The 277,263-nt window shown below is 40.1% G+C and overlaps 10 protein-coding genes and 2 long non-coding RNA genes across 17 annotated transcripts in view; 5 read left to right on the top strand and 7 right to left on the bottom strand.

Annotated features, from left to right (window-relative positions):
- Nucleotides 1-26,923: 26,923 nt before the first annotated feature.
- Nucleotides 26,924-42,748, top strand: thrap3a (thyroid hormone receptor associated protein 3a). 6 transcript variants are annotated; one of them, XM_071468937.1, is made up of 11 exons: nucleotides 26,924-27,145; nucleotides 32,236-32,380; nucleotides 35,327-36,244; nucleotides 36,624-37,307; nucleotides 37,586-37,758; nucleotides 38,282-38,393; nucleotides 38,702-38,786; nucleotides 40,145-40,326; nucleotides 40,437-40,614; nucleotides 40,792-40,935; nucleotides 41,085-42,748. In XM_071468937.1, exons 2-11 carry the CDS (start codon nucleotides 32,259-32,261, stop codon nucleotides 41,307-41,309), a joined length of 2,823 nt encoding a protein of 940 aa, XP_071325038.1. In that variant the 5' UTR covers nucleotides 26,924-27,145; nucleotides 32,236-32,258; the 3' UTR covers nucleotides 41,310-42,748. The 6 variants fall into 6 exon arrangements, with proteins under 6 accessions (XP_071325038.1, XP_071325041.1, XP_071325040.1 ...); XM_071468940.1 differs by having other exon boundaries at nucleotides 35,333-36,244; XM_071468939.1 differs by lacking the exon at nucleotides 26,924-27,145 and adding an exon at nucleotides 27,395-27,413.
- Nucleotides 42,749-44,175: 1,427 nt separating this feature from the next.
- On the top strand, nucleotides 44,176-45,891 carry LOC139612855 (CD2-associated protein-like). The gene is made up of 3 exons (XM_071468944.1): nucleotides 44,176-44,883; nucleotides 45,491-45,648; nucleotides 45,750-45,891. Exons 1-3 carry the CDS (start codon nucleotides 44,880-44,882, stop codon nucleotides 45,831-45,833), a joined length of 246 nt encoding a protein of 81 aa, XP_071325045.1. The 5' UTR covers nucleotides 44,176-44,879; the 3' UTR covers nucleotides 45,834-45,891.
- Nucleotides 45,892-46,662: 771 nt separating this feature from the next.
- Nucleotides 46,663-49,635, top strand: LOC139612854 (thyroid hormone receptor-associated protein 3-like). Its single transcript, XM_071468943.1, has 4 exons — nucleotides 46,663-47,213; nucleotides 47,324-47,501; nucleotides 47,679-47,822; nucleotides 47,972-49,635. The coding sequence occupies exons 1-4, from the start codon at nucleotides 47,062-47,064 to the stop codon at nucleotides 48,194-48,196; spliced, it is 699 nt and encodes a 232-aa protein (XP_071325044.1). The 5' UTR covers nucleotides 46,663-47,061; the 3' UTR covers nucleotides 48,197-49,635.
- Nucleotides 49,636-51,596: 1,961 nt separating this feature from the next.
- Nucleotides 51,597-63,660, top strand: LOC139612861 (SH3 domain-containing kinase-binding protein 1-like). The gene is made up of 17 exons (XM_071468950.1): nucleotides 51,597-51,770; nucleotides 52,378-52,535; nucleotides 52,637-52,694; nucleotides 53,661-53,770; nucleotides 54,284-54,374; nucleotides 54,472-54,533; nucleotides 54,620-54,659; nucleotides 55,134-55,228; nucleotides 55,615-55,716; nucleotides 56,125-56,176; nucleotides 58,420-58,470; nucleotides 58,560-58,674; nucleotides 59,643-59,808; nucleotides 60,666-60,740; nucleotides 60,939-61,135; nucleotides 62,617-62,680; nucleotides 62,823-63,660. Exons 1-17 carry the CDS (start codon nucleotides 51,767-51,769, stop codon nucleotides 62,853-62,855), a joined length of 1,473 nt encoding a protein of 490 aa, XP_071325051.1. The 5' UTR covers nucleotides 51,597-51,766; the 3' UTR covers nucleotides 62,856-63,660.
- Nucleotides 63,661-68,173: 4,513 nt separating this feature from the next.
- On the bottom strand, nucleotides 68,174-81,575 carry eva1ba (eva-1 homolog Ba (C. elegans)). The gene is made up of 4 exons (XM_071468951.1): nucleotides 81,314-81,575; nucleotides 70,976-71,140; nucleotides 69,419-69,513; nucleotides 68,174-69,302 (listed from the first exon to the last, which is right to left on the bottom strand). Exons 3-4 carry the CDS (start codon nucleotides 69,483-69,485, stop codon nucleotides 68,875-68,877), a joined length of 495 nt encoding a protein of 164 aa, XP_071325052.1. The 5' UTR covers nucleotides 69,486-69,513; nucleotides 70,976-71,140; nucleotides 81,314-81,575; the 3' UTR covers nucleotides 68,174-68,874.
- A 1,445-nt stretch (nucleotides 81,576-83,020) lies between these two features.
- On the bottom strand, nucleotides 83,021-101,116 carry LOC139613483 (uncharacterized). Its single transcript, XR_011686762.1, has 3 exons — nucleotides 100,720-101,116; nucleotides 84,555-84,669; nucleotides 83,021-83,999 (listed from the first exon to the last, which is right to left on the bottom strand). It is a non-coding gene; the product is annotated as an uncharacterized lncRNA (long non-coding RNA).
- Nucleotides 101,117-107,630: 6,514 nt separating this feature from the next.
- stk40 (serine/threonine kinase 40) lies at nucleotides 107,631-125,069 on the bottom strand. Its single transcript, XM_071469365.1, has 11 exons — nucleotides 124,868-125,069; nucleotides 121,246-121,372; nucleotides 120,659-120,744; nucleotides 119,856-119,999; nucleotides 118,547-118,771; nucleotides 118,211-118,263; nucleotides 113,984-114,099; nucleotides 112,405-112,549; nucleotides 111,933-112,052; nucleotides 111,590-111,674; nucleotides 107,631-111,320 (listed from the first exon to the last, which is right to left on the bottom strand). The coding sequence occupies exons 2-11, from the start codon at nucleotides 121,361-121,363 to the stop codon at nucleotides 111,102-111,104; spliced, it is 1,311 nt and encodes a 436-aa protein (XP_071325466.1). The 5' UTR covers nucleotides 121,364-121,372; nucleotides 124,868-125,069; the 3' UTR covers nucleotides 107,631-111,101.
- Nucleotides 125,070-127,335: 2,266 nt separating this feature from the next.
- Nucleotides 127,336-134,966, bottom strand: oscp1b (organic solute carrier partner 1b). Its single transcript, XM_071468843.1, has 10 exons — nucleotides 134,736-134,966; nucleotides 132,618-132,772; nucleotides 132,185-132,352; nucleotides 131,153-131,233; nucleotides 130,929-131,032; nucleotides 130,409-130,537; nucleotides 129,788-129,857; nucleotides 129,411-129,550; nucleotides 129,229-129,292; nucleotides 127,336-128,442 (listed from the first exon to the last, which is right to left on the bottom strand). Exons 1-10 carry the CDS (start codon nucleotides 134,845-134,847, stop codon nucleotides 128,323-128,325), a joined length of 1,143 nt encoding a protein of 380 aa, XP_071324944.1. The 5' UTR covers nucleotides 134,848-134,966; the 3' UTR covers nucleotides 127,336-128,322.
- A 3,751-nt stretch (nucleotides 134,967-138,717) lies between these two features.
- On the bottom strand, nucleotides 138,718-144,551 carry mrps15 (mitochondrial ribosomal protein S15). Its single transcript, XM_071468844.1, has 8 exons — nucleotides 144,301-144,551; nucleotides 140,626-140,694; nucleotides 140,463-140,538; nucleotides 140,286-140,334; nucleotides 140,049-140,133; nucleotides 139,904-139,962; nucleotides 139,238-139,429; nucleotides 138,718-139,028 (listed from the first exon to the last, which is right to left on the bottom strand). The coding sequence occupies exons 1-8, from the start codon at nucleotides 144,431-144,433 to the stop codon at nucleotides 138,933-138,935; spliced, it is 759 nt and encodes a 252-aa protein (XP_071324945.1). The 5' UTR covers nucleotides 144,434-144,551; the 3' UTR covers nucleotides 138,718-138,932.
- Nucleotides 144,552-145,269: 718 nt separating this feature from the next.
- Nucleotides 145,270-158,360, bottom strand: csf3r (colony stimulating factor 3 receptor). The gene is made up of 17 exons (XM_071468842.1): nucleotides 158,218-158,360; nucleotides 155,688-155,792; nucleotides 154,824-154,898; nucleotides 153,491-153,787; nucleotides 152,722-152,854; nucleotides 152,415-152,581; nucleotides 151,605-151,774; nucleotides 151,302-151,452; nucleotides 150,927-151,009; nucleotides 150,595-150,802; nucleotides 150,300-150,488; nucleotides 149,966-150,067; nucleotides 149,551-149,697; nucleotides 149,321-149,461; nucleotides 149,126-149,222; nucleotides 148,958-149,036; nucleotides 145,270-147,543 (listed from the first exon to the last, which is right to left on the bottom strand). The coding sequence occupies exons 3-17, from the start codon at nucleotides 154,885-154,887 to the stop codon at nucleotides 147,061-147,063; spliced, it is 2,511 nt and encodes an 836-aa protein (XP_071324943.1). The 5' UTR covers nucleotides 154,888-154,898; nucleotides 155,688-155,792; nucleotides 158,218-158,360; the 3' UTR covers nucleotides 145,270-147,060.
- A 7,888-nt stretch (nucleotides 158,361-166,248) lies between these two features.
- LOC139613229 (uncharacterized) lies at nucleotides 166,249-167,745 on the bottom strand. The gene is made up of 3 exons (XM_071469689.1): nucleotides 167,601-167,745; nucleotides 167,448-167,506; nucleotides 166,249-167,307 (listed from the first exon to the last, which is right to left on the bottom strand). Exons 1-3 carry the CDS (start codon nucleotides 167,627-167,629, stop codon nucleotides 166,511-166,513), a joined length of 885 nt encoding a protein of 294 aa, XP_071325790.1. The 5' UTR covers nucleotides 167,630-167,745; the 3' UTR covers nucleotides 166,249-166,510.
- Nucleotides 167,746-250,225: 82,480 nt separating this feature from the next.
- LOC139613484 (uncharacterized) overlaps nucleotides 250,226-277,263 on the top strand; it is a 41,838-nt gene continuing 14,800 nt past the window's right edge. Inside the window, exon 1 of the long non-coding RNA XR_011686763.1 lies at nucleotides 250,226-252,389. This is a non-coding gene — a long non-coding RNA (uncharacterized lncRNA). The remainder of the gene's footprint in view (nucleotides 252,390-277,263) is intronic.

Here is a 277,263-nt window from a genome sequence, read left to right on the forward strand (position 1 = left end):
GGTGTATTATCTCCTCACCCTGCAAGTGTTCTGAGGGGTGAGCTGGAGGTGTCACCACCCGTGACTCTATTCTTACTCTCTTCCTCACTGGGTGAGGATGAATAACTTCTTGTTGTGGTTCATTTAAAAAAAGAAAACAAACAAACAAAAAAAAAAAAACTACAACCACAACCCATCATGTGGGAGGACTTCACAGGCCTGTTGTCAAACCTTTGTTTGTTTTAAAGCTGCTCTTGTCTCGCCCTATGCAGAGCATGCAGCCAGCCGACATTTGGACACGCGCTCACTGTTGTTTCAGTAATAAATCTTTGCACTTGAGGACTGTGAGGAATCTTGCAAATATCTCAGAATGGCAAGTGTGCCTGCTCAGCCTCCATTTTCAACAAGATGGGGGTGGGGGTCACACTCCAGATAAGACCACCACGGCTATAGTTATGCGTACATCACAGCCATCAAAGCCTATGAGCGGAACCTCTGTTCAGTGTTTACGCTCACACCCCCTCCCAGCCCCCTCTCACACTGAACTGTCTTTATCTGCTCAGCAACAGGCTCTCGTCACCCAGCTGCTCTCAGATGGCAGTACATTAGTGAAAGGCCACGGAGCGGCTGGCACTGTTTCTTGATCCCTGTCGGAGCTGTCAGAGGTGGGCAACCTCTCAGCTATTCCGATGGGAGATGGTAAGATTTAGAGTGACCCCCATTAGACCCCTACAGGGCCTCGATACCATAAAGCCGTCCTCTGAGGTTGCACAGAGAACCCAAGGCCTCACATCCTATCAGGGGTGGTCAGGGAACAGCTGAGTGGATCATCATCACAACCTGGCGGATATGGACGCTCTTTGATGAGGTCCCTTCAGAGTGTATGATGTTCCACCAGACCTCAAATATTTAAGGAGCCTGACCTTAATGGTGCACTCTGCATTCACACGATCGTGAGCCGAGGGTGTGCGATGTTTCCTCAGAGTGCAAGTGAATTAAAGCATCCTTAGAGAAAGTGGGAACAGATTTATTGGACAAGTAGGCATTTACTTTATGGATGCATCTGCTAGGCAGTCGACTATTACTGAGATTCTTTTGATAACTGCTTATAATGTAGGCCTGAGGAACTGTGTTGCTAACAAATGTGGTTGGTTTTATTGTAGCAGAACAAATAATAAAAAGACTGATATACTGCTCTCTGCTAAGTATAGACAGAATGAAAAAAAGAGCAAAACAGGCTCTGTAAAATCTGTTGGAGAAATATAACAAATGTTAAATCCACACATAAGCAATAGTGCTAACATCAGTATGATAACTAGTTCGCAATGATAATGCTACCATGCTAGTATTTGGCAGGAGTAACGTTTATATGTTCACCTCCTTAGTTTCACCTGTTAGCATGCTAACAATTGCTAGTCAGCATAAAAAAATACCAGGAGTTTTTTGTTTAGCAGTTATTTAGGCATAAACCAAAGTATTGGGCAGATTAAAATATTGACCTGAGAAGGCACTAGACAAAAAGTTGAGAGATGACCAGAGTAATTACAATTCATCCTGTGGGGAACATGAATATCCAATCATGCAGTATCTGTCAAGATAGTTCACTTAAAACCACAAATGTCAATGTCATGATTGAGCAAGAAGAAAAATCCGGGTTTCACCAAAGTCATTCGAATACATCATCTGGAAACCTTTAATCTGTACAAATTTTGTGCCCATACATGTAGAGAGATTTTACCGGATAACTAAAAACTTTGATGACAAAAAGTAACCAAAATCAGAGCGCTTCATGCCCTGGGAACCATGAATGTACATACAAAATGTCAGGGCAATCTATCCAATTGTAATGGAGATATTTCAGTCCGAACCAACTGACCAACAGACACTGCCATACCACTACTGTGGCTAGTGGTCAAAAAACAGCATCACAAACTACACCCCAGAGGTTTCACATTTAGACAGCGACACAGGTTTCATTTCAAAGAACTGTTGTCTCTTCATCATGGAGCTGACAGTTTTACAGCATCATCTCCAATCAGCACAGAGATCACAAGCAGCTTCAATTTTGCCTGCTTGCAGACTCGGTTATTTTCAGTTCATGGTATAACTGCGAATTAATCCCTGTTGCACACACACTGCCAGCTACAGTAAGGGCCTTTGGATCGCTCCGTTTTCTTTTTTGTTCCATTTGGAAGGGAAACTCTAAAACAGAGGCTCATGAGAAATAACAGAAGAAGCCAAATATGTATAAAGTAGGAAGGGGATCCTCCCTGGCGTTGGCCTGTGTTTATATTGGCCCAGTGAGGAAGGACCTCTATAGATTTCTCTCACTTTTCAACTGGCAACACCTCTAGCATCTTGTGTCTCTCTGAAGTATAGCCTCACTGCGTTAATATGTTGTGTCTTGGTTGCTGCGACACACTGGACCATCACAGCTACATTACATCTTCCACTGTTTTCCCATTGGGAGTTTCTGTCTGACTGATTTATTGTTGGGAGATTTAATCAAATTTAAAATAGTTTTTGTATTAGACTGTGATTTCTAACATTTCCTACTCCATAAAAAGAGCATAAAATATTGTTTGAACATAATGACTTGACCCTTTGCAAGTTCTGGTCAATTTAGTTAATGTTGCTAAGGCACTCAGTTGTGTTGTTCTGTATTTATCTCGCAAGGAAGAAAGTACATGGATAGATTTCCTTTTTAAGATCGCATTCATTTACTGTCAAGAGGTTAATAAGGGGTGTGTGTGTGTGTGTGTGTGTGTGTGTGTGTGTGTGTGTGTGTGTGTGTGTGTGTGTGTGTGTGAGGTTACGCGTGCGTCAGAGAGAAAAATATACAGAGAGAGACGTGTCAGAATTTGTGTTTGCATTCCCACACCTCTATTTGAATGTGGATTTATGTCTATGTGCACAGACTGATTTTTTTTTTGTTGTTTTTTTTTTAAGTGTGGGAGTGTGTGTGTGTGTGTGTGTGTGTGTGTGTGTGTGAGAAAGAGAGGTGGCAAAGCGAGTGTGTTTGCATGACACATGAGAACAGCCGCCTGGGACCCTGGAGAGCAGAGAGTGAGTAGCGATGAGGGGGGCTGAAACTACTGTCCCGCCCGGCGACAGTGGCCTTGAGTTGTCAACGCTGTCAGAGCGAAAGCATTCGCGTAGTGGGAGGCAAGCTTTTAAAAAAAAAAAAAAAAAAACAGTGACACATTTCTGTTTCACACCGCACTGGGACAAAGATCAACCCCCCATTAGACAAAGTGATGGAAGTGTTACTGAAAAAGAGACTGAAAATTTAAAGACATTTACATAAACTGACATAAAACACCTGGTGAGCATTCACTGATGCTGAGGAAAAAACAAACACTAACAGCTGCATTTGACTTTTGAATGCTCTTCAACAAAACACTTCCTAATGAGCTAATTTAACCAAATTCTTTCCAAGCATTATTATTTTTTCACGCTGTGATGTTCTGTTAACATGGTGTGACTCTTGGCTTTAGTGACGGTCTTCTGCAGAGGCCGCAAATGTGATGTAAAGTGAGTGTGCCTGACATTTTCAGCATGGCTTATCATTAAAAATATTACCAGCTTCCAGATGTTTCTCTCCAGAACTGACCAGGTACGCATCTTAAATACTCCATAAATACTATTGCTTGGTCATTATTAGTTCGTCACGTAAAAACAGTTCTAAGTTCACTCATATTCGCACAGGTACAGGAGATAGGACGTAAATGTGAGCCACGAAACAGACGTCAAATATAGTTTTGAAAAAATAGAATATATATAATATAATATTCATTCTTTTGCTCTAAAAGTGGGGTGGCACTTCTTAGAGTTGCCTTATGAACTCCCAGGGGAAAAGATGTTGATATTTTCCCTTATTCTTCGAACTAAGCTCTCTGCAAAACACAGGAAACAGATACCAGCTGTGGCGCCTTGAGACTTAGATTAAAGAGTTTGGTGGTTAGTGTACCTGCGTGTATGATTCTCCTGCAACCACTGAATGGTAGCATGACAAATTAGATCCAGTTAATATATATACTGGAGTACTTTTTATTCCACCAGTCTGTGAAGAGACCAACCATTGTCCTGATTTGCTGAAAATTTTCTCTCCATTCTCCCAGTGGGGATATCAGGCACAGCTGGTCCTCACTCTGAGAAGTGGAAAGTCCCCGTTTTGCGCATCGCTGTGCTCATCCCTTTTTTCAGTTTCTTGCTCCAACCTGCCAGCAGTGTCAGCTGTCTGTCAAGGTCTTTGGTTTGGTGCTGCTGGGTGTGACGTGGCCGGGGCCTTTTTTTTTTTTTTTTTTAAAGCAGATTTGTCTCAGATGCAGATAAGTGAAGATGACTGATGGTTTCTGGAGGTCTTTTAACAGTCAAGCGTTTCTCTCAAGGAGACAGAAAATCCAGACGTGGCTTGTTTAACAGGACTGTGTTTGTGAATCAGAGATGTAAACCCATATAATAACAATTTCAAAAGAGACTGCAGCTGAAATTTAATTCAAAACAACTGCAATGGGCCATTCCTATGCCCCGTGGGCCATCATTCTGAACATCCTCTCACAGCATGTCTTTGGGCTCAGGAATGGGAAATAAGGAGGAAATCCATAAAAGATGCGCGGTTTGAAGCCTGAACTAAGGACATCTTTGAATTGAGAACCAACACTAACATTAAATCTCTTGTTGTCCTATACATATTGAGACCATACAAGGCAGATGGTCACAATATATAAAGTTACTATAAGCACATGGTGCTGATCAAAATGACATGCCTGAAACATATAGGCCATAATGTTTTCTACTATGTATTTTTCACTCTCCCAGCTACATGTGCTCTTCACTTATAAACTACTGGTGTAGACGGTGAAACATTTAGCCTCCGATGACAAATTAGTAACTGCACACTGAAGAGTTGGGACTCATCAGCTCAGACAAAAGCTTCTTCTCAATGAAACCTCCTCCATCCTCTCAGACCAGCACTAATTAAGAATAAACAGCAGCTGCCTGCAGGACACCCACCAGGCTCATCGTTCTTGGGGCCACAAGATCAGTTTCTACCATCATGAGACAAAAAAAAAAAAATGCCTCCACTATGGTTTTGCATGTGATAGTAAACTTTTAGAGGCCTGTATTTTCATAGACAAGTCACAAGCAGCCCCACAGCAGGGTTCTGACGGGGTGTCATCCATTTGCTCTCTGCCTCTGTCAGCACCCTGCCCCTCTGTCCTGTGTTCTCAGATTCTCATTTCAGAGGTGTTTGTTCAGCAATATGGCAGCTGACCCAAAGTCCGCAGGAGTCTACCTCTCCTGCTCCATCATGTTTATGCTATCAGACTCCTCGTTGCATAGTAAACAGGTTGCCTCTTGCCTAATCACTTAAAAGTGGCTCCAGACTGCATGAGTTCACAGAGTCCTGCAACGTTTTTGCCCTCCCTCTGATATTGCCAAACAAGGAAATAGTTGCCCAAGGCTGGCATCAGTAAAGACATGGGGTTGGCATCCATGAGAGTAAACTGGTCCTGCTTACTTTGAAATCGCTTTGGACTTGATTCAATTCATGAACTTGCATAACTAAGATCCAAAAAACGATCGAAGCAGCCAAGACGAGCCGCAGTGAGCCAGGAACTGGCGCTGGGACGTTGCCACACATATATACACACACACTGCATAAACACATATATGTTCTCATGTGGTTTTTGGAACTGCGTATCACTCAAGAAATGTGTGCATTCTTCAAGAACAGCTTGTGTTTTGTGTTGTTGAGAAAAAAATGAAGGGAGAAAGACTGTTTGTCAGCATATTTTGTGGTGATGATGCACACTGTAGCAGATTTCGAGGAGGAGCACAGTTCCCATGTGTATCGGATTCTCCTCAAATAACCAACACCAAATGACTTTCAGTGGAGGAAGAGGCTGATTAGAGGTAATGTGAGCTTGTTGCGTAGTTAGTTTGGGATCAGAGAAGAGATAAGAATGAGCAGAAATGAAGAATATTACTTAATTTAAGCTGAGCTGACCATTTCCAAATGACACCATCACATGGCATCACACATGAAAGGCAGGAGTGCTTCGTCAAGTACGTGATGCAGACATTTTATTTGGCACCCTGTTGTGTTTCTTAGGAAGCAGTCCAAATAACTTTATTGATGTTTATTTATCTGTGTTATAAATGGATGATGAAGTTATTGGACCCTTGTGTACATAAAGAGAATAATCTGCTGTTTTTGCTTTTCTTTAAAAAAAAAAAAAAAAAAAAGACATGGAAAGAGGAACCAGAACCAAGATTCCTCTACATGTGTTCTTCATCTGGTGTGAAAACGGCACTAAATCAAAGTTCTGTGAAGAAAAAAAAAGAAAGGGCAGTCTCAATTGGCTGTGGGAGCTGTGGGAGGATGATAAAACTGGATGAGAACAGTTGGATGGGAGTTGAGATCTGGAGGGCCAGTGCCAGGGTACTTCCCTATTAAAGCAATCCCCTGCAAAGCCAAGCATCTCCGCACACAATGATCATAAAAATCCATCTCCCCAGGACTGGCCATGTGTATATTGCTTGTACGGAGGCAAAGATGATGTCCAACTTGTGCAACATCCTGGGTTTTACTGGGACAGAGGGAAACACGTACAAGTTTCAGAGCTGGAGGAAGACCAGATTCACATCCAGCTAGATCGTTCTGAACACCAGACCTCTCAGGATAGTTTCACAGTGATAGATTAATAGTATGACCAGTTTACATAGGGCAGATAGCCACTGCATGTTTTTGCTGCTCATGTCCAAACACTGTTTTATAATATAGCAAAAATCTGGACTTTTGTGACTTTTGCTATAGAGCTACTGCAAAAATGCTTTACTTTACTTTACTTATAAACACTTTACTTTCCCCTGTGAAAAGCTGAGCAACAGTTGGCTGTGCTTTTGTGTTGCTTTGAGGTCCGAGTATTTAATAGGTGCAGGGGTGAGACAGTTTAAGAGGAGGTAAAGTTTGTGCCCTTCCAATGAACCTGTTATGATTTCATCAATCAAAGCTTTAGGTTGTTTATGAGAGGAACAATTTCTGAGAGCCTTGCGGGTTTATGAAGGTGTAGAATGTCGCCGGTACTATTCTTGAAAGCCTTGGGTGTAAAACTGACAGACAGACAGCTCGCTCGCTCTCCCCCTCTGTCCCTCAACAGTCACTCCCTCTCTGCTTCAGCTGAGACTGTGAATGCCCCTGTTGTGTGCATAATAAAAAATATGTGAGCACAAAGATGTTGTGTGTGTTAACATGAGTGAGAGAGTGATGGAACATGTGTGACAACGTGGCTGCTCTTTGCATTATTATGTGTAAAAGCGAGTGTGAGTACTGACTGTGCATGTGTCTGCAGCATGGATCAGACAGAAGGGGGAAAGGGGGAAATGCCGATTAACCGAACGTTGGAGCGGAACCAAAAGCCACAGAAGTAGCTCTGGGTCCAGCATCCCTGAGCCCTGTAGAGACGTCTAGCAGGACAGAACAGAGCAGAACAGTGGTTCTATTCAAACCAAACCATTTTTCCCTGGCACCAGTTTGAATGGGTATAAAATGAGATCACTCTTTTTTTTTTTTTTTTTTTTTGCAATCACAGAAATGTCAGAATAAAATTAAATGAAAACAGAGAAATTCTTTCCATCTTCCACAACAGCAGCTGAAGCAAATGCATCTTGGAGTTGCACGCAGTAAAGTTTTACCATATAGCTACGAAGGAGCAGGACAAGAAACAAAAATGCGTCTGGGTTGAAGCTCATAGAGCCTCAATTTTTCCTGATGGAGTTGTTTCTTTCCGGAAGTGGAAGGGATTGGAAATGTTTCCCTCAATGGAGCAAGACCAGACAAATAAATTCATAGTTTGATTCCACTTGATTCCAGTGACTCCGCCTTTCTTCTGTCACTCTAGTTTTTTAAAACTCTATAACTGACTCTTGAGAAAAATTAGCTTGAACTCATACATATGGTTTAGATACAGAGAAAAAGACACCATGAGAGTAAACAGGTGGGCTGGCTCATGGCAGCAATCACATATTCAGTGATCTTAGTCACAAGCTGCACTGCCTTCCAGGTGTTCAGGCTAATTACTACAGGTTTGAAAATCCAGAATGAAATGTAAATTATCTCAAGAAGAAAACAAATACGGCTACAGATGCTTGCAGTAAATAGCAATAGATACATAATAATTCGATTTTTTCACATTTTTGAATAAATTATATTTTTTCCCTACACTCAATATCTCATAATGGCATGTTCTTCTGGTAGTTTCTCCCATCCCCACACAGGATCTCTGGAGCTCAGCCACAGTGTCCTTCTGGGTCTCTGTCACCTCTGTTACTGTGGACCTTCTCTCTTGATTTCTCAGTTCGTCCATATGGCCAGCTCTAGAAAAAGTCCTGGATCCAGGACCCAGATTATGTGTCTCTACACAATCCTGTCTCTGATCTCTGCAGGCAGCTCCTTCCTTCTAATGGCTTGGATTTTGCTCTGACATGCGTTATCAGTGGGTATTGCCACTGGTTTCCCGCATCGATTCAATTCTGATTCACGCAGCTCTAATTCCGATGCGATTCCCGATTTGATTTGGAGATATTCCAGTTACAATACCAATTTTGCTTAGATATGAATGAGATTCTCAGAGAACTAATGCCGTAAACTGTACCTCTTAACTGGTACATTATTAAAAATATCATTAAATCATATTACATGAAGAATGGACCCCAAAGCATGCACTTTTTAATTTAACGTGACCAATAGTTTAGACACACAAGAAAAATTAGGTGAGTAATGTACACCAGTGGACCAGCGACAGTGTGTACGAACAGGTATAAACAGCTTCCTCTTCTATCAGCTTCTTGGATATGGATTTGTTTTGGTCCAGCTTTTCGCTGTCTTGTTTTTAAAATCCAAATGCAACCACACATCTGCTTTTATACTTGTGCCTTCAGCAGAGAGCCGTTCCATGTGTCTGCCATGGTCTCTCACATGACCAGATCTCACACCACGACCTCTGGCCATGTGAGAGACTATGACCATGGTTAACGCTTTACACATCCACAGGGGACTGTAAAACGCATATATTAAAAGAGTGACCTCAGGACTTTATGAATCGATATTGGATTATTCAAATGAAGATCGATTTAAATCAGAGAATCGATTTTTTCAACCCAGCCCCATTATCAGCTGTGTGTATAGACAGTGTGTGCCTTTCCAAATCATGTCCAATAAATTTACCACAGGCGGACCCAAAGAAAAAAAAAAGTCCTATAATATGAGGAATGGGTTTACCACAATTAAATAAATACAATAAAATATCATCAGCATAATAAGAGATATAATGTATAGTTCCCTCTGTCTGCTCACAAATTGATGTAGTCAAGGACAAAAGCCGTCACTACATTCAGTGATGACCACTCAGAGAATCTGTCACATAATCTGCTGCTAGCAGAGTGGTACAATGAGACAAACCTGTCTTCACAGGTCACAGACCTGGTAAAATAAGAGCAGGAATAGCTAACTTACGTAGCTGTTGCCTTTCCTTCTTTCTTTTTGTTGTTGTTGTGTGTATGTGTGTGTTATTTTTCTATTATACTGTAATGTTTTTTATATTAATCTTGTGGCTGTTCAAAACTAACCTTCAGAGTACCATATACAACACAAGCTCAGAAAACAAACATGCAAACAATTACTGGTGTGATTCCCCCAGTCACACCCACAAAGTGTTTTCAGCACCAAAGTTCAATCAAAAGGAATGAACTTGCCCCTTTGAAGAGCATCCAAATGTTCTTCTTAAATTGTTTTCTTCCAAGTTTGGGAAAAGGAATTCACAGGAAACATGTGAAGCACAAAATGAAACCAGCTGTCAGTTAAAATTATCGTTATCTGAGCATTTGCTGCTATTGTGAGCTCTTGGTCAGAATTCATGTGAAAGTTGGTGGATAGCAGTCTGTTGTTTGGGAACATTTTGCCATGAATCAAATCAGGAGATGTTTAATTCCAGTTTGAGGTCAGTTATTATGTGATTGGCTGTGAAGATACAATTTAATGTTACATTACATCAAATAAATTACATCACAGCCCTCAATGAAATGATATTCAAATTGGACAATTCTGCATTTTGTATTCATTGCAGTCTTTATTTGGATTTTAAAAATATCTTTTGTCAGATATTTTGCTGCTGAGTACCAAAATCACTGTCTTAGCATCATCTTTTCCAATTCATTGGCATACGTCTTTAGTGATTATTCAGACCTTTAAGTATTTCATGAATAAAAATTATACAGAATAACAAACATATTTCCATCCACAGTGGCATGATTTTGTAGGCTTGCGCCAAGTTGAATTAATTTATTTAAAATTTTAGTTTTTTGACGGTGCATCCTCTGCCGACCTCCTTGGGTATTCTCCTTTACATCTGCCTGTCAGTACTTTTAAACGTAAGTCCTGAATGAAGTCTGGTTGACAGCTCCAGGAATTCAGGAAGATAATGGTAGTCAGCATTATTTCAGTTTGCCAACATGGAAACAAACTGATCTTCTCAGTTTGTTCCTGATCTGAACTGATCTCAAACTGATTTTTTTTTTTTTTTTAGATTTTTTGCCTTTATTGACAGGACAGTAGAGAGTGACAGGAAAGGGGCAGAGAGAGAGAGAGGGGGAATGACACTCGGGAAAGAGTCGGGCCAGTTGGGAGTCGAACCGGCACTCGCCTGCTAAGAGCATCCACTCATGTGGTACGCGCCGTAACCACTCCGCCATCGGGCCGCCCCCGATCAGGTCATTTTAAGAAGCTCTCTCTTTAATTGCTCTTTCAGTTTGAAATCAATAAACAACTGTGACCAAAGACATTTCTATGAACATTTCTAGGGTTTTTTCCAGTGTAGCCATTTTTCACACCCCAAAAATTCATACATTTCTTAAACCGCACAAACCATGAAGCAAGCTACATTTAAACATCCAGATTTGCCTAAAAATTAGGTTGGTCATCTATTGTTCCATTATTAGCTGCTGAATTAGGTGTTAACTAGTCTCAAAACAATTGACTACAGCACAGGAATAATAAATATGACTTCCAAGAAAACATTTTCACTACATCTGATGCAAATTAAAACTTTTTTTTGTCATTTGTATATACTTTGAGTGAAGTCTGTAAGTCTCTGGGAAACAATTATTTTCAGTTAAGTAACACTGAGTGAGAGTGAATCAAACCCAGATGGGATTCTGGCACATCACAGTGGATGGGAGCACCTCCAGGAAAAGAGCCGATCACCAAAGTGAATGGCTTCTTTCTGTGTATCTCCAAGATGTTCTGCCTGCTCTCATTTACAAAGAACTTCCATCTGCACACATTACTAGATTAATGGATTTGTTTCATTGTCAGGACCATTTTGGGTGCAAACATGTAAAGAGTGGAGACAATGTGAGCTGCTGGTACTCAGCATACCATCATGTTCATCTGCTCTGCTTTTTAATGTTTTCTACAAATTTGAAGTAATCCACCATATCTTAAGAATAGCTCTTGTTCTTGTTATTTTTGATGATGTTTCCATTTCATAATGCCAAAAGAATTTGGACAGAGAGAAAACTATAAAGCACGTAGTCATTTTATAAAAATAGAACTTCTGAAAACGTCTTCATCTTTGGATGCTCAAGAGAAATACACTTTTGCACAGTATTGTGTGATGCCAGATCACCCTAACATAACCATGGTTTGCTCATTTACCAGCAAACCACCAATAGTAGTAATGTATGTACTGATAAATGCCAATATAGAACCATATAGCTTAATCATTAATACACTGATCCAGAACAAGACTTGGCCTAAATTTACACATTTATTAATTAAGACACATTTACCCCAGTTACGTTATCTTAAAATGTTGATGATAACACCATCCCACCCAACAAAAAAAAAAAAAAAAATTTGGGGGTTGCTGTCATTGAACAGTTTAAAAATACTTCTTGACCATTTTGGGAACACTGGACACTAGAACAACTAAGTCTCGACATTGAAAAAACATTCAAAAGGTCATATCAGCCCTGCTGCATTTGGCTATGGTTGATATGTGTGTGTATGTGTGTGTATATGTGTGTGTGTGTGTGTGTGTGTGTGTGTGTGTGTGGTGACACATTTGCAGATATGATGATTTCCCCACAGACTTCACTCATTAAACACTGTGGTACTCTCTGGGGTTTTAAAGCTGAAAAACAATTACGAGTCTGAACATCTTATTTTTGTAACACGTCTGATACTTAGAAACTCCTGTCAGCAGATGTTTGTGAACAGTGATGGTTAACATCCCATTTCAAAAAAAAAAAAAAAAAAAAAAGGCCATGGTTTCATCATCTTCTTTTGTACCCACCACTGTGAATCTGCCTCTCTCTAACGGCCTTGTTCGTCAAAATTAAGTACAACATAACCAGCATCACCACACTGGTTAAAATCTTGACTGACTCAGACAGAGTCATCAGATACTTATACCCATTCAGCCATTGATACACACTGCCAGATCTTCCCACATCACTCAACCATGTGAAATGAATCACGGTCACTTTTTTTTTTGCTCTTTCCTAACACACAGCTAATGCCTTGTTTGTAATTTCTGTCATTAGCAGCCAACGAAAGGGCAAATGAGGCTGAGAACACAACTGGAAATACAGCCAAAAAAAAAACCAAACAAAAAAAACTTGAATATCAGCCAAGTGACAAAACACTGAAGTTAATGAACACAGAAGAGTTGACTTTGTTATTCAGCTACTCTCAAAAAGAAAAAGCCCCAGCTGTATTGGAGCACCACTTCAAGGAGATTATTCAGACCAGACTCTGTTTTCTTGCTGACTAAATGGATTCTTTGTGTAAATTTCTTTTTTTGTGTGTGTCAGCCTCCATTTACAGTTGGTTGCTGTGTTGTCAGTCATGGAGGGGCTCATCTTGTATAACAGGCATTTTTATACAACAATACTTGGTATTACAATTCATTCTAACAGCAGAGGCACATAGTTATTATTTGAGATGACTTAATTAATATTACATAATTATACCAGGAGCACTGTACAACATTATGTAATTTTAAATGGAACGAGATGGAGGACTGTTGGTTCTAATAGGATGACTGTGGAGCATAGTGTAGATGTAGCCTCAGGTTAACGGAGTCAACAAATCCAGTCAGCTGAAACTAACGTCTCTTTGGGTGCAGTTGCGAGTTGTGCTGTGGAATATCCTTGCAAATCACTCAGCAACCCATTTAGTTAGAGACGTGGGCTGGTCACTGGTTTAATCTCTTAACTGGCTGAGCAGAAATTTGAATGAGTAACTTTTTCCACTCCTTCACTTGCTACCGGTGACATGCTTTGACATACCTTTGGGAAAAGAGCTTTACTGCTCTGGTAGGGCTGGTCAACAGGAAACAGTCAAAGGCTGTGGTTGTTTGACAGGCTGAGTCCAACTGTGTGTTTCTGTATATGTAAACTTTGTGATTCAACTCTGTGGCACAGACATCACTTATGTCAGTTTCAGGCTAGGTTGGCACATACATTACCTTTCATGCTGACTTTATTTTGGTTGTGAAACGGCTGCTGAGGTCTAAGCTGCTGGGACTAACCTCAGGTATATCTTCATGTCACAGTCTGTCCTTACTGAACGGCCACATGCAACATTCACATAGCCAAAGTAAATGGAACAGCAACACCAAAAACTATTAATGAGAGTGGAAAGAGTCTAAATGGGTATGAGCTAAAATGTTCTAAAGCACATACTGTACAGACAGAATAACTTTTCAGAGAGTTTCTAATTGGGATTTTCTTAATGTTAAAGTTGCAAGTCTGAAGAAAATCAAAAGGTCCAATGGGTTAATTCACTTCAATTACTAAAAATATATAACTTATCAGTAGCCATAAAGATAATTTTGGATTCATCCACCCGGATATCCGCTGCTACTACAATATAGTCCATAACAATCATAATCCAAAGAAGACACTGTGAACAGTTTTCACTGAACTACTTGTAAAAACAGTTTAAAAACAGTGTGTTTTGTAGAACTATAGTGCCTCACAAATAGCAACAGCAAAATGTACAAAAAGTCACTGCTGGAAATGTTGCATCAAAAGTATTTACATCTACCACAAAATAAATTTGAGACAGTTCCTGCAGGAGATCTTGCCACTCTGTCTTGATGGCAGCCCTGAATTTAAAGCACTGTGATATCACCCAAACCTATTATGGTAACTGGGCTAAATTAAAGGTGAAGGCAAAGAAGATTTTTTCTCTGAATATTTGAATTGCACATTTTTCATATCCATGTTTGCCAGCTATACTTTGTTCACTATATGTCTTTGTGCATTAAAATGAAGTGTCAACCAGTGGAGGAGCTTGAGACCAGCATTGAGAATGAGTCCTCATACAGACAAAAAAAGACGGGTTCATTTTGTAATCCACAAGGTGGTGGAGGATATTTAGCCTTGGTCCGCTTGGATCAAACTAGTTTCCATTCATAAAATCCTCAGAGTCCAAGGCTGTGGTGAACCAGCAGATGTTCACCTTTTAATCATCTCAACAGTTTAATTAGCTCCTGTTACAGGCTGTAGGCTATCTGCACACCAATGCCAGGACCTCTGCACCTTTGTGTACTTGTTAGCAATTTTTTTTTCTTTTTTATTAAAGCGTGTTATTACAAAATCGGACTGGTGACAACAACAACTGGTTCCAAAGGGCCAATGAATTAAGAGTTGCCAGTGCTTCCTGATGTAAACAAGACAGTAGTGGTTGCCATGTTTCACGTTGCTTGTTGTGTTGGCTTTCATAGTGATATGTTTTTAAATGACAATGAACAAATTCATTGCTTTAAAAATTGCCCTCTATGTGGAGAGGGATACTGATTATGGAATGAGGATATCTCGGAACCTGAGCACATAAAACCAGAACCATTTACATAGCTACATACCACTTGAGGTAAGTATAGGAACATAGCTTTTTGTAATTTAGTTGAACGGTCCCTTTAATAGGCTATATAAGTGCGCATTCTCAGACGGAGCTACTGAGGGATTATCATCTGAGTCTCGTCTGTAACAAAGTACCTGCTGGCGGAATTATTTAAAGAGTTGAAGCAAGGCCTGGCTTAACTAAAGCTGACACAATTGTGAATGAGTGAATGCTAAGACTTTGCATCTGACATCCTTTCATCCACCCATTTCATGTTGAGTGGGAAAAATTTAGCCCCTGTCAGCAGGCTGTAAAGGCCGACAGTTCACCACTCCTACAGCTACGGGGCCAATGAGAGGCATCTTGTGTCCAGACAGTGGAGAAAATAAACACAGTGTGCCTTGTCAGGCATAGCTTTCAAAAAGCCATCGTGCTCAGGCCGCAAGTATATGCCCATATGACCACACACCTGAACAACAGCAGCCGAGGACAACAGCAAGTAGATGGGGTCTCTCTGGTTGACACTCCAAATATCCAGTGTCTAGATGTTCTCATGTTAAAATGTTTTTAATATTTGAAAAAAAGGTTTGAAGTCGTGCAATAAAAGAAGAGATGTATGCCATACTGACATTTTTCTGTCTACACAAGTGGTGTTGGCGGGGTGTTTTTCTTCTTTACCAAAAGTGACTCACTGTGGTCTTCCAAAAGCATTCCTGTTTCTCTCCGTTCCCTGAATGTCTTTTTAGGAGATCAGAGCTACATGTAGCTGAATCCTATTTTTTATATTTATTTGATTATGTGGAATTTATTGTTTTGTATTTTGTTTGTTTTCTTTCACTGTACTGTTCCTGTTCCTGATTTCTACCCACTGGCAGTAGTGCACGGTTATATGAAACCCTGTAGTAGGCATCTGCCTTCACTTAATGAACCAAAGATTCAGTCTAATTCACTCCAAGAGGGCTGCTACTCTCAAACACTGTATTGTGTCATATTCGAAACAGAAGGCAGTAAGGTAATCCAGCTTTGATTTGTATGATAATCTTAAATCTTTTCTATGTGCAGAAGAATTATTAAGCACAGTAGATGAATTACTGAGCAAAAACTGAAGGAGCTGGAGGCTGTGACAGTGTGTGCCTCTCTAAAATCACAGGCTTTACCCCTATACAATCAGATGAAATAAAACAGTCCCTGATAAAATCACAATGTTCACATTTTGCTCTGTATTTGCAGCTCCTCAAGTGATCGAGGTCATTTCATGTGGGCTGTCAGGTGTGTTTAGACCGTGGTCTAAATTGTGATTCAGCTCTATGAATTTGAACTCTGCTGTCCCACTTCACTGTGTTGCTCATTTGCAGAAGTGACCTCAAGGGTTTGGCTGGAAGCCCTGAGCCTCTACCGCCAGGACATAAAATTTGCCATCCATTCATTGCTATGAAGTTACGGCTAAAGAGATGACCTTTAAAAAATGCAGCCCCATAAATACCAGCAGGAAGATATCAATAAATAAATATAATTTATATGATGTCATCTTCCCTCATATGTGTTTCACAGTTGTAAAAACAATATTTCTAGAACAAGAAATGGCCTAAAGTGCAAATAAACTACTATGTTCACTTGATATAATGAGCATAGAATATGCTTATTGGGAAATTCTTTGACCTCTGTGGCTGCATAAGCTCTTGCTTGTGCTTTCACTGCCTCCCATGGTTTTACTATTTAAGTTTTTACAGCTGAAGTAAATTAAAAATGCTGTTAAACTCTCAGACCACAACAAGGGGAAAAAAGGTAAAGGGAGAAAGCCAATCAGCATCTCTAGCGTCAGGACGCCATCTGGATGTTTTATGATGAAATCTGTAGCCTCTTTCCACACTGCCTGTCTCCTGGTAATGTTCTCAGGTTACCAGTGATCCATTGGAACACTAACTGTAAGTGAAACCGTTGACAGCCTGTAATACTGAGTGACAGCTCGAGGAGATAGGGCACCAAAGGTTGGGTGGATTTGCACAGGCACTAATTTTATCCATGGAGGACCTCAGATAGACAGCATGAGAGCACACCTGTGCAGCATCTTCGTATAAAAAAAAAAAAGAAAAGAAAAGAAAAAAGGTCAGCTCTTCATGCTCCAACCTCACGCATAAACAGCCCTGCTGACTGCCGCTGGGGAGAGGTGAGCTTGTAATGTTTTTTATTGATGTAGCAGATCGCAAACTGCCCTCAGTGGGACTGAGCCAAGCCCTGGAAGGCTTAGTGGAGAGTGGCAGCCTCAGCTGCTATCATCATAAAGACTATCCTCTGGGCATCTTGCTCGCCCAGAGGGACACCCCCTTTGGGTGTGAGAGAGTGCAGCTGTGATGGAAGCTGAAGTGTTTGTCCTCATGCACCATGGACTCCCATGTGCTTTTCACACACACAAACAAATGCATGTGACGTAGAGGGCTGCATGCACACACAGAGACACTGTTACCTCCCCATCTGAAGAACACTGCAGTTACAGCACAGGTTGGTTTTACTCTCAGCCCTGAAGTAAAGGAAGTGAATGAAGCTGATGCAGAGGCCATTTATCACTTAGATGAGAACTCCTTTCTTAATCTGATTGTTGGATCTGTGTTTAATTAAGATCGCCTGGAAACTGAAAACACTGATGCACAGCTAAATGTCTTATCTCAGCACAGCAAGGACAGAAATTTAATGTGTCAGCTGCTGAAAGGGCTGAATCACACCACAACATCTGCTTTATAGTGCCTCTGTGGTGAAAAGACTTGCCAACGTGTTGCTATAGTCACCTACTACACCTACAGCATAATAAGCTCCCCGATCCCAGACAGCCAGGCTCACAGTGCTTGGCTGATAGAATATCAAACTTGAGAAGGTGTAAAGCAACAGAGGGCAATCGACAAACAGGATCCAGTTTCTTAGTCTGCAAAGTATTTGGGGAGATGCCACAAGAGGTGTCGTGTGGCCTTAGACCTCTACTTAGTTCACTTTCTGCTCATTTATTAGCCATCATTGGCTGTTTCTCTCTACGTCATTACCACCTGCTGTCCCTTCCTGCGGAGTTGAGTTAGAAATGAAGCCATCATAAATCGAATACCATTAGAGAGAAAAATTACAGCACAAGTCAGCCCCTTTGCTCTAACACTGCCTGGCATTTCATACCAGTCATGTATTTGGCCTACACTTTGGGCACAACATTTTCCAAGTCCCCCAGGTACTGATTCATCAAAACCTCATACATGGAAACCTTGGAGCCCCCCACCAACAATCCCCCAGTTGACGCAGACTGCATTTAGCTGTAACTCCAACTGACCCAGCTGCTGGGCTGCGTGTGCACAGGGAGAGTTCCTCTTTTATGAGACTGCTGTGCTGCATCATATGGGTAGTCTATTTAGGTCTGGGCTGTTGGCATGGACTCCAAGTAGGGGCTTAAGAACCAAACTTAGTTGAAAGAAGAAGCCTTCTGCTGGGGAAAGTGATCCTTAGAGAAAAGAGTGTGGGCATTCCCACTCGCCTTTTGGTGTCTTTTCTTCCGTACTGAAGCAGTGGGAATCTAGGGAGGATACGGTGGAAACACAGGGGAGAATGTTGCGGTGGGATCTGATCCAAAGCCAGAAGGGGTTTGGTTCCAGATCCCATCTCTTGAAACAAAGAGACAAAAAGTGACTAAGCTAAATGCTATATTTTAAATATGGACATGCACAACATATTCAGAAACAGTCTTAAAATGTGGTTTACAACATTCTGTGATGGGTAACTGGGAAAAACCCTTCGAGTGACTCACAATAGGAAAATTGGACAAATACCAACATTTTTCAGCTCATCCATGCATGATATGATAATTACATTTATCTAATAATTCATAATGATGCCAGTCGGGATGATTAAGTTACTTACAGTATGCGCTTCAGAAAAAAATGTGCAAAACAAGCCCTGTGAGAAAAGCTGAAGACTTGAAAAAGCTATTTTCTTCCTTTGGATTCTGTGCCTGGCATGTGCTTTCAGTGCAAAACCATCTTTGAAACACACTGGCCTCTTTGTTCCAAACATATTTTTTCATGTTCTGGTGCTTATTTGAGATCTAGTAGCCCGGTTGTGATTTCATAATACAAAGCAGAAGCATAATTGCTCACTTAACTTGATTTTCCAGCCAGTCTGATAACATTATATGTTACTGTATTTCAACAGGATCAAAGACCACACAATGTCTCACTCTCCCTCTGTATTTTAAATTGTACAGTGAGTGATGATATGGTATAGGTTAGACCTAACAGCCTTCATATCAGTAGTACCTTTATGAAAGTCATAATATTCTATTTTTTTGTGACCCAGAAAGGTGCCCATTTAACTTTATGGGGTTAAATTTTATTGTAATATATTCCTAATATTTTCCCCTCAACTACTCTTTTTTTAACTGTTGTTAAAGCTCACAGTTTCAACAAACCAGTCTTTCTTTTGGTAGCAACAAAAGTCACAGCAAATTTCATGTCAATTCAACCATCTTCTTCTAATATGTGTTGGTCACAGACAATTACAACTCTTCATTAAATTATCATGGAGATATGCTGGGGACATGCTATTTGGTTTCAACAACTGCACACTTGAAAAGCTTTGCACCAGTTTTACGACTTTTTGGCTGTCTTTATTTGCCTACTAATCACATCGGGCTCTTGCTCATAATCGGAGCTCCTATTAAACCCCCTTAGGGAGGAGCTCCATCTGGGGTTCCCACCTTTCTCGCCTGACACAGTGTCTGATGGGTAACGGTGGGATTCAAAGCCCTGCAGAAACATCTAGAAGGTGATAATAGGCTCTGGACAGGGGTCATGGAACCCTCTGGAGGCATGGGCAGCTGTCTTGCTTACGTGTTCATCCTCTCAGCCCCAGCTGGGTTCGGCTGTGTTGACAACAAAGAGGACAAGAGAGACATCCATCTTGTGTTGGAGAGGTGTCAGATAACTTGAAGTTTGCCGTGACGGTAAAGGACAGTGCAGATGGCAGAGGCGTAGCAAGTGTCTTTGCACTTTCTGGCCAAATATGATCATTTATAGGGTGGGAAAGCTGGATCTGAATGGATGTACCGAAGTGAACTGCATATTAAAGCCCAAAATATAATGATCGTAAACACTAGCTAGATTTAACAGCGATATGAGTGTCAAAGGATTTACAAGTGCTGTGATGGAAAACAATCTCATACTCCATGAACTAATTTTCCTGTGTATCACACCGCAACAGGTTGCCATTGTCTAAAAACAGTGGGGGAAATTAAATTGTTCTGTGAGCGCATTTACCCAAATAGTGAACTTAAGTACAATTTTAAGATACTTTACTGAAGTATTTCCCACATTTCAGGGGCAAATACTTAACTTTTACTCCACTACATTAATGTGACAGATTTATTCATTCATTTCAGATTAAGATTTTACATTAAAAAATATGGGTTGAGTGTATAGATACAAACTGCGAAACAGTAACAGCATACAAGCAGGTATTATTAGCTACATCTTGACTAGCTACAACCTAAAGCATGGGGGCTGGAAAAATGGGGCTTATGCATTCATTCATCAGTAGTACAAATCTAATCATTTAATATAATAATATATGAGGTCATTTTCTGCAGAACAAGTGCTTTTATTTTTGATCTATTAAGTACATTTTACTGATAATAATTCAGCTTTTTTACTTAATGCAGGTTTTTGAATAGTTTTACATTATTACACTGGGCCTTTAACTGAAGCAAACAATCTGAACACTTCTTCCACCAACATCGAAGATCATCCCTCTTAAGTAACTGGCTTTTGACAGTCATATTAGTAAAATATTATTCCCTCAACTATAAAATTCAAAGCAGTGGCTTGTCTTTTTCTTGTAGAGTTGACCTTTGAGTCTCACTGGATGCTGGAAAAGCTGTAAAAATGGCCAGTGATTAAATCAGTGCTTTGTCTTAGGTGGAACATAGACCATGTGCCAGGGCTGAAGGTCACACAAAGTGAGTTGACACTTAGCTTGTGGGATTTTACATTAGAGACTTGTTGTGAGTCATAGTGAATCTGGCCATCTGCTTTCATGAGCAGTGGTGTTTTATCAGCGTGGAGGGGAAATGATTTGCTTATTTGAATATGGCTATTGTGAAAGACAATAGGGGTTTTCGTCTACAGAACAATCGAAGCTTTATTTTGAAACAATTAATGCCTACCACAGTGCCCTAAAAATGAATTACACAATGATTCAGCCAGCAACAGCATTATTAAGAAGAGTCTGGCTCTAAACAAGAGTTAACTGCTGCCAGATGGGCTCTATCAAACTAATGTTATGCAAAAGGACTGGCAAGGAATGGCCTAAAAGCCAGTGGCAAACCTTAGTTTAAGAAGTCTGAGTTCAGGTTTCTTTAAAAAATTAAAAGAGTTGCTCAAAACACCCTTTAGTCTTCTCCTTAAGATTTACTTAAAATGTTAACATAAGTCTTTAATGTTTTCCTCTTATCTCAGTCTTACACTTAAGGAATCACTCAAAGTCAGTTGAACCATTGCACAAAAGGCCTTAGCAACCAAAGTAAGTTAATGATTGTTCATGGGTCACTCATTCTGGTTAAACACTCTGACTGTCTGCTGACCACCATAGTGAAGTTCCCATCCAAACAACAGGAGGACGAGATAGCCGCACACTCCTTTATTGTCACCGGTTTCCCTAAAGTGATAACAAATGCTAATGGCAGCAAATCAGTGGTCTCCATGGAAACAGTAGAATTTTCTCTTTCACTGCTGCAAATGCCTCAACTTATTTTTCCTTAACTAAGGAAATATTTTAAGAGATTTTGTGCATAAATCTTGATGTCAGACTTAAGTGGAAAAATTACGGTGTTTTGTGCAAGCGGTCCAAGTTGTTCATTTCTAGCGAAATGTCACTGTTCACCTAAAGCTCTCACTGAGATTGAAAAATTATTTTACATACCATAGGAGATGAATATTTGAACTGCGTAATAACTCATGACATACATAACAGTTCAATAGCATATTGATATCAGAGGGGGAACTCTATATAATATATTTTTAAAAACCTCAATTTCAGCTAAACATCCTGTGAAATCAACCCATTTCATATGTGCAATCTCTGTACAGGCAGCAGTAACATGTGGCTCCACAGTCCAGCACCCCTGGGGGATTTTAAGTGCAGTTATTAGAAGTAATGTTGAAGCTCTGTGTGTCCAGGCGTGTCAGAAAGGAGACGGACAGCTCCAACAGGTGGGAGGGATATAAAGTAGGGGGAGTATGAACTCTTTTATCCCGGCACAGAGGGAGAAAGTGGTGTCAGAGGGATTGCCCAAAATAACCAGCCTGGTGTCTGGACAGTGACAATATTATGCACAGCTTGAGAGCACACATGAGAGATGGATGGGAAGGGGCCATGCGGCTAACTATCGGCAAAGACAGTATTAGGGTTATAAAGCGTAAGTTTGAAAATGCTGTTTTACAACATTTCTGCTTATGGTAATTCACTTGTACTATCATTAGAAAGAATATGGAAATGTACTGACCTCTTATATCAGTGGAAATATAGTAAATCCAATTAAGACATGGAAATGACATATCACCAAAAGTGTAAAACAGTAGCACAGACTATCAAGAGTCATTTTAGGGAGGCAAATGTCGACTCATGCAACCCTGTCTCTTAGAAATGATGTTTGAATAGTAGAGTGAGGCACCACATTTATTAACAGCTGCAGCGACCACGGGAGGTGTTTGGGATGGATGGTGGACGACTGTCACATCAGAGACTGGGGTTTGTTTCCACAGTCCCATCTGTGGTTATAGACAAAAGCACTTTGGTTAGGGTCAAATAGTAACCAGTGGTTCTGGTTACATGTTATCACATTGAGTCTGAAGTCACTGCAAACCAGACCACAATCTTCTCCTATCATTAACCAAATGCAGAGAGAGTCTAAATATAAACATAAAACTGTAGTGACTACAAGTGGATATTGTAACGCGAGATCAGATATTACATGGGAAAACAAATGTGCTATCTGTGAACATTTTGCTAATATGGAAAACTTATTTGTGTCTTGCCAAATATAAAAACAAACAATATTTTTCATTATTTTAACAGGAAATGTAATCCCATAACAATTCTGTTGTCTTCAGAATGTATTTGCTGCTGCAGTTTATATTTAAACATAGACAGGGTTGACTCATGACAGAGAAAACACACACAGTCATTAATCTGAGGAATTCCCCCCTAGAGATTCCAGTAAGAAAATAAAAAGCTGACATTTAGAGTGCCAGGCTGAGTGTAAGTGGTGTAACATTTAAAAAGTGAGGTCAATCCATGTTATTGTTGCAGTTCCAAGGTGTTTAAACAGATCAACATGCACATTCATATTGTATTACACTGCAGAAGAAAGAACTCCGGTCATGAGTGAGCTGTTTGTCTCATTAATGTATTGCTTGATCGTTGGCTTTCAGCTTCATGGCCTTTTCAAACTGAGCACAGTTAATCCATTGCTGGTGCTCATTTTCTGCAGGGTGAAGTGCTGCATTATATGAGACTATTTACTCTGACTTCATAAACTCAAAAACACACAAACACACCACTTCCTGTTTAAAAACGCTTTCATCTTCCAGCCACACTGATGCCTCTGAATCCGAACCCCCTTTTTGATTACTTTGACAGTCTTCTCCTGTGTAGTCTACTGTTTACTTCCAGGTAGTTTGAATTATACAAATGATCAGTGGCATGATAACACGTGGTCATGGGTAAATGCATTTCAAATGCAAATATACAGTGCTGCAGATTATGACTGGACGGACAGGGAAATGTTTGATCAAGAGATACATTTCTTCGACATCTGCATGTAGCTACACAGTCAAATAGACAGTTTGACCAACCAGATTGGGTGGCCAATTGACAGCACCTATGTATATTATACAGTATATAACTCTATATTTTCATCAACAATCATATATACAAAGGTAAAAAAGAGTAAATAGTATCTTACACTGTTCATGTCCTTTTCCTTCTCCAAACCTACGAAAGAGGCAGTGTGAGGAAAAAATTGCCACATTTTCTGTTTGAAAAGGGCACCCCGGATAGACACAATGACCCCCATGCAGACAGTTATCATGACAAATAGGGCTCAAGTTAAGCTCCTGCAGTAGTCTTTCTTCATGCAGCTTTCAAGAATATTATCACCTTGTAAAGGCTGTCATGGTCTATGTTGAGATTCATGGCAATTATCAAGTGGGTCCAAATCCAAGTCTTTAAATCCAGAAATCCCTAAGTATGCTGTTTGTGTGTAGGCTATGTCTGTTTTTATGATCCATGTAAAGATTAATTCATGCATATACATTTGTCATGCTATTGCATTTCTGTTATTAGGGTAATTAACAATCATTTTGTTCCCAGTAGGAATGCAAAAGAAAGACAAGTGTCTCTGCGGTAGACACTTTGTGGGCTACTGTGGACTGAGGACATAACAGCAATAATAGCTGTTTTTATGTAGCACATTCCAGGGGAAGAAAAATAAAGTAGTAGCCACATGAACTCTATCCCTTGTACTGCAAAGAATGTAGATTTTGGTAAGAAGCCAACAGAACCAGAAGATAAGAGATCCCAGAATCGTGCCTTGTATGACTCCTAACTGACAGACACCCTTCCTGACTTGTAGAACAACAGGCATATTAAGCTTCTTAAAACACTGTTCTCATCGAAGAAAAATGTGTGGAATATTATTTAATCTAATATTCATTTCCCTGTAAAGAAAACTTCAGAGGAAAAAATAAAAAGTTGTCGTCATTTCAGCCAGTATGTCCCGATGATTATCATCTGTAAATGTCAACACAATGCGCCCCCCAATTTTTTTTTAGCCGGATGGAAAAGTATAATGAGCCACAAAAAACCTCAACTGAAAACCATATGAAAGTATATTAACGGGACAGTAGCTTTTTAAGAACTAATGACGCCAGTATTAAATAGTTTAAGAAACTCTTTAAAATTTGATAACATCCAAAATTGTTGAACAATGAAATCAATACATCCATTGCATGTTTTAAAGATTACTTTTGCACAGTTGAGGTCAAACAGCAAGCATCATATCAGCAGTATATTACAGCTGATGCTATATCTGATGTTGATGATATTAGTTACATATTTGTAAACTCACCATGTATTTTACCAGAATTAATGGCGCATCCATGCCAAACTGAAATCACAAGGATTTGGAAATATACCCTAACTCATACCAAATAATCATAGCAGAGGCAGTATCTTTGACATCACTTGAAGGCTGGGATAAAATCCAGTTCAAATAGATTAGACTGACCTTTTAAAGTTGAGAGCTATTAAGATGATATAACATATTGTGTAACATGTTACATATCAGTAAACATTCAACATTGAGGAAACTGAGTTTAAGTGTGCAGCATTTATCTTGAAGATAATGAGACAAAAACCGTACAAAAGTACACAAATTTGTAGGGTGTGTTGCTAAGAGATGCATATGCTTCACTGCATCACATCATCCCCTGTGGCCAATAAAAGGAACCGTACCCCAGGCAACTTATGCTGCAGCTCCAGTTCCTCGGATCAGTTTATGGAATCATATAACAAAGAAATGTAGATACAGCATATTGTGTCATATTTAAACCACTCATGGTTTCATGTGAAGGCATGAGGAATAAAAAAAAATCAATGAATTATAAACACTCCTACTATTAAATATGGCACAGATGACTTGTAACTTTTGAGTATTTAGAGATTTGAATGGATCTAGTGTTTTCTGTGGCTTAGTCATACAACTGCAATCCATTAGTAGTTTTGTTTTCATTGCCAGTCAGTCTTTTTACTTTCATCTGTTTCGATGAAACTTCGTAGAGTAAGCACACTCATAATGGGATCACTTTCAGCTCAGATGATTTTAGAACAGGGAAAAACAATCACAAGCCATGTTATTTGGTAACACTGTACTTGCTAAGGCCATGGCAAGGCACAGTGTTTCATATGACTGTGGTAATGCCTCAAAACAAGTGATATAACACTTGGTTGAAATGATTAAGAGTGTATGTTTATTTGCCTCAGTGGTTCCTATAGGATAACCATGGGATGCATTTGCAGGAGTGACCACTGTTATGAGCTGCACAAGAACAATAAATAGGGAGTGAAATGGACCTCATCTGTGTTTTGCATTCAAAATCTTCATCAGAAAAGTTGAGCCTCTGCTGGACTGTGAGATCCAGTTGAGAGCTCAGGAAAAATCAAGAGGTTGGATCTAATATATCTGTAAGAATCTAATAATCCACACACAAATGGAATAGATGTAAATCCATTGAATTTTCATATATGACATATATAAATTAAATATGGAACCTATTAGAAAATGGAGTAATTTCATATATTGACATATGAACATCATTCTTGATGTAGGGGCATATGTGTCATATAGGCTCATTACATGAAAAGTACAATTCCTGTTGAAATATATATCCAGTGGCCACTTTATTAGGCACACCTATACAATCTATTGCAATTCATCCAACGGAAATCCCACCTCGTTGGAAATCCATAAATTCAATCCATTGTTTATTACTGAGGTCATATGTAATGGTGGTGTTGCGCTGGACTGCATTATATATAGACTGCAGTGTAAGTGCATTTGGAGGGGGATTTGCATCTCTGTCACAGCGCCAACAAATTCAACACTACAGGCTACATAAAAAAATATCAGTCAGCAAGTCATTTGCAAATACTTAACAAAAAGGGAATGGACTGATTTCTCACTATAATAAATGTCACTAAACACCATAGTGCACCACAGACACTGCGTCTGCTCCCTGCAGGAAAACGGTTACTACAGTGACTTTTCGTCGGGGATTACTAGGCTTCCATCACCGAGATGTTATTACAGGGATATATGGACCGATCAGCCTCCTATATTTCTAATACACGGCTTAGCTACTGACCCCATTCATTCCTCTAAAGACGGTGTTTTGACAGACGGAGAAGGCGGAAGGAAATATGACCCTCTGAGCCGCACGGAGCAGTCACACCCCCCTCCTTTCTCTGAACACCGCAGACTCCTGCCGACACACACGAACACTCACACACACACACACACACACACACACACACACACTTGACACAAGTTGGGCAAACGAGCACAGACACACAGAAGACCAGGGAGCACTTGTCTGTAAGTCATTTCTGCAGCGTTACTCCGTGGTACCTGAATGCAACCTCGACAGCGCTGAACGTCAACGCCGACCGGTAAGTGGCTTCGATTTGTTCACTTTCCCTTTGCGCTCTCTCTCTCTCTCCCTCTCTCTCTCTCTCTCTCTCTCTGGGCAATAATTCAGGAGAAAGTGGAGATAGCCTAAGCGTTCATGACATGATGGCAGCAACATGGAAAACTGACGGTCGCTGAGGGGGAAGTTAGGCAGCACAGCGGCTGATCCATGGCTAAGAGTCACTGGATGAAATGAGTCTGTTACAAAAATGGAGCGATAATCACATTTCTGGTGATCAGCGTTATTTGGTTAGTAAATTCATCCATTCATTCATTATCTATACCCCTTATCAGTAAATTGTTAGATCTAATAAGGGGCATTTTGTCTTCTGAGGGAGGCACTGGTCTGAATGCTTTTCTAATGTGATGTTAAATGTTAGATTAGTTCTTTTTTCTTCACTTGACTGATGCACTGTCCATCCCATCCAAGACATGATCCACTTTCTTTGATATGCTTTCATTTCAAGTCCGCTGATGTCATTTGAACAGCTGTAGTGAAAATATCTGTGAAGTAAGGGCTGAATAATTTGCTGGAAGCTCAGCAGCTTTATGCAGATGCTGTTTGTCAATAGTCATTTCTTGAACATTATTCAGTGGATCCTCGGACCACCAGAGGATTCAAGGGGGACCTCAGTAAAATGAGAGGTTTAATTTTACTAGTAGTAGGAGTTGTTTTCAGTGGCGGGCCCGATGACATGATGACTGTTGAGATTGCAGGTTTGACTAAATTGTCCCTCCACCTACAGTAAACAGCTGCCATCCTGAAATAAGCCTAACAAGTTACACACAGCAACAAGAATCGCCTCTTTGTCATGAGTTTCCTGTACATGCTCATCTAACTGGCTTTTATGGTCCAATGTGAGTCTATTTCTGGGGTCCAGTGATGCAAACTAAAAAAAAAAGTTTGAAAACATTATCATGTAGTTTCCTGCTTGGCTACTGGATCCTGGTTGAGGTGGATCCTCTTTAACAAACACCGGCTGCACAAAAAGTTCACATACAATGAAAAGGTGTGTCCATGTTGATATATGCTGGAACAAACTGAAGTGGCAGTGCAACATATTCTGTTTTGCTTTGACTTTTGTCCGTGCCACTTTCTTTGAGAGAATATAGTGGCGATCACTTAATCAACTTTCCATGTGCATGTGTCCTCGGCTACTGTGGGCGGTGCTCACATTTGTGCAAGTTATTTGAGGACAAAATATACGAATATGGCGAAGTGTGCAACTTTATTGGCACCATCTGGGCGTGGAACTCCTCAGGCAGTGAAATTAACTGGTGGCCCAACAGCAGAAATGAAAGTATTCTGGTTATACAACATGCCGCTCTCTGCCACTCGTAATAAACAACAAACACACCAACTATGTCTTCAGCTTTTTGCTTATGAGACCGTCAGGCACGGGAAAAGACAAACATCAATTGTAATCATTTTGAAAATATACAACTATAACTCATCATTTGCCAGGCTGTTACCAACTGACTGAAATAGAGAGGACCTTTAACTACCGAGTTCCCCCTTGTGTTCCACAAACGTGGTGATGACAGACAGATGAGAAGCATGTCGCTGTGAGGATGCCTCAGTGTCACTCTGCTGTATGCCATTTTCCATGCAGAAGTAGCCTCATGTACACAATAGAAACCCTGCAGTGGGAGTTTTTAAGCTGCTAATGGTTGCTGTTGTAGACTTTACAATAGAACTAAATTACTGAAAGCAGCACAAATGCTACCAAAACAGATTTCCCCTGCCGAGAACACAGTGATATTGAACTGCCTTAGTTGGCAGAAAGTTAGATGCTACCGGGATCATGTTATCATTAAACTTGTCCCCAAGTTCAATGCCAAGCTAAAAGGTGTTCCATCTGTCATTGTAGGCGATTAGCAAAGAGTAATGTCGTATGAGCTATGCACATGAGGTCATATGTTTGTCTAACAGTCAGGCTACTGTAGCTCCCTCAAGACAAACGAGCCAGCTAATACTCATTCGGACACGGCTGAGGGAAGCAGTCTATTCAGAAGATTTATTGTATCATTAAACAACCAAAAGGAGGAAGCCGTAAAGTTTATCTTGTCTGAAACAGCGCTGCCAGTTGCTTTGCTATCCATTAACCGCCTCAGCATGGAGTGTCTCACTGTCAATAACCAAAGATTGTGCCAATGACAGTTGCTGTAGCTTTTTCTGAAATAGCAAGCGGGAAGTCTCAGGGGCACATATAGATAGCAAATGTGATTCCAGCTGCCACTGTGGCATCCCAGTCTTAATGATGGGGCACTTGATTGAGTGGAGTATTTCTTCTCCTATGCTTTGAGCAGTGTATCGAGTTGCTGGACCATTGTTGATCGGGGCTACTTTTGCTGTTACATGAAGTAAACAGCTGATGAGGATTATACAGCTGTCGCTCCCTCCTCCGAGGGGACTCTTAATCGTGTGTATCCACAGTATTAAACTTCTACCCATATAGAACCACTATCAGCTGAATTCTGTTTCACTATTTAATAACTATCTGTTCACTGTCCCCTGTTATTTCAGTTCTTTCTGCCGACTGTTTTCCATCCTGCTGTGTTAAAGACCTGCTTTTCTAGTTTTGCATGTTGTTCCTTTTTTTTTTTTTTTTTTTTTTTTTTAAATAAGGTCAGCAGGGTTGTCCATTCAGATACCAGCTAGTATATACACCTGATGATCCAAACATGAGATAATCAATAACGGGGTCACCCAGTGATAAAACTCCGGAAGAAACCCAGAAGGCTGAAGTTAGACTTTAAACCAGGAAAAACTTTGTTTTTTCTTGGCTATTGGTGACAGCACTGTAAAGTGGAGGATGTGATAGAGAGTTGATAATGCAATGGCATTTCCCTGGTTGACACATACTTTGTTGATGGCGATTGGTGAGGTGTTTTTTTTTTTGTTTTGTTTTTTTGCTCAGGTTTGGTTTAAGGATGTCGTAAAGGTGTGAAATCATCATCTTAAAATAAAACGTTGCTCGAAGTACAGTGTGACGTGTGTTTGCATTTGTGTGTCTGTGTGTCAGTAAGAGTACTGGTGTGCTGAAATCTAGTAGCAAGTGATTAAAGACCAAGCTTGCCGCAGCCTTTTTGAGAGAGGCTGAAATCTCAGTCATTAGGCTGCCGACCACACAGCGTGAAGGAGCAGCAGCTGCAGCTGGTTATCAGTCAAGCTTTCAGAGTGAAGCTATTGAAACTGTGATGCCACTCTTCACTTCTTTCATACTAGGTACAGGAGAAAAGGCAATGGGTCCACTATACACATAAGCAGACATAAGGTTGTGTGTTTTAATAAAGCAGTCATAATGCAATAGTTTCATTAGCTGGGGAACCTTAGCTCGGTGGAGCTGTTTTGTATACAGTTTCTGATGAAACCCATTCACAAGTTTCAAGGAAACTATTTTCAGCCATGTGAAAATGTCTGAAACACAGATGTGTTGGTTTTACACATTTTTATACAGTTATTACAACAAATTCTGAACAATCCACTACAGTTAGATTTTTCCTCAGGAATTGCCTTCAAGGCCAACTTCCTCTTGTATATAACGCACAATTAAGAAGGCTGCCAGTGCCACAATGTATTTGTTTTACACGTGCTACCACACGCTGGAAAGGGCCACATCTGACTGCCATACTATTCAATGTGCACAGTAAGCTAAACTGACGGTCTGTTGAGGCTGGACCTTCAGGAAATTATCCTCTGAAAGCCAAAAACAACACGGTGCCAGGAATGAGGAGAGTGCGAAGTTCACTGAGCACGAACAGCATGCGGGGGAAGATGGATCCATTTCAATACTCTCCAAAATAGTAGCAAGGATACACACAGGGACCACCATGTGATAGCGTGCACTGGTTTTTAAATCCCCTGTCATGTGTAGTCGGCAATTTCCTCCTTCCAAAGTCTCTGAAGATGACTCTCATAATGAAAGATCAATTATTTGATCCCTGGCATTTACTGTACTATGAGGACCATATGTTGCAGATAATGCCCTGTGGACCTTGGCAAGAATTAGATATCCCTACTATAGAGTTGTATTAATAATTTTTGGGAGTTTGCAAGCGAAGCCCCAAAGGAGTTGAGAAGCAACATCCTTTGAAGTTAAAAGTATATCTGACGCCTCTGTGCACTGAGCATGCAGTTAAAAGTCAGCGGTCTCAGTAGATTCTTTAACCACAAGCATCTGATATGGTGAGTTAGCTACAGAGGAAATCAACTAATTTTCCATCAACTGAGTGGGGTGATGGTAAGTTGAGTATTTAACTTTAGACCAGTTAGGCGTTAGTTGAGCAGTTACTAGTACTTTTAATCATAAACAACGACAGCAAACAACCAAGCAAAGACTGCATTAGACTGGTGTTCAATTTTCTGTAGACACATTCACACAACATTTGTTTAATGTAATGTACAACTACACTGTAGCACTGTACTAATCTACATAAAATGATGGGTGAGTGGTGGGTTTTGGAGAAGCCTGAAGAGACCTGTGGTCTTTCTCTGAATGGATGAATCATTCAGAGAAATGCAGTGACACTCTGAGTTCGACTTAGAGAAAACATTTGTACTAAATGCTAAAGCTGTGTTGTCCTTTCATGTGAAGAGAACAAACGTATCTTACTCATAACTATATCTATGTGTTAAATATTTTATAGTCGGCTCCACAGTTAAGAAGTCAGATGACTGACGTAAGACTGCCCTCTATGCAAATGATCGGTGACTAAATAAAACTGGTTCTGTTTGGATGCCCTACACTGCTCCAGATTGCCTTCTTCCTTTTTCACAGCTGCTCTGTTTCTTCACGCAGCTTTTGCACTGACTGACTTTTGAAGTGCATCTCGGATGGTTATCTGTGTTGGATATTTTATTTCAAGGATTTCTGACTCTTGGCTTTCTACAAATTTCTTTTTTCTTTTGTGCTAATTCAGCTGTTCCCTCAGATGAGTAATACCCATTCTGTGCAGCCAGAGTCTTGTAAAGGTGATTTTTTATTTATTTTTTCCTTACAATGTGTTCTGTTTGCGTTCTTACATTTTCCAAATCCTAACTCGGACGTACAACTCTTTTCTGTGACAGTTTGAGGTGGGCTGGCTGCAGTGATGCCCAGATTTACAAAATCAGCCTCAAGGTCTCGGAGCCGTTCAAGGTCTCGGTCAAGATCCCGCTCCACCTCACGCTCCAGAAGTCGGTCCAGGTCCCGGTCCAGGAAGCATCGTTACAGGTAGAGTCCATTTTGAATCTGTTTGCTGTATTGTGTTTTTTGGGAGCAACCTGGTTTTCCTTTGGCCCTTATTAAAGCTTCATTATTGTTTCCTGAGCCTTCGTCTGCAGCAAACTGTGTTACAGTGCATATGAAAGAAGAATGCACTGACCCACCTAAATGACTGTGACCCAACAAAGTTGGTTTTCATGAACCAAAGAGAATCCAGCAGCAGGTGCAGCAGACAAAGCACCACCAGTTTATGCAAGGACATCAACATTGATCACCCCATGTTTCCTGCTATGTATATGACCCATTCAAATTCTGTCTAGTAAATTTTAACTTCTCTTAAAGGATGACCTGTGCAATGAGCTGTTAAAATGTGATGTGAATTATAGCAGGGTTATTTTTTTTTTTTTGGTAGGTAGTTTATTTCTGACAGTGGGGATATGTCAACAGGTGGTTCCGTGTTTTGTTATAATCAGCATTACCTGTTAGCTGCATATCTGTTGATTTCCATCCACCTGGACTTTATGAGCTTGGTTCTCATATGAATAGACAAAGCTGGTGTAGCGTATTAATGGATTTGGGTCTGACCCAGGCTCTAAAGTCAGCTTCTGTGTCCAGAGGAAATTGTTGTTTGAGAAAGAGTTCAGCTGCCGGTTAGTGAATTAACTTAAGTTTGAGTGAATATTATCCAATAATATTGTTTGCAATGCACGGAAAAACATTTACATATCCTTCAACCTCAGTGGCACATGGAAATATTTTATCAAGCCCATCAACACAGCGTTTGGTTTTTGTTGCTTTGCTTAAGCAAAAATGCCCTGACTGTCGGGTGAGCTGCTGCTATGATGTGCACTTGGAAGAAAAGGCCAGGCTTCACTCTGATGCCTCTGCTGTTTCTGGCAGAATGACTGTGGCATGGCAGTAAAATGGCAGGGCAGCTCATTTCCTGGCAGCGTCACAGCTTAAAATTAGCATAAAGAAGAGACATGGAAGGAATCTAATGGTTAACTCTTCCCTGAGCACATGGTGCACACATGCAGATGGGTTTGTGGAACTGTAAAACCATGAATGCACACATTTGCACAGGTTTCACAGAGATACCAAGTGACGTATAAAGACCCAAGAAAAGCAACACGTATACACGGAAATGATTTATTTCCCTACACCACCTGGGAGAAACATCCCCAACATGTTGACAAGTCTGATAATTAAAACCAAGCAACAGTTCCAGTTTGGAGCTTAATCTTGACTCTCTCTCACTGTCACCATCCCCTGCTTTTAACACCTCAGTACCCATATAGATGTAGTGAAACACTCAGTGTGGACTTTCCTCAGTAACCTATATTAAAACTATAGTGTATCCTGCTGGAATATTAAATAAATGAGTATTTGGTTGGTCTAATTAATCTTTTTTTTTTTTTACAAAGCCTCACTACACTGCTTGAACAGCCCTTGTAACTGGCAAGCATAGAGTCAAAGGATTTGCGTAGATTTTTTTCCCCCCCTCATATGGTCCATGTGACTCCCTGCTTCACCAGAGCTGGCTAGAAGAGCTGCAGTATCTGTAGCTCGCACTGTGAGTGTGCAGTGCTGCTTAGTGCGCTGCCTTCTTTAATCACTCTGTATTCCAATGAAAAAACACACTAGGTGAGTTCTGTGCTTTTTCAGCCCTTTTCTATGGCTTTAGAGTGTGTTTGCATGTAGTGTGGTGCTGCTTGGCTCTGTCAGTTCTGAATATGGTGCTGCAGTATGTTGTAAGCTTTGTGTGTATTTGTCAATTTCTTAATATACAAAGACTTGTTGAGCCATGTTAAAATTTTCATGGGGAAATTGAGTAGTTACTTTTTTATTCATTGATAGTTGTAGAGAAGTTGCCGAAGATGTATGTGATATAACATATGAATTCATTATCTTGTAGAATGCTGTGGGAAGTTGTGGCTGTTGTGTTGAAATGTGCTTTGATTCCAACATATTAGTTTAACTGATAACATTATCGATTTGAAGTAGCGAACATCCTGTATTGTGGTTATTTTCTCAGGGCTATGTGAAAGGTTCAGGGTTGAGTACAACATGAGGCTTTTTTTTTTTAAATCAGTAGCACAGCAGAGCCACCATGTGGACTAGTCTGAACCTGCAGCCCTGCTCAGCACCATGCTGTGAAGTCTGCTTTTTTCCCAAGCACAGCTCCTATGTGTGCTTTTCTCAACATGGAGGCCTACAGGTTATATACTGACATGTTTAGACAATTCAAACAGTTACATAGCTGCTGGCTGCAGCTGCTCTTCTGTCAGAATGTGTTTCGTGGTTTTGTGATACATATGTATCTGCTATTTGCTTGTTGCATCTTTAGTGTCTGTTTAAGAAAACTGAACAGACTTGTTTGTCATCAAACAATATTTGGTTCTGAGTGGTCATCGTTGTTATTTCCTTACACCAAAGATTTATCAGTAGTAAAGTCTGAGCCTCAGTAGTTCTTTGTCTGTTCAGCCATGGAGTCACTCAGTGCACTAACACTGTTCTTTTTGTATTTATTGTAAGAATAGCAATAATCAAAGCTTTTATGTACTGACCGAGTTGATCTACTGTTGTGTATGTCAGTAAGATGAAAGGTATTCACTCCCTTTGTAAGTAATGTTGTCTTACAACATCAAAGTAGATTTAACTGGCTTTAGATTTGATTAGATTTAATTTATTGCCTTTTTTAACGTTGGTGAACATAAAAATACCCTTCGATATAAAAATGAGAACATATGCATGCATGTGTGTCTGTCTTTTGTTGAAACTGTATCACAACTTAACTGGTAATTTTAGGCTGTGGTTTACAGTTTGTGGCAGTGTTGTATTGCATAACATTGCTGCAGAGTTTTCTATTTTTGGGGCCAGAACCCAGAAAAACTCGGTCTCTTTCCAGAAAGGAGTTATGTGCTTTCTTTCTTCTTTCTTTTAACTTCTTTGTAGCTCTAGGTCTCGGTCACGGTCACGGTCAAGATCTCATTCTCCATCTTATACCCGGGAGAAGAAATATCCGAGAGGATACCACAACAACCGGGAGTTCCGGGGCTACCACCGAGGCTTCCGGAGACCGTACAACTTCAGGGGCCGAGGGCGGGGCTACTTCCCACGTGGACGGTACCAGCGTGGTGGTGGGGGTGGCGGCGGCTACAACAACTTCCGCCCCAACTGGAAGAATTTCAAGCAACACCCTCAAAAGCAGCAACATCATCATCATCAGCAGCAGCAGCAGCAGCAACAGCAGCAGCAGCAAAACCATTTGCAAGGACAATCACACAACCTCCAGAAACGCTCAGGAAGCCCCCCTCATGGTCACTCTCAGCACTCTGACCGATCCTCCACGCCCTTATCTAGACACTCTCAGCATTCTTCCTCCTCCTCGCACTCGTCCTCTCCCAAATGCAGGCCATCCTTGTTGCTGGCCAACCAGAACTCCAAAGATGTGAAAGAGGACCACTCAGCCGCAAAGGAGGTCCAAAAGGGAGAAGCGGGAGATGGGGAGCCAGTGGAGCTTGTCGAGGTGTCAGCAGAAGATGCCAAGGAGGGAACAGGCAGTGGGAAAACAGAGGGGAACTGGAAAGGCCTAACAGACTGCATCAGTAGCCCAAAGAGAACCAGTCCTCTGGCAAAGTCTGCTGTTATTGTTGGTCAGAGCAGCCAAACTGCTAACCAGTCTGGTTCCTCCCCTAAAAACACAGTTGACACCAGCAATGGCGCCACCTCTTGGCAGATGGGGTGTAGTTCATCCCCCACAAAAAAAACATCTCGTGAAGGTCTAAATCCAATGCTTTCCAGCTTTGACTTCTTCTCCAATGAGGAATACCCGGATGGAGATAAGACAGCAATATCCATTGCCTTCAGAAAGTAAGGCTGATTTTACTTTTCTTCTCTAAAATTCTGACATTGTTTTAGCAAACTATGCAAGCTTTATAGTTTGATATCATGAATTGTTGTTTTGTTCTTAAATGCTTTCACATCCCTTTTTTTAGATCACACAATAAATTTAGTTTTGCCTTTCCCGTGACTTTGGTCAGTCATGTGTGGTTGACTGAAAATAAAATTAAAGGATTTAGAGAGATTCACAATATTTGTTTTGTCAAGCTGAGTTGTTTTTAACAGAATTAATTAAGGCCTTGTGTCTGCTGTCAGATTGTCATTTGGTTTTCTGTCAATTTACTTGTTTGTTAGTTGTTTCTCTCATGTCCAGCTAGATGCAGCTCTTTATCTCTTTGTCATTGTTTAGGTTTCTTGAGGAGCAAAATAAAAAAGCTTGGGAAAATGGCAAGAACACAGAGACAAATGATGTGGATATGGAGCAGGGGAAAGTAAACGGCAAAGCATCGGCAGTTAACACTGATTCAGTGTCAAGGAAGTACAAAGAGGATGCTGACAGTGAAGTGTCTCTGAACAGCTTTTTGAAAGCTTCTCCTTTTCTGTCCGCTGATGGTGAGGAAGAGGAGGAGATGATCATCAAGCCTCACTCAAAGTCGTGTCACAAAGACTGGCACAATGGGGACGAGTCCTCTAAGCCAAAGAGCAAGGTCACTCACTCAGCCCGCGAACTGTTTGAAGAGTGCTTTGGCAAATGGCAGAATGCTGCTCACTCACAGAGAGCTAACAGTGACCTTGACGCCATGGCAGAGGAGATATATCTCAGTCGAAAGCAGGATAAAGCTGCAGCCATTGCTGCCGCCCTCGCCAAGAGGGAGTTTGCGGGAAAATTTGAGGAACTCTCCCCAGATACAAGTTGTAAAGCGAGGAAGATGGCAAAATCTCCCTCTATCCCATCTCCCACACCACCACCAAGGAGGAACTCTGACAGAGAGATGTTTATGGTCAGGGGAGAGGACTCGCCTCTCATCTCCACAAGAAAACAGGAAGCAAAATTTAATGTGAGAATGGATTTTCTTGGAGATAGCCTGATGAGGTGAGCATCATACTATAGTTTCTTACCCCATATGAAGTTTTTCTTCAGTGAACCAGAGGTCATACGTGTACATCCAGCAGCAGACTTGGCAATAATCACTGCACTTCTGTTGTACACCGATGATATACTGTTTTCTTTAGAAAATGATCAAAAAACAATGCATTTACTAAAATACTTTTACTACAATACTTTCCCCGTTTGGTCTGAGTGAAGAACAACATGTTTTCTTTTATAAAGAAGAGCTATAGACAAATGAGGATGTCTCTTGTCATTTTCAGCTCTTCTGATATTTTAGCTGAGGAGCGACAGTTGTCTCAGGATCTTGTGCAGTCCTCAAAAAAGGATCAGGAGTTTCGCTCCATCTTTCAACATGTTCAGGCTGCTCAGTTACCCAGGAGTCCCTCTGAGCTGTTTGCTCAACACATTGTTACCATCGTTCACCACATTAAAGGTGAGTCCTCCCTGTTTCTAAGACATGCCTTGATGTACAGTTCACAACACAGATGAATCTAATCTGACAAGTTTTTTCAGTAATGAAGGAAAGCATCTGTTTTTCAGAATCACGCCATATTGTATTTACTTTGGCCACGGATGTCACTCAGCATAGGCTCATCTTAACTTTCAAATCTATGACAGACTACACCACAATTGCATTTTTTTTTCTGAAAAAGCATCATTATGTTTTGAGAGAAATGTAGAACAAAAACAGTAGGGATGAGCAATATGGAGTAAATTTTCTGGAAAATCAATTAGAATCTGTTTATGGACACAATGATCATTCAGGTATGTCTGTTTTTGGTTTATCCAGTGAATGAAATACTTGAAAAATCTGGGTACTTCATTACATTGATACAAAAATCCAATGTTACCATAAAGCCTGCTCATTGATTTGCAACATTACCCATAATGATCTAATGAATAAATCTGGATGTAACCAGCCTGTAGTCTTGATTTCTTGTTGTTTACACTCACAGCTCAGCACTTTCCATCTTCCGGCATGACTCTAAACGAGCGATTCACCGTGTACCAAAGACGAGCTGCAGAGAAGGAAATGATGAAGTCAAGAAAAAGCCCAGAGATACACAGGTAGAGTCGCCTATTGAGTGACCCTCTCACCTTCAGTGTGCTGTGGCTTCACCTCCTCTTTTAACAGCTTTCAGGTATTTCTCCCACCTTTCCTACCTGAAAATCAACAGACTATCTTGGCTTATTTGTTCTCATGCTCGGTGGAGGTCAGTTTTATTTTCCCGCTAGTTTTTCTTTTTCTTTTTCCTGTTTGGTGTCGTCTTCGCAGTTCAGTGTAGCTCACAGTTTGATGTTTTGGTACCTGTGCTGTGGTTCCCATGACTATGTGCATTTAATTGTCTTATTTTAACTGTCTTTCTGTCCCACAGAAGAATTGATGTTTCAACGAGTGCTTTTAAGAAACACTCTCAACTTTTTGAGGCGATGAAAAGCTCAGAGGATGGCACTTACAAGGTGACTGAACATTTTGCAGTATGAAGTATGTTGGAAAAACAAACAACAGCAAACAAGTGAGCAAGCCAGATGCCTTTAGACTGCACTCTCATAAAGCCTGTGGCTTTCCTTGAAGGGAGATGCTCAAAGTCTAAGAAATGCACATGCAAAATAAGGCACTTTGACTTTGTTGTTTGTTATATGGCCTTCACACATGATGAATTGGTTATACTGTGGGCACAAGCCTGACCACGGCTAATGAATCAAATAAGGTCAGAAATGGAAGCCACTGTGCCAAAGCTGTTCAAAGGACTCTAAACAATTTTCTTCGTAAGTATTCTTTAAAAAAAATAAGGAACGGAAATAACCAACAGCAATCACTACATTTACCTGTGCTCATTCTTAACTTTTTGAGTAGATCTTCACAGTGTTTCTTTATTGATGCGCATGGACACATATGGCCAACCATTTGTAAACATGGAACATGAATGCTGCTAAAAAAGAGTAAACTCAAAATAGCCTGAACGATCGTATCTTCTTGTTCTTCACTTTTGCTAAAGGTGCTTTGCATGTACAGCCAAATACCCTATGAGGTTCATACTATGACTACTTCTCACAGCATACCTCAAAGTTTTTAGATTGGTTTCCCACCATTTCAGCACCTTTTAGTGTCACTTCATGGCATCAGGATGGTATGATAATCAACTGACAAAGACTTGAAACTTTTTTGAAATAGGAAACAGGTCATAGTGAGTACTCAGAGACTCTTCTGAAACCACTGGTGAATGCACCTTGTTGCTGAAGCTCAGGCATGTAAAAATGTGGTAACCAGCTGATGGAAGTCATTAAAAACATGGAAGACAAACAGGCAAGGATGATGGATGAAATACGTTGGTGCAGTTTGTTGCTGTTTGTTGAGTAGTGGATCCTTCAAGTCTCAGATGCTGGCATGTCCCGCTTCAACGCACCAGTGAGGAGGCTTTCAAAACACACCCTTCTGATGGCAGACCTTGCAGTGGCATTACTTTGACAAAAAAATAAAGCTGACTGTGATTTGTTGCCTTTTTCAAGAAAAGTCTTTGCAAGTTGATTTTCATACCATCTAAGTAGCTACCTTGAAGAAAGTCAGTCTACAAACATATGCTTTGGAGATTGGTTCAAATTTCCACAAACATGCAAAACTACTGGTTTGGCCCTTTAAGTGCACTGGAAAATTTACTCCAGAATGGTTTTATTCATGCCAGCTGGCTGTTACCCTTGTTTATCCCCTTTTTCCACAATTTAGTTTACAGACCAGCTTGGCTGAAAGCAGACTGATAGCATCTTCATGCTAATGCAAAGTCTGTCCACTACGTTGTGTTCTGTTTTGATTTGCCCAGGACGGCGGGGAAAAAATAAAGGGTGACCCAATGGACCTTCGTTTGGATATTGAGCGTCGTAAAAAATATTCCACCCATGAAAGAGATTATAATCAGGATCGGGGAAGAGATACAGGAGATTCCCCAGATTCTAGTAGAGAGAGATCTGTGGAAAAGTCCTCCAAATGCCACAAGAGATCAAAGTATGTGCAATCACCCAACACAACAAATATGCTAAATACTGTTGTTCATATACCCAGCACTATAAACAGCTGGGCATTAAGGATTTTGCATGTACCATTTCTGCTTCTAGGAAAAATAAGAAGCGCTCTCGCTCAAGTTCGTCCTCGTCTTCCTCATCCTCAAAGTCCCAACAAGAACAGGATTTGCCTCAGGACAAGTGTGATCCCAAAGATGAAGGCTTTAATAGGGCAAGACTGGGTCAAAGGGAGTTACCAGGCCCCGAAAGAGGAAGGCCACGTGGAGGATTTGTAAGTTTAACAAATTTTGTTGGGTAGATGGTGTTTTAAGGAGATGTCATCCTCTTTGAGGAGTGTAGTTTGGAGGAATAGCTGCGTCATGTTACACTGTACACTTGACTTTTAAGGTTTGTTCTGTGTCAATGATTTTGCTTCTTTTCAGCTGCTTTTCTTTTTCTCCAATTACAGCAAGTGCGAATTCGTGGAAGGGGCTGGAACAGAGGTAACTGTCAGGGGAACAGTTCACATAGTAACCCCATGAATATGGCAGGGCACCCAAAAAGTGAAGACTGGGACCCAGAGTACACTCCCAAGAGCAAACAATACTACCTGGTAGGGCCAATCTCTTGCCCATTCATGCCTCATATCACCTTAAATTCACCACATATTCACCACATGGTGTAACTTAGTATAATCAAGCTCAGGTTTGTTAGAGTTGTTGTCTTGATGCCCCTCCATCCTTTTTCCTTGCTTCCTCCCAGCATGACGACAGAGACGGGGAGGCAGGGTGCAAGTGGTTGGACAATCGTGGGCGAGGGCGGGGAAGCTTCTCCCGTGGAAGAGCACGATTCATCATCCGCAAAGCCACCGGGGTCTCCAACACCAACAGCCCCAGATGGGCCCATGACAAGTTCCAGGTCAATGGGGAGCAAGGTGGTGCACAGGAAGAAGAGACAGAACAGGACCATAAAGTTGGAGAAACTTGAGTGCTGAAGCAGTCTGCTGAAAATCTTAATTGTTTTCTGTGTTGTTTCGGGAACTGACTAAGTGATTTTGTCCATCACAATGGATCGATAAATGCAGATTAAAATGTTTTGAAACTCAGCTATTGCTAGGAAAACTTTTAAGCATTAATTTCACTTGGACTGGACACAACCAGTTACTACATCAGGATACAGTTTGTTACTAGTAGAAGCACTGTTTAAGGGTGAAATGCTGTGTCTCATGACAACTCCCAAGTTTGTGTTACACGTTTCTTTGCTTTTTATAGTGAACTGAATTATTCTGTGCAACATTTTAGTAATATTTACACTTTTCTCACTTGGGTACTTTAATTGCTCTTGTATTTTGAAGTAGCAAGAGAAAATTACATTGTAGATCAAATCAGCTTGTGCCTTATACTTGTGAAAATGAAGAAATGTTTTCTGAGGGAGTTATGGTACTGGTACGTGCTTTAAAATCTACTTTAATCCCCTAACATGAGTGTAGAAAAAGAAAGCAGGCATGTTGTTTTGAACTGTGTATGTCTTGACTGGAGTGAAATGGCAGCAATAAATACACTGTAGTTCATGTTGACATAAAAAACACACACCACTGTTTAGCCAATTCAGCACTCTACAGATGACCCTGATCTGACAATGGGACCAAACTGTGCAGGGTCAAAGGTTAAATTCTGCAGCCTTTCATTGTACATGATCTATGATACTATCTGGTAATATAGGAGACTGTTATTAGGCTAACTACCTGTAGACTTAACATGTTCATGAAAACATTTTGCTATCAGAGATTTCTACTCTTCACAGTAGCTGTTTGCTTGATCTTGGATACCACTAATCAATGTATAATACTGATAGTGATTATATATTTTTTTTCCTCCAGAGACATTCATTGTAGTTTTTGTACCTGGCTAGGCAGGATAATGACTGTGTAATGTAAAGGAGAATGTGTTTTAATACAATAGATGTTTATGTGATTTTTGTTTGCTGATTGCAAACTTTTCTCCAGCTAATGATGTTTAATCAGTTAATGTATATTGTGTGCAACCGTGTCAACATTTAACAGGTTCAAAACTAGCAGTTGTTAAGTGTATAGTTTGTAACAGGAACACAGGGCAGTTTATATGACAAGGATTTAGTCTAATCCTACAATAAGAATGTAGAAGAAGAATTTTTTCAGTGCCTATGTCTTTTCTTGAAGTCTAGGATTATAATCATTTCTGTTTGGCCAACTGTCCATACAACTGAATTACACAATTTGTGCCTTGCCACGGGTGCACTGGTCTTATTTGTACAACACAGGCCTACAGATTGAGATTCATGTTTAATTGTTGAAAGGTTATCTGCTTAGGAAATAATGCTTTTTTTAAATAGGTGTTACTGTTTTTTTTCTTAGAGATTGTAAATTAAAGAGACACTGATTTCTTTGATCCTCGTCTTGATGTGTCTTTCACTACAATTTCTCTCACATATTAGCAATTTGTTTGAAATGCCATGTCACAGCAATCATTGTTGTTTTCTCCACCTAACTTGTTAAGCAAAAAGATCAGCAGCAGTTTGATGTATGCCCACAGCTAGACCTCCATCAGTTTGCACAGTCACCTATTGAATAAACAAACACCTTGAAAACCAAATGCTAATTTTAAATATCAGTAACCAGCCTCATTTCCTCCCCCAAAATACTACAGAAAATGAATGTATACATATTGACCAATAAGGGTTACAGCTCATTTCTGTCATGCTGTCCAACTCACCACGACAGAGAAAAGGAAGAGTCAAGACCTTGTATGACTCCACAAACTTAAACACAGACCCCTGGGGGCACACTGGTTCCTTGTACATAAGGATGTGCATTAGCTGCACAGCAAGCAACTACACATTTACATTTTTGCATGACACTGCCATCATATGTTTGAGCACAAATAATTCACACATTAGCATATGCAACCTGGAGATCCTGAAAAATCTTTGGCGTTGCCTGATGAGTATTTTGTCAGCCCTGCAGGACCACTCACCAGGGCTTTGTTGAACATATTACAACTTAGGTTGACTCATGTACATACCTGTGCATACAACAATAATAAGATATACTTTATGTCTGCATGGAGCCTGTTAGCAGGTATGTTTCCTGTGTGATCTTAGGGTATTCTGTGTCAGCCACTCAGTGCAGCTGCACCTTTATTGTGCTGTAGTTCAGAGCTTTTTGGATTATGGCGACTCAGCCTCGTTTGGTCATCACTCTGTGTAAGAGGTGGCCAAGATCACTTGTTTTAAAAGAGCCCATGAAAACCGTGAGCGTCAACCTGCTTCCCAGACCCTGAATATCTTTTCAGACTCAGGTCTTTCAAGTCAGGTGACTCATGCTGAACAACTCTCTGACATTTCTGGATTCAAAAGTACAGACTTAACCAAAATAAGTCCATCAAGACTTCAAGTGGCCAGACTGGCATTCTTCTTCTGTACCGCACTGTTTTATTGTAGGTAATGAGTACATTTTAGTGCAGCTGACTTATTCTAAACACTTTGAACTAGGGCAGTTAGATAATGACTTTTCTTTTAATCTCACACTTTTTAAAAACAAAACATTTGATGTCGTCCAGGACAAAACCTCTAGAGGACAAATATGGTCAATATCCTATTCTTCACACTGCTGACGACTTGCCTGACATGGCCTATTTGTCAACAGAGAGGATGAGGAAGTACTCGAGTGCAGCTGGTCTCCATTATCTGATGACCAAAACAATGTATTGTAACTTGAGCATAGAAAGAGCAAGAGAGCCTCAGCTACCACAACCAAAACTTATATGTAACAATTAAACACATTTTATTGGAAAATAAATTCATTAATTAAACACATGGCAAAGAAAGGGAATAAAGTATATTTTATTGAAAAAAATATATATCATTTTTTTGGTTTGTGAAATTCAGTCTTGCATACCTCAGTTCTCCTTTCTATAAATTGCTACTACTTTGCCTGAAAAACACACACACAGCCGACAACATTACAGACAAACAGTCAAACAAACTCCTCCCAGCAAACATGAAGAAGGTATTGAAAGTGACTTTATTTGAAATGTGTAGCTGTTTTATGCTACAGTGAGAAGATAAAGATGAAAGGGTGCTTAAGACCTGGATGACGTGTGATTGTTCTGCTTGTGAATGCTGACTTTTGTGTTCTATTTTTTGTCGCTGCTGATGAACCATATTGTCATGTTAAGTCCCACTTATTATGAGCTTTTCTCTTTTACTACAAACCTGTCTTACCTGTTCCCCTTTCTCCTCCTTCTGCCTGTCTCTCTCTGTTGCTCTCTCTCTCTCTCTCTCTCTCTGTACTGTATGACCCATCCTACTCCTTGCTGTCGACTTGCCATGACTAGCCTCAGGAAAAGTTGCTCAATGTTAATGTTTGACAAGTAGGAAGAAGGGCCTTGGCTGCCATATCTATCAGTCTTAGACAACACAACCACACTCTTTCAGTTCTCCTTCTAACTCAAGAGTTTGTTTGCTGCTTTGTGAAGGAATTACATATTCAAATCAGAGGGAGAGCGAAAGAAAGACACCATGGGTGAGTCTGTGTTATGGCTTTTTCTTATAGAAAAGTAGGATTTCTCTACCTTTTCGTCTCTTAACTTTACTGTTTCTTGGAATCAGAGGATTTGATAGTAAAACACAAAGAAAGCAGCTACATGATGACAAAATTGAGTTGATCTGCGTGTGTTTAAAATACTGCTGATTTGATAAAGTATTTTAATTTGAAATATAAATAACACTTAAGCAGTGGTGTATAGATAGCACTGAATAGTTTTACATAGACTGAGTGTATGCATTTGTTTAAGCTTAATTTTTGTATGCATGCCGAGATCTTGTCAGTGACTGGAAAACCCACTGACTTTTCTGCAAGTTGTAAGTTTTTCTCTTCTGTAAAGTTCTCCTAACGCTGCAGGAAAACACCGACAAGGAAAATATGCTTTCCCACTTGTGAAGAATGATTTCTGACAAAGGAAAACTGTACGGTTTAACCGTAATAATCCACATTCACTCGCAGCCTGTATCCTTGGCGAGAGCTTCCAGTGCGTTAGAAATGTCAGGACACATCAACTTGTGAGGCAAGTCCACCAGTGTTTGTGCAAAGAGTCTAATTTTCTGCCCCATTTACGGCTCCACCACTGTAGAGGTGCTGGTGCTGATCGACTTCGAGGGCACAATGGGTGACGAGATAACAATGAGGGCGGGGGATGTGATCAAGAATGTCACCAAGGCCGGAGAGGAGGGGTGGCTGGAGGGGGAGCTGAGAGAAAAGAGAGGCATCTTCCCTGCCAACTTTGTCAAGGTATGTTGACATCGCACTGCTCTGTAACTGAAGTGACTTACATTTGTTCCCCTTTTACCCGCATGGGTTACAGTATACCTTGTTTCGGTTTTTCGTTACAGGAGGTGCCAGTCTATTTGACAGGCAACAGCAAGAGGGAACCCAGAAGCATCAGAAAAAGTATAATGCTAAGTCTAAATTCTTAGCACTCTTTATTTTCTTCACTTATCAGCTCAAAAAGGCAGAAATTAGCTTTACACACACACACACACACACACACACACTTTGACCAGAAAGCCGAGAAGGGTCTAAATTTTAAAGACTACATATTCCGTCTGGAATTATCTTGTTTTGCTAAATTTCATCCATCAATCAATAGTTTATGTGATCAGACTCCCGACAATTCAAAAATGCAACTGACCTTTATCCCGCGAATACTTTTTTTTTCCCCCAAACAATATGATCCAATATTTCAAAATAAAACAACTTTGTCTTGAAAGAAAAAAAAAAAAATGCAATAATTACCCTCAATTGAGTGAACCTTTAATATCATTCTGTTGGGAGATGCTATCAATTACTTCAAAGGTTTGACATCTCCAACTATTAAATCTGTTTAAACTTGATCGTGTACAAGATCCAGCGTTAACTGCCTTCTGGCATCACAGTGTCAGACACATTATATCAGTTCCAGTCAATTACAGATGATTTTATTACATTTAATGTACTCAAGTCTGCACATATTGCAATATTTATAAAGCTCCTATCACAGCTTGCATGAGAGTCGACTCAAAATAAACCGCTATTCAAATCAGGTTGGTTTCTCTTTTGAAACTTTTATGGTCACAAGTGTTAAATATTGTGGTCAGTGTGGTGCATGCACTTAGCAAGACAGTACAGCAAGCAAGCTTACTGTAAATATGTTTACCACATCCTCACTGCACAAAGCTTGATTGTAACTTAGGGAAAGGGGGCACATAAAAACACACACAGAACCTGGGAGGGGGCTTTCAAAACACACCCTTCTGATGGCAGACCTTGCAGTGGCATTACTTTGACAAAAAAATAAAGCTGACTGTGATTTGTTGCCTTTTTCAAGAAAAGTCTTTGCAAGTTGATTTTCATACCATCTAAGTAGCTACCTTGAAGAAAGTCAGTCTACAAACATATGCTTTGGAGATTGGTTCAAATTTCCACAAACATGCAAAACTACTGGTTTGGCCCTTTAAGTGCACTGGAAAATTTACTCCAGAATGGTTTTATTCATGCCAGCTGGCTGTTACCCTTGTTTATCCCCTTTTTCCACAATTTAGTTTACAGACCAGCTTGGCTGAAAGCAGACTGATAGCATCTTCATGCTAATGCAAAGTCTGTCCACTACGTTGTGTTCTGTTTTGATTTGCCCAGGACGGCGGGGAAAAAATAAAGGGTGACCCAATGGACCTTCGTTTGGATATTGAGCGTCGTAAAAAATATTCCACCCATGAAAGAGATTATAATCAGGATCGGGGAAGAGATACAGGAGATTCCCCAGATTCTAGTAGAGAGAGATCTGTGGAAAAGTCCTCCAAATGCCACAAGAGATCAAAGTATGTGCAATCACCCAACACAACAAATATGCTAAATACTGTTGTTCATATACCCAGCACTATAAACAGCTGGGCATTAAGGATTTTGCATGTACCATTTCTGCTTCTAGGAAAAATAAGAAGCGCTCTCGCTCAAGTTCGTCCTCGTCTTCCTCATCCTCAAAGTCCCAACAAGAACAGGATTTGCCTCAGGACAAGTGTGATCCCAAAGATGAAGGCTTTAATAGGGCAAGACTGGGTCAAAGGGAGTTACCAGGCCCCGAAAGAGGAAGGCCACGTGGAGGATTTGTAAGTTTAACAAATTTTGTTGGGTAGATGGTGTTTTAAGGAGATGTCATCCTCTTTGAGGAGTGTAGTTTGGAGGAATAGCTGCGTCATGTTACACTGTACACTTGACTTTTAAGGTTTGTTCTGTGTCAATGATTTTGCTTCTTTTCAGCTGCTTTTCTTTTTCTCCAATTACAGCAAGTGCGAATTCGTGGAAGGGGCTGGAACAGAGGTAACTGTCAGGGGAACAGTTCACATAGTAACCCCATGAATATGGCAGGGCACCCAAAAAGTGAAGACTGGGACCCAGAGTACACTCCCAAGAGCAAACAATACTACCTGGTAGGGCCAATCTCTTGCCCATTCATGCCTCATATCACCTTAAATTCACCACATATTCACCACATGGTGTAACTTAGTATAATCAAGCTCAGGTTTGTTAGAGTTGTTGTCTTGATGCCCCTCCATCCTTTTTCCTTGCTTCCTCCCAGCATGACGACAGAGACGGGGAGGCAGGGTGCAAGTGGTTGGACAATCGTGGGCGAGGGCGGGGAAGCTTCTCCCGTGGAAGAGCACGATTCATCATCCGCAAAGCCACCGGGGTCTCCAACACCAACAGCCCCAGATGGGCCCATGACAAGTTCCAGGTCAATGGGGAGCAAGGTGGTGCACAGGAAGAAGAGACAGAACAGGACCATAAAGTTGGAGAAACTTGAGTGCTGAAGCAGTCTGCTGAAAATCTTAATTGTCTTCTGTGTTGTTTCGGGAACTGACTAAGTGATTTTGTCCATCACAATGGATCGATAAATGCAGATTAAAATGTTTTGAAACTCAGCTATTGCTAGGAAAACTTTTAAGCATTAATTTCACTTGGACTGGACACAACCAGTTACTACATCAGGATACAGTTTGTTACTAGTAGAAGCACTGTTTAAGGGTGAAATGCTGTGTCTCATGACAACTCCCAAGTTTGTGTTACACGTTTCTTTGCTTTTTATAGTGAACTGAATTATTCTGTGCAACATTTTAGTAATATTTACACTTTTCTCACTTGGGTACTTTAATTGCTCTTGTATTTTGAAGTAGCAAGAGAAAATTACATTGTAGATCAAATCAGCTTGTGCCTTATACTTGTGAAAATGAAGAAATGTTTTCTGAGGGAGTTATGGTACTGGTACGTGCTTTAAAATCTACTTTAATCCCCTAACATGAGTGTAGAAAAAGAAAGCAGGCATGTTGTTTTGAACTGTGTATGTCTTGACTGGAGTGAAATGGCAGCAATAAATACACTGTAGTTCATGTTGACATAAAAAACACACACCACTGTTTAGCCAATTCAGCACTCTACAGATGACCCTGATCTGACAATGGGACCAAACTGTGCAGGGTCAAAGGTTAAATTCTGCAGCCTTTCATTGTACATGATCTATGATACTATCTGGTAATATAGGAGACTGTTATTAGGCTAACTACCTGTAGACTTAACATGTTCATGAAAACATTTTGCTATCAGAGATTTCTACTCTTCACAGTAGCTGTTTGCTTGATCTTGGATACCACTAATCAATGTATAATACTGATAGTGATTATATATTTTTTTTCCTCCAGAGACATTCATTGTAGTTTTTGTACCTGGCTAGGCAGGATAATGACTGTGTAATGTAAAGGAGAATGTGTTTTAATACAATAGATGTTTATGTGATTTTTGTTTGCTGATTGCAAACTTTTCTCCAGCTAATGATGTTTAATCAGTTAATGTATATTGTGTGCAACCGTGTCAACATTTAACAGGTTCAAAACTAGCAGTTGTTAAGTGTATAGTTTGTAACAGGAACACAGGGCAGTTTATATGACAAGGATTTAGTCTAATCCTACAATAAGAATGTAGAAGAAGATTTTTTTCAGTGCCTATGTCTTTTCTTGAAGTCTAGGATTATAATCATTTCTGTTTGGCCAACTGTCCATACAACTGAATTACACAATTTGTGCCTTGCCACGGGTGCACTGGTCTTATTTGTACAACACAGGCCTACAGATTGAGATTCATGTTTAATTGTTGAAAGGTTATCTGCTTAGGAAATAATGCTTTTTTTAAATAGGTGTTACTGTTTTTTTTCTTAGAGATTGTAAATTAAAGAGACACTGATTTCTTTGATCCTCGTCTTGATGTGTCTTTCACTCCAATTTCTCTCACATATTAGCAATTTGTTTGAAATGCCATGTCACAGCAATCATTGTTGTTTTCTCCACCTAACTTGTTAAGCAAAAAGATCAGCAGCAGTTTGATGTATGCCCACAGCTAGACCTCCATCAGTTTGCACAGTCACCTATTGAATAAACAAACACCTTGAAAACCAAATGCTAATTTTAAATATCAGTAACCAGCCTCATTTCCTCCCCCAAAATACTACAGAAAATGAATGTATACATATTGACCAATAAGGGTTACAGCTCATTTCTGTCATGCTGTCCAACTCACCACGACAGAGAAAAGGAAGAGTCAAGACCTTGTATGACTCCACAAACTTAAACACAGACCCCTGGGGGCACACTGGTTCCTTGTACATAAGGATGTGCATTAGCTGCACAGCAAGCAACTACACATTTACATTTTTGCATGACACTGCCATCATATGTTTGAGCACAAATAATTCACACATTAGCATATGCAACCTGGAGATCCTGAAAAATCTTTGGCGTTGCCTGATGAGTATTTTGTCAGCCCTGCAGGACCACTCACCAGGGCTTTGTTGAACATATTACAACTTAGGTTGACTCATGTACATACCTGTGCATACAACAATAATAAGATATACTTTATGTCTGCATGGAGCCTGTTAGCAGGTATGTTTCCTGTGTGATCTTAGGGTATTCTGTGTCAGCCACTCAGTGCAGCTGCACCTTTATTGTGCTGTAGTTCAGAGCTTTTTGGATTATGGCGACTCAGCCTCGTTTGGTCATCACTCTGTGTAAGAGGTGGCCAAGATCACTTGTTTTAAAAGAGCCCATGAAAACCGTGAGCGTCAACCTGCTTCCCAGACCCTGAATATCTTTTCAGACTCAGGTCTTTCAAGTCAGGTGACTCATGCTGAACAACTCTCTGACATTTCTGGATTCAAAAGTACAGACTTAACCAAAATAAGTCCATCAAGACTTCAAGTGGCCAGACTGGCATTCTTCTTCTGTACCGCACTGTTTTATTGTAGGTAATGAGTACATTTTAGTGCAGCTGACTTATTCTAAACACTTTGAACTAGGGCAGTTAGATAATGACTTTTCTTTTAATCTCACACTTTTTAAAAACAAAACATTTGATGTCGTCCAGGACAAAACCTCTAGAGGACAAATATGGTCAATATCCTATTCTTCACACTGCTGACGACTTGCCTGACATGGCCTATTTGTCAACAGAGAGGATGAGGAAGTACTCGAGTGCAGCTGGTCTCCATTATCTGATGACCAAAACAATGTATTGTAACTTGAGCATAGAAAGAGCAAGAGAGCCTCAGCTACCACAACCAAAACTTATATGTAACAATTAAACACATTTTATTGGAAAATAAATTCATTAATTAAACACATGGCAAAGAAAGGGAATAAAGTATATTTTATTGAAAAAAATATATATCATTTTTTTGGTTTGTGAAATTCAGTCTTGCATACCTCAGTTCTCCTTTCTATAAATTGCTACTACTTTGCCTGAAAAACACACACACAGCCGACAACATTACAGACAAACAGTCAAACAAACTCCTCCCAGCAAACATGAAGAAGGTATTGAAAGTGACTTTATTTGAAATGTGTAGCTGTTTTATGCTACAGTGAGAAGATAAAGATGAAAGGGTGCTTAAGACCTGGATGACGTGTGATTGTTCTGCTTGTGAATGCTGACTTTTGTGTTCTATTTTTTGTCGCTGCTGATGAACCATATTGTCATGTTAAGTCCCACTTATTATGAGCTTTTCTCTTTTACTACAAACCTGTCTTACCTGTTCCCCTTTCTCCTCCTTCTGCCTGTCTCTCTCTGTTGCTCTCTCTCTCTCTCTCTCTCTCTGTACTGTATGACCCATCCTACTCCTTGCTGTCGACTTGCCATGACTAGCCTCAGGAAAAGTTGCTCAATGTTAATGTTTGACAAGTAGGAAGAAGGGCCTTGGCTGCCATATCTATCAGTCTTAGACAACACAACCACACTCTTTCAGTTCTCCTTCTAACTCAAGAGTTTGTTTGCTGCTTTGTGAAGGAATTACATATTCAAATCAGAGGGAGAGCGAAAGAAAGACACCATGGGTGAGTCTGTGTTATGGCTTTTTCTTATAGAAAAGTAGGATTTCTCTACCTTTTCGTCTCTTAACTTTACTGTTTCTTGGAATCAGAGGATTTGATAGTAAAACACAAAGAAAGCAGCTACATGATGACAAAATTGAGTTGATCTGCGTGTGTTTAAAATACTGCTGATTTGATAAAGTATTTTAATTTGAAATATAAATAACACTTAAGCAGTGGTGTATAGATAGCACTGAATAGTTTTACATAGACTGAGTGTATGCATTTGTTTAAGCTTAATTTTTGTATGCATGCCGAGATCTTGTCAGTGACTGGAAAACCCACTGACTTTTCTGCAAGTTGTAAGTTTTTCTCTTCTGTAAAGTTCTCCTAACGCTGCAGGAAAACACCGACAAGGAAAATATGCTTTCCCACTTGTGAAGAATGATTTCTGACAAAGGAAAACTGTACGGTTTAACCGTAATAATCCACATTCACTCGCAGCCTGTATCCTTGGCGAGAGCTTCCAGTGCGTTAGAAATGTCAGGACACATCAACTTGTGAGGCAAGTCCACCAGTGTTTGTGCAAAGAGTCTAATTTTCTGCCCCATTTACGGCTCCACCACTGTAGAGGTGCTGGTGCTGATCGACTTCGAGGGCACAATGGGTGACGAGATAACAATGAGGGCGGGGGATGTGATCAAGAATGTCACCAAGGCCGGAGAGGAGGGGTGGCTGGAGGGGGAGCTGAGAGAAAAGAGAGGCATCTTCCCTGCCAACTTTGTCAAGGTATGTTGACATCGCACTGCTCTGTAACTGAAGTGACTTACATTTGTTCCCCTTTTACCCGCATGGGTTACAGTATACCTTGTTTCGGTTTTTCGTTACAGGAGGTGCCAGTCTATTTGACAGGCAACAGCAAGAGGGAACCCAGAAGCATCAGAAAAAGTATAATGCTAAGTCTAAATTCTTAGCACTCTTTATTTTCTTCACTTATCAGCTCAAAAAGGCAGAAATTAGCTTTACACACACACACACACACACACACACACACACACTTTGACCAGAAAGCCGAGAAGGGTCTAAATTTTAAAGACTACATATTCCGTCTGGAATTATCTTGTTTTGCTAAATTTCATCCATCAATCAATAGTTTATGTGATCAGACTCCCGACAATTCAAAAATGCAACTGACCTTTATCCCGCGAATACTTTTTTTTTCCCCCAAACAATATGATCCAATATTTCAAAATAAAACAACTTTGTCTTGAAAGAAAAAAAAAAAATGCAATAATTACCCTCAATTGAGTGAACCTTTAATATCATTCTGTTGGGAGATGCTATCAATTACTTCAAAGGTTTGACATCTCCAACTATTAAATCTGTTTAAACTTGATCGTGTACAAGATCCAGCGTTAACTGCCTTCTGGCATCACAGTGTCAGACACATTATATCAGTTCCAGTCAATTACAGATGATTTTATTACATTTAATGTACTCAAGTCTGCACATATTGCAATATTTATAAAGCTCCTATCACAGCTTGCATGAGAGTCGACTCAAAATAAACCGCTATTCAAATCAGGTTGGTTTCTCTTTTGAAACTTTTATGGTCACAAGTGTTAAATATTGTGGTCAGTGTGGTGCATGCACTTAGCAAGACAGTACAGCAAGCAAGCTTACTGTAAATATGTTTACCACATCCTCACTGCACAAAGCTTGATTGTAACTTAGGGAAAGGGGGCACATAAAAACACACACAGAACCTGGGAGGGATCAGACACCTTAGAAACATGAGTGAACGCCATAGTCCTAGCGCCGTCTTAGCACCTTCTATCAAGCTAAACCCACATTCTGCTTTACCGGAAGATTATAAACTGTCTGTCGATGTGGCTGGTGGTTCTGTGTTTTCAGCAAAGAGGATGAAACAGATGAGGAAATGCGAGGTACTGTTCGCCTACAGCCCCATGAATGAGGATGAGCTGGAGCTGGTTGTTGGCGAGACTATTGAGATCATCAGAGAGGTAAAGTCCCTTCGAATCGCTGCTCAAACATTCACATTTGAACTCAACTCACTCAAACAGCGACTCCGCAGGCTCTGCAAAGGAGCTGTAGTAGCCTGCTGTTGGGTTGCCCAAAGCAAAGCATTTTCCTGGTGGTTCATAAAGCTGCCCAGCAGCCTAAAACCTGAGCATTATGTGTAAATCAGGACGTTGGTGAAATCTTGACACAGCCAGTTTTCCCAGGGGTAAATAAAGAAGTGTTTCACATATTCATTGTTTCAGTTTTGCGTTCTCTTGGTATTTGGCGCCAGGCTGACAAACAGTCTCTCAGACAAATTACAGCTTTACGGGAAAACACGTGACTAGTTGGGATCGTTGACGTAGATGTTCATGCCATCAAATAATCAGAGATCTTTCACAGACCAACTGCAATCTCTATGTTTACGCGATGACAATGTAATGAACAGTGAATCTCTTTTCTTCTCTCTCATATTTTCTTGCTCTACATTGTCTCTGATACAATCTACATGACAGATTGAAGATGGATGGTGGATGGGGGTAAAAAATGGCAAAGTGGGAGCATTTCCTTCAAATTTCGTCAAAGAAATCTTTCTTTCCCCCAAAGGTTGGTTAAGCCAAAGCTATATGTATTTATTTTAACACATGAAATCTTAACATTTTTTAAAATGCTGCACTCATTATTGTTCATATTCTTTTTACAGACATCAAGCACAGTGAGGTCAAGACAAGACCCAAACTCACAGATGCAGTGTTCAATAAGGAGGTATTTAATGCTGAATTTCCCTTTTCTAAAAAATATATGGACCATTTTCCTTCTACTTACAACTTTTTGTGTGTGTCCCCATGAAGATATCTCAGAGGGCGAGTGTGAGGAACAAAGGAAAAAACAGTAAGTTAACTTTTTTTTTTCTAAAGTCAAAATTACTCATAAATACAGTTAAAGTATAGGAAAGTAAAATCATGAGTTAAACACTAAGGGGATATCCTCATGTTTGACGCTGTTTCTAATTTTGAACAGCCTTTCAAAAGCAACCAGACAGGTTTGTTTATGCCCTGACATACCGTCAACATTACAACAGCAAGTGGTAACTCCTGTACTTTTTCCTAAATGGTTTACGGGCGGGGTCAAGTATAAATACTTCCAGTAACCTGGCTTGATTAATCACTGCACAGTCTTACAACAGAGTGGAATATCAGTCAGGGATCAGCAGTTCACTTTGACTAAGTAAGTGAGGGTTGCGTACGGGGCTGATAAGATTAGTCATCACGGTTGAAATCTTTTCTTCCAACCACAATATGTACTACAATGCCCAGCTTCTTTAAGGTTACTGTACATGTTGCCTTTTATATTATGTGTCCTCAGCGAAGGAGTGTGGCCAGGTCATGTTTGACTACAAGGCCAAAGCAGAGGATGAGTTGGATCTGAAAAAGGGAGACGTTGTTGTGATACTGCACAAGGTTTGAGCACATTTCATTGCTATTATCTGACGTGACATGTTTTGTTTCATGATGTCATACTTTCGACAGACCCATAAACTCCTTCAGGTGTTATTTCTTTTTCTAACGACGTAGCTGCGGGTGTGTTGTTTATCCAGCCAAACCAGTTGTGTCGGTCTCAAGAAAATCATGTGCGCACCAGATGACACGCATGTTTAAATGACACAAATCTGGCAGCTGTCAAATTCATAAGGTATTATTAAAGAGAAACATTTCAGAGATAGCTCCTGGGATCAATTGATGACGCGGCAGCCATGTTTTTTGCTTGACCGCGTGGTAACCTCACTCTCCCAAAGGACAGCGCCGTGTTTGAGTGTCTAATGCGACTCTGTAATCTCCATCTGAAGGAAACAGAAGATGAAGGCTGGTGGGAGGGAGAGCTGAACGGACGCTGTGGCTACTTTCCTGATAACTTTGTCATGGTGATACCGCCAGTGGACAGTCTGCAAGTGAGTGGACCTGACACACAATCTCATATCTCTCGTATCCTCGCTGGACTGGACCGTTCATATATTCAGGAGGTGTTTGACCATTGCAGCGCACTGCCATGAATCCATGGACATGCTTCAGTGTAACTACTGGCAGCTTTACTTATTTTATTATTCTGAAGTATCCTTAAACTGCAAAGTACCCAATGTGTGTTTATCTTCAGCTGACTGGTATTTCTGTTGCTTTTAGTGTTACTTTAGTCTGCAGCTGGTACGCAGTGACTCAGGGTTGTCTTTAACATCCTCTCTTTTGGAATTACTCACTGAAAATTCCCTCAGTGGAAAGAGTGTGTGGAATAGAGGTGTCTTTTAATGCACGAAGGGGACATACTAGCCAGCCTGTTGAGTTTTCCGTTTCTCCTCCTCTAGTCTGGGACCACGAGCCAACCGCCTGCACGCAACGTCAACAACAGACTCTCAGGTAAGAGGACAACATTGATCACACACACACACACACACACACACACACACACACACACACACACACACACACAGCGGCACAGGGACAGATGCGAGGCTGAGCTTCGTGTTTTAGAGGCTCTTTTCTGACTCATATATGATTTGTGGCTGCAGCACTGTTTGGCCTGGCAGTGTGCTGACAGTCTGGTCAGCGATGGCCTGTTGTTTTAGCAGATGGAGAAATTGGCAGCATTACTGACAGGGCACTTTTGGCATGTGGTATAAAAGCAGCCAAAATGGTGCCCTGGAACAACTTCAAGCCCTTACAGTATTGCTTTTACATACATAGTCTCTTACATAGTCTCTTTTTTTCCCCAATTTTCAAACCAATACACAGTTTTTAAAGAAAATGTTACCGTAACTGCAGGATTAACAGTTCTCATCAAAAAACTTTCAGCCAGTGCTGATTTTGGTCTAAATAATTTAGCTGGTTTGAATATAATTGCCAATGTTTACATTTTAAGATTTTGTACACTTATACATATTAAAAAAGTGGGTGCAATATTAGTAATTAAAAAAAAAAGGCTCAAAGTTTGAAAAATCCTTATTATCGTGCATTAATTGAGAAATGACAGATAAAAACAAATGCACACATCTCGTACGGGAGATCAAAATCAATGTGAGTTTTTTGTGATTGTGGCTTTTGTGCTGCAATTGATCACACTTTTTTTCAGCTTGGTGACTTAAAATAAGACTTAACGTGCATTTACAGCATTTGAAGAAAGAAGATGTAGATATCAAGTCTGCAAACTGCACAGAGCAGGATGTGGCTTACATTCAAGTTTCGGCTGAGGAATGCCGTCAGTGGTGCAAGTTGCAAATTTTGCAAATTTTGGTACCAAAAATGTCTCCTTATACTTCCAACTCCTGGTTGGAAATTGAAAAAGCTTACTCATCAAAACATTTTGTTAAACGGGCAGGTGAAAACAGTTCTGCAAAAAAAGTGATCGGTCACTCAAAGATGTCACATGAACTAACTGAATATCAGCACCATCTCACATTTTGTATTGCCACCACATTCACTCATTACAGCATTTTCTTTTCCAAACAGTATCACTCACAAGAATTCTCACAGGAAGTCTCAGACTATAGTGAAATGGGGGATGGTTAGACTGGCCATGTGACACAGTTCAAGAGTCTTGGAGGAAACAAGGGGGTGGAGGTGGCGTCGCGGGGGGAGAGAGAGCTCTGTCACAGAGATTTTCACAACCAGCACAAGAAGCAGCACTTGAGCTACTACTGCTGTGTGGATGGTTTTCTTGAGAGGGAGTGTTACACAATGCTTTGAGCAGTCAAGGTAGGCTTCCTGCGTTCTTATTTGGTCCGTTCTTCATCTCTGAGCCTGACTCCTATAAGCACAGTGCTGAGCTCTTTTTCTTGAGGGTGATGCATTAGAGCAGTTTTGCTTTTTATGTTCACATTTGTATTTATATAGCTGGGCTGTAACCAGGTTCCTCAACATTATCTGTTATCAAGCACTTGACTTGCAAGGCAAACAGGAATCACATTACCTTCAGTTGACCGAGGCTTCCTAATTTAAGCATCTGTTCTCTCAGTCTCCAAGGCAAACTCTCTCCTGGGCTGTATGACTGTGAGTGCCTGTCCCAGATGAACCTGTCGAGACCCTCGGGAGAGACAGTTACTACAGTAGTATTAGCTGCAGCTGACCTGGTCGGCTGCAGCGACGTGCACATCGGTGCTTTCCTGTGCAACTGCTCTTAAACTAGATTACAATTTAATTAAAAGACCATTAGCATTTTTTCTCCACTACATCTACATAAAAAAATGCAAATCACTCTTGCTGACTGATAAAATTAGACTTCTTACTGGCAGTGTTTTAAAGTTGTGTCAATTAATACAAGTGGCGATGTCAACATAAGCAGAACGGATATCAGGAATCACTTCTTATCACAGGAGAAGCCACACCTGCGTTCGGTGTGAAAGCTACCTTATTTTGGGAACAACCTACTTTGTATACACATTGTTCCACACAAACGTCCTGGAGACTGAGGGGACTTTGAAGGTGGTTGCTTAAGGAAACATTTTCCAAATGGCCGATGGACTCAAAGTGACGATATTTATCTGATGAAATCTCAGTGTAGAATGTCACTGCTTCACTGTGTGCATGGTACATCCCAAACGCAACCTTTTGTGCTTTGAGGTAATTTTTCATTCATTGCTGTTTTGTCTGTTTTTTTTCTTCAGTGAAGACAGAGGCATCAGCGATGGAGAAAGGCGGTCCAGCAAAGACAAAAGGTATAAATGCCACTGGCTTCCACTAGTGGGACATATTCCATCTAAAAATAAATAATGATGTGGAGTAATGCAATGACTTTGCTTTACAGATGATAAACCAGAGGCTAAGGACCTGAGAACCAATCCTCCGACCAAAGTCAAGCTGCCATCAATCAAGCCCAGTCCGCCTCCGGTCAAAGACAAACCGAACAAGATTTTACCCAAGTGAGTGCTGCTAAATAGGTCTAATGTTCTCTCACACTGCTAATCTCCATGCGTTACCACTTAAGACTTACTGGGTAGTATGTCCCCCGACTCACAGACATGAATAGTGATTCATTTGCAACCTTTCTAAAGCAAAGAGCCTTTGGGGAAATGTCAGGAACACTTTCTCCTCTTTGGTCTGGCACCGGGAGTGGAGCCTTTAGATGTTAAAGGTTTTGGTTGCCACCACCAGTTGCCATGGTGTCTTAATAGAAGAATGCCAGGATGCCCGACCTTTAGTGGCTCAGTGGAAACTCTGGGATGAGTCAGATTGGGCCTAAACAGATGAGAGCAGCCCATTTCCTGTTTCCTGAGCAAAACACGCACAAACATGCACACACAAACATGCGCACACACGCACACACACACACACACACACAAAAAGCTGAGAAAACAAAAACGGCCCTGTCTTGAGGGGGCTGCTAATGGAGAACAACCTTTTTTTGAAAATTCTTTCCATCAAATACTGTATGTTCAGACGGGATCCTTTTCCTTTTCCATTTTTTTTTTTTTTTTTTTTAAAGACTCCTTCTTTATGTTATATAAACTCACTCTTCCAGGCCTTGACATTCAGGCTGATTGTTTAAGAGCCTCACATCAGATAAAACCAGTATGTAAAGGTTACTGAGTTGTGACTCTGGAGACCTGCCATCATTCATATGTGTTTTGAAAGTGAAACGTATGCCAGAACTAAATAAGACTCACAGAGAGATGTCAAGACCTCAGCTGCCATGCTCTGCACCTGCACCCACCAGAGTTCAGGAAACCGGACCGGAAACCTCATTCAAAGTGTTTTTGTTTTTTGTTTTTTTTTCCTTGAGAATTTGAACTAAAGTCTGGAGAACATTTGTGAGAAATTCAGATTCTTTCTTGTGCTATTCAAAGGTGGACATCAATTTAAACTCACAAAGTGTCGCCCTTATTTTCAGTAAAACCAATGGAGACGTGGCTCCTCCTCCAAAACAACCTGAGGAGAAGGAAACAGACCAGTTTGATGGAGTGGATGTGCAGACTGAAAAGCTGAGCCATCCTACAGCAAACAGAGCCAAACCCCCCCAGAGGAGACCCCCGTCAGGCCTGGTCCCAACAGCACAAGTATGTCTAGTTTAGTGACAGACAAATACTGATGCATAACTTGTTTATGACAACTTCAGCCTGAAGTACAAACAAGGAAGGAAAGAGTTACATAATTAATGCTTTCCTGTGGCAACAAACACAACCTACTAAACCACCTGGGTAGTGCTACTATGTCTATAGATGACCTTTGTAACTTTAGATTGTCACTGCACAATGAGAGTTCTCTCTACTTTATCTCGTGCTTGCTTGTCAGGTAAAAGCACTTACATTTTTGTCATACAATGGGTCATGATAGGTTTCCTTGAAATGCATATTTTAGTTGTTTGGTGGTTTGTATTGTAGTGACAGTTTCCCACATCAAGTTATTTCTAGCATGAATTGCAATCCAACAAGAGAATATGTTTTACAATCCATGCCATGGGTGGTAAATGTTTTCTAGGATCTAATCCCTCCCCTGACTCACCCATGCACTATAAAGGTCCGGCAGTCACAAGAGAAGTTGTCGTAACAGAGGAAGAGATAAGAATTTCTGCACTTGCACCCTCGATAGATCAGAATACAACACAGCCACATCACGTGTTTGAACCAGAGAAAAGGCCCCAGTGATAGACACACCCCAAGTTTTCATGAGCTGCCTGCCTTCCCTCTTTATACTCAGGGCAACAAGTTTAGGCCTGATCTCCTGGTTATGAAAAGTCGCTCTGGTAAATAAAGGAATTTATTGCCTAAAGTGTCCTATTCTGGTTTGTGCTTGACTGCTCCACAGACAGTTGATAAACTGACATAGCTGGGAATGTGGAATTCTTAATGCAGATTGTGAGGAGTGATTATTAGCAATGATCATCTTTACATTTGTGGCTGATTCTCTTCCACAGAGTGCCACTGACCAGACAGAACCAGAATTATTGCCAAAAAAGGTCCAACTAGAGAAGTTACCCGGCTTGCAAAAGGTTTGTAACTGACTGATTTCTGAATGCAATAAAGCCCATCTTTTTTTTTTTTCTAATTTTATTTTGAGTTTTTATTCTGAGTTTTACAGTGGTTATTATGTAGTTCTCATTGATTTGGATGAGTAAATATTTTAGCATGAAGCCAGTGAAGTTCATTTGTCTGTACAATGTCATGCAAAGCCACCTTATTCATTGCAGGGTACAGAAAATCTCCTGCCATCACCTGCAAAGCCTGAGCATCGCCCCAGGACACCGCCTCCTGTTCGACCAGCACCGCCCAAAGTAGCTGTGGATGGCAGAACTGTGACCAGTAAAGAAGAGCCAACTGTGGAAAGCCTCCAGGCTGAGATCAAAGAGCTGAGGATGGCTCTGGAGCTGCTACAGACACGACACGAGTGAGTAACATTCATCTGTACCGTGGGCGACTGAGAGGTGTTTACAAGGAAAGTAAAGCTGCTGTATTTTCAATGTTAAATATCAAAAACAGTCTCACAATGAGGGACTTTAAAACATTTAAAAGTGTTTCTTATCTTTCCTAACTGAGACGGTGGTGACGCCTCCTCTTTTCCCAGTGGGATTTCTGATGTTTATAGACACTTAAGCGCACACAGGAAGTGACTAATCAAAACCTAAGAGAGAAATACAAACTGTGTACTTAACATGAGTGCTCCATCCAGAAAAAACTGGACTCAGCAACGTTAGATCTTTGGCATCTCTTGCCTGTTTGATTGCTTTGATATGAAACATCACAGAGCCCTGGTTGGTAAGCACGAGCAACGCTGTGTGTAACTGTGGACATGTGGCTTCCTGCCCACTGAACGTAAACCAACTGGAGCCTTCAACCAGAGAAGATTTTAAAATGCATCTACAGGGTGATGTATTTTGAAGAAGCATATTTCCATTTTGGATTAAAAGCATATTATGTAATAAAAAATATACATCAGCTTAAAACCCTGATACACCCACAGTCCACCCACACCGTTGTTTTCCTTCGTGTTGCCTGGTTAGATATTTTCTAAGGACTGTGTGGGTGTGTGACAACTGGCTATATAACTACATTTCCTTGGCTATCCTGTCGGTTGTGTTGCACCTGTTAGTGTCACATTTTACCCTGTTGGTCGTGTCATCTGTCTGCACTGCCCTCATGCTTTAAACAGGCAGCTCCTCAAGTTTTTCCAACTTTGCCACAGTCACACAAACTTTTTTTTTTCCTGGTTAACTTTATTAAAAAACAATGCACAACATGTTGTGCCAGCCACTGTATTCTGCACAAGTTCATGTTGTATTCTGATTGGTTGGTCTAATAATAATAATAGGGATGTGTGCAATTATTGGTCGTTGCTGGTCAGCACCAGAAATACTTGGTCGGTTAAACTAATCATGAATACTTTACTAATGTACAACACTGGTTAACTGTTGACATAGCATCAGCCACGGTGCTCAAAGATGTTTTAAATGTTTTGACATGTTTTCGTTAGATGATATTTCATTCCTCAGAGTAATAGTAGTTTGCATTTTATTTGTCGTAAGATGGTACAGCCCCTTTTCACAAAAGCCATTTTGACATAAACACATGTTAATTAGAAAACTCTCCAGTCCTAATGGGACTTAAATAGTGCTTTATTAAACACATGTGGACTGGAAGAGTTCCACTGTCATGTATTAGAAATGACACTCACTCTGCATTATTTATAAAACAATTACACAATGTGTTGTTCACAATTTATCCCCACTACAAAACTAACTAAATGACCTCTAAACACACTTGTATTTTCGTTTACTCATGTGACTCAACTGGCAGTGCACAGTGTGGCTGACCTATTTCGACATAATCATGTCTATGTCTCCTCTTTTTGTCTCTGTCTCTTTTGATCAGACATGACATGCAGGAAGTGAAAGAAGAACTGAGGAAGCAGAGAGACAAACAACAGGCACTGCAGGTAAGTGAAGCGTGTCCCGCGTTTTGCATGCATTCATTCTTACTGCCTGCCGCCTCTTGCTAAATACAGAATACAGAAGCTGTGGTTCCGTAGATCAGAACTGCAGTAATAACTGATTGCTGAAAATGTCTTTTCCATACAGGAGGAAGTAAACAGTTTGAGGATGAAGCATTAATCCCAACACACTCTGTGACTGGGCTGGCTTCCATGCAGGTCCTCAAACTGCAAATTTTATACAAGCTGAACATTTTTCTGACGTGGAGCTCTGAGGGAGAAGACAAGCCAGCTCTCCCGCTGCAGACACACGAAGGAGGGCTACATTAGAAAGTATAGTTGGACATAGGATCAAGCCACTCCTGCACCGGACTGAACAAACCTGATCCTCCAAAAGACTTTTAAATGATACACTGTTAAACATATTTGAATGCTGGAAATGACAAATATTGGTCGTATGTGGATTACACTTGGTGGCAAATTTATGTTTTACATTGTTCCATTGCAAATGTCACCTTTATTACTTATCGTAGGTTTTACATTAACGCCTCAGCAGAATATGTAATATATGCAGCTGTAAATAAGAGGAAATATTGTGATGTCTTTTGCAAAGAACTAAAAGGATCATTTTAAAGTCATCCAAAGCAGCACTGTTATCTGAATGTTTAGACCTGAAATACTACTGTCAAAACATGGACTGATATGCAGGTGAAATTTTACATCAGAATGTAATGCTGCATTAATGCACTGGGGGGCACTGTTTGCCCATTCTTCTACAGAAAGAGACGTGCCAAACTACTAAGTGAATGCTGGATTAATGAAGTAAACTGGTGCTAGTAAGCTCACAAAAAAACTAAAATTTCATTCAGAAGAGTAAACGTGTTAAGATTTAAGTTTTGAGCAAATGCCTTATGTTAATGGACGATGCTTTTAAAAAGGGAAATCTTTTTAAAAATGCTGTTGAAGCACAGCAGGATTTATACAAAGTTTGTGGTCAACTGCATTTTTGCAGCTAAGTGGAAAAGGCATCCCGTGTGACTGAAAAAAAAATGACTCATTCTGAAAACTCTGAAATAGTGACTCATCACAGTGGGAAGATTTAATAAGAAATCCTTTGCACCCATGATAGAGAAAGCTATTTAACTTCACCATATTTGGATCATGCCATCCTCAGAAGGAGGCATATTCGTTTGGTTTTGGCTCCAAATTGCAGTGGTAGTAGTGGTGGTGTGTTCCTTTTTAAGGCTAAGCCCACTAGTGTTGCCCAGTGCAGAGCACATCTGGACACCATCTGGAGTTCATCAGGGACTGGGTGCTTCTGAAACTGCCATGGGAACATACTATTTTTAAAAACTGTGTTGAATAAGGGTGATCAAGGGCACATTCCCTCCCTCCAAACAAACAAAGGGTCAGATGATATTGCAGAAATTGCTGAATTTTTGGAAGATATGAAAAACGAATGCACTTCCTGTAAAGCCCTGCAAACACAAGTGGAGATTTTACTTCTTTGACTAAGGGACCTCTAAAAGATCTCAGTGATGACAGGCGCTGCTTACACTACAGCCACTCCTATAAATTATAATACACCACTTGTCTGAATATTTGACTCACTTGTAAGAAACATAGTGCTGTAGGTCCCAGGCAACAACAATACGCCACAGTTAACCCCAACGTGGGAGAAATTCAAGACAAGAAAGATGGAACTGTTGGGAGCTCTGAAAACTTGAGTGATGAAAACTGAAGCATTTTGGAGCTCAGAGGTCAGGTACAAAAAAAAAACCCTTGGAGTTAAAATTAGAAATAGTGAAAGAGGAGCTGAGAAAAGAACAGTTTGCCTGTGTCAAAGAAAAGGGCTGGACCGATTCAGAAACAAATCATATGCATGACCTCATGGGAAATGGTAATAAATATGCCAGCTATTAAAAAAAAAGATAATTTTAACATGGAGCCATTTACTGAGAGGAACCATAATCATAATACCCAAAGGAATGCTGTTTGCTGCATTTTATACTCCAAAAAACATTCAAATTCAACCACTGTAATAAAATGAAAATAACTTAACTATTTAAAGGAGTGGATAAATAGCATGGAGGTAGCTATAGATGTCATTTTCTATAAAGGGATGTTTTCTGTAATCAGCCAAAGAACCACCAATGACAGCCTCACATCTTGTATCCTGTTCGTGTTTGTGGCGATCTTTCCCACGCTATGTTGTGGTTCTGATTTATGGCTTCTCCTAACTGGATTTCCCCCATGTTGATGTTCACTTAATTTTACTGATATATTGTTTCATAACTGCATAATTACCATAAGTCTAAAATATGTTGATTCTAATTACATGTGCGTCTTGATTACATCCTGCAAAATGAAAAGGACACTATTCAAAATATTCCGTCGTGGGTCTAGTAAAACACATTCTGGGTCCTATGATTTTGAGGTAGACGCCATTCACAAGAGGTTTGCACAAATATAATTACGCAGCTACTTCAAAGAGTCCACACACCATCAACGCCACTGATTTCTGAAAGCCCGTGACCACATGAGAGGCTTTTCCAAGACCTCAATAGAAGAAGACTTCAGTGTGGGCTCCGTCTGAAAACAGAGTGGGTCCCAAGGCAAACCTGAACCCTGCCTGCTCCTCCAGCACAGTGTGTACTTAGAGAAAGACTCTAGCAGTAGCTCTTGGCCTGCTTTGCTCTCCAACCAAGACGTTCCTCCATGCAACGCTATACCAGCCTCACAGCACGAGGATGTAACACTGAAGTTTCCGGCCCCAGGTTGGCCAACAGAAAGAATGTGGACACATGCCACATCCTGATGAGTATTTAGTATATTTTGTTTTGTATAGCTTTATTGACATGCCAAAAATCCATACTTTCATAACTTGTAAATCACCAGACCGCTGAAGATTGACTCGTGATAATGTCCAGTACAAACATTCGCCCAGTGTGGGCTATTCATCAATGTTCTGTAAGCTTTTGCTGGCAGCCAAACCATATTTCAGTCAGCTAACCCACGTGGAACAGATTTATTATGTGAATGCAGAGTTGATATTTGCCATCTCTGCCCTGACCTCGTTACTCCCTGCGAGCGTGCGCCAAAGTCAGAACGGCAGCATTTAGGGAGTGACAATAACACACTCCTCCTCCCCCAAAACCACATTAGACACAGTCCCTGACACCAGCTATTATATGGAATCTACTATATGCGGGCTATTACTCTGCAAGGCACCACAGACAACAAAGGAATCATACTATTTAGTGAGCATCTTCTTTCTGTAATGCAGGCAGCAGACGGCCATTCCTGAACAAGGCATCTCCAGTCAAAAAATACACAGTCTAGCAAACTGAGATATATGTTAGTAAAGTTACGTGTCAGTGACCAGCAGCAGATCGCCATCAGCATATGGACAGAGAGACATAGGGGAAACACAGAACACAGTAAAGCAAGGAGGCATTGCACTGAAATATTTCTCTTATCAAGAATTTAAAGTGAGAAAATGTGAAAATGGCTAACTTTCTCGTGCGTGACAAAAGTCATGCTGAGTTTGCTGTGAAGCCAATATCACAGAGGAGTAATCACATTAATGAGCTTTTACATCCCTGAAGCCAGTGTACAATATTACCCTCACAATATTACAGTGAGGCATCAGAAAACGAAAAAAAAAAAAAAAAAAAAAATCTGAAATGAAAGGGTGTCACAAAACCAGTTCAGCCCAACACATAATATCCCAGTGTCACAAATCAAAAGCATGAAAGCATCATATTGCACATGCTGAACAACCAAAAGAAAAATGAGCTCTATCACTGCAGGAAAGCCATTCACAATTATCCACAATTCATACCAACCCAAGCACGTACAGTAAATCAGGAGAATAAGAGCAGAAATTAGCAGCAAGCATTCTATCAGCAGCATAAGAACATAAATTAGCAGCCTGCACATACTGTAGTAACAACATGAGAGAAAATTAAGGCAGCATAAGTTTATCAGCTGCATAGAGCACAAATAAGAACCACCAGCAGCCAGCATCATATCAACAGCATAGGGGCAGAGAAGCAGCCAGCATATTAACAGCATAAGAGCAAATTCAGCGAGGAAATATCAGCAGCATAAAAGCACAAATTAGCCAGCAAACTCCAAGACGTGCCAAGAAGACAGCAGGGGCAACAGAAAGACAGTTTAACAATAGCTTATAGCCACGCTAGCAGCTCTATACTTTGTGCTTTGAGCTAAATGCTTCTATCAGTAAGTTAACAGCCCTCACAATGGAAATGTTACGGTAATGTAGACTATAGCAGTGTTTCCTAACATTTGCTATTTAGCACTAAACACTAAAAACGGCTGAGACTGATGGGGTAGTTGGTAAGGTATTTGGTTGTAAAACAAAATATAAAACAATAAAAAAAAATAAATAAAAACAATTAAATTTAAAATTTTGTCTGGATGGTGGCATTACATGAATCACAAGTCAGGGGACCCTTTAAGTTACTAAAAGTCATCATGTAGGGAATTTAAATGCCTGTACCATATCATGACAATCCATCCATTTCCTACTGGTGGCACTAAGGGATTGCTTTTGGGAATGTCTGTACCAATTGAATGTAAGAGTTGTATGGAGTAGGCCATAGAGGGCTCACTTAAGTGTGTATTCTGTCTCATCTTTTTGTTGGCAAGGACATCTGTATGAAAATCTTTGATCAATCCATCCAGTAGTTCAAAATCATCTGGACCAAACTGGATCAACCAAAGACCAACCCACAGCACCTCACTGCTGGCGTGGCTACAATCATGACCAAAGGCAGCTCAGCAGACAACCATCTGTCACAATACATGCCAGAATAAAACACTTCACAGGGCGACTTAGCTTTGTGATGTGGTCCCACGTTTCCAGGTGACTTCCGGCTTGACGTAGAGGGCCGCTGATGACACCGGCGATGGGAGCAAGCGACGCAAATATACAAACTTTTAATACATAAAATCGAGTTTAAGTAAAGTGGCTGGCAAGTGTGTGTAGAAAATACTTGGTAGCGGAGCAGGAGTAGATCCGACAAACCAGTGAGCAGGTGTTAAACGGACTTCACCCAAAAGGCGCGCTTGATAGAAATTACATCCGGTGCCAAGTTGTCTCAGTGATATAGGTCTCCTCAATATATATATATATATATATATATATATATATATATATATATATATATATATAATTTTTTTATTTATTTATTTTTTCAAATAATTTCATTCAAAGTTATCCTATAGCTACACTTTGTTATCAGTTGCTCTCCACCCGAGCCTTGTAGAAACATTACCGTCACAAGAGGCCTGTTTTGGAGTTTCCAGACATTTTATTATAAAACTGTAACCTAATTCCTTAACCTTAAGAAAGAGAGACATTGAGCAAAAATAACAAATGACAAAAAGAAAAAAAGACCTTTCCATTAATCACACTGATAAAAATAGACTGTCAGACTTTTTCTAACATGATTATAAATCCATGGCCCAAAGGAAGGTAGAAGAAGAGCTCTGCTGTTTATTTATGTGACATTTGAGCATTATGAAGAGAAACAAGGGTAAATTATTTCAGCTTAATACTTTAAGTCTGTCATTTCCTCTGGTAGAATTAATCCTGAAAATATAGACATGGATGTAATGTACTTATAAATTAAAGACTCCAATTTTAATTGTCTTGCATTATATTGTATGTGTAATCTTTGTGTGTGTTAACTCAAACAATGTAATTTCCTTTTCACTGCAAACAAATAATCTTCATTGCAACATACAGTACATACATTGTACTTATTTATATTTTCATTTTTCAAATATTACATAGCCTACATAAACCAAGTTGTGTGCATTTCTGTCCTTAAGCGCCATACATTTTAACAGACTGATTACTTCAAGCGTCCTTCGCCCCCACATTCATACTTCCTCTTTTCCATACAGATTAATCAGTTGTTAAGACATCTCTTTAAGTTCATATAGTCAGTTGAAAATAACATTGCTTCACGACAAGTGCAATATCACGAAGTTCAGCTCTGTCAGAGCCAAGTATATCAAAGGTGGCACATCACTGTTTGTCTTGTCTCCATGTGTCATTGTTTATCTAACACAGGTTATTCAAGTCTTGTAGGCTTCAGGGACACCAGGTCCACTCAAAGGTCTTTGTCACTCCTCCACAGAGTTTACAGTATTTCCTTTGCAGCCTCTTAGTAGTAATGTACTCTTCCAATAGTTCCTGTTCCTGTCCCCAGGATATCGGGCTGACCATTCCTCCAGATCTCACGTATGATACGTTCCCTCTCCTCCAGTCGCTGCGCCCGTTCCAGCTCTTCAGCTGAAGTAAATACATTCACACTCAGCGTCCCATCTGATTGGCTGTTGTGATTACCAACAGGGATTTCTGTGCTGGGCAAAGGGATTGGGGCCTCTACATCTTCCACTTCCTCATCTTCTTCATCCTCACTCTCCTCCTCCTCCTCCTCGCTGATGTCCTTTAATTGTTTTTTCTCAGGCGTGGAGGGAGCGACGTTGGTCCGTGGCTTGCAGGAGATGCGGATGACCAGGAGGCAGAGTGTCAGCACCAGGCCAAAGCACACTCCCAGCACAAAGTAAAGGCCAAAGCTCTCTGGGTTTGCTATGGAAAGAACACAAATAGCACAGATCAGATAGAGTTAAATGTTGTTCATTAAAGATCACATCATGAACACAGGCCAGTGTAGGTACTGTGTTGGGCTGCAGAGTGGGACTTACCTTTAATGTGTGCATAAGCAGCTATGCTGTTGCTCAGGAGGTCCATTTCCTTTTTCTTCACATCCATGGTGATCTTGACTTTGTTTTCTTCACACCTGAAAAACAACAAACATTTGACACCATATTAAATCTGAATTTGGTTTATAATGCAACTAGACATCCTATTAATGCTCTTCCAGGAGCCCTTCTTCCAGTGATATATTCTGTGCAGTGCCTGGATGTCAAGCCCACTAACCACAGCACTTCTTCATATGCCTCCGGGGTGGGTGGGATGAGGCCTCCAAGTGTCAAACAAAAGCTTCTCTGTGTTTTCTTTAAGTACTGGCTTCATCTGGGATCGTCATAATACGTTTGGCACATGGCTCTCTGCCTCTGCCATTCTCTCTGAATCATGACAGCCCTCTATAAATGAGGTCAAGTGTCAGTTTTCCAAGTAGCCACAAAGGACTCTTTCCTCCCTGATAGGACTCCCAGATCAATCTGTGAAGCTCAGAGGAAATGGCCAGTGCGTTGTTGACTTATTTGTAATGTTTGGACACTGTGTCCCTGACATTTAAGCTGTCTATCTTCCTGGCATCCTGTTAGTCTGAGGAGGTCTATTGTGTTTTTAACCATTCCTGTATACAGTGGTGACTACTAACTCTCCCCAGGAAGTCTTTCTTACAGTAAAACCTGTGGAGCCGTTCGCTAGGTGAGGTACAAATGCAGTTCATGTTCACTGTCCTTTGCAGTCTGTTTTTTGTTTTCAGCAATTATCTGTATCCAGTCCTCTATGTTACCTTCATGTTACCTCCTCACTCAGTAGCTTTTGTCTTCAAGTCTGTTTCTCATCTGACACAAAACATTTACTGGATTTGCCTGTATGGAATACCACACCAGGGTCGTGTTGTGCTGTTGGGTCTTTCTGTATTTCCTCTGTTAACCTTCCCTTGCTCCCCTCCTTCTCCACCCTGCAGCCTGTTCCTGCTGACTCTGGGTTTTCTCCTCCACTTTCCCTTTTTGTTAACAATTTCCACCTCCCTGGCTTGATGACATCATGGTGTTGCACCATGAGCCACATGAGAGTGTTGATGGCAACGGGACCTGTTCAAACTAAGAGGAGGGTGTCTTTAATCCTTCCAGTTAATGTTAGCACTATTCCCTATTATATAACATGTGCTTTGTGTTGTGGCTGGCTGTGGAAAAAAACACTCTGTTCATGTGAAATGATGACGAACTCTGAAGCCGTCCAACTGTAACCTGTGTGCACTGCTCCCTAAGTCGAACCACATGTCACTATGCCTACACATGGATCATATGGATGTCCTCAAATTGCACAAACCACATGTTTGCGTTTCCATTTACCTCCAAATTACACCACTGATAACCTGAATGCCTGATCTCTATCATGGTGTGAATATCTCAATGATTTATGAAGCATTTGTGCTTATTTGTTGATGCAGCTTTCAGTAAACCATATGTAATGTGGCTTGCTAATGAACTTTTAAACACGGCAAACATTCTCCTGTAAAAACAGAAGTAAACACAAAAAAGGAGTACACAGAGAATAAAACTTACCACAAAATGAAACTTTGGAGTGCGCCCTCAGTCCCAGCTCATAGTGTAATAAGAGGTTGGAGAATGGATGCAAAAATGATCACGCTCCTCTCTCTTTCTCTCCCTTGCTGTTGGATCAGGGCCCGTGATCTTTGTTCCTCAGGCTAAACAGTTCAATTGGCCACCCTGAGACGAGAGCAAACACACACACACACACACACACATACACACAGACGTCAAGCTACATTAGAACCAAACTCACTGAGGTGTCTGCAATGCAAACAGTGACAGGCCTATTGTAGGATACACAGTCAAGCAAGAGAGTAGCGGCAGGCTTTTCAGTTGCCTGTGGTTCAACCGAGCTCTCTTGAGCCTATGCTGGGTATATTCACAGAGACTGCAAAAGCACAGGGATGTCTAGGCTGTCTGAAAAAGCAAAGCAGACAATATCTTTATAGTCAACCTTATATTTTTACTAAGAAACCAGAGTCATTGGTGTTTGTCTTTTGGCTTGGATACTTGCTAGGTCAAAACTGTAATTACCAAAATTGATGACGTCTTAAATGTAATTTGATTGGATTTGTACAGGTACAAACTAAAAACAGTTTACAGTATCACTTAAGTTCTACAGGCCTCACATGCTGTTAACCATCTGTGGGTCTGATGTTGTTAGCTATTGCTTAGTACCACCCCAGAGCACTGTACGGAAAGCTGAGCTGACAGGACTTGTCATTATACAGGACTAATATCACCATAGTTGTTTTCACGGAAAAATCATGTGGAATTGAAATTTCAGCTCACTTTTAAAAAGTGCAAATAAGGGGGGGAGTTTAATGTGACAGAATCTGAGGTTTCCCTGCCACATCACAGTACCTGCATGTTTCTAGCAGCTCAAACCACAACAATCAATCAGGAATCCTATAACAAGAGCCCCAGAATCACTTTCCCTTACTCAGTAAAAGTCCATTAATTTGCTGGGGGTTAGTGCTTTACATGCCAGGTGGGTAGATTTAGGGCTGTGAAAATTACTATGCTGTGAAGTTTTCTAGCTCATAGCCATGTTTAGGAAAAAGCTTCTCCACCAGCTGCAGTTGGTTTAGCAGAGCCTTTGTGCTTTCCAGGGCAGATTCTGATCTTGCTGACTCTTGGCAGATCCTATGTACACTGCACAGCGCCTGACTGAGACAGCGCTTGGGGGGCTAAGTGACAGAGCAGGTCACTATGGCAACGGGCTTTCCAGGCCACCCCCTCTGTCCCCATGGGAGCGAGACGATGGGCCTTTTGTTTAGGCTCCACACCGTAGGGATGGACCTACGCACTGTCTTCCTGGAGAGTTCCTTCCTTTCTTTTCAATTATGAAGAAGTTCATCTCCTCCCTCCCACAGAGTCAACCCCCCCAACTAATGGAATCTATTCATCATTATCCAAGCATAGCTGAAGAACATGGGCTTTCAATAAGATGTTTTGTTTTTGTCTCAAGGGTAATAAAGTGAGCGGCTCAGATGACTACAGTCGTTCTTCAAACCAAGGTCAAGGCTAACGATTGGACACCTACAGTACAGTAACTGGCCTCCTCTCACACTGGAATGCAGCAAACCTGAGCTTCATCAGGACTCAGGCATCTGTTGCTGGTGGTTAACGACAGGCAGAGACCTGTTCAAAGCCCATCTAAACACTAATTATCCTGCTGTGTCTTTTTGTTGCGTTTTTGTTTTACCCAAAGTAGGAAATTATTAACAGACCCTCTCCTCCCCAGCTAGGTACTATCCATGACTCAACTTTCAGTCATATTCTCCAGGTGACCCAATTTGCTTTTTGTATTACAGATGTTGCCCTTCCCTTCAGCCTTGAAAATGAGCCCTTCATCATAACATAACAGACATGCCATAGTGATTTAGTCTATCATTTTGTCCCATCATGTTTTACTCAAACTTAAGTTGCATTATTAACCGTCTGGTAAATATTATGAATGAAAACAATAGCAGTCCTCATATCATGGCTCCCGGCGTAATCACATAGTACCAGGGTTACACTTCGGCAAAAATTAAATAAATAACTAAACAAACAAAGTTTTACACTTCAAAATTTCTAAATTGCAGTTTTGAGGGAGTGCTGACTGGTGGGAGCTTTCACACCATCTTCTCTGCAATAGGAGTGACAATATCTCAAGAACTAGGACACCATATGGTATTATTATGTTGTAAACCTGCATAAAATTTCAATCATAAAACTATTTCAGTGCAGTTTATGGCTTTTAATACAAGGTTTCATCTGCCTTTCATAATTTAGTTACAAATAATAATGATATATTTTGCGTCACACGGCTGAAATGAAATTTTCCAGTGTGCTGGCTGAGCCAACTGCAACACGTGTCACTGTGCCACATCTATGACGTTAATGTTTAGTGCTTTTTTGGTCCCCGCTAGCTTATCATTTGCTCTTTCCTGGCCTCATATCCTGGGGTCAAACACTCAGGCATCCCCTTCCTGAGTTCCTTGCACGCTGCTGACTATTAAATAATCATGTAACCCAACCTGATGCGGCTTAAATTGTGTGGGAAATATATGTCTAATTCTCTTTATCTCATATTAAATAAAAACAAAATGTAATTGCAACTAGCTCAGCTATTTTTTTTTTCCAAAATCCGTCAGTCAGTGATGAGCTATTTATGCAAGGAAAATGTGCTCTGACTGATGCCAGCATAAACACAGCATGGTGTGCTGTTATGGCCTGAGAAGAGGCCAGGCACTATTTCTAACTGAGCATTGTTTGCTTTGGTTTGAGTGGATGAAAATGTCCACACTATCATGTAGTGTGATATTTTTGTTTTCATCCACTTCAAGATACCCACAATGGTTCTTCCTTCCCACAGGGTTTGTCCCTTTCCGCAGAGACAACATCCAGGTCCGAGCCTTACTTCAGCATCGCTGCCATTGTCTTGGATAAGTGTAAGACAGAATGACTGAGCTGTCTGCTGTACACAGATGTCAACTGAATGATTTATCAGCTGCCTCCGAACAGGGGCAGACCTCCAAAGCAAAAGTTTGTCACAGAATAGAGGCGATTTTCCCCAGATACTTAACCAGTAATACTTGTTTCATAAACCATCCAACCACAATACTTCTCTTCCACTATGAAGGATTCAAAGTAATAACCCTTGAGCTGAATTTATGCAAGGAGTCAAGCCACATTTGATTTATATACAGAAGATGAAAAGGTCAGATTACACAAGGGAGCAAGTTGGTCTTATTTCCTCATTGTCATGACACACGCCGGACCACAGAGGGAAAGAAATATTTTTAATACCTTAAATTTCTCTGCCGCCGCAACAATTCCTGGCATGATTGACAATCTTTCTGTGGTTCGCCTTGGACAGAGCTTTACAGAATGAAAATAGCCAGATTTAAAATGAAATCACACTTCAGTGTTTTTAAAGTGAAGTCCACACACAGGCTCTATCTAGTAAAAGATACCACAGAAGCTGCCAAAAGAATTTATAGCATCTTACATAGTATCTTTACTTTCAATTATGTTCATTACAAAGTTGCTGCTTTGATTCTGTGGCTGCTACTGAAGAAAATCAGTCTGGACTTAATGATGCACAACATCAAACAAACCAATCTGGGTAATTTATTCACGATTTTCAGCTTGCAGAGCACATTCTGAAACTCTACTTGGTCCCCTTAAATAAATATACAGAATCAAAGCTCTGTCTTGGCTCAGTCATTCTCCTACTCAAAAAGATATTCTCTCAGTCGCTGATGAAAGGTTAACAGCTACCTACAAACTGCCAAAGAATCTGAAATTGTATCACAAAAATATCTGCTGGATGTCTCTACAAGCTATTCATCACACACCTGAGTGGTCTCCAAGTCTTAAAACATAATGGAACTTCAAGCTCCCCCCGAAACAACAGAAGTGCAGGCAATCACTCAGCAAACAGAAACATTGTCCAAACCGAGATCTCCGTTTACAGAGTCTGTGAAAGCATTCACAAAAGTCCACAGGGTGAAGGTAATTTCTTGTGGAAGCTGCAGTGAGATTTCTTCACATCCAAGAAGGTTGCAAAGAACATTTCTGGAGAAAGTAGGGGTCCATTTCTTCCCAGTTCCTCTTGAGGTTAAGAGCTTGGGATTCAAGCTGTGCTAACTGTTCGTGCTGCTTCCCTCATGTCAAGGTCTGCCAGAGTTTCTGACTGAGAGGAAGGTTGTTGCATTTGGAAGCAGGACAGGCATGTGGTTGCCATCAGGACAGAGAAATGGAGCACCAGGTGAGGTTGACCCCAGACAGACAGAGTGTTCGGAGAGTATTTGGAAATACTTTTATTGTTGGTTTTATGTTAATTTTGTGTCGGATCAATGAGATGCAGTATGGCACTGAGTGATAGGATGAACTAAAATATTCTGAAACAAACCCATATAGGTTTTTGAGAGTGAATGCCAGACCAAAGTCTGACTGCGCCTTGTGCACCACATCAGAAGAGACAAGTGGCGACAACTGAAGGCAAGAATCTAGACATCTAGACATGTAACGTACTTGAAGAGATAAACTGGCTACAGAAAATTAAATATTGCATTTAATAATTAGCACAAAGGGTAGCCAGATTTCCTGGTGTAATGAATACCAGCATAGAGTGTGTGGGGCATATTGGTGGTTAAGAGTGGTTAGTGGTTAAGACATATTCTTTAGAACTGCAAAGTTCCTGGTTTGAATCTGGCAGGAGACTGTTGTTGCATGTCAAACCCACCTCTCTGTCCCTGTCCAATTCCTGTCATCTTTTTTCATTGTACCCTATATAATGAATGCAAAATGCTGAGGGAAAAAAAGACAACACATAGTGGAGGAATGGGTAAAGTCAGTTCTGGTCCAATTGGACTGATTTTTCTCAGCTGTACTTGATCCCAGTCTCGGTTGCACTCCTCCCATCTCTTAAGCGAAAGGTTATGAACACTCCTTGACTTTGGAAACAGCAACTTTCATGAAAGTGAAGACAATCTGTCTATAAATTCTGAGCATCTCTAGGGCCTCAAACTACATCAGCTGATGAAGATGGGTGAAGATGGGTGATATAGCTATATGCTCTAGACCAAACAAGTAAGTTCTGTGTAGAGTCCCATTTCCAGGGTCAAGAACAAACTGTAAACCTGATTTGTTGAGCGAACATAAATGACAAGACCTCAAGGTACTTAGATTCATGGAAACTTTAAACTTCTACAGTTAAGTGACAACTGAGCAAACTTCATACGATGATGAAGACCATGTGATATGGTCAAACATTTCAAGGCCAAGCAAGTGACTGGAAATTGAGAAGATTGTTTCATCCACACCTCAAAGAAGATTTTGATCACTTTCAGATTGTCCAAAAAGCACTTCAGAGACAGTATACTGTATGTTGACCTTTATATATTGACAATGATACTAAGTTATCCTGATGTGAAACCTTACACCTCTAACACCCTCTGCAGGTAAAACTGAATACATTTTAAATCACATTTGACCCTCGTCTGAACTTAAGTGTGCTGCCAGCTGCAGAGACAAACCGCTCCAGTGAATGCAAAGTCAGCACTTGCCCAGCTTTTATTAAGTTTCCTCTTGAGTGAGTCTTAACTGGAAATAAATTAAGATCTAAACCTGTCTTGTTTGTGCACCACTCAAACTTTGACATTTTTGTTCCATTACACAATTCAGTCTTGTCCAAACTTCTTGAATATATTTTTGTGTTTGATATAGAGCCGAAAGAAAGCTTTGTTTTTTTCTCATGTGTTGATGTGTTTGTCTTTGGGCATGTACTTTATTTGACATAGGCTCAATGAACACCAGCTTTGCTCTCAAGGATGACAACTTTTCCAGGGGTAAACACAGAATCAAACCATTTCTAGGCAGATATTATTTGACTTTCATCATTACACTTTTCAACATGGGTAGAGTTATACATTCAGCATGACTCAGTATGCCAACATGGCGCCAGCTTGTTTTAGAGTAACTACAACCTTTGCCCGAAATAATCCCTGTGTATCCCTTTGTCACAAAAAGTGAACCACATTGCACTGCTTGTCCTATGAAGAACATGTTTTGTGGGCTATGGCAGGTAATAGGAGGGTAATGGAGATATGGGAGTGAGCTGGGGGTTAGGGCAAGTGGTTAATAGCACCCAGATGTGTTCCTGATGTGAGTCAGAGTCAGAATGCTTTTCTATGTAAATGAAGAGGAGATATCCCATGTACCATCTTCATACTGACGTTATCACGGTACCAATCAAGCAAATCAGGCAGAGCTTATGGCAGTAGCAAGCTGAATTGGAACCACAGCTGTGTGTATATTTGCTGACAAGGTTTATTTGTGCATGTGTGTACAGCATGTGTCTGCATGTTGACAGTTACTGGTTGTCTGTGTATGTTTCTGTATGTTGAAACTGATTCATATCAACATTCCTCTATGATTCACTAAAGCATTGTGGGTTTAGGTCATCCTAAACTCCAGGCTCCAGAAATAGAGCCATGATCTCACCCTTTTCATCGATCTGGGCTCACCATCCAGCAGCACGCCAACGCCACATACTGTATCAATTACGTGGGACCTATGGATTACTCTGTGACACAAAACATGTGTTTGCCCTTTCCATGATTGGGTCTGTAGCATTTACTCATGAGCATGGTGCAGCTCCATGAGATTTACGAGGTTCAGAAATGTTGTTATGACAGGGACCGTGTTTGTGTAGTGAAAGTGAAGGCTGGTTGCATGGTTTCAGATATTTATGGGCCTTAAAGTCCATGGCATTTACTGACTTCTACTAGCAACCAGTAACAATTAGAGAAACAGCAAAAGCATTGTAATCTGTCATGGTACCTGCTGAATGACAGTGGCATCATATTTATACAATAGAGATGAGTATGTAAATTCCTCAGAGCTTAGATCTTACAGAATTATTTCAAAAAAGATTATTCATCATGCTGGAAAATGCTTTAGCGATAATAATAATATTGCTTTGTCATTTGTTTTGTGGCTGAAGAATGAAATGCCTTGTGATGGTTGTTAGCTTGTGGGGGTGGGGAATTTGAGAGATTTTGTTCCAAAACAAGAGAACAGCCCTGAAAAAAGAGGTCTCAGTGCTTTTTTGTTATTGGCACTGATATTATAGAACATTAAATCATCCTATTTTTTTCTGCATAAGACCATACAACTCATTTGTTACTGATTGTTGTATCTATGTAATACTGCCTCCGGAGTCGACTAACTAATCTTGGGTCAACTCTCTTTTGTTAATATTGTTTTAAACAACACATGTAGCAAATACATGGGGTTCTAGTCTTTGCATCCTGTTTAACTTAATATTCACACAGAGCTTTAAAAAAATGAAAAGGTTTAAGTTTCTGTGTGCTCCTCTTTGTATGTGTGTGTCTGGTTGTATATATATCTGTCTCTGTGTGTGTGTGTATTCAAGATAGAGGTGTAGGCTTAGGCAAACCTAGTGGACTTAGCTTGTCAAACAACTATTTGAACCACAGGTTATTAAAGAGAAGCATGGTTAAAGGTGTAGTGACTAAACTTTTCATGTTCTATAGTATAATTTTCCCATATGATGGCCATAATACTGTATATTTACAAGGGTTTAAAAAGGGCATTAATCAAAACCAGCTGCTGCACAATGGTGAAATGAGCAAAGGAATGTTTTAAGGGATTTTTTTTCTAAACTGTGTCAGTGAGACCATTTTTAAATTTACTCTGTTCACATGCCAAGAGTACTATGGAAAAAAGTTGTAAGGTTCAAGAAATGGTTAATGAGTCACTTTGAATCAAAAACATGGGATGTTTCTCAGTTTGCAGTACCTAACACTCATTGAGAAAAAAATTAGCATTAGCGGGAGCTAAAGCAAATTGCCAGCAGCAACAATTAGTTTGAATGGACCACTCTGTTGATGGGAATGTGTATATAGCTGGTGTTCAAAGACATCAGCTGATGATCAGCTGATCTGGCTGACACTTATGACTTCACGCCTTTGCTTAAATATGTCCCATGAAATCCATTATGACAGCATTTCAAGTTTTTGTACATTAATCCTTCACGGTGTGTTTCTGCTCTGTCTTACTCAACTCATCATGACCATTCTCCAGTCTCCAGTGGAAGTGTCAGTATAAATTATAGGTTAGCTAGGGTCAGGTACTGTGCCTTTAAGTGTGCATTGGGCAAAAACTGAACTAACTGCTGGGATGTGTAAATGCGACTGGTGGGCTACAATATTTAAAATGGTCAGGTTAGACTTTGAAGTAATACCATGTTTAGCTAGCACTGAAGAGTCTTGAAAGACGGATTAAAAATCACAGCAGAAGGGCATCATGAAATCTTAACTCATTGTAATTTATGGATATTGAAGCTTTTCCATAAACTCACAACTGTTTGACATTTCCTGTTACACTATCTTTTTGTGCAATGCTACAAAACAGAACCTGACCAACCAACAATGAACTCTTTATGCAGAACATGCAGAATTTTCCACATGTATAAGTAATACTGGGACACGAAAGACACATTATACTATATGTATATACTTTATGACCTAAACGTTACGACTTTATTTGCAAATTATCTAGTTGTTATTGATGCAATCTGCAACAGTCCAAGATAATTTATTTCTTGATATATTAATGCTCTCCCCAAGCCATACACTAAAGGAGAAACTAAAAATTAAAAGAGCTGCTAAATACAGATGACAGGGAGAACATCCACTGGTACTGTTTTATGATGACGATGCATTTTTTGCAAGAAAAAAAGACAACACTGCAAAAGGGTGAAACTCATCTGTGAGCCCACTAAATCAACTAAATGCATTGACTGTGGAGGGCTTCATCCAAGATGGCTTCGTCACATGTACCTGTTTCTGGCTTTAAGTGGTTATTTCTTGTTCATCATTATTGAGCTAAGCATTAAAAACAAGAATTATGAATAATGTTTTAGCACTTTTCTTGCAAGGGGTTGTGTTTATTTCTTACCACTGTGTAAATCTGTCTATGTGGGGTTTTTTTTTCTCTTTACTTGTCCTGACTTTGTGTAGGCTGAGACCCTCTGTATCTCCCCTGCAAACAAATTGGTACCCTGGGAGTTTAGACAAGCAGTTCAAATCAGAGTCTGACCTCTGACCTCTGGGTAAATAGAATAAGTTAACAACCATCCTCAGGACAGATAGGACAGGCCGACTGATAAGTGAGTCAGTGGGGTTTTGGAAAAAAGAAAGTCTGCTGGCATGAAGAGCTCGGAGAGGTCATGCAGAAGTCAACTCTTTCCAGCCATGAAGCCTTGGAGGGGTTACTTAAATACAGTGAGCATTCACACTCATCCTATGGAAGGTTATCTGATTGACTGGAGGAGGCACAGCTGAAGTGCTGCCTGCCCAGTCAGATAATATAAATTAAAGGAGACCCCTGAGAGCAACCCAGCCCAGCCCAGCCTCCACCCATCACCTCCCTCCTCCTTCACCTCGCTTTCTCCCTGATAAGAGGTGCTAACCACAAATGTCCAGAGGAGTGAGAGAGAGAGAGAGCTATGAGAGCTGAAGCATATGGTTAACTGTTGTTCCGCACTAATTTTTCTGTAGACACGTTAAAAACAGCTGAAAAAGAAATAGAGCCATATGCACCATGTGTACACTCTTAAAACCTCCTTTTGAAATCCTGTGATGTCTCTCGCCTCTCTGATTATGTGACGTCTGCTCTTTCTGGCCACACAAAAAAAATACAAAAAGCGACAGGATGTTTGCCTTGATTGTGGCAAGGTGACAACTAATTAATCAACACAAGGTTAGCCAATAATGTGCAGCTGCACAGGAAAGTCATACCCAGGTTCTCCTGTCCTGTCTCAACTATAAGCGCTGTATCAGCTCATCTGAAAACACATACATTTAACAGGACAGCACTATCATGCATTTAGATGGTTGAGGACTGATACTGACAAAAACAATAGAGCTGCACTGGAAAAAGATATGACATATGTATTACTGTAAAAAAAAAAAAAAAGAAAAAAGTCAGCATCATGCATAAAAGGGCTTTATCAAGGAGTTTACTCAGCACTACTCTCACTTCTATATCTATTCTATAACACTCACATGAGGAGCTCATATTTCACGTGAAATAAAACTTGAACTGCTGTGATGAAAACCAGATATCAAACTTTATATCACAAACACATGCACCTCTAAACAAGCCTGCCGAAGTTTTCATTAACATGACCTGTGATGCAATAAAACTTTAAATTCTCTCGACTGCAGAAAAACTTCATCCACTGTAAAAGTTCAGTAACAGAAAAGCTGTGGTTCAGTGGGGTTTCTTTGGTACTGCCCATACACTGAAATGAACTGTCAAACTCACCAGTCAGTGATAAGAAAAAAACGTCCCTCTGAAACTGTTCAGTCCACACAGAAAGCCTCAGGCAAACTGCATATCTCAGTCCTCTTTCCCTCCAAATTAAAAAAAAAAAAACCCCAAAGCACTACAAGCAGCCCTGACTGTTTCTGTTGATTCCCTGTTGCTGCTGTGGTCAAGTCCTGAAGAGCGTGTGTGTCCGCCTGAGCGTGCGTGTACAGAGTCTGGGGAAGAGGTGGTAACTTCCTCTCAAAGTTGGAGACGGAGTGAGTAACAGAGTTCTCTCCCTCCCGGCTCCAATCCACAAGAAGCAGGAAAAGCTGTCATACTATCCCCCTTTTCAGATGAAAAAAAAAGGAGGAACAGCCTAAAAAGGGCAAGCTCGGGGAAGAGAGGAGGGAGAGAGGCAGTAGTTGTGTGTGTATGCATGTGTGTGGTGCGTGTGGTGTGGGTGTGGGGGGAGCTTTCCCTCTGTTGTTAAGGAAACAGGCAAAAAGCAACTCAGGGGAAATTAGCTCAGGTTTTTCCATGCACAGTCCAGTGTCACAGGAAAACAACAACAAAGAAGTTACATGGTGTAAGTGTGTTGATGTATGGCAGTGTAAGATTTCCCCAGCACATATAAAAGGAGCTATTTCTGAGTTTTGCTGTTGCTACATAGTTAATGTTAGTGTTAACAGTTGACAGTTGACATCTCATTCATTTACTTGCCAAAACCTGCATCCAGCAGTGGAAAGCAACCCTCTTGTTTTGCTTCTATTTTTATCACTTCTCTCTTTCTGCTGAAGTTAGCGTGCTAACCAGCTAGCTCCGGCACAATCCCCCCTTCCTGTCACTTTCCGATACAGAGTCACTGTAGCCTTACTCAGAGGGCGTATTCCAAACTGTTGTCTTGTAAACGCAACACTGCCAGAAGCTCATGGCAAGACTGGTAGGTAAACAGTTGTTAATGCTAACACTGGCTATAGAGCAATAGTAAAACTTAAAATAGCTCATTTAACCTCTAATGGTGGAGCTGCTTCGCAAATCTTAAAGGTATAATTTAGGAACATTTACTTATTCAGTTTCTTGATGCTGTCCTGTTAGGTGGGTCAACACTCAAGTCTGTACGCTAAATACAAAGCTTTTGCCAGCACCTGGTTTGATTAGCTTATCTTAAAGACTGGAAACAGCTAGCCTGGCTTGTGTCAGTGAAGTGTGAAAATTACAAAAAGGTTATGTGGCAGACTATATTTTGGGCACGGTGACTCCCTGGAGTCTCCAACTAGCCAAGAAAATGTCCAAAAACCCACAACTTTGCAACTTTAATCTCTGTATGTCTTAAACAAATAAAATGAAACATGTTAATTAGTGAACTCCAAACATGCTGGTAGGTTCAATTCCATTTTGTGCTGACAGATAGTGTCATAAGAACTTTCCCCAGAACGCCTGAAGTTGCAAATTCATCACGTTTCATTAGTGGTTGTATATTGATGTTTACAATAAACCAAAGAATCTTCCAAGGTGCATGCCGCTTCCTATTTTGAATTTGCTATCGAGTCAGAAATGTTATGAGAATTTGCAGCTTATTACTGGAGTCACGTTCCTCCCAGAACTACAGTGTGCAGTTTTACTGAGAAGGCTATATGGTTTTGGTGAAAGCAGCCTCACACAGAGCATGGTAAACATGTAATCACACTAACATGTCAACTCCCATGCTGAAGGAGTTGACATACTAACTGCTACCAGCTGTGAGCTCCATGCAGAAAACCTTTCTGACATTTTCACGTGAGATGGCGTCAGTGATCGACCACACAACTCAGGCAACACTCACAATAATGTTGTTTTTTGTAGTGTTTGAATGTTGCAACATGTCACATACGTTTGTAGTGCACACTCTGCGCTTGTGCTTGTGATATTTTGCAACCAATTCTACTAACATTTCCTCTACTGTAAGAGCTATATACCATCTCAGTGGGCTCAGCTTTAAATCTTTGTGGCCACCAAGCTCTTTCTTGATCAGATTTTATTAAAGCCATACACTCTGGGAGGCATGGTGACATTTTTCATTAAAGTGGCCACAACTCTTCATGGGAAAATAAGGAAGGAAAGCTGAGAGCAGTGAAATCAAGAGTTCATTTTATTCTTCCAGAGGGTCAGCGTTAGAGCAGAGCTGTTATTGCGCTACACCCTGCTGGGACTTGAAAGAACATCTTGGTCTTAATCCCACATATTTCACTCATTAACCCGCTCACTAACCAGAGCACCCTGCCCATGAGTGGCTTCAAAATTTCGTCTTAGACTGACTTCAGTTGAAATTACACTTCATACTGCACCCACAGGGCCTTCAGGCTCAAGACTCCAAATCAAACATCCTCCCACTGCCTTTTTCTCACATTTCTGCTTTACCCTATCTTCCCATAAAATTACATAAATAAATAAAATAAGATTCTGGAAGCAAATAAAACAAAAAAGAAGGCATAAGGCATCTCTCCAATATCCCTCCCTGTCAACTTCATTGATGAAGAGGAGGTGTAGGGGCTGGAGTTAGGGTTTTGGGAAAAGCTGAGTCTTCTTCTCGAGTGCCAGGACTGAAATGTTTCTTTGAGCTGCATCAGTGATCACATTCCTGCCTCGATCTCCTCATGGTTGGAAGATGTCCACCTGTCCCTGCGGGTGATTTATACTCCAGTATGGGGTTGGTCTGAGGAGGCTGGAAAAGTCAGGGGCAGGGTAATGGAAGGAGACAGAGGAGGAAAGAAAAGAAGAAGAGAGAAAATGCAAGCAAGAGAAGAGGAGGTGAAAATGAGGCTTAAAGAGAAATGAGAACAGTCTGATTACAGGGTACCTGTGTGGCTGTCAAGGAGGCAGATTTTTCCTGGATCATGTCAGACAAACCCAAGCACGCCATTGTGGTGTTCAATGTAAATACACAGTATATTATGATAAGCTGTTGAGTAGGTGGAAACGGGGAGGGATACATAGTTGATAACCAGGGAAGGTCTGTCTGCAGGTGGGAAAGGATGAAACAAGCAGTGAAGGGGTGTGTGTGTGTGTGTGTGTGTGTGTGTGTGTGTGAGAGAGAGAGAGAGAGAGAGAGATGGAAGGGGGGGTGGGGAGATTCAAACAAGATAGCACTCGTTCACAAAGCTTGCTGCCAGTGTATAGCCAGCCGATATGCTCTACACAGGTTTCATAGGAACAAAAGCTAACTACAGTCTTTAACCTAGATTAATATTTGCAGTGCGTCTCGAGAGAGTCGTCTCACCCACTCATTTTCCAAAGGTTGCCACACAGAGCTTTTGTTGGTGATCTGAACCGTGGGGAGGCTGTGTGAATGAACGGTGCATGGAAACCTCTGATGAAAGGCTAGGTTTGGCCGGCTAAAACACACCACAAAGAAAAGAAAATAAAGACAACAGATGCTTAAGTTGTTTCCACTGCAGACAAACTCAACATTTTCAAAGGGTAAACACAACACAATCCATTTATAGAAAAGCAGCGATTATTTTTTCCTCAAGAAAAGCAATAATTTGATGATTGACCTGGAGGAATCATAATTAAAACTTTGTTTTCATTGTACAACATCTGAGGGAAAAAGAAAACACCACCCACATCTCCCACACATGACTCATCTGTACTCTGAACAATGAAATAAATATCCTCGGAGGGCACCCTGAGAGAATTAACGTCATTCTTTCTTAAATCAAAAACATATGGAGATATCAAAACTGTAAACACATGTAGCTTTACATCAAATGACAATTAGACAGTGAAGAAAAAGCAAAGAAGAGAGGTTTTCATCAAACTTGTCAAGGCAAAACACTTTGGCATTCACAGACTGCTCATTAAAACTTCCATAGCAAACCTGTGGATGGATTTAGTCTAGGTCTGCACCTTCAGGTTAGTCTCCACACCCTCCTTCCAGTGCATGAAAACACATGTCTCTGTCTTCAGCCCCTATGCCCCCCCATAAAAAAAGCACTGCTGAGGCATCTGCCAGCAGTAGCTTCTTTATGGGACAGATGGGATTCTAGTGCAGGGAGCTTGTTTTGTGATCATAAGTCTGATCTCCTTCCTTCTGTGATTTCCACTCCCCCTGCATGTATAAATAATAAATCACATGCACATAGAAACACACGAGCACATATGTATAGAGATGTAAAAGCACATGACTGACTCAGTATGATTCTTGCTGTAACGGTAGTGTTCGATACATCTACATCCCCACGTACAGAGTTGCTTCACCCAAGTTACAAAAATCATTTGGTAACTATGGCCATGCAGACAGTTATTCTTTGGTCGGGAGTATCAAAGTTTGATTGCGGTGTTCACAGGAATGAAAATTCACCAGTAACATCTCTTTCCACCCACAGTGTCATCATAAAGATTTGGTCACACCAGGAGTAGCACAGCGAAATTCATTCGTACATCCTTGCGAAAATATTTGAAGCTTGGTGACACACACTCATAGGTGTAGTTGGCGATCTATGCAAGCTAGCTGCTAAAATGCTATTGAGCCAGAACATGCTAGCGCTAGTCAACTACAATATTTCTCAGAGCTTCCTTATATTTTTTCTGTGCTGTGCTGTTTACTATAATCATTTTGTTCTAGAAACTGTACATTATTTGCTAACAAAGAGCCAAAGTCCTGACATCACATCATAACACATCACATCCTCTGCTGTACTAGCTTCTGAAACTCAATGCAATCTGTCATTTAGTTGTTTTTTTTCATCAGTCTTTGTGGAAAAATGAAGTGTGTTCCTGGGGTTTGCTTTCCATATTCTGAAATAAATCAGTATCCACTGCTACCCTTGCTATTAGAAATTGAAACCCTTGTGATTTTAGCAATGCTAAACTATTAGGCCACTTTGTGGGCACTTAAAACTACAGCTCCCATATAATAAAATAAAAAGTGTTGCAGCACGGGTGCTTACATCACTGTACAACAGTTTAATCCATTTCCATAATTCTTTATCTTTCTATTTGTAATCTCTAAAGTCTAAAAGGCTCTACAGAGTTCAATCCCCACTGTCCCACTGTTGTTACAGATGTGTGAGTTAACCTCAACCCCTCATCCAGGAATGTCTAGGGCTTATGGGAAATGGTGTATGTTAAAGGCCACTAAAGACATAAATATTGAACAAACAATATTATAACATACTGTTCAGGGAGGGTGTGTTGTGAGCCTGTGTTTTTTGTTGCCAAATGTCAGTGGGATTTGAATGACACACTTTGGCTCTCTATAAGCTCACACTGCTGTTCAAAAACAGGGTACACATTTGTACCATTGACTCCTGTCTCCTAACTGTCTGCAAACCATTCCTCCTTTGTGGAGCAGTTTCTCCTACACAGGTGGTGAAATTGACTGCGTCTTTATTTTGGACTCTGGCTCTCAGTTGCACTGTCACAACATCTTGCTGTTGGTCAACACTGTGGCATTTTCCCTGGAATGAATTGGTTTGACTGATCTTCTTGGTAATCCACACTTGGAATAGTTTTCCGTTGAAGTACTAAAAACTGTTCACAGTGTGTTCTGCAGATTATCCACACTAGTGGGGACATTGTTTTTGACAAGACATATTGCTTGAATTGATTTTTTAAAAATACTGTACAGTACATTGTATTATCCAATATGTAAGCTTTTGGAAACATGCCAAGAAAAGGGAGTGATACCTCACTTCCGGCACACCCATGCAGTCCTGAATAAAAAGGAGACTGAGGGAGAGGTCTGTTTGGTATTAGGCGGGAAGCCTGGGACAGGAAATGGTCCGTGGTTGTACAGAGGGGGATCGTCCACAGAGCAGGCAGTGGTCCCACCACCACGGCTACAATAAGGCCCTACTGTTCACCCTCGCCCCTGGTCCACTCTCTGTCACTTGACACAGAAGGGCTGACAGAGATTAACCGAGTGGAGGAGGAACTGAGCTGTTGCAAAAGTTGAAAAGAAGTTGAGGGGTGAGATTACATAAACATCTCAACACCTCCTTGCCTCCTCAGTTACATAGTTTCCCTCTTTCCCTACCTCCGCCCCAGCTCTTTCTCCTCAGTTTGTGACAGTCAGTTGCCAAAAGATGTGAAGATCCAAGCACATTAGCTGAAGTTCTCAAATTCATCCGCTTATCATATTGATGATCTGATGGTGTTAAGATAGATGCTATTAAATTAAATCAGAAGTGTGAGGTTTCATTTATTTGGAGAAATCATTTTTTGCAAAATAGGATACGGCGTTTCACTGTCATAACAGAATGTTGCAGTGCATATTGAAATGGATCATTTCTGAAAATCTGCAGTCTTCTGCTCTTTGTTATTATTTGCTTGTGGAGCTGAAAATGTGGGAATGCAACATTCTTTCATTGCACAAAGCATTGTCTGTTGGTCGGTTGGTCCACCACTTTGGTCCAGATTTAAATATTTCAACAACTACTGGGCAGACTGCCATGAAGTTTTGTACATTCATAGTCCCCAGAGGAAAAAGCCTACCCATGTCGGTGATCCCCTGACCTTGTTTCCAACACCACCACGTGATTGGCATTTGTGGTCTTCAATGAGATGTCTCAACAACTGTTGTATGGGTTACAGTCCAGTTTGGTGCAGACATTCGTGACCTTTGCCCTAATATCAGGTCAGAATTTCAGTTTGTCCAATAGTTTGGTTTATGACCAAACACCTTTGAAATGTTCATGCTAACATGCTAAAATGAAATATGAAATTGATATATAATAATAATAATAATAATAATAATAATAATGAAAAGTAATTCACAAGAGTAAAAATAAGTAGTTTCATGCAATAACTGAAGGTATATGAGGATTTACATTTAAAACCCAGGATACTGTTTTGAAAATATAGAGCATATCTTATGTTACATTTACAGTTACTATTGGCAGAAAAGCATTGCAAGAATTAGCAAATTATTTTGCATGCCTTTTGAATATTTTTTTTATTCTGAAACCACTGTCTAGACAGTGATCACATTTACTTCATCACAATTGCTAAAGGTCAAAAACAAGTTTTGAACAACTTTTGTTACTGCAGAGTGGCTCTAGACTCAGAGTTTTTCTGAATGTGACAAAAATGCAACACAAACATTCACTTAATAAAACATTACATAAGTTGATTGAAAGGAGTTCTGGCATACCACTTAAACAATGAAGTGCACATCTGTAAAACTTTACAAAGAGTGTGCAGGAGGCCATAACTGAAACAGCTCTTTTATAAACCCACAGTCCTTTGCATATTTAAGAATAGCTCTTTGTGTGCATGCAAGTATGTACTACGTGGAAACTATGTGAGCGACCAACTTCCTGCGACAGCCTTAAAGTGTTGGATATAGAGGATACAGTGGTAAAGCCCTGCAGCGAATTCCTCTATAAGCTCGGATTAGGACCCAAACAACAGGTTTATTAGAGCCAGTCACATTAATTCACTGTCAGCCTGCCTGTAGTGCAGAGACAGTCACATCCACTGAAGAGAAAACCGGTCAGCTGCAGGCCGAGATAATGAATAATTATTTCCACTTCTGTCCACTTTCGCCAGCAGCACCACTCCTAGCAACACCAAAAAATCCCCATCTGTTTACACATGAGTCATAATGATGGGCTCTCTTTTCAAGGGAACTGTAAAAGATTTTAAGTATATGCCCCAAAATAAGCATGAACAATGTCGCACTGTGTTTATGGCTTCCTTCGTGAAATTTGCTGAGGCTTGATTGGTGATGTTGGTTCACTAAAACACTAGTTTCTACTGTATTTTGAGATGGAGAGTGAAAATGGTGAAACTCCAATTCTATTCGCTATATGGTTTCACTTGAAGATAAAAACCAACATTTTTTTTTCACACTTTATAACAATGAACCATTATGCCAAAAAGAGATCTCCACTAAATTGTATCTTTGTGTGTCTGGTAGATGTCCAAGCTGACAAATATCCTCCTTGTTGAGGCTTACGAAAGTGGCTAGTGGTGATGACGTAGAGTAGTAAAAAGTATTCAGAACTTGTTTTGCAGAACTATAGTTTTTTGACATTTCATATGACACATGATGCTTTTCAGTAGCTCTAATGGATGTCACTAAAATGAAAAGTTGAGCTGCAAAGGCAGGAAAATTGCAGCCAACACGTTTCAAAGATTACAGCTGTTGTTACAGAACATCAGAGAATATTATGTGGCATAACCACGGCCACTAACACTTACAGAGTATCAAATTTGAGGCTGACACTAAAAACAGCAAGAGTAGTGATTATGGTTTGATAAAGGCATCAGTCCCAGACCAGGCTGGAGCCAGTTTGCTTGTCTGTTCTACACACACACATACACAGATAGACTGAGAGACAAAGAGGAAAAGAGAGAGCAGCTGTTGACTGTCAAAATGACAATGTTGTGTTTTGGCCGCAATGTTCAGGATATTCTGCTTCTTTTGCCACAACTAGCCGTCTGTAACCCTGCACCCACCCTTGATCTGGCCTCCAGCCCCGCAATGGCTCCTCGTTGATCTCCTGCATTTCAGAACAGACACTTTCCAAACACTTTGACACATGATCTCTGAAAAAAAATAGAAACACAATGATAGATGAACCAGTGAAACAACTGGCCAAGCAACAAAAACAGGGACAAAAAGAAAAATGGACCGGAGTTCAGATTCTTGATAGCTTTTGGCATTGTGTGTTCTTCGTGGAAGATCAGATCGCACAGGGAGTTTTTCATTAGCCTGACATACATGCAAATTTGTCTTCTAAGAATAACATGAACAGTATGTCGACATGTTCACGGAATCCTCTACTCAGGAGGGGACAATGACCCCAATTCCCCCACATGGAAAACTGCCTGAGGCATCAGCGTTCAGCAAAATAAAATAAATAATAATTAAAAACTAAATAATGCATCTTCACCCTTTACAAGCCCCCAGCCTCCCATCCTTGCTGATGCCCAGGAACCAGAACACTGTTGAGCACTACACAAACTGCAGTGAAGGTGCCTCAGGGCTTTTCAGAGGCACCAATTTGGTTTACACATAAACAATTTGGGGCGACTTACAAGACTGCAATTGCAGCCTGTTTTGAATAATTAACTGTTTCAGGTCTGCAAAGGACATGGAGAAAAACTTTAGAAAAACAAAAGTTTCAAGAAAGTAAAATTTAAACACTTCAATGTTTTCATGGATAGAATGACAGCCGTTTATTTTCCAGTATTGCTTTTACAGGACAAGAGGTTTTAATATGCCCTGTAAGAAGCTTTACTTCTTCAGGGCAGACTGGGTGCTACAGTGACTCAGTATCAGAAAAAATTACTAGCCAGTCCAATTGGGCCAGGGCTAGCTGGTTAGCATGGTAACTTCAGGGGAAGAAAAGAAGTGTTAGACATAGAAGCAAAAAAAGAGGGTTGCTTTCCATTGCTAGAGACAGCTCTTGGCGAGTAAAAGAGTGAAGTTTGATGCTGAACTCATGATGTTTCTTCTAGACTGGTAAGTAAACAGCTGTTAATGCTAACACTGGCTATGTAACAATAGCAAAAACTTACATGCATCTACTTTAAATGGTTTAAAAGTTATTGGACTGTGGAACGTGTTTCACCAATTTATTACAAATGAGGTGTGAATAAATTTTTTACGCATCTCACACAAACATTTACACAAAATGAAGCAGTAAATCCAAACATTGTAGCTGCATATTGCACCATTAAGTTTCCTGAGCCATTTCTAACTTTTGTCTTTATGATCTTATGATTTTTTTATGGACTGTATTTGGACATGTTGCAACTTAAATATGCAAACTACTCAGTAATATACATACTATCAATACGTCTAATCCAACTCAAACTCAGATTTATTAACAGCATTACGTACCCCTTGTTTCAGTTTAACTGAAATGCCATCAGTATGCATCATAAATCAGTGCTTATTTGTCAGGTGATAAAACACAACTTCTGGTTCACTTCCTGTTAATTAGACTTAATCTATCAGCAGCAAATATTTGCAACATGAAGCCAGTTCCTACTGCATTACAGTATCATATGGTATCATATTGGATGATACAACAGCTTTATACAGTATTAGGTTTCTGTTACTGTAGCTATTCTATGTCCAACATTTCACTTATTTTAAAGAATGCAGGATTTTTGGTAACAAGTCATACTATTCGTATTTCCTACTTTGTTAAACACAACCTTCAAAGGGTTTTGTATTTTATGGGGCCCCGCCTGAAGAGCAGGGTTAGTTAGGGTTAGGGGGTTAGGGTTAGTTAACAAGTTGTCTGAGAAAGAATTGTTTGGTTTTGTTCAATAGTCACTTGTTTAAGAGCAATACCGTTCCTCAAGGCTCTGGCCTGAGGGTATCTAAGCATGTCATGAATTCATTCTGGGTAAGGTGTGTGAAGCTGTGATGGTCTCATGATGATACAGAACAAATTGCATAAACAGACTTTTAATGACTGACTCTGTTTTTCTTGTAATAAGAAAGGGACTTTCTTTTCTATGTACACAAAGAGGTCAATCAGTTCATCACAAAAGGTAAAACGATGGCAATGACATTTTAAACGTGTCACTATGAAAACAGACAATATTTCTACCCTCATTTGTTCTGCCAGTCTCTCCCTCTGGCCAATAGTTGCCTTCCTGGAAGTCACCCTGCCAATCAGGTGCCAAATAAATCCACACAGCCCCTTCCCCTACAAGCCAGAGCCTCCATGATATACATCTTTGTACCACACTTTTCCCAAAGGATGCCCAGCCTCACAGTCATCCCCGTTATAAAAACAGCTACTCCTATCCCTGTATGCACTATATATACACACACACACAATGATAGATAGACTTTTTTAAATTGTGCTTGAACTATCCCACAGACATGAACTAAAAATACAAGCCTCCACTTGTATTCATGGCCCCTGAAAACAAGTTGAAATGAAACATCTAGCAGAAATGTGGAGCAGGCCAGCTTTTTGCTGTAAACCACAAGCATTTGTACAGCCTTGGGTGCACGGCGTTCTCAAACACCAGCGCATAATGACATAGAAACTGGCATCAATAAGATGTCAACAAACAATCTGTTTCCATTCATGCATTTTCCACAGTTAAGGGTCTAACGCTAACTATGAATATGAAAATACCAAACACACACAAACACTCACACCAGGCTGTACGGTGCACACATGCTTTTATAGAACAAAGATGGGTAGAAAAACTGCAAATAAGGGCAAATATGGGCATGAATTTGTGTCTGCATGATGCAGGCCAGAGCCATTAGATGCTGTCTTTTTTTTCTCCCTCTCATTAAGGTGGAGCCTGGAGGAGTGTGCTGGAGGAGTGTAATTGAGATAATAACACGGTTGCGCACACAGCTGCTGATGGGGGCCGCGGAGCTGAGCCAGGTTGGAAGTCAACACTGCTGAGAGTCAGAAGGGTGCAGGTTTCCTTGACAGCACATTCTGAGGACAGGACCCAACAGGCCAGGAGACAGGAAAGAGAGAGAGCAGATGTTAAAGGAGGATGAAGTGGTGCCTCTGAAAAAGTCCATTTTTGTATTTGTATAAAGAAAAACTAATTAGTATCAAGTACTCACTGCCTGCAGGCTATATGTTGGTTCAGAAAGTCTGTAGCTTGCTCCTTTGCAGCAGTAGGCAGCATGGTTTCACAACAATTGCTATGTTTTCTGATTATGACCCAGAATCACAGCAAAAGTATGTTAAAACCTCCATCAAAACTTTCTGCAGCATAATTCTCTTTTCAGCCGTTCATTCTTATCCATCCTCTTCAGCATGTTCTGGGCACTCATAGTTTCTCTGCAATACACCAAATGCACTGCTTTCATGTCATGCTGTTGACTCTCCACAGTTCCAAAGGTTTGCTGTGCATACGTATACAACATACTAACCATTAATGAGAAGTGGATTATGCTGCTCAATGTTTTAACAGGTAAAATTTCATGTTAACTGAATAGTTTGTTCTATGTGTTCATTTGATCACCAAGTCATTGAATCGGGCAAAGCAGGCCATTTGCAAGTTTTCTCTGCCGCCAAATGTGGTTTCTTGTCAGGAGTGGGTGGTGGTGATTGTCACTTTACAAAAGCTTCAGCTGTTGATGACTTTATAACACAAAAAGTTATAATACGGCCTCTGAGCATCGCTACATCTTAAGGGCAGAATGGAGGGTACAGTGAGTCACTATGGGAAAGTGACATAATGGGCCAGGGCTAACTGGTTAGCATGCTAACTTCAGTGGAAGAAAAAAAGATATGATAGAGTTAACATTGGTGTTGCTGAGACAGCTCTTGGCAAGTAAAAGAATGAGGTTTGATGCTGAACTCGCAATGTTTCGTCTAGACTGTAAACAGCTGTTAATGCTAACACTAGCTATGTAGCAATAGCAAAACTTACAAAAAGCAGATGTAGTCATTTTAAGTTATGAGACTTGAACGCAAAATAAGTTCTGAATGTCATAAATAGACAATGTTATGTTAGGGTTGGGGCCCTTATTGTAAAGTATACTGAGTAAATGACAAAAGATGAATTGTTAAACTTTTCATCAAATCACCAGAGCTGCCTTTCAAGCCTGCAGGCCGCGTATTTGATATGCATAAGATTTTTGTGTATTAAAAGGATAGATAGGGGACAATTCCGTTGAGTGTAGAGTGGAAAAAGCCAGCATATGTGCACATGCACTCAAGCACACCGCCATCACAATCTTGCATACACACAGACACCCACCAACAACACGATAATTACAGCAATCCACACCCACATCAGTCAGTACACACCGCTCACTTTTTTTTGCCACACTGAATCACTCTGGCATCCACTTCCTGTTTGCCCCCACCCCAGAAGCTTAAGCCCCATGTAATCGTTCAACACCAGTGCACTTCCTCTCCTCTGTCCCTCCATCCTGTCGTCCCCCTCTGCTGGGAACTGTTGACTCATGGTTGACTAAATCAACAGTTTCGGGTTAGAGGCATCCATCTGTGGACTGTGGTCACTGCTGTGGCCTGCTGGTCATTTACCTCTTTACCGGAACAAACCCCTGCAGTTATAGTCACACACTGACACTTGTGATAACAAGCTGAGCTGCTTTTCAACTGGAAAACAAGCACTTTGACACCATTGCACAGTCGGTGGAGCAAGAATGGTGTCAAAAAGTGAATGAACAGCTTGTAATTGTGCCAGAACAAGTTTGTCACAAGTTCTGTTTTCAAGACCTGAGGGTTTTGGGGGAAGCAGATGTCCTCTCATGCTCACATCTCTGGCCTGCAGATATGTGTGACCTTCCTTTCTTTGAACAGAAATAAAAGAACAGCAGGAAATTTGTTTGGTTGCAACAAGACACTGGCTGCATGTTAGAGCACGTGGGCTCTCAAAGATTTTCATCTGTCAGCATCTTGTCTTGCATCTCATCAAGTCAACATGAAAAGTGCTTAATGATTTATTCTTCCAAAAGTGGAGTTGGAGCAAGACCTGACATGTACGGGACAAATCTCATCTTTTTGTGCACAGCCAACCCATATCAAAGCACCCTCTTACTGTTTGATATCTCTTCCTTCAGGGGCAGCCGAGAATATATTACCTTCATTCAAAATGTAGAGCTCCTGAGTCCATGAGCCATTTGTTCTTAGCATGACAGCTGCAGTTGGTGGCACAGAGAGGTCACAGTAAGATAATATATTTATGGGGGCTACCCGGTGTAGAGGCTCAAATTTGAATCTAGGTGCTTTATGAAACGTACAAATTGCTCAGAGTAAAGCTCTGAGAATGTAAATCTCTGCAGACAAAGCACTGCATGAACAGCATGAACAAAAACACGCCCTGACATTCTCTGCTGAGTGCTTTTCACAGCCATTATTTTTGACACAGCACACACACTGCATCAACACCAGAGTTCAGGAAGTGTAGTGAGTGAACCCTGCTCGTATGAAAGCGTGTGCACGTGGGAGTGTATGTGCGCTTATGAATGCATTGGGTGTGCATGGATACGTGTGCGTGCGTGCAGCATTGCCTTTTTTCAGCTCTCCCATGGCAGGGGAATGCAAAAACACGACTCCCTTGGAGTGGAAACCATCTGCCTCACTTGTCATCAGCTTGTGCAGTGTCAGGGTGTTTACACTGAGGCTGCATGCTAAGTAAAAAAAAAAAAAAAAAAAAAAAAAGGGACAAGACCCCAGAGTTTATGCAGCCACAACAGCATAGTGTGATGCTTATCACTGACGAGATGAGTGACCTGCAATCTGGGAAACAGCCAAAATGCTTTGCTCACATGCAAAAGCTGCACAAAAGCTGTTGTGTCCTTTGGATGTTGTTGTTTGAAAAAAAAAAAAAAAAAAGCCAGTGAGCTTTGAAATATTATCTAGATAGTTGTTCGAGTGTTTAATTGTTGACCTTTTCCATTGGGCTGATGTGTAATAGATTAATGAAGGATGCTAAAATGCCTTCATGAAGTTTTCATCTTCACACCATCCACACTCGCTCCAAGGATATCTCATTTTTTGCTCCATTGGGTGAAACATAATAAACATCTCCTCCGAGAGAATGAAATTCCAGGGCTGCAGCTGTGGTGTCACTGCAGTGCAAGCAAGAAAAGACTGCATGATCCCCCTCCCCAAGACGGTTCACCTCTCTCACAGCAGATAGCCTCCTGCTGTCGCTTTTAGGTCAGACATCTGCTGGATCCAATCTGAGGAGCAGCAGCATTAACTGTAACGTGAGGACGCAGCCAGTGTATTGACAGGAAATTAAATGGATGGAGTGAAATGTGCCTCAGACGTCTAAAAGTAATAACTATACACAGAGCCTTCCTCTATATGGGTTCCAAATCAAACAGTTCCCTCTCATTAGGTTTCTACAATGAATGTTAATTAGATATAAAGACCTGTCATTTAATACAGTATGTGAGGATTTTTTTTTTTTTATTATTCCAGTTGCTTGTTCAGCTTTCCAATGTTTTCCTCGTGAGCTCAAAACTGTTCCTTACACGAATTAAAAATCAGTGTTGTGCTCTTATTGGTCTCCAGCAAATGCGTGTTTGCAGCATTCTTAGCTCAAGTTGACTCATCGTTGCCTCGTTTTCAGCATCCAGAAATAGCATCAGCGGCTGTGTTTGGTTGGACAGTACAGTACAGGGGGTAATGTTTAGCCTGGAGGCTCAGCCGGGCCAGACGTGTAATCTGGAGAGCTTGACTGCTGAGTTCACCCCAGGACGTAGGGAAGGAGAAAATAAACTATTACAAGCTCACAAAGTATTCACTGGAAGCTATGGGGAAGTTTGTGTGTGCGTGTGTTCATGCGTGTGTGAGACTGAGAGAGACGATGAATGCGAGTGTGTAGTGGGAACAATAAACGCAGCTTGAAGCCTTGAACTCTAAACCACACATTGTTGTGCAGGTTTTACTCCACATTGGAGCATAAACATGGCTGACACCTTGTCAAAGTTGAAAAAAAGTCTTCTGACTTGCCACCACACCTTTCGCTCTGTGAATATAAACACGCTGAACGAGGGATTTAAGCAGATAAAAAACCATATTAGCACTACTAGCACCTGGACACATACAAAACTACACACTCAGCTACAAACTGTTCATCTGAACTTCAGGAAAAAAAAAAAAGGTTTGAGATGTTGCTGGTTCCTCACACACTTCCTCACTCTGTAATTGAACCTTCACCACTCTCCCTGGACGTTAAGCCCTCCTGGTCCTGCCCGACGTCTGAATCCCTGCTGCTGCTCCTGATGGACCAGGTGTTTGGAATAAAAGTCTCTTAACCTGCTGCTGAGGTGGCGAGTGTGTAGACGATGGATGAGTGGGATCAGCTAGTACCTAATAAATAACAGTCAAGGCCCTCTTAAAGCCTGCTTTACAGTGCGGGGATTCATTTACAACAAGAACACTGAGGCAAAAATTTAATCTGGGCTTTGTTGCAAAGTATTCCCCCAGATGAAAAAGAAATTATTATTATGGGAGGCCAGGTCTCAGCATGACTGTGTGGAGAGACATTTCAGTGTCTGTTTCATCGCTACTTTCTACTGCTTTATGGATAAAGACAAAAAAAGGCAAATTATATTTGTTTAGCGCCTTTGAGAAGCAAGGCATCCAAAGTGTTTGACATAAAAAGAAACACAAATTGTTATGAAAAGACTCATGAACAAGATTTTAAAAGAGTAAAATAAACTAGAAGACAAAAAGTAGCTGAAATAGATTGAAACAGATTGAATTAGGAAAACAGAAATTACAGTACAAACAGAAACGTTTGAGGTCTTGACATCTTGATTTAAAAGAACTGAGAGCTGGAACAGACCTCGAGTTGTCTGAGTTTGTTCCAGACATGTGGAGCAGAGAAACCAAATTCTGCTTCTCCAGGTTTCGCTTTCACTCTGGGGATGGTAAACAAGCCTGTCCCAGATGATATGAGGGGTCCGGATGGTTCAGAAAGGAGCAGCAGGTCAGAAATCAGGACAAATGTTACTGCTATTTAAAATCCCCTCTTTGACACACAGGAAACCAAAGCAGAGATCTGATAATTTGAGTGATGTGTTCCTATGACTTGGTCTCTTGCAGCTGTTTTAGAGACCTGTCCAGACACCACTGCAGTAGTTGAGCCTAAGGCCTTTAAATGTTTATATAATGAAAAGGTGAAAGTCTGCTGTGACTGTCTGTTATTGTAATTGTTTCTTGCAGATGGACTCAGCTTAGCTCTGAGTCCATGACTACACCACTGGTTAATTATTCTTCTTTAGCTAAAAAATAAAAGTGGTTTGTTTCTTTTCTAATTTTAACTTGAGGAAGTGTTTGGGACATTCATCCAGTCAACTTACTCAGCGCCTGTATGGGACCATATGGTGACATTACATTATTAATTTTAACATAAATGTGATTGCATCCATATCAAGCACACACAAAAGGGCACTGAAAAGTTTAAAGTGTTCCCAGAGCTGTAATGGCTCTTTTCTGAATTCAATTAACACAGGAAGAGATGTTATCTGTGTAATATTCAGGCTTCTGAAACTGTTCCTTTATCCATGTTATTTCAGTGCACTTCACACAGAACACTCTGCGTCACTTCCAGAGAAAATAAAATGATATAGCTTTGCTGCCACATTTTTCAAATACATTCATTTTCTCAGGGGAAATGATAGCCTGTCAGGAATTTCAGCCACTGCTGGCTTTAAAAAGAGTGTAAAAAAAGGCAGGGCCCATTTAAAAAAAAAAAAAAAAAAAGGCTTGAAAAGGGCAAGTCTTCATTTTCAAAATCTAAACACAGCCAAAATACACACCCTGTGTGTTCAGTAATTCATGCTGTCATCTATTTCTGTCAAAATGTTAAATGATTTTCAAACATCAGAGACAGTGTGTGATTTTTATGAATACTACACAGCAGCACAGCTTGATGCATGTAAAGGAAGTATTAGCATAGCTGTGTGTTAACAGGGTGATAATTATATCATAAAGATAAATGGCTGTTAGCAACGCTTGGCAGAAAACATTATATTTTATTACATCTTTAGATAAAGCAGCCGCTTTACACAGAACATTAACATGCAATCAATAAACCACTGCCTCGAAAGTCGCTGACCTGTCCCTGAGTCCAGGCTGATCCGTAACTAACCAAACCTCCAAAGTGACCGAAAGCAACCACATGACTAAAAAAAACCAAACCAAACCAGCCGAGTAGGCAGAAGCACGTGCAGGTATCAGCGCACCTCCAAACATGGACATCATCTGTGCTGACGACAGGCCACTGGAGACTTCAGTCCTGTTTCCTAAATCCTGCTGCAAACTGTTACAGCTTCACACAAAAAACTGTAAAGTGAGCCAGCAGTCAGGATGGGAAGAATCCCAAACCAAACCTCTTGAGGAATTCACATCTGGGCCAGCTTGCAGCCAGAGTTTGGTCCAGACTTGTTTCTTCTCCATGGGTCCCTGGCACCGCTTGGGAAATCTTGGTTTAGTTTTAGTAAGTGGCACTCCACCCATGCCTCATCAGGGTCGAAGACAACCGCAAGAATTACATCCTATATGAATGTTTGTCACCCACTGTCTACTATAAGAACCACCGTGCACCCACTTTACTCTGACTGAGCGAGAATAGACCTGAGCAGTCAGTCAAGCATTACCCTGGGAAGCCCGTAATGACTACCTCCAGCTCTATTCGGTTTTCTGTGGGAAGAGTGATGGCTAAGAAAGAAACAGAAACAGTATGTAAAAAGAAAATATGAACTCTGTTACTGTTGTAGGTGGGTTGTTGTTTCCTGTTCTTGAAAGTTCCCCGTTTTTTTTTTCTCATGCAACAAGCTCAAAAAAAAAAAAGTGTGATGCACATGTTAGTGCACAAGTTCAAAATGCACTAGTTTGTAGTCTAAAATTTGAAAATAGACATTAAATTTGAATTTAGGGATGCTACCAAGTGTTATTGTGTTGCCAACAACCCGTGTATACTTTCAAAAACTTCTGACAGCTTTTCAAACTCATGCTGTAGAGTTTTGGATTTTTAGGTTTATTTTAGATGTGATCTTTAATATCCACTTCTTGTGCACTTTATTAGGAACACCTCAACACCTGCTTATTCATGCAATTATCCAACAGACAATCATGTGGCAGCAGTGCAATGCATAAAATCTTGCAGATACAGGTCAGGAGCTTCAGCTAATGCGAACAATCTGGAAAAATTTGATCTCAGTGACTATGAGCGTGGGATGATTGTTGATACAAGACAGGTTGGTTTGAGTATTTCCGAAACTGCCGATCTCACGAGGTTTTCACACACAACAGTATCACAATGATGCAAAGAACAAAAATCCAGTGAGCAGCAGCTCTGTGGATGGAAACACCTTGTTGATGAGAGGTCAGAGGAGAATGGCCAGACTGATTGGAGCTGACAGAAAGGCTACGTTGACTCAGATAATCACTCTTTACAGCTGTGGTGAGCAGAAAACCGTCTCAGAATGCACAACACATTGAACCTGGAGGAAAATGGGCAACAACTGAAGACCACATAAGGTCCTGTCAGCCAAGAACAGAAATCTGAATCCATAGACCCAACCTCCCTTATATCAACATTCAAGGCTACTGGTGGTGGTGGTGGAGGTGTAATGGGGTTGGGAATGTTTTCTTGGCACACTTTGGGCCCCTTAATACCAATCAATCATGGTTTGAATGCCACAGCCTATCTGAGTATTGTTACTGACCATGTGCGTCCATTTATGACCACAATTTCCTCAGTGACAAGGACCTCAGTGCTCATTGGCCTCCCCAGTCATTTAGCCACCAGTCACCAGACCTGAATCCATATAAGGATATAATGCTACATATGCTATTATTTTTATCATTGACAACAACCCATGAAAAGTAAAAAAAAACCCCCACCATTTTAGTCTTATGGACTCTTTCACTGAGTCATAACTCAATGGAATATGAACACATAGATATGATACACATATTTTTAGATTCGGTATGACTTACACTTCCCAGGGATATCATTATCTCCGATGTCCATTGCGATTGCACGTCCAAGTCCTCTTAGAAATCGTAGCAAAAACGCTCCTTGTAACTGCAGAACTTGCCTGAGATTTATCACATTTTAAATTTTCTTCAGTATCACAGTAATCCAGAGACAGTTGTTTGTACTTCCATGGATACAATGCGAACAGGAACTGCTACTAGCTAGTTCAGCATGCTTTTAATGGTGCCAGTACACCCAAAAGGTTGACAAATACATTTAAAAAGAATAAGAAAAAAAAGAAACACAGGACTTAAATGACAGCCAACATACTAAATACACCACATGGCAACACTTAACTTCCTGTTTGCAGACCCAAACCTTTATGGGAGCTGTAGTTCCAAAACTTAGAACATGATTATCCCCCATATCTAATTAATACAAATAATAACCACAAGAGTAACAAAATCAGTGAATATTTGAACCATCAATATTTTGTCAACATTAGAGTAGACAGGGGGGGGTGTTGGAGGGCCACAGCTGTCAGACTTTGAAAACCTCTGACCTTTAGGGTCTGTTAACTTACACTGAACAAAAACCTCTGTGGAGGAAATTCCAAGATAATGATACTTTGAGTATCAGTTGTTTTTAAAGACATTGTCTTCAAGCATCTTGATGATCTGCTATAAATAATGGTTCAATGGCAAAACCTTACATTCGGAAGGGATGTGTTTTATTGATTATTAATTTAGCTTTTCATTTGTACGAACAACAAACTGATATTTCATCTTTCAGAAGTAACAGTCTCGCTTTAAAACATTGTGTAAGTGCAGAGAAATTTTTATGCCATGTGGTGTGATCCTTATTTGTATATCCGTAAATTACAGAAATTAAATTATAAAGTCCTTCTTACTACAAACACTATGCTAAATGGAGGAGACATGCTCGCTCTTAACCCATCTGCTTCATCCTGTGCTTTGATGTGTGTCTTACTGATGGACTTCCAGAGATTAGGGACAAACTCTGAAGTCTGACTCTTTGATTGGAGAAAATATTTACAGCACACACAAAGAGAAGGAGATGTGTCTCGACCACCCACACCAAGACTGGCTTTTGAAGGGGCACTGAGAGGAAATCCAAGGGTTGTTTGCCACCAACAGACACAGGATGAAGGAGTGGGAGGAACTTGAGAAGAAGAGGAGGAGGACGTGAGAGTCAGAATTTATTCAGTGTTTTGGTAAATCTGGCATCTTTACTGGCAAAATGATGAGCACAAGGGCCTTGTGGTTTCTCGCTGGTGGGCTTAATTTTCCTCCACATTCTCATATGTCAAGTGAAATCACTTGATTTCTGTAAATGATTCAGCTGTTGAACGCCCACACAACTGATGCCAAAACTCAGTGTTTCATGTGCCGTCACACTATAATTGTCAGGTTTTGGTGTGAACTGCAGTGACGTGACAAGGTATTTTAAAGTGTTGAATCTGTTTAGCAGGCTTGAGATTGTGATGCAGGAGTGAAAAGAGCAGTTTATAAAGGTGCTGAAAGCAGTGGGTAAAAGTTAAATTACAAAGCCTGGGGAAAAAGCAGAGCCATGCTTTTTTCTTTTTAAAGAATGAAAGATCCTCTGTGCTCTGGTCAACAGCTGCATGTGTCTGTATGTGCCACAAATGCTGTTTTTTTTTTTTTGCACAGATTTTATTGTTTGCAGGAAAATGGGCCCCTAGAGCCGCATCATCTTGTTTAAGAGAGGATTCTCACATGATATTACATTTCACAGTCTATTCTATGGTGTGAATGAAGCATGAACAGAAACTTAAGGACAGGCAGAGGAAAAAAAAAACAACAGAAAGAAAGAAAGAAAGACTTGAACACAATAAAAACTTGATTTTATGTATGAAATAAGGCCAGTTTTGAATCTTCCAAAGGGTGATATCGATTTCATGCGTAGCTGTAAATTATGAAAGTCATAGACCTCATGTCTGATAAAACCGAATAGAAATATCACTCTGTACTCTTCCAGAAAAGTACAGTAAGTGATTTACTGTATGTTTCTCTACTGTTTATATCTGTATGTCTGAGAGAGAATGTGGCGTGAGCCCGAGCATCATCAGGGACGGAGAGGTGCAGACAGACAGCTGAGTTTTTCCACAGCATCAACATGAGCAGGCGTTGCTTCAGTTTTCTCTCTGCTGACTGTGCTGAGTGGGGACAGCTGAAAGAGGCGTAATCACTGGCGATGGACAACGGCTCTGTTCCCAGGCTGACACCACCTCGTGGGATTGCCGCGTGAGAGTATATTTTTTTTATTTGGAAGGCATGTAAAGTAAAGTGAACAAAGATATCATACATATGGCACAATGGTGCTTTTCTTTACCAACATGGCCCAGAGGCCTGGATCTGATTCTGTCATGAAAAAGAGTAAAAAGAGTTCTACATCATCACCACACAGAGAAGATCCCATCTCACTAAATGCTGACCCAAATTTACACTAATCATACAATCACTCTGCTCTCAATCAAGAAATGAGCTCAGAGGTGGTTACTATTTCAGAAAGAGGTTGTTTGGCTCGAATGAAAATGTTAAATTTTTCATGTTTTTTTGGGTTTTTTTTTTTAATGTTTCCAGAAGATTTATATACACATCATGTGTTGTGTTTATTTCCTATGATTGATAATCAAGTCAAATTCTGATACTTGTTTTCAGGTTAAACTGAGGAAAAATCCTTCATTCATTAAAACTACAGTAGCTCTTCCACAAATACACAGTATTTATGAGTTTTAACGACGTCTGTTAAACATCACTCCAGCATGAACCCCGTCGATCCACACACACAGACACACACACAAACACACATTTAAAACACACACATGCCTCCTTGTTCACCTTGTGGCAGGCTGTTCTCATAGTGTTGACAGGGCAGACAAGGGCTCCCATTGACAGGGTCGCCCTCCTCCCCGAAGGACCAGATGTTCAGAGTTAGCGGGCAGTTTGAAAATGACACACTCATTCTTGCGCCATTTTGGATTTCCCTCTCAGCTTCTGACAGATGGGTTTGAGGAGGCGAAGAGAGGTGGAAGGAGAAGAGGGAATTCAGCCAGATACTTTGCTCAGTACGTGGCTGAAGAAGAACAGTTCAGTAAAAGACCGGAAAACAAAAATGGCAACATATGAACAAACTTTTGATTCTCACCCCATAACGCTCCACCGTCATCGTGTCTGGCTCTTCTCAGCGTCTTCCTCTAGAGATTTATGCACCGACATGATAGAGCCAAGCCATGTGTAGGCAAAATATGCAAGAACCGGATGAACCAGAACAACCCTTCTGCATCACGTCAAATGCAAACACACTAGACGCGAAAAGCAGAATGTAGATGTCAAGTGTTTCAGGACAAGGCCACAGAGAGACACAGCAGATGTAAACATCTGCTCTACACTGATGGGGTTCAGGTGATTATGAGTAAGAGGGGTTATGCCCTGGGTCTGCATGAAGCACTGGTGGGTGTTGATGACTAAAAATGAGACGTGACAACTGCAGGATCTTTTAAAGAAAGAGAATAATACAAAAAAACCCAACTACAATTACTGCCTCACGTTTGTATGTCACTGCCACTCAGAGTGATATAAAAAATTTACGATCTGTGGAATTTTGTCATAACTGATGAGTGAAGTCTTGAGTAATGGCTAAATAGTGTTTTGTGAGGTCACCTTGACCTCTGACTTCGAAAGTCTTATCAGTTTATCCTTCAGTCCAAGTGAATGCTTGTGAAATTTGAAGAAGTTCCTTTGAGACGTTACTGAGATATTGCGTTCACAAGGCCGGGACTGTGATTTGTGAGGTCACTGTGACCTTGACCTTTGACCTTTGACCACCAAAATCTTATCAGTTCATCCTTCAATCCAAGTGAATGCTTGTGTCAAATTTGAATCTCAGCTCTGTACGTAATGCAGAGCTGAGGAAATGGTATCAATCTAATGCTCTAACTTTCAGACCCAAAGTCTACGTCAGAGAGAAGTCTATGAATTGGTTTTCACGTGAAAGTCTGACACATAGTGTCACGTTACTGCAGTTTTGTTTTTGTTTTTTTTATGAATTTAAAGCAATGCATGCTGCGGAAAACAGTTGGTTCATCACTAAAAAACAGTTCCTTTCTGTGCTGGATTCGGTCAGTGTCCTGTTCAGTTCCCTGAATGTATTGCTGTAGGGCACACACACCATATGCACAGTGCCACAACAAAGTGTTTGCCTCTGTTGGGACCAGATTCATAGCCACATCACACAAGTCACTGTCTGTTACTGAATTAGGTTGCTCTTTTTAATGTGGGCACAATATGAGGACTAGTGGTTTTGTTACCTCGTTTGTTTTATTGTCTCAAATGTATGGCTCATGTTAAGATTATAGATTTCAAAGCCACACAGTGTAGGTTTGAGAAACGGTGGCACATGACAGCAATTAACTGAACTGTGAAATAAATGAAAACAAGGATGAAACAAGGATATCTGAACAATTTATGTGTTTTTTTTTTTGTGGTTATAACTGCTCACTGTGTGGCTAATAGCTCTGTGTAATGGTGTTTGATCATCTGTTTTATTATCTATTATAACACTCAAATGTGAGGAGTGAGACTAAACAAAGTAACTTAAAGTAAGTAAAGAGAAAACTTAAGCAGATGTTTTCCATCCTTGCAACTCATATGGGGACTGTATGCACATGTTCTGAGGTCTGTTTTTTGGCCATGACAGCTTGCCAGCAAAAAATGAGCTTGAGAAAATCATAATGCTGCAAATCTCATCTTCTCCTCTCCTTTATGGGTCTGAAACGGTATCAGCCAGACACATGAAAATGCTTATTCAGGGATCTGTGTCCTCAAATAGGACACAGTATACTGGATATACATTTTACAAATGTAGATTTTCATTCCAGTGGTAGATCTCAACAACTACTGGCAAGACTGACTGAAATGTATTCATTGTCTCCAGAGGATGGGTGGTTAAAGTCTGTTACTGAGCCAACTTACACCCAAGAAAAAAAAAAGCATTTTGTTTGCACAGTCATGCTTCTTAAAGGGTGAACTGTTCAGACTTTGAACACTAATTTTCCCCTGGCAGTGTCAAAATGTCAACTTTGCATAAAAGATATTTCATTATGTAACAGTGATACTTTCATGAAACTGAAGCAAACTTTAATGCTCTCTTGGGAACTTCTTGGGAATAAACGCTTTTGATTCTAATGATTATAATGACAGCAAGGCTTTAATTTTCAGGCCAATCCCTAAGGGCCTTTGAAAATTAAATGTTTTTGCTTTTGAGAAAAGGAAGTCCTTTTCTTTTGCTTTGATTCGTAATTTAGACAGTAAGAAGAATATAAACAGTAGATATTAGACAGTGCTAGACAATGTTTGATAATTAGCCAGCAGAGCCACATGTTCAGAGGCAGGAACTTCCACCAGCCACTAACCACTCAACTGCATGACATCTGATGTTTAACGCTTTGAGGCATAGATCAGCAGATTTTGTGTCTCTGCTTTAGGCAGCCGTGAGAACGTTGTTTGGTGTAATTGAAATGTTTTTTTGCTGCAGACACACATTCACAGGCTCTGACAGACATAAACACCTAAAGATGTAATGCAGCTGTGCACTTAAATCACTCATTGCAAACACATTTTTAACAATTAAATACACAGCTACCAGTGAAGTACAGAGAGAGAGAGAGCCATCACAAAACTGCTGCATACACACATCTGGAAATGTGGATTGTTTATCCGTTGTCATCCATGTCCAGCTGGATAGAGCCTGCTCTTTTCCAGTGAAAATGAATACGCAATGCTCTCTAAGGTAATTAAGCAAGAACATTGCATATGTCTTAACAATCGTTTGTTTGAAACACACATGGATCCAGGATGGACCTCCTCAAGACCAGCTGGTTGTAGTTTATGGTGACAAAGCATCTGTGGAACTTTGACCCTTGAGATCTCTGGACTTTTCTACATAGCTTGACATGCTGGGAGAGGGGTGTAATGACCCACAGCAGAGACCCAGTTGAGACACAGAGGGGTGGGAGAGGTTAGTCAGTATTAAATTATTTTTTCAAGTTAGGCAGCGCAGCATTTTGTCTTTGGTAGCTACTTATTGACTGAAACTGGTCTGCGTGTAGTGGGTGAAAGAGTTAATTTCCTTCAGTAGGAGCCACTTGGCACATGATATATATGATACAGATGTGTATCACTGAGGTATTTATAAAAATAAATAAAAAAAAAAAAAACCTAACAAGATGATTCTGCAGTGTTTCATAGTGACTGGTCATGCAACATTTGCACATGCCATTATCACAGATTTAATCAAATACATTTATCAGGCCTGCTTATGATGAGATTTCCATTTGTATCTGTGTGTATTTTCTGGCAGGCATGACATGATTTCTAATGGAATTAATGCCCTGCTCAAGAGGGTGTGTGTGTGTGTGTGTGTGTGTGTGTATGTGTGTTCAAAGGCCTGAGGTGAGGTGGGGGAAATCGGCAGAGCAGCCCACAGGGTCCCGTGGTGCTGTCAGAGTCAGCAGGAACCTTCCTGTTTGAGCACGTCTACCTTAGTCTGATCCAAAACCCAACTCACCGCAAGACTGCGGTGGTTTAGACGCACAGAGAGTCGATTATTCTATGTTCCGTTCGTTCTTAACACAGATTTCACCCTCTGAGGCCTGAGACCACATCATGTGGCCATCAAGCACATGCAGATGGCCAGGACAGTACAACTGAATTTCTGCTGTAGATCGTATTGTCCACATCTGGTGGAGATATATGTGGAAGCCAACAAAGAAGAACATTCAGTGTTATGTCCTCTCGGTGCCAACATCTCCTTTCAGTTTCATTTTTTAAGAAAGTGCTCCACCTGGTGGTACTGAAAGGAAATACAAGAATACAAAGACATGACAGAGTTGAATGTTTCCTTATCAAAGTTTATTGCTGACATGCATGTAGAGATCTGATGACGTAGAAAAATATGTTTTTTATACAAACGCGTTTCATCTGTACAATTACGCAGTTTTCTGTATCTAGATGCCCATGTCCGACCAAGCAGCTTACAACACATTATCCCATTGGGTTTAAACTACACCACATTTCATATCCTACACTAGGTTTCCAGTTGAAACTGTCAGTAATATATTGATTATATACTGACGACTTAATAACTTTAGAACCAGGGTGGGGAAAAAAAAGATTTTATGAATTTTTTGAAAAGTAATACTATTCATCAAATTATAAAATATAATTCTTGCTCTGGATTTAACTTTTAGGACCCAAATGAGTAATTATCAGCTTCTCCATCCATTACTCTGGCACAGCTTGCAAGTTCAAAATCATGCAACAGTCACATGTTTTACACAGAGTTTAACCTCACACTATTTCCATGCTTTTCAGTCCACATTGCAGTCTACCAGTACGACTCTGTAAAAACAAACATTGAATGTGGTACAATCCACTAGCTATAAAGTGAAACACTTTTTGATTAAGGGGGGGGCAGATAATAACATCTACATCAAAGGTTTTTTGAACCTCTAGTTGCTATTCTGTAGCTGGGCATCATGGAAGATGGCGTGAGACATTTCCACAGACGATCACTTAATGTCAGCATTCAGCAATGGCTACAGTGTTCATGAAACACCCTTCTCTGATGAACAACCTAGACTACTACAATACTGCTGTATTCCCATGGAATTCACATTGAGGTGGGAGAAAGCCGACAGCTCTCTTTACATATTATTTTAGCCTCCGGATGTGGTGGTGGTTGATGGCCAACGTGGCCTATAATGCACGTCAATTGGTATGTGTTGGAGCAGAGTTGTATCTCACTGGGTGGAACTACGTAAAATATGACTGGCACAGTCATGATGGTACATTATTTACATACTGACCAGAGAGTGCAGCCTTGACCGGGGGATAGGAGGGTTATGACAGGGGGAGAAAAAAAAAAAAACACAAAAAAAACACTACAAAAACCCTCCCGTGAATCAAGATAACGTGCGAGTATCGTTTTGTATTCTGTAAAAAATAGAACTATGCAAAAGTCAGTCTCGTTATTAGTGTAGCTTAAGTTGACCACAGACAGTGGCAAAATGGCAAGAGAATGATTTAGGAATCCAAAGAGGAAAAACAATAAGATGCTACTTGTTCATTAATGTGACTGGAAGGATTAAAATGAGTTTGTTAAAGTAGAGCCAATGTTGGAGCTAACAACACTTCTTAAAGCTGTGAGAGCAAAGGGATTTGGGACGTGTTTCACTGACATTAGTTACACCCAGTCTTAGTCTAAGAAACCTAAGATATTTTCATTCATAAAGAAGCTTTTAGACCGAGTATGATCCATGTCTGTGATACAAGCCCCAGAGGTTTTGGGAGGGAACCGGAGGAGGAGTCTACACTAGTGAATAAATAAATCAACATGAAATTACAAGAAAAAAGTCGACGTAAAGACATTTGAAAATATTCCAGAGCCTATGTTCATGCAAACAGATTGAATATAAATAGGAAGAAATCTAAAGAGCCTGAAGCAGGTACCAATACGCAAAGGCAAAATGCAGTGTACAGATGCCTAACAGTCACTGGTTAGTAGCTTTGCCATGGTTTGAAGACACACTTTGATAAAAGAGAAGAACTCACCAACAGCCAAGAAGACCCAGCAACTACACTTAAACCCTATGAGTATGTATTTTCATTTCTCTGTGAAATATTACAGTATCGATTACCAGCCACCGGCCAGCCTCTCAGAGAGCCTATAAAGTGAGATAATACAAGCATATACAAGTTGAACTGGAGAGAGGGCTGCAGACTGGCAATAGATATGTGATATTTTCCAATCTTAAGAAAGCATTCATGACCATCACTAAAACATTTTGTCAAGCCCCATCTTTGCAAAGCCCACTCTGGTTTTCACAGTGTCTGCCACTGAGGCAGGCCAGATAACAGAACACAAAGACTGGAGGATAGCTTAAAGGGTCTGAGGCTGTCAGAGGTTAACAGCTCGACAGCTCCGCAGACTCTTATTATGCCTGGCCAGAAAAAACACACAAGCACACACTCATGGATACTGCAGACATGTCAAAGCACAGAATGACAGTTCACATTCATACTGAAAAACACTTGTCCCATGATCTGTGATAAAGAGAAACAGGGAAGTTGGAATACCTGGAAGCCATTTGATTCTGAATGAGGCTGTGGGTACCAGTTTCCTTGGCTAAGAATAATATTAAGACATGTTTTTTGGCAATAGAAACATGACAGTGCCTGATCTTCACTATAATGGCACTGAGGAAGTGTTACCATCAATATACCTTGGCAGGGAGGATCCAACAGTTTTTCCCCATTCAGTTCTTGGCATTGTGACTTCCAGGTACCTCACACTAGCTGCCTAGATGCTAAAAATAGATTTCCACAGGGGTGAGCAAAAGCAGGAGACAATGCATTCTGTAAATATCAAAGGATGCTTGTACTTTGATATTCAATATCTTCAAAGCAAAGGTAGGGATAAAATGCTACTTATTATGGTAAATATGATAAAAAGCTTATTCAGATTTTTCGAAACCACTGAAAAGGTTTCAAAGCATTATCACTGACAGAAAACATTAATGCTTTATGTCACTGGTGGCATCAAGACTCCTTTGTTACAATCCCTTGTCTCAGAACAGTGAGCATGGTTTACCAACAGAGAAGAGAGACAGAGAGGTAGATTGATTTGAAGTCAGAGTTACAGACAGGAGCGGTCTGAATCACTTTCGATACAGGAAAACAGTAGAGAGGAAGAGGAGGGAGTGAGAAGAGGAGGGTGGAATGGAGGTATAGAGAGGTGACGGCTGTGATTAGGTGACTTTACTTGAGGCAATACCATTAACCACTGGGAAGAGAGAGGGTTGCTACATGATTCTGGTCCTGTATTGCTCAGGGGATCCAGAGTTGACGGGTAAAGTGTTACAGTAGGGGGATCTCAAAGGAGGAGGAGGAGGAATATGGGGTTAAATAGTCTCTTCAACACTTGAGGCAGAGCCTCGTGTTAGCCCCGTGTGTGACTGTGCCATCAGGTTTATTGCACAGTGAGATCTGACTGTGGGTGACCTGAGGGCAAAGAACCTTTGGTTCAGATCTTCCTCCAGGCCTTTCCATATTTCACTGGAGGATCCAGACATGAGGAGTGAAGTTCTGGGTTGGCAGTTTGTTCTAGTGCCCTCCTCCTGACTGCTCCACCTAGCTAGCCCAAAGCCCACCTACGAATTGGGCCGTCTATACCTTGGTTTGGGCTTGGGCCCATGTATGCATGTTCAGCTTTGGGGCTTATTCTCCTCCATCCTCTCTGGACTCCGCAGGTCTCTTAACTCTCTGGAGAGACCAGAGAGGCTGCGAAGGGTGGTTGGGGACTACTTCCGGAGGAAACGCTGTGCCAGGATGGCAGCATCTAGTGGGCTGACAGGCTGCGCGTCATGGCCCAGACGCCTTACAGGTGGGATGTTGCCAAACTGGCGCTTGGTGAGAAAGCTCTTAGCCTCATGGATAGTGTTCTTCTCTTCAGCCAACAGCAGCTGCTGGCGCATGTAGTTCTCAAACTCATACTGTGAAGATTCTTCTATCACCTTGGCCTGAGGAAAGAAAATGTATTCTGTTCAATGTGGCACAGCATCTGGGCTGAATGAAATTAGCTCTCAGTGTATCTGAGAGGTAATGTAAACATGAGGCAAAACCACATGATGAGATGAATTACATCCACCCATTTCCACTGTTACACCTAATTTGCATCTAGCTATTATAAAGGGTGAATTCTTTTTAAGTACCTCTATTCTATATGGATTTGTCCAACAGGTTCCATTTTCAGACCTGTGACTATGGAACCTGTAATTTAATAATTTACCTCTTGCAGATGTTCTGGGTGATTGATCTGGTCATCAATATCTGGCACCACCTGCAGAGGGCCACTCAACGATGAAACAGTTTGCCTGTCATTAGGAAAACACAACAAAGATGATGATTAACATTACTGAGCTGTTGATTGACAGTACTATACTTGTGTGTGCTCACAATTCACGTGCCTACAAAATCAGATCATAAATGCAAAGCTAACGAGCAGAAACTCATTGCAGTTAGTAGGACACATTTTACACAAATCAATTTGTCAGTCGTTACAATTATTTCTTAACTCTTCGACAATCAAGACAAAAATATTTTTTGTAAAAGCCAGCAGGGGGAGCAATTACCATGAGGCAATGATGGCACTAAGCGATTCCAGCACCTCTCCTGCAGTCAGCCTCTGCTGAGGGTCCAGCACCAGCAGCTTTCGGATTAGGCACACTGTGTTCTCTGAAACACGACCATCCCTGTGAGGAGGTGGAGGGAACAGGAGGGGACAGTTTTATTGGTAAAATGTGACTACAGTAAGTCACAAGGCTTCAAAGCCAGTAGAAACATGATACTACTGTTGCTGTAGGTCTAAACTGAACATGAAAATGTGATCATTTCTCAGCAAATATTTTGCATTATGAAATACTTCTTTTTATTGTGTTGTAGTGAAGATCTTGCAAATTCCCTGTCACTATAACTGCAGTTAGAGTTATTTTCATTCTGTGTTTGCAGAAATATGAAAGAATGACTGGAGAATAAATGTTAAACAGTACAAACTGTTCTACTGTTTTCTCCACTAAATGTTACATGGACAGGACAAGTACTCACTCTGGGATAGAGTACTCGGCAGCCTTGATCTTGCGGAAGAGCTCTTGAGGTATGCTGTCATAAAAAGGGAACTGGCCATACAGCATGGTGAACAGGACCACACCAAGAGCCCACATGTCACTGGGTTTACCTCGATACGGCCGACCTGGAGACAGGACAGAGAGGATCAGGATGTGTTTGATATCAAAACATGTATCGACTGTTTAGTCAATAAGCAGATAAGCAATAAAGGTTGACATGAACTTTTTATTTAGTTCAATGACAGTTTTTGCCCTGTGTGACTCAGGGTGATCAACCCTTTATCAAGTTCAATTCCTGTCAAGTCAACAGGTCTAATGATTAACAAGATGAGCAAACACAAACACAAGCAATGACTCCTTTATTTTTCCTCGAAATTTCCAGCACAGAACTGACTTTTGAAAATGGGAAAACCATTTTTATAAATAACCCTGAGCTGTGGATCAGCAATGAATAAACTTGAGCTGGTGAGGGTGGAGCATCATGGCTGTGCATGACCATAGGCAGTGTTGTTACAGCCAGGCAGGCAGCAGCAACAGCAGCAGGCAATTATGTTAAAGCTTGTGACACACACACACACACACACACACACACACACACACACACACACACACACACACACACGGCAGGGGATGGGAGGGGAAGGGGATAGATGGGAGTAGTTTCCCTCCAGTGAGTCATCAGTGTGTGAGTCACTGAAGCTCTGTTTAATTGTGTGCCTGTCACGTTATGCTGATATACACGCCCGGGTTTTATGTACAGTTCGAGTGGCTGGAGGTGAACGATTTCTGTTTGAAATTATTCTCAATCTTGTCCACTATCAGGACGTTGCTCTGGAAATCAGTAAAAATGGATAAAACTGGGGTCTACCATAGAAGTGCTCAAGCATCAACTTGATTGGTGTATAGCATTGTGAAGTTGAACAATAAAAATGGATTTCTGCTTTTTTCAGACAAAGTGTTTCACGTAAAGAGGAAAGTAGCTTCCTCTGCAGACACATACCATGAGAAAATGCAACATCACCATGATAACACAAACAAAGATGGAAAAAAAAGAGCTATTCCTGGCTTTTGTCAGTCCAAGATTGCAACACAACCTCTTTCTTGTTGCCTAATAACCGGAAAATCAAACACAAGACTGACTGCTAAATGTTACGCAATGGCCTACAAAAAGAATCCCAGGATCCCATCTGGACACATATCAAGAAGGGACACTCAGCGAATTACAACATTCTGTCATTTTGGGAAATACATGCAACAATTTTGTTTCACTTGTAGTTAAGTCACTTCACAATCCTATTTCACTTGAATCAGTGGACAGTGGCAAATCTAAGGCAGTGAGGAAGGTTTTCACACCTGTACACAGATGGTCAGTTGCTATAAAAATAAGGTGCGACTGTTTAAGTGCCAGTTTTTGAAAGTGACAAGAACTGGGTGATGCAAACCTGTTAGGGCTAAATGTCAGAAACAAAATTTTCTGCACTATTCAGACTGTCTGAAAAGCACCTTGTTTGTTGCTCTTTGAAAAGAACATGCATGCAACATATTGGCTTTTCACTTACCACTTAATACATCAGGGCTGATGTAGGCTGGACTTCCTCTCTGGTCTTTCAGTAGGTCATCCTCGCTCACCAGGTGTTTTCCCAGGCAGAAGTTGGTAATAGTGATTCGGTGAGTCCTGTAAGCACACATGAACATGCACACAGACCAGATCAATACCTGAGTTTGCATCAGGAATCAATTTTGAATCTAATAATGACCCAAGTATTTCCACTCCTAATAAACACCATCCCTCAGGATTCGCTATTTTCACTTGATGAGACCATGAAAGATACTAGCAAAAGTCTTACTCATCATAACAAAATGTAAGTTCAGAATGTGAAACACTGCACTCACAGCCCAAAGCATGAAGTAAACGCAGGCTGACAGAGACAGAGTGAACTTGCTAGGATGCCTTGTTGTTTTAATAATCTCACGGTTCACTTGGCCTTAAAAATACATCAGTATCTCATGACTGCCAGATGCAAAACAGAGCATGCACACCCAGTCGCATTAGGAAAAAAGTCTCCCATGTCCTTATGTTACACTTTCATTAATTTGTTTGATTCAACACAAAATTCTTCATCTCAGGATCTTATACTTTCTGACCAGGATCTCATACTTTCAGGAGTTTCCCCACTGACATAATATTTTCACATTTTCTTCAAAAATGTCTTTGATTCAGTAGATCCCTGTATGTTATTGAACAAGCAGGTTAAACTCCTTGAAAATAAATCCTGTCAACATTTCTTAGATAAAATCTATAACAATCACAAATGAAAAATTCAAGATAAGGAAATGCACATGTAAGAGAATTTTTAAACTTTAAGACAACCACAAGGTACATTGCACAAAAGTGGGTGCAACATATCAGGAAGATGTCTTGCAGATTTTGTTTAAGTATATATGATGACATTTGCACAAGTACAGAACTGATTCTCAAAGAGTGTTACTTCTCATGCAGCCTGAGATCTGTGGATTACAGATGTCTATGTTTTTGACATAAGGGCCTTTAAACTCTAATGCACTCTGCATTACAAATTCATTGTAGATGAATTTCTCTTAAATGTATTTTGTGCTCTCATCTCCCTCCTGTGTTCTTGTTTTCCTACCTTTCTATAAAAACACTACGCAAACTCTAATGCTCTCCATAAAGTATGTTTATTATCACCAACATCATTGCTTCAAGGCTCAATGCTGTTTTTGATATTAAAGCCACTCCAAACACACTGGCACTTCAAAGTCTGAGGATTCAAATGCAGTTACCAGTGATGTTTGATTAATCTGGTTTCTGTGGAAACAGTGTCACACTGTAACATTTTTCTATGAGTCATCAAGGTAAAATTGCTTGTGGCGGAGTGAAACCTAACAGTATTAAAGCTGAAGGACTGTGGACTGTTCTATATCACTGTTCTTTTTGAAGAGAAAAAAAAAGCTGCACTTTGACAAACATATGAGTCAACCTGTGGCTTGGGATAATTGTCCCGATGACTAAGCCTGCATAGTGATGGGCTGGCAGACGAATATATAAAGCTCAAGAAGATGTAAAATATGTACACAAACGCACAACTCTGAGAGCACCCACACAATCACTCCCATGCTGAACATGCACACATGAAAATGCACTCTAAAGCCCAAGTGCACACAAAAGCAGCCATGGTCTAGAGCCTGGGTCCTCTCTAGATCACGCTTCTCACCCACATCCGCTTTCTAAAAAGCCTGAGGTCAACAGCTTCCCCTATTCTCTCTCACTTTCACACCCTGCTCGCTCACTCACACACACACACACACACACACACACACACACACACACACACACAGAGCTCCCATTACAGCGTCTGGAGCCAATTCCTGTCAAACACTCAATTTTCAACCAAATGCTCCAATCTCAATCTTCCCTTAGAACATTCAGTCCACATAATTTCCAGCTACTTATGTGATTCAGCCGCTTCAACAGCTTTTGTGATCCAAGTCTCTCTAACCATATAGTGGCCTTGTGATCTGCAAAAGGATGGGCCAGAGGAACAGAGTGTGATGCTTCAAGGACCCTCGACATAAAAGCTTCCTTTATAGAGGAGTCTGTCCTTTTGTCTGTGCGCATCACGACCCAGGTTTCTATTCTTGCACCGGAGATTGGGTAAATGAAATTGCATGTTTGCCTCGTGAGGCAAGGGTCCCTAAGGACTAAAGAGAGACCACACCATCTCTGCTTCCTGGTCATGTGACCCCGGGTAAGTCAGGAAACCAGAAACCCAATGCCCCAATGACTTCTCCTCCCTCCCCACAACATTTTGCTGAAAATACACCAGCTGACGAGAAAGGAGGTTAAATGCAGGGCAACTTCTACAGAGAAAAAAAACCATTTCTCAGAAATGATGATTTGGAGGGTTTAAACTAAAAGCCAACCTTAAATATAGCAAAACCTTTTTTTTTAATATAATTTTGAAGGTATATACTGTTGCATCATAGCTACTGCTTGTCTATGTGTTTCAAGAAAGGCATTTTTTGAGTTAATACCAGTGGAGATTCTTTCCCCAATTTCTGTTTTTAATGGCCCGTTCACTGCCATTTCACTCCTGTCAAACACAAATGAGAAATTTCATTCAGTAGCGGTAATTCTGCCCTTAGACACAATTTGCTGATATAAACTGACACACTGAAAATAATTTCAAACAGAAATCGTTCACCTCCACACTGAAAAAGAAGAACAGAACAACAAAAATCACCATGTGATTGTATATGTGTATGTCTATGTCCCCTTAGAAACACAACAAAAGCTACGACATACATTGTCAATGACCCTGCCGATTGATTTATGACATCCTGCTTTCTTAACAGCTGGCTCTGCAAGAGGAAATCGCATTATTCTTGCATAAACTGCTGAGCTTGTTGATGGCATCGGTACATTTCCCAGAGTGATGACGAGCAGTGAGGAGGGGGGATTTTGGGGATCGGCCTGCCTCTAAATTTACCGTCTCTCTCCCATACTGACTGTACTTCATACACAAACAGGGTGGAGTGTCAGAGGAAACATGCAATCAAGCAAAATATGATGCATAAAGGAGGAGGGAAAAGTGAAAAGAAAAAAGGGGATATGACAAATGGGACAAAACAAAGACAGAGGCAGGAAAATGATTCAGGTGTAAAAGAAAATAGAGAAAAAGCACAGTAGAGGGTAAATAAAAGATGACTATGTGTGTGCGTGTGTGTGTGTGTGTGTCGTGCATTGCGGTGTGAGTCATCTCTGAGCTATGGGGCCTTTGGCAGGCCTCTCCTTTGTCTCCAGCTGGGACGGAGTGTTCTGCCTGTCTGCTGCTCTCTCCACCACCCTCCTCCCCTGGCCAAAACACTCTCCTGTTTCATCACCACCACCACTACTACTACTGCTGCTACTGCTGCTGCTGCTGCAGGTGGTGGTGGGGGCAATGGGCACTGGTGCCTGACATGCAGATTGCGTATGTGGTAAAAAGATAAGTCAGGAATATTACATCTCTTGGTATACACTCGATCATGCATATGTGATGCAAGCGTATGAGATGTTTGGATGTGAAGGTGTGTGTAAGCAGGTGTGTTAAACATGTCCTTCCAAATGAACTGACCAGCATTGTGGGATTATCTCCAGGGATGTGGGTGCAGAGGAAACCTTCCAAAGGATCTGCGCAAAATTTATTTAAACTTGGACAAATTCATAAAAAGTGAAAAAAGAAAAGGGAAGCCTTAGCCCCTGAATACATGCACACCATCTCTTAGTACGTAGGGTGTTTGGACAGGGCTTTACAGATGAGTAGTTTTCCATTCTGCAAGGCCTATCTGAACTGCAGCACTGTGACCTGAGGTGCACCCAACAGGGTCCTGCTTGCCATTTAACACTGCTCACACCCCCAACGCCAAACACTCGCCCACTGAGAACAAAGCAGTGGCATATTCTTTGCTCTCTTATGCACCACAGTCCAGTTCACCTTCCGCTTCCAAAAATCTAGCCGAGAATGAATCATCAGCTTTTACTCAACACACAAGCACAGACCCAGAGTCAGGCACAAGAGAGTTAGGCTTTAGATTCCTGCGACTGATCTCACTCTTGGTCTGAGAATGTGACCCTTGCCAAATTCACATTGGATATGGGCTGCTGGGGCCTGCTGAGGCCTCTCGCACACGTGAGTGGAGACAGAATGACTTACTGGCAGGCTAAAATGACATGACCCGATATAATGAGAGAGGGTTTTAGCCAGCCAGCTTGAGCTTTATCTTACCGTTTGTTCAGCACCATGTTTCCCAGCTTGAGGTCTCTGTGCACAATGTTTTTCTGCAGGCAGGAAAGACAGAAGAAAAAAAATGTTTGGTCATATCGTTCCTAGTGAATCATTGGTATCAAAAACATCAGTTTGTTTCTGGGAGTGGCACAGGAACATGGGAAATGAGTAATCAGAAAGGATGTGCTACCAGTAAACAATAACAAAGCAGTTTTTCCTTTAATTTGACAAAAATATTGTAGTACCCAAGCTTTCTCCATTGATAAAAATGGAAAAGTACACAGTCATTGTTCGTATGATCTTGAAGTAGGGTACATAACACTAACCTAGACTAACCTTATGAAGGGCCTCCACCACACGCACCACATCGTAGAAGATGACGATGGCCTCACGCTCGCTTAGTCGCTTCTCCTTTATGACATAATGCTGGAGGTTTATTAGATCTGCTGTCTTGTCGCTGAAGTCATGAGCACATAGGCAGTCCAGCACGAGGCAGATCCGCTTCTTCATCTTGCGTACTTTGTTGGCCTCCACGTCCTCCACTATTTCATAGGCACGATCCTGAAGAACAAAAACAAAGAGGGATGTGAGAAATTATCTTCGGTTCAGGAAGGCACTTCTTTTGCAAGTGGACAGAGTTGATGATGTATTTCAGAAGCACTTTCCACCAGTGTCCAATCAATACGAGTTTAGGCATCCATGAATGCATCAAACTGAATGGATTCCTGTGCTGTACCAGCTGATCAAGCTGATTCATTCAGCTTAGAAAAGCATAGATTCAAGAAGGCCAGAGGCTATCAATCAGCAGCCTGCATGTACCCGATATGAATAAGACACATCCACTCCTCCACACTAGGTGGTGGAGGACGAATAACAAAGGTCATTCCTCTTCTTCTAACTCCAGTCTTAGCAGAGTCACCACTTCTTATTGATTTCTGTACAAGGTTGTCAGTTTTTTTTTTCTTTTAGATGCAGTCAGCACCTCTGAAAGTGTACATTATTAACTGGTTCTCTCACAGTGGAGATGCACTATAATAATCCAATCAATATTGCAGACCTAAATGAATCAGAGTGCATGGTTCAATGCTGCTATTCTGAGAACACCGGCAGAGTGGAACAGACAGGATGTGAAAGAGAGACAAAGAAGGAAAACAGAAAGAGGGAGAGAGAAGGCAGATGGAACAATAACAAAGTTAGAGGAGGAGGCAGACGGGAAGACAGGTGAGGGAGGGGAGGGAGGGGAGGCTCATTGTGAATGGATGGGGCTGTGAATAGAAAACGACTGCAGATAAATGTGGCTATTAATGGTACTCCCACTTCTCTATTGAAACAAGTCTGATAAGGAAAATACATGCAGCTGGCTGGACTAATGACAAGCTTACCTCTGCTAATACAGAGCTAAAAAGAACATGCTGCTACTTGTACTTCAATGGTGACACCATATTATAAACTGAAATGAACGGATACTTCTCCATGGTGATGTTGGTGCATTTATCAGTCTGAATTATGCAGAATGCTCACCCACACAGTGCTGAGTGATACACCAAAAACTATAACACTATCTTTGCCCATGAAATTAATGATTTGACCGATTACATATGAAGCACCTATCTGAATTGCCAAAAATGTGCAGATCTTCGCCTACCTGGAAGAGGCCGTGGTGGTGGACAACCCCATCCTGGTTGTGCAGTAGAGAAAGGAGGGAGTACTCTGTGTGCAGCAGCATCTTCCCCTGCCTCTCCTCCTGAGTCTCGCCTGCAGAGTCCACTCGCTCCTCCAGCGTCAGGATCTGCCATAACCACACAGGAGAACAGAGCAAACATTAGAGGTCACAAGACAAGAGCTCATACAGGATCAGACAGTGGAAAGAGAGCTGTAACCATTTAGTATGCAGCTAATCTTCAGTCCTGACACTTAATCTTTTAATGACTTAAGACATGACATTAAGTTATCTACTTAGTATTTAACAAGGAGTTAAAATCTGTAGAATGGAGATGGCAAACCAGGACTGCAGTTTTAAAATAGTGGCTCATACACCAATGTGAAATAAACAAGCTGTGCAGCAGACACTGATGCACTGTAGCCACGGGTATGGAGAGAGGGTCACGAACCGATTCACTAGATGGTTGTGGGGGTTAAAAGTTGACATTCCAGGTGGGGCGTTACCTTCCTCCCTTCCTTGCACCCCCACCTCTTCTACTAGCCTTCCCTTGTCTAACAGACACTAGATAGCCCCTATAAACAGATTGTTGTTTGCGTCACACTGACAGAGGGGGCCATAAAGTGAACACCACCAAAGCAGGGTCAAAGGTTTGCGTGTATACTGGAACATCAAAGCTTTGTTTTTAAAGATATGCTCACGTTTTTTTATTTAAACCTGTGCTTAACTCACTGTGTTTGCGAGAGAGAGAGAAATGTATAAAAACTTGCCAATCCCAACAGACTTACTTTGAGCTGATAGAAGTCATCGGTGCCATCCTTTCTGGCCAGACACTGCACTATGCTGGGCACTGGTGAGTTGCCCAAGCGAGGCCCTGCAAGGACAAGAAAAGGAACAGCTGCATGACCAAAAGGCAGGCTACATGCCAGAGTGTGTGCTCTCGCTACAACTCATTAAAGGCTGCATGTGCATGTACCCATTAACACCACTAGTGTAATGTTTTCTTTGGCACTCTGCATTGCAAATAGTGGAGGAGTTGTGTAGTAGAAAACATAAAAGACAGAGCATGGGAGAGAAACGCAATTTCCAGAGGGAGGAAATAACCCTGATCCAGCACAGACTCAGACCTTTCTGGCCGATGTCATGGGGATCAGCAAAATTCTTCACATTCTTGTCTCAGGCATGCGTTGTACACAGAGACACCCCACGACCCTCACACTCTTACACATACCTACCATTTACTGATTTCCTGCACACACATTTAACAGCTACACACGTTCACAAAAAAAAATTTGCACACTAGATGCAATCTCAGCCACACAGGCTACTATTTCCATACTTTTGGGGCTTGAGCAAATACTAGTAGCTTCCTTACCAAGGATGAAGGGGCCGGCTCTCTTGGCGTTACTGCCGGATATCCCAGGACATTGCAGCTTGCTGGCCCTGCCTGATGTCTCTCCAGCCCCCCTCTCCGATGAGCGCCGCTTGGACATTCTGGAGCTCTATGGGGGAATAAATCAGATTAGTACACAGGACAAAGATAGTCAAGTTAAAGGATAAGTGCATACATGTGACTGCAAACTCTCAGCTGATGACAAAAAAATAACATAGTAATCAGTAACCAAACAATGGTTTTATAAATAGCCATTTATAAACACAGACTTCACCCAGGGCTTTAGTGGTAGTCCTACAGGCTGGCAGAGAATACAGTGATTAGTGAACAGAAGTGAAAGGAGGTAAACTTCAGGGCAACTCCTCCCAGACTATTTTAAATATCCCTCCCACACATTTACCAACACCTCAGTGTGAATGTGAGACCATTACGGCTCCATTCAGAGTGATGGCTGCTGGTGTCAAGGGTAACACCTCAGATTCAATCTCCCCAACAGAAATGCGAATGTGACACAATCTGCAATTTAAATGGTAAACGCTTTCAAGTAATTGCTTTGCACAAACATGAAATTCTTTAAACAGAGGCATTTCTAATTTACATCTCAGCACTGAACCACATATCCATCTTTAGCTTTTCCTGCTGCAGTGGACATGGGTTTAGAAAATCCTTCCGCTCTTAATCTGCACGTTTCATCTCAAAATCTGTGCAGCGGCTTATCTGTGCAGACCTTCCTCCGAAAGGACATGCATGTTCGAACAAGGCTGAAACAAAACAAAAAAAAGAAAGCAGCCAAGCCCTTACACTATGATAAGGAACTACATTCACATGCCAGAAGAACCAGTGACACAGTGTGACACATCATCATTACACAAACTACTTTAACCGCCATAACAGATCTACCTCCCAGAATTCAGAGAGCAAGAGGTATGCTTTGTTTACTGATACTGAGTTCCTATGTGATGAAACCTCATTTGTTTCTCGTAACAGGGAAGTAGTGCCTTGCACTGAGAGGAATGATTCATCCTACTGTCATCCTGCGTTTCCATTGGACAGAAATGCTTAAAGGTCCAGGTGACAATGCTGATGAGAGTGTGAAATGTGCCCCCAAGACGCTGACATGTACACCATGGCAGCTGAGGAAAATAAAAAAAATAAATGAAACACCTTGTGGAACTTCTGTGCACAAGAAAGACAACACAAAGTGACATTTCTTCGGTAAAATTGTCACTGACCGATAGCAGTGGTGTGCATATGCACAACAGGAGTGACTCAGACTAATAAAATCCAAAGCACCTCATAAACTGAGAACTCGACAACGAATGGAGAGTTGATGAATGCCAAAAAATGTAATATATAACAAGTCTTGCAAGTGAAACATACTAGAGAAAATTAGTTTTTCTAATAAATTAGACCATCTTCCTGTTTCAAAACTAATCGTGCGCCACTCGCCAGTTGGCGTTTTTGGGCAGAGAGGAGGCAGGACAGTTGGCAGTCAGTATGGGCTGGTATGAATTCTCACTTCCATGAGGCTTTTTGTGATCCCAGACAGCAGACAGTGTCATCATCATGTCTCTCGCCCATCTGTCTCTATCTCCACTAGTCATCACCCACTGAGTCTGATGAGCTGAGGTTTTCTGAGAGCATTTATGGCACAAGCCAGAGTGACACCATGTCATCCTGCCAATACTAAGCGAGCATCTTTCTCTAGAGCACGCAAACCAGGGGATAATCGGCTACTGCAATTCATGAGGCTCCTGGGCAGGAAATTATTTAAAGTTTTTTCATCCAGCAGCCAATGTGGCTGGCAGAATCAACAATACACATACTGCTTCCAGTGCTGCCAGATAAATGTGTTTTCAATTGCTGTTTGAGTGCTAGAAATGCTGCTGGATTAAGTAAAATAAGCAGAAGATACAAAAAATAATAGCATTCGATTTGTGGCCATTTCCCATATTTCTAACAAGGTTATCTGTATCTGTAATTGTACCATATATGCATTTCCTTTCTCAACTGCCATACAGTCAGAGTTAAAAACAATATTCTAATTCATACACCTTGGACTTATAACACCAATATGACTCAAGGACAGAAACTGCTACACAATATGTAGCAAATGGACTCAAGGCTACTCATCTACCTACTAAACACCAGCTGAAGTGGTGTGGAGCCAACCCCCAACACATCTAAAAAGCAAAGGTCAATGTAACCAACTAATGCACAGTGACCTAAATGACATCAGCGCAATGACAGCACACAGCTATCCTTTTCTGACACTGCTCTGCCTCTCTGCACAGCCAGTGATCTGGCAAGCAAGACTGCCTCTGACTGTACCAGAGGGAGGACAAGAACAGATACAGCCTCTGAATCATATCACACAAAAGGAGGAGAGACACGCTGCCGGTGCCCACGGGAAATGTGGGCTCCTTAAATAGTATCAGAACAAAACAACCACGTAGGTGTCTCAAGATCCACCCACCCAGACTCCATGCCACTTGTCTGGCTCTGCAGGAACAACTTAATTGCAAAATCAAGGTAGTATCAAGATGGACAAAAAAAAAAGCAAAAAGCACACTTGAGCAGGTAGTAAACATATCAGTGGATTACAGAATGAAGCCAGTGAGATGGTATGATCCAAATCAATAAATCCACAAATAGATCTGACGTGAAAGTCAGCACAGAGAGGTAAAGCAACTCGAAGGTCACACACGCTTCAATCCTGCTGCTTGACTTAAATGTCAATCAGTCACGTAAGCTCACACACACCGTCCCAGCCACAACTGCAGCTGTTGACTATTGCAATAACGACGCCCTTGACCGCACAACAAGACTGCGGACACAAGGTCACACTATAGACCACTTGACAAAAGTAATTACAAATTCACACAGACTGTCAAACAGTATTCGGTGCCATTTTGCGACCACAGCGTCTGGACACCGCTCAGTTCTGGCAGCGGGCACTGAAAGCGAGACGAGTCGTAGAGTAAAACGCTGACGTTATGCCTTTCAACTTGTGCAAAACCACCCGACGAGCTGCTAATAGCCCCACTGGCCAGGTGCTAATGTGTTTTGCCCACAACAATTACCATTTAATCGCCCTAAGACGTTTAAAAAAAAAAACACACATTAAAGATCTTTAACCCGGCATGCGTTAACAACAACAACGTCCGACCCAAGTGGTCATTTAAACAAACACAAACGTACACATTCGTGTCATTTCACGATGTACATTTAAGGGTAGTTAACAAAACTAAGCTTGAGCGCACATACAAACTTAGTACGACAGTAATAGCTGACTGAATTCCTCGGCTAAAGACGCTGCCACAGCTTCAGGCACACCGGCCACACAAAGGGACACACACAACACAACAAGGAGTTGAGCTTTCGGTGCAAACTACAGAGAGCAGTCGTTAGCTCGGTTGCGACTACTTTAACGCGTATCCTTATGTGCCAGAGAGGTTGTAATAAAACTACTTGCGAGCGATGTTCGGTATAGCCGAGCTGGGGGCTACAGAGCAGCCGTGAGGCCATTTAAACAAAGTAGGCAACATTACAGCTGGCTAGCCGTGCCAGAAAGCTAGATAGCAACCTAGTCGCCACCGCTTACCTCGAACCAAAACCGCCGGGTAAAGTCTGCGTTGTCTCCTTACAACATGGACATTTCTTGGGTAATCGCTGTGGTGGATGTGCGGAGGTTCTCGCTTAAACAAGGGAGACCGCAGAGGGTTGGTTTCGGGTTGTTTAGCCTCTGTTACCGAAATGAGCAATTAAGGATAAGCCTCCGCTCTTCGCTGATCGCATCTTTCCACAGCGACAGCGCCACCTGACAACGGAAATGACGCACACGCTTATTTGATTGACAGCCGCGATCGACCAATGGCAACATCCGTCTGCCTTTTCCTAGTAAATGGTTGCGCACTGATGATGAAATTCTTTGGACAACAAAAGTTGCTAAATGAGACAACATTACATCATAGTTGTCTGTACGGGAAATATGTAGCACACACAAATGAAGTTTACTGTGCATGTAAATGCCGGTGTGGACATATAATATCATAATATCACAGTTAGTTTGTTATTTATTATGTCATGTATATACAATTACCCAACACACATCATGGTGAGGACTTGGTGGGGAAATAACTGACAGAAAAGAACATAACTTCTCACATTTAGCATTGCATTGAAAACTGCAACCTATTTCTTATGTCTTAAGCTCTAAAGAAAAAATCTGTCCCAAAAAGTTTCCTCAAACAAGTTTTTTTTTAAATATAATCATCCAACCAGAAGATGTCATCAGAAATGAAGAAACTTCTACTAGAAAGTATAGCTAATAATTACTCATATAAAGAGCAATAAAACATTAAATGGAGGTGCCTAAGTGAAGCCTTTTCTATTCTATTCACTAAATGTACCTGTTTCTATAATTAATGATATTGTGCACATAGAGAGTGCTGACTGATACAATTTTTGCTTCATGTAAGGCTCTCCAATGTCGTTATTTTTAATGAGACACATATTGCACTTCATTTCGGTTAACCATATGACTCAGTGAAACTGTGTATCACTGAGTTCAATCGGTACTTCACCTGATAAATGCATACAATTTTCAATATTTGAAACCAGAAATTGTAATTTGTCAGGGTGTTATTGCTAAGACAACCAACAATACAGCTCAGTAAAAAGTAACTTCCTTACTCATTTACTCAGCAAGTAGAGTTTTGAATGACATCAACATTTAGTAAAGCCCACCTGTGTTCTCAATTTAGACTGCCCAATTAACCTTAAAGTCCACCCACACCTACCAGTTTCAAACCAGTGGGCAGGTGTGACAGACGCGGAGGCTAAATGGCAGAGGGTTATACAAGTTGCACTAGTCTTCCTGCCTTGACTCAGCACAGCATATGCCCCCGGCCACATGAAACATATGTCAGCCTGTGGCTTTACAGTGTCCTGCCCACAGTCTTTAAAGAGAAAACTGAATCATATCTCAAAATGCAGGGTCTGTTAGAGAAACATGTTTTAGATTCTCTTTCAGCATGTATAAGGAAACAAATGTTGACCGCACTTTAAAGACTTTTATGTTTGCAAATTTATATTTTTGTAATAATCCCTGTGGCCACAACAGAGCAAGCTTTGCGGCACGTCTTAAACTTTGAAAAGGAAACAATTATTTTTAAAATAAGTGACTATTACTCATTATCTTAGAAATCAAACTTGTTTTTCCAATATGCCACTTAAACAGAAATTTCAGAGTAATGGAATATATAGGCAATTTTGCAAATCTTTATGGTAAAAGATTGTTTTCTTGTGAGCTCAGTTGACTTAAGTGCACAGTCTTGCAGGATGACTGGCATGAGCCCTGGTTTCTGTTTGTTTTGCAGGTTGGCTGTATCCTCAAGGCACGTAGTGATTCTTGTCTCTCCTTTGCCAAGATTATTGGGAAGACCTCACCAGAATCCTCCTCCCCTGGATCAATTCAGAGAAATGTCTCAGCATGTTTTACCTGCATGGTATGCACCATGTTTGTGTGTCTTGACTGGGGGAGTGCAGACTATCACTTTGACTCACAAGCAGACTGCACAAAAATATCGTGGGTACAGAGAGCTGTTGCTATAGCAATTCTCATTGTAGATCTGTGGGAGCATCACAGAAATCTAACTGTGAATGATATTCAAACATATTGCTTATATTGATCTGGTTAGATGGTTATAAATAAATACTAAAATAACACATTTGTTTGTTTACATGTCAGAGTCCTACACTGCCAAAGGTGAATTAGAGGAAAAACTAAATAAACCTTGATCTCAAGAGAGCACTTATGACCTTTTATTGCATTTTTAAGAAAGATAACGTGACTGTTGCAGCGATGCGTGGCAGTCAGCTTGGACAGACCACATGTAATGGATCAGTTTTAGAAAGGTTTGGCAGCTCCCCCTACTGTTACATCTTCTAAACTACAACAAGCTGTTACAGGATTCACACCATTATTAACACTCTGTTGCATCAGTACCTGAGCTGATGATACAGTTCATACTATATTATGTATGAAAACAGAATCTTTTTTTTAAAAAATGTGTTGAACTATTTATTAAAAATCCTACATTGCACATTCAACAATTTGACAATTGCAGCAATGCAATGCACTTCCCTATACACAGAAAATGATACAATGAAATAAATAAAGTATGTAATAAACATATTTACATATTAGACAATTCCTTAGGTTGCATTCCTCTCTATTATAATTATGTGCTCATTAATGAGCACATTTCTGGGCCGCATAGCAACATTGAGAGACATCACGTGGTAGTTGAAAATGTCTTACAAGTTGCTCCTCATACTGTTTTAAGGTACTACAGCATGATGTCAGATAAACACATTTCTTACCAAAATAAAGTTCTGAGGGAATTTGAATCATGCTAGAAAGAGCACTTTGGTTTCCGTTTTCTGATTCCCCCACAGTATCATTAATCACTTGTTAATTACAATACAGTTAACACACTCCTTGTTCACATTCTGCAATAAACAAAAATAAAATTATGGACTATAAACCTGAAAATCATCTAAAACTGTGATGTATTATTGACATTTAAGAGACATAACCTTGTGTGAAAATAAATGTGTATTTTGAGTACAGCAGCGCAGTCTGAATCAGATTTTAAAAAATGCGACATCTTGACGTTATACAAACAGATGTTTTGCTATCACCACACACATATGTTAGACACACTGATACAGGCCTACTGTGTATTTCAATGCACTGAAACTTTTCTCAGTTTACAGCAAACATACTATTACAGGGTATTACAGCTTAAAGCTTGGTTCGTGACACATTCTTTGTTGTTAACTATGCAAATTTGCAGTCGGTCATTTAACAACCATTGGAAACACCTGCTCACACCTACATTTGACAAACACCCAAAGAAGAAGGTTCCCCGGCTGCATGTGAGGTTGCTGCAGTGTTTGTGCAGGTACAGACGGCAGATTTGTCTACAGTAGAGCGAACTGCTGACGATGCATTGTGCCCCACCCCCTGGGCATTTCTGCCTGGGTGACACGTCACAGACCATCCATCATGGCCAGAAGGTCGTCTCCTTTGCTGCTGGCGCTGGGAGATTGGTCTCCAGACTCTGTGAACTCTCCCATGATCTTGGCCAGCTCAGCATTGGCCTGTTGGTCCTGAAAGACAATGTTATCCACCAATCAGTGCTGAAGTGGTCATCACAGGCACTTACACCTCATTAGAGTAAATCCTGTTGGACTGGCAAAGCCTCACATATCTGATCTATTAACTGTAGAGTATAACCTTAAGCCCATCATTGATATAAGCAACATTTGGCCATGGGGTCCATTCATGGGGGTTGCTTATCAAGGGTAAAAGACACCCCACTAGGCTGACAAGGTTTTTGGCATAATTTCTCAGATCTGAGATTAAAATCCTTGTGCTAGCATGAAATCTACACTTGTGCCCATCACAACAGGTCATACAGTTCTTGCTGTCCCAAGACGGGTTCTGACCTTGTTGTGAGCTCTTACAGACCATATTTCAGTTTTCAAACAGATTTGATTTAATCATAGCCAGAAAACAAGATGCTCTTGTAGCTGGGGCACCTTGGAGATTAGTTTTAAATTGGAGGAGAGCAGTAATCCAATCAGAGCACACACGGAAACAAGGCTTTGAAAAGGGAAGCGAATAGTCCAAAACAAAACAACCCTCATGGTTATAAAGAGGGTAAAGAACTCAAGCCTTAATTGAGTTCCACCTCTAGCCAGAGGGAACAAAATCAGACGTCATTTCTGATTAGTGATTTCTCCTTTGTTGAATCTTGTAATCAATACACCTCATCCGAGATCAGTTGTGTCATTTGTTTATCCTCACATCAAAATGAACAAAACAGTCACGGACAAAATGTCTGGACATCCAATTCTTTTCTGTTGACACAAGTGTGAGTAGATAAGCTTTACCTTTGTTGCTTGGATATTTATGACTCCATATGAAAGGTCATCTGGTCTTGATATTAATGCCTCTCTGTGATAAAGTAGAGTCACAATGTTAGCTTTGAACAATTAAAACAAGTTTTTTTTTCTACCTAAGGAAAAGTACCATACATCACATTGACAGTACACACACAAATAAGGGGACTCACTCTTCTTCCTCATCGGTGGCAAAGAGGTTGACTCGGAAACCACTGTCTGCGTTTCCTGGTTTCTGAACTTCTAACCCTCCCATTAACTTGGCCAACAGATTCAGCTCCTCTTTGGCCAGAGGGTTGGGAGCAGCATTGACCTATTGACACACAGTGGATTGTTTACGTCAGTATATTTGTGCTAAACCTGCTGTTAACAAGATCCTGGTCCTGCTGATGGTGTACCACGCAGTAGAGTATGGTTCTGGACAAGGGTCACTTCACCAAATTCCTGTGCATGTTATGTATTGTGAATACTGTACAGTTTGAATGTATTGGAATCAATCTTCTGAACTAATTTAATATTATGCATGTTGCTCACAGTAAACCAATTTCACCTTAGTGTGCTGAGCAGAATTTTTTGACGTTCCCGACATGTGGGTTTCCACTGGACGGCTCACACTGTACCTGAATGAAAATATGAGAAAGATAGAGACAACCCTTATGTCCATGCAACACAGTATCAAAGATAACCAACAACAGTAGTACATATGTTTAATTTATATGGTCATTTTGCCTGGTGTCAGTACATGCTGCACAGATATCGTTGTATAAAATTAGAAGCTAAGTCAAGGGTTAATGAGCTGGCTGGTTTAATTTTCTACACACTGCCACTCATCCAAGACACTTCATCAGTTCTTCAGAGTGGTAGGGAGCCCCAGGCATTTAACCTTTGCTACGCTGTTCCTACCTTGATGTTTTATGAAAACATTTCATATAAAACCAGAGTTTAAATGCTTTACAGTCCCCAACAGTCAGTAGAAGTGATCAAACTCAGGGTTCCCTGGTGAGCTGGGGATTAAGGGGATGACTGTGAACTACAACATCCCTGGCTCACATCCACTGAGGGACCTTTGATTTCATGTCATCTCTCTCCTCATTTCCTGACATCTGTCAACATTATTAGTCAATATTAATCATTAATACACTGTCATTGCATAAGGACCATAAAGTCGTACATGTTTGTGCCTAGTTTGGTGACCCTGTCTCCAAAAATCTCAAAAGATCCTTCCCGGATAGCAGAGGTGTAGCTTCCTCCATTGTTGAACTGCAGCCTGTTCACTTCTTCACCAGTACAGCTAAACATCCTGGAAACAGACACAAAAACACAACACTTATGTGATGAAAGTAGTTCCCTTAAGTGGCACCCTTAAGTTGTCAGTTATGTATTAAATGTTTTACTGTGGACTTAAGTCATTTGATCCAGGGTAAACATACATCACATCTAAAATTAGAATGCAAAGGCTTGTTCAACAAAACCTCTGTAATGCAATTAGCTGCAAATAGGTCTACTTAACATCAGATTACAGTGTCTGGGAACAATCGGAAAACAGAGTATATGAAAGCAAAAAAGCTAACATTAAAGATCAAATGTAAATTTTGTCTACACAAAATCGCTTGTTTAATCTCAATATCTCCATCATTCCTTAGAGTAAAGATTGTTTGGTTGTGAAGGATAAGAGCTGTCTACAGTTGAACCTTATCAAGCCAGGGACTTGTGTTCCATGAGGCACAGGACCACTGGTGGGAAGTACAAAGCGGCCATTGGAGTTCTGCACTTTGTCCTTAAGGAAAATAGACACCTGGCACAGAAGAAGACACACAGCAGAAAGCTTGTGAGGAACGTGACACGCAAAACAAAAAAAGATTATTCTCTAATTAACACTCTCCCCATGATTAAATGTTAAAAATGATGTACTTACCCTTATATGCATGTCTTGGAAGAAGATTAGAAGAGTTTGTCTTATCAGCTGGAATTCACCACTAGACAAGGGTGTATACATCTAAAAAGTGAAAATATAATTAAGAATTTAAAATATCTGAAGAGGTGAAAAAGAAGTAAAAAGGTGTGTACCTCAGAGCTGGAGAGGAACTCGTAGTCAGCAAAGACAAACTACCACACTCAGTTATATTTCTAAATATTTATTTCTACCTTTTCTATCCATAATTTTAATAACTAAGATTGCAGCCATTACTACAAAAGCACAAAAGCTGCTGTTGGTGCCACTTGACCCACCATGTCAGTCATAGGTCAAAATATATAATAAGTGGCTTGAATATATGACAACATTCTGTATATTGGCATTGCAGACCATAACACAGGAATGAACAAAAAGGATGAAACACATCCTTGCGTACTAGCAGCTGTATATACATTCAAACCCATTTTCTATTAGTGGTATAGTGGTATAAATAGGTCACTGCCAGATAAAATGCTGATATTGAATTCTTATATTGTAGCCTTGGTATCCTGTTTGTAGTTGGATTGGATGGTTTACTCCGTCTTCCTTATTTTGACTGGTATTACATGTGGACCTGGATACTATTTTTGGTCATAAGACTAACACTGACATGTGTTTCCAATTCTTGGCCATGCAAGTTTTACTAGATGGCAGTTTCTCTAACCCTGCCTGAGGAAAAGCAATGAGTCGCAATGTATCACCAGATATGTTGGTGTAAAGTCAGTTCATAGTCTACACCTGAGTAGGCCTGACTAAAACTGTAATGAAAACATTCTGTTTTTACATCTGAAGTTGTTTCCCTCTCCTTTTTATTTATCTTTGTATACTTCAACATTTGGTGCCTTTTTGCATTTTACCTCTTTCAACACTTGACCTAGTTCACTTACAGCCAAAACCTCAAACATCTTGCAGCACACTACAGGAAGCACAAATAAGCAACGTGTGATGTTGCTACCCATTCCTGTCAAAAGGGCAAAGTCACACGTGTTGTACCTCTATGAGCTGTCGGTAAGTCTCATCAACCTGGCTGAGAATGCTGGGAGTGTCTTTCACAAAGTCCTTGATTGCATCCATGTGGTTGAAGGACACTAGGAGGATGTCCTTCGGCCGGGGACACAGGAGTACCTGGTATTTGAATGCCATGGTCATCAAGTCATAGAGCTGTGAGGAGGAAGACAGACATCACTTGATCGTCTCATGCATCAAAATCCACAAACTTATTCTATTTTTGCATCACAAACAGCAGAGGGAGCCACATATATACACTACTACTGCTATACACTTATAATATAAACATTAAGTATTGATTGATGCGCAGATTTATGTCATGTATATCCAAAGCATGTAAATTTGTGTGATGTAGCAGAAATGGAAAAGAAATATTCTAAATGTGCAGGTATACAGCAGTAGGCCAACATCACTCTACCTTGTCCATGCTAGCCTGATTGAGTCTCATTATAGATGCGTGGGCCAACCTGTCGAACACAGTCCGCAGGGCTTTCTTGGAGTAAAGCTCCTGTGGCTTGAAAAGCTCCTCCAGGAATTTTTTGTTGAACATGGTAGTGATGATGTCATTCATAACTAATGAGATAAACAGTACAACAGAAAAGTCCACAAAAAGTTGACAGAGGTTAGACAAATGTATTCCCCACATTGTAGGCTCAGAGGCAAGCAGATGAGCGTTCTACACTACATGTTGGCCAAAACCCTTTTATCCAAAGCCCAATCCCAAAGGCCCTAACAAAGCAGCAGCATGGAAAGCCATCAGCATATATCCTACTTGGTAGCAGGCCTGCAGCCAGGTAGGAAAATTGTAGTGTTCGAACTCCTCTCAGATTTTTCATGAGCTGTGAGCCTTTCTGTCAGTTACTTTTGCAACTGACAGAAACGATCACAATCACCGTTCCAAACATTTCACGTACATTTTATCTGCTTAAAGGTGATGGTGAGTAGTGTCTTCTGTGGCACTACCTACCCACAAGGAAGCCAAAGTTCAACTGAAACAAAAAGGAGCTGTGACAAGTAAAACACTCCTCTCGGAGCACAAACAGAAAGTGTGGCGACCACAGATGAGCTTCTTGATATATGCAAGTGACATGTACTTATTTTTGACATAAGAGACAGTTTAATGTAATGATTATCTTTTGACATGCAGTGTATGTTGTGCCACAAGCGACACATGGGCCTGCTTAGTAGCTTGAAATACTCTTCATTAGAGTAATAGAATTTGCAGATATTGATCTCTGTTTCTAAAGCAAGCCTCTTCATTGTTAACATGGCTATACAATCAAGGCTCTAAAAGCCAGTATAGTTCAGGCCAGGACTTGCGCATTTGAGTGCCCCAACCACTTAGGGGATGCCCCTGTTTGCATAGACAGAGTACATTGTTTGAGAGCTGATCTAGTATGCATATGAGGTCTCATCTGTTGTTTGATTACCAAGTCCTATTGTTTATGGAGCGCATTGGTTCAGTCTAGGCCAAAGCAGAGTGAAGAGCTACTAATGCATTGGTGCATAGCTATGCTGAAGCTCTGTAATAATACCTCTCCTTCTGTCCTCGTCTATCCAGCCAGCTATTGAGAAATCTTTATGAATTAAAAGAAGATAAATAAATGCAATGATGTTGTAAAAACATCTAAAGACTTCACTTAATGTGGTTGTATGCTAAAATGTTACGTACTACGCAAAGGTCTTTTGGCACTTTAGATGTTCAGATTCCAATGCATCACACAATACCATTAGGATGGCACCTGATCAGTCCCAAATGTAGCTACAGCAAGACAAGAACACCGGAGACACATCCAGAGTCAAAATAACTATCTTCAGCGACAAGAACATAGAGTCCTGCAACAGATGCTCTGGTTCCCATAAAAGCCCTTATCTAAACATCATGGAGTCAATCTTGGACTACACGAGGAGACAGAAGACACTGAGACAGAAAACTGTGGCAATTTCTTGGAGAGGCTTGGAACAACTTACCTCCAAGTGTGTTAGTGTACCTAACAGAGCTGGTACTGCTTTAAGGTTGGTCACAGCAAATATTGATTTGCTTTAGATTTTTCCAGTTTCTGCACTTTGCATAATGCTGATTGATAAATAAAAACTATTAATTGCATCACCAAAAGCATCCTCACTTTACTTTTAGTGCTTTAAAACTTTTGCAACAAACTAGTATGTGACTATGATTCATCTCATGTCATTTTGGGATTATATACAGAGAAGTTTACTGACAGTGGACCAGAAGAAATTACAAGTTGAAATTTTCTCTGGATTTCAATATGTCATGCATCAGAAACTGTTGTCTACGTGAGCTATGATTTTAACAAAATATGTAGATTCACAAAAGACAACCAATTAACTCATTAACTTTAACGTTTGACCTGTATTTACATTGACTTTCTCCTAATCACCGAAACCTCTCAATACACATCCAGTAAACGGACAAATCGGATGAAGTGAATGTGCAATTATCGCATTATAATGTTGACGCTTCACTGCAGGGTGACATTTGTGTTGTTAGCCGGATAGCTGCTACGCTAGCTACCTTTCTTAGCTTTGTCAGCAGGGATATTTTGAGCTCGAAGCCGCTGGTCCAGGATGTACAACATTTCTCCACCGAGATTGATGAAGAGCAGCGGTAAAGTCCGTGAAGACATGACGGTATTTGGGCGGCTGAGTGTGTACAGATAATAGAGGCAGCTAGCGGTTGTAGCTAGCTTGAATGCTTGCTGATGGGGGATCTATGTGTTTGGTTTGGTAAAGCCTCTTCTGGTTGCCAGGCCACGAAGAAAACAGCCAATCGGAGTGCTGTGCGTTATGACGTATTTGAAAAGGGAGGGGTCAGGCGAATGTGAAAGTCGCAGTTAAACAACAGTGTGAATTATTTTGTGCACCCATTGCACACGCAATAAAATCCAAAGTCCCGAACTGAAAATCACAGATAAAACTACTTTTCAGTGTGGGAGCAAGAATACCCCACTTATTTTAGTGTAGTGGTTCCCAACCTACAGTAGCCTGCTCCAGAGTTACACAAAAAATGTAAATGTTTCATATTTTGTGTTTGTTCCTGTGAAATAATTTCAATTCAATTTCAGTTAAATTCAATTCAATTTTATTTGTACAGCGCCAAATTCAATTCAATTCAATTTCATTTGTACAGCGCCAAGAAATAATGGGGACCCCCCCTCCCCCCCCTCCCCCCCTCCCCCAGCCTCTAAAATCCTTAAAATAATACAATCCAAGATGGATGAATTCTGTAATAATCACATAAAATAAAATGAAACAATCTCATTTTTATTGACAGTGTTAGAAATTGTTTATACTTCATAGAAATGCACTTAATTATGTAGTAATAGATAGTAATAGATTTTTTTTTAAAAAGCAAAACAAAACAAAAATCTCATCACCAACAAAAAGCAGATACTGTATAAAGTGGGCCCAAATCCTTTATCACTTGTTACAGTGAAATGTCTCCATTCCTGATGCGGATTTCTCGTGCCATCCTGCACACCTCGCAAAGTCCACAGAAAAAAGTCATCAAAGCGTCGTTGCATACCGTTCCCTGTGGTTAAAAGATTGCAAAAAAAGAAAAAAAAAAATCACGTATATAGAATGTCAACCCTGTATTGGGACATGTGCTGCAATCAAGGTTTCCTAATTTCAGGAAACACCCAATATTTCCTAAGGTCATGAAGCATCTGTCTTTCACAACAGCCAAGTTACAGAAAGTCTAACCAAACCAACCAACCAAAATGTTATTATTCTGAAAAGTTTGGATTACAATATAAGTAAACTGCTTTTTTATGAGTGACATACCTGAATACCATAGGTCAGTCTCATGTGAGTCCTCATGGCTGTTAAGCCTCCTGGCACACAACCCAAGCAGCAGTTTTCTCCATACTTATTTGCAGTGTAACAGCTCAGAGCAATAGGACAGAAGAAACCAAGTGCACCTGCATAATAGAAAGTGAATTGTGAATATGTGAAACAGAATTTTTTTGGTGAAAAAAAGTGTTTTTGGCGTATAATAAAAATTATACAATGTCAAAATTAAGCATCTTGATTTTACTCACAGACTAACACATCACTACAGCAGGAGCACAGGCCCGTGCTCCATTCCCCCGTTTGGACATTTGTCCCGTAGCCGCCTGCTCCTGGCTGATGGGTGACCACTGGGTTTGACATTTTGGATTCCTGGATCTGCTGGTTGTTTTTGATTTAATTACCTAGGTAAGAACAGATTGAGCTGTTAGGACTGGAAGCAAAAGTGCAGTTTGTTGCAGGTGGAAAGGGTGTAGGAGAAATGACCTAAGTCAAACGTTCCATGTGCCACAGTTGTTTCCACATTTGGTCATATGTACTTATGTACAATGCTATTCATTTCCATAGTAGGAGACGTCATAGTCTGACTTTTCACAGAATAATTCAAAGATATTCTAGTGCTCGAACCCTAGTACAGATTCCATGTGTTATTCAGACTCCATAGCTCAGTCGGCATTAATGAAGCCACATAATGTATCAACAGATATTTCATTGACTTCTTTCTGAACAACACTGGTTTGTGGTCTTTGGGAGCTTTTGTGAGTCACACACTAATTAATGAATAATTGCTTTGCATAGATTTTAATCAGAGATACACTCGTATTTTCAGATAATTCTTCTCTGCAGAGTGCAACAGTTGAGCTTCTCCTCTTAAGGTTGTTCGGAAAATATTTTGCCTCGGTTCTTATGTTTCTTGTGTTTGACTTGAAAAATAATGTGAAATATTTAAAGAATATCATAGTTTAGATTATTTTGGAGTTTATATGGTGTGAAGTCAATTAGGTCGGAACTAGATTATATATGTGTTGTTATCTATCGTGACTGCTGAATGTCACCATGGCACAAGTATAAACTGTCATACTATGAGACATGTTATCTTGTATCAATGCTGTCAAAACCACAACACAACTGAATGCACAACTTTTAAAATACAAGTGAACAATGTGCAAATGTTGTTTATAAGCATGAATAGATATCATTTAAAGTGAATTAATAGTGAATTCTAACGTTACTCTACTGCGAGAGGAAAAAGAGGTGTCACTTACCAGAAGAATCAGTCAGTCTGCACTCCTCCTGATCAAACTGACAAACTCCATACCACACAGGAAACTGTGACGAGCATGAGCTGTGAAATGCTGTTTTAGCAACAAACTGCTCTGAAGACGAAACAGATCTGTGGTGATTCACTAGCAATCCTAGACCTTTAAAGAGAAGTGCTGCTCTGCTTTGAGGTTGATCTTAGGTAAAATACAGAACAGCAATGGATCACTTGCACATATTTGTTAGGGAGGTTAGATTTCAATGGCTTTTCAATCTCACATGTGATCAGCAAAGTTCAGAGAAGTCATGCAGCTGTCATGCATCTTGTAGACCACACATTAACAGATCGCCCACAAATGCATCACGTCCTTTTCTCACTTAGCTTGAGGTTTTAATCAACCTGTGTCACCACTGCAGTTTGTAAAAGTAGGACTGCATTCACTCGAGATCTGAAATGGCACGCAGCTGCATGCAGCTATGAGAACTTGTTTTCTTATTAATTAAAACCTTGCGAGGGAATGAAAATGTTCACGTTTGTCGCTGTTTGTTAGAACTCCAAGACTTAGATCTGAAATAACTTGAAAGATTAATGGGAATTTGCAGTATAATGGAGCCTATGTGTACAGTGATGGTGATATGTCTGGAATTGTTTTATCATCCACCATATTGGATATGAAATGTTGACCATGAGGTTAATTTTTGGACCATAACTCATGGTTATGTTTTACTGGATCACATTAAACTAAAATCCCTTTAGTATTTGGACTAAATAAGAGAAACAAGGCAATATAGTACAGCAACCCCACTTGTACAGCCTCTAAAATGACCAGTTTCATCAACACCTCTCCACGTAAATACTCTTGTTATGGATATCTAATTGCCTTTTCTCCTCATACACTTTACCTACAGCATCATACTGTAATATCAGATGCTCATTGAGGAGTGTTGACAGAATGTGTACTTTAAAACCTTCCACAAATCCTGTAGAAAATGCTTAAACAGTACTGAAACAGTGAGAGATTTAGTACTAATATTGCTATTGCTTAATATCTAACATTATGCAATCTCTTTCTGGAGATATATCTAACTTAATCTATTATTCCTTTTTTGATAAATGATGAAGCAACAGGAAGTTAGCCTTTGATAAATGATGCACAAGTATCAGTTCTGTGATTACGGCCAGAGAATCAAGATAGCAACATATTTCTCTCATGTGATTTTGTGTTGAATAAACCTTTAACTTGCATCTTAAGATGGAAAATGTAACAATTTGGCTATTTTGTGTCACCAAATATCTCCTAGTAGCTGGCTACTTAAGAAAATACCTTGCACAAGTGAGATTAATGGCTGCTTCACTTGTTTTGTGCAGATACCTCTTGAATCATGCATTTAATTGATAGTAATACATTTCAGGAAAAATAAAATGTCCGAAGCTCATTCAAATATCACGTTCTAGGTCACTTTGTTCCATTTAATTCTGACATTTTCAGACAACTCTGACATCAACCTAAAAGCAAAAGCAAATAATATTTTATGATGGAAAATGTGAAAAAAAGAGCTGGTTATCAACATGCCACATTACCACATTTACAGAAGTAAAGACACTGGTCAAAACCAACATTTAGAATCAAGCTTTGTAATATACAGTATGTGTTGTCTTTTATTGGGGTTTGGCTGCCTCTGTCGCTGTGGAGGCTACACTTTGCTTCATCTTTAGCCTCTGCTCTGCTTTCTGCTTCTGCACTTCTTTGAAAACCTGTGAAGAAACACAAATGCCAAAGCGTCAGAAGATGCACAACACCTTCAACATGTTATGCTGCAGTAATGTTGTAAGACCCTGTGCACTACTCTTTCACAAATGTGGAATGAAACTCATGTAAAAGTTTTTCAATGAAAAAATAATATGCATGATCATACACAGACAATATAGATGTAAATAGAATAAAGGGGTCATTTGTTTGCTACCTTAATGCAGAGGGCCTTCTTGGCCAGCCAGCGACGGGTAACCCGTCTATAGTACTCTGGGGGGAAGGTGTAGGTGATGCCCAGCTGCTCACACACTCTCTCAAAGGCATCATAGCGAACCAACCTCAGGTTTTTCAAAAGCTTTTTTCTTCGGTCAATGGCCATGAGCATCCGCCTCTTGTTAGCTTTGTCCTGGTATAAAAAAAACATTGGGGATGGATATTAAATGTGATCCAAAGATGCCCAAAAAGGAAGAAATGAGGACATCAAGTGCTTATGATACTTAATTACAAAACTAACAGAAAAACAGTCCAAAATGTTACATAACCTTTATACCCTAGCTATGTCAGTTTCAACAAAAATGTTCGATGTATGATGTAACATGGAAATTTCCAGCCATGACTGTGCTTCGCATGTTTTTATTTCATGTGGGGGAGTACACAGGATATCCTGTAGTTTACGCAGTCTTGACACCAGAGGAAGACAGAGAGGAAATGTGGGGACATATTCATACGTGAACAGTTCTAATGATGCAAGTCAAGTCTCCTAAAACTAGTTATGTCATTTTTTTTTTCATAAAACCTGTCTACAGAACTAGTTTCCCTGCTTAGCATGCAAGGGAGAAAAATGATGCTAAAATGATGATGAGTCTACTTCCTCACTCACCTTGTGATGTTTCTGCAAGTGCTCCTGATAGTTTCGGATTCTTGCTGTCAAAATAGCCACTGAGGGAAAAGGCAGTAAAAGATTAAAACATTTAAATAGGCTTCAGTGAGAACACTATTTGCGACATTACAGCAAAGCAACTCACCCTGGACTTCCACTGAACTGCGGTCATTCTCATCCCTCTGGACTTTTGCAACCAGCTGTTCCTTTTTCAGCTGTAGTTTATCACTCTGAGGACATGAACACATATTTATGACTCCACCTTTTGTGGCATGTCAGTGTACATATAAAAAGAAAAGAAATCAACAGCATCAAAATTACTGGAGAAAAAGAAAACAGAGTAAATCATGACAAGGCAATCTGTTGAGACATGAGAACTTACATGAGATGCTAACTCCAATGAAAGAAGTTTTCTGACAATATCATCAGTCCTGTTAATAGAAAACAGCCCATTAGAAAAGTGGATTAATCTAATGAATATATGAATACAGTTTTATAATGAATCATAAATATACATTTTATTTTTACTCATTTTATCTGAGGTAAGACATATATTTACGTTTGAGCGAGGGGTACAGCTGAATAATCCATCCTTAGCATTGTTGGAGGAAGATCACTGAGTTGGCTCTGAGGGCCTGGAGGACATAAAATATTTGGATGAAAGATGGACATCTGAAAAATGTCAAAATATGGTTTGAAGACAATGCAGCCTCATAAGATACCTGTCTTCTTTTTCTTTTCACCCCGAGCATAATGTCTCACTGGTGGTGGAACAGCAAAACTCCCTGCAACTGAAGACAGAGGAAAAAAAACGATCAATGTGTAGTGAGTGGACAGAATGATGAAGACCAAAAGACAAAAGGAAAGACACCAAAAGACAATTTAGACGAAGGGATGGCAGCTAATATGAGCTCAGAAGAGGCCCAACAGCTGCCCGAAGAACAGGAGAATCAATAAGAGAAACTGCAATGTGATCTAATGCCGCGGGACAAAGGAAAAAAATGACATTTGCCAGACACACAAAAAATAACTCAGTGAACGATCAATAACTGCCAGTCAAACCTGACTCAACTAACTTCAAACAATGCAGAGGGAATACTACTACTGCTCCTACAGAACTGAAACAAGATATCTGTGACAGTTTCAACAAAGATGCATTAGTGTCACAAAATGGTTTGTATGTCAAGACTTGTCAAGACAATGCACTAATGGAATATTGTCTGATCCTTTTTAATCATCCTTTTTAAAACGATACAGCTTCATGTTCAAATAAAGCCAAAGATAGCTTCACTGCGACATGAGGGTAAATAAAGTGGTGGATCTGTAATGACACTGGCTGCCATCTTTTTATGAAGTCCAACTAGTGCTTTCCATGGCTATATAATAACCAAGAAAGGTAGGCAAATAAATTTGTTTCATCATATAGGATCAGGACCATAGATGCAAACACAGTTATCTCATCATGTTTACACATACCACAATAATGACGCCCTTTGTGGGTCTGTCACTTCTCTACATCTCCAATCTATTCTAAGAATCTAAGTTTATCTCATCTTCAGTTTGACATCAAAGACCTTGTCAATTAAAATGAAGACTACTTTGAAATTTCTAAGGCCTAGTTTCTATAACATTCACCTGTTTCAAAGCTTAATAATTAGGCTGACTGAGAATCTTTTGGGGGGTAATTCATCTGTATAATCAAGAGCTGCAACCATTTTGAAAAAAAAAACAAAACAAAAAGAAACAATCATTTTAGAATTTTTTAAAGCAAAAGTGGATCCAGCTTCTCAAATCTGACAAACTGATGCTTTTCTTTGTCATATGTAATAATGACATCACTGCAAATAGGAACAGAACTGATATAAAGGAAAAAGATGACCTTGCTGTTTCTTGAGTTATAGATTTTCATACTGTAATATCTGTCACTGGTAGCCCAAAAAGGCAGCAAGAGATCTAACATAAACTGTCTGCAGCAACATATTTACCGGCTCTTTAAGTTGGGAATTAACTCATAGCAGACAGCAAGGGAACAACACAGAAGTATGTGTGATAAGGTCTGCATTTTTTTGGACAGAGCCCTCACTTAAATCTGATGAAATTAAGTTTTAAATGACCCTTTAAGTGTAATAACTCAGAAATTACTTTGCTGCATGTCACTTTACATGAAGGGGATACATTCTCCATTGCAAGCTTCGCAGTAAGAGATGCATTTTGACTGTTGTGCAAGAAGAATTTTACAGGATGATAGCTGATCTACTGATCTAGTTTAAGATGCATGACTCAGAGAACAAGATAATCTGTAAAACATGGATGTCCCACCAACCAGATAACACAACTAGACACATATCAGATTGTGAGAGGACCGTGTTTTTGAGATCAGCATCATAAAACACCAAATGATGTTGTTTCCTGTGAAATACTGGTGGTTGACCCCATACAGCAGAAACTCATACACATGTATAAGTAACATGTTGGCACACTGTTCTTGTGTCTCAATGGTCTGTGTCTTTTTGTAATATTTACATGAAGTGTTAACTTTCCTTGGCAGTTAACATTATGTAAAACTAGAATAACCGCCTTGTGATCTTATGCCTCCACCAACCAGTCAAGCTGCAGTTTCCATCCATGTCTGTCCAGGCTCATAATACGTGCAGTGATGATTATGATGTCGCAGTAAAGTTGACCTTTAGGAGATAAAATGTCATCACTTGACCATTTTATCTTAGTAGACATTTGTGTGAAACTTTGTCATCATTATTGTGAACAGAAAGCGGATGGATGGGAGGGTGATTAATTTATTGACACTGTGACTCATAATATCTCTGAACTTCTCACAGAGTTGTGAAGAGAAGTGGTCTGCCCAAAGAAACCGACATGTCAGTTGAGCCTGTTAATGGAGGTAAGGTGTGTCTGTGACCGTCACGGAGACAAAAATAGGGTGGCACAGTGAGAAAAAAGTAGCAGACTTGAGGGGGAAATTAAAGTGTAGCTGCTGTAGATGCTCTTGATATGATCCCACTGAAGCTAGTTGTTGCGTTAGATTAAGCAGACTAAGCAGCACTGAGAGGAAGCTAACCACAAACAAGCACTGCGTGAAAAAGCAACACAAGCTCTGCAGATGAGTTGTTTTGGTTTTAGGGCAATTAACCTGCAACATCGATGCTTTGGCTGTTTCTCTGTTGCATGTTTCTTTGAGGACTATTGAAATGCTGTTTTTCAGATCTACTACAGGCAGCCAACCTATGGCTATGTTTTTAAATTAAACTTTGAATTCAACGCACTTTCAGTTTGGTGTTTGCACTGTTATGACTGCTCAGTGCACACTGAAAACAGCCACAGCTGAGGCTTCATGTTTTAGGGTTGTCCATCTGTTCAGTGGTTAACCAATCTCTCCCATTCTCATGAATGTGATAGCTCATTAACGCCTCAAGGACTCAGAATGGCTCTGATTTTGGTGATCAAATGTCAAGGTCATTGAGCCTGCACAAAACATGTTTTGGATAAAATTGTTAAGGTTTGAACAGACTGCTGTGGACACAGCCAGCAGTTGCAGCAATACCACTTGTAGTGTACAGGTGTGTAACATCTCCCAACAACCTATAATTGTATTTAAAACACATTTTAACATTTTAACATAACTACCATCAATGCTTATGGCAGGCAAGAGAAGATATCAAAGATCTTTGTCAATTAAAATGAAGTCTATTTAAAGATTTCAAAGGTCTTGTTTCTAAAATTGTTACTTGCCTTAATGGTTAATAATTAAATTGAGTGAGAATGGGCATTTTTAGGGTAACTCATCTGTATAATCAAGAGCTGTAACCATTTTGATTATCAAATAATAATTTTAGAAAATTTTAAACAAAAAGTGGGTCCAGCCTCTCAAATTTGACAAATATATGTTTTTCTTTGTCATATCTAACAGTGACATCGCTGCAAGTAGGAACAGAAATGATCTAACAGGGAGAAGATGGTTTTGCTTTTCTTGAGTTATTGATTTTCATATAGTAAAAAAATGCAGCAACACAGACAAGGCAGACACTTTTTTTGGACAGAGCCCTCTCTTCATTCTCCTCTTTACTAACTTGTTCTAAACTTTCCTGCAGGTGGGGAATCCTTTCTGCTAGTTACCAAACCCAACAGCGCAAGTTTTATTTCGCTGCAGGCCACTTAGCATAACGGGGATATTGTCTCCATTGCAAGTTTCACAGTGAGAAAATCAATTTTGCCACTGCAGCTCTCAGCAGTGCCCACTACTGTTGACGTTAGGTCACTGCTCATGCCCCAGCTAAAGTAAACCCCAGTAAACAGCCATGTGTATCGAGATAAGTTCGCCAGCTCTTTGCTCCACATGTCTGGCGAGGTCCCGCTTGTTTCCCCCTCCGGCTCAGACTTACCGCAGCGGACTCTCGGCGCCGTTAACGAAGCCGAGCTGCATGTCCACGGTTTGACAGGCGCGGAGGAGCACAGCTCCCGCAAAACACCAGCTGAGGATTTCAGGACGGTCCGCAGAGCTATGTTAGTGAACATGGCTCACAGGAGAGCGAACAAGGTAGAGAATAAACTCACTGAAAATGAGAGATATGTGACATGTAATCGTAGTCGACCCCTACATGAGGTTCGCCATTTTTACTAGACCAAACTAGTCGAGTGAGGACGGGGCAGTGATTGTCCTAGGCCACGATAACGATCCCAGAACACATCGATTGGTTCAATTTCGATCACTTTCGGTTTCTCTCACAAAAAAAACAACAGTAAATCGAGATTGGTAGCCCTCTTGTCCACTTTTAATTTCTTATAGCATTAAAGATAGTTAGCTTAAGAGCTAAATAATTTTGGCTACTGTATTTAAGAAGGTTTTTCAGGTTGTTAGGGAAAGGTTTCCGGTTGAATGTGATGTGTTTTCGTGTAAATATCCTCCCAATGAGGCAATGATAATACACAAACTAATATTTAAATCGTTTTGTATGTGTCCAAATTTATACGAATATGGATATATACAATACCTAATTTTCGTGGTAGCCCTCAAATGAGAGACAGGAGGAGTGACAAAAATATAACAATACAATATAATGAAAAGCTTAGTGGTTTGAAAGGTAGAAGTTTTTAACACATACCAAACAAAACTCCCACTTTCTAACTGAATGAATTTTAATCCCTTTACATAGTTAAACATCAGTTTCCTCCATCTTTTACAACTGAATGATATATAAAGTAATTTGGGCTACGCTGAAATTAATGAGTAAATAATAGTCATTAAATGAAGTGTCCCACTAACCATTAACCTTGCTCAGAAGAATGAGTCAGGATCCCGTTAAAGGTAATACTTTTTAAACTAATTTCAATGAAAACACACAAAAACAACATTACCTTAGTTGGATTTATTTTGTCGAAAAGACATTTGCCAAAAAGTGTCACACTTTACCTGAAATCACCCGAGGTTAAATAAGGCTGCTTTGCTGAGTGATGATTTTACTTTACCTCGCTGTGTGTTCTGGAAACTGCAGGCTACTCCCTCCATTTTAAATCACATCCATTAGCTACAGGGAACAATATTTCGTGTAAGAATGGTGGGCATACATCAAATGTAGTGCTATCATCAGTCAGTGGGAACAACCTTTCTGTCTTCATAGGGTTTAATATTTATATTCATAGAAACTTTTTTTTTTGTTACTGTTTATGTGACTGTTATCAAAAAGGTATGTTGATAACAGTCACATACACTCACTGAGCACTTTATTATACACCTTACGAATACTTGGTGGGGCCTTCCTTTGCTCTTAGAGAAGCCTCATTGCTTCGTGGCATGGATTCCACAAGATGTTGGAAACTTTCCTGTGAGATTCTGCTCCATGTTGACATGATGATTACATCACAGAATGTCTGCTCATTTATGCTGCCAATCCCCTGTTTTAACACACCCCTAAGTTTTTCTACTGGATTCAGATCTTGTGTCTCTGAGGAGGCCACTGAAGTTCCCTGAACTCATTGTCATGTTCATGAAACCAGTTTGAGTTGTCGACTTTTGCTTTGTGATATGGTGCATTATTATGCTGGAAGTAGCCATTAGAATATGGTAAATTGTGGCCATGAGGGGATGCACATGGTCAGCAACAATACTCAGATAGGCAGTGGCATTAAGATGATGATTGATTGGTATTAAGTATACAAAGTATAACGTATATGAGCCTGGACTGTTGACACAAGGCATGTCCATGGATTCATGCTGCTTACACCAAGTTCTGACTCTACTATCTGTATGCCTTCGCAGAAATTGAGATTTAACAGACCAGTCTATGTTTTTTTCAGGCTCCAGCCATCCATTTTTGATAAGCCTGTGCCCACTGCAGTCTCAGATTTCTGTTCTTGGCTGACAGGAGTGAAACCTGACATGGTCTTCTGTTGTAGCCCATTGGCCTCAACGTATTGTGCATCCTGAAATGCTTTTCTGTACACCACAGCTGTAAAGAGTGATTATCTGCAGCCTTTTCTGTCAGCTCCAACCAGACCAGCTCCAACCAGACTGGACTTTCTCCTCTGACCTCTGACCTCTCATCATCAAGGTATTTCTGTCTGCACAACTGCCACTCACTGGATTTTTTTCTGTTTTTCCCACCAGTCTGAGTAAACTAAAAAAAAAAAATCTCAGTAGATCAGTTTCAGAATCAATCAATCATCTGGCACCATCAGTCATCCCGTGGTCAAAGGCACTGAGATCATTTTTTCCCATTCTCATGTTTGATGTAAATGCTAATTGAAGCTCCTGATCTGTATCTGCATCTTGTATGCATTGCACTCCTGCCACATGACTGGCTGATTGGAAAATCGCATGAATAAGCAGGTGCACAGGTGTTTCTAATAGAGTGCTCAATAAATGTATAACCAACAACAATATCATCTCAACAATATCATTGTTTCTTCAGTAAAGAAGTTTTTTTTTTTTTTTCTAAAGAGGTGACGTGTCTACAAAATGTGGTACAGATAGGACATGGACATCATAATCATTAAATATCTAAGTGATTTTTAGCATTACATCTAGCATGTATATACAGCTTTGTGTCACGCTGGATCAACTTATCACAATCGACTCAATACACAAACTCAGATCTACATGAATATCTTGCAAAGCAGTTATTGTTATAATCAGGGAAGAGCTTTTAGTCATTTTGAGTATCGTTCATGGCTAATGCTCGTAGAAAAGGGAAGTCGTCCCAAAGAATGACTGGGTTGGCCCCTTCTTCGGCTACACAATCATGGCACGATCCAAAAAAACACTGCTCCCTTGCCAACCCATCAGTTGTCATGTTCTGGTAGCACTTAGGACTGAAGGATTCTTGATTCTCCAAGAGCGGCTGTGTGGACTCAGAGCGCAGGTAGACATGAGGCTCTTTGGGTGGAGGGCTGCTGCATGGACCAGAGAAGATCACAGTGGCATAGGGAACAGAGTCACTGTTTGAACCAGAGTATCCAGGGATGAATGGTGAACCACAAATGGACTCTCCCAGGTCACTGGTGTCCTCTGCATTGTTTAACCAAAGATCATCCTCTTGTTTGCTTAGTTTCATTGGGAGGTCCAGGAAGCTGAGGTGGGACAGGTATATTGGATTGGGCTCATCATTGTCCCAGGACGGATGTGTATCCTTCCAATGGAAAATAAATTAGTCATCAGTGTCTTACATCTCATACATTACAAGACATTTTTATGAATATACAGTATGTTAGTTAAAGGTTCTGTAAACAAGATTTTAAACGATAACATAACAGCAAACAATTATTTTCTATGCAGAGTCTGTCGCTGTTAAACCCAATTGGCCTTCCCCACGTTTATAAAATCACAGGGACTGCTCACACAGAAGAAGGTTTAGTTTAGTAGTTTTAATCTAAAACTGTTAAAAAAAGGCCTTTGACAAAGAAAGAGATAAGACCAGAGCACAGGTGGACTGGCCATGGGGATTACTGGATCAAATCCCAGTGGGCCGATCCCAGCGGATAAGTTCAAGGTTGAATTTTTTTTCCAGTCTGTCCGTGGAGCCAATTCTGGTCTGGCTTTACTGAGAGGAGAACCTACGACCTGCTAAAGTGCTGCAGCTTGACTCAGACCTGACTTTTCTTCTCCTCGTTGAGTAAGTAACATGATGGCTACATAATGTTACATATCTGTTTTCATTAGTGATTGGCTAGAGTAGGCATGACAACTTTAGCTGACTTGCTGTCACTCATATGAATTTATTTGAAAATGGTTGTGGCTGGATTGTTTTTTTTTTTTTTTTGGCTCTTGTGTAATCAGGACGACTTTATTCAGTTGTGCTTCTTCTTTGTGTGTTACGTGGCTGCTTTCATTGGGCTTCATAACACCTTGGGGCTTACGGCCAAGGGAGGCTGGAGGTGTGGTGGACAAATTATTTGTTTTGGTCTGAGATGCTGGTGGTCTAGTGTGACATCTAGTGGCGGTGACAAACCTTTAAAGATGTCTTAATTGCTTTTTTGACCACTTGGGGGCTGTGGAACAAACTGTCAGCCCCCAGCATCAAAACTGCTGCTTTCATTTGGTGTCATGTAACTGTTTTGGTTTTCACCAACTCCTGTAGAAGTTAATACGGCTGTTCAATTTAATTCTATTTCAATTCAATTTTATTTGTATAGCGCCAAATCATAATATACATTATCTCAAGGCACTTTACAGGTTAAGGCCGAGACCTTACTAGCTGTTAATTTTGTCAGCCATTGGATGCTGGGCAGGGAGTGTATACTGGATTTATCAGAGCCTTTTTGCTGAAAGCAGCTGCCTGTTGCAGCCGAAAATGGGGATGATGAGAGCAGTGAGACTAAACCAAAATATTACAGTTGCAGGTTGTAAAAAAACTCCACAGAACTGAAAATAACGGCAGAGTCACCTGAAAATCCTTGGTGGGTTTGTCACTACCAGCAACACCTTTCATGTGACACAGAATAATGTGATTCATTGTTCATATAAAATTATGGCTAGCGGTGCCTTAACAAAAATAGGGGCTTGTTGCATAAAACATTTATCTTGCACAGGTTAATTTTCTGCACCTGTGTTGATTCTGATGTCCACCTCTTGATGCTGCTGTTAGCTGGATCAGGAACAACTGGCCAAAAGCGTCCCTTCAGCCTGGAAATAGAAGAACAGGAAAGAAATGTGTTGAGAATAAAAGACATTGTAGCTTTGCACCTGAATACAGTGTGGCAATATAATCTCACCTTTTGTGGGTGGAGAAACAAGTCATGACTATAAAAATGATAAACAATGACAGTCCAACACCAGAAGCAGTTACAATCATCACAATAGTAACCGCATCTGAGGAGAGAGAAATACATATTCTCAATTAAAATATGTGACACTCTTGTTTTTTCTGCCATGTTTCTAGAAAGCCATTGGAAAATAATTATACCAACCAAATGGCTCCATTTCAAAATGAATTGTTGACCCATTGAGGCTCCCACCAAATGTGCTGACCATCATGAAAGCTTCATACAGAGAGATAGTGTTGAGGTCTTTCAGGACCACCCTTCTCTTTACCGGGTCACCATTCACAACTGAAAGAAAAGTCAGACATAAGATACCACCATGTTACAAAAGAATAAAAAAAGGTTTTCGAAAAGCAAAATTTAGATATTTCACCTACCATGAACAGGTCCCTTCTCATCCCAGTAGAAGACTTTGTAGCTGTGAATAATTCCATTCCTTTGGTCTACTGGTAATTCATCCCAGGTAAGCTCTATATGTGACTGCCAAGTCTTTTTAATCCGTATTTTCGGAACCATGGATGGAGCTTTAAAAAGATAAATGTTCATCATGAGTGATTATTACAGTTCCAGTGGTTTTATGATCTTAAAATTAGACACTGGATATTACATTATTCATTTATATCCACAAGAGGGCATTATTCCATCACATATCAGAAGCCTGTGATGGACTGCACAATATATTTTTTACTCATGGGGCACCCTCTTCTCTCACGTCTTCAAAGTTGAGGCAGCCCGACTCTCACACCTCTGCATGCTCTTTGTGTGATTCTCTTGATATCTTTGGTGACTTACCCTTTTGTCTTGTGTAGGCATTGACAGTCTGAGGAAGGCCAATCCCATCCTTAAACCTTGGATACACAGAGATTCCATAGGGCTTGTAGGGCTCAAAGCTTCCTATTGATGAGGGTGAAGAAGTTAGAGTCGATCAGTGCCCACAAACTCCAAGCAGCGTGTACAGGGAGGTCGTGCACAGGAAAAGGAAGATTTTAGGATCTTAGTGTAAGAGTGATTGTTTGAATTCTTGTGGTAAAGGAGGAGCACCAGAATAGAAAAATCATGTAAAATTTGGCTAAAATAAGAAGCAAATGGACCATGAAACCTGCATTTCAGATACTATAAAACATACCTGTTATAATGAGGCTGGATTCATTTCTGTCTGCAATTTCAAACCGGGTGAAGGAGAGATCTGTTTTTAGCAAAGGTCTCCATTCAACCACATAACCAGTGACGCTTGATATATCCCCATTTTTCCACTGGACCAGAAGAGCTTGGTCATCACGAAAAATGGCTGTGATATCTGATATCGCCATAAGAGCTGCAGGCACAAAAACATAATATTGGAAAAATATACTAAAATATGCTGTTTCATACCTAAGCCTTTTCTGAACCAGTTGACTCAGATTCAAAAATGTCAGTTTTACCTTTAGGTTGGCAAATCCGAACTTCAGTGGGGGAGGATTTCCCTACTGCATTTACAGCACTCAGATACACTTTCTTTGCTTTCCTGGGAAGCTGGAAAGTACAGTAGTTCCCCGTCGTAGAGCACAGCTTTCCCTTTTCACCTGGCAGTTTTTGCACTGAGACGATATATGACACATTTTGGCTGTTGGCGTGGAATTGTTTTGATGGCTAAAACAGAAAAAAAAAAGTGAGAAGACGTTATAAAGGCAGACCTCACACACTCAACCAGAGGCTTAACACGAAATACCATCAGCTTGTGACAGGTGTCAAGCAATGTGTGTGATGTGTTCACCTTCCAAAACAAGTGTATGTTGATTTGTTTGTGCATGTGATCCCCTGATAGTTTCACCCACGAGTCTAGGCGTCCAGTGGGAGCTGCAAACAAAGAGACGGCTGTCAGCCTCACATCTCGTCAAAAGCCTGCATTTCTCCTCTCACTCTTTAGAAAGTAAAACTTTTTCATACAAGACAGGTCTATGGATTCACTGCCAGAGTGTGTGGAAAAACTCAATACATCAATTCAGCTTGGGCTATAGAGCAAAGCAATGGGAGATGTAGAACATGACATTAGCATATATTGAAAAGAGCAGAAAATGGAAGAAAAGGCAATAGATTGGAAAATGTTAGAGTGACTGATTGTGTCACTCTGAATTGATCTGAGCCCTACCACTCTCCAAGGTGACTCCAGACCGGCTGCTGCTCCATTCACTCCAGGGGCTCTGCTTGTATCTGACTCTCATCTGGGCAAAATACTGAGTCCCATGAAGCAGGCGACACTGGTCCACAGATCTGGTTGGTTTAATCTGGCTCACCAGGATCTAACATACATCCAAGAGCACAAAGATATGACTCCAGACACACACATTATGAACTTCAGAGAGTTCATACTTGTACCATATGGGTGCTTATAGCTACTGCCTCCAAACTAAGCCTTCAGTTAATTATCAACACTGGATCGATTTGCACTCACTGGTTGTTCACTCCATTGACTACTGTCAGCAGTCTTAAATCGGACTTCCAGGTTGAGGCGGTAGTTACGCATCCAGGCCTGGTGCTGCGATAAGCTCCATCTCAGCTTTAGGCAGCCGTGTCTTTTAGGCACAACTTCAACCTTCAGAATCTTTGGGGGGTCAAACTTAGCTGAAATAAAACAGTCAACAAAGCATGTACTCTATGTAATTTGGATTTTTTCCCCCAGTTCTTCTAGTTTAGTTCTAATGTGGGAGAGGAAAAGTTCACATCAGATTCAGCCCATATTGCCATCACATTCCAGTCACAAAACTAGGTTTTCTAAAAAATAAATAACATAGGAAACTCCAAAAACTTGCTCAACAACACATGCAACTATATAACTATAGGTATTTTCCAAAATCCACAGAGACAGAAAATATATTCTGTCGACTGAAAACATTTTTTGAACCCAAACAAAGATGGTTGCTGGAAATAACAGATCTTCTTTTGGGATTTATTGTATATATTGTATTATTTTATATTTTCATATAAAGGATTTATGTTTTGGAAAAGGAAATATACATTTTTATATTGCACAAGTGGGGAAACGGGTTACAAATCTTTTTTATATGCAGCAGATTGGATATTGTTGGTTAGAAGTACTTTGGAGGATTCCAAAAAATATCTCCAAAACAGCAGTGTTGTGTTGTTAAATGACCTTCTTGGTTTTTCACTGGTCTCCTGTTTGACATTTTGATGGAAGTTACTACTTGCGCACAATAGAAACAATCTGAAAAGGTTCAATAAATATATATTCTACAGTTCTCACCTGCACTGACGGGTTCCAAAATGATGGGTTCTGAAGCTGCCTCTCCAAGTTCATTCACTGCCTTCACATATATTTCCATTTCAGAGAACAGGACAAAGTCAGAACGAGGTATGGTGTAATGGTGGACTCCTGCTGGTAGCTTGTAAGTATAGTTCTTGTTTAAATCCCTGAAAAGAGGAAATCATATTGCAGGAAACACAGTTGTGCAACCTAGCAGACATATTTTGTAAATGACACTTTAAAAAGTCATGACACCAAAATTATGTTTTCTTTCTGGTAACTGTCTCTGAGTACTCCTGAACATTACCATATCTTGGTGTGGAGGGTGTACTTTGTGAGGAGGTGGGTCTCCCGCTGCAAAGGGTCCCAACTACAGGTCAAGGTGTTACGGGAGGTGAGGTTTGCCTGACAGCTGAGGTTTTGTGGTGTTTCTGGTGGATCTATAGATGGAAAAAAACAAAGTGATGTTCTTAACTTAATTTAATTCATTGTATTAGTGGCTGCCCAGGGACTACAGATGGAAAGTAGCTGGAAGCTAAATCTGGTGCAGAGCATCTCATTTTATTGTGTGAGATTAATGTCTTTTGTACTTAATAAAGGTAATAAAACAAAAAATCTCCTTGTTTTATGCACTTTTGTTTTTTTGATTAAATGTTGTTGCAAATGCAGTTTCCATAATATAATGTATATCTGGGTAAAGAATACCAATTAAATAGTTTAGAATAATTCCAAATCAAAAGGTACAGCTTCTTTTTGATGTGATGAATAAATATTTTTGATACAATCTTGGTATTATCTATAAACTTCCAAAACATGTATCAGATCTGCTCAGACTGGTTGATGAAAAAGTTATTGGTTACTGTAAAAGTAAATTAAAATGTTCAGTATTAGGTTTTACTTATTAAGTTTTACTTTCTCATTTCTTATGTTTACCTCAACTCAATACTTAAATGTCCCTCAATAACTAAATTTAAACATTCCAAATCCTTTCTGTTTTGCTTGTTGACTAGCGATATAGGCAGGTTTATTTGATCAGCAATGAACAAACATGTCAAATAACTTTAAATCTTCCTCACATCCAGCTCTGATCTCCACTCCTCCTGCTATTTGAATGGGACAGGCCTGGAGACAGCAGATGAGGAACTCCCTGGTGTGATTGAAGCTTGGTATAACAACCTCAGAAACCCTGCCGCTCTCACTGGCCACGGGGCTGCTGGGAATTAAGCGATCGCCAAGGCGCCACTCTAAATGAACGGTTTGTCCAATGACGGGAAGGCAGTCGTCTCTGATGACGCAGGTGGCTCTGACAGGTGACCCCAAAGGCACCACGGAACTGGACGTCTGGATGGTTGCACATTGTTGTGTGACATCCTCTAACAATGAGAAAATGAAATTGAATGTGCCATGTTGAAGATGGTATTAACTGTACATGCCAGAGGTGGGAGTAAGTCACACATGTGCAAGTCACAAGCAATTCTCAAGTCTTAAGCTTCAATTCTCAAGCAAGTCCCAAGATACTGTGGTGAGAAGCAAGCAAGTCAAGTCGAGTAAGTCAGACAAGCAAGACAATTCAAGTCATTGATCAGATCAAGCAAGTCAAGTGGTATGAAATTATAATGACTTCCACATTTAAATCAGTTAAAGGAAACATCAATGGGTGTTGTAGCCTGCTTACACCTTTTACATCTTACTGATACTTGACATTTTGAGGCAATGTAGAGTCTGGATCTGTGACTGCAAGCCACCCACTGCTACAATAATTATTTTTCAGTCTTATAATTATTCCACTCACAAAAACATATATTTTATTTGTCAGTATAAAGTACTGAACTTGTTTTAACCAAACTTGGGGGAGGGATGGAGCATATAGACCAGGGAAGAACCCATGAAATTATGGTGTGGATCTGGTTAAAGCGACAAAGCCTGGAAATTCTTTTAATCACTTTTCTTATTGTGTAGGATGTTTGGCCTTGGCAGAGGTTTATGTTCTACTGGGTGCCATTCTAGTACATTTCAATACCAACCCTAACCCTATCCAATCACGGTTCCAGAACAACATGTAATTTATCTCAAAAGACAAATGCTAATATTTCATGAGTCCTTTTAGCCATCTGTCTCAAGTCTAAGTCAAGCTTCAAGTCATGAGGTCATGAATACCAAGTCGACGTCCCCAAATGTGTTATAAGTCTAACTTGAGTCAAGTCATGTGACTTACTGTAAGTCCCTCACCTCTGGTAACGGTGCAGTCTTTTATAAATTATTACTATTATTAAAAATTCAACAGTTTAATATTGAGTTTTGACAGAATCCAAGTCAGAAGAAGAGCAGATGTAATAACAATTGTCCTTGTAACTGCTGGTTGGATATTTCCATTTAGATTTGTTATTTCGCTCTGAGAGCAACACTCACCATTCCTCTCTCCATTCACAAATACCACCTGCATGACAATCACTGACATCCATATGGATATCATGATGATAAAACCTGTTAGGGAACCAAAATGAAATGCATTATTCTTAAATTACTAACTTTCATGCCCTATCAAAAGAAAATTTGAATTGCTGTTCCTCCCGAGCGAAGCGCTACATTGTGTGAAGGAGGAACTGAGTGTGATAGCGTCTGTCGCTTCAAAAGACATCATCGGCGCAGTGTTTGAACTGTTTGGTATGGTGGGCTGATGTGAGAAAGCATGTGATCTCCACTAATGCATAATATCTCACTGTAAACAGACACCTACAGAGTGCATTCACTGTTTCCCCGAAACAGTGGAAAAAGAAATCTGCAGGGCTGTCTGTGGTCACTGTCTGCAGAGCATTATCACAGCAAACCCATACAATGATACACGACACACTCATGAATTAAAAAAAAAAAAAAAGTAGCATGATTACACACAGGTTGTCACAATTAAAGCTTTCCTTTACAAAATGAAATTAAAATTCTCTGCAAACAGAATAAATAAGAAAGTTCTTCCTACACAGTGAATCTTTCCTCTTATTCTCTTCTATTAGAGGGATAAAACCTCCAAGCAGACGAAGAAGGTAATCAGACTTGTTGGGCATCCACTCCATAGCTGATTGGTCATGTATAATGATGAGAGGATGGGAGCTTGTAAGCTAAGCAGATGGAAGCAATTTTCTGGCATATTGTACGTCTGATATTAAGTCAGCAACCTGCTTCTTAAACCTGAGAAGCAGGTGGAACCATCACGTCACAAGTACAGGTGTGTGGGAAGTTGGAATGAATTTTGAAGACTGTGTTTTTTGAAATACTCACCATTACACAAGCATGAAAGTTTAAAATTCACTGGACTCTGGCTGCCGGCTCACAAAGCACCACCAACAAAACACAGACATGCCTTCACAGCTGGACTGTGTCTCTCTGCGATGTACAGGAGGAAAGAAAAGGCAGTTATTGGTCTGAAATACAGCTGGAACAATGAACTGGTAATTTGAGCAACAAAAAAATAAACGGACAACAATAATGCCCAAACAACAAAAAAAAACATGACATTTGAACACCATTGCACCTGTGAAAATTTCACATATAGGCACATATTGTTTGAAGGTATTTCACAAACAAGACTTTACGTGTGAAAGTAAGATTTGTCATGTATCTGTGATTTCATAATGGACCACACGTACGCACATGTGGCTATTAGACATTAGATTTGCAATATATTACATATACATTTACATACACATTTGGAAACATTTTTGTTTTTTGTGGCATGATTAAGTTATTGTTTCGGTGATTTATCGAGCAAAAGAGAAATCGCTAGCTCCTGCTTCTCAGACGTGAGTATTTGCTGCTTCAAGAGTAACTTAGCAACCCCAAAAATCCTGTCTTTACTGACCTCCAGGGGTTCAACTTCTCACCCTGCTGCGCTGATGTACAGGTGTGCTTACAAGCCCAACAGAGAACAATGTGCTTTTCAACTCTTCCAAGTTTTTTTAAAAGTTTGTGGGTTTTAGACTGTTGGTCGAACAAAACTAACTGCAATATTAATAATTTTTTTAATTCTACATTATTATCATGTTATCTGACAGTGTGACAGTTGACCACTTAGACATACACCATCACACAAACACATATAAGCACAGAGCCAGTAGTTGAGAACACAGCATTGCGAAACTTCCTGTGATCTTGGTTGCTTTGTCTGATTCTGGTGGGAAACTGAAGAACCTAAAGGACATTATTTATTCCTCAGGCTAAAACATGGTGGTCACATCTAAATTAGTATTGTCAACGGACTCTTGAGAGTTCAATTCAGCTTATTCCTGGTATAAAAAACCTTCTACTTTTGAGCAGAAATGTTTATGTCTGCACTGTCAAATTGCAACCGACCCCATGAGAGAAGGTTTTACTTGAATAATTTGTAACTATCACTCAAACTCACAGTCAGATCGCTGGCCTCAGTCCACAATTACCAACTATTTGGTGAAGTCTGCATTTAGCGATGTGAGGGAAATGGAATTTCTGCCTGTTTCTTATCAGCGGTGTGCATAAAGGCCTTCATTTTCCCCTGCTTTCCTTTTTTTTACGCTTTCTGCTTACTACTAATAGGTAATTGCCTGTGGCTCTGACAAAAGGCAACTGGGAGAAAGGGAGAGGAGAAGGGAGGTGGGGGTGGGGTGTGGGGGAGAGAGATATGCTATTAAATTTGGAGTGTATTTTGTCAACAAACAAAATTTGGCATGCTTAAAATAAAGACTATGTGAATTAAGAGTGGCCACTTTCTGTGTACTGGCCAATCACGTTCCAGATATATATCAATGTAATCATCTTGTCAAGATTTTTTTTTTTTTTTTTTTTTTTTGTCTCAGTGAATCATGTCACTATGTGAAGAGAAATACATGTTTTTTGCTATGGCCACTGTTTCCTTTCCCGTTGGAGGTTACAAAACGCCCACTATCAGGATTTGGCAATATCCTTGACACAGAGTGCAATGACAAACTTACCACTGTTTCCCTTTTTTTTTTGTCTTATTTCTAACACTAAGCTCTGTGTTTAAATAAGGACTTCAACAAAGTTAAAAAGAAAGTTAATTTTTTTTGTATTTAGACAGTTATTAATCAGAACAGTTCCTTGAAGCTCACATGCAGTGACCTTTTGTGTCAGCAGTTGTAAAACTCCCAAAATCTAAGTAGGAGGAAAGGAATCTGTTTCACATCCGCTTTTTAAATGGATGGCCAGAGCATAAACATGATTTCTAAACCTTAACACGCTAACATTACTTCTATAGTGACACTATGAGAAGAATGTCACAATAACAAAAAACAGCAGAAAAACTTACAAAATGATTCTTTGCATAAAAATAAAGCTAATCATTTACTGTTTATATGTAAAATCAAAAATGCTTTTAAAGAAAATATTATAGAAGTTTTAACTGACACTTTTTTACCGTTAAACTTCAAGTATCCTTATTTTAAAAGGATTATTTTATCTTTTAAATCCCAATTATCTGATAATTGTCTGCTTTAGTATTTCATGTTTGTTAAAAAAAAGGAAAGAAAAGAAAACACTGGCATTATTAGACAAGAAACTACAAAGGATGATAAATGGCACAAGTACAATCGAGAATGGCCAAAAAAAATCTGATAAAGAAAGCATTTTAAATTAAATTAAGTTGATCAGTCCTGCTGCTGGATCAGGAAACAACTCTCCAGCCTGAACCTGCGTCATCCAGAAATAAGTTTTGCAAAGTTTCCCCTTTCAATCTGGCCCAAGTATCAAAATCAAAGGAGCAGCAAATGGCTTGATGTGAAGATAAAGGAGAGCCATCAGAGAGAGCGTTGCTACTTACCACACAGCAGCTGCAGCAGACCTAGAAGGACGAGTGGCTCTCATCAGCTCTCACAGCACCAGATGAAACAGTGTGGCTCAAAGAAGTTCAGATTAGAGGACCTATGCGTGTGTTAGCCAAGCAGCAGCAGCAGCAGCAGCAGCAGCAGCAGCAGCAGCAACATCCTTGTTTTGAATTTGTGAAACTTCACTATTTTCCAGGAAGGAACACATGACTGATGGGGCCCAGTTATGGGAGAGAAACATGGGTTGTTTAAATTCAGGGCTTTCTCGAAAGAAATGAGTAGTTCAGCTAAAAATACTCAAATCTGGACCAAATTCTGTAATTCTTTAGTGATATTCTATATAATTATTTACTGTCATATTAAACATGTGTTCTTCCTTACAAAGGCAGAAACAATGAAATTGAAAAAAAAGAAAAAGGGTTTGACCTTTTAGGATGATTACCCTATTGGGCGATTTATGTCTGGGCAATCTAAAGTGTATACAAGCTCGGATCATTAGCATTATTAGTGTTTCACTTTTAGCACGACTAGTTTATCTGATGTTTCTTTTTTTCCCCTCCATTACCGTTACTGCCTTATTTAAGTGATATATTCAAACTCAGTTCAAGATGTTGGAGCATCAAAAAAAGTCTTTCAAATCTTTCAATTACAGCAGAAGCGTTGAAAAAGTTGGTGAATTAGCTTTAGCAATAAGGTTAGCTGTGAATGCGACAGCTAGTTAAGGTTTGCTTGAGAGTATTCATAGTTGTTTGGTTTTTACCTCTGTTTTGTAGTTCCTGTAGTTTTTTCAGTTTTATTTTGTTTTCCAAAATTGTATCAATAAAATATGTCGTTAATACATTTTGGCTTTGTAAGACAGTGATGTGATGACGATGGAGTAATAACTTCAAGTTGAAGGTGGTGAGGCACCCAGAGAACCACAGTAAGTCTGGTTTAGCCTGACCCCTCGTGTTGAGTGTGACCTTTGAAGTAGTAGATTGCCGAGACTGCCTCAAAAAGCAGTCATCTCCCTCTCTGTGCCTGTCCAAGCCTTTGTCAGCATGGTAATAGAACAAGCTTTTAAATGGGATTGTAAACTGTTCTTTGACCCCCCAAGGGCACTTGAAACTACTTGCCATATCACGTTTATTAGCTTATTAAATTGTAAAATGAATCTCTGGCTGAGGCTTCAATTCAAACGGTGTACGAGACGAGTCAGTGAGCTCACCCACTCAACTTTTAATCTAATAGCTGTATCCCTGCTTGGTCACTCTGCTGCCCTCAGAAAGATAATGGACACTAACTGTTAATCAAGAGGCACACTGTGGTAGGTTTGTGAAAAGGTAGCAACAGGAGAAAGAGAAAAAGCAAGCACTAATTAAAAATAAATTAACTGGTTATCATGCATTGACATATTTAGCTTGATCTTTTTTCCTAATCAGCAGTAATGAACTAAGTGTTTTCCATCCACTGGGTATTACATGCTACGTTTCAGTGAGCAGTAAAATTAGCAGAGGGCCCCGAAGCTAAGTTGAACTGATGAAGCTTTGCTAGGTTTGATTACGGTTCTTGTTCTGTACTTAATATAACACTGTCTCCTCTTTAGATTCTTATTCACATTAGATATGTGACGAACCTCAAATTAGTCACTGCTGGAAATATTCCCTCGTATCTATCTAATGTTACACAGAGAATTACAGTAGTTGACTGCAATCACAACTGCTAATCGTGGCTTCTGCTCAATCTTGGATGCCTACATTCAAATCTAAAAATATTTAGGGCCCACTTTTTAACTACACCCTTTTGTTGAACAATTACCATTCCCACTACTCCACTCAACCCTTCTAAGTCAAAATTAATACACCGTGCCCTGAATACACTACATTTTTCGAACAGTACCCGAAAGTGTTGTCAAATCAGCCCTATAACCGCAGCATATGAGTCACAGATATTGAAATCTTGGTAGTGATGCAAAGCCAGCTACTGCAGCGGTGTTGGTCGTTGAATGCAACTTTAAACTTAAAAAACAAACAAAGAATTTATACAACAGCCTGTTAAAGTTGGGTCATGTAGTTTCAGGTCTAGCTTGCGAAAGGTAAAAAATTGTAGTAGTATTAAATCATCAAAAAGGTATGGACACAGTATTACAAGTGTGCTGTGCAAACTACTTTCCTAGAGTAAGAGGGTGAGAAATTAAAAATATGTGACGTGAAAACCAATTTAATGTTATACCTTTTGAGAACACATAACACAAGTATAGACAAGAATACAAGTATTTCACAAAAAAGCGATTTCCCTCAGGTGTCCACTTACTTGCTTTATCCAGCTTCAAACTGTGAAACATTCATCTCCAGGACAACTGAGGAGATTACATCTGCTGAGAAAAAGATGCAGTTGAAAGCAAAGGAGAAAAATAGTATGTGGACCTTCCATTTTTTTTTCTTTTCTTTTTTTCTTTTGTTCAAACTATAAACACGATTAAGAATCTACAGCCATGCTAGTGGCTCTGAGAGATTGTATTAACTGGCTGAACTTGAGCTAAATTGCTAATGTCAGAATGCTAATGCTCACAATTACAATGTTAAAATGCAGCTGTTAACAGATGGGATATTGATGTTAATCTGAATTTAGCTAGTTAACACGCTAAAATTTGCTAATTAGCACTAAACATAAAGTAGAGCTGAGGCTGATGAGAATGTCATTATTGATAGGAATACATTGCAGATATTTGGACATAAACCAAAGTATTGGACAAATTACAATTTTGGCATGACTGAGTGTACCAGTGAGACTATCCCTGTGATAGTTGTCAACATGTTTTTCTAAAAACCAAAAATGTCAACTACAGAGAAAAGAAGTCACATGTTGTTGAGACATCTCAGTCAGCATCAAAGTGGTGAACCATCTGACTGACAGACACTGCAATCCCTCGAGCCACACTGCAAGTATGGCTAAAAATGTATACCTACTTCTGAAATGGACATGTAGCCTGGAGCGTGTGTGCTGTACTAGCTGCCTACACCATCAGAAATCCCAGATGGAGGAACCATATGTCCTGAAAAGTGGCAATGTGGAAGGTGCATGTGCTTATCTTTCTGTTCCCATTATCACTGTTATAATCCTACCATGTGCACGGGTGCTGTTTGCATATGTACTAAACAAAGTGTCCAGCCATATGCATTTAATTCACACATATGAAAATGAAAATACGACGGGACTCCTGTCACTGTTGCTGTGTATCATCGTCATGTTCAACTTTCACACTGGATGATGCTTAAGCATCTACATACCCCTGAGTTGTTGTAAACGAAGGAGCAAGACCTCTTGCACTTCACTTCTGCTTCTACCAAGAAGGTTCGTTGAGCGAGAGAGCGAGATACTGTTAGAGAGAGAGAGAGAGAGAGAGAGAGAGAGAGAGAGGAGGGGGTCAGACAATCTCTAACTCACGCTCCTGCTCCTTACACGCACCCAATCCACTCCTATCTAGTACCTGTCACACGCTGGCTGCAAAATGGAATTGACTATTGATTTCCCCCTTACCACAGGTCAGTTGTGGTGGCAGGCTATAGTGGGCTCACTGAGAGCCTCGCACGGGACAACAAGACGAGAGGAGAGGAACATGAGGGGGAAACACACACATTACAAAACACACACAGACACGCAGGCACACATGCACGTTCTTATTAACCACCGTATTCTCTGGGCTTGTGTGAAGGAAGACAGTGAAATCAGCTTTAGAACATATGCGTTATTTGTTTCTTTGACTTAAACATGTCTGGCAAACTGACTACATGCCCTCCTTGAAGGCTTTGCACTAGTGGCAGTGCATTAAGTGACAATGGGTTGTTTTGTCTTGTCAAATAATAATTAAGCGTTTCTGGCATAAAAAAAATATTATTTTAAAATTTTTAGCTGACATTACATAAAAGAGTTTGACACTTGATTATATTGTTGCCTTCAAAAGAGCATATATGGCAACAGATTTGAAATATTAGACATGAAAAAATGATTTGAGCTGTATCTGTACTTATACTGAAAATTAGGACCTAAAACGTCTGTTAAACCAATTATATACATCAGATTTAAATTAAACTACAGAAACAGTGACCTCTGCAGGTGATGTCTACACTGAAGTAGAGAAGTGGTTCTCAGCTTTTCTGTCTAGAGACCCTTTAAAATAATGTCTATTTGTGAGCCCTCATGAGAAGTTTTTATGACCTCATTACTGACAGTTTGGCAGAAGTGTGCCCACTTGGACTGTTTCATAGGAACTCTTCTAGTGACCTGAAGAAGTGAAAGAATGCAGTATTTCACTGGAAGACAAAAGTATGAGAAAAAAAACAAACCGCAAATGTCTGTAACAGAAATAGTTTCTTCTTCTTCATCCTTTTAATCAATTTTTGACCCCTCAGATTGATCTCTGACCCCCAGGTTGGATACCAGTGCAACAGAGGACTACAAAATTAGCATCTTTTTTTTTTTTTTTACTAAGCCTCTTCTTTGTTTTTGCTGATTCCAGAGATCATCGGCCCCTAAAATTAAGAGGGCACTGGGTTAGTCTTTCTTGTCAGGAAACAGCAGAAGGTGAGCTTCACTACGAAGTGATGACATTTTAGTCATTAAACATTTAAATTGTAAGTGATGTCTACCATGAATCAATGCAGTAATGGCTTAGGTTTCACTCATGCTTTCCACACATAGACACCTGAAGTGGAGTTTTATGCTTCAGGTCTATTTCCTTCCTTTTTATGAATGTAACTACGGCGATTGTGTGTTGGCCTCTGAGCACTGCCAAAACATGGGTGACCTACACTCAATGTACTGTGTCTGATTGCATTTTGTGTGGTCACGGACAGAGGACTGAAGCTGCTTTTGCAATGCAATCTTATATCAAGTTAAAATACCACGTGTATGCTTGCTGTGGCAGCCCAGTTCACTTCTGAAACACTCTGACATATTCTGACATCAACAGATGGTGAAAATTAGCATTTATAGTTCCCAGAGCATATAGACTAATATAGATTTTTGAAGTGACAAAAGCACTTTTCTGCCTCTCAGAGCATGTTAGCCAGAGTTGTGCAGTAATATTTACAGCACAGGGCTTCTAAATCTCTCAGAAATAACCTTTGTACTGCACACTCCAGCTGTGGCTGACTTGTGTATGATGATGAGGTTCAGTACCAACATTAGTAGCTGAGCACAAAAGCTAGCACAAAATTCTTTGAGATTTTGTGCTAGCAAGAATGTGCATAGGTGCCCTTAGCACGGTGAAATATCACGTCACATTGAAAAACAGGTGAAATAATGGGCTTATGGGAAACAAGTGTAAGCTTGTCACCCCAGTCACAGTATAATTTGCATGTAATTTGTCGTAACTGATTTTTTGGATGTTGGACTCGGAGCGATTGATGATGATAAAGGTGCTAGAGTATTTATTATGTTGGTTCATGTGTAGCATGTCTCCTCATCTGGACTCCTCCTCCTCATTAAGTAAACTTACACAATATCAACAAATACCTGAATGTACCATCACAAAACAGTCTCTGCTCTCAACTGTACGACCATACGTTGATAAAGTATGCATGGATGATCTGTGTCTGCGTGGATTTCCTTGAAGCTGCTTACATCCAGAGTTCAGACTTTTTAAAGATGTTCAGCTGATTTTTGAGAAAACACTCCCAAAACTTTGCAGCCTAAAGCCGACAACACAAGCACAAGCTCCACTGGCTACTAAGTTGAGCGGCACGACTTTCTGCAAGGGCTCTATAAACTTTTACTGTGTGTTGGTCTGTGAACAATAATCCAACTGCAATAAAAACTCAACTGGTCTGTGGAGCATTTTGTCGGATTCTTTTGGGGATGCCAGCACACACAGCCGGAGCCAACATATGACACTAGAGAACTTAAAACTTTATCCAGTGACAAAGTGGAAACAATAAACAGGAACTGGAGGGATGTGATTATTGTTGTGCCCTGTGTTTGTATAGTCTGCAGTCTTATTTATTATTTGCTGCGGCTCATTGCTATTTGTGCCCAGTAAAGCTGCTAAGAAAGCTACAGAACTATTTTGGTGGTGTTCATTGTTTCACCCCCCCCCCCCCCCCCCCCCCCCCCCCCCCCCCCCCGAACCCTCAAAGCACAGAAGTAGCCATTGTTCAGGTTTTGTAAGGGAAAATGCAGTGCCTCAATGTCTGCACATTTTTCAGGCAAGGAGAGATACATTTTATGGGGAGACGTGACAAAGAGCATAGACTTACTGCCAGGCAAACACACTCACTTATCAAGCTATGCTACACACAATGGATAGTGGGAAAGGCAGAGAGGAACAACTGCAATATAATTACAGAGGGTGTACAAATGAAAACGTGTGAAATAAAATTCAATACAACAGCCCTGCAACAGTTGATACCTGATCAATTTTTGTTGAGACTGTCAAGGAGGTGTTGATTTAACTCTGTCTTGAGGCGCTGGCACCTCACAATAGCAATAGAATAGTCCAACAGGTGGGAAAAATAGTAGTTTGTGGTGATGATTTACTGGAAAATGATCTATAATAGCACACCATCACAAACTATGGCCTCTAAAATCACTGTAAAGTTAAACTGAAACCCCTCTGACAATCCCGCAACAAAGGGTCTACCATATAAACTTCACAGTAACACTATTTATTACGTGGTGACTGTATTAGATTGCATTATATTTACTAAATGAGTGTCGTTCTTATCATCATGTGTCGACAATTCGTTTTTAATATTTTGCTCCTTAAATGATCTTGAAATGAAACCTGTCTTTTCACAAGGATAGGCTTACTATAGGTTCCCCATGTGTGGCTATTCATCTTATCTGACTAAATGTTGAGCTGAACTGCCTTTCAAGGGAAGGATCCTAATATGTGAGATTTATTTGTCACTCACTTTAGATTAATAAACCTCCCATCTTGCATGTTGTGACATCAACCCAGCAAGCTGCCAGCAGGTAGTCCAGGTTCATCTTAGGCTGCTATAGCCCTGATGTTTATGCGCGGTTGATTTTCCTACCTTCTCTCAGTTTCCTGTACTTTTTCAAACTATACAGGGGGTCATTAAGTCATTGATCGAGGGTAAAGAGGGGAAACAACTGCGGTGTATCGTAGCAAATGTGTGTGCGTGTAACAATCCTGACAGTTAAAACTGGATAAAAGCCTTGATGAATGCCTTTTTTCCATTCACTTTGTGGTTCATGTGGCTCTCTGAGATCAACATAATTTATGCAACATATATATTCTATGTTTTGAATTTAGCATGACATCACCATGTGTGGCCTCCAGATGGGCTTAAGACTCACTCCCTGCTGCTGCTGCTGCTGCTGCTGCTGCTGCTGGCGGCCCCTTTTCCTGCACAACCTGACATCCCGTGTGATGTTCGATGTATGGCCACTTTTGACTGCTTTCTTCCCATTCCCCATGAACAACTGATTGCTTCACTTTGTTCTGTCACTCATTTCCTTATTCACATTCTGCATGAATGCTCATAACCGACTCACTTTCTGGCTCCTGACTGATTGATTTGTGGGTCGATCGGTGGATAACCTTACCCGCCTACCACCTCACACACTCAAACTCAAAATCAGTGAGGAATCAAAGCCAGTTGTTGCCGTGCGATGCTTTTCTTCAATTAATCTCGCTTTTGGATCCTGCTTGTCTTGGGAAAAATAATGTTTAATATTTGCTGACTGTTACCCAAATTCAAAAACCGAAGCTGCATTTTAACACCTCATTATCTCGATTAAAAATGCCAGACTGCCAGTGAAACATGCTGTCACTAAAAGACCAAGGCTATTTGGAGAAATTAACATAACCAGTAGTGTTACTCTCATACAACAGATTGTAAACAGATTATGGGATTTGTCAAAGGCTGACCTTCTGTTATGCAGCACCTGTGTAGAGCACAGTGAGCCAAAAGGATATCTACCCATTAGAACCAATAGATGGCACTCTGGTAACACAAAGACCTCAGTGAGACACTTATGGTGAGGTGGGGGGGAAAAAGAAACTGAAACACTGAGAATAATAACCATTTGAAAGTTTTATATTCAATGAGGCATGTGTGATGCGTCTTGTTTAAAAGCTCAACAACAACAACAACGCAGACACTTGTACACAGATAAGTTGGACATTGCTGGGTTCAGTAGAAGGTAGAGAAAACCAGACCAGAAATCATGTTGTCTTCCTTCACAAAACGCTCGCCTGTTAACTTTAATAACTCCTCACAAGGACACTGTTCGACAGGACAGTTGAGCTCGATGTCAGACCACTCAGTTCAACGACTTATTCTATCTGATTTTGGTTCTCGTCAGACGTCTGAGGACAGGGTTACCTTGAGCAAACGGTTTGACATTGAGGTTTCTGTGCAGGGACTGAGCAAGATGGTCAGGGAGCCTAATCCTTTCCCGTCCAGAAAACACAGGACTTTGGCCGGTCATTGCTCTGATGTGGCCTTTGTTGTGGAAACGAGATGAAGCAAGGACGGGAACTTCTCTTCCCAGGCCAAATTCAGTTAGACCCCTCTGGTATGTGCTGTGACCCCTGCTTTGGGGCAGAGGGAGTCCACTCAGGGACATGCCATGTCTATTTGGGACAGACTCATCAACAACAGGGTCATGCTTACTGTGGATAAATGAGAGCGGCTTGCTGTGACCTTGAAGATCCCAATTCACAAGGTCAGACTGGCTTGGGGCCTCAACCCATGTGGATGGGGCTGCATGCTTGACCTCCTCAAAATTGGACTTGTGGTCACTGACTGACTGTGTTCTGGGAAAACTGAGCAGTTGGTTAATGGTGTATTCACTTTGAACTGGGTTGTAAGTGCTATGGCTCAGTAGAAATGTAGACTCAGAAGTCCTGGTGTGACCTTGTTTTTGTGCTCCATCATCTGAGGATCTCACTCCTGGCTGATTTTGTCTGTAGGAGGCCATGTTAGATTCAGTCTCATCCCATTTAGGATCATTGCTTATGTAAAGCTGAGGCCTTGACAGCATTGTGCCAGGGTGCATCACATGGTGAGCTGGTGCAGAAAAATCAGGGGCTCCATGGACTCCAGGATAATCCAGACCCAAGGCAGCAGCACGGGCTACAGCAGAACAAAAAGCAGAAGTATTAGCATTCTGCATTTATCCTCTGCTTGCGGTTTCATTGTTGTGAAATGTCAAATACACCTGCTAATTGGTAATTATAAGAAAGCAGTTACATCAATCAAAGCACACAACATACCTCTCGCTGTTTTAGCACAATACACACCTCCAGCTGACACCGAGCGGAGCACAGTGGCGCTGGAAGAGACAACAAACACTGTAACCCAATAGGAACATAGCACTGAGCACTTTTTTTTTTTTAAACCACAGGAAACATTCAAGTTTAAAACACCTGAGGAAAACCACCAGAGGCACATACATCCCTGCAGTTATATCAGCATGAAGTTCATGGCAAGGAAATTACAGAAACACTTGCCACTCTTGACTTCTTTTGGAGTCACTCTGACCCAGCCCAAAAAACCTCGGCCTGGCTTGATTTACTAATTACAGACAGCTGGTTGTCATGGAGACCAGAACTCAACCACTGAAACCAGTCAGCCACTGGCAAATTGCTTCATTACAAGCAATTAGTTAAAATGCTTGCTAGCAGACATTTTCTTTACTTCATTTCAGTGAAGTGAAACACACATTTAAAACATGAGAGTGACCAGCAGAGACGAGGGTCATGCAAATACTTGGTATAGTTCAGTACAACTCTGAACAGACATCATTCTGAAATCTGTAACTTTTACACAGTAACCAAAGAAAAGTTTGCATACGCTCTGTTGAAAGAAGTCAGTAAAGAGGCCAGAGCAAAATGCTTTGGTGTGATTTTTGGATATGATCTATTTTATAATCACAGCATAATTAATAACGTCACTTTAGTACTGTAAATGACCTCAACAGGTAGCTAATTAAAACCTCTCATTCACTAGCGCTAAAGCCGAGAAAATAATAAACAATTTCTGCATGATTACCACAACCACCAAAAATGTATAATGTTCCCATTAAGCTTGACCTCCTTTATTAAGCGGTTCAAAGAACACAGAAAACATTTGGAGACTTTCAGCAGTAACAGTGGGTAATTCTTTGTTTGATTATCATAAACATGTACTGTTCAAGGCTAATTTTTCAAAAAGCACAATTAATAGTTTTGTTGGAGAGAGAAGGGAGCAGAGCTTGGGTTCTCGCGGCTCTGTAATGTCTGAGCCGACAATGACACAACCAAGTGGCAGCGCAAACATTTAATAATTCACCCAAATTATTTCTGTCAGAACAGACAAGCTAAACAGGGGCTTGATTTAATTCTGTAATTGCATGTTCACCTTTACCCTGAACCCATACTTTGGTAATTAATAGGCCCGAGCTATATTTGAAGGGTGACATGGCAAGTAATGGAATTCAAATTGCAGGTGATGTTAAACCAAAGAAGGGGATGCCTGCTTGGCCAAGCAACTCATGTTATTTTCCCACCACAGTGTCACCCAGGGGAGAGTGATGCCAAAAAGTGGCACCAGCCCTCAATCAACCTACTCCTGTGGCCTAATCATCTGCCCCTGCACTTGGAAGACCATCTGCACATTGTTACAGATGGACTAGACTTGTCTTGAACTTTGCTATTTGACTCATGGATTTCTGCACAGCACACAAACTGTCTAATACACACTGTGGTGGTGGCTTGTCCATTAGCAAAGGGACTGTATTCGTCTTGCACAGGCTGACATTTCCAGGGACTCTAAAGCAGATCTATATAACATGTGGACGAGGTTGAATTGCTTGACTTACACCCTCTAGGGGCAGGTGGTAGTATACGAGGTCAGCAACAGAGGATCAGTGCTCCACCTTTCAACCTCAGGGTGACGGTGAGCCCCGTCGCTTGGCTCCTATCATCCCCTCTGGGCCTCATTTGTGACGAACGGGAGGTCCGCGGTGTCACTTCCACAAGATGTTGACACAGACTGAGCAGCCTCACCGGACTGCCAAATGACCAGTGAACTCTGACACGATGCTCCGGTAATGATTGTTTCAACCAAAGAGGTGGGCTGTCTTTTAATGCAGCGCTATTAGAATCATGATGAAACCACTCACATTTGTTTTGGACTAATTTTCTAAACTTGTGTAAATATGTATCAGAATCAATTAGGCCTAATAATATACAGTCCTTAGAGGATTCACATCAAAGCACATAAGCACACAATCCAATTAAGAGTGTTTACTGTTTAGATTGAAATGCTCAGCGTTCCGCTCTTAAACCCAATCCGCATATCAGTAAACAGTATTTGCCAGAGTGTCTTTTCCAGTTGGTGTGTGAGGGCGTTTGTGTGTGTGCACACGCATGTTTGCACGTACGAGTCGAGAGAGATAAACAGTGAGAGTATATGCAATCTTTAATACATTTTTGTGCATTTGTTTTGCGTGTCAGTGTATCTCCAGGACACCCAACCCTGGTACTGAGGTTGCAAACCACAAGAGAATTGGTAATCGGGAATTACAGACATTTTATTTGCTATTTTAAAGGGCTTTACAGTGCTACAATGAATTTTCCAGGAGTTAAAAACAGCTAAAGGCAAAGGACATATACTGGTACAAAAGCATTTTTCATCTCTGATACAAGAGTACATAACAAAGCCTCCATAAATCTACAACCACATGTTCATTTCTTACATTAAGTAAATATAATACAATATGATTCTAGGTGGATAGCCAGCAGTATGCTGGTGCCAAGTACTGTATACTACTCCTCATACTGTAAAGGATAGAGAGGCTAGAGGCTGTAAAGCAACATGCAATTGACACAGACACTGTGACACATGATGCTGTCATAGAAAAATTATAGTAAGTATGTAATAAATACAGTGACAATGGCAGCTTAAAAACAGTATGATCAAAGTTTTTTTTGTTATATCTTGTTTCTTTTAGCAACCTCACGTTTGAGACAAATAAGAACACATATACTGTGTACTGTACTGTAAAGTACTGTCTGTACAGCACTTTGGTCAACTGAGGTTGTTTCAAATGTGCTCTATAAATAAATAATCAATCAGTCAACATGATTCTGGCTACCTTCATTTGAATGAAAATGACCCATTATTAGATTATTAGATCTAATTAGATCTAAATAAGCTATCATGTAGTAACTGTTATACTGAATTTTAGGCTTGTTTTCCTTCACGTTTCTTCTCTTTTACTGCCCCACTCTTCCTCTCACCACTGTGGACAACAGATACTGCACAATTACCATTAAGCAAAGGGAGCAAGGGAAAGGAGAGGAGGAACAGACACAGAGCAACCTTTTCTGTGAGAAAGAAATGGTCAAAATGCACACTGAGTGAGATATCTACAGGAAAATGATGGAGAGTGATTGTGTAAAGGGGGAAGCAAAGCATTTGTTTCCATGTTACCAAATTAGCAAGCCCTCCAATCCATCTCCTGTTCATACAACATTCATTATAGAGGCTTGCCTGCACCAGGCATGCTGAGCCTGCGATTTGAGACAACAATTAATTCAGGCTTTTTTTGGAGCCTGCTTTTCTCATCTTTTAACTAACTGAACACAGACTGTTACTTGCAATCTGTCTCTCTCTAGCCAGGCTTTCCAAAACATGAAAAAAACAAAAAAAACAACTACAAAATGCTTTAAGGCCTAGAGTATAATTAAGAATGACACCTCAAGGATGGCTCCTTTAAATTCCATACTAATTAGGAAAAGGAGCAGTCAGCAAATATTGTATGTGATATCCTAAACAAAAGCCCCTCGTGGCTGTTTCCGGCATGCACGCAGTGGCTTGCATCAGGGACACAGTCACCTGTCAGGCCTCATTTCGATGCTGTGGATTTCACTTCGCATGGCGCTGTCCCAGACCATCTCCCCACGCTCGGCTCAGCGTCAGGGATTAATTAGGTATGTCTGGTTCTACAGAGGCTGAGACACCCAAGCAAGCTGGTCAAGAGAAAGAAAGGAAATGAGCAATGATGAATAAACAGTGGTGCCTTCCTCACGGTGTTTTTTTTTTTTTGCTATCCAAGCAAAAGGCATCACCATAATTCCCATGCTGCTTGGCAGCAACTTCTGACAAGCGGAGCTGTTGCAGCCAAATCCACATGCAGCTCTACTGTATGGTTAAAGTCTGATGAACTAATTATGTGAGTCAATTTATAGTTTTACAAAGTCTCCACTGCATACTTATGACAATTCAAATTATTTGTGTATTTTACTGCAGGTTATTACCCACACACTGCATAACTTTTTCTTCACAGCATATACTGAATATATGCATCCAAGCTGTGCCATGTACATCAGGAGTCCCTAATTACTTTTCCTTGAAGGCAGAATCCAACTAAGTCACCTGCTTCTGTCTGAGCCTCTTATTGTTTCAAAAAATAGCAGCTTTCTCATTACTGTCACAACAATATTAATGATAATAATAACAGTAATAGCAAATAAGACAGCAAGGTAATTTCAGCTCCCCTTCCTCAGTTTATTATGGCATTATTAGTTTTTTGGCTTGACTGCAACAGCAGGGCCAGTCCTATAATCTGCAATGTCGCTGACTGATTGACTGACTGACTGACTGACATATTTCCACCATCGGTCAGCCTGCATCGTTATAAAGGGTTTCTGCCCACTGAAATGCAAGAGGACTTTAAAATTTGAACAGTTACATGAACTGTTGAGTTTGTGTTAACACGTAACACAGTAACTTTAACACGGCAAACGGGAGTGACAAAAAATGAGGCTTTGTACTAAAATATAAGATCTGCCTCTAATAAAAGTCTGTCACGTTCTAGAGTTGAGGTAAATAAAGGCTAAACTATTGTGGATCCTAGAGGCTGTGTGCTGCGTGAAAGACAAAATAAGAGAGATGTTTTGTCACTTTGAACTTTCTCTCTCAGCGTTTATTTTATAAATAAATATAGCTGAAATCAGAGCACAACCTTTGTCTTTAAGTTACATGTTTGGTGATTTTGTCGGACGACGTTGTGGTTGTAAAATCAGGATTTGACCACAGGCGGTCCAGTCATATATTAGGTTTTGACCCAGTCTCTATAGTCTTACGAGCTACAGTATTTGGCGGTAGCTAGGCTAGGCTATCATTTGAGTAGCTGTCATTTCAGTAATTTTGAACATACATTTATGGAGGCAACTTAAAAGACCTTGAGCACTAATTTTTGTTTACTTTTACTTTTTTACTGTCACTTTATGCTGGGTATCTTGCGGATGATAGATAGTACAGCAAATATGTCAGGCTAAGATTAGTACAGTTGGGTAAAATTAACTAAAACGGGTTGGTTCAGGATAAGTGGAATGATATAGTTCAACCACCAGTGTCATACCTTGCAGTACTCACCACAGATTTTTATACAGGCAAGATTTTACGATTTAAATTGGGGCTCGACTGGGAATTAAAGGCACTCTCAGACAGCAAGCGGTTGCTGCTGTGTCTGCCATCTGGCAACGTCAGGGTTCTGTGGTTTTAATCGGCAGCAGCAGGGGGCAATGCCGTTTCTTTCTAACAACCTGTACCATATATCACAGCCTACAGGCCTCATATACAGGAACCCTGGATCTACACGGTCCCGTACTTTAAACTTGACTATTTCTATATTTTCCATGTACCCACCCTAAGTCATTTGATCCGTGTGTGTGTGGGGGCTGACAAATGGTGACGAGTGTTTTCCTGCACAGAAGACACCAGTGTTGAATAGTGTAATTGGTCATGGTGGCGTCATGTCTTGGCACTGACTGCATAAACTGCCGAGGGCACTTCCACAGTTATGTAACTTACCATCTGTAAGGCTCAGTGTAGGGTTCAGGCAATATTTAGGGATGAATCCAATTTTGATTCAGCAGAAGAGAGATGATGAACTTCTGTTAGTGAGTCAGCAGCATGGCAGTTACTTAAACCCGGATCAGTTTCAAATGCTTCACAATTGAAGAGCCAGGAGCAGGCGTTTGTTGGCTGTGACACCCAGTGAATCAGATAAATGTCTGTGGGTGTAGAGCCTGGTGGTAATGCCAATCTGATACTCTGCACATCTGGACATGTCCTGCAGTCACAGCCATGCTGCTGTTGCTGGTAGGTGGAAAAGTTCTGGAGATTTTTACAATGCACCAAGTGGCATACTGAGGGAAGCGGGCAAAAGGGGAGGGGGGAGAATGAAGCCTACAAAGGAAAAATAAGCCTAAAAAAGGAAAAGAGAGACAGACAGCGAGCTCTTAGGTTCTGATGGTTGATCCCGGAGATTGCTGCCATGCCTCGATTCTTCCATCATCTCTATCTCACTGAAAACCTGACAAATATTTCTATTGGTGGCAAAGAAAGGCTGGAAAGTTTTTTCTCCCTCTCTCTCTCTCTCTCTCTTGTTGAAACCTGCCTTGACAAAAGTGGAGTGATAGAAAGTCAAGGTCAAACACTCCTTCCATTGTCTGCTTTTTGGCCTGCAGACAAGGGGTGTGCCTTCATTGAAGGGGTGGAAGGTGCGCTGGGTGGTAATTGGCCTCTGCCTCATTAATGAGAGCTGGACAGCCGTTTTAAAGGGCAACTTATCGACTACATTGATCGTATCAAGAGAAACACACATCACAAATAAACCTTATAGCATCCACATGCATTGTGCGAAATCGTTCGGGTTTCTCATACATGCTCCATCTTCATTTGACGGCAGTATTCAGGTATCACCTCATCATCTTCGATACTGCAGGGAAAATGCTATTGTCTAACAAGCTTCAGTGATTCACTTATTATACAGAATTAGATGTTTTCAGCAGGGGGGACTCTCAGTATGAACCGGGATACAATTTAGCACGTCTTCTGAGAATGCCTAACACGGTTGCCATTGTAACAGAAATAGATATTGAAATTCTCCTCTTGCTATCGCAGCTTCAGTGCCTGTTTTTCACAAAGCTGCTGTGTGGCAGGAAAACAGGATGAGATGGTAGCGGGTGGAGAAGGGTGGAGGGGATTTTTCAGCTGTACTCCATATGTTGTGTCATTTGGGGGCTTGCTGGTGTCTGTGTGTGCTTGGCAGGTCTTGGCTCCTTCACTGTGCTCATGGTGTCTGTGCACCCGTCTCTGTCAGCACCCACCTGCCCCTCTGCCTCCAGACCTGGCACCACACGCCGTTTTACCGCTTACACACCATGAAAGTGAAATGAACTTGAAAACAGAATTTACCAAAGAAGCTGTAGCTGTGATGCATGTTTGTCGTTCTTCGTAATGTAGAAATCATTTAATTCTGTTGAATGCCGACCATATAGCATAACAGTTTTTTCCCAACCTGTGGGCCATGGTATTGCAAAACAGAACAATTTTGGTGGCAAAATGTATTATGAAAAATATATATATAAATAATTATTTTAAATGTTTTAATACAAAATGATCTTTAAAACTATTTTTTTTCTGATTTTAAGTGATAAGCCAATTAACTTATATAATGTTGCTGCCAGATCACATCATATACTATCTGTATACTGCAGACTGTTATCTCAGTCTGATTTCACGCTAAGATTACATCCATGGTATTATTGTTATTATTATTATTATTATTATTATTATTATGTAAGTCAAGTCTATTTCTAAAGCACATTTAAACACAGTTTGAGCTGACCATTGCTGTTCAAGGGACATTAAAATAGTAACTCAGTGCTGTAACTGTCATGATTTACCCCTAAAATGACTGTGATTGTGTTTGGACTTTGTATTGATGAGTTCCTGTTTTATTTTGAAATTATTTTCATTGAGTCCAAGTATCCTTGCCTCCTTTATGTATTTAATGCTGAACTTACACTGTCATTGAACATCACTATTAGCAAGGTGTGTAAAATTCTAGGATAATTTAAGGTCATCAATATTTCTCATTGGCTGTACATTATAAAGAATAATAATCTACTCTATTTTCTTAAAGAATAGCTGCATACTGCCTTGTAAGTGTCATATGTGACTAGTGTAATTTTACTGCAGCAGTAGTCACATCCTCCCCTATGGCGCATTAAACAGATCTGTCGACCATCTGGAAGCCAGGCGCTAAACTTTTCAGAGGAGGCTCTGTCCTCCACACTGTAGGCTTCTGCACAGCAGTCAACAGTCATTTAGTTTTGCTGAATAACGCAGATTTTGAGTTTTTAATTGGCCAGCATCCTCACAGTGAAAGGAGACAGTACTGCAAATACAGCGGAAACCTACTCCAGGATCGGCTGCAGCTTCACGGGGGTGATGTCTTATCTGTGCTGACAGGAAATGTCAATGACGTTGAAAGATCTGCACTAAAAGTCGCTCTAATGGACAACAATACCACAAAAAACATCACTCTGTATAAGCACAAAAACATGTATCTCTGCTGCTTATAGGGATTATGCACGAAGAATGTGTCTCTAACTCACTCACTCGCCCCCCCATGAGTCAAGCTCCGCCTCACCTCTGTCTAGAGCTAGAGCTAGACATCCACAGGCTGTGGATGTCTAGCTCTCCTCCAGGAGAGGCAGCAGGTGCAAGGTCGACTAAACTGTGTGAAACATGGCCTGCTCAGGAAAGCTGGCAATAACCATGAGGTCATCTAAACAGAGGACGACCTCATTCCCTGCATCCTTGGTTTCTAGAAATTAAGATTGTACTCTAATAATTAGTTTTGCCATTTACATTTTGATGGAAAACATGATTGTTATAGGTAATGCACTCTTGGCAACATTTGCTTTATGGAGCATGACATGTATGTACATCTACACCATGAGGCTCCCAGTGTGCCCTGCTTCAACTCACCTTTGACTTAATATTTAGCTAAGATCTGAGGGTGCCTTATTTTCATCATACTGTAACTGCTACAAGCATATTTTGCATTGTGAGTGTGGATATTGTAGTAAAAACAAATGAAGTATGTTGGCAGTGAACATTTTGTTAAGATGTCCAGTATCACTACTTTGTGACTTGGCAGATACTGGATGTTAATAAACAATGTTTCCTAATTATGTTGATCCAAAACTTAATCCAGGGATCCTTGTGTTTCTTCTAAATGCATTTGCTGCTGCAAATTTGTACTGAATAAACAAACTACTATGAGACAGTGTTGTTCCCTGATGCCTTGGAGAATTGAGCGCCTTGTCCACCATGAAAAAAAACATTTTCCAGAGGCGGCTCCATGTCCGTGTCCAGCCCTCTAACTTTGTCTCACTGCAGCTCTGCTTCTGACAGCAATAAAAGACAAATCAAGTGTATAAAAATCACACAATTCAGTGAATGTTGTGTCGGGTTACTACTGCCAAACGACATGCTGGTACCATGGGGAACGACGATGAAATTCCAGTGTGCTGTTACAACCTCTGCTCTCCTCTGACATGCTCAAACTTAAATCCGACATCATATTTGTTTACTGGAGTGTTTAATTGACTCAGTCTGAATTACCATACACAAAGATGAAGGGAAAATGAAATGTCATCTGAGAGTGAGAATCTGTCCATGGGGGTCACACCTTTAGGCTATGTCCACACTACATTTTCATTTTATAACGCATCTCTTTTGCTACGTTTTCAACTCACGCCCACACTACTTCAGAGCTTTCAAGCCCCGAAAACTGAGACTTTAGGAAACCCTGGGGGACCTGTTTTAGTTTGAAAAACTGTGGTGTTGCGTTGCAGTCTTGACTACCAGTGATGAAAACAACATGAGTAACAAATTACAAGTGTTACTGACCTTACTGTCTTTGCTAGCAGCTGTCGTGCTAAGATGTTCCAACTGTCGTCACTTTACTGTCCTCGTTCGTAGTATAACTACTAATTAGCTGAGTACAAATGAGAGTAGTCAATGCGCTTCCTGTTTACACCGGCTCACGCATGTGTACGTGAATGGTCGTGTATGCAAGCGTGTTCAGGGGTGATTGTGTGGACGCAGAGTTTCTGATACGGAGCTAAAATGCTCGTCTGGAGGGAGATGAAACCGTCGCAGTGTGGACGTACTGTTAGATACCAACAGAGACAAATGTAACATATGTATGGCCACAGTCTCTGAATTAAACAACTGTGGAAAACATAATGGCATTAATTAAAATCTAAATGGCCATAACAAGTGACTCTCCTACAATACTCCCACATACCTCTCTCATTTGTAATGAGGTGTTTGTTGTGGTAAATTGCTTCAGCCTTAAATAAAGAAAGCACAACAACAACAACAACAACAACAACAACAACAAAAACAAAAAAAAATCTGTACTTCGATATGGCAGCTTTTTCTCGACAAGCTTGTGTTTGTAGAAACAAACAAAAGAGATCAGCAAAGGTGCAAAACAACACCAAAAAAAAAAAAAAAAACACAAACAAAACACCAGACAAAGACAGGGCAGATCTTGATTGCTGGACAAACACCTTATGCATGACGCCTCATCACAGCTGCCACTTTGGCAGTCACTGTATGATAAAGCATTTCAAATTACCCCCCAATAAAAAAAAAAAAAAAAAAAAAAGGATGTTAATTTCTTCTCAGCAGTATCACAAAAAGCTCAATTCCTCATTCAGGAAAGCAAAACATTACTCTGGGTGGTTTGAATGGGCTCCTGTGCTGAATGAAAAGTTATTCCTTCCAACCACTTATTTGAAATAAATTGTTGATTGTAGGCATTTAGATTTGCAGAGGAACATGTTTTTTAGTAGGTATAATGTTTACTGTATTCACCGCTTTAGTTTAGCATGTCAGCATGCTAATATTAGCCGGTTGGCAGTAAACACAATAATGGCATCAGTTAGATTTAAAATCCTGACCTGGTGATGATCATTTAAGTGATTACATTTGATCCGTGATGGGGACATGAATGTCTGTACTATATTAACTGGTAATCCATCCAAAACATGTTGAGATATTTCACCCTGAATCCATTCAAATCAGTGCTGAAAACAATTCCACCTGCTTCGTCGCGGTGCAGGATTTCAGTTCTCATCCGTCTTTCAAAGTGATAAGTTGTCATTGGAGATTTTGGAGTTTTGATGTTCCTATTCTGGGTTACAGCCTGAGTGCGACAGCATGCCACACTTCACACTTCAAGGTGCTGTGTGCATTTGTGTTTCATTAACAAGTGAATAACAAACTCCAAACAAACAATTCAAACAACTGTGGATCTGTGCGCCTTGAGATTTCATCAGAGGGATGATGGAAAGGTGTTTAGCACACAGACATTAGTATGCAAACACAGGAGTGCAAGTGAGTGTGTGTGTGTGTGTGTATTACACTAGAGAAGGGAGAACTAAGTGACATTGGCTTCAAGTGGAGTTAATGCTGAATATTTCAGCTTGTCTTTTCACACTGAAGAGCGGGTTCCCTGGAGAGCGCCAGTGATGCGCTCTGATTCTGAATGGCGATACCTGCACTTCCACATCAAGGTAAGCACGAGAAGAATTGATCTGAGAAGGAATCAATCTCACTCATGAAGTCTGTCAGTGTTTTATTCATAAATTCATCCGTCAGTGTGTGTATCCAGCTATATATCCGTTTATCAAAGGGTCACCCCCCCTCCCCGTCACTAATTGAAATGGTCTTGAATTTTTCATTCGTTGTTGCCTTTCTTGCCTGGTGACCCCACTGATCAAGCATGTGGAAGGCAGGGGCACACTAACCTTTGCCGAAGTCTCACTCTCTCATTGTTAGCCAAAGCCGAATCCTTGATTTAGAAAGAGTCAGTGATAGTGGCACTGAAAGAAAAATAAAATTGTAAAAATTACACATCATTTGGAACATGTGATCATCTTGATTTAATTGATGATCAATCAAAAAAAAAGTGCTAACTTCACGTGCGTCTTGTGTCGTTCCTTCTGCACTGTGGCACTCTAGCAAAACAATTAGCATCCTGAAGTTTTCACACTGCTGTGGGTGTATTAGAAAAATAATTTATTCTTAACTTACTTACCGGCAAATTATTGGACACTGAAAAGTGGCAGTAAACCGCAGTCATGTGGTACTCCTAGCAGGTTCAAACCTTTAAAACATTAATAATATGCAAATGCTATTTGACCCAGGTATAATTAACATGCCATGCTGCATACATATTCATAAAATCTCCCTTGCTTAAGGGGCAATAACTAAGATATTTATTGGCTGATAGAATAAGATGACTCCAATATATCTGCAGGACTGGTCCTTTGCCAGCTGCTGAAGTCTGGCTTTAAAGCTTATTTGTTTTGGAACAAAAACATCTCTTTAAGCGCTCAATGATGTGCTACACAGTGGGCTACAAGTGAATGACCTGCATAGCAACACACGCTGTTTTCAAACGTATTGAAAAAAATACACATTATTGATTTAAAGACATCGCTATTCTTATATTTCATTGTGCAATATTAGCCATATTTCACTTGTTTCTCGTGAAAATTAAATCGTTGAGTGGATGCAATGCAGTAAGACACTGAATAGAAGCCAAGGCAGTTAGCAATTATAGGAAATTACTTTTCCTATGAATGAGTAGCATATCAGGATCAATTAATGCAGTGCCACCTTAATTAACTCACTACAGATGACAAACGAATAGCGGAGTGGAAACCTGACGAAGCCAGTCAAAATATGACCTTTTCTTCTTAATTGCAGTCGAGTTTTGAAAGGGGTAAATTAAGGGATTCAGCTTGAAATATTCATTGATATAGCACAGATTAGGTCAGATTGGATTTTTGCCTGGATTTTGTTTCTTTTATTTTGTGTCCCATTAAGCAAGTATAAAAAAAACAATAGATGGTTTAAATGACAATGTTTGCAATATTTGTGATAATGATTTTTCACTGGTTGTTTTAATACTGGTAAGTTCCACACTGTGTGCAAAAGCTGAAAGTGAAATGCATCACATCCAGTTTGTTCTACTCTGCCTTGTTAGATACAAAGTCCTGCATCAGTCTTGATCTACAACAATTGGGTTCAGTTTGTTAGGTGAGAGCTCTGCCATATGGTGCACACTTCAAATGAGACTGAAAGAACTTTTTCTACCTTTGCAGAGCCTGTCCACACATCTCTAATCTGATCCATCCTAATCAGATACAACACAAACACAAAACCAGTTCCTACACAATATGAAATCGCACCTCGAATTGTTGAGACACACGCTGAGTGAAATTGAACAGTGTGACGCAGTGGAAGCGGTTCTCCATGTTTTCCCTTCCCACTTCTACCTCTGTGACACCAGGCAGTTACCTAGTCAGAGTGGTAATGTGTCCAGGGCTCATGTTGCTGTGCCGATGCTCCCTGTGCCCACCTGCTCACAGCGTGCTCTCCAGAGGAAGGCCTCCCATCGACACTGTGCACGCACCTCCATGATTTATGAGCCATCTGTCGCGTCTGATGTTCCTGTCGCCTAAGACAGGATGTTCCCGGCTGGCATTCTGCACCGCTCTGCGTGGGCACTGCCTGGGCATGCCAAGGTCCACTGTAATTAAATTACACCAAGTGGGAACAGAGTGGTCCCCATGATGCGAAAAACCTTGAACACCAGACACAGAAAGTGTATCAAACAGTATCTGTGTTTTATGTTCACATGAATGTGAAGCAGCGTGGTACAATGGAGGGGTTAAAATAGAGACATTTATTTTTTCTCTCTTCCACATGGAAAAAAAAACAGTCATTTTATTTTGAAATGGCCATGCAAATTGAAAAGTGCTTATAATACTAAAGTTCAGACACATAATTTGCTTTGATTTTTTTCAGATGTTTTACAGCCAATGGAGCCCAGGTGTGTCTTACTACAGGAGGCGGAGAGAGACGCATCAGCATGCACAACATGGCAGGTGAAGAGACACACAGATTGGAGAACCCAAACTCCGGAGAAAAACAAACACGGACACACACTGCCCTGAGACAGCAGCATTGCTTGTTCCCTTTCTCAAACAGTTGATGTCACAATGCAACAACAGCCAAACACAAAGATTAGTGAGACTAGTCTTCATCTTGAGAGGTGTTGGGATAACTCATGTTTGCTAAGCTGAGGAAGTCATAACTAACTCAACTGCATGAAAATGTGCAATGGTCTGGTACGCCCTAGTCCTGTCTTGTGACATCCAATCTTGTCCCATCCTGCCCTGCTCAGTGATGCGGTGTGTGGTGACCTGTTGTTTGCCGTCTTGTCCTGTGCTGCCCTGTCTTGTTGTGTCATGTCTTGTCCTGTAGCTTCCTGCCTGATGTGGAACTGACCTAGTCTGTTTTGTAACACAAGTGTGACTGCAATGTTGATGTATTGTCTGTATTACAATTTCTAGTCAATTTCACTCACACATACAGGATAAAAATAAATCTGGTACTAACTTCATTAACTGTCTTAAACATCATGTACATAAGTGATATATTGGCTGTATTTAAAGGTATAATATGTAACTTTTCCACATTTAAAATGTCTAGGAAGGACCATTTGATTCACTTGTGCCTTTGTTTATGCCTTGGCATTATTTCTTTATTAACTTACAGGGTTTAAGACACTGACCACTTGAATGACCCCTCTCTACTGTCTCTTTGTTAATGAAATAATATAAATAACGAAAATAAGAATGTTCTAACATTACTAAAAAGCCATATAACGACAGCAGAACATTAAGTAATGTCTACAACTTGACTCAAAGACTACATCTGGTCTTTTTATAAAAGTTAAAAGAGAAAAAAAAAGTTGTGGATTTCTCTTGGTCATGGTGGCTAACATCTGGCAGCCATGTAAACAGGCGCTAGATTGATGGGTCCACCTGTGCACAGTCAAAAATAATTCTCTTAGGAAAACCTTAGTTAGACTTTAGCATCTTTTCCCCTGAAACTATCTGGCACATTACTGGCTGACAATTTTTCTTTTTTTTTTTGTCATCAAAATCCCATGTGGCTGTATTTGCAATCATGTATACCAACCATTTGAAAGCTACATTTTCTGCAGCCTTAGCTGTTAACCTGCAGTCAGAGGTACGGTGGCCCTGAGAGCTCAATGCACTGCAACTTAAGGAAACACATGCAAATAGACAAAACAGAAGCATATTCAGAAAACACCTTCATCAATTTGACACAACACATGTGCTTCAAATATTCACAATGCAATAACACACTCGTATGAATGCATTATAATACTTGTACTATAATACATCCATGTGCACTTGTTGTTCACTGCTTTGAACTTTGAAAATCACAAATCAGTGAACACCTACATCAAGTTCATCACTTTTTAGTGTCCCCTGGAAACACTTTTATTGTGTTGTGAGTTCTTGCAGTGCATGTGTTGATGAAGATGTCTTCTGAATTTGCTTGTGTTTTGTATGTTTGCATGTGTTTCCCTAACCTGCTGTGTGTTGAGCTCTCAGGGCCACCGTATTGAGGTGACTGGTGGCTGAAAAACTTCTTAGGTGGTAAAGAACTCATTTTTTCATTTGGTATCCTGGATTATCCTGGATTCAGAAAACCAACAAAGCAAAGCATTTAGCTTCATTTGGTTTGGGCTTGACCAGGCAGTTAATGAATCTTCTTGTGACTATATTAATATAAATCTCTTCACTCCAACATGATTTCTTAAAAATCAATTTTGAAGTTTCTTCAAAATTTTAGTTGAGTTTGACTGAAGTAAACTTTTCTTGCTCAACATTGTGTGATTTCCTTTCATAATTGAAGAGAGAAAATTGATACAAGATATTTGCGGCAGTACATTAAGTCCTCTTTGCAAGAGAGGTTAAACACATTTCTACAAGAGCGGAGGAGCTCATGAAAAAACTCCTGTGCAGAGCTGTGCAAAGGAGCGCAGAGACAGGTTACGCTTTAGAAAGTGATTGAGGCTGAGAGGAACGGCCTTCAGCAGCAGCTGCAGCACCTGGCATCAGATCCACCCTCTCTGCCCTGCTTATTCCCTGAATGACACCGCATTCATCTAAGATCACTGAGTCTTCAGGTGGAGTTGCTTCATTCTCCTCACCCAAAACACCAGACAGACTCTCTATTGATGCTATATTTATAAGAAGGTAGTTGCAGAGTGAAAAGGGATGATCTGCCTCAGGTCTCCTTGCCTGCACTGTGTAAACCCACAAGGTCCCCGAAGCACAAAAACCCAGGTTATCTGAAGTGAACTGCTGCTTTGATACACGCTGTCATGCATCATGTTAGAGCATGTGTGTGACGGTAAGTGCAATGATGTACCAGTATGGGTGCCATATTAATGATGTACATAGCAATGAGAGGACTAGATGGTTAGGAAGTAAAAGGGAGCATGTTCTTCTGACCCTGTCAGTCTGTAAATCTGACTTGTTGGCTCAACTCAGCTCTGTGTCAAGTATTGTTGGAGGTGTATCAAAGCAAAGCTTCACAAGCTGAGGTAAGAAACAACAATCAGCAGACCATCCTTAAACGGAGCACTGAAGCTACTGTTGCATGAGGATCACATATTGGAACGTGCACTAGCCATATGGTGGATTTTTCTCCCTGTAAAAAGTGTTGCAATCCTCGTTGCTGGCTGTATTAAAAATAAGAAATAAAAAATAGCTATGTGCTCCAGTGGTCCATGTTTCTGATTTTAGAAAGGTGTGGCAAGATAAAGGATCCGACAAGGACCGACTAGAAAACTGGACCTCTATTGGTACAGAAAATAATCCATGTAAATATGAAATGCTTGTATGCACTTTTGCATGTGCACACATACAGTACGCCAGGTGCAGGATGTTTTCTGCCAATACAGTTGTTAAGGTCTCTGTCTTAGAATGTAAGATACAACTTTTCAATTTCAATTGGCCAATTGCACAGTTTCATAACAAATAATTTATATGTTCAAGCTGAGACAGTTCAACGATGAATACACCAACAGTCAGCATGCAGAAGAAGAAGAGACAACATTGGGATTCAACGAACTTCTTCTCTCCCTCTCTTTGTTGTCGAGCCTGAGGCAATATAAGAAGCTCCTGAGGAAACATCAGGCATATCAAGGAGACAGTTTTCTCCGACTCACTTTCCCACATGTACGAAACAAATCCACAAAAACTGAGAGCTGATGACTGCCCATGGTCCTTCCTCTCTGCACCGAAGTCAGACGATTGTGATCAGCCTTCTGCAGGAAATTCTCCAGCATTTTTAGAACAACCTCTTTCCTGGTTAACGGAAAAGGATGGAAATATCCTTCACGCAACTGGTGTGTTTCAGACCGAATGTTTTGAGACACCTACCGTCCAGACTGAAATGGAGAGTCATCCTCCCTAGACGATGAGCTATAATATTTTTGGTGATTCTTCTAGTGCCCCCACCCACTAAAATCTTTTACTCATATTCAAGATAACTAGCAAAAGAGCACAATGCCATGATGATTGATGGACACAACAATACTTGCCAGAGGAATAATCAAACTTAACACTATACAAGCAAACTTTATATTTTTGGCACCTCTTGCACTCGATCTATAAAGTAGTTTTAAATTGTGAATCACTTTGTGTACTGTGTTGCGTAACGACCATCATCACAGGTGCAGCAAGCTGGGTGTTAAGACCGACCAAGTGTTGTATTACTAAATAAATGACTGTCACAAAATCTATGAAACTCCAAATTAATTTGTCCTTTTTAATTTACACTTTAAAAAAAAAAAAAAAAATCTGTGGAACATCTGTGAACCTGTGCTCTGCTTGAGGGGAAGTTTTAGCATGAAGGATTTGCAAGATGGATCAATATGCTGCCTGCATCCTGAGATAGTCCCTAAAGGAATTGCCTGGTTCACGCTGTGAATGAACTTCAATAATGTTCCACATGAAACACCAACATACAGCAGAACTGCCTCGCAGTCTCAATGAAAACACCTTATGCGTAGAGGTGCACACACACAGCAGATGCAGGGACATCCAGCAGATGCCCCCTGAGATGGTTTGACAATGAACCCCATCACCTCCACATTCCCTCAGAGTTTGAACTCTATCCAACCCCCTTCTGAAAATGGACGCCTGGAGCAATGTGTAACAAGTCGTCAGCTCCAAACGGCAAACTCAGTTCTCATGACGCTTCACTTTAAATATAATCTTTGTTTTTGTTGAAAATGGAAAATTGAATCATTAACCTCAAGTAAAACTACATTCCCACATTTACTAGAATGGCATCAACAACCTGATTAAAACTGGTTTGTTTTGATCCATATATCCGTTTGTCCAACTTCAGAGGAATAAAAATAAAATACACCACATAACAAAACATAGTGGGCCCATACACCTACAGTCTCTATTATGCCTTTGATGTGGAATAGTTGGTCCAAGTTGCTCAAGGAAGATGATTTGACGAGGTAGATATTATCCAGGTCACCTGTCCGGGCAGTGACACCACGCACTTATCCACTGTCAAGCTTTGTTATCTGACTGGAGCGGTGTCCAGTCCTCTCCAACCGTAAACATCCCATGGATCTATCACATCCTTTTTACCGTCTTTCATCAACTGTCAAATGTGTTCATAATGTGAACACGTACACACATAAAAGTCCTTGCAACAGCAGCAGCAGCACTATTACCATCAAAACTAAATGTGTGCCTTAAATTCACATCTAATTACTCCAATCAGTCTGAGGTAACATCCAAAAGCTTTCCTGCCAAATGGCATACAAATGAGAGAGTGAATTTTACCTGCAGGGTAAAAGTTGTCTCTCATGTATCTCTAATGTTTACCACCTGAGTTCAGTGTTTTAAATTGTGCGGACAAATTGACATTTTGTGATTACATTTTTAGCAATCCATCCTGAGGGGAAGATGAATGTGTGTACCAAATTATATGGCAACACATCCAATAGTTGTTGAAATGTCATCCTGCTGGTGGCGCTGGAGGAAAAGTCAGGGGATCATCAAAGTCAATAGGATTCATCCTCAGGGCACCATCCACGTCTGTACCAAATTTGAATTGCGATCTATGCATCCATGCTGCAATAAATAAAATATAGACTCCCCTAAATGTAGCTGCTAACAGGTGTAACCAATAATTTGTTGCATTTTATTTTAGAGTGCCAAATTTAAATGTTCACCGTGTTAAGAAATATATTCTAATCTCTCTCAGTCAGTTTGCTTTTGGCTAAATCCTTGTTTATTATTTTGATGTTACCAGTGAACCTGCCTCTGTGGACACTGGATACAGTCCAGCAAGTAATTGTAGTTATAATTCACAGATAAGGAAAGAATTTAAGAGGAACAGGTTTAAGCCCCCAAAACATCTTCACCATGCATATATAATTATCTCAGAACAGATGTAAAGGTCTGCAAGGATCCCAAATTTGGAATATTTTAACTGTGACATTGGTAAAAGTCACAGAGAAGCCCTCAAGGAACATTTTTTATTTTTTTATTTTTTTAAATGAGAATGAGGACAAGGGCTCCCAGAGCTATGCTGACCTCTGTAATCATCAGGTGGCAAAATTGAGGTTAGATTTGCTTTAGGTGTTGGCAATTAATTCAAACTGGGGCCCACTCCAGTCTTTTGTCCCCATTTTTCTTCTAGAATAACCTCACCTCCCCTCAACTCGCCTCACCTTACCTCACCCACACACCTTCCACACAAATACAGTACAAAGTCACAACCAAGTGCATGAAAACAAAATCAATTGCTTGCTCTCAACACTGTCTCTCCCTCTACATCTGATGCTGGTGAGTGATGGGTGCGTGGTCTCACAAAGAATTATTTGTTATTAGTTATCTAGATGATTTTGCTCAAGCATTTGTTTTTACATCATACCTATGTTCCAGATATGACGGCACTCTTGGCTCTGTTTGGCAGATACCCAGACAACTGAACAAACCTGCTCCAGGTCTAAGGGGGAAAGTTCTCCCCACTGATATAATTAGCTTGCATTTCTTTGTTAGTGTTGCCCATGTGTGACTCATTTCATATCAGAGGTAAGAGATATTTACTTTGTGTATTTATTTACCACCTCTCAGCCTGTTCTTTGTGGTTTTTTTCAAGAAGGTGTTTTGCTTTTGGAGAACCGAGCATTTTCTCAAATCCCTCAGTGCAGACAGCCACTACAGTGTGTGCATGTATATCTGGTCAAGTGAATTGGTGTATTTTAACCGCGAGAGAACATGAGAACAGCGAGGTTTGACTTTTGTGACAAGGGTGTACTGAACATGAACAATGTGTGCTCAGTGGGCAGGAAAATTGATGACAGCATATATCTGGAGGCTGTATACCTGCAGTGTTAAAGATGTCACGCTGCTGCTGGGGACAGCTGAGCGCTGGTGATTAAAACAGAAAAGGACAAAGCATTGCTACTCAACAGCAGCCACTTTCAAATATGATATTTCTGACAGCTCCACAACCCCGGCACATTTCACGGTACTCTGTGTTTTTCGTTTTTTTGCTCTCTTTGCTTCCTAACAGCCCCGGTCTGCCCTGGTAAAGACATTCTTGCTCCAGTTGTGGTTGCATCATATTTCTTCCAAATAGGATCAGTAAGGGATTAGTTATGCGGGGAGAACAGAATCAGCAATCACAGTGACATGTTGGTTTCTTTTCACCTGGAGAGGATATGAGCGTGTGTTTGTGCCGGAGACAGATATCACCTCTCACCATCTGATACCCAGAATGCACACCTGCAGAAATGTGGGTGACACCTGCATGAGATTGAACTTTTTCGCTGTGATTTTGTTCTCCCTCCACTGTTGCCTGAGGCACCTCTAGATGGCACTGTGCAGCTTTTTCTGAAACGTCACCCAGAACAGTGATCTGGCGCTCCGGTCTTTGTGTCTTGTCTGATTGGGTCCACTGCTGTGTTCTGAGGGGCATTTGAATGCCTCATTTCACTCTTATGCTACCCCCACCCACCCCCCACCCCCCACCCCCCCCACCCCTCCTTCTTTTTGTTTTTCCCAGCCAATTGTGCTTAAAGAAAATGTCACTTTGGTCAGTCAGTAGGTCAATAACAAATAAGGCAGAAGCTCAGTGAGAATTTTCAGCCCAATCAACTGTGTCTTTCAATAGTTTTCCTTCATATAGTTTGGTAATAATGACTGAAGCTTGTCTGATTTTCAGCATCACACCTCTAAACTTCTCAATAACTGACAGAGACACTGAGAAGCTTAAGCTAAATAACCTTGGTGCAACCTCTGGCAAAATACCCAAAGCTGAGCTCCAAGTCTGGTCAAGGTCATTACATTACGTCCACAGGGGGTGGGATACTGTTCCTGATCTGTTTCCACTTTCGAAATTTGATCCCATCCTGCTTATTATACAGCTAGCTAGATATGACCCACCTGGATACATTAGTCACCCCTCTGCAGCCCCTCTGTCCTGCTCTATATGTCACACAAAGGACAAAAAGGAGCCATGCAAGCAGAGTGAGGGGAAGCCTGAGCCACTATATTATCTCTCTTGGTGAAATTAATCATCTAATATCTCTGGAACTTGTTAAGATTATAGGGTATGTGTGTGAATGGCACACCTATAGCCCAGTATTAAAAAGAAAAAAAATGAATGTGCTTCATAAACACACAGGAGGGCGTTGCAGATAAGTATATTTTTCAAATGTTGTCTGCCCTGCAAGACGAAATCTAACAGTACACCCACTTAACTACTCACTCACTGACAATCATGTCATCGTTGTCTTATATTTGAGTAGAATTACACATTTTAAGGCTAACAGTGGTGAAATGTAACAAACTACATTTATTCAAGCGCTGTATGGGGGAACAGTTCTGAGATGCTTCTTCAGTTTTATGCTACTTGAAATATTTTAGTCAAATATTAGAACTTATATATAAATATTAGAACATCTACAGGAAGTAGTTACTCTTCAGATTAAGATTTTACTGACCAAAGTCATGACGATGGTTTGTGAAATATGATGCACTTTTGCAGAGGAAGATATCCAGTGTGTTAAATGAACTACCTCTCAACCAAGGTTAAATCCAAGGTCACAAATGAAAACTGAACCTCAACTTTGACGCTAACATATATGAGGAAAAAAAATGGAAATTTGGACATGAAACAACTCTATCTGCTGATGAGGATCATGTGATACGACTGAAAGCCCTAGAACAGCTAAGAAATGGACCTTACTGGGGGTGAGGTCAGCTCAGCCTGTCTACACCTCAAGTAATATGGTGTTTAATAATATAACACTGACAGGCTGCTGCATAATGATCACAATTATTTACTAACAAGCACTTATGCATGATGCATAATGCAAGATTTTTAGTCAGGAGTGTCTAAATTGTGGTTTTGCCACTGGAGATATAACACTCTATTCTAGTTGTTCCAAGTCTTGATTTTTATTTTAGTGTTTTCCAGAATATTGTGCTGTCATATTTGTTTTTGTTTTTTTTTTTGCTGTATGTATGCATCAGTGTGAAAGAAAAGAAATTTTCTTTCCTGTCCAAAATAAAGAACAGTCTCATGCTGGATCAGCATTGAATTACATGTTAACATTATGTGTGCGGGCATATGCACATCTCAGTTTTCACATTTTCATTGCTGTGTGCCAGATATATGAATAAAAATAAGAATAATGGTGAAGATTTTTATGCATTCACCATCTGTCGAATGCAGTAAAATGTCTAACTGCACTGATAATTATCAATACTAGCCACTTTGTCACCTTGCCATCCACAATGATGAAATTCTTCAATCTCAGCTGCTGGGAATTGTACAAAAACCAAGTGTGGAATGCTCTTCTAGTGTGTCCATGTCAATAACACCTGTAAAGTTGAGTAAATGTATTTGAGTTTCCTGGAGCTCTCTCAGACTAAATGAGGAAAGATAGCGTTTAATACTGGGACTTGGCAACGGTTTTCATACTTTAAGATCCCACAAATCCGTCTGCAGAAAAAGCAAGGGTAAAAAAAAAAAAAAAAAAAAAAAAAAAATCGGTTGTTATTGTCAATTCCCACTGGAGCTGCAGCAGTACTAAGACTGCAGAGGATACCGATAAGACAGCAGAAGAGACTCCACACCTTATCTCACTGGCACATTCCTTGTTCGCTCAGATTCCTTCCTTTCTGTCCTGAAAAAACCCCAACAAAACAAAACATGTTTTTTTTTTCTTTTTTAAAAAAATTAATATAACAATTTCTTATTGTAAGGCTCATGACAATCCAGACAATCCATTTAATATTGCAAAAGAGAGCACTTTATTTGACAATGATGATTACTAAAATGTGGGGAAAGATTTCCTCGGTTACGTTTTTTTAATAATTTTTAATGATGTCTCTCAGTGTTTTTCCCCCCACATCTTTTGAAGGAGCACACTCATTGCGAAATCAATTATCAGAGATCATAACCAAGTGTTTCTGCTGCTGATGATAAGAGCGTCTGCGTCAGGCTGACAAACGGCAGAGTAGACGCCATATTTAGGAACACATTCTGACATCTTAATAAAACAATCTGACTTTATTAAGGAAGACTAATAACGTGTCCTTCCAGTTTTACAGGCTTGTGTTGGGGGTCATTAAGCCCACCAGAGGAAGAAGCAGCACTGTTGAGAAACAGCACAGCTGGGATGGTGACGATGACAAAGTTAGCGGTTGTAAACAAAAGTGAGGGTCTCTTTCTACCACCTGATCTGAGTGCTTCATCTCAGACGTAGGATATAATGGAGGTTATACACAACCCCATGCACACACTGCACGACGAGTCACCTTGCCAGAGACCAGAATTTGTCTGGCTCGGTGATCTAACTGCACTCGTGACACGGCAAGAACCTCCTGCAGCTCTATTGTAGACAAAGGCGGTTTAAACAGGGTGACATACTCTTATCTGCTACCAGCCTTCAGTATGAGCGACTCTGTCTGTCCAAACTCTGCAGAGCTCGTTTAGTATATTAAAGCTCACACATTCACTGGGTTCACTCATGCTAATAATGTATGCCCTTGCACTACAGTAAGTCACTCTGGATAAAAGCATCCGCAAAGTAGCATATATCATGTCTCGCTTGGAATCTACTAAATAGCCTGTCGCATAGAGAAAAGGTTCAGAATCAATTCCTACCGGCAACGGCATATCATTTCACTCCCCCTCAACATGCTGAAGATAAGCGCAAACAAGTGGGTCAAGCTAAGAAGAGATGATATTTTTTGGGAGGCAGCCATCTTTCTGTCAGGATCAAAGTGAAGTGGCTGTGTCTTCTGCCCCCTGGGCTTTCCATCAACAACTCTTTAAGTCGCAAAGAGGATAATCCAAAAGGTACATATCGTGTAAGCAAAGCCATTTCACTCTTGTGGCGCAATTTTCCGTGAAAGCCTTTGAAAAGCCACATGTGACTCTCATAATCAACTGTTAGATTCACGTATATAATAAAATAAAAAAAATAAAAAATGGCATGTTCAGCAACAACGCATCACAGGAACCTGTAGATTTTTCAGCACTGATGGGGTGCCACTTATTTCAGTCTAAACTGACACTACAAGAAGGCTAAGCATGACATGTTTTGTCACAGCATTCAGGTAGCAAACACTATTCCCTGGGTATCATGTTTAATAACAGTTTATCCCTGTTGTGCATTAATAACAGCAAGAGTAACCTCCCCTTGTAACAAATCCACAGCTGTCGCACATTTAGCAGCACTGTGTTGGATGGTGTCAGCTGTGTGAAAGGGCTTCACCACGCTTCAGGCTTAATGAACTAAACACAGAGATTACTTCATGGCAAACTTGGAGCTTACACTGCAGGCACTGCTGAGACTCTTATCTAGTCATTAATAGATAAACAGATCTGAAATGTGATTGGCTGTGGCTTCCTGGAGGGATATGTCTGAGACTTTCATTGGCATCCCCCTATCTTTATCATTAAAGAAGGGTGTTGGAAATTTATGATAAAGAGTTTTTAGGTGTATGCTTGTTGAACTCCATGAATAATCCTAATTGGATGGCAAATAGCTACCTGCTGCTCCACTTTCCTTCATGGAGAAGGACCATCTTCAAAGAGTGGTGAGCACAAATGTGTCTCAGCTGTGCATGTCATTCCCCGCCCCTCTCTCAGTGCATCCTGAGTTCTAAACAATTATGCTGAGACAACAGCTATTACTGTCTGTTACCCTTTATGATTGGTTTTCACATACAATATGACGTGTTAATAACTGTGCAGAGGACATCAAAAGGACACCTGCCCTGTCCTATCAGCATCACTGTCAATGAGCATCAGTGCCTACAGCAAAAAAAAGGAAAAAAAAATCATTGCATCATAGATGGCTCGAGGTAGCTCGCAACTGGAGGGAAACTTGTGTCTGTGTTGACGGACTCTGGCAACCAACAGACCGTACTGACCACTGCCAACAGCTAAATTCTTATTCTCTACACTATGTCCATTAAGGAGGTTACTGTGCATCTAAATAAAATAAAATGAAATAAAATAAAATAAAATATAATGAAATAGAAATAGAAATAGAAATAGAAATGATAAAAGCCATTGATGTTCTCATGTTTAATGAGTGTTTGGGCGTGTATGAGCTAGGTACAAAAGTACATAGCTCCATGGTTGTGTTTTCCTCTTTACTTACCCTTAATGTCCACTAGGTAAGCTCATTTATAGTTCAGAGTGGGAGTCAATTTGTTTTGCATTTAAAATATACCAGCTACTACATGTCAAATTGCTGTTGAATTATTTAACACAATTATACAATTTACACACTTTTATTTGTGACATACCCTCCCCTCACATAACATGTGAGTTTGTCAAATCTGCGTTTGTTGCAGCATTTTTTGAGGTGCTTGCACTTTGAGTGGCTCTGTGTCAACTGACAAACAGAGGTATATCCATTTTCTGCCACTTTATACTTGTATTTTATTATACTTGTATTTTATTTTATATCTATCTCACTAATTACTTTGCAGATTAAGAGCCAAAATACAAAATTCTGCTGCATGAATACATTTATTTTTTAGATACTTTCAGTACATGCTGATATATACTGCTGATAGTACTTAAGGACTTTTACGTTAAGTTTTGCATGTAGGACTTATAACGGAGAAAAGTGCGCTATTATTACTTTTGCATACACTTCTAAATAAATAATGCAAATACTTCAGTACTGATGGGAGAAGTGTCCTGTGCAGTTGCCATCTTAGCTAAGCTCATTAGTTATTCACTGACATCCATTTGAGCTATTCCACATCTTTTCATATACGCCGATAGCAGCTGCATAAGTACCTCCCTATGGTAGCCTACAAGTATTGTGCTGCTTGACCATTACTAATTTAAACAGTTAGGCAGATATATTTCATTCTTATTTTTTATTCCAGGCTAATCTCCTGACTAAAATGTGTATTGTGCAGGGGTATTTGCATCAGCAAATATAATGGATTTACAGTATATCCACACTGAAAGATCTCTATTGTATTGGGTAAGTTTACAATTGCTGCTGCATATGATTCCTGACAAGTGTATATAATGCACCAGAAAACATTAATAGGGGTGCACTACAATGGTGCTGTGGCAGCCAACAAGTCATGCCATGACAAAGTTATGATGATGATAAGATAACATGTTTAAGATGGTAGTAAGTAGTAGCCACATCATTACCCAGGCCTAACCTGTTAGCCATAAAATTAATGTCCCAAGTGTCAGCTCAGATAGGGGTGTGAGCCCTCTAGACTGGAGGCTCGATGTGGACTCCAGCCAGTGTCAGGGTGGAGAAAGTCTCTCTCTTGATTTCGCTGTACTGCTTTTGAGCCACAGGCTTGACAGTGTATTGATCTCCCGCTCGTCTAATCAGTAGCCTTGTCACATTATAACAAAGGAGAGCCTAGCCAAAATGAAAGCAATTTACTTCAGCCCAGTAAAGATTGCAGGGCAGAGCGTAGTAGTTTTCTTCCCCGTTCATAGACAATCTGATACAGGCAGTAGTGGAGCTTGAGCTGAAATCAAAACAATGTCTCAGCGTATTCAGCCTGGCAGGGTGAACCTGGGGGCAAACAAACATTCCAAGCGATTGTCCATCTTGAAGTCACCAGTGAATGCTGTTATTCAGTCGGACCAGGTTGTGAGGACAAATGTTAAGCGTCTGAAAAGATCACTGGATAAGAAACATGAGATTTTATGGCACAGGTTGAGTGAAAATTAGACATCTAACAACACAGTGACTCAATTTGAAATAAATTAACAATTAGAAACAAAGCATAAACATCTGTTGCTATGTCTCCATTTATCTCTAAATGACTCTTCATTTAAGCCACTTACAAATTCACCCAGGATTAAACACATATGTCAAGTGTTCTGTGAGGTAATGAGGATATGTTGGTGAGGAGCGTCCCCACAAGGTTCCAATATAACACTACTGTTACCATCTACAGCAAAAATAAATAGGCTTGCGATTGCCATTTTGATTGTGAAGCCGGGCCTGCAGGCTAGATATATGCACAAATAAGTAATTGAATTTGCACTTTCCCCTGTAGAGGAGCGGTAAACCTTTCTGGAAACAGCTATACTTCCCAATTCCAATTTCTCTATCAGCATGTTGTCATGGTTTCGAGGCCATCGCTTTAGCTCTACAGGCAGCATAAATAATGATAATAAAAAAATCAAAAAAATCTGTTTTTAGACTAAAGGGGCATTTATGTCTCATCTTCATGACCATTCATAGATTTTTCATTTTCAGTGAAGTGTGCTTTCTGACTAAATGGGCCACTGAGGGAATAACTCCAATATAGTATAATTGCCACAGTAGTATGTGCTGTTCTGATGTACAACAAAATGTTTGCCTTCATGTGCCTCTGTATTCAACCAACTAACCCCTCCGATCAAATGTGCAGTACGCTGTGTCCAGAAGGGCTCTGCAGTTTGAAGCACAATGCTTCAATTTAGAGTCCCTCTTGTAACATAAAATGATTCACTTTCTTTAATCCCTCGGGTCATCATAGGAGAGTCTTGCTTACAGGGACATACAAGGTTCTCCAAAAGCGTCAGTATGACATTGAAAACAGTCGCTATGCAACTGAGGGAATCTGTGCCTTGCTGTGACCTACCAGGTGACCCAGTCTTTATGACTCTGTAAGCAAAAATCACAGGATGTGAGCTGACACTGCACCTTCAAAAGCAGAGAGAGGAAAAAAAAACAAACTTCAACACAAAAATCTCTCTCCACAACACCTCTTGCATTTGTCTGTACTTCCCCGTGTCATAAGCCCCGCCATTAATAGCACTCCCATGTGAAAATGTTTACAGTGCATCCCATTCATCACGGCCTCCTCACAGTCTAATAAAAATGCCCTTTAAGGCCTTATTTTCAGTCTCTGGGTTTAAAAGTGCTTTTGATTTTGCTACTCTGCCCTGTACTTTCTCTGGAGTCGCTCACTAGTCCTTTGGGATAGAGATCTCTTTGGACTTTGGGTTCAGAGAGCAAATGCTTAGGGACTGCTAGAAACATAATACAGTTAGTTGAGGTGAAATCTCTGAGTTGAATAGATTAAAAAAAACTACAAGGTCTATGCATGTGCCTCTGGGCTTAATGTAAACTGTCAGAAGAGAAAGGCTAAGAAGAATGAACTTGAAGATATCGAGATCACCACCTCAGCCGTTGCAACAGTAAAGTTATGTTAATATATAGTGCATTTCCTGTGCATGCAAAGGCAGAATTAATAGCATAATAGGCAAAAACATTTTAGCATTGTAACATTGTAGCAGTGGTAGCACTTAGTAGCAACACAACAACACCGTGGTGGGTGTCCATAGACTTAATGTTGTAGGTAATTTAAGGCTTAATGCATCAAAGCGCTGTCACTTGTTATAGAATTAACAGCAGACTGAAGCAGCAAAAAAAAATTGTGGAAATGTATAGACGACGTCAACTCCACAGCAGCTGCAGCTGACAATACAGACAAAATGCTACATTTCTAGGCAGCACTGTAGTTGTTGATGTTCTCTTCTGTACAGTGAGTTGCACAAATCTGTTGTTTGTTGCGCACACCTGTTTGAACATCATTCTGAGCCTTGAGTGCTGCAAAGTCCTTCACAATCTTCTCTGCCAGTTCCTTCTTAATGCAAAATAAATAGTTCACCCAGCCTGTCTGATCTCACTGTGCTCCTCAAAGCTTTCAACCACTGAGCTGAATGAACTCTGCCATCACAACAAGGGTTATCAAAACCAACAGAAAGGTGGTGCACACCGTCGGTACTTTAGTATTTTAGCATTTTAGCATTTCACATTTAGCCGGACCCAGCATGCACCTGTCGGCCATGTGACATAGCAGGCGTGTTTGATTTTGGACTCTTGCAGTGGCCACTGAGCGGTGCATCAAATCAGCAGCGTGTCTTAATGCTGTAGCAACTGATATGGCTCTTTTCAGTTGTTGCACTCTCACACAGTTAATCATAACTTCATCATGCGGCTTTTCTTTTCACTCAGCAACGATTTTGACTTTAATTTGACTTTAAATTAATTTAAACTCCAATACTCCAATAAATACTCCAAAAGCAAAAGTACACAGAAAAGCAACCAAATTTAATGCGTTACTTGCATCCATTTATAGTAGATTTCATCATCTGGTTTTATAATCTGTTGCAAAGTGTTAGATTCCCTGATCTAACATGTGTAGAAACTTACGTGTTTTAAGGTTTAGGAGATCAATAATATTATTGCTGACTGTAATGACAGACCCTCAAAAGCATAAAATTATACTACTTATACTAATACTTACAACCAGGGCCATATTTGCATTGTTATAGTGCTGTCTTGATAGTAAGGTAGAATAAGCATTTCACTCTAGTCAGCACCTCTACTGTACAAATTGTGGACATGAGCGCTTTTTTGGAAACAGCTTCATAAAAGCATCCAGTGGGGTCAAGACAAAACAACAATTAAAACTTCTTAAGCTTCATTTAGACCTCGTGTGTCCAAGAGTTTTCATTTCAACCAAAGCGTTGACCCACCCACTGACTGTCACCTCTTCCAGTGAGGGTGTGGCTTTCAGTGGTACATGGTTGGCCATTGTTCCCTAACCATAACCATGATCTGTCCCTAACTTTAACCATACCACAACTGTCATGTGTAGACCCTGTTAAAACTTCAAATATGAAAGTGCTTGACATAAAATTACATTTTACTATAACCAGCCCAACACTGTTTTTGTCTGGTTAATGTGTGCTGAGGGATATTATTAATATTTTGTCCAGACCATTTATATCTGAGTTTTAGACTATCTAGCCATGCATTTTTTTTCTCTGAATCCTACCATTACTTGTTAACATCCATGTTCACCATGTATCTCCCCTCCCTTATGGCATCCGTGAGCCTGTATTTCCATACCCGTGTGTTGTTATAATCCTGGTAATGCAGAGAGGGTAATGAAGCATCTGCTCATCTGCCTCGGGGTCATGTATAAGTATATCACTTCCATGCCATAAACATGAGCTGCCTTCACTTCTCTTCTTATCACAAAACAGAGGCTCCTGCAGAGCTGTGGGTGTTGCACATCTGGTGAGGAAGACATGGCGTAACTCCAAGACACAAAATACGTGACCCTGAAAAGACAGGAAGAGCGGAGAGTTCCAGCTTCAGAGTAAAAAAAGGAAAAAACAGCCTAAACGATAGGTATTAAAATGTACTCTACTGGATTGTAGTTTTTCTTTTTTCTTTTTCAAAGGTGGTATATTTGGGTTAATACTATTTTGCATACAGATCTTTAAGCCAGATCTGACTGGAAGATAGAAATATAATTATGGGATCGACATCGGCTCTTGAATGACAAAGAGATGGATTAGTACAAATGGAGGCTCCCTGTCGATAATCCCATGAGAAAAAGGGAGTCACTGGACCGTGAATGGGTTTCCAAATCAAATGTAATGGAACAAGGGGCATGGGTTCAGCAGGGAGGTGAAGAATACATGAGCTGGATGGGATTTTCTGCTCATCCCATGTCACATATCAAAGGCTGTGAGGTCGAGGCCTTTAATTAGATATAACACACGTCTATACAATGTTTACAACCCCGTGTTTCAAAGCTTTATTGAATATGATCATTATTCCAGAGCAGTAGTAACATGATTTTGGGGGTCAAGACACTGACCTCAAGATTATTGGAAGAAATACAAGGGTCTGAACTGAATTTCATTCAAACATCCAAAATGTTCAAACTGACTATTAATCTGCGACTGATAAAGCTTTATGTTACTCTTGATGACCTTCATCAGTTTGATCTCATTAAATTCTGTGTAATTGACTACTTGCATTAAACAATGACCCAGGCCCTTCATTCTGTTCTCTGTTTCACAAATTAACCTAAATTAACTGCATTTCAAGCTCCTGAAAGCAGCTCTTGAATAACAGCAACTGAGAATCTCAGCTGGACGGAAAAAGAGCTGAAAAAAACATCCCCCCTCATTGAAACATGGGTAATGGCAACTGAGAAATCAGCCATTCATAGGGAAAACATTGTTTCAAATTGGATGTCACTGGAGAAAGACAGTGCATCCAACAGCTGCTGTGAAGAAATTTTGCAACATCTACTGTATGAGCTGCATGTAGATCATTACCAGCATGCAGTAAGTAGGTGAAATAAAACCATCATGTCTTTCCCCTGTGCACCAGATAGATTTTCTTTGTTTCTGGCCTGGAGGCACAGAAATAATCATGGAAATGTGCAGTAAGGAGCATCCAGCAGTACTCTAAATTATCCTATTATTTCTTAAATGAAGCATTACATAAACTGACCTTTTATTTTTATTTATTTTAAGTAGCCCTTTTATTTTCATTTATGCTAATTCCTAATAAAATTATTTATTTTTCTAGCTGAACATGATGTTAAGCACAGCTCTACATAACAATAATCTAATCAGGTTTTTACTCATGAGCCTAAATAGAGGGTTACTAAAAAAAGTGCTGCATTGATGAGGGTGGGAGCATAAAATTCAGCTCTGCAACAATTTCACATCATTTGACATTTCATATCATTTGGTTTGATATTATGGAGCCTGTGGCATTATCTTCAGTTCAATGCCTTTTCCAATTTGAGATCCACTGCCTTCCTGATTTTACCCTCATTTGTAAATGTCACTTAAGTAGAAGTGATGGAAATAATTTGCAGTGGTGTAAAAAGAAAGATAAAAAAAAAACAGAAGAGGGAAAAAAGTAAAGGAGGGGAGCGGAGGGAACGTAGCGACACTAGCTGTGCTGTGAAAACCATGCATCTCCATTATTGCTTATTTTAGTATGTAAAGACATACTGTAGGTGAAGAACATTTTTCTGGCTCTTAGGCTCAAAAAATGTCTTTTAATTATGTAAAAATTCTTTGTCACAAGTTCAAAATTAGCCTTTTTTTTTAGCCTAGAAAGTTGACAGTCTTTTCATTTGACAGCACTGAGAAGGTTTGTCATACTGTCAACATTTTGCATTGTGTAGTCTGCAGGAAATAAATCAAGTCTGATACTGTCATCTAACAATAGTTGAGTCCTAGGGGAAATTCTCAAGCATATGGCATTGGGAACCCCCAACCCCCCCCCCCCCCCAAAAAAAATTGCAATAACACAGGCATCTAAACATAATAAAAAACGTAAAATCATTTTTACAGACCTGTAGGCCACTGCTTCACTCGTTTCCCCCCAACTCTAATGTGATACAGATCTCAGAAAACACAGAAATGTTCTACCACCGTGTCTGTTTTAGTGGCACAGGACTTGTGCTGAAGTATAACTGGGAGACAGTCGCAGTGCATCCTAATGCCTGTGTGCATCTCATCACAAGTGGAGCCAGAAATCCTGAATGAGCTGCCTCTTCTTGGTGATGTCAGGCAGAGGCGTGACCTTCCATTATTAGTCTGTTGTCACTGGCTTTTTCAGTCAATGTGTCACACATACTCTCCTTCCCAATTCTCCACAGTCACAGCGTGTCCCGCAGGGTTTTACTTTGCCCTTCGTGTCTTAAACAGGGTTAGGGTTAGAACTGGCTATTATGTGGCACATAATTGCACTTCGTCATGCTGCAGATTGTCCCAGTAGGGAGAGCTGCAACGCGGGACATTCTTATTTGAAGGGGATATACCAGAGGAATAATACTCAGTCATAGCAAATCCATCTTTCTGTCCCCAGAGCAATATTATGCATTCAAGCAAGAATGTGCTCCACAGCTATTTATTGTATGTACATGCTAGCAGGTGCAAAAAAGGGGTCTGGTAGTCTCCAGAGGATTATAATTGGTTGGAGATCTCATTACGGGTGCATTGTCTGATTGCCTGATGGCGATAGTGGAGGGATGCTATGCTCCATGCATAAGGAAGTGATAGGAAAAGGGATGTGACCTCGCTCTGTCACCACCAGGGAGCTCTCAGCAGCAAGCACAGTTCACAGCAGCAGTCAAACTTCAGAGGTAGTGCAGGGTAGCTGACAGACTAGGAAGTGGGATTTCCTGTGTTTATCTTTGCCTGCAGTCAGGGGTGTAGTGCTATTTGGTTTAGAGCCAGTACGCAGCTATGACGCATGAGTTTTTAATGCAACTCATTTATTTACAAAAAGAGCCAAAAGTTACAGTGATACTGTGAAAGAGGAATATAAAGATATAGTGGTGTAATGAATGGCGTCCTGAGCAGAGAACGAATGCTGTCTTAAATGAGATTATTCAGTCAATACACTCACATATAACTGTGTGTATATTCATTGGCGCAGTATGTCAGTTCCCCCTAATCAAACATTGCCGGTAATCCCTCACTGGAAATGACAATTGCAACATGTGACCGTGATTGTTGCCCAACTGCCATCTGCTTTGCTCCCTTGGTTTCAAAATAAATGCTTTACTTTCCTGTGTGTTCTGCTGTTGTCATGCAACATGGAAAATAGGCCGCCATTGGCACTGATGATGTATCGTTCTTCTTCGGTCGCCATTTTCACAAGTTTGAAAATGCATTGGTGGTTGGAGTGCACCATCTGGGTACTTACAGTGCAGCGCATGTTGCCATACTTGTCAATGTGAACGCACTTAAGCACTCAAAATAGCAAGTGTGAATATGTAAGTGCTGCAGAAGTCAAATCCCCTCTGTGTGTGTTGTAATCCGTGCTTCTCTGCTCTTTGTTTTTGGTGCCTGGTCCAGGCACAGTGCAGCTGTTTAGCCAAGTGTGCAATAATTGAACCCGTAGAATTCGGGCTACATGTCCCGCATAGTATTCTATACATTGATGTCAACCTACTCAGATTAAAGCCGAGATTTAATGTGCTTTAATGTAGTTTCCTTATTTTCTTTCAAATTGAATGTGCTGATTCTCAGAGCCTATTTAGGTTTTGACTGTATTTTTCAAACCAATGCTTGTAATGTACAGATGTAATTATAACAGTTGATGAAAAGTCAAGTTAAGATCCGTATTTCCCTTTGACTTTGATCCCTTTGGCTAGATCATCCACAGAATTGGTGATTAGCAAAATGATCCGTCTGAACAGGTGCCTTTTCAAGATAAATCCAGACAAAGGGATCAAAGTGGAGAAGAAAGAATATAAAAACAGCAACCATCAATCCCAAGATTCTTTCACTGATCACAAATATTACTGATTTTGGAGAGATTTGAAGGCATCACAGATGCACACATGCTCATACACAGACAGTTCACAAGTACAACCAACAGTGTTCCACAAAACATTTCCAGTTAAATTTGTTAATTTGGACATTAGTTTGTATCCTAATTTGTAATGTTTAAACATTTTTTTGTATTATTATTTGTATCTTGGATGGTTTGATATCATGTACTCATTCATATTATGTTATATTATATTGCAAAAAGGCCCAAGTACGGCCAGCCAAAAACATTTCAGCAACTAGTTTTGTCAGCTTTAAAAAAACATGGTGAACCAATGAAAAAAGAAAATGCAAATGTCACTTTTGATTTGGCATTTTAAAAAAGTGTTACATGTTAAAAGTAAATATTTTAAAGCCATTGCTAATGAATTCTTATAATATGCGAGATAAAAAAAAAATTGTATGTTGTGGTGAAAATAATAATAAAATTAAAAAAAAAAAGAATCAGTGAGTGATGGTATAATTTGGTGGGGTGTATCTGCCGTAAAATTAAATTATTAGTATGCAGACAAATCTTATCCTACCTCATTAAGATAAAACAGTTTATATTTCCTAAATTAAGAATTACACAGTGTAAAGACATAAAATACATTTATTTTGACAGTTTATTACTGTATTTGAATTTTTAAAAAACCTTCACAGATTTGTTTTCAAAACTCTGATTTTTAAAAGTTCTGTGTGAAAATGGTCATAGATTTACAGTATTTTTTGGAATAACATTTGTAATTATATGTACTCAAGCTTTCCATTATCATTTTGTAAAGATAATTATTCTGTTTTTAGAGGTATACGGCTATCCTAACAATTTACATAAGTTGAAAGTAAAATATATCATAGAATTATAGAGGGACCTCTTGTGTTAGAGACCAGTAGGTTCGATTAGAAGTACTGTTTATCTGTGTTAGCCCTGTAGTGACTGTCCATGGCATTTTAATGTCTTCCATCCATGGTAATTTGGGATACTGAGGGCCCTGTCCTGAAAGTGTTTCAGCTGGCAAGAATATGAATGTTTATTTCCATTGTCAAATCATTATTTGTGAACAACTCAGTCCTAAAATGATAACACAGGACATAAAGAAAACTCATCGTTTTAGTACAGATTTTTGGAATGCTTAAGAGTAGGGCTGTGAGTTACTAACCAGGAGAAAAAAAACTCTTTACTCCTTGTTCACATCAAAACCAACTTGTCACAACTTGGTGATACAGCATGTTCACCGACCGGGCACAATACTAATATGAATGCTGTCAGTTGTGTTCCTCTTTAAGATAACAGATTGTGGGCAACATAGTTAATTCAGTTGTGTGTCCTGTTGATTTCAGACAAAAGCCGTCAATATTACTTTGCAACACTAAATTTTCTTCACTGTAAAGCCAAAACGCAGCTTGGCTTGCGACATGACAGCCAACAGTTGCTTGTTAATGCCTATGCTTTTTGGCAGAGCATGATCTGAGTTAGCTACAAGAGAGAGTTGATTGATGGATTGCTAATTGTGTCCTTGGTAAGCAGCAGATGCTCCGTCACAGATGCTGGGAACAAATTAGACTTGCTCATGAAGGAGGAGTACAACTGGCAACATTAGTACATAAACAACAGTATATACACAATTAATAAATGCTTTGTATCTCCTATCATGCTGTACCTGCCAGCACTTGGAAACTTGACTTCATATGTATAAAGTGAGATTCTTGCATTTGAAAACAACTATAACTCCTCCAAGGAAGCATCTATAACTGATGTGTAAAACAGCACTTGATAACACATTACAACCTAGTTGTAGTTGTATTCCTTTTAATTGATAACACATTTATCAGCATTTTCAAGATTTGGATAGAGTATATGTGTAAACAATTAACAAATGCCTTTTAACACACTGTATAATTGCCATACACAATCCATTTTCCTCCACTTATCTGGGTCAAATCACAGGGGCAGCCATGATGCCCTTCTTCCCTACCACATCTTCCAGCTATTCCTGGGGCGTCCCACTAATTTTCCAGGCCAGGTGGGATATGTAATTTCACCAGCTTGTGTTTAGTCTGCCCTTGGACTTCCTCCTTGTTGGACTAGCCCCTCCACCATAATGTGCACAGGAGGCATCCCAGTGACATGGCTAAAACACCTGAATTTACAAGCCCATCCTCAAGGGCAAGCTCGGGCTTGCAAAAGAAACACATTTCAGCTGATTTTAATGTACCGACAATCTTTTGGTCACCACCTGGAATTTGTGACCATATTTGAGGGTTGCAATGTAGATTTCAACATCAGAACAAGCAACTTCTTCACTACTCTGGTACAAATCCTGCATTGCTGCCCACACCCCAACAACCTGCATGCTTAATGTTTTAATAAGATACTCTTCAACTTGGAGCCGCCTCTTGCTTTCTGCCTGAAGGGAGCAATCTGCAATTTTCTGGCAAGTTTTATGTAATGTACTATTTCACGGCCTTAGACATTAAGGTCCAGACTCTTGTCCCACCACCTTGATACCTTGAACGATAAAACCAAAAGAAAATCATAAACAAAAATTGAAGATATAATTCTGAAGTCGCCAACAGACACTCCTAGACAGCATCTTGAGAATTTGTCTATGATAATCACAAGCAGCATCAGTGACACAGTGTGCCCTTGATATGGCCTGTTATCCATGGCGAGCTTTTTGATCACTCGTGACCTCTGCCAGAAAGATGGACAGGGCCTCTTCCAAGTCAGTATGGACAAGGCTCTGCAGTTTTCCAGAACCTCTTTGAAACGGACCAATATCTACCAGAAACTGTAGCACTTCTAATCACTCAGCCCCCATCTGGGCAAACCAAGCTTGAAAAGCCCCTTATGATAGATTCAGTTGCAGGCACTGATCACCTTCTGGCCACAAGTCAGAGCACCTGCCTCTGGCTTTGAACATAACCCTCTCCAATTCCATGTAGTTTCTCTTAGGTGGAAGGAATAATTCTTACAGAGGGGAGTTTTAAACCCGTCACGCAGGGGGACTCAAGCTAGATGTCCCTATTGGGTTCCTTGTGGCAGCTTCCCCTGCTACCACTCCATTCACCACCAGGTCTGCTCGTCTCTTCACCCAAGCTTCCAAGATACACTTTGAGGTCCCCGGCATCCAAACATTAAGTCATCCAACTGTGCCCTCTCCACTACCCCACTCAGAGAGTGCAAGGAGACTTGATACCCCAAACCAAAGCTTTCCTTCTTACAACACACTGTAGTACAGAGGTGACCATCTTGTTCTCTGGGGAAAACTCCAACACAGTGGTTGCAGCTTGGGGCTCATAAGTATTATCTCCACACCAGCCTAGCATTCTACTGTACTGTTATTCTTCTGTTATAAATTACACAGACACATAGGCAGACGGGCAACTCATTAAAAAACAATACATTCTTTTAAGCGTAATAACAATACCACAGAAAACCATTGTACATCTAAATTATTCAGATTGTGTCTTTAATTATTAAAAATGATTCCCCTGCAATCTTCCAAATGTTTCTTTACAATGTATTGGAAACACCTGTGTTACTCACTGCTATTGTAGCTTCTGCAATCCCTCAGGGCTGGAAACATTGTCATAGATTCTGCTTATTATTTTGTTTTATTATTATTAACATAAATGGTTATACAAATACCTGTAATGTCCCTGTTATTGTAAATCATATTTCACAGGCTGCCCTTCGTTGCTGTATTCTGTTTTCCTTAACACAATTAAGTAATTCTAATCAAGATGTTGGCTATGACTTGCTGATGGGCAGGTCATTACAAACTCATGATGTGGGGACAAATTTAACTCAAATCTAAAGAACTTTTTCAAATTTTACAGAATATCAACTATTGAAAACACAAGATACATGTGCAGAAACTATACATAGTAGTGTAGGTATACACTGTAGAACCACTTCATTTCTTTTCATTTCATTTCATGTCTAATGTAATGATCATTTAAGGGAAAATTCTTCAGAAAAAAAAAACCTGGGTTCAAGGGTTAAACGCATATGACACACACTAAAGAAGATTTCACTGAATTTCCATCTGTATTAATATAATTATCATTTGTAAGAATAAAATCAGCTTGCTGCACACAGTGTAAAGTGCTATATATTCCCCTGTGTAATCCAAGGCAAAAACTTAAGTGTTAGGGTAATTCTGTCATCTCCCTTTTCTTAAGTGTGCTCTGGAATTCAAAACGAGGCTAGTTTGAATGTCGAGAAAAAATCACTGTTGAGGTGAAAAAAATATTAAGAATCTAATGTACTATGAGCTGAACACAACTGAACAGCCGTGGCATGGAGTCATTCTTTCCCTGAGGTTGAAATTAGCATCACCATTACTCTCCTTCCTCAGAGTCAGCAAGAGAATTAAAACTCCATTTACAAATTACAGTAATAGCATTACGAGGCTAAAAACAGAAAAGAGTTTATTATTACTGTCAGTAATCATTTACATGAATTCAGACTGCAGCTGACTTTTTCACGTGATGTTGGATTTCTGACATAAATTGTATCTGAGGCAAATTATTAAAACTCCAAGACATATTATTTAATAAAGAATGTGTGAGTGTATTTAATTAAAGCTTTCCTCAAAATCCACATTAAATGCCCCAGTTAAAATATTTGACCATTTTAATTAAATGAAGTGTCATACTTGTGTGATGATGCCCCTCATCGCTCCCCAGTTAGTTTTGTGTGAAGCTGAACAGAAGGCATAAGATAAGGGAGAGATGGTGGTGGATGTGCTTTTATGGCTCCCTCCCTTCAATTTTTCTCTGAAGAAATTCTTTCTACCAACATACAAAGGACTATTTCAATCACTCTTTCTTGTGACTGAAAGATACACAGGCTTTGATGCGGCATTCTTTGAGGATATTTATATATTATTTATATATTTTTCATACCCCAGAATTGGTCCAAATTAGCAGGATGCCTTCTTTCCTGATTATTTTTGCTTCATGACTTTTGTGTTTATTTTTTCTGGGTGTGGTGGATGGCATTTCTTTTCTAATTTCATTAGTTGGTAGGTACATATTCAGTGTAGCATATAAAATTTACATTATAACCACAGTTCAATCAACAAAATATTAATTGGGAACAACACTGTTGAGGTTGTTTGTCTCTACATGTAAGCCCTGTGATAGACTGGTGTCCTGTCCAGCATGTACCCTGCCCGCGCCCAATGTTAGCTGACCCCATGACCCTGTACGGATAAGCAGTATGGATAATGAACGATTGAACTACACTGTTAAGCAAAAACATTATGACCAGCGTGTATGCTGTTTGTCCTTTGTGTGCCACCAAACAGCTGTGACCCACAGAGGCGTGGACTGTACATGAACTCTGAAGGTGCCCTGTGGTACCTGGCAGATCCTTGTAAGTTGAAAGGTGGAACCGCTGCAGGTCAGACTCGTTCCTGCACATCCCCCAACACTCTGTCGCTGAAACATCTTTTTCCCTCTTCGGCCAACCGTCTATCCTCTAACCACTGTCGGAAGGTATTCACCACCGTTGGTTGGGAGCACCCCAGGAGCCTTGCTGTTTCGCAGATGCTTTGACCCACTGGTCTGGCCAATAATGATCTGTCCCCTCATGTCACACCCTGCACCTCCATCTAGCCTCTCTCTCGCTCTCTCTCTCTCTCTCTCTCTCTCTAGCTCTCTCTCTCCCCCTGTGTGTCCATGTGAGTGTGATTGTCTGAGTGGAGACAGGTGTGCTGGAGTCAGCCACCAGCTGAATCTCATCCCGCAATCAAGACCTCTACAAATACCCAGCTCTGCCACCAGTCAGTCTGCGGTCAAACCATTCAAGGAGGTGTTTTTCTTGTTGCCTGTTGCCCTTTGGCTAAGCCTGTTCTCTTCCTGCAGACCTATCTGTTCGCTCCAGCCCCTCTCTCCAGCCCTTAGTCCTGTCAACCCTGCTCCTCTGACCTGGACCCTACACAGTTCAGCTTCCCACACACTGGACACACTGCTCACCTCTTCCCTGGCTCTCCTCCCTGCACCCTGGTCTGCATTTTGCACTTGCGACCATTAGCTCACTTGCCCTAACACCTTGTCTAAGCTGCTCCCATCATTACACCTGCCCATTTTTCCTGCATGCAACATGTTGACCATGAGAACTGACTGTATATCCCAGAGCCTGACATGCACTCTTATTACCAGATCATCAGCATCATTCACTAGGTGGTCATATTGTTTTGGCTCATCGTGGTATTTTAATAGTTACAAATCATTTTACTAGTTTTATCCATTTAAAAGAATCAAAAGATTTTCTAGCTTTAGCTTCTCAAATGTCAGGGTCAGTTACTGTCACGGTCCCTAGACTTTGGAATAGCTAGCCAGAGGTGATAAGACTCTTTAATTTTATTTACATTTACTTTGTTTTGTTTGGATGTTTTTTATACTTGGCACATGTGAAGCACTTTATACAAATAAAGTATTATCAGTATAAATGTGACTTAGAGTTTTTTTCTCCTTTTTTGGGACTGTTAACAACAACAGGCATTTGAACTTGAACTCTTGATATTCCACTCTTATTTTGGCATTTTATAGACTTAACTAAACAATTAATAAAACACTGAATAGATAAGTCACTAATGAAAATAATGCAGCCCTACTTTTACACTTCTATATAACAGTACATAGTAAATGCACAATTTATCTCCTCTTATACATTTACTGAGGGGTTACAAAGCATACTGCTGATAATACCAATACTAATACTATTATAAGTCACAATCATTTCAATAACAATAGAGCAAATATTGCAGATCTGCTGCGTATCAGTCACGGGATGGAATGCTTTTCTCTCCTGAAGCCCCATTTAATGACTTAGATGGATGCATTTTGCATATAAATCTAGCATAAAAAAAAGGTTTTTTCTTGCTATCAAAATCTTAGAAATATGACTTTTTGTTGGAAATAAAGAGCAGGAAATGAGATGTAAATAGTGAATGCATGCAATCAGTCTGCACCATTGCCACCAGTTCTTGAAAATCCCTGATGACTCAATAACAGCTTTTATCACAGGCCATTCAGCTGCTGCCTTCTTTCTGATGAAATGTGCTGATTTCCTCTGTGCTGTGTCGAGCATTTGTGTCCTCAGCGCTTGGCCGCTGCGAGCGTCCAGACAGCTGGAGGTGTCTGCAGCTGCTCTGCCCTCTGCCCTTTGACAGCCTGATGGCGAAGCTTGAAGTCACTCGTGTCACTCACTTGTCCCTCCACGAGTTAAATATGCCAGTGCTTTGGACTAATCTTTGGGCTAATAACAACTGACTGACTCTGGAAATGGGCACATGCTCACAGTATAAGTCACAATAGATGGGAGTGTCAGCGGAGTAATGGAGTAATAGTGCTTAAATATCAACCCAGTGTTCCTTTTCTCTTAGTTTGGAAGGGAAAGTAAGTCATTCTGTAATGAGTGCTGCTTGGTTAAATCACAGCCAGCGTCATTATGATACAGCTGGATTTTGGACATTAGATTTTGAGGCTGTGCATTTATTTCTGAATTATACATTTTTACAACCCAGCAACTCAGAAAATAGAATATAAATTTTCCTCTTCCAATAAACAAAGCAAGGGATGTCTAAACCAACAGGGAAAATTAAGAGGCGAGTGCAGGGTTTCATTTCATGGAGCTGCACTTCTACACTGCCCAAAATGAAGCAAAGGTGAACAGATGTCATCACTATATGGCAAAAAAAAATCAATATTGTTTTTCCTCAGGCAAAGAAATACTTGCTTCCTAAACTTTCTGTAAAAAAAGAAAAATATTCATTAGGAGAGACTGCCCATGCCATAAGTGTGGGCCATGTGTTTGTGTGTGAGTGTGGGCTTATGCGCCTGCCTGTTAAATTTCAGAAGTTAAAAAGTGTGGCACTCAGCCAAGGTGCCCTTGGAGCTGCTCTACCTCCTCGTCCTGAACACTCCACGGACGAGAGCCCAGAGACCTCATGATGGAAAGTTATAGAAATCCAAATAAATAGAAGCTGCCAATCAGCACAGATTCTCACCAAGCTGTACTACCCACTGCCCACAGAGCTGGACAGCAGAGCAGAAACTGATAACCATGCCACTTTGACTTGATATGGATGTGTTTGTGTAAACTCCTTACATTTTGATACCAGATTTAACTCCCTTAATATAAATCAAATCTTATGCTAAATACAGTTAAGATTAAAATGAATGAAAGGCAGTCCACCTGGCCTACCTACCTCTGACACGTAGATTCACAGATTTCAGTTTTTCAACCTTGAGTCTGACCAGTGTTTACAGGGAATATTATTACCAGCATTTGCCTTGGTTTTACTTAAAGGTGCTATTTGTTAGTTTTGCTATTGCTACATAGCCAGTGTTAGCATTAACAGCTCTAGAAGAACCGTTGTGAGTTCAGTATCAAACTTCATTCCTTTACTCATCAACAGCTGTCTTCAGAGGTGGAAGGCAACACCAATGTAAACTCTTGTCTCTTTCTCGTCTTCTCTTTTACTGAAGTTAGCATGCTAACCAGCTAGCCCCAACTGTCTCATCACTACCACGCGCTCCCAGCAAGAAACCACATTAAGTGGCAGAGAACTTACAAGTAGCCCCTTGTGGACAGTCAGAGATTTTTCCTTCCTTGTACTAAAATAGTCACTCAGTTTTTCAGGGAAAGTAGCAGGTTGACACAGCTCTAATCGAAGCTGATGTCGTTCGAGAAATGCAATACCACAAACTCATGTATCTGTGCAACTATACTCCAAGAGTTTAACACGTAAGTCAATTCTTATATGGATGTTCGGTCTGCATCTGCCTGCAGTTCTGTATACTAACCTGAAAACTGTGCTCCGGCCTCTTCAAATGAAGTTGGGTTACTTAATGTTTCTGGAGACATGAACAATCAAACACACTACACCATTAGCAACACCTTCAGATGTCTGCTACAGGGCTTGAGCCCCATTATAATGCTCCTTTACTTGTGGATCAGTCACTCAGCCTGTTGTCCACACACTATTTAAACAGACACTATTATCCATCTGAATTATCTACTGCTTGTGCAGTACCTCCAGGGCTACAAACTGCACTGCTGGCTATAATGGTCAATGTAATTTAATTATAAAGATGCCACATGTGTCCAATGGCATTTTCTGGCCATTTTGCTTAATGTTTGCAGGTTGGTGTGTTTTGTAATGATGGTGGAGCATTTCTGACGTTTTGATTTGTTTAAGACCATATTTGTAATTTCACATTTAAAAATTAATCACAGTAATGTAGTCTTCTGTATTTCCTTTCTTTTCCCGGATATGCCAAAATGTACCCAAATTTATTTCAGCAGAGCAGAACACTGCAGGAGGGTTTTGAGAAGTTTTCCCGGATGTTTCGATACCTTCCACCATAAACTGCAGGTCTCTGTGGGAGGAAACTACTAACCTTTACTACCTCCACCTGGCTTTCAAGTCAACAGGAGGAGAGGAGAGGAGAGGAGAGTATTTGACACAAAAAACATAGATCTTGGGTGGAGTGTTACCTTAAATCAAAGTATAGGCTTCTGTGTAGCTGAACGTCAGATGAAGTGATTTCAAGGCTGTGGGTTTCTTGCATCAGCCTACATCTGAAACCATTAATTCCATATTCCAACTAAAGTGAAGATAAAATACTACAAAAAAGAGAGACCCTGCAGAAACTTAATGCACTGCAACTTAGCTTATATTTCATGGTTCTATTTATTTGAAGTGGTTGGAAGGGAGTAATAGGGCAGTGGGGGTGGTCAAACTTATAGGGTTGGATTTGCCAATGTGAGCTCCTCTTTCACACAGTTGATTGATTCGCTGTTAATGTAACTGTGAAAACTGAACACAGGGTTCTATCTAAGATGCAGATTTGATAATAAGTTTTCTTATATATATATATTATATTATCATCTGTGCACATCTGCCAAAACTTCACCTGTCTCAACCCGTCATCCTCAGTGTCTTCTGCACATCCACCCATCCGCTCATCCAACCATCCTCTCATCCCCTCATCCTCTCAGCCTCTCTCCTTGACTCAATTGTCAGCACAGCTCTTCCATCTCTCCTCCCCTCTTCAGGTGCCTTTTGGGGCACAAAGTAGGTTCGGTGACACGTGGATGTGAATATGACATATGGATGAGAATATTAATGTAATTGTGGTCTGAATGGGAAGATTATCTGGCTTGTGACATACATGAATGAAATCGTTGTCAGTAATGTTTTTAGTAAAACCTCAGGTGGTATTTGCCAGTTGAGTACAGGCAAATAGGATGTAGGATGTATCTATTATATATCTTAACACACACATATACCCATATTGGCACATCTGCCGCCCAATGAGAAAGGTCAGCAAAGGTGTCATCATTACAAAGGCTAGTTTGTTCGCCAGAAAAATGTCATTCTCACTACATTTCTGTTCACACTGGTTCATTATTACATCTAGTCTGTTCTAGTCTAACCTGTCTGCTCAAGTCAATTATAATCTATATTTTGCACATTAAAGCTGATCAATCTATTGATCAATTAACTGAAAATATTTTGATAATTGATTTATTGTCATTTATAAAGCTAAAAATGACACAATTTTGCTTGCTCTCTCTGCCTCAACGTAACAATTTTCAGTTTTATGTAATTGCAAACTGAATATTTAGGGGTTTTTGATAGTTGCTTCAACAGAAAAATAAATTGGAGGACTTTCCCAGGACCTTTGGGGCTGCGAAACCGAGATCAGCTTTCTTTGCCATTTTCTGCCATTTTATAGAGCAAACAACTCTGATTAATTGAGAAAATAGAAGAAGATAATGAAAATAGTTGTTAAAGCAGCAGTGATTTAGAGAGTTGGAGAGTTATTCAGGAAATAGGCTACCTATTGGCAACTAATTAAGTTCCCTAGTCATTCCGTGGATTTTGCAATCTCATTGTAATGTTACCAATAAATTAACAGTTACCAGTGCTATTTGTGGCTTTGCTAGTGAATCCTCCTTCATTTAAAAAAAAAAAAGCCAAATGCTTAATAAAATTCTCATTTATTACAGAGCAGTAATTATCCAGACATCATATTGTCCAGCAGTGGCCTCATAAAACACACTGTAATTCACATGTCACAAGAGAGAAATATCTACTAAAGGTCAACCCGTCCACAAGTAGTACTAACAGGGTATGTGTGGGAGGAGAAGGTGTTTGAAACTCCTATCACGCTGCTCTATAGCGGACTGCATTCAGAAAAGGCAGCAGACATCAACGTTGTTTCAGCAGATGATTTCCAATTTCTATCAGGCAAGTATGAAATCATTGTGCTGCCAATATTGCCTGCAAAGTTAGAGCGACAAGAGAAGCGCTACAGCTAAATCTTCTGATTGTAGTACAAGGAATGAAAGCGTCACCTTCCTGTATGGCTTAATCACAGAGATTAATTTAGAAGTCGATACTGAAACGTTGATGCGTGGAGGAGAGCACAGTGTGGGGAAGACAGGCATCAAAGTCATAAGTCTCTCTCAATCATTTTCTATGTATGAGTCTGGCAATACAAGTCAGTGCAAAGTGGAACAGCCAGGCAATGTTTTGCTATTTAAACTCAGTGGCACAAAGGAGATAAACAGAAGCTGCCAGTCCTTTTAAAATATAACAAGGGTTCTTCTGTGGCATGAGTGAAAGTTAATACTGTTTCTCAAAACACTGAAATATTTAATGGGTGATGAGCGCTTTACACATTGATGCTGAAACACAGCAAAGATTAAGAGAGTGGGAAATCTTCACATCACACTCTGAACTGATGATATTCAAAAATAAAGCTTTATACATGAAAAAATGAATTGGGGAACAATTATTCTAAGTGGACTGTGTGTGTTTCTGTGCAGCATGTGTGGATGTGAATATGTGTTTGTGTGTGCAAGAAGGGGGGGGGGGGGGGGGTTGTACATATGGGTAACTGCACACATGACAGGAACGAAACAGCAAGGCAGAAAGATGGTAAGGGAAAGAGACTCTCTGTGTGCAACCTTCTGTTAAGATTTGGCAACGGACAATTCGCCTCATCCACTCCTATCTCGTTACTGTGACACTCCAGCCCATTAAATAGAATAGATTATTGATTTTGCTCTCTTCGGCTGCTCTGAGATTTTCCATCAGACTCTCTGTGCTGTAAAAGGACTGCTGAAGAAAAGCACAAGTCATTATGTGTACCGCCACACAATCATACATCACTCACACAAATGGGGAATTACATGAAAAACCTCGTCATTGCAGCAATACACTTCTCATGAGGCTTGACGGTTGTCATGGTGCTAATGCAAAAATGAAGTCCAAAAACCCTCATGTGGCATAATGATTTGAATGAGAGCAGGACTCCTGCAAAATGCACATGCTGTTTTTGTATTGATCTTGCGTCACAGAAAAGACAAGGTGAGCCTGTTTTGATAATCGACAGAGGAGGCACTGAGAAAAACTCCCTGTTCATCATCAGACTTGGATATTGAGTGATGACGTCACATCCCCAGGTGCCCATCATAAGTCTGTTCACTTGCCTCTGCTCTCCACCTGCAGCAGAATTGATTTATTGCTCATATTTGACTGCACCCCTGTCTTTGTCAGTGAATATTTAGTCATCATCTCGCTTACACTTTTGACCCAGGGAAACTAAACTGCTGTTGTGTTTGGTACAGATGAACACTATATAAAGAGGAGGTGCGGCATGTAGGCCTACATCTTTCTGCTCTTAGGTGAAACTAAACTGCTGTTCTAAACCAATTTTTAAAATCTTACACCGCGTTTCAGATTGAAATGAAATTTATTGATTTTTAAAGCAATACCTTTAAAAAAGGAAAGTTTACTGGTAACAGCCTCTCAGATGTGAGGATTTGTTGTTTTTCTTTGTCATATATGATACAGAGTGGAATATTGGATTGCTGGCCACTTAAAATCTTAAAAGTTTTTATTTTCTCTATTTTCTGACATTTTTAGCCAAAAACTAATCACAAAATAATCAGCAGCCTAATAAAAGTGTTGCAGCCCTACTATGTATGAACAGTGTATTCATTTACTTCCTGTCTGAAATTGTGAAATTCTTACATTAGGCTACAAATGCATGCATTAATAGCATATAATGGATTACATGTCTTGTTAAGAGAAAAGATGCTGAATCCTATAAAATACCCGTGTTCTCATTACAATGAAGTATAGACTGTGCAGTGCCTTAAGGAACTGCTGTTTCTTACTTGCTGGTAAGTTTTGTAGTATTGTGGAGGCTTATTATGCAAAGATCAGTTAAAAAAATTAGTAACTAATAAGGTGATGAAAATACTTTTTTTAATAGTATTACAATAAAGTTAAACAGAAGGCATGGGGAGATACAGTGATAAACTATTATTGTCTGGCTGGCTTTGAGCACTGACAGAAAACAGGACAGGATGGTGAATAATTCAGAAACTGATCAATAGTTTCCTGATTACTGAGACCCTGGGGATTCAAATGTGCATCAAGATCATGGGAAAATACTACTGTTATTGTAAGAGGGTTTATTGTGTAATTTTAAAGATAAAAGTATGTGTGCTCCTTGAAACTGTTTAGTAAATTTCTTGAAATGCAGAAATAGGTGGCAACCACAGTCTTGGATGAAATACTACTGAACCGATAGGTGCATTGCAGCAATAGTTAAAAAAAAAAAATATATATATATATATTATTTGATTATTTGTTGCGAAACAAAATACATTCGAGTTTCTACATTGTTGAGGTGAAGGCACTGGTGTCACTGTGGCATTAGCATGCTGAGAATGAGATCCAGAAAGCAGCGGGTGCAGTGCAGCAAGAGCAAACAAGGACACACAGTGTCACTGATGTGAAGCACCTGAAATCAGACCCAGCCAACATCATACAAGTGCAGAGCTGCAGTGCCAGCAGCTTCACACATGCACTGAGCCTAAAGGAAACAACACACACGTTAGCAATGTAGGTTAAGCAAATCCTGTCTTTGGTGCTGAATATCTGGACATTACATTTTTATGTGTACAGGAGAGGCCATGTGACAATTTCTACCAAGAAAAAGTGCCTGAAAAAATGTAATGTTAGTGATGTTTAGGATGAAAAATACATGAATGACAGTTGAATGAGTTAACAAATTTTTAAATGATTAAATCCTCATATTTAGTGTTCAATTGCAGGAATCTCAATCTTATTTCATATATTTGTGGCTCACTTATGTTACATTTATTAGTGATTAATATTCCACAATAACTATTTTAATTTAGGTGGTGTGTTACAAGGAGTAAAATGTTCGTTCATAGCAGCTTTATTTTCCTGTTTGCCTTTAGGTGGCGAGATCAACGTGTGAACATCAAGCTCAAACTGCTGCAGCTGTTACTTTCCTTTCCTACAGGTGGCACATGTTGGCATGCGCGGAACTGACAGTGATCAAACAGCTGGAAAATCTGCCGCCTGCTATCATGAGTGAATGAATTAATGTGCTTCAGAGTCAGTTACACACCACAGTTCTCTCTCTCTCTCTCTCTCTCTCTCTCTCTCTCTCTCTGTGATGAAACAATCTTTCAAACTCAAAATCTTATCCTTTTAACCCACCAAGAGAAGATGATGGTGTTGTGTGGTATGGCTGTAAAGTTGTTGTGTGAGGAATATGCAAATAAGGGTATAACATAGTTAATACACTGTGTCACGTGAGCTTTAAGGACTCTATACGCTGTGCAGTATCAGCAATCTCGCGGGTTTATTGCATGTCACACTGCAAGATGGGTCTAGTCAAATCTTGGTCATAATCTGTGTCACACTGTTTGCTATAAATTTTGAGGCGTGTCAGACTGTGCAATGAATGCCTGATGAATCACAGGGCTAAACAGAAAAAAAAAACAAAAAAAAAAACACATCATCATCTTGACTCATCCATCTTCAGGAAAGATTTCACCACGTCTGTCCTATGATTGTCAACTTTCATCTGTGACAATAGAACACAGCTTACAGTGAGGGAAAACAACATCAGCTGCAATGTAACATTACATTCAATACACCCGAGTGATGTCAAAATGAGATGAAATCAAATAAAGGACTGCTGCTCAGACACATGACGACATCATGCTTTTTACTGTTGAAATTCTTGTTGCGAAAGAGTGTGTGAAATTCGGCCCGCACTGGTATTCAGGTCCATCAGAGATTTCAGCGAAGGAGAGAAGTGCACATCTGATCAATGCCGTTCATTAACCTGGCCAGTTTTAATCGGCATGCTCAAAGCACCCACTGAGTAGGTTGGCACTGACAGCTGCAGTTAGTGGGTGGTTCTGCTCCTGTCTCATTGACAGAGATGATTGCTATGTTGATTACCCATAATTAAAAAAAACAGGTTTCAAATTAATGGCAGTCATCAATGACTGATTTCTGCTCTCCCAAATTGGAATGCACTTTATTGACATTCAGTGGAGAAAGGCTAGTTGTCTTATCTATATTACAGCTACACTCTACGTTGAATCCTGCATTCCTGATGCAATATGGTTTGACATTTTCGTCAAGAATTACAATGAAACTGTATAGTATTCGATTAATGCTTGTCATTGATAAAGGTCGACAAGTTTTTGCAACATGCAGTGATGTCTCTGTGCCTTCTCTCTCATTCCTCCCATCTATCACCCTTTTTTCTGACGTTTCTCCACCACATCTGTTGTAAATAGTCTCTGCGCCATTGTGACCTGATTTCTGTTCATTAGCTTTCACTTTCCCTTCCTTCAGCACAGACGATGATGGACTCCTCTCCCTTCACTGACTTGTCTGATAGGATTTTGTCCGCTCTATGCTGATGCAATCTGGGCAGCTCAGCAGCTGCGATTCCGGCCTGTCTCCTGGTGATACAGCGAACCCCGCCGCCCTCTGTGGACATACACCAACCAGTCAGCATTGTGGTGCCGATATTGCCACTGCCATTACACAGACAAACAGAATTAAACCAAGGGCTGTGGTGCTCACTAAATGTCAACAACAGCAGCTCCATCGACAGTCATTATCAGCTTTGCAGGAAGTTTGAGCTCGAGAGAATTTAGGAAATAACAGTAATAAAAAAAAACAACACTGTTTTGACATTGAAAATAAATGTGGCTTTGGAGCAGCTTTGGAGAGTGTGCATGTGTGTGTGTTCAGAGAAGAGAGAAGGAGAAGTGAAGCAAGACTGAGAAGCAAGACAGAGAGAGAAAAGGAGAGGGAATCATTATGCAAGCCACAATTTCCCTGACCACAAGCAATTTCTGCACAACTGTATGATATGCATTGCAAAGTGTAAGGTGATAGATTTTTCATGGTAGCATTTCACTTTTCCCTTCTCTGTTCTACTGCCACTTCCAGGGGTTACAAACCAGTCTGACTAATTTTTTTCCCGGTGCAAATCCCCTAAGGAGAGCCTGTGGTGTGCCCCTGGCTCATAATGAAATGCCACCAGTAGTGAGTGCTGTAGCCTCACTTTCAGCTTCCAGGTATTACAGCCAGAAAGCCCAGCAAAGCATCCCAGAGGCTTGGGATTGAGGAAATAATGTTAGCCACTCACACACAGTTCCCTACTACAGTACAAGCAAAATCAGCAGGTCACACGTGTCGCTCAGTGATGTGGGAGTAGTGTTTGTACATCAGCTCTATGAGTGCCAAGAGTGCAAAGAGGGGGCATAATGTGTTTAAATATGAACATCCTGACATCCTTGCCTCTCAAAACACATTTCAGCCATTTTACTGATATATCTTGACATTTCCCCGTCCAGCCTTTAGTGAATTGGCTCATGTAAATACAAATTGTCAAGACTGTTTCTATGGTGTGGAGGCAGTTGCCTTTTTGGGAAACAGAAAAATGCAACTGTTTATCCAAGTCATAACACTGAGTGTCCCCAGTTGATTAAATGTCACAGCATTAACGTGACATTATTATATTCATCCAGATTGGGGCAAAATGGAGGAAAAATGTAATAAGCAATTCTGTATTCAGCCCAACGGTAATTGTGTTGGAATATAAATCAGTGCGGCATTTAATGCAATCAATTTAACATTCATATGGCCTAAAGTTTGTGGTACATGCAGTGCAATCATTTTTCTTAAATGGCAAATCAATGATTTCAGCTAATTTTGCTATTGAATGTGTTCCACTACTTTTTTCAAGAAGTTTCATTCAAACTAGTGCTGATTTTCCATCACACAAACCTGAAATAAAGACCCGCTGCAGAATAGGTGTTTTTTTTTTTTTTTTAAACAATCAAACTTTTATTATTATTATTATTATTATTATTATTATTATTATTATTATTATTATTATTATTATTATTATTATTAATATTATTATTATTATTATTATTATTATATCATTATTATTATGTTTCATTTTGATCTGACTGATTACAGGCTTTGCTCATGCAGGTTTTGCGCCTTCCACATTATGCATATTGCAACAGCACTCGCTGTGTCCTGACAGGTTGACAAATGTCGAGGAAACATGCTGATTTAATGATGTGTTTTCTATCTAATTATCGCAGAGTGTCAAGAATTAGTTTAAAAGCTCTTCCCGATCATTTGTCAAACATGCGAAGCCCTTTACAAGCACCCAGATAACAAGGATTTATTAATACGTGTCATAAGGGCTTTGAGAAATTACTTTTCAAACATTAATTATTCATATTGAATAAATACCAGTCTTGATCTCAGTACTGAGGAGTCAGGGAAGCTACTCTAAAGCCGACATTTGTCAGTCATAATGTTATTGTAGTTTTGATAAAAGACCTTTGAATACAAGACCTTTTAATAACTGTATGAGAGGATAAAGTGGTGAGAAAGCAAAGACAACAGAGTGAGAAAGCAGAATATGCTGTCTTTTCCATTTGCCTGCAGAGTGCCACTCCTTGGGGGGTTGGGGGGCCTGGGGGTGGAAATCAGCTAGTGCGCTACTCGGGCCAGGTCAAATAGTTTGAGGTGATGAATGACTGCAACAGTTCAATTAACGAAGGGATTTAGGGAATCTAGAAGAGACCAGATGTGGAACCGAGACCTTTAAATAGCTCACCCACTCCCACATAAAAGGGATTTTTAAAGCATAATAACATAATAACAAAGATGCACCAAGGTGAACGTATCATAATCATTTCCACCCTGCACTATAAAATGAGTCAATGGCCGACCATGCCACTGCACTGAATACACAATGTTAAGGGTAATATATGCAAATACAACCCAGAACCTCCTTCGGGGTCTATCTCCGGGGAGAGCCTTTCTCTCATGACCTTGATGAGGTCACCCATGTCTACTCGCAAACTTCCAATCCCTTTCCCAGCACGAGTGATAATGTACAGTCCTGAGAAAATGACACTGATGGCATGAGAAAACAACTGTTTACTTCACTCGTTTAATGATGTCTCCAAAACAAGGTCCTGGTCATTCAGGCTTAGAAAGAAATGGAGCATATTCTAATAATTAGAATAACAATTTTTGACAATGACAATTTTTATCATTACATGTTCGTGTGTCTCTTTCAACTTGAGTACCCACCATGAGTTTTATAACACATCACTTTATTTTATTTTATTTATTTATTTTTTCATGAAAATACTGTTTCAGCATTTATTTATTTATTTCAAATACAAATGAAAACTCAAGATGACTTGGTTGGTTGTTGATTTATGCATTGTATGAGTGCACTGATAAAATAAAGATAAAGATAAATAAATAAATATCTTCATATATAATAAATATCTCCAATATCTTCAGATAATAGATAATAGCTTTCCCTATGACACTACACTTCCTGTGGATTTCCCCTTGTCAACATTCAAGCATTTCTGTTGCGCTTGCTAATTAAACAATTATGCAAATGCGCTGAACAAATGACGAGGCATTTTCAAATACAAGGCTACGTACATCTTACATACATACATATCTTACATATGCGTACACATCCATGCTGATATCCAGGAGTATGATCTGATACTTCTGATATAGCTGAGATGACACGTGGCAGTGGTGTGGTGGAACCACAGCGTCACCATTGCCCGAGCATGGTGAGCAAGCTGTCAAGCTGAAAAAGCACAATCCCTGAATCCCCTACTGATTTTGTAATGTTGGAGCAACTCAAGCCTACAGCATTAACAAAGAAGAAGAGAGCTATCTGCCTCAAACTACAAGTTGCAGCTTGCCTCACATATTCCTGTTTGCATCACACATGGAAATATTCACCTCCTTTCTGTTTGTTTACACGAGCCGCTTTGATAACAAAAAGTCATCATCAATCCTGCGCACCAGTGGTGTATTCTACAGCGATTCAAGTTGAGCTATTTAAGGATGATTAGACTGTAAACCAGAACCACCCTGCAACTGCTCATAGTAAACAGTATAATGAAGCCCAATAGGAACATGTATACTTCTACGTTCTCTACAACTTCCATATGTAGGAGCCATATCCATGGCAGATGTTCCCTTGAGCTGCAACAGAATGCACTCTGGCGGTTGGTCTAAATTCCCTCTCATCACATCTCCCCTCCCTCCTGCCTGCCTCCTCATTGACAGTCGAGTCACATTCGAAACAATCCTCAGGCAATAATTGCCATAAACAAAAAAAACCTGTTTATCTGGTCGGAACAGCAGTCCCAATGAATACACGCTACCATGGGGAGTGAGGGGAAAATGGAGAAAGAATCAAACCTTGATATTCATACAAAAGAATGAAATCAATTTGAACCAAATACATATCTCCCTTTTCTCTGCCTCTGTTTAGTTTCTTTGATGCTTTGGGTAAAAATAATGGTTTCTGCACTTTTGAGTGTACAAGCAGCACACCCTGTCTGGTTGATAATTATAGATTAGCTTGGCGCCAGCATTATCAGTACCTGGGTAAGCTGTTTCCTAATTATGTGAGGGGAGATAGAAAGCTGGTACTGCATCTGCTATGTAAAGACGACAGAAATGTTCTCAGTGTTGTAAGTGAGGCCTCTGATGGTCCGCAAGGTGGCAATCTTTTATCTCATGACACTAATTTGAGGACAAGGGGCTAGTATTTAGCTATAGTCAGTGTTTACCTAAACTGCTGCTGCCAATGAAGATTGGTGCGTGCCAGTGGTTAGGGGTATCTGTCAGTGGCTCACAGTGTCAGGCTATGGAGTGATATTATGCCAGTGTAAGAGGAGATTTATTTTTGTTAAGATTTATTTTGTACATTACTTTATTTTCCTCATGTTCATTGAGAGTGATGGTAAGTGCAGAGGCAATAAATGTATAATACATCCTGTTCACTAATTAAGATTTGAAACTACATTATTCACTTTGCCTGGAAAGTTGGTGATGGTTGAGATTGGTGGGGTAATATGATGTAAGGCCATAAGGTGATGTTAGAAGTGGAGCAGATAAGCCAGATTAAGCTGTCCCTGTGTCATTGTCAAAATGTAGATTGATTTAGTAAGAACTACATTTATAGTTAACACTTTGGTATTTGCCACTGAAACATCACCGCGATATGTCATGAAATGAGTCACACTCTTGTGGATTATATTTTTGGTAATGGTTGGCCACCAATTCAGTTTTTGCCACTTGATCCTTGTCCTGAAGTTATCTATCTTAAAAAATGATTGAATGATTTTCACAGTGTAGAACAGAGTGAAAAATGAGCGTCAGTACCTGCAGATACCTTGAGTTTAGGTATCAGAATCAATATCGGGAGAGAAAATGTATGACTGCATCCCTACATACTTTATCCATCTGTCCACCTCTACCCAGTTATCCTGTTCAGGGTCATGATGGCCCATGCCAGCACATATATGAGCAACCCCACTATTGTGTCCTGCAAAAGTAAATTAACATGAACATAAATAATTGTAATAAACATGTTATTAAAAGAAGCTATAACTGCAGCCCTCCTACGGAGACAAAGAGATTTCATTTTCATTTCATCTTTGATCATTTTCAGAGTAACATGGTATTAAGTCAATTTACAAATCTACCAATTTAAGTGAAGCAGCGATGCAGAACTAACAGAACTATCATTTTATGTGGAACCTTTACAGAATTGCACCACTACAAATGATATGCCAGTAGGTATCAAGAGTGGGAGCCAGGAGAGCCCTTTACATGAGAGGCGAAATTACATTTTTGTGACATTTATTTCCCTCTCCAGTGCTGCACAAGGCTCATTTGGTGGTGCCGGGGGGCTTGTTGGTTTCCGCGGTAGTGATGTTGGGTCCATTAGAAAAGACTTTCACTTTACTTGTTGAGAAAAAAGCTGGCTTGTCAAAGCCACAGTTGTGAATTGCTGGGTGTTTTAGGGACAAGCATCTTTGGGTGGCTTCAAACCCCATTTTATCACCCCGGGGAGTCAGAGAAAATCACTTAGTAAGACGATTGCTTTTCCCTTTTAGAGGAGCACTCACGTACAGAGGTGTTGGTGAAAGAACATGAGATTCCATGACACAAAAACACGCTATCCAGGTCACAAGGACACTGTTTTATTTTGTTGTATTTTACACCTATGAGTCCCACGGTGGTAATATTTGGGATGGGCGATGCAAGTGAAGCTAGAAGGCAGCAGAGAGCACAAAATGTAATTGCTTAATGAAGTTTTTGTGTTAGCCTTGAGAATACTTGGACACGGGAACTTAGTATACCTGCATTAGGCCACACATTTTTTTCCTGCCCATGAAATGCATTCACCACACCAACTATGTGGACAGAGTTGCACAGCTGTATGGGAAGGCTGTGCCATATTGGCCAAATTTCCAGCTGCTCCCAGGCGATGGCACCTCATTTGGTGGCATCATTACACCGAGGCCTCGTAGTCCCCATGGAGCAAGACAGACTATAGTCTGCTGGACCACTCCCAGGGTCAGAGCACTGCTGAGGGAACATCTGACTGCAAGACACTGATGAATGTCAGGAGACTGAAGCCCACCAGCCATCTGGCAGACTGGAGACACTGATGGGAGAGAACCATCGATCTGTGTCATTCCTACAGGCTCGGAGCCTGAGATGTGGCAAATGACAATGGCTGATGTTTTGTAAGATCTCAGCAAAGGGGATGGCGACCTGCACAGACGATTGAGACTGCACTGAGAAATCCTGGAAAAGCCTGAGGACAAAACAAACTATGAAGTACTGATATTACTGATCCTACATATAAATATTATGGACAAGCCATACATAAGTTCGCCTCTGTAGCCTCTGTGAATTCAAATCTGCTGACTCTGCACACTCACATGGCTTCCCATCCCCTTGTCTACCAGACATGACCGCTGTACACAGATATTTACACATATGCTGTGTTTGAAACCACAACATTCACATTCAAAGGTGAAAATATAATAATAATCTATTTCAGCTCTACAAAAGACTTACCTGCTTTAAAGGAACAAATAATATCCACATTTCTCCAGCTTGCTTTTGTTTATCTTTATTCCATTCTGTTTTATATGTTCAACTCATGCACTTTCAAATAAGACCATACTGCCAAGAGGCTAGTTATTATACCACTTGCATTCCACAGATAATCATCAAGGTCAAGAGGCCAACACATCATAATAGTGCAACATCATATTGCCATTTAGGAGTTATTTTCAAACTGAAGCCATACTGTCAAAGCCTGCTCTGTTTAATGTAGTTTTTATTTCTTTTAATAATAATGATGTGTTTGAAAAGTGCATTCATAATAACCAGGGATACTTGTACTTGTCACAGTTTAGAGAGACTGATCATGGAAACCTTTGCTGAACAAAGCCCAGCCTTAAGTTTGCCTGGACATTTATATCTATTGATACTTTGCGAGTGGCTAAGTCTCCTGATTCTATCTGTGCAATGCATTTCAGGATCCCCATATCACTGCAACAGCTGCTGACACCTACTGTTTCTAACTTTTCAAGTCTGCTTGCTTTGGAAAGTCTTTCAAATTTACTTATTTTATTAAGCTTTTATAATAGACGGGCATTTTTCTGACATTTTATGCACCCACTGTTTGATTAATAGAGAAACTATGCATTCATCAATAATAAAAATAATCTAGAGTTGCAGTAACATTTTCATCATTACATGCCTCACAAATAAATCTCTGTCTCTTTTTTGAATATCTGCTATTTATAAGCCAGCCCTGTGTAAAAAGATCCACATTAACTTCTATGCTGCATAGTAAAAAAAGTGTACAATAAAAAATGCAGAGCAGCCATATGCAACTACCAGCTGTTTTGTCAGTTTACAAATGACAAATACAATAGGAGCTCTGAATGTCTCTCATTTTGTATATATCACAGTTACAGTGTGGAGGCCCTAATCTTGACATAAGAAGCATCATTATGCCCCATGTAAGTTAAAAGTTTCACAGGCCTTTATTCACAGCAGATATTTTGACTTGTCATAGAAGGAAAAACACATGTGTTACAAGTAACATTAATTACAGCTCTGTTGTCTCAGTAAGTCATGAGAGTGTGACAGAGAGCCTGCGTACATTATACCAGGACACTGTGAGTGAAGCAGCTAAATGCAGTTCATCCATGATTAATTTTATATAGACCTGTGCTTTTGCCACTTGACATGTCAAAATATATTCCTAAAGTAACAGAGAATGAAGCATTTTTCTGCCAAGACATTGAATAAAAATGTGCATGGATAATATTTCATAGGGTTCAATGATTAAAACCCGTATTCCTTCTCTCCACAGACCACCCAGATAGCTGGGTGATCAAGGGCATCGAGACTAAACCAGAAGTGCATACACAGCAAAACACCAAGACGCTGAATGCTAAAGACACTTTGGTTTCCTACTCACCCCTGTCTATTACAACTAACGCATGTACAGCGATAATACTGACAAGACAAGTGATAGTAGATATAATGGACAAATAACCCTACGTCATGTGTTTCGCGGTAATATCCTACCAGTTGTTAATGATTTTGCTGGAGAGGTTTCTCTCCAAGGCCTGTTCTACTGGGCCTGTATGAAACATGGTTCTCCAATGTTGAGAGAAAAGGTTCTTGCTATAGGATACAATATTTTATAGTTAAGGCACCAAAAGTCAGACTATGAGTGCAATGAAGGCTAATGTTTAGGTTCAATGACCCAAATTAGCAGAAGAAATACACAGCCTCAATATTCTAACCACTTTCCGCCCTTCCAAAATCTAGTTACTCATATATTTACCTGTGAATAACCATTGTTTGGTTTGACCCATGACGATGGAAGAGGCTAATTAATAGACTGACCAGATTTCTGAAATGAAAACCAGGGATTTTTCCAGTTAGGGGGAAAATATATCATTAAAATACCCAACATTTTTATCTATGAAATGAAAAGAAGGGACAGCCCTGGTTTCCTATATTTTGACTGATAAAAGTAGTAGTATTGCAAACCATCCTTCAAAATACAGAATTATCCTGCAACTGGAAACAAAAAGACATGTTCTCTATTGGACTGACATGAGATGCACATTGTCCCATATTTTTCAGACTATATTCTGTGTAAATTTATGAAACATAAATAGATTATTACAGGTTAGACCATTAAAACAGGGTGATTTGTGTAAGAGAGAGGGGAACCCTCCTGTTCTCCCACTGTCATGTTTTGTTCCACCACCCAAACAGAGAACGCACTTCTCAATGGTCGTGACTGACGACCACTATATCACAGCTAATTTAGTTGTTTTTTGCTATTTCAGCATGAAGCTTAAACAGAGGGAGTAAAACCTACAACTGAAGGGAGTGAACCCTCTTAAAACCCACCTGGTCCAACTAGTTTAAAGCTTTGCAAACACGCATAAACATATAGATGCTTAAACCTTTGTCAGTTTTGACATGCCACACATCATTAGCTAAGGGGGATTCTACACAGTTCAACTGTTCAGTTCATTTTACAAAAACCATGTGTACAAAGATATAATTAATTCAGATTTACCGCCTTCATAAATCAGAAATTTGGCAAAATGGTGGCTACTCCCTACCTTTGAGGCAGTCGTGAAGTCAGACTGTCTGTCTTTTCCTTGATCATTTATATTCCTGTAAAATATTGTCCCTTGCAGACTGCCAAGCAACTTCTTTCTACATGTGAACAACTTTTTCTGGCGGTTCTGGTGTTGTGTCGAGGTCTGTTTACCCATTGTGCTGACTGAAAGGCTTAGGGCATGCTTGTTTTCATTACTTTTCTGCCCATTAACCAATGAATTTGTGAAGCTGCTACAGCTAGCAGCCAATCCTGTCTATTGGTAAAAACAAGCACAACACTAGACACCTGTCTGCTCTGCTGCCTGTCTTTTTCTCCAGTCTGTTTTTGATTAACATTTAATGACAAGGATATTTCTGGGCACAGCTCCAGCCGGGGACAGGCCACACCAAAAACATGGACCCTTCCCAGAAAACAGGGGCATCTGGTCACCCTATAACAGACCAGTAGCAATGCGAACGTTAGCAACTGGAACTGATCATCTCAGCTGATATATCTAATGTGTTGCACTTTCTTTTAACCAAATGTCCCTTTAACATCTGGCCTTCCTCTTGATACAGAGTTGTGACAAGATTAATCTTATTTTATTGATATTTTTAGGGGGCACATACTTAAATATAGGAGGAGTGGCAAAATAGACCTAATGAGCAACTGTTGAAAAACTTATGCTATATTAAAAAAAAGAGAACATAAATAAAGATATCTATGAGGCCAGAAACATCCCATCATTAAGTTCAAACTCACCCTGAACTATGTATGTCTCTAATGAGCAGGTAAACCTAGAATTAAGAATAAAGTTTGAGTTGATTTTTTTTTCTCCAACTCCAAATGCAGGCTGAATTTGTGGCACCCAGAGACAGAGTCAGGAAAACTGTATTTAAAAACCACAGACATCCAGTGATCTGCTGGGGCCCCAGTGAATGCCAACTGATACTGTAGAGGGGCACAGAGAGCAATGCAAACATGCAACACCTTTGACTGCTTTGGAATAAGGCTGAAAAGGGCTGAGGGTTTGTTTAAGACATTTTAAAAGCAGTGGGGGCCTCTCACTTCCACCTGGTAAGGAAAACCTGCAACAAAAACAATGGTAGGAGCATCTGGCTGTGGCTAATGTGTTGCTGTGTTTAGACTTTTCATGGACACTCATGGTAAAAGAGGAAAATACAGGCTGATTTCAAAGCAAGCAGAAGCAAGCTGTCCATCCAGACAAATCTGTACTTGACAATACTGACTGTGTGCCTCATTCAACACTTTCTCAAAGGATCATAAACTAGCCTGGTAGATGAACACAAACATGCTGCGTGCAATTTACACACTCTGATTACATGGATTCTGGGCAAGAAAGTTAAATTTTGTCATGTGGAGCAATTTGGTTTGTGCAATTTTGAGCAAAGGGAAATGTTAGAAATAACAGATTCTAGCTGACATAACTAAAATGGTACTTTTCATTTGTACGGAGGAAGTTTCAGTGAAAGAAAATGTGTTGTAGCCTTTCATTTGCATATATTGAGTTTTAATTTTGTATTTCTAGATTACAGTTTACATAAATACAAACTCAGCTCAATCAATTTACCTCTGATAATCAGACAAGTAATATGCAAATATTAATATTCCATCTCACAAGTGACAAATATTACCTTAGAGGAACATCAGAGACAGCTTGAACCACAGTGCCCCTGCAGCCTGGGAAGCAGCTAAAAGTAGCAGCAAAGCACTTTCTTTCTTTTAAGAGTCATTACATACAAGGATTAGAGGACAAATTCCAGGAAAAGCATTAGCAATTAGAAGTCCGGCAGCCGTCAAGGTATGTAATTATAGGCAATGTGTGTGATTAGGGTAAGAGGTTCAATAAATTACATTAACATACTTTTAAAATCACAAGGGAGAGTCTACACGGACCCTAAAAGAGGCAGAATGCACGTATTGATTTCCCTTCCTCCAATGGAAATTTATTTGGTGCCTGCTGAGCAATGAGGGCCATTGCAATGCTCAATCTCCTGACACAAACAGTTGAAAGTCCGCAGACCAAACGGGCCCACTGCAGGAAATGTGACATGATTTTTTTGTTTTTTCGAAAATAGAGCAAACTCTTGAGCTCAGGCCATTTTGTCATCGGCTGCATTTTTCTGAGCATTTCTACTCTTTCAAACAAAAGTCACAAAAGCGTGTTTCATCATCATACCTCATTCTGCACCGAGACTGTATTGTAAGACTAAGTTTTTTCTTTTGTTTAACTGCCCCCTTTGCTCCATGTTGCTTTATTTGAACATTAGAAGAAGAAGACGGGCAAATACGTCTAAGCTGCAGAGGAAAATACAACATAGAAAATACATTATATAATGATATATTTAAAATATGCACAGTGTTTTATCCACTGCCAGTTGTCTCACTAATGCTTCTAATTAAGTTTGTTAATACTGTGAACACAACTTGCAGACAGGAGAATACTAATAGATGGGACAACATGATAAAGTTTAAAGGCTGATTAAGTGAAGTTGCTTTCATGTTTGAGCTAGGTTGATGCATACAGCTGAACAGCTTCAAGCACTTCTTGAGTGTGTGCATGTGTGCGTGTCTCTTGCAGGGTTGCCTGGCAGAGCCTGAAACGCAGCTGTTGGCTTTAATCGACTTTTCGGATAGGGAAGATTTTCCAGTCCAGGGACACACACCTTCAAATCGGCTCAGAAGCTTGCTGGCAGGGAAAGGAGCCCCATCTCCATGGTCAAATGGCACCTTTCAACCCGTCTGCTGACGGGCTGGCTGAGAGAAGGGGCTCAGGGTCCAGAGGAAGGGGCTGGCAGCACTAGCACGGCAGTCTTTTACGGTGGAAGAACCTAATTGCACAAGGCATCTCCAAACCCCATGGAACTGGCAGCTGTCCACAACTTTCCCTTGAGCTGGCTTAGGTGAGTGCATCACTTGTATGAAAATCATGCTGGAAGCACAAACCGAAGGTTTTTCAAAAACTTCACCTGAAGTTTGATTCTGTAAATGGTCTTTTTTTTCTCCATTCCAACTCCAGTTTTGTTGGAGCTGTCTGGCTCACAGCAATATGTTTTAAATAGCAACTAACATGTGCATAATATTGAGAAACAAACTACAGGTCAGAGATTAAGAATTAGAAGTTTGATTCTGTATCTGCTTGCTAAAAATGCTGTGAATGTGTATAAATGTATAAATATGTGTAATGAATGCATTTAACATTCCAAATCTTATGAATCTGGTTTGTTATATTGCTGTTACTTTCACCAAAACTCATCTTTTTCAGAAAAATGAAGAAAAATAAAGTCATTTCATTTGCCTGTCGGTTTTCTTGATTGTGTGTGAAAGCTGAGTATTTTTACTCTTCAGCCATATCACCCCCAGTTGTCCATCTTCCAGCTGTCTGGTATGTGGGCCCTGGTGCTGCTGTTAACTGCTTGGAATAGCAGTTTAAGTGGAGTGTCAAAGCCCACAGCAAAATGGTTGCCATTCTTCAGGAGGAAAGCACGCGGCACATGGCATCATTAAGCGGATGAGACCCTCAAGGTGATGTAGGCAGTCTCCATGATACTCCTTAGAATCATCAATTCTGCTTATGGAACCACTTACCTCCCAATGGCCCCGTAATCTATTTTTAATATTTGCCAGATAAGTGCTCTCACAGACATTCTTCATGGAAAGGCCAGATTTTTACCATTAGTCACTAAAGAAAAAAGAAAAAGAGGTAGAAAAAAGAAAAAAGTAGCATGGAAACCAAATGTATCCACTGTCTTTGTTTTTCTTTTTATTCCTTCACATGCGCTGTTATGATGTCATGCATGTTGACAGATGGAAGAGATAATAAAAGGCACAAAAATACCTAGAATTAGAAGGGAACACTTTCAACTCCGAGCTGATGATTGACCCTGCATTCTAGTGTCTAATGTGTCGGCATCTTTGATGTGTGGCTATATATAACCCAAAGGCTGCATATGTAATTTATCAAAAATAAAGTGTCCATATTAAGTACTGAAATATCTGTGGAGCTTGACAAACGTAGGGTGAATGTTTGAGAGACCTTTATTTATTTATTTATTTTCCTAGACTCAGGTTTTATTTTGATTTGTTTTGTTGCTTTTGCTAAAAACAAATGCAATTTTAGTGATACTGACCATTGGTGTATGTCATTTTGTTGTATATTGTGAGTTGAGTGAAATTGTTCTTCTTTTTGTCAATTAGACCCCAAATGCTGTAGATGTAACTCCCCATTAGACCTCTTATAAACAAACTGTTGTTAAATGCAATGGAAATGTAGCTATCTACATCTGCCTGTACTTGGTTTTGACAATACTTTTATACACACTACCACTCCAAATAAGTGTATTTGGATTTCTGTTATTGAAGTTTAAAACGTTTTACAGCGGTTGTCTCTGAACTCCCACACAGAATTAAATTTGTGGCAGACAAAGAGGTAGCATGTCATCAGTTCAAAATCATAATTCTAAGCAGAATTAGGAAAAGTCATAAAGAAACACACTGAGAAAAAAAATATATTAAAGGACCAGTGTAGTGGGATATTGGCAGAAATAGAATATAATATTCACAATTAAAAAATGTTTTCATTTGTGCGAAATCACCTGAAATTGAGAACCGTTGTGTTTTCATTAGCTTAGAATGAGCCTGCCATGGTTCTACAGAAGCCCAGAAGGGACAAAACAAACTGGCTCTAGAGAGGGCATATCTAATAATATCTGTCCGCAAATCACATTGTCTCATTCTTTCTACTTCCATACATCTGTCTGATATAACATGTCACAGTGTATCATTGTATACAGTCTAATAGAACTGTCAGCAAGCAAAGTTGTGAGCAGCACAGTGATCACCAAATGAAGCAGACGATATGATGAAGTTTCCTGAACACCTCGCTGCTCGCTATTATCAGATGCCTTTGCCTCTCTCCTCCCTCTAATCAGCTCTCTTGACTGAGTGCAGATGTCATAATTATTAATCTGTTCAGACGAGCCTGTGATGATTGATGAGAGCCACATCCTAATCAATGGTGAATGCATGATAAGTGTTTACTGTGAAGATTATGGCGGCAGCACCTCAGGTGGAGTGGCTTTTCTCCTCATTATACCACCAACACAGCTCCAGAAAATAACTCACTGACACTTAGACCTGATCTTTAATCAGGGATTATCTGGCACTTGACATTATTTCCAAGAATATGTTATTCTGCCAGATTCTACTTCGAACCTCAGACAGGAAAACAAATGAGTTATTTCTCCCTCACTGGCTTTGATGGAAAAATATTTCATCATGTGTATTTTGGATGCCTGCGAGGCGGTGTGTTTTTTTCCAAGCTTATGTGTTTATGGATGCAATTACACCATTTTTGGTCCAGAATTTAATTGAGACTTTGTGCAATTTTGTTTTGGACCGTGCTGATAACAGAACCTTCTGCTATGTTTCCTTGTCATGGTTAATATCCAATTTCTGCCTCAACATTAGTTGAGTTTAGTTTGTTTCACGTTCATTGACTCTTGCAATCATAAGATCTCGGCGCTGTGAAAAAAGGAAATAGCAAACACTGTCTCCACAAATCTCAGCAAGAGCTTTCAAAGTCTGACATTCCTAGCTAAGGGCTCAGTGCAGAGACCCACAAAGCACAAGCCCAGAATGCAAATACCTTTTGTAAAATCCAGCACTCAAGCTTGTTTGGAACTGCTCAAGACCCTTTGAGGATGAGAGAGAAAGAGGTGGATTTTTGGGCGAGATTGTCTCGGTAAAGCCTCCGTCAATCACTCCCCTGGGAGAACGGTTGGATGGAGAGAGGGAGGCTAGATGGCTGTGGCTTTCTGTGCACATCCTGGCATAGGGACCTGTTATTTGTTTCAGCCAAAGCAGCAATGCCAGCAGGACAAAGTCTTGTCATATCCACCAAAAGCCAACTGTCATGATTAAGATGCACATAGGCTAACAGCAAGATCCCTTTTGCTGCAGCTGATGTGAATTGCTACAAGAGTATCCATATGTTACGTGGCTTAAATCTGAGAGAAATCAAGTAGGTACAGAAGTTAAAGCTGAAACAAATTTTTATGCTTGAATGAATAATGATCAGCCCGATTTATGATGCATGGAGTCTTTCTAGGCTCACCTGGAGATTCAGAATGTGAATGAGAACTGCCTGAAAGAAAAGGCCTGGTGTTGTAAAGACAAAAATCCAAGATTCCTTGGAAAATACTTTTTATTTTTAAGCATTTTGAATTCATTTATTTCAGGTTACTGAAATCAAATCCTTACACTCATTCAGATCTCTATACCTTTCTTAATCGCAAACCGTCCTCTCCCTCTGATTACACATCGTATATTGTTTTCAAGATCAACAACAAAACCAAAATAGAAAAGTAGGATCAAGTCTTCCTGTCTGTAGCACAATGGAATCCGATTACAGACAATCCTTAGATGGCAGTGTTCAACCATGGCAGAAGCACAGGAAATTAGTGTAGAGAGGGGGAAACTGTAAGCTTCTCGAAGGTCAGACTCTCCTCCTTTAAACACACAAACCACTTTGCAAAAATGAACAATGTATAAACAGGGAAATGCAAGCCTTAGTATGTATAAATCCAGACTGATGTATAGGATTTACTGGAGGTGACTTTATTATGACAGAGAAAGTACTCAATTTAATACTTAAAACACAGAGTGTGACAAGCCGGTTTGTATGCACCACGCATCTTTACAACAGTGGGGTAAACTATGAAAATATTAACAGGTTTTTCTTGGTTTTCCATAATATGGAAAAAAAAACATATCCCTGCTGTTGACAAGATATACAGGTCCCATGATTTACAGTAGAAGGGGGTCAAGAAAAATGACATTACATCTCAGTAAGTGACCATTACCCATCATGAGTATGACCTAAAATTTTGGTTAATAAAGTGTTGAGTGTTGCAACAAGTACGTGGACTCTCAAATGTATTACTAGCACAATATAAGAACAAGCAGATCTAACAGCCAAACTCACCTTTTGTATTCTGATCCAGCATCAGTGTAAGGAGCAGCAGGTACAATTCCCTGGTTGGTTATTCTGTCAGTTTGAGATTGAATTGGCTTCCTGTTTTAATGTTTTTCCTGAGAGCCAGGTACATGGACACTATGGCACCATTGGGATGCATCTACTTGATGAAGATCTACGCTGGGAGGTACTCTACACCCAGATCTGGTAAATGTGCTAAAACCGTAATGTCTGGGCCACACTGAAAGTGAAAAGAAACCACATTTAGTAGTTTCTGAAAGTAAAAATACTACTGATCAGGAGTCAGTTAGCAAGTCTGGATGACCCAAAGTTCCTACAGCACCTGAACACACCACAGCACAAGAACAAATATCAAACCATCGCTGAACAACCTGCAGCAGAGTTTTAAAATTAAATGTAAATGGGTTAAAGAATGTAAAATGGTATAATCCTTCGACATTTATATGTGATGTGCAGACTATATATGAACCACAATCACATCTGCTCATAATGGAAGAACTGCCTGGAGCTAAGACTTACAATGAACCGGTAGTAGTGTGGTATAATGTAACTGGTCGCTGAGCAGTGTTGAAGCTATGTCTCCACGTCTGGTGCCTTTCACCGTGGACTGCTTTTGCTGGGTTCTGTGGTCCTCACAGGTGCGGTAATGTCAGTGTGTGTGACAAAAGGCTTGAAACTGTTGACCTCTGAATAGGTTTTTCTGTAATTCCAGTGGCGGGTCTACTGTTTAAGGGGACCTATTGTGCTTATTTCCTGCACTATGTTTTTATTCTGGGACCCTACTAGAGTAGCTTTGTATGAAAAAGTCCTTATTTATCTCAAACTGCCTCTTATACAGCCCTTCAGTTGAGCCTCTGAGCCTCCTTAAAAGCCCACTTTCTTCTGATTGGTTGAGCATCTAGAAGCCTGCCAAAGGGCACTGCACCTAGCGCTTGTGAGCATCGCCTCATCCTCCCACCAGTCCGGTCTGGAAATCAGACTGTAAAACTAACTAAAACTAAATAAGAGTTATAAATGATTGGAAATGGCAACTTTTCAAATCCATCTGTATATGTTGAGTCCGACTCCAGTCAGGAATATGAGCATGGACAGCATGAACATCTCTCTTTGGTAAATATTACACTCATTACCTGCTTATTGTGTGACATAATGGTAGATTTAGTTGATTTAAAACACAATCCATATATATATATATATATATTTATTTATTTTTTTTTCTATATTGGCCCCTGTTAATAGTTGTATATGGGGAAATGCACTAAAATGTCAACTGAAGTGGAAAACATCCTGCTGTCAGAAAATTCAAAGCTAACATTGCTAGTAAAATGTTCTGCTGTCACCAAACAACTGTATAGTAATCCTGTACAGTTAGTTATGGGAAAAGGAGCTGTGCTTGGAGCAGATGACAGTATGAGAACATGAGCTGAGTCAGCTCGTCAGAGAAGTAGAAAAAAAAACATTGGAAACTTAGTGTTCAGGTCAATCTGATGCCTGAGCATTTGTCTCCCAGAGATTATCCTACCTTTACATACCTCATCATTTGAAACTTTGGCTGTTTAATATGGACATCCAAACCAAACCAGCTGCTTTCAGGATTCTCTATTAGGGACTTCACACATATTCATTTCCTGGTAGATATAGGCACTGTCTCTGTCTGTATGAGTAGCATAGTTTAATAGATTTCATAGACCATGAGCAAAAACATATCATCCTATCAAAAGTGATTTATTCCTTTGAAAGCCACCATGACATTTCTCACATTTTTCAAACTGGGACACCCATTTTGATTTAACATGTACAGAATACATTCACAAATGTGAGTTTCATCTAAGTGAACATTATGGGCCTTGAATATGCAGAGCATAGTCCTGCAATTTGATGTTGAAGTAGCAGTGGGAGTGGGGCTTGCTGACCCAGTAAGCCAAATTGCTGTTACATTAAGCTGGACGGCGTCACGACAGAACACAACAAACACAATCTGAGCAGTAAGCATAAATAACTCATTTGACTTGATGCACCATCCGGGTAATTCCACAATCCTTGCTCTGATGGTGATTGCTTCAGAGACTTGGCAGAGGTAGAGAAGTCAAAATAATTAAATCAGAGCACCACATATGCCATGGCCCATACCATTGTCTGTTATTCATGAAATGCTTTTTTTTTTTGTGGCTTGTTTGGCCCCTATCTGGTTCAGCTGGCAGACAGAGGATTTGGCTCAGCACCATTCGAATATAAATATTTTATTTAAAGGAATCAGTACCAGTCTAATGTAATGTATTTTATGTATTGAAGCAGTTTTAAATATTAGATGTTGCATTATCAGAGCAGGGTGTAGTGGTCTGACTGTGTCTGGTAGGCTCCCCATGGCTAGAGGCTTATTCTGACTGTCTTGCCAAGGCCAGCACAACCTGAAATCTGTTACAAAACTGGCAAAATACAGCAAAGTTGGAGAAAGCTTCAAAACTGTTTAGGTTGCATCACTTGTGAACAATTTTCAATCTTGTAAAATTACTGTGATTATATCAGTCTATATGCTAAATGTTATCCAATATGTTTTGAGAAGCTTCTTGTAAATGATCATTTCCATGATGCAATAGGTACATAAAAAATGATTTTGTGAAACCATTTGTGTATAATTTTGTGTACATGTTTTTACTTTATATTAAAACATAGATCCCAGCTGGCTCAATTCCACAGACTGTCATATTTGGAAGGGAAAATCAATTGGGGAAAAAAATATGAGTGGCCTTATAACCTGGGGAGGTCAAAATCTGCTGCATGTTATTCTGTGTTTTTTTTAAATCCTTTATAGACAAGTGTACTTCTAATACACAATTACTGACTCCATCTAACCTGAAGCACAAAAATACACATCAGGGCATCATTTGAATGTCTAGGATTAACACTATTTTACGTGACACACTAAAGGGATGTTAGTATTCACATATGCTTGCTTCCCAGCAGAGAATAAAGACAAATGTAATCCTGCTGATGTCCCTATCTAGATGAAGGTGTCCCATAAATCATGCAACATCACCCCTGGCTTGTTCCAACTGCTCTTTAATGGAGGACTTCTCACAAGGCCCAATTAAAAGAACCCTAACAGCTCAGATTGAGAGTTTGATATGTGAATTATTTAACAAGGTGCATAAATATGACTCGTTGCTATTTAACAAGGTGTAAGAACATGAATTATGAGTATAATCTCTTCTTCTCTCTCTGCAGGGGGTTTTCCAAAGTGAAGAATTAGAAAAGCTTGAAGATATTGATTGGATTTGGAATGCCAGTTTAGAAAAAGAAAGTCAACATTTGTGGACTCAAACATGCATCTCTTTATTTGTATTCATCAGCTTTAAAGCTGCTGTCATCAGTATTTTTACATCAGTGATGGACAGTGTGACCATCTGTTTGTTAAAGAGGTCTGTCATATTGATGCAACTTTCAGCTCATTGTTTTGGTTTTACAGCCTGTTTTGGTTCACTCACACTCATCTCATCAACAGCATTTTCAGCCACTGAAAAAGCTCTACTAGCCCACTAAATACAACCTACGCATCACTAAATGGCAAACTGGCAAAGTTAGTGACTAGCTGGTGCACATAGTGGGGCATGAACAGCTAATGAGCCAAATGACTCCCTCAGGAGTTACAGCCCAAAAACAGAACTCAAAGAGATCAGAATTGGTCTTATATTCATCAGGTGGATAGAAATGCCACTCCAAACGAAAGCTAATGTTGCTTTGTCTCTGCTGGATGTGCAAATAGGCGACTGTTTGCTGAAAAGTTTGCCATGTCAGTGTAGAGGTGATAATATTTCTATTATGTGTTTGATGTAGTTTATGCAAAAATTAGTTACTGCAGGTCTGCGTAACGAATAATGAGCTATAAATAAAGCAGCGGCATGCTTCTTAACAGAAAATGTAAATTACACATAGCTGTTCATGTGACAGCAGAGTGATAAAATATAAATTTTAGATTTAATAAAATGTCTATATTCACAACATTATCCAATAATCAGTAACTACTGAATTATATTAATGTGGTATGTGTTAATGGCATTTTAAAAGTGTTTGTGTGCACAAAATAAAGAATGGTGAATGACTGAATGACTGTAAAGTATTTATTTTCATTGGTAACCCCACACACTTACCTGTGTGTGTGTGTGTGTGTGTGTGTGTGTGTGTGTCAATGTTAGATATACTGGTTTATTTTTTCTTAAAAGATGACATAAATCTAGGTTATTACAGTATAAAGAATTACTCCAACTAAATGCCAGAGAAAGGACTGTCACTGAATGACATTCAAATTAAATTACAGATTAAAACAGTATTTCTATTGTATAGATAGATGGATTTCTCAATGTGCAAAGTTTTAATGTCTACAGAGAGAACCTGAAAAAGAAATATTTAAACTTGACAACGCATTTCATTTTCTCTTCCACGAACCATGGTTTACTGTCTGATCCTGCACAGATGCTCCATTACGTACTGTACACAATGCCATCTTGCCTTTTAAATAGCAAGGGAAATATTTCCATCAGTCAAAGCAAATTTAATCAACTTAGACAAGAGGAGCCTGTGCTACTGTAGGTAAGTCAACAACTTCAGGAAACATATCCATTCCAATATCTGTTATAGTCACAAATCACTGTAGGAAGGTATATACTTGGTGTGGATAAGAACATCAAATGTTATTGGGCTTACACTCACCTCTGTTGTGTAAATAACACAAATACCCTCTCTAATCTCACACTCCGAGAGAGAGGTGAAACTGCAGAGTAGCGGTGTGCAGAAATATGGAGAGTTTAGCAAGTGATCCTTATCATTATCTGTGAGGATGGCAGTGCTGAGCATGGCAAGGTCACCAGCATGACAGCGTAAGGTCATCAGCACCATGCCAGTCCGCCTGCTGCTCCTCAAGCCTGACCTTGTCAAAGTCAAGTGTTGAGTTGCTAATGCCCCCCCCCCCCTCCTTAATCCAATGTGTGCAGTGCTAGAAGCTCTCACCAATGCTATATGTCCGGATGTAGCCGCTGGCATTACTGATGAAGCTAACACTCCTAATTGCCTCTGCATGATTCCAAGACCTGACCCAAACTTGGCCACCACTTCATCACCCTCTCGTCTGCTGTTGCCAGAGCTACACCCATGGTGGGACAGCTGGCCCACATCCAGGAGCATCAAAATATTGTCAGGACCGCTCTCTGTGCTCCTACTACCCTCCTCTCCAAATTAACCTTTAAATCAAAGATGGAGGCCTCTCCTCTCCTTTCCTCCCCTGCTTCTCCCTCATCTTGTCCTCTGGGTGAATTAATAAAACCTTAATTTCCTCATTAGCCCTGTCAATTCATGCAGGGAGTAATAGGCACTACTTGGGGAAGTGCTCTCTTACATACAAAAATGTACCTTTGACAATTAGCTTCCTGGGTGCTTTGAGGGGGGAGGGTGGTCTTTTGCTCTAAAAGAGACTTTTGGCTTTAATTTGTGTGTGTGTGTGATTGTGCCCAATTGTGTGTGCAGGGGTTGTTGTAGGGTACAGCACAGACACTCAGTGTCTCTGCTGATTGTTTCATAGGAGCACTTTTTGTGTTTTCTAGCTCTTATAACAGAAAGCTTCACAACAGGATGTTTTGACCCTTGAACTCTTTGACCTTTGAGCTTTACAAAGCATCTCAATCAAATTCTTCATCTTAGTCTGTCCACATGACCATGACCATAGCTGCCACTGAGAACACAGAGGTCATTACACTTTGTATTTTTTTTGGAAATTTGGGGGTTTTCATTCTACAATAACAACATAACATCAATAAGTTGCACATTTTTCTAGTTTCTAGGGCCTAGCCCAACTGTCATCTTCTCCATGACCCTTAAGCAAACTTTCATTTGCTTAGAGAAGACCATGAGATGCAGTGGAAAGCTACAACAAACACTGTCTGATAAAGCTAGAGATTATTTTATTGTGTCAAAATACACTTTCTGATGTCAGGAGCAAACTTTCCTGGTCAAAATAGTTTGTATAATTATTTTTTACTAATCAATGTCTCCGGCATTTGATGTATATGTGCTTACAGGTATTAAGAATCAGAGCACTTTTAAAGGTCATCTTTGAAAGCGACAGATGTGTAATATCGTTCCTGCTTCACTGTGTCCAATATTTTCTTGTTTGTTTTTTTGTTTTGTTTGTTTTGTTAGTTTGTTGTATTTATTTTTTTAGCAGCAAATTTTTACCAATCCGTAAAAAAAAAATTACATCATTTTCTCCTGTAAAATGGTGTGAGCCCTCCCTGGAATTATAGTACCACGTATTCAGTATATGTTCAGAGGGTGTGACATTTGTTTGTTTGAGTATGCGTGTACACATGTGTAACATCAACAACCTCCGTGGACATGCAGCGCCCCTTTGTACAGAGACCCTCATCCTCCTGAGGGCAGAGTGCGTGACAGTGGTATGCTCAGCTCCCCCTAAACCTCCCTGACAGGTCACGTGATGACTCAGAGTGACTGTGAGTCGCACAGGAGAAAAACAATATAGGGTGGGCTGGCAGTAAGATACTGGGGTAAAGGTAGACCGTTTGTTTTTTCTCGAAGATACACAAAACTAGCGAGGTGTCATTGTTTACTTTGAGAATTTTAGGTATCTGTTATGCAACACACACTGTAATTTTGCCATTTGTTATGCCCTGTAGTGCAAAAGGTACAGGTTTCCAGCAGAGTGGAGGGATGCCTTGGAGAGGTGTTGCAGCGTGCGAGAAAAGCAGTTTCAGAGAGATGTGTTTTCCTCTGCAATACTAGTTTTTTATCCAGGTAAATGTGAATTTTTGTTTTAGATGCGAATTCATGATTCCTGCTCCAATTTATTTTAGCCCAATTACACTCCAAACGAAATATGTGTCACTAGTTGTTGCAACTTACTGCTAGTTTTGGGATGGAGCTAGCTTATCAGCTTTTTAAAGCTCCCTTGTGCCCTTATCTACTTTGACTGTGAGCTCATGAAGCTGACTTTGTAACACTTGTTAGAGATAAGACCAGATATGACTTCAAACCACAAGCAATTTGAAAGCTTGATGGCTTAATGAAGTAAATCATATCATTTTACAATAAGTTAGGGATCAAGAAAGACAATCTGATATTAAGTCACTGACAATCTGATGTTAAAAGTCAGAATCTGATGGCTTTTCACCACAGCACATTGACAAAAAACATGCCTGATTAGCAAGACCCAGCAGAACTCTGTCAGAGTCATTTTTCCAGAGAAATATGCGATGTGACGGCTGATGTTTGTGATTTCATGTGACTTGGGGACTCAGTTGTGCAGCTGATGTTCAAAGCTGGCACACAGGAGGGAATGACGGGGAGCTCGGTGCAGCGGATTGGCTGGAGGAGGGTGGCTGGTGATGCTGAGGGAAGATGGTGTTCTTTTTCGGAGGGTGTTTTCTCAGTCTCAGCGCAGCAGGACACCACGGGCTTGCCTGTCAACACATGCCTTTAATGTTGCAAGTTTTCAAAAGAAACATCAAAAGAAGGACCCATGGTGTTGGGATTTATTTTATTTTTATCTTATGTTATTACAAATCATTAACAGGGGCTCCTAAATTGTGTGAGCTTTTTGGATAAATAGTTACATTTTACAGTTCAAAGCTAAGCTGTCAAGACTGGATGCCAGCACTCGCAATTGTATAAATGTGATTTGACAAAAACACAAAAGAGCAAAGTAATTTCAAGTACAGATGAACACAATTTTTCATCATGAATGTGATAGATGAGAAAAAGCTAAGTCTCTTTAATCCTGTTTTTGTAGAGCATTTTGCACTGCATCTCTGCATGAAAGTGCTATACAAATCAAGTTATTTTTATTTTTTAGATGTTCAAATGTTTGCCTATCCTATAATATCTATTTCAACTTTCCTCTGTATTAATATATCTCCAGCTTTAATGATTGAAACAAAGCATTTGGTGAAATGCTGTCCAGGGTCCTGAATCCTCTACATATATGAAGTCAGCCATAAGCTTTGGTAAAGTCCTCCCCCAAACAGATTTTGTCCTGTCACAGCTTAGTCACCATAACTAGGCACAGCAGGCCTGTCAATCTTTGAAATTTCTCCAAGAGTTATACTAGGTATGTAATGAGCAGGCTTGGGCCTTTGATCTTATTATCCTTTCGAAAACCAAGAACACATAAAGGACTGGATTTAACTGTGTGCTCTAACATGAGCTGCAAGTGTTAACACGCCTGGTTAACCAGCTTAGTGCCTACAGCAGCAACCTAACCTAACCTCCAAGGTAAAGAATTACTTACTACATTGTTTTGTGGGGTTACATTAGAGGTTACATTATTTGCAAAAAAATTGACTTAGGATTTGTGTCACGTGTCTTGCTTAGTATTCTTCTATTGTGTGGGAACCAATGTATCAGAGTTTAGGGTAACTTAAGCAGCTCTGCCCTGCTCTTTATTGGATTTGGGCAAGTTTACACTCCCTAGCTAAACCCAATACCCAAGAAAGACAGCATGGTATTTGCCAAGTCATAGTATGTTGTCAGTTTCTTTAAATTAAACTTCCAACTTGAGTTTATTAAACTATGACAATGTGAGCTTACATTTTCCCCCATAATACTAGACCATACTAGAGCTAACAAGTTCATACCCTGCAGTGCAAAGACAATGCTACTCCTTTACTGCCATGTTCTAAATGAAGATGACATTGAGGAGGGCATGTAGCTTCAGCCTCAGTGTTTCAGCATCATGTGTGTAGCCATCAAGCGCATATTTAAAGCCCATTTACAGGGACCATGATTTAAAACAAGTCACCTGGAAATTAGGTTTTCAGCCAACAAGTGGGGCTAACATAAATTAGCTTGTTAGCTAGAGATGATAAAATAGCAACAGGTGCCATTTCAGCTGCCAAAATCAATGGCTGCCAACTAGAAATGACAAGCTGTTTTTGTTTGCCTCAGTCTGAGATTAGGACTCACTGTTTCAAATATTATGATAAACTTTGAGTGCTCAATCTGCCACCATTATTATTATTATTATTGGAAACTGCATGGTTGAATGGAAAGCTTGACTGGCAACTCTCAGTGGCTCGGTAAAGGGTCAGTTACACTAGATAAGGGTCATTTCATGGCTTAAAGCTTTACTCCCATTTTCCTGGTTCATGAAAAGTCAAGACCATTGTGTCTGCAGACTTACCTGGTATTTGCTGTGCCCACATTTTTATGTGTAACTTAGATGGCTTATACGGAAAGTTCCAAACATAAACTTTTTTTTTTTAAAGTTTGTTGCTTAAAGTCGGTTGTAACCTCTATCTCACTTAATCCTTGCGTTTCCACTAACCTGAAAAAAATACAAAATGATATTTTCAAGGCAGAACACTTTGAAAATGTTTAGCACAGAAACACCTTTTGAGGTACAGGAGTCGAGTGCATATTCACCCACTCTCTCTCCTTCCTCTCAGTGTTTCAAAGTTGTGATAAGATGTGACAGTCAGTCTATCAAACCTCAGTGAGGGTTTTATACAATCCATGCTGCAGCGCTCAGTTATCTTGGTGGCATTTTCCTGGCGATATAACAGAGAATCAATTATGAGTACACAGATATGCGAAAGGTTTAGTCGGCAAAAGATGCTTCTTGACAGTTTGATGATATGATGGCGGTAAATAAGCTCCAAACATTTTTTTTTCTTGAGTTAAAAATACTATCCCCTTGAGCAAACGGCTGCATGTTGAGATAAAGAGAGGAGAGCAGTCTTTACAAAGGCAAAAAATGTGGAACTAGAGTCATGAAAAGAAACATCAGTAATGATAGTAATAATATGAGTAATGCAGATAATCATGGTTTATTCTGCTATACAGTATGTATTCTCTTCTATCTATTCTCCCTTTAATATTTTGTCAAAATATTCATAGATTTCATAGGCTTTGTACCAACCTGAATATTGGATATGCAAGTGATTTATTCACTGCAAGCAATCTATAAAGCAAAATGTACCCTTTCTTTGCAAATATTTCCACATTATTAAAAATACAATACAATTAGCCATTTTTTCATTCTTCTTAAATACCACCAGTTCATTTGACTGAAAGGTTTCACTTTTAAAGATCCCCTCAGTGGAAAATCAAGTCTTTGACCTTGTTAACATATCCATGTGATGTTTTTATATAATACAAGACATATCATGAGCGAAATAAGCAGTCAACCTTAACTACATATTTCCATCTTGGAACAGCAGCAAATCAATGACAATCTCATAAAAAACTGATTCAGACAGCCAGGGATTCATAAATCATATACCTAAGGAACCAATTCCGTCAACTTGTTGGGACAGGGGGAGGGCAAAATAAGCCCAAACCCTTGTCAGTACAGAGAGCAAGAGTTTTCATTACCACATCCACTAACGCTGTGTCAGCCACTGCCAGTTACAAGCTAACAAATAACATAAACAAATGAAAGATGCTATCTGCTCTAACTGTTGTGATATGTCTGCCTGTCGCTGTTTTTAGTGCACAACGCACTCCTCATCTGTGTCTCTGTCTGACTGAGGCTCAAACATGTGGCTCTCTGATGTTTCCTCCACTATCCTGATACGCACTACTCTTTCGCCGATCAACCGAGCGCAGCTAGCAGTGGTGTGCTGGATGCATGGCTTGATCCAGCATTTCTCAATAAGGAAGTAAGCGTAGATGTGCTTCCAGCCTCGGTTTTATTCCATTTTATTTTTATGTGGGAAAACCATGTTAAACAAAATAATCATAGCAGAGTATTTTTACATTGTTTAAAACATGTCTGCAGAGGAACCTAAATTCTCCAGACTGGCTAAGAGGAAGAAAGAAGAAATCTCCTCTGAATAAATAAGTGGTTGTAAAATATTACCAGTAGAATAAATATCCAGCTACACATTTTGAAAAATATTTGCAACTGCTCTGTACAAACTGAATCATAGTAAAAATGTGATATTGGATGGTTTACACAGAATTATAAAGAAGAATGATACACTTATCCCTGAAAGAATGCAAATTATTTCACAGTGAAATAAACTGCATGAGGGCTGCATGAGCTTGAGAATATAAAATATAATTCAAGCACCACAAAATGTTGTAAAGGTGCTTTAAAATCAAATATGTAGCAGAGATAATGTGGTTCCATTTTTTTTTAGCCCCTCATTCTCTCTTAAGACAGAGGCAGAGGGTTAGTCAAAAGATTTCAAAATGGAACAGCACACCTTTTTGGATTCTAACAGAAAAGACCTGTGAGGTTTCCCTGCTGCTGTTGATACAGTGCCACTGAGCTGCAAACACTTCAAAGGACTCAGGAAAAGGCATGTAAGAACTCCCAAAAGGCTTTCTAATCAAATGTCATAAGACCTTCATGGAAACACTGTAGCAATTCAGCCTATAGCAATGCCAGTGAAATGGCAAAAGCCAACACATCTGGAGAACTTAACCTTAGCCTTGCTGGCAGTGACCAGATGCCCCTCATGCTTACCTTGTGATGGATTGTTTGTTCGGCTGAGTGCGGTTTTCATACAGCATTGAACAATAATAGAATATGTGTGTTTTACAGGAAGCTTTCAATGCCAGTCAAATAGTTTCAGCAAGAAATTTGTCAAAATACTAATAAAAGATGTTTTCTTAGGCCTGTAAATGCACACACTCTGGTGTCTCTGAAGTTTGGGGTCATCTTCCGCGCTCAACGTTGGCGAATCGCTGCTTCGGGTGGGGACAGAGAGGATCCTGGGTGAGTAAAGACAGCTGCTTTGGTTCCTTTTTTCTGTCTGGGATTGACATGGAGATTCTTCAGGCAGGAGGACGCAGAGTGGCAAAGTGTGTTTTGGCCTTTTTTGGAGTTGCTGTCGAAGATTAATAGACTATGTTCCCATCTCCTCCTATAGGTGTAGAGGACAGGAGCACACCGTTACGCCACAGTTGCATGCTCCTCTACTTGCGTACACGCTCGTGATGACAAATGGGAAAGGACACACATTAGCCCTCTGCGTACCTCACGCAGCTTCCTACCCGGTAATGGATTCACCTCCATGCCATCATCACCTTCTATTAGGCCCAGGACAGAATCAATAGTTTTCTAAATGCAGTTGAATCATTCATCATAAGAGGCCTGGTGTCGTGCGCCTCATCTACCACCTGCTACCTCTCCAGCCTGCCTTACTCGTTTTGGCTCCTCAGATAGAGAATTGAGTACCCATTTGTGTAAACTCCCAGAGACGAAGGCTTGATCAAGCTGTGTAGAGATGCCATCAGTTTCACAGATTTGAGTTGTCTAATGGTGCCTTACCCAAATAAAATAGGAACATTTACAGACTTCACAAAAGCGCATAATCTTTACTGACACGGGATAATCTCCTCTTTGAAACCAGCGACATTTCAATATATGTGAGAACACAACACCTCCGACCAGATCTGACCCTCGAAGACATGTGTCTGGAGGAGATAAGTTATTAACACAGCAGCAGCAGCAAGAAATTATGAGATAAAAGTGGCATTTTTATGGATTTGCAAAAAGGAAAAAAAAAACATTGTGTGAATGATTAAAGAATTGCATTCAAAATGAGATTTCTTTTCAATTAATAATTAATATACAGTACAAAGGTTTTTGGAAAATCAAATATAGATACCTTTCATCTTCAGTACAATTATTGTGGTTCTACAAAAAAGTCTCTATGGGGAAACTGCACACTAATCCCATGGAGTATATTGTGACAGAGCTGTGTATATCTTTCCTTTTTTACTTGCTGAAATGCATTTTATATTCTGTTTTATTGATGAGTAACTATATACACTTTATATCTGTGACTGGGCATTTTTAGAAGATTAACAATTTGAAACAGGTTATTTTCCATGTGTTGCAATGAGAGAGATGTTCCTTTGCAAATGGACAGTAACATGATTGCATAAGGGAAAGTTCACTTGTTAGGACAGAATTTACAGAGAGTTGTATTAGTATTTAGTGGTGGGGATAGCTTGGATATTTCTGATTATAAGCTTTAAGTATTATCTAATTTCAATTTGCAAAATCAAACAGCTACTCAGCTCTAGAGGTCAGCCTAATTCTTAGAACAGGATCTCCTACCATGGGAGCCCTGTGAAGTCAGCTGTGGGCAGCACCAGTCGGGCCTGGCCTTCATTCTGCTAGCATTCTTCTGGGAGGCTGGGCACTGGCTGCTAAGACATGATTAATTGCTGCAATAAAGCTCATTATGGAGATTAAGTAGGAGTTACAGGAGCATTATTGATCACTGTCCTTTAAATAACCTTAAAGTTGCTTGTTTGTGCATGTTTGTATGACGCTGGTCAATGCAGAGGGCAAAATGGGAGGAAGGCTCAATGCAATGTTGCTCCAGGACATTAATGTATGACATAAAATCAGTCCTGGATGGAAATGTGACACATGTTCTCATGATTGCAGTGACATAAGGACTTAACCCTCAACATGTCCACATGGCTATTGTCATACAGTCTTACAACAATAGGTGCAAAAGATCAAGTAAAGGCTACATAAGTCTAAAACTACCGCCGCCCACTCATATATATACAGTCTCATTTTAAAGAGTGCCTTAGCAGAAATGGATCCTGGCAAGATCATTTAAAGAGACGCCTCAACATGCCACTGTTTCTGATATGTGATGAGTCATTTGGCTTATGCTGTGGTGGATTTTGTTGTATATTTGGAGTCCGTTTGAGTTATTTTGATGGAATACATTCCCTTTTTCACTGCTGTCTTCATCATAATGGCAATACAGTAACAAATAATAGTAAAGCAACAGCAAATAAATCTGTTGCTCTTTAAATTCTACTTAAATCTATGTTAATTACATTCACTCACTTAGAAATTCAGATTAGAGATTTGTAAACCGTCTACTACTACCTACATCACTTGCGTCATGCACACGTGTATGATACGAAAGTGTTAAAGACAAAGCTGTATCACATTCGTCTTATCTCTCAGCTTTTATTTACAGTATAAAAAAGAATTGTAATACATTCATTCCATTATTCTTTCCTCATCTTTTGTTAGCTAAATCCCTTTTTTAAATCCTCTTATCCCTTCTAGCTTCTGGAAACCCCTTGCATTGATGATAAACCCCTGAATCTCTCACTGCAATATATGAAAGCTTTTGTATTTTCTGAATATTGATCCTGCATTAACTCCTCCAGTACGAATATACTATTGATATGCCATTCAAACTTTATTATCCTTGCAACCATTTTATCCATTCCTAGTAAACACCAGTCACACAAAAGCATTTATGTTGGACTGCACAAAAATATACAGTGAGACTGCCATTAAAAATACACTCACTGATAAGGAGACTTTTCAGCCCATAGTGTTTATCAAGGTCAATACTTGTGCTGTGGCTCACACTGTCATTAAGGCTGAAAAAAAACAAAAAACAACCTGAGTTGTCTGCTAAAAACCTGCAAGAGAGCAATGCATGACAATAAAAGGCTAAGATCCACAGTCAGGGCTCTGAATACAAATACCTGGCAGCTTGCCTTTCTATTATTATATCCAAGTCACCATTTATTTGTCAAGAGCCTGGCCAAGGACAAGTGTAGGTAGTTTAAGATCACTTTAAGTGGGCAGCTCCTCAATAGAATGGTGTAGATTTTGCCTTGCAGATGATAAATAAGGAAATACCTGAGACACAGGCCAGCTCCAGTCCACGAATCTGGAGCAAATGTCGAATAAATAAGTAAATTCTGAGGCTTTCTTGTGCATATTTTGCCACATCAGGACTGATCTGTTCAAGCTCCAACGAGCTTTTCAAACGAGACAGGCCAGGAGATGGGCACCTGCTCAACCATCAACCATGCAGATGACGGGTGTTAACCTGTCACTCACTCTCCAATTTGCCTCGCTACTTGCCATTGGCTTCCCGTTTCCAGTCAGACCATCCAGAGCACACAGCCTGCCTCCAAGAGGAGGAAAACTCATTTAGAGTGATGACGACAGCGGCTTGGCTTTTGCAGCATTTGCCATGTTCGTCACGTCCTTGAATAAAAGGACCTATTCCTATCACGCTAATAACGCTGGGCTGCACATGTCACGCTCAGCACTGGCATGGGGGCGTTTTGAGCATGTCAGCGAGATAAGAGAATAGCAGGGTGCATGTTCACATGCCTTATCGGTGAATGCCAGGAGAGGGTTTTGCCTGCTTTTTTTTTTACAATGGTACAACCTCAAAGACGCAATTGCAGTATATGCATGTGATGCAGGTGAGAAAGAATGGAGGAGAGAGGAGTGGGGCACAGTAAAAATAGGTCATTTATGACTTTGTATTCAATTATATATTAGTGTTTGGGCAATACCTAGAGGTTGTTAATATGTGTTTCCATGATGTCATCCGCTCCTGAAATACATACACATAAGCTCAAGTGTCACCTTAGTGGAAAAATAACAGGGTAGGTGCTGACATGAAACTATAATGCGGGGTTATAATCCTTAGATCAGGATTAGTTCTGATACACCCACCCCTGGCGCTTTCCCGTGGTCTCGTGGTACTGTACTTCCTCTGCTCTAGGCAATGTAATGAAGGAAAAAAGTAATTCCCTAAACTCTTTACCATAACCTCTCAGCACAGGAGTCACACATCTGCACCTGCCTTATGTAGGAAAAATACCTCTGGCTCTATAGATAAGTCAGGGGCACAGAGTTGAACTCGGGCCTTATTTAGTGCTCCTGCAAGCTCTCCAGTTCACTATCTGTAATCTACAGGTGAGTAAGCATGGGTTAGTAGACTGGAGTTTGGCAGACAGAGATAAGCAGATTCATTGACATGGGACACTTTGGCATCATTTCATTCCCAGGCCTATTACACCTTATTGATCTCTGCTCCAGTTGCTTTCTAAATCCCACATCACAAATAAGGCAGCTGCTTTGACTCAGAATTTTCTCTGAGCCTCACCCCTCTGCCAGACACTTGCTTCCAGCAACAGCACCAGCCCAAACATCATTTGAAAGTATTTTAGGTTAGTAATTAAACTCCCCCTTGTGCCGTATCCCTATTAACTTGACTTTTGATCACCCGGTGGCTTGATATATGGAGTGGGCGGTTTCAGCAAGCATGCAAATGTGAATTTTGTCTCCTGTCCACAGATGAAACACTGCAAAACATCAAGGAGTCTGATTCGTTTAGGCTCTGCATTCTGGCCTCATTTAGATACTTACTCAAAATAACACACAAAATTAAAACAGTGTTTGATTGATAAAATATGCGTACTTAACATAAATACAACCTTGATCTGCAGCTCTGAAGAACTGAAAGGCTTTCGCTTTTGAATATACTTTTGATTTAACCAAAACACCAAACTATGTCTTGCATGAAATTAAAACAATTGGGGCTTGCACAGTTGAACAAATGGTAAATGGTGGGAGAAAAAAGGTAATAGCTGCCTCGGAAGCCCATTGTCATCACAAGAAAATAACAGAGAAATGAAGGGAAAAACAGAAGAACTACCCAATGTGACAAACTGTGTCGTGCAAACATCAGAAATGTGCCGATTATACAGGGAAAACAAATGGATACTGGTGGATCCCAGAGTGAACCAACAAGAAAAAACCACGAGGAATAAAACAAGTGAGTAATGCAATCTTCCCTCAGTGACTACAAGAAAATGTGGGCATTCTATCTAAATAATACATTTCTGAAAAAGAGGATGTGTATGCACAAAGTCTGAAATTAACAAGATGTAGGCAAATCAGACAGAGGACAGAGCCTGTGGTGAGCACTGCCATAAACCGAAACCTTTGACCCATGTCTATCTGTCCACATAAATGATCCTAGATCACCATTTCCCAGAGTGTAGTTCCACAAGATACTTCATCCCCATTGATAGTCAAGGGTTGTAATTTTCTGCCAGTGCCCTTTGCCCTAAACCTGCTGGTCTTCTTTACAGTATTGCTTGAAATAAGAATTGCGGTGAATGTTCATATATAAACCCACTGTTCATTTCCCATCCCCTTTCAGATTACACGGTCTATTTCTGTACTGAGGTACTTGAAAGGCAATGTTACCATATTGTTCATATACCTACTACGTACTGTATGCCAGCATCTGGTCAGGCTGCCCTAATAGATGCTGCGCTGTTGAAAACAGTGCAGGTACCTACAAATACAAGAGAAACATAATACAATACATTGCTACACATCTGATCTTTGTTCACAAACTTTACACTTCCTGCTGCAGCTACAAATTTTGATTTTCTCCTGCCTCTCCAATCATTTCCTCCTCTCTATATGTATAGCCATCGGAATATATTTTCTGCACCACTGGGTGGGGTAAAAAATTCTTCAAAACCTGGCCAAAAAGTGGCCAACGGTTGCCGAAATATTTGGTATTAAAGTGGCCAGACGGTTAGGCAAAATAACTTGGAGAACATAGAGGTTTGAGGCTTAAGATAAAAATGTCAAATTACTACTTAAAAAATAAACCTTTACAATTGAAATATAACATTCTGCACGCAGAAAACCCTGCAGATGATTTGTAACAGTCAGTGGAGTTTACTACCTTTCTTTTCTGTAGCCATTAATTGTACCAGTTGGGGCTTTTCTATTTCATGAGTTGATCTTCAAAAGTGGTGCTTCGCTGCTGTGCTTGGCTCTTAAAGCTAACTTGCTATTGAGGGGCTCCTGTTAATGCCATAGGCTACTACCACCCCCCTACTGTGACCTAAAAGAACCCTAAAGTAGTTTCATTCAAGACTCTGGACTTATTATTCTAAATTTAGACTCTGACTCTCATATCTTAAAGGCCCTGCACACATACAAAATTGTGATGGTGGGCTGAGCTGTACTGGAATTCACACAGTCTTACCAGACTCCTTGGCTGTGTCTGAAATGAGTCCCTATGTATCATATATTGCACTGTACTTACTGTTTGCCATTTTATTTAGATATCCCGATTTTGAGGGTGAAATGAATGCACTACAGTATGTGGTAGCCTCAAAAGTCACACTTGATGTAAAAATGGAAGTGGTGTGACTTCACACTGGTCAAAAAAGAAAGCAAATGGCAATGATTCATGAGCGTCTGAAGTCTCAACTCGCTTCTCACTATAGAGTTAAATATTGAGCATCTATGACTGTGAAGGCGTCCGCAAGGGAGGGATTTCAGACACAGTCCGTGCACTAATAAAAATGATAGAGGTGACATTTGCCCCACTCTGACGGATACAGCAAAGCCAACATGTGGATGTGGGAGGTATCAGAGTGGGCCATGCCCACATTAGAGGAGGTCTAATCAAGCCCAATCAAAATCACCTGTGTGATGCTACCATGAATGCACATAGGGTGACTTTTAACTTGACTTCTGGATGTGTTTACGCCTCATGAAACAAAAGCAATTTGTTCCAAAAGAGCACAGTTCTTCAGTCCTGAGTCCAGCGAGGATGCATTTTGGACTGTATATGGTGACCTTATAATATTTAGAAAGAGTCACAGTTTGGATAACAAGCTGTAAGTGTTAAGACTACGTTTTTTTTTAAAATTGATAATAATATAACTGCGGCTTCAGTGTCGGGGCCCAGCCTAGAGTTTTGCTGTGCTGTGAGGCTGCTGCAGCTGCTCATGTTGCTTGTGTTGAGCGACTTAGCTTGCCAAAACTCCGGCTGTATGACTGGAAGACTGGAAGACGGCTTTGTTTGAGGATGCGAGTGTTTGAACCAAGCCTCCTGCTGCTGCTGCCGCCACCACTCAAAGACCCACTTTGTCACATCATCTGCGGGCAAGAGCCATTTGAAACTGTCCAGAAGTTTGGAGTTTGCTGTTGTTCCTGTCAAAACTTAGCACCACAACTTCTCCCAAAGAGTGTGACATATACTACCTTCACTTCATCAAGGTAAGAGGAAGCGTTTTTATTGGCTGAATTCCTGGCTGTGTTGTTGTTGTTTTTTTTTTTGTTTTTTTTGGGGGGGTTTTTGTGCGCATGGCTGCTGCTGCTGTTGGTTTTGCTTTGGCATCTTGTTCAGATAATGCTAGCTGCTAATTGCGCAGCTAAATGCTATTGTCATATTTGCTGCAGCATTAATTGTGGCTGACTGTCTTGTAGAAGCAGGGCTTATCTTTGTAATGGTTATTATTAGACACTGCTTCATTATGCTGTTCTAATGCTGTGGACTGACTCGGTATTAAAATAAGAATGATGTTTGAGTATTTAGTGTTTTAAACAAATGTAGTTTTGTGGCTTGTTCTCCTCCTTGATTGTTGCTGTTGTGGATTTTGCCAGCACCTGTCATTTTCAAACCTATAGAAATATTTTGGGGAAATGTCTTGTGATATTAATTCCTACTCGCATTTGAGTGTTATGGATGTTTTGGATTGGATTTGTTTTGTGTCCTATTTTTTTCCTCTTGCTGTTGTCTCATAGCTCAATGCCAGTCTCTAGTGGAGGGTAATGTAGTAATCTGGCTTTATGTATGTAAACATTGTGATCGTCTTGCACACAGTCCCTCACCCCTCACATTCTATCCCCAGCTATGTGGGCTGTATGGTAAACGTAACACTCGTAATGTTTGACTGCTGTGGGCCTCAAATGTCCACCTAAAGCCAGAACAAGTGTTTTCCTGTTTGGAGCCATGACATCTCTTCTCAAAGGGTTTGCTACCGAGACTTTAGGGGATCGCAACTTCGCTTCAACAAGGTAAGAATTTGCTTTGTGTGCTAATAATGCATATACTGTACAATGTCTGAAAACGCTCTGAGATGGCTCTGTTTAGTCTGTGTTTGTGTGCCTGGCTATGTGAGGCTATCGATACTGCTGGTTGTTTTCTGGCTCTTGCTGATCTGCTCGTCTCCACCTGTTGTCTGGTGTATGTATTACAGAATATGTATATGTGTGTTTGACTACACATATGTGTATATATTAAGTGCTGAAATGGTTTTGTGGCATTTAGTCGTGGATAGTTACTGTTGTTCTGAGGGGGTTTGCTTCTGACTCATTGCAAACATGTCTCTGGTTGAGGATTGACTCCTGTGCTGCTGTTGCACTGCTGATTTATTAACTCTGCTGTACCGCAAATACTTGCCACTGCCACTTTATCCTGTAGTATTTCATAGACTCCATCTGTTTTGAAACTCATACACAACTTAACGGTAAACTAGGAGCACATTTGGGGATTCTGGGCAATACACTCTGCCCTTAAATGATCAAATCTGGGCTGTTATCTTTTCAGACTTGGACAGCTGACACCTGACTCTAATGGGATGGACTTGATTTGCTACTCTCATTTTATACTTGAAACTTGGCTTGATTACAATTTTGTAATCAGAAAACTTTAACATAATTACATTTTAAATGGATGGTCTGTTATCACTTCACATGAAAAGATTTCAAAGAGGCAGAGGCAAAGGTTTTCCAATGCTTGCTTTAGTCATAACGTGTGTAGAAGATGCAGAATTTGAGTCCATACATTGTTTTTTTCCAATAAACTAACTTTTCTTATGGATATAAACACAAATGCCGTTTAATGCCAAAATTCTGACCCCAGTACCATAGTAGCAGTGTCTCTTGTATCTGTATGCCAGTCAGAGAAGTAGTTATTGCTTCACCTGGTCTGACTGGAAGAAAATTAAGGGCCTTCTCCTATCAGATCATCTGTATAATGCACCTAGAAAGAAAAAGGCAGTCCAAGGCACTCAAGTGGATCAGTGTCTCATTGTCTTTCTTCAGTTTTGCTAAACCATTACAATTACCGAAGACTATTTTTTTTTTTTTTTTTTTTCCTCCTATCATGTGTCAGATAAACAGGAGATGGCACAAATCAATGTTTAGATGAATGCTGCCTAACCGATGATGAGCTGTAATCACATTTAGACCCCTGTGTTATCTGTCTGTTTCGACTTGTTCCTCTTCACTTGCACTCCTCTCACTCAAGCTGTTATCACTCAAAATCCTGACAGCGGCTCTCTGTTTCCAGGCCTTGTATGTATCTTTGTCAGTCCACATCTCAGCATTCGGACAAGCTGCTATCGGACAAGGGTGCTTCCCAGCCATTACTTCCACCTGTGTAACAACAAGCGGTCTTATCTGCTGTAGTGATGTGAGCCTAGCTGAGTTTCTGATTAATAGACATTGGGTCATGTCACCCCTCTCTCCCTGTCTCTCTCTCCCTCTCACATGGTCTCATTCACCCAGTCTGTCACGCTGGGTGAATGAGATTGAAGCAGGCAAATTAAAGCAGACAAAAAAAAAAAAGAGTATTACAAGATCGAGGTCATTTCAAGGTGATAAAATTAACCATGAATAAATGTTTTTCAAAGTAGTTTCTCCTGGGTACATGTGCGCGCGCGCACGCACGCGCGCACACGCAAACACGCAGACAGTCTTTTCTGCTGTTTTTAATTAAAAGCCTGAGTGACAACGTGGCCTATTTCTTCCATGGCTGTTTCAAATTGAGAGAGAGATAAGACTTATATTTAGGAGGCCTTATCAAACTCATCTATTTACTGCTGGGTAATTTTTCTTTTCTCGCTTTACAAGAAAGTCAGAGAGAAAAATCCTCCTCTATCCTCTAGGTTTCAAATCTCCAAAGCAAAACTATGTGTCTTTCTCCCCTTCTCAATCCCCTTTCTGCCCCTGGTACATGGCGTATGAAAGTGAGAAATGGAAACAGTGGATTTCAATTGTGTCCTAACGCGCTTTCCATCTAAGCTGTTGCATTGAGTCAATATCCTACCAAGCCCAAAGAATGATTAACATGGCTGTTTTTGCAGTGAGTTCTGGTGCTCTGATCTCTAAACACTGTCATCTCTGAGCCCAGATCTGCACAGGACACATAATGACAGACCAACATTAAAGCCTCTACAGCGCCAAAGAATCAGTTTCTCCTTGGTCTATTTTTGCATCACACTAAGGAGTCACTTGATCCTACCTCCTTCCTGACAGTTCATTGACTGGATATCATTTTGTGTCTGCCCTATAAGATTAGCATAAAAGCAAAAGGGAAAGCATTTTCCTGTAAGAACCAACAGGAGATATGACAAGCTCTGAAACATTTCTACTCAGCTTTGATTTGTTTGGCCTGGTCTGTGTCTGGTTCGTCTCAAGGCAAGGCTTAATCAAAAAAGATGTACAACCCATAATTTTGAATATATTATGCAATGCTGTTCATACAGTGCAATAGATGACTGAAGTGCATTTGTAAGGAAAAGGAAATGGGTTGCATTGTTTGTGGTTTTGACCTTGAGAGGGGAAACCTGTGGTAATAAAGCACTTGTCAGAAAGCCAGCCCCTCTGTGAGTGGCTTGCTTCTGTTAATGTGAGATGTGTGCGTCGTCACCACGAACGTTCTGTCTTCATTAATGCTGGATGGCTGCACAGACAGACTGCATCTTGGACGACATGCAGGTAGCATGAGTCCAACAGACACGTTAGTGCATGAAAAGTAAACAGAAATTTGAATGTAAGAAAGACTTTAGAATTTCTTGCTCTTTAAAATGAACTTCACCTTGTACTTGAATAGACAAAAAACTTTTGTGGATTTTTGTTTTGGTGCTGAAAATTTCTTTTAGTAGCATTAATTTACTGCTGTTTTCACAGTTGATAGCGACTGGGTACAATCTTTTCTACTTTTTTCAATTTCATGCTGTTTACAAACCTGTGATTTGCCACCCATTACTATTTTTTTTTTTTTTTTTTTCATTCATTCATTCAAATTATAGATCAGTCCAGTAATACTGCATAAATGTTCAGCTGACGCTCATCAAGTGTAGTATGATTCATAACATTGCGTTCTGATAGCTGGTTTCATTTTGTTTCCCAGTTGGCAAAATACCCAGATTTGCTAGGTCCTGAGGCATTATTAAATTTTTTTTAGTCCAGCTAATGTTATAAAGCCTCTCAAAGTTTTGCTTTTGCCTGCCGCTAAATGACAGCTGTCACCTGCAGCAGATTATATCCACTGGAGCTAATTATTGCTAATTGTATGACAGCTAATATGTAACGTTTGGCTGTTGTGTGTCGGTACTCAACCAAAGATAAAGGAACATCTCTCTCTAACATCACTCTGTGACCACGAATTTACTGTGTTTTTAGAAATCAACAAGTCTTCCCTAAAGATGTTGTGGATTTCTTCATCTCAGTTGTAAGAGAATCTGCAAGTGAAACTACTAATCTTACTACTTATCTTAATGACTCTAAATCAGGACCTGTAACATTTGAAGCGCTGGAGAATAAGGTGTGCAGAGTCAGTCGGCTACAGCAGCTATTTCAGTTTGTCAGATCCATCATTTAATCAGGATTTAGTATCTTCTGCAGTTCATCTCATTTTCAGATTGTAGCTACAGGTTGTGAACATTAATTTGGGTGCCACTCAAAACTGTTCAACAAAAACCACAGGTTACAGATCATTGCAGTTAGATTATGCTAATATTAAATTTGAACCTATAGTATATTCAATAAGGGAATTGAGAGCATATAGACTTGATAAAGTGAATCCCAACAATTACTATTCAGAAGGTGGCAGACTTGGCTTCTTGTACAGAAAAAAACATTGAGCTATTTTAAGACAAACCAGTGAATGTCACTACCTCAAATCAGGTTTTCAAAAAACAAAAGAAATAATCAAATGGAATACTAAAAACAAAGAAATAGAGACAAGGCATTAATTCCAGTCATTTATTTATTTCTAAGTTGACTCACCACATCAGATCAACTCCTCCAGCTCTCTTCCTTCCGTGAACTGGAGATCTTTGCTCAGTTATAGTGCTGCCATATTGTAGCTTTGTGTCCTTGAGGTTCTATCCATTTCTCCTCCCTCACCGCTTTTTCCCTGCTCTGTCACCCATTCCCCCTCCTCACAGTGGGAAGATTTTCTAATATCCATTACTTCCACCAGGGTCAGTGCAATCCCACTGGGTCCACCAAAGACTTGGCAGGTGCCGATAAGGGCCTTGCTCCAGACACTGTAATAACTTAACAAATCCCTCCATGACCCAGAATCCCCTTCACCAGCGTGGCATCCCACTATTTTCCATAAAGCCATTAAAATCTACCTGGTGTCGTACTGGGAGAGGCGTATGTGGGGTTGCGGTGCACTCCATGCCGTGCACATCTCAAAGCCTTTCTGTTAATACAAATACCCAACAGAAAACTATAAATAGTAGAAGGCACTATTACAATCCAATACCTGCTGTCAGCATGTTGTTGGGACGGAATCGGTTCATGGGCTTTGGATTGCGTGTCAGCATATGTCTGATTTGACCAGGCGTACAGTCTAACTCGTACTCTCTTTCTTTAATTTTCCTTCATCCATTCCTTCACTCTATTCTGTCTCCAACTCACACACAGTGGGTCATTTCGGCTGGGCCTCCTGGAGCTCTTATCCGATAATGATACTCGCTTCACTGGGTATCAGAACACAGCCCCACCCATTCCCTCTCCCCCTCCGAACACCCAGCTTTCAACCTGCCAATCATGCTTTAGCCGCATTCAAGTGGCAATAGTGTTAATGATTCATTTCCCTTGTAATCCCCGCTCAGGCCGATAAGCTCATGACGGCTGCTGTTATTTGCGGCTGTTTTCCATTGTTTGCAGTGTTAAATTAAGCCTCAACGATCCATCCATTGAGCCTCTGTGAGCAGAAAAAAAATGGGCATGAGCTGCTCTAATAGATTAACTAGCCATACTGCACAAAGAAGGTAAAAAAAACCCAAAAAACATCTGTTTATAGATGAGTCTTTTCTCAGATGTGGAGGTAAGAGCATTTTGATGCTTATTACTTTTGGTTCAAGCCCAAAAGAGTCACAACAAAATTATTCAGTTTCTCTACTATTACGAGCATAGTTACTATGTCTATGTAACATTAAAGCCTCAGATTATTTAATTTCATACCTGAAGTATTTATCAGAAGCATTAAATAGCCAAGAATTAATTATCAAAAGTTGAATTTAATGTTCAAAAACCTCTTTAAAATGAAACTGATCAGATTTGATTGACAATGGCCTGATAACATAATAAAACAACCCCAGTACTGTTGTACAGTTCCGATTCAAATGCTGCCTTGATTGGTGATTTTTATTATTTATTATTTTTTTTCCCAAATGAGCCATGCTTACTTAAAACAACTGAGAAAAGCAAAAAAAAAAAAAAAACCCAGAAATCTCATGTGAAACAACCAAAGCTTTTTGTTTTAATTTTTTGCTGAAAAAAATTATGTTCATGCGAGACACTATCACTTAAAAGCAGAGGAAATATGTTTTCATGCCGGATTCCACCTCATTCAGATGTGTTTTTAAATGCAGCGGACAGACCTCTGCTCGTCTGACTCGAGAAGTGAGTCTCTAGTATTCTAATCATCGCACAGTGTCTGTCAGGGCAAGGTGAACAACGGCCCCATCATAAAGACATCAGGCTAAACATCAGTGGAGCGCGTCGTGGGTAATAACAAGTTTCATGAAGCCATAAATCTGCCTAATCTAATGATTTGGCTCACCTGCTGCACCACTTTGATGTGTCATGGTGCCTACTTGTCATTTCAAGGGGATGTGTCTGCAAGATGTCAATGGTTTACCTCAACTGGGCAGATTTATTTTTGTGTATGACTGGGCTGATTTTAATATACCATGCAGGAAAATAGGCTTGGACAGCAATTTGCCTGTGTGTGTGTGTCCTCACTGCTAAAGTTAACTTGTGGTGAACCATGTGGGCCTTCTGGTAGCAGACAAATGCCTGGGTTTGGTTGATTGTTGCACATCATTGTTAAAATGCATCTTTAAAAGAATAGAAAAATTAAATTTTGCCTTTATTTTGGGAGCACATTAGTGGATCCATTCACTCATACCATTTTCTATTAACATTACTGAATGTCACCCTTTCTTAGAAATGCCTTCAACAGCAGTTTAGAAGATGGTTGCTGTCTCCAAAATTATTCTCTGAAATATGACTCTATTGAGAATTTAGAGGGTATGAAGTGACCCTGGACCATGATGTGGTATTCTGTTCCAGTTTCTTTCACAAGACATTAGACATTTCCTCTAATTGAATGGGACAGTGTCACAAGTTTCAAATAAATGACTGCAATATGTCATCAACAATGTAGCCTAATGGCAATATGAACAAACAGTTCCTGCCTAACTTCGAGGACACATCCCTCATTGGGTCCCCTCTGCCCTAAGAGCCTCCGTTTTAAGGGCTGCTTTGCTCTGTCATAAAAGCTGGCAATTATGGGAGGTTGCCAAGTAGTCTGAAAGTCACCTTAGTTTCTTGCTGTTTGTGAGATGTGACAATATATTACAAAAAAAAAAATCATAGCTTTAATGCTTATCTCTCATAGACGTATGCAAACATAAATAAGCACTTGAACATGTTGACAGAGATATAACAGCTGCAGTTTTCCATTAACTGGTTTATAGCACAAAGTTGGTGTGGAAATAATTGCGAGCTGGCATTTCAAGGAGCCCAGGTATAATGAAAAAGCTTTTAAACTTAGATCAAAACCTTTTAATAATATCTTAAAAACAGTACCATTTGGCCACTCTCTTCTCTCACATTTGGTGTCCTTATAAGTGGTTTAAATGTGACTGTCTAGTCTCTCACAGGAAAAGAACTGTTTTCTCTGCACTTCACAATCCCTGCACTGTATCTTTGAGACTGACTGCACAGTTCATATGTGGCAGAAATGATATTTAGTAAAAGTTGGACTTGTATGTCTTACGTGTGAAGTGTGAGTCCAGTGAGATGTTCATGTTACTGTGTCTGCTGCATGTGTAAATGCACTACAATAATTAAATCAAAATGACAGGGTTTCAGTCTGATCATATGTAATTTATTTTACCAGAAGGGGTAAGAAAGGCCCACAGAGCTCTAAACATACTCAGTCCAGCCTTAAAGGGACACTCCACTGATTTTTACTTGTCAAAGTCTAAAAAGTCCACCGTGTTCTGTCTCTATACCTCTTTTCAGTGTTCAATATTCTCTTGTGAATCGCACAACTTTGTGGAGGTGCAAGACTAAATTGCTTCAGTGCTCTTAAAAGCATTGTAAGTTGTGTTCAAAACCCTATGTTATGTTAAGTAACAGAAATTGCATATTAATATATTAAAATGGCATTTAAATACATTAGATTTTTTGTCCACAACATCTACACAGCAATACAATTCAATGGCACAAAGAAATCCCCTCAAAAATAAAATTAATTCAGCCCGCTGACCTCCATACTACTGCCATTTTTTTTTTTCCCTGCAGCCCACAGTGCACAGATGGCTTGATCCCCAAATAATGAAGCCTCTTATATTTTTAGGTCGAAGTTGAAGGAATGTGTGTTGCCATTCTGGGAGTGTGTTGTTGTTGTTGTAGGTAATCTTCCCCTGGAGAGATGTCCAAATTAGAATGCACCAACAGCGATCCATATTACCGCTGATTCAGTCTAAAGGCTGGAGGGCTTTCTACTGTTCCAGCCTCACCACGTTATGACTGTCACATCGCTGTGGTTGTCATGTAGGTCTCCTCAGTTTTCTGCCATTTCTGCTTTGAAGCTTATAAATGTATTCTTAGAGAAACATTTTGGAAAATGTGCTTCTTCACTTTCTGGGGGAGAAATAGATAATATTGATATGAGAAGACTAGCTTAGGGCCACAGCTATCCATTATTTTTGTTAGTGATTGATCCTCTGATTATTTTTCTGATCAGATTGTTTGGTCCGTAAAATACTTATGTCAATAAGTGCCCAAAATTAATTTTCTGATCAAAGTGGTAAAATATTACGCTACAGCCAGCAGTCAGTTAGCTTAGCTTAGCTTGAAGACTGGAAACAGGGAAACTGCTGTCCTTTTCTGTACAAAACTCTACCAATCAGCTCCTCTAAAGCTCACTTATTAACATGATATGTCTAGATAATAGTATAAGTATAAAAATGACATTCAGCTGTTATATTGGGACTTATGTGCTAGACTGTGTCTTGGCAGGGACCAGTACTTCGTTTATTTGTACCGTCATATTCACCTTACAGACAAAAGAGTGTCAGTAATCTCGTCGACTCTAACTCTCTGGCAGAAAGCAAATAAGGGCAAATCCAAAACACCAAACCTTTGCTGTAAGTAGGTGAAAAATCCACCCATGGAGTGCAAAGTGAAGCCACTTTCTGTCAAGCTGTGCTGTCCCTCGTTTTCCTCCGTTTCTCAGAGCTTGTTGCTTTCAGCCGTGGTTTATATGCGCAGACTAAAAAAGCAGTAGTTTAACAAGATGTTTTTAGGGAAAGAAAAAGGGAGTTATCCCTCCTTCTCAGAAAGCAACATGCTTTGTGGCTGCACTGCATTGTGCTCTATATGGGCTAATGTTGGTGGAGAAATTGCTTTCTTAAACTCTTCTATGTTGGATTTCTTTCTGTATGATTGTTCATTGTCAAAGCAAAGTGGTTGTAGTCGTAGCTATACTACAACTATTTTGATGCAACCTCACTTTTTACCCGTTTTGTTTGGATGAGTAGGAGTAAAACAAAACATCTCACCAAATGACAGTACAGGCCCAGATTCATTCATACCTGTGTTTCTGAAACAGATGGCTGTTTTTATACAGAAATATAGTGCTTTTGTCAGAGGATGTTCTCTTCATGTTTCTTATTGTAACCATGACGGCGATGATCCATTAACCTTAAAGAAGTACCTTTTTTAGCCCAAACCATGATTTTTTTTTCCCCCAGACCTAACCAAGTTGTTGTTTTGCCTGATCACAACCATAAGTTCAAACACTTCTTTATTATTGTAATCATGACACATGCACTTTTATTATTGTAGGCCCTAACCATTGATTGCAAATGTCCCGTCCATAGAATTTTTTGACACACAATCACCTCAGCCAACACATGACAACTCTCACACTTTCACAAACTGTTATGCACTGGTTTCTACCATTTTTCACTGGATGCCAACCATCTGTTTTTTTGAGGCAGTCGTCTTCTGCAGAATATCATGAATTACAATGAATGGTCTTCAGCGACAAAGTACTCTCCTAATCCTCCCACGCTGAAGTAGATGGTGGTGATATAGTAATAGCTTTGCCATTCAGAGAGGAAGGTGTCACAGTGGGGATATGAGTCTGATAACTACCTCACTTCTGCTTGCTTTTGTTTCTGTTTCCTTTTGGATTTTTGACTCTCTCTCTCTCTCTCTCTCTCTCTCTCAACACCCTGTTTCCCTTTTCTCCTTTTCCTTCTTTATCTATGTCTCCTTCCTTGCGTCTTTTTGTCACCTTCTTCCCTCTTCTGCCAGACTTCACTTTTCCCCCTCCTTAACCCCCGAGGGTACCGACTCCAGTGGAGGTGTAGTACCTGGAGGACACTGATAAGGCCTTTCCTTTAAACCTCGGCTCCATAGGCTGAGTGTGCAAAGAGAGGAATGGAGCAGAGTACACTGCACCACCACAACCACAAGGTCACATCAGAAATCATGATGCTCAGCCAAAAATTGGCCCTTTTGTCTTCTGTTATTGCCACAGCAACTGCCTTAAGCACAGGATAGACAGTATGGAATAAGAACCTGTTTGTGCAAAAACAGAGTGAGACTGATGGACATATTCATTGTGGTGTAACTTGGAGGAAGAATCTCTACCAATTTAGCCCAAACAAAATCAGATAACAGATCTGTTAGTGGAGGGAAAAAAAATAAATAAAATGAAATGAGGCAGTGTTCTTAAGCCGTCAGCCGTCACACAGGTAATTTATTTTATCATGGCCATCTCTTTGCAGGTACTTCTGTAAGCTGTAAGCCGTTCGCCACAACAGCTGTCATGGCTATAATCTCCATGGTTGGAGATGGACAGATATCTCCAAACTAGCTTTTCAATTCACTCTGTACCTTCCAGGCTGGCAGGAACAGCCTGTCTGTTTCCAGGGTAAATGTTGGAAATGAGTCGCACAGAAACTCGTCATTAGTTTTTTATTTTTATTTTTTATTTTATGTTGAATGTAGTTTTTCAAAACCACAGAAAGCGTCAAATCAAATGAAAATATTCACATGTCATAAAATGTATTGAAATTACAGCCCAAACATCCTCTTTATGCAATGCTACACAGAATAGAGACTGATACTGCTCCCACATCAGACGCACTCACTATCTCCTCACACAGGCAATGCCAAGCAAATCATCACTTCCGTACATTGCAGAATCAACACTGAGAAATTTGTGCTTGATTTTGCCTCCCAGTGTTATAATTATTATCATTATTATTATTATTATTATTATTATTATTATTATTATTATTATTATTATCATTATTATTATTACTACTACCAAACTTGTGCAGCAGATTATTATTAGAATGCCAAGCTTTTATTTGCCATTTCTCCTTTATAGCTGAGCTTAATGATATTCTGTCAGAGTGAAAAATTAACAGTTTATTACACCACCAAGCTTCAGTGCAGAGTGCAAACACCCCACTAATGCCTGCGGTAATGGATATAAAAAACATAACATCCAGCAGAGAGAGGAAACCTACATTCGTGCATATCATGACTTGCTGAGAGGCATCTTGCTGCAAAAATAGGAAAAACAATATAAATCATTCATGCTGTGATGGGTAGAATGACCTTTTTTTTTTTTTTTTTTTTTTATACTTGGATTGAAGATGTGCATGTTTAAATGTCCAGCGACAATCCCACATGTTATGTCTGTTGATGTGAACATTCATTTTTTTTCTACTGTATTTCTATGAAATACCTCAAAAGAGAGAACATTTATTTCTTATTTGCCAAAGCATGTTATAGAAATTTCTGTACTCGGGTTCAAACTACAGACATCACATGCAAGTAATGTATTAAATACACCCTTGCTTCTCTTAATTTTGAAGACACCTTGGTAAGCTATGTCCATTGCCTTGGTGTTAAAGGACAACTCCAGTGATAAAGCTGACATTTTTTATCTGCATGGAACATAACTGAAAATTTTTTCCAGCCATTCCTCTTTAACTTCTCATACAGAACAAATCCTGAAGCTTCCTATCACTGTAGTACAGATAAGGAATTAAAGACTGAGGCTCACAATTGCATTTTACAAAAGAGGTCAGAATGCCACTGTCAGGCTATGAATGTAATATACTATCTTTACCTACTGGCTCTGACTTGGTGCCATGTGTCATGGAGAGGACTGCAGTTTCTCTCCAAATTGGACCTTTAGAGCAATGTCCACCCCCCCCATCATCCTCAACATACTGTTGACAATGTAGAATTTGTAACTTCATATTAGTTGTGTTGTTGATCTTACCATCAGCTCTACAGATATCAACAAAAACTCCTCAGTTCCTCCCTGCTGTCGATTTAATTTTGTCACAAAACTCCCTGGGCACTGTCTTTCATGTGTGATTGGCAAGTATTTAGCTACAATACTAGAAGGACCAATTTGCAAACAGTCTAAATAAAATCTGGCGATTTTTAAAAAAAAAATATTTTTTTAAAATTCTGTGATATTGTTTTGTAATGTCGAATGCTTAGCAGAGTTCATGAAAATATACAGAGGTGAATACATTTTGAAATGGCATTAGATTGGCATCCGAAGGATATGAAAACAAGCTCCACAGAAAGAAAATCGTCTTCTGGTTTAAATGTTTGTTCATGTTCCAACTTCTATATGTGTAAAACATTTCAGTTTTTGTTCAGTTTGCAGGAAACACACAAACACACATGTTCTTTTCATTTAGACAGATTGATCAAATGATTAAAATGCGTACCCATGTAGATGAAAGGCCTGCCAGACTCCACAAAAGACTTTGAAGTGTTTGAAAGCATGTGATCTTCACACATCTAGTGGTCAAAGACCAGTTAACGCCTTTTTTTTAAACCACATTTAGGGATGAATTTAATTTAAATGTCTGATCAAATGCCCCACACAGCTCTTCACAACAAAACCAACAAGAACAGTCTTTAAAGTCAGGCTCTACACATTCCTGCAGGTGCTCGGTGTTCATCAGTAGAGGATCCACTGAATGTTAATGTTGCATACCTTTATCAAGAGAATCAAGTAAATCAAGGCATTTATGCTAATTAGAGAGGTCTGATGGCACCCAATTTTAATCAGGTTCCACAGACACATTTTAATGTCAGCGGAAAGTTGCTTGTATATGTAGATTTCCCCTATTAACTTCTCAGTCTATAAAATATATGTCTGCATTTTATTGCAGGTCTATATTGGTGTTTTATTGAAAATCCAATATTAAACAGCCACGTCATTCACCACTGATGAGGTCTGTGGATACCTAGTAAATATTCTGTAGCTTAATATTATTAGGTGCTAAGGGTGGAGCCTCATCGTAAGGACTGCATGCACCTGGTACTGTGCGTCAGTGGTGGTGGAGAGGTGTGGGTCTGATGTATGGACATTAGCCTGGATTAGTAGTGCTTACTGGCAGAAGTTTGAGTGTCGCCTCACTTACTTCTCTTCACTTGATACTGGTGTTGCCTTCTTTTGTTGCTGTAGTTTGAAAAACAGATCAGGTATTTCTTTGCCGTCTCTTCTTACATACTAGCACCCACTTGTCCCAGATTGAGGCTCTGTCCTTTGTGATCCGTCCTCAAGTTTTTTTTTTTTGTTTTTTTTTTTTCATTAACATTTCTTCTGGGGAGCTTCTGTCTAATTATTTTCTGTGTACTGTGGGTCTGCACATAAATGCACTTGACAAAATGGCATTGAGATGACATGTCTTTTTCTCCTGTAATAGCCAGTAATTTAAGTAAATTAAAATTTCAGACATCTATGAATCATCAAATTGCCTTATTAGTGACTAGGGTAGCATCGCAGTACTGTTCCTTTTGCATCTATAAAATGGGACACATTGCATTGTGGGATTGCTTTTGGGTGCAAGTTTTTCATTCAATTGTGGGAATTTTTGAGAGCACTATATAATGGATGAATTTCACAGAATACTAAATAGGGAGTTGATGAATGCAAAGATGTGTAAAGAGTAAGAATTATGTGATGGTTTAGATGCTGTTTCAGTGGCTTTATCAAAGACTGTCAGTCAGATAATGATTATATTGAGTAGTTAACATCAGCATCAGAACAAAAAAATATTTGTATCAGAATTTCAAAAACCAGTCAGTGGTACCGCTTATCCCATCTTTGTTAATATGGATAATGTTTTCACCCATACATATTTCTTTATTCTATTTATTTTCAAAAACATATCATAATCTATTACCTGCAATTCCTTTGAACAAATAATTTAATAAACTCAGGCACTGGTAGGAAAATTACCCTTGTCTTTGTGCCCCATCAGTGAGGTCAGAGGTCAAACATCAGCATCAGTTGGCTGGGAGCTGGCAGCAATTTAGGTCTAAGACATTTGACAACAGAAGGTGTGATCCTAGGTCAGAGAGTTGAAGGACGCTTTTCTAATCACTTTGTCTCTATGCTGCCTTACTGCGACACAGGCTGCAACACTGGTGGCAAAGCTTCTAAATATGTGACTTGAATTTTTTTGGTTTCAGTATTCCATGATTTATGCCTCTGTGCTTTGCAGATGCTGTTGGAAATGTAACTGTGGAGCCACAGCAATGCTATAACAATGGTTCCATGCCTCATATGCATTTAGACTGGTAATTATTAGAAGAGCATTACCACAGAATATGTTAGAATAATCATTCTGCTCTGCTTAAGGTAAATATAGACAAAAATACATGAAGCTCTCACATCTGTAAGCAAAACTGAGCTGGTATACAACATGTATATTCCATGGTTGTGATAGCAGCAATACTTACAGCAGTGACACAAAAGGGGAACCAGCAGCTAGTGCTGAACAACAATGTACTTTATATGACAATGTAGGTCGCTGTGATTAAGTTTCCAACTAACAACTGTCAAAAGGGTAAATCAATAGGTAATTTTGGGGCCAGACAAGAGTAGTAGAAGTCAATATCCTGAATCAAGCAACCCACTGGAAAGCCCTGAGGGAGCCTGGTAAAAGGATTACCCTCTGCTACCCTTAAGTTCTCACTCCATAATTGTCTTTGAACAGTGATGAACATCACAGGCATGACCATGTCTTCAGCCCACACTTTCGCCGAATACGAGATAGAAAATCAATATGTATCCAAGCTAACCCCCCACTACATGCCTACATTACATTTCCATTGTTACATTGCACACAGAAACATATTTGAAAAGCCTAACATCCTGGAAATGATTCACAAATGTGCCAAGGTTAATAGTGCCATTCATATTAGAGGACTAATCCGTACGGTTTGAATGGAGGATAATCATGAGGCTAATCAGGGCCTTTTCCATAAGCTTTTTGTTTGGTGATCTATGCTGTACGTTGGCTCCCTGTAGAAAGGATTCCATCGAAGCAGGATGTAATGCACATGCAGTAATATTCACTTTATTTCACAAAGAGGTATGAATAGGGACAGTGAATGAATCAAGCCCTAATGTGAGCATTATCCTTCAGACATTTGTGCTTATTGGTCTAATGCTTGTCAGTGGAGCCAGAGAAGAGAATGACATTTTTAATGTCCACTTTTATTGTCTGTCTCTTCTCACTAATGTTCATAGTTCAAACTCATGACAAAGGAATGAGATTTCCTTTGTCTTTTATAATGCATTTAATAATATATTGCACCCGTACAACTTGATGAATCAAGTGATAATTGAGTAAAGGCTTATAGGAGCTCCTACAAAGTTGATTCATCCTGTCCAGTGACACGGAGAGCAATATCTTGAAACAACAATCTCGATCTAACAATTCTGTGGCCTTATTGTAAATAATCCTCTTTGACACAATGAACTCTGTTATCGTTGCGAAGGATTTATTCTCTTTTGTGTTTTTGCGAAACTCCAACACTGAGGTCTGTGACTTTTTGAAAGGAGAAACCGCAGAGGAAATTTGTGGTATAGATTGAAGGAGAGCCACTTGGAATGGGGTTGACTGACCCAGGATGGCAGTACACAACCAGCTTCAAATGAAAGAAATGAAAAGAAAGAGAAAAGCTTATTGGATGTATTGAATCATTTTACTTTGCAGCCAGCCAAGGGATTGGAGGGGGCGCGTGATCGGACTCAGTGTCAGGTCGAAATGTGTTATCAGAAGCACACTTGACCGCAGACATCTCGAAAAATATACACATGGGCTGAGCCATATGCTGTTCAAAAAACAGTTCGGTGAAAGACAGAGCTGCAGGAAGAGTTTGTCCTTTTTTTTTCCCCACATATGCTCTTTTAAGATGGGACATCAAAGCTTGGTGTGATGACATGCGTTTTACGTTCAATCATCACTTTATTTTGTAAAATATTTGATGTTCAGATGTTCGAATCTAAAAAAAAAAAAAAAAAACATGCAAAGACGTTAAACCCTCAGTGGTGATTGAGTGATGAAACTGTTTTTTTGATTTTTGTAAGTGAATACATTTCTATGGTGTTTTTGCAAAAATAAAATTCTGAAATAACATCAGCTACTTCATTACTCATATGTGGGACAGCTTAATGTTTTACTTCCCTGAATACACACACTCTGCTCTGAGATTGAAAGACATGTCAGTGTATTGTAACAACAGCAGGATAGTCCGGGCTCAAGATGAGGTGGAGGTGGGACCATCCTGATCATGTGCACACATGTGCATGTGTTCCACACCTTCAATGGGCTCAAGCAAACACTTTTAACAAGCAACATATTTTAGGAGTTCTAGTGAATCCTGAGTAATTTCAATTTCAAAAGGACAATAATAAACTAACAATTTAGGAGATGCCACCTTGTGCCTTATTCATCTCATTTTGTCATGACATTTTAAAGACTAAATTAAATCATTAAACTAAACCAAATTAAGTGATTAATGGAAAAAAAAAAATCAGCAGGCCAATCAAGAATGAAAATAATCTTTTCTTTCAGCTCTACAACAAACCTTTGCAGCCCCCTGTCTCACATTTACAAATTCACTGTTAACGCTAACAGAGGGTTAGGGTTAACAGGTTAACGCTCAAGAATATTTAAAATCTGTACCAGCTGAATATTTTTTCCAGCTGTTATTTCGCTGAGTGAGAAACTTTTTTTATATTGTGGTTTGTTTATGTATTCAGTGTTTAGTGCTGTCGCCTCACCGCAAGAAGGTTCTTGGTTCGAACCCCAGGCCTGGGGCCTTTCTGTGTGGATTTTGCATGTTCTACCCGTGTCTGCGTGGGTTCCCTCCAGGTACTCCTGCTTCCTCCCACAGTCCAAAGACATGCACGTTAGGTTGATTGGTGACTCTAAATTGCCCATAGCTGTGTGTGTGTGTGTGTGTGTGTGTGTGTGTGTGTGTGTGTGTGGTTGTTTGTCTCTATTTGCAGCCCTGCGATAGACTAGCGACCTGTCCAGTACCCTGCCCTCGCCCAATGTCAGCTGGGATTGGCTTTAGCCCCCCCACCCCCTGTGACCCGGTTTGTCATTCTTCCAAAATGACAGTGAGGAAAGGCAAACAGTATCCCAATGTCCACAACACAGGACTATGTTTTTGACGTTTTGTCTGTCATTGTTGTCTGAAACATACAATCTTTCCAGGTCTCATGGTAGTTTAAGTTCAATGACTCAAATGACTCGTCACCAGAAAGCCCTCACCTTGGCTCCTCATCTTGTCTTGCTCTGTGACTCTGATCCTCTCCATCACCGGTCCCTACCACTTCCTGTGGTTGTACACCACTTTCAGACCTGACACATTTACCGCATCTCATCAGCAACATGAATTATTACGTTTTAAACTACCTGTAATAATCAGGTGATATCTGCACTGTCCTTTTGATTCACCTCCTCCCGAACTTGCCTCAAAGTCATCACTAATTGGGATGTACCGTTAATTTAGGAAACCATTTTTTAAGAAATTGGATGTGCTTGGCTACAAAAGAAACAATATTCACCTTTGTGAACATTCCTGCTGTGGGGAATAAACAGATGCTCTTTGAAGGAAATTCCTTGTTTATTTATATTGTTATTTTCTAATTGCTTGTGAGAAAATGCCCTGTACTAACGATGAACTAATTAATCAGTTTGACTCTGAGGTTTGTATCAAATCACAAAATGCTAATTTATTTAACAAAAACAAATGTTTTCTACTGATCTTCAAAATAAGTGTTGCTTTATCCTCAGTCACTGTTTTACAGTTCGCATCAGAAGCCTTTTGATTTGTGTGCAGCCTTTCACACCAACATCATGGATATATATATATATATATATATATATATATATATATATATATATATATATATATATATATATATATATATATATATATATATATATATATATATATAAAATTTTTTTTTTTTTTTTTAAGACTGTTGGGCAATATGGCCTCTATTAAACCTGTAAGGTCTGTTTCATCGCCACCTGCCTTCCCTGTAAGCTTTGAAAACAGTTAAGCATCACTTCAAGGTCTCTGCTAAACTTGAGGGTAAACAGCTACATGCACTCCCAGTTCACCTATTCTGTTTGCAGTTTACCACAGCACCTGCTTGGGTTACACTGTAGTCTGAAGCATCATTTGTACCTAAAATAGTGATATTGTTGCCTGGCAGCCGATTTCAGTTTTTCATCTGCCAGCTGTTCCCTCAGTAAACCACTTTTTTGCCAGACAAATACTCATAAAGCGATTAACAGTTACCCAGTGATTCAAACTCACTGCATGTTGGACAGTGAACCATATCAAACCAAGACCTAAGAAAGGCACGAAAAAGCAAAAACACTTTTTCTCTAGCTAATTAAATATTGTGTTATTCTGTATTATCACAGTTTTACTTAATATCAGGCTGTGATGAAGTGCTGTCATTTGCTTTTTCAATGTATGAACTTTCTATGTGTGATTTCTTGTGTTCCCCACAAAGCCTTTCCACAACCCTTAGAAAATGAAAGTGAACTTATGTCTTGCAGCTTTATGTTCTGGTCTGCTGAGGCCACAGTTGGTAGAAAAATTGACCTTTTCTGTGATGGAGTTTTCGCTGTATGATTTTTGATCATAAATGGCAGCTACAAAGGAAGGCTTGCTCTTTGATTATGAGAGGCTGCAAACCTGATGTTTAGCCGTGATGTTTTATGCTGTAGAAATGTTCTTGTTGCCACACATCGTCTCAATGTGAGGTCACACTCAAGACATTACACAATGAAAAGGGCACAGAGACGCAAGGTAGACTGCCAATTATGACATACCTGAGTGTTTGTGCGTCTTTAATCAATTACCTTTTAAGGGCTGTGAGGCTTTTGTCAGCTCAGAAAATAGTTTTAACCCCTTTAATTCATACAGTGCAAATGTGTACATCTGCAAGTGTCTCACAAAAAAAAATCACCAATCCCCAAAAAATAACAACCTGCTCAAGAGTTAGAGGATCTGCACAGATGGTGGTATACTATGCAAGCCACACGGGACAATTAGTATGTGAATTGATGATGATTCGGGCTCAGCACTAATTGGAGGCTGGTAAATGAATGTGATTCCTCCCTCTGTCTCAGTGGGCAGCAACATCAGGTAGCGCTGTTATAAGTCTATTTCCATAACCAGCCCTAGCAGAATGTAATGGGTTGATCATATGCAGTGTGCAGCCAGTCTGCACCTCGGCCACCAGCACTAATCACACACACAGATTGCATTAACGTTGCATTATGATCTTGTTTTGAAATAATTGAAGTGCATCAGTATCTCAATTTCCTGGCTATGAAGCCTAGGATTTACTAAGATATTTGAAGCAAGTGTGTGTTTTTTTTAAATTTATTTTTTATTTTTTTATGAGAGAGCCTGATGTTTTGAGATGACACTGCAGTTTGTTTGCAGGCTCAATGAAATCCTTCACTCCCCATCCAAACACTTGACTGTTGTTTGAGTAAACACAGTGGAAAAGGTTAACAGGTTGGAGATGATTTGATGATCTGTGCAGCCTTAACCTCACAGTTTGTAATTAATATACCGATCTCTTACATGAAGAATTGTGCTTTTAATGAGCAGGATGTTTGTGTTTAGGAAATGCAAGTGAAAGGCACAAATGATTTGAATGAGGACCTCCCAGACGGAGAGCAGTCTGTCTGCAGCTTAAATTGTCATTTCAGTGTCATCTTTAGGGGGGTGCAGTGGTGCAGTGGTTAGCACTGTCACCTCACAGCAACAAGGTTCTGAGTTTGAACCTGCCGGCCGTGTGGAGTTTGCATGGTCTCCATGTGCCTGCGTGGGTTTCCTTCGGGTACTCCGGCTTCCTTCCACACTTCAAAGATATGCAAAGATATGGATTAACTGGCAAATCTAAATTGTCTGCAGGTTGTTTGTCAGCCCTGTGATAGACTGTTGACCTGTCCGGGCAGTACCCTGCCTCTGACCCATCATCAGCTGCGATTGGTTCTACCCCCCCTCCCCGTGCCTCAAAGGATAAGCGGTATAGCTAATGGATCATCTCTATCACTTGATCATGCTAGGATGTTGATGAGATCTGGTCTGGATGGATTTTCTCCCATTGTGCTGAGGCTTCTGTTGGATCTTCAAATGGAGATAATGTCAGTCAGATTAGATCAGAGCTCTACAGTCTGAATGACTGTGATTACAGCAGGAAGTCCTGGCTGGAGACGAGTGTGTGGAGTGTTCTCCCCGTGTTTGTGCTTTGTTCTTTCTTTTTTTCCCCACTCCTGGAGACATGTATGTTAGGTGTTTGGAATATGCTTGACTCAGAGAGGTAGTTGGTCCCTGAGCACTGCACTGTGGTCACATTGTTCTTAAATAGTTAGGACAGGTCAAATAAAGAGGACAAGTTTACCCACAATGACACACACGCGTACACACACACACACACACACACACACACACACACACACACACACACACACACACACACACACACACACACACACACACACACACACACAATATGCCCATCACAAGTTCTGAAAGTACAAGGTGATATTTTCAAAATGTTTGCCAGACAGACAACCCAAATCCAGCCCAAACAAATGTATTACTTAAGTAATTGTCTCAGCACTCCACCTATTGGACTCCACTGTAGCAATGCTGGGCATATAAACACAAGGTCATTTGCTAAATTGTTAATTGAAACTCTCACTTATTCACTCAAATTTCTTAAAACCTGCAGGGGCAGTTTCTACAGGGGGTAAGTAATCTACATACAAAAATGAATGCCTATCACTGTGCATTAGATATTTTTGCTAATTTGGCCCAATAAAAATAATCCTATGAATGCAAATTTATTACAAGAGAAACAACTATTAATCTTAATTTTATATTAATGAAATCAGTCTTTTAACTGTGAATATTATAATGAGCAGTAGCCACAACTGCAAGAACTTTTTTCCTCTCTGATAACCTGATGCCTTTTCATGTGATGACACATGTTAAATTAATTTCATCGCTTGTGTATTAGCTGATCAGTCATTCTGCCCCTGATGATGCCAAATGCTGGCAGTTGAGCCTCATGGGAGGTTTGGCCTGGGGAACCTTTTCTTTTGATGGAGCATGCAGGCTTATTTTTTTTTAAGAGCTCACAGTCCCCTCCAGGAAACCAGCAGCAAGGAGCAGTAAATCAATAGCTACGCAGTGTGGGCAAATGACAACCCGTTTAGTTTGGCGGCCTACTTCGTTTCACAACATGTGGCCTGGCCTTCTAAACCGAAGGCAGGGTCTCAGGGAGAAAATATTTCCCTGCACTAAATCAGATTTGGCAGCAGGTGGTCCATGGAGTTGTGAGTGAGCTGCCTCTACACCTGCCAAGGACTGTGGAGGCAGAAGAAAACACTCTATTTCTCTCCACCCAGGTGACTCTCCTGCACCTCCCACTGGTTCAATGTATCAATGATATCTGGCTGGTTGTGAAGTGTCATCCATCACCATTGTAACATCTTCAAAGTAATCATTCGTTACCAGGAGTGTGGGGGGGAAAAAACGAAAAATACTATTTAGCAACCATATGTACCAACCATATGTTGAAATAAATAACGAGGTTCAAATTACAGATGAACAAATGCCGTAGTTTTTTTGGAATTGGAAAAAAGGCTCACATTAGAATAATGCTGATTGTGTTTAAACTCCAATATATTTCTCCGAGTGTTATTAAAGGTTGCTGCTTAGAGTAACACATTTATGACCTTGATCCTTGTGAATAATCCATTTTGCCATGTGAAGTATTGGTGCAACCTGGGTTCAAAGTGAGGATGAAAGAGTGATCTGTGCACAGAAATCCAACTCTGTGGCTTTCATGAGACCGCCATAATATCCCTCTGGGCTAAAACTTGTAGTATGGTTGACAGAAAGAAAATTAATTCCCATCATGTTCTTAAATCCACAACAATTTGTCCTAAGAAGCAAAGTCACTCTGAGAGGAAAAAAAAGTGATATAAAGCTAAATGTAAGATGAATTATGCATGTGAGGGGCAAAACTCGATTATACCGTTATTTATCTGATTGACTGGTGCTATGGCAGTGAGGTTCAATTTCCGATCCTTCGCTCACACTTCATAGCCTCTTACTCTCCGACAATCTCTAATCTTTACATTTCGGAAAAAGTACAGTGTCTGTTTTTTCTCTCACTCTTTCCTCCTCTAGGCAAGCAGGTTGTATACCTAAGTGTGCTTCAAGAGAGCAGTTATGAGCCTATAAAGATCCTGCTTTGCAGTCTTTCATAATTTGTTTCTCCTATAAACCCAGGATCTCCTAAACAGCTCGTGGAGATATGTAACATACCTTCTGGGCCGTAAAGTGGTAAAGTAGTTTTATAAGATCATTAACACATTTGTTTATATAGATTAAAAAACACAGTGAAATAAATCTAAAACAAAGTAACAATAACTGCGTTGTCCTCCTTTTTAAAGGGTGTGGCTGATGATGATCTATATCATTTGTCAACAGATCCAATGAGACCAAGACTAATAATGAAATAGACCCCCACAAATGTACTATTTACTCCTGTTTGAGTAATATTCACTAAAGCCTACAGTGCCCAATTGATTTGGAGAATGATTTAGCCTCTTTAGGAAAATATATATTTGCAAGCTGTTTTCAGATTAATATGGTCAGTAGAAACAAGTGGGGTGGCATCTGAGACACACTAATGTATTGTTGGTTTTAGTCTTCCAGCCTTATTCTTTAAGGTTGTAGTCCTTATCAGTATTATGATATCATATCATATATACTGATATATAATCAGTATTTGTTTTGGGCTCTGTTATTAGAGAAATAATCAGCAGATCAATCAGTAATACATATCAATTACAGTTTTTTAGATTTACAGTAATTTAGAATAGATTTTCAGTCATTTTTATGTTATCTGTTCAAACATCAATCATTTCAATTAGGAATGAAAATTAGTTGTAATTTTTTTTTTTCAATCTCTGCTGAAAATCTAAATAAATGATCCTTGCTGGGAGTGATGGACTTGACTCTCATGTAGTAAATACCAATATACAAGTTGGAGGGGCTGCACTTCACATGACTTCTATATTCTTGTAAGTGAGGATGTCAGGTAGGAACCTGCTCTTATTTTGGCATCCTCCACTGACAGTAAGGGGACTTGCCACACTTATTAGAGTGTGGAAGCATTGTCACATTGCTTTTAAGAGCCTATAGATGCCTGAACTATTGCTCCCCAACCTTCCCCAGATTATTCAATCTCACAGTCCTATTGCCGGCTCAAGATAAGATGGAGAATCCATGCAGTGGAGGCTTATCTGAACTTAGCACACACTCTCAGGAGTATGGGATTTCACTACAAATTCCTTCACCGCACTTCAGGTATGACCCAATTAATGTGAGAATTTGCTGCCTTTCCCTTTCACCCCCTGCCACATCAATAAGTGATAAAGGTTCAGAATCACGGTGGTGCAGGAGCTTTTCACATAAATATCAGTATGGCTGTTTTTTTTAAAGCCAAAAGTTTACTTCATAGTAATTTAAACCAGAATTTTTTCAAGCCTTTCTATGTTTGAGTAATTAGGTTGAGTTAATAGTTTGGCTGTAAAGATGTTTTCAAGATTTCTTCTTTGGTGAATGCCACAGTCATGATACAGAGGAGATGCTGGGTTCTGACAGCTGGGTCTGTACCAGCTTCATAAAATACCCAGATTCACTACACTCCAATGCAACAAAAGTCTTCTCTTCAAATCTTCTCTTCATTTGCACTATTTTTTTTTTTTTTTTTTTAGTCAGCAAAGAGCTATGTATGAATCGCTTAAGAAGCCAGCTTCTCACTTTTGTGTCAGTGGTGGTCATATAAGCTGCAGCTATGTAACATTAATGCCATAAATGACTTTTCTTAAGGCCAAAATGAACCTTGGCGATTGTTTGGTTGATGTTCTCTCAGCAGGTTGATACTTTAAATCAGCAAAGATTGTGATCGTTTACTAGAAAAAGAAGCGCCACTCTCTAGCGCCCGACAGATAGATAGATAGATAGATAGATAGATAGATAGATAGATAGATAGATAGATATACAGAGATGTCCTATATATTAGGACCTTATGAGCTAGTGGGTATACAATAATTAGCGTAGAGTATGTCCTATATATTAGGACATCTCTGTGCTGTGGGGTTGTGGATTTTTTAAATGGCTGAGTCTATAGATCAAAAAAGGCATGTGCACATTGCCGATTAGCCTTTGATGTGACACGACGGTTTAACATTGTATTAGTTAGTAATGCTGCTCTACATACTCTATGCTAATTATTGTATACCCACTAGCTCATAAGGTCCCAGTCAACTGTTCTCTCCAATTATGGATTTTCTCCATGTTCAGAGACATGTTAAACAAAGTGCTACTAAAGACTTGGCCGGAGCATCTTGGATGT

Source organism: Trachinotus anak, unplaced genomic scaffold (genome assembly GCF_046630095.1).
Source record: "Trachinotus anak isolate AG129_WGS33_773 ecotype Australia unplaced genomic scaffold, CSIRO_AGI_Tana_v1 ptg000032l, whole genome shotgun sequence".
Taxonomy (NCBI): domain Eukaryota; kingdom Metazoa; phylum Chordata; class Actinopteri; order Carangiformes; family Carangidae; genus Trachinotus; species Trachinotus anak.

Bases quoted from the DNA above. Each gene is read 5' to 3' on its own strand.
- thrap3a (XM_071468937.1), top strand. From the start codon at position 32,259: ATGCCCAGATTTACAAAATCAGCCTCAAGGTCTCGGAGCCGTTCAAGG. The intron at 36,245-36,623 runs GTAAGGCTGATT...GTCATTGTTTAG, and splicing joins ATATCCATTGCCTTCAGAAA to GTTTCTTGAGGAGCAAAATA. The intron at 37,308-37,585 runs GTGAGCATCATA...TGTCATTTTCAG, and splicing joins CTTGGAGATAGCCTGATGAG to CTCTTCTGATATTTTAGCTG.
- LOC139612855 (XM_071468944.1), top strand. The intron at 45,649-45,749 runs GTATGTTGACAT...TTTTCGTTACAG, and splicing joins TCCCTGCCAACTTTGTCAAG to GAGGTGCCAGTCTATTTGAC.
- LOC139612854 (XM_071468943.1), top strand. From the start codon at position 47,062: ATGGACCTTCGTTTGGATATTGAGCGTCGTAAAAAATATTCCACCCAT. The intron at 47,502-47,678 runs GTAAGTTTAACA...CTCCAATTACAG, and splicing joins GAAGGCCACGTGGAGGATTT to CAAGTGCGAATTCGTGGAAG. The intron at 47,823-47,971 runs GTAGGGCCAATC...GCTTCCTCCCAG, and splicing joins AGAGCAAACAATACTACCTG to CATGACGACAGAGACGGGGA.
- LOC139612861 (XM_071468950.1), top strand. The intron at 52,536-52,636 runs GTATGTTGACAT...TTTTCGTTACAG, and splicing joins TCCCTGCCAACTTTGTCAAG to GAGGTGCCAGTCTATTTGAC. The intron at 62,681-62,822 runs GTAAGTGAAGCG...TTTTCCATACAG, and splicing joins ACAAACAACAGGCACTGCAG to GAGGAAGTAAACAGTTTGAG.
- eva1ba (XM_071468951.1), bottom strand. From the start codon at position 69,485: ATGGATGTGAAGAAAAAGGAAATGGACCTCCTGAGCAACAGCATAGCT. The intron at 69,303-69,418 runs GTAAGTCCCACT...TTCTTTCCATAG, and splicing joins TGCTTATGCACACATTAAAG to CAAACCCAGAGAGCTTTGGC.
- stk40 (XM_071469365.1), bottom strand. From the start codon at position 121,363: ATGTCCAAGCGGCGCTCATCGGAGAGGGGGGCTGGAGAGACATCAGGC. The intron at 118,772-119,855 runs GTAGGCGAAGAT...TTTGTTCTTCAG, and splicing joins ACCACCACGGCCTCTTCCAG to GATCGTGCCTATGAAATAGT. The intron at 111,675-111,932 runs GTAATTGCTCCC...TCCTAATGACAG, and splicing joins AGTGCCATCATTGCCTCATG to GCAAACTGTTTCATCGTTGA.
- oscp1b (XM_071468843.1), bottom strand. From the start codon at position 134,847: ATGTCTTCACGGACTTTACCGCTGCTCTTCATCAATCTCGGTGGAGAA. The intron at 129,858-130,408 runs GTACGACTTTAT...ATTTTCATTCAG, and splicing joins ACCAAACTAGGCACAAACAT to GTACAGTGTGAGCCGTCCAG. The intron at 129,293-129,410 runs GTGAGTCCCCTT...ACTTTATCACAG, and splicing joins GCCACCGATGAGGAAGAAGA to AGAGGCATTAATATCAAGAC.
- mrps15 (XM_071468844.1), bottom strand. From the start codon at position 144,433: ATGTTCACTAACATAGCTCTGCGGACCGTCCTGAAATCCTCAGCTGGT. The intron at 139,963-140,048 runs GTGAGTTGCTTT...CTTTTCCCTCAG, and splicing joins CAGTTCAGTGGAAGTCCAGG to TGGCTATTTTGACAGCAAGA. The intron at 139,029-139,237 runs GTAGCAAACAAA...GTTTCTTCACAG, and splicing joins AGAAGGCCCTCTGCATTAAG to GTTTTCAAAGAAGTGCAGAA.
- csf3r (XM_071468842.1), bottom strand. From the start codon at position 154,887: ATGATATCCATATGGATGTCAGTGATTGTCATGCAGGTGGTATTTGTG. The intron at 151,453-151,604 runs GTGAGTGCAAAT...GATGTATGTTAG, and splicing joins GTCAATGGAGTGAACAACCA to ATCCTGGTGAGCCAGATTAA. The intron at 150,489-150,594 runs GTAAAACTGACA...TTGTGCCTGCAG, and splicing joins TCGGATTTGCCAACCTAAAG to CTCTTATGGCGATATCAGAT.
- LOC139613229 (XM_071469689.1), bottom strand. From the start codon at position 167,629: ATGTATGTGCCTCTGGTGGTTTTCCTCAG. The intron at 167,507-167,600 runs GTGTTTTAAACT...TGTCTCTTCCAG, and splicing joins CCTCTGGTGGTTTTCCTCAG to CGCCACTGTGCTCCGCTCGG. The intron at 167,308-167,447 runs GTATGTTGTGTG...GTTCTGCTGTAG, and splicing joins TTGTGCTAAAACAGCGAGAG to CCCGTGCTGCTGCCTTGGGT.